The 288358-nt window shown below is 46.2% G+C and overlaps 1 protein-coding gene across 2 annotated transcripts; it reads left to right on the top strand.

Annotated features, from left to right (window-relative positions):
- The first annotated feature begins 1183 nt into the window (after window positions 1-1183).
- POLI (DNA polymerase iota) lies at window positions 1184-233178 on the top strand. 2 transcript variants are annotated; one of them, XM_086960401.1, is made up of 10 exons: window positions 1184-1359; window positions 7415-7540; window positions 31290-31454; window positions 50795-50947; window positions 86507-86743; window positions 100460-100638; window positions 127549-127640; window positions 162260-162393; window positions 163863-164071; window positions 231875-233178. In XM_086960401.1, exons 1-10 carry the CDS (start codon window positions 1251-1253, stop codon window positions 232736-232738), a joined length of 2268 nt encoding a protein of 755 aa, XP_086816527.1. In that variant the 5' UTR covers window positions 1184-1250; the 3' UTR covers window positions 232739-233178. The 2 variants fall into 2 exon arrangements, with proteins under 2 accessions (XP_086816527.1, XP_086816528.1); XM_086960402.1 differs by lacking the exons at window positions 1184-1359; window positions 7415-7540 and adding an exon at window positions 24772-24819.
- Window positions 233179-288358: the final 55180 nt, after the last annotated feature.

The following is a 288358-nucleotide window of genomic DNA, read 5'->3' on the forward strand; positions in this document are numbered from 1 at the left end:
ACGTCAGACAGCTGCAGCTTTCAATGTTTTTGCATGCTCCCATTTCTGAAAGGTTAACATGTGATTCAGTATTCTTTGAGATCATGAAGGCTACCATTAGCTACAAATGCGCAGAAAAGTGCAGCTGTTTTGCAGAAGGGCCCGCAAAATAGGTCTGGTGTGCCCCCAAAGATCCTTAAGTTGGCACTAAAAACAAACAACAGGCCTGGGGGTTTGTGCCTCAAGACTCTGACCACACTCCCTATACCACTGGTGGGAAGCATAGTGATAATGAAAGATTTCCTTCCTGGCTTCCGAATTCAATGCCTACATTTGCCAGGTGAGAAACAAGCATACAACTGAAACTTATAGTCCCCACTATCAGCAGGCTCTAATCATAAAGTTGAGCAGGAGGACAAAGCAGACAGCTAAGCAGCCCACAGGTGGACAGGAGACTCTGCTTCAACAGACTGCTGCTTCAGACCGCTGCTTAATCTCCTTATGCCCCATCACTCTCCCGTCCTGCCTTGGAGGAAGGAATCATGGCCTTGACCAAAACCTTCAGTGGCTCAGTCCAACTCCTGAGGCCCATGGATTCCAACCCGACCCTGCAAAGCAGAATAAACTCTTTCCCATTGTTAGTCAATGTCATTCATCTAATCCACTGGGCCATTCATACAATAAGAAGCTACGGAAGCCGTTACAGTTCTCCAACCCAGGGAGGAAAACATAGTTTGGAAATATGACTGACAGTTGTTAGCAGTTAAACCACCGTGCACTGGGCTAATGGGTCCAGACACAGTACAAGCCTAACCGCGTGGGGCTTCCGGCGATTGCTATTTCAAAATGGTAATATTGTTAAAATTATTTTTTTAGAACATTTATCTGAATTATATCATGCTTTAAAATCTAATAAAATGGTGTCTATATTTTTATGAATGGAACAGGATGTATTATTCATAAATAAAACAATCAACCTGTTCTAATGTTTTACAAAAGAAATCTAAAGACATTTTGCTAATTTTTGAGTCAACATATTTATCCTAGTTTATGACGAAAAACAACTATTTTTCTCTCCTTTCACATCAGAATTACATTTGTTAAAGGGATTTTTTTACACTTCAAGATGGCCGCCTAGTTAGTGAGTAGGTAGACTTCATTATTTCCAGCGCCAGCACCGGTCTTATTTTGGACCGACAGATCATGCTGCTGCTGTGGTGTTGCAGGCTTTGGAGAATTGCTTGCCGCGCTCAGAGCTAGAGAGCGCGGGCATGGACTTTTCCGAGATTACCCCGGAGGAAGAAGAAGTCGAAAACTGGTTGTTAGGAGACCCCGCGGCAAACGGTGCCACGCCCAGTAGAATCCTGTCCCGCACAGAATGTAAATAACAACCTCAGGCCTTATAGTGGCTTGGTTTAAAATTAATCCTAGCAAAACTAGCAGCTGAGGCCGGTCGTTTGTACTGTGCAAGGAAACTCATGTCTCTGGGTCGTGTTTTGCGCTGTGCCGATGAGTACATACGTGCGTCAAGTGACCGACTTTTCCTCCCTTGTGCTTTTTTTAACATAAGATTGGGGGTCAAGATGTGGCAGAGGTAAGGGGGGGGGGGGGAGGTGTCAGGAGGGGCAGAGGTTGAAAAGCAGATTTTGACAGTCACCTTATAGTTTTATTTATTAAATAAACATCTGCTGAGGAATTGGCGTCAAGAACAAATGTGACAGTAAATCTGTTCTAGCTTACTTAATTGGCTGAACAGAGACAGCATTTTAAAATATTTTACAGAGTTTAGACACCTGCTGTTGACTACTTTCTTGGACTGGCAATTTTGAAGGGATTATATCCGTGATAAGGTTACTAGTGATTACTGTCGTTTTGGGAGAGTTCTGTGTTTTGTCAGTAACAATTTGGACTCATGAGGTAGCATAACTGGTTAATGTACTTGCTGCCGAGCACATAGTGTAACATAAAGATTACAGATTTGAATTTTATGTAGCTAGGTAGCTTTTGACCTTGAGATTTTGTTACTTCCAGTTCACAAGATGCAATCTGCGTAGTGATCTATTTTCTGGCATGAAGGAGCTGCATGCAACTTCTAAGTCATGGGTTTAGATCCTTATTGTTTTTTCCTCCGTATTTTGTTATTCTAAGACTGCAAAGTAAAGTTTCTTTCAGATGTAGTAAAGCCTTATTAGTACAGACCACCACAATCACTGCATTATGTTTTATATTCTGTGTTTCGCTCAATCATTCACTCTTAACCTATGATGTCTACAAGTATGACGAATATGTGATTCCTTTCACTTATAACCCCCATTTACTTATGTAACATTTGCCGTAAGTTTATCTACACACTTGGATGGTTTATTGTGCCACTGTGTGTGTGATGTAAAGTGTTCTGACAACCTACACTGGGATGTGTAGCGCTGTAAATACAATTAAATAAAAAAAGTAGTTGCCATTTAAACACTCACACAGATAAATCTTGCATTCTTACAATGCAGATACATCTCTTATGTGGGGCGTTGAACAAAGTCAAAAGCCTTCCTCCAAGTCATAATTTCTCTAAAGTGCTTGTGAAATAATAACAATCTGTCTGCCTTTGTCTACTTCGACTACATTGGCATCTAGGTAGGATGCGCCAGAGGAATGCTTGCAATAAGTCTAATCACAGGAAATCGCTTGAGGGTAGCATCCCAACACTTCATTCCTGTGCTCCGCATGCCTCCTCTGTTTAAACCCAGCTATATGCAAATCACTTTTGGTCCTGCTCCAGTAGGAACAGTCCAGCCTGGACTGCCAAGTTCCGTTCTCTCTGAACCGAAAAGCAAACACCCTAATACCCTTTTCTCCTAGATTAGGGCTTGTCATATGGGTGGTTCTTGTTATCAGTTGAACAGTATGCACAGGACCCGCGTCTGGGCATACCTTTGGCATTTACATCTTTACATTAAACGCACAAAAGGTAATGGAAGGAATGCTTTCAGTTACTTTAACCACTGGCTGTCGCCTGGATAGCATTCCAATTTACCATTGTTTTGCCCATGATGCCAACTCCTGTTAGACCCAGCTTGTACTTGCACTGCCCTGAAGTTTTGCTGCGAACAACAAAACTGCACTACCAGAATTCAAAGTGCTGTAATCTGAAAGAAAAATGTGCACTTGACGGTTTCACTTTCTTCTAATACCTGTCATTTCCAGTATGCTTGGAGGAAAATGCCCTTCCCACCCACAAGGCTTAACAAAGGGTCAGATGAACAAAGCCATTATGTGGTTGCAAAACCTGCTATTCTCAAAATCAGATTGTTTGCAACAGCAGAATGGCTTTTTACTATGTACCCATTGAGCGTGTCGGGATAGGCCTTTCCTTTTTCGAAAATAGATTTCCTGAATGATTTTGAATCACAATTAGAAAGCGGCTTCACCTCCTAATTGCGATTTCGAATGGTACATATCAATGTATTGGAAGTGCATTCATTAAGTGTTAAAACTCCTCAAAGGAAGTGATAACGGATTTACAAAGGGGTAGCTGTCCCCGTTAGAAATCTTCCCCATTGGAAATCATGTCCGGTGACCTCATGGGAAGAAGGTAGTGGGCCCGGAGGGAAGTGAAGAACCTGCAAGCAGATGGGACAGAGTCTATGCCACTCAGGAGTGACTAGAAGGCACGGAAGAGCAATGCTCACCATATGTCGGACAGTTCAAAAGAGTAGAATGTGACTTTGTCACTGCAGCTGTGAGGACCAAGTGACACTGAGGAAGACCAGGAGCCATGTACGAGCTGTCCCACGTTGGATGTCGGTGACTAGGTGGTCGGTGTACGTCGGGAGAACCAACAAGCCTTGGTTGATGCAAATGGCATGAACAACGAAAAAGGAGCAGGAAGAGATGCAGGAGGCTGGAGCTTCTTCTATCCCAAAAACCTCTGGAGTGCAGAGCCAACAAGCATTGGCAACAGCAAGTCGACGCTGTGCACAGGAGTTTGGTTCCAGCGGTTCTGACGAGGAATACTTGCCTCAAAATTGCAGAAAGGGCAGGTCAGGCCTTGAGGGATTTGCAGAACCACCACCTGTGTTGCTGAACCTCTGGAAGTCCGTAGAACGTCGGGAGCAGCGAACCGGTCAGCTTTGTTGAGGTGCCTGCAGATGCAGGGGAGTGACTACATCACTCCAAATGAGATTACTTTGTGTGTCCTTGATGCCGACAGGTCTAGCGAAGATCCTTGAAGAAGCACAGACACTGGCGACAAAGAAGACTTGCAGAACAGCGAGACCAGGAGCAGCAGGAGTCTTCTATGGTGCAGTCTCAGTTCCAAGCGAAGTCCAGTGACGTTCAAGTGTCCAGACGGTCGAAGAGTGGCGTGGTTTCAGGCTTAAGTCTTGTTCCATGACAAATTTAAGCAGCCACCCACAGGTAAGCCCTCAAGTACCCTAGGGAAAGGGTTGTAATGACTCATGGGTCCGTCCCAGAGGAGGGGCTGTTCATAGGGGAGGATACATCCATGTCCTTTGTTCAGTTTCGCACCAGAGCGGGAGGTAAGTTTCCCAAGAAAGGCTCAAACTGGAGTATGCAAGGAGGGCACCAATGTGCCCTTCAAAGTAGTCTGGTCGCGCTGGCAAGGGCTCCCACCCCAGCCCGAACACTAAATCATGTCTGGGAGGTGGTCACATCTCCCTGCAACTGAAAGTCTATTGTTCTTCCTTCCCTGCTTGAGCTTGGCTCAGCAGCAGGAGGACAGAATCGTGTCTGTGGTCGGCAACAGCACTAGCTTGCTGTCAGACCCTAAATGGGTGTTACCGGTAGTACAGGTGGGTACCGCAAGGGAGCCTCCAAGTACATGGGATCATACTTCCAACACTGGAATCTGTGTTGGGGTATGATTCCAACATGTATAATACCAAACATGACTGGGTTCAGTGCAGCCACTATATAGTTAGACATCTCATAATGACTGATGTCCACTGTATGTATTAAAATGGCTGGAGAATCATAGACTTCTGGGTTTACAAGGGTATTCTGCTCATGGACGGGCATCCTTGCACCTATAACCAAGCCCCCTGCCCTCTGGACTAACTAGGTTTAAAGTGTAGTGATCCCAGATATAAGGAAACATATCTGTCATGAGAGGTGCAAGCACCAATTCACACTGGCTGCAATAGCAGGCCTGTAAACACAGTGTAAGTGTTTAAGTGCACTCCCATTGGTGGCATAATACATGCAGCAGCCCATGGGAGACCTCTGGTGTACCTATGCCCTGGGTTCCTTAGTATTATTTACTAGGGACTTACAAGGGAACACCAGTAGCCAATTGTGGACTCACAAAAGTACTTACCATGGTCAATTTAGGGAGAAAACACAGCAACTGGGGTCCTGATTAGCAGGATCCCAGTCAGTTTAGGTCAAAAACACTGACACCAAACAAAAAGCGGGGTAACCATGAAAGCAGATCCTACTTTCCTACAAACTGCATGATGGCAAGGTCTGTTAAGTTTAGTTTGTGATTGCCAGAGGAAACGACTACTCAACCGAGTAGCCGCATTGCCACTTTTCACAGAATAGTTCATGAGAATGTGTCAAAGGTTCCCTATTAGAGATTGCAGTTTAGAAGAATAAGCCACTGAGCACAATAAACCTCCTTCGCAATCTTGTAGTTATTGATTGAAGCTTGAGAATAATACACAAATAGTAGCAAGGCACAAGTGTCTCCTTACCTAAGGGAAGATGATAAAAACGAGCAAAGAATTTCAGAAGGAGTTCCAAAGGAAGAATCCAACAGTAAGTAACAAAACAAACCCAACAAATAGCAAAAGGGGAGCAAATGTGCTGTGAAGTGTTCAACTCTTGCATCTTTACATCTGATTCAAATGGAAACTGACATCACAGGAAAAGACTCAACTCCGTTTTAGATTGGAAACATGAGACCGAGTTCTCTGAACAGACCACCATTGTGGAAAGGGCAGTTTGTAAGGCTTGTCCATGCTTCTTTCATGTAATACGTGACGTTGCCCTGACAGACGAAGAAGCCCAAGTTTGACTTCCTGTGCCCAGCACAGAACTCTACAGTCCCATCACTGCTCTACCCGTTTGATGCTCACTGACCTCAGAATACCCATCCAGGTGAATGCAACTGCAGGAAGACCAGGGTAGTCCTGATGACGAGGACACCCAGCCATGCGCCCAGCGCTCTATTTTACAGCACGCTGCCGCCTTGCGTGGTAGGCATGCTGTCTTCACAATATTCTTATTCTCTTAAGCTCTTGGCAAAGATGTAACACATATGTCGATCTAGTACCATCAATGTCAGGTATTGTTTAGTTGTTACTTTATTCACAGTATATGTTATTTGCAATAGCAAATAGATACTGAATGTAAATTGAAGCAGGCCTATCTCTTTCTTTAGTTAAAATACTTAATAGATTTCAGCTAGCTTTGTGTACAGTAGGAGAATGTAAAAAAGGAAAATAAAGAGTGTTTACAATTTCTATACAGACAGGGCTAATAACAGTTCAAAAATAGAAAGAGATAAAACAATCTACATGGATAATATTAAGGAAGAAATAGCATGGATTAAAAATGTTGTTTTTAGTAAATTGTAAAAGGCTGAGGTCTAAATGGATATTGAATGAAATGCGTTTAAAAATATGGCATCACTGTCAGAGGCATCCTAGATTAGAGTTGGAGCTTCCTTACTAGTGCCATATCTGTTTGACTCTGTTGGCCTGCTCCCTTGATTGTGGCTGCTTAAACCCATTGCTAGCATGCCCATTGCCCTCTAACTCTCCTGGATAGATTCTAAAGAGGATTCAGTATGGCTGAGTTAGTATGTTCCTGCCAGGCATATGTGCTATGTCCCTACTGGGTAGACCACTAACATCATTTACAATGCTGCCTGCATTGAGTACATGCTCATGGACCTTACTCCTGATCCCCACAGACAGCTTGCTCCATTAATAACCACTGCCAAAGTTCAGCCCCCTAGAACCGCCTCCTCTTCAGACAAAATACAAGTGTTTTGTGTGGGAGAGATACATTTATTCACAAGGTACATCCCTTTGAATGCCTTTCCCTCCCTTTCCTCCTTGAGGAAGGCTTCAATAAGTTCCATATGCAATGGAATACCGCTTTTCATTGAAACACATGGACTTGACCCCACATAAACTATCTGTCTCTCAACCTGCTTCATAATACCAGAGTGTTCTGAATCACCCACATGGCTGTACATTGGCTGCAAAAAAAGAAATATTATGGTTTAGAGTTATACAAAGTGTGGGGCTAATGTTAAAAAATATCTATTCATCAATGTATTAATTCACTGTTATTTAACTCTTAGCACAGCAGTACTCCTCCTTAGATAACATTGCATTATGTCTCAGGTTAATTTAGTATAAAGTTGGAGCTCTGTGATCTATAATTATATATGTTATTTTTTTCTCTGCAGTGTTTCCAAAGAAGGCTGTCTCAACTGCAAGTGCTGCGCTGCGAGTTGTTGCCCATATTGACATGGACTGTTTTTATGCACAGGTAGAAATGATTCGAGACCCTGAGCTGAAAGATAAACCATTAGGTAAGAATCCGTATTTAATTGTTTTGAAGTTGGATAAGATTTGTACCAGAAGCAAGTGGGTAAAAATCATGTAGCTTTTAGGAACACATCCATGAGATGACGTGGAAGTCCTACCTGGGCCAGCCTAGTGAATCATTTTGATTTGTGTTGAATCTTCTAGTTCTAAAGGACTAGATTTTTTTTAAACAAATGATAAGTAAGTTTTAGACTGACATACATATGATTCTCTGAATAAACTTTCTTTTTAGAACTTGCGGCACAAACAAAATAAGTCTGAGCTGGTACAAAGGTGAATTGAGTGTGACTGAATACTATTGGAGGAGTTGAATTCCAACTGAGTGATTCTGAGGGTCAACTGTTGGTTCCTTGGTATTGTTTGATGGCCATCTGAATGCGTCGCAGGACAGGTAGATGGTCTCGGAGGGTGGCTGAGGAATAGCTTATGCCTGGCTGAGGTCTAGCTTTAGATTGGTAGGGCTGGTTTAACATCTCTGAGAGCTAAATGTAGCTCTTTGAGGTCGTGGTGATGTAATGTAAGGCTAAGGTAATGTATAGACCAGCTAAAGGCCTAAGCAGAAGATACACAATGGCAAGCTCAGGGCTATCCTAACTGCTGGTTGAATGTGACTGAGTGCAGACTGAAGAACTTTCCGGTCTCAGCTGGGGGTCTCTAAGGGCTTCATGAAGTGATCCAATGGGCTAGTTGGCCTGCACTTGGACTCTGAGGAATATCATAGGAGTTCTAGGACCCATTAGTTGGCCTATGATCCAAAACCCACTTCAGTCCCACTCCTCATCCTCATTCACAGGTAAACCTTTGAAAAGGGTGATAAGGCATGCTCCTATCCTCCATGGTACACACAATAGGGGTAATAAATCCATGGAGCAAACTCCTGCCCCCACACCTGCCAACAAAAGGTGCTGGGGTTTGCATGGTTAACAGGACATTTTGCCCCCAGGCTTAGCGCTGTGGTTCTTGTACAATACTGTTCTGTCTGCGAGAAAGTTTTGTCCTGCTGTACCTACCTATAGACTGACAGCAGTATAGCTTGTTGTGCTGTTGCCTTGACATACCTGTTCACTGTGTCTGAGTGAACCATACAGTAGTGGTGGTGGCTAGGACCATTGAATATCATGTATGTTCCAATTTTAAGTTTTGCCCCTTACAAACTCCCCATAACTTATAACCAACAGTATTCAATGTTAACTGTTGAACAATGTAGGGTTTGTTATTTGCGTGGATGGATGGAGGAGTCGAATATATTTTTTAGTCGGGGTGAGGGGGTGGTGAGTTCAGCATAAACAGTTTTGAAGACCACAAGCATATCTGTTGGTCATGCTTTAGCAAATTAAGATCTTGTTTTGATGCTTGATGCCTCCAACTTCCTGCTAAATCTGTGTGCATTATAACAATCTTTTTAATCCTACTAAATATGCACTCCTGTGAACTTTAATAGTCATACCGCTGACCACAGTTTGCAGTCTCTTATGTGGCGTTGCTGTGGCTTATTGTAGTTTAGTCGTATTTTTGCTAATTTTGCAAACGTATGAAACGATAAAAGTAGTGTACCTTTCAATTCTGGTTTTGATGCCGAAACTTCAATGCAGTTATGTTTGCTCAGTGGTCTGCTTATTCTTTTTTTAAGGGTTGTATACCTTTGACGTAGGGCTGTAGCAGAGTGTTGATGTTCCTGATATGTTGTGTTCAGGCAATTGGCTCTCTTTCCTACCATCATTTACTTCCCTTAATTTTGAAATTGTTAGTTATGCCAGTACACAATGAGTCCTTGTAGAAAGCAATCACACTCTGGATGTATGTTGAAAGGCGTATTCTCAGCAGCACAGCAAGTCCATCGTCACAGGAAAACAGCCAAAGTCCGTCTGGCTTTCAACACAAGCATGCACATGCCAATAAATTGAATCACAATGCAACAGTCAATTTGAAGAGCTCCACTTCAAAATGTTGCAATAAGAAAGTGATTGATTTGTTACCTGGCACATTATGGTTGTTTATGCATAATATATTTACTTGAAATGTGAGGGGTATGCACACACCCTCACGCCGATATACAGTGTACTCTTACCTTGAACATAGATCTGCCCACATAGCACTATTACAGGAGACATACTTGACACATGCCGAAGCCAAACGCCTTAATCGATGTTGGCATGGCCAAGTGTTCACCACTGACTACTCCTCCTATGCTAGGGGAGTCCTAATATGGGTGAAGCTGGGGACCCCGTTTGTGGCTGAAAAGGTGGTGGTGGATTCAGACGGTTGATAAGTAATCATACAATTTCGCCTAAATGGTTGACAGCTCCTACTAAAGAGCAATGTATGCCCCCCAACACATATCGGACCTCGTACCTGCACAAACTACCTGGCATCGTACCTCCACAAACCATCTGTAAGGATCCTGTAGCGGTTTCCGCAGGAGTGCCAGGAGCCGACGAGAACCCCAACCCGTCCCCCCTACACCACCTGTGCCTATCAAACACTAGAACACAAGGGTGATATGGAGGGAAAGGGGGGAACAAAACAAGGCAAGTAGGGGGAGACAAAACATTGGACTCTTCAGACACTTCTCTCTTCAAGTGGAAGATGAAGCTAAAAGGAATAATGGGTTAATACAACAACAGTCAACTCCCAACCCCCCAATGTTAATAGATTACCCACTTTTACCTGATAGCACAAAGATGTGTCAATGAGAGTAACTAGGACATCCTCTGGAAACAGACATGTGATCATGGAACTATTTGATATGCAATACGACCTAGATTGAGGGGTATGAAATATTACCTCTTGAGTATATCACCAGTATGGACTTAAGTAAGGGTATGATTGTACTTCTTACCCAACCAGAACCACAGCCCAGCTAAGGTGTCTTGTAATATAAAAGGTCTGGATCACAGAAGTAGCTGCCTGGAGTGCAATAAATACATACATAAACACCAATAGAAACCTTCATAAGAACACAATGTAAATACAGTGCGCTACAAGCGCTTTACCGGTTCTTCATGTCCCTGTACTGTGATGAATGCCAGAATCCGGGAAGTCCAGAGAACGAACATCAAAAATAAGGAAATAAAGGGAAGGAGGAAACACGCCAGGCGGACCACAAATTCCACAATGCCACGTAAACCACTCACACCACTGCTCCCGCAAATACCGGCCGTTCGACGGGACCTTAGTCCGGCCCAATGACGGGTCCGCCAGAAACAGGGAGAAGTAAGTCGCTGTGACACCGGAGTAAGACAGCCGGCACTGAGCGAGGGTAGGGAATGGAAAGTAGAACCCACTGTAAATAGGACACGTGGGTCTACCGGGATGAGGCAGGAATCTCCTGTAATACCCCTGAGAATTCACCGGAGAAACTATCTCGGTGCGAGGTAATCAGGAAAGAACGAGCCTCGGCAAGGAATCAAGGAAGCGGCATCTGATGCAGGAAGGGCCGCTCTAGAATCCGGGCGAGAGGTAAGGTCAGCTGTACCTCGAACCCCAAGTCAGGAATAAACAAACGAACAAAAGTGAACGACACTTGGAAAGGGATAGCCGTAACTAAGTTCAAAGAAAGTATGCCCACGACAAACATGGGCGTGTCACAGGAAAAGGCCAAGCGGAAGTGACTAATCGGAAGAGTTAGAAACTAGAGCGCAAAGCGCTGAGAGCCTGGGGAAGCGAGCTTATGTTCCGGCTCGGGCCCCTCGCGCATGCGCGTTACGGCGAGGCTATTTTGGATTGGTCTCGTCAGTTTGTCTTTCAGTTCCACGGAGGCTAGGCAGGCGTGACACCATCTGGCCTATTATCTAGTTGGAACGTGATCCCATGGCTCTTAGGAGGAGACTTAAACTCTGTCCTCAGCACTACATTGGATCGTTCCTTCCCTCCCCTACTGTGCACATGCGAGTCATCCAACGCCCAAACACTGACCGACTGGCTACAACACTGTAGTCTTGTGGACATATTGCGAGTCTGCAACCCTGAAACGTGGGTGTACTAATTTTACTCTAAAACCACACCATCTGCATGTCAGGATTGACCGCATAGTTGGATCAGCTACACTCCTTCCTAAATATGATCGTCGGCTAGCTGGAGCAAGTAGTCAGCACAACTCGCTGTTGAAGCGCCTCAGATGTTCAAACTACATGGCACACTAGTCTCGCACTCGCATGATATCAGATCACGCTAGACCAATGGTTCCCAAACTTTTTTGACCCCCGGCTCCCTTGACCTAATTGGCAGTTGGCCATGGCTCCCTACCATTTTTTTTACCGGTGGGCAGGTGGGGGGGATGTAGCACGTCCTTGGAAGTACTTCCTGTTGTATTCCTTAAATTAATTGGGATGCAATGAATGTATTATAATCATATTTGTAACAAAATAAAAAGATCACAGTAGTTTAATAAAAAATCGTTAAGTCGTTTGGGTCGGGGATTAAGCATATTGAACTACAAAGATGAGGATATTAATCAATGTAGCAAATTTAAACGGAGCACAAACATGCCAATACAGCACATATAACAGAGCTCACACATGCCTGCATGCACCAATGCTGCAAATACAGCAGACCAGAGACAAGCTGTAGCTGCAAATGCAGCAAGGCACAAATCATTTCTGCAAATGCTAAGAGTACACACGTGCCCTCAAACCCATCTTAATGAACTCCTTTAACATAGCTCTTGATGCCAGAAGGCTGCCAGATTGTAGCACACAGACTTTAACCCTGCCTAAGAAGTCAGGATACGCCAATCCAGGGCTAATATTCGTCGATATTACTGTCCCTAGCTACAAGTAAGAATAGCTTGCACAAATTATTTGAAACCTTTTGGGAAATTTGCTAGGAGTGTTAATGTTTTATGACTACCAGTACATCAAGAATTATGGTAGCCAACGGACTACTACTTTACTACTGTTTGAAACATTCTATCTGAGTGAGTAAGTCCACAAACAACAAAAACTCAGTTTCTCTTTTTTTTTTATTTACTTGGCTTAGCTATGAATCTGGAAACTTTTTGGGTTAGGACGTGTTATTCGGATCAGATTAACTTCCCCAGTTTCGGTGGAGTAGTCCTTTCAGAGAGACTATTTAACAGGCTCACAAGTCCACATAAAAAAACATCTTGTCTTATATAATATATTATAGGCAACCACATTAAGCATGCAAAATTTGTTGTACGGTATGGAATTCCTCAGGGTGGCCATTCACATCTGCAGACAAATGCCAAGTGACCAATTAAATTGTGATAAGACGCTCTTATGATTTCTTTAACGAGCTCCGTGGAGCCCGCCCTTTTAGAGTACAAATAATGCCGGTGATACAGGTGCAAAACGGAGTTTGGACAGAAGATCGGCATGGCATTTGATTAATAATCAACTGCCATGCCAATCTTCTGTCCAACCTCCGTTTTACACTCGTAGCACCAGCATTATTTGTACTGTAAACAGGCGGGCTCCACGGAGCTCGTTAAAGAAATCATAAAATCGTCTTAGCCCGGTAAAGAAATCCTACATAAAATAAACCAGGCTAAGGCACAGGAATCCCTCCCATGCCAGTCCCAACAACACCAACGGCCCTAGTCTACCAACTTACTTGGAAGAGGGTCCTACAAGGAGTCACAGAACACGGCGGGCAGCAGGAACATGATTCAAATGGCCAGAGCTTCATATGGCGGTGTACGCCAGTGCCGGAGATTAAACTTGTGAATGTTCATAGTAGGACGCGTATACGTACGCACGTATGGTGCGCTCTTGGGCAAAAACCAGGTTAGCGGATTTTGGAGGAGGGACGTATTTTGGGCCACGGCTGCAACAAGCTTCACTTTCCAATATTGTGCTCACGGCGCTCCTAGTGACTTATAACGGCGCACCGGGGTGCCGCGGCGCACAGTTTGGGAACCACGGCGCTAGACAATTACCCACCATTCTCCCTACACAGCGAGAGAAACTCAATCAGCCAATCACGCTCTTTGAGATTCGCGAGGCCATAATGGCCCTGTCAACCGACCAGATGGCCTACCTGCTGAATACTACATGGCCTATGCCCTGGTACTGGCTCCTCACCTGCATGCCTTATATGCAGACGCCATTGTTGCTTTCATTCTCCCTGCGTCCATGCGCAAGGCTTTGCTTATCTCTTTACCTAAGCCTGACAGAGACCCTACTGTTTTGAGTTCCTACCATCCTTTAGCCTTGCTAAACACAAATTATAAAAAAAAAGGCTAGGGTCTTCACTGACCGCCTGGTGCCCTCAGCCCCGTCTCTGGTCCACCCAGACCAGAACGCGATTGTCCCAGCCAGTAACCTCTCACTAAATCTGTGTTGTTTCTTTCCCGGGTCTCCACCTATTCTGCAATACAATAGCCACAGTCTGGAGAAACCCTTTGACTCCCTGGAATGGACGTTCGGTCAGATCCTGTTACATTGGCTTGTATACTCAATGACTTTGCTTGCTGCCCTTTCAGGCCTGAGGGTCAACTGGGCCAAGTCATGTCTATTCCCCTTCACTCCCGCATGCCCTAACCCTACTTTTTATACTCCATCATGTCCCCATGATTTGCAACCAAGCCCGTTCCGATACTTAGTGGTTAGAATCTATAACTAGCCAGCCGATTTATTTGGAGGATAACCATGGGAGAGCGATGAAGACTGCAGGTCCCAGATGACTTTCTGGCGCACGCCTCCCTTATATGTCATGGGTCAGTGGCTCTTCTTAAAATGGTGGCCTTACCGCGTCTCCTCTGTTACTTCACTATCCTGCCCATCTACTAATACTCCCCTTCTTCTGCGCATTTGACAGTATCATGATAGAATTAATTTGGAACCGCTCCCATTGTCGTGTGACACTCTTCAAACGATATTTGCCTGCAGGCCAAGGTGGGCTAGCAGTTCCAAATAGGAGCAATATTATCTCACCCCCAGGTTCAGTGGGTGGCTAAATGGATTGCGGTACTACAGAACACGACACAGCCCCGATCTCACCTGCCTAGACACTCTCGGCATTGCTCCGGCTATTTCATCCTTGCACTTGGGGTAGGCCACCAGAATGCTTACTCCTTGGAGTTGCGTACTGGTGCTATAGCAGAAGCCTGTACATAACGTGAATCTGTATGCACCAGTCCTACCCCTACTGAGCACACCCCAGGGCCACACAACTAGCACATCCATGGAACTTTCCACTTGACAGGAAGCTGGTCTACATACCTTAGGCAACCTACACAGAGACAGTGCTTTGCTGCCTTACGACATGCTCATGGAGAAAGAAGGCCTCCTCCGGGTCAATTTCTACTTCACACTTTACTAATTGTTGCATTAGGCGACAAATGGGGGGATGTGTCCTGGAAACTCCAGACACACCTTACTATCCTGTACTTGCATGTTACAGTAGGCATCTCATAAGATGGTTCGCCGCCTTGCTCCGTCAACACACAGCTGTGTCACCCTTACCCCTGAGTGGTACAAAAAGTGGGTGGTGATGGATGGAGCATCTGAACCAATCAAACACTTGCACCCAGTCAACAGATCTGGGTTTAATCCATCACCGTTCTTTAGCCCACTCTGCCACCCCTGTTCAGACATGGCCATATGCAAATCAGTCTGACCCTGTGACTCATGGGAACAGTCCAGCCCTTACTGCCAAGCCATGCCTTCCCTGGACCGGAAACAAGCTTCCTAGGACCGGTTTCTGGCATTACAGCAGTCTTTAGCCAGGCTTGCTTGAATCCAGTGGCAAAGTGAGCAAGAGACTCACGTCTGGGCATACCCCGCCAACTTATGGCGAACAAAGAGGTACAAAAGGGGGTGGTGATGGACTGAGCATCTGAACCAATCAAACACTCACACCCAGTCAACAGATCTGGGTTTAATCCATCACCGTTCAGGTGAATCAGGAACTGGGGAAACAGTAACCGTATTGTCTTGAATTACCTCATAAAGATTAGCATTAGAGTTTACATCAGAAAGAATATTACCTAACAAGTCATCAAAATCATACCAGTAAGAAACTTTCTCAGAGCATTCTGAGGGTGCAGAACATTTTGCTACCCTTTTGAGGTTCCAAGCTTTTCCATCAGTGAGACGTCTGCATTATGAAATCTTGCCAGGTTTTTTCACTCTAACCCATTGTCCAATGTCAATGCTGACATTTTTTGCACCATGTTTAAGATCATACCACTCTTAACATGAGCAGCATCACTTTTTTCTTTTAATAAGTCCTCAGACCAATTCACTACGTTGGACCTGAACAACCAACCGGGACTGAATTTGGTCCTGGGATTTCTTCCACACATTAGAACAAAAAGTGGATACCCAGTGGCATCAAATGTGGAAACTCTGTAAGCCCAAACCATTTTTAGGACCTGAGTTTCCCAATCATTACATTTAGCAGACAGTTGAATGGTATTTTAATAACACGGTTAAAGCGCACAACCATGCCGTTGCTGTTTGGGTTGTACAGTGATGTAGCTCTGTGTTTAATACCTAGTCTATTTAATTATTCTTTGGCTTTGGTTGACAAAATTGTACACCATTGTCAATAAAACAGACGGAATGCCTTCCATTATAAATGACTGATATAGAAAATGAAGGACAGTATCAGTGTCATCTTTGTTAACTATTTTGACAAAAGGCCATCTGGAATAATCCATAACCACTAAAATGTACTTCTGCTCATTTCCAATGGGACCCAAGATGTCTATTGCAGTGTGCTCCCAAGGTGAACTAGGTCTAGTCATAGTACTTAACGGAGGTTTGAAAGTGATTAAAGACTTGTCAGCAGCTTGACAGGGTTTACATCCTCTTACAAATGCCTCAATTTCAGCATCCATGCTAGGCCACCAAAACAAAGTTTTCACAATTTGTTTGGAGCGGACAATGCCAAAATGGCTTTCATGACAAAGTGCTATTATAGATGAACGTAATGTTTTAGGGGGAATAACTCTTTCACCCCGCCAAATGCTTTCACCCTGAACGCTAAGATAAAACATGACTTCCCAGAAAGGCTTTAAAGGATGGTCACTGCTTACTTTCCTCGGCAAAGATTGTACTAGATGCAATTTCACTTGTGATAATTCATCATCTTTAAGGTATTCTTCCTCCCATTTGTCTTCCAAAATACCAGCGTTCCCTTAATCCTGCACATAAGCAATCTGAAACGAATTCCAAATTTCATCTTCACACATATCTAATTGTTCAGGCATTCTTGAAAGGAAGTCAGCTATGCAATTTTTTTCCAGGAAGATACTGCATTTTGTAACAATAATCCTGTAATCTAATTGCAAGTCTAGCAACTCTAGTTGAAGTATTTCAGGGGTTTGGAATTTAATAAAATATCTACTTGTCCATGGGACAGGTAGCTTCATTAATCTACTTGTCCTGTAACTAAATCCACTTGTCTCTTTGGTGCCATGTAGTGCACCGTCAAATAATGGCAACACTCTCATTATAGAAGAGCTTGGATAATAGCCTCTCTGGTTATGTCAAGCTCTTATTATAGAAGGTTTTGAATACTAGTGATTTCTTTATTTTGCCTCTTTATTGCAGATCTACCCATTCATTCACCCACTGATATCTAGCATTTCACCTTAACATTGGCATCCATTCATTCTTTCATCAGACTTTCACCATTCTGTTTGTCCATCCATCCATCCATCCATCCGTTTTCAAACCTACCCATCCATCCCCAACCATATCCATCCATCTCAGCCATCGATCCATCCTTTCGCTCACCCATCCTTCCCTTCATCCATCAATGTACCCTTTCACTCATCCATCCTTCCACTCATTTGTCAATTGACCCTTTCACTCACCAATCCTTTAGCTTACTAATCAATCCACCCTGCAACCCATCTATCTTTTCACTCTTTCTTTCAACACATCCATCATCCATCCACCATCCCCATCACTCATCCATCCTTCCACTCATTCATCCATCTAGCAAGCCACACTTACACTCACTCATCTATCCACCCTTTCACCCACACATCCATTCATCCATCCTTTCACTCACTCACCGTTACGTGTTAATTATGGGCCTTTGACTGCTGAGCTGCAGACAGATGAGGCCCATCAAGAGCTCCACCCTGTGGCAGCTGCTAAAGAGGGGGGTTCACAATGCCCCTGGCCAAACCTATCCTTCGTGCTCTAAATCTATCATTCAAACTCATCCATCCCTCTTTCCTTCCGCTCATCCATCCATCCATCCATCCTTATGCTCATCCATCCATTTTAATTTCACACCCTCCATCCCCCTTTCACTCATACCCATCCTTTTTTCTTCCATCTTTCACCCTCTCCATCCTCCTTTTCACTCGTATCCATCCAGTGACACTTTTACTCATCCCTCCATCCTTTTGCTCTTCCATCTTTCACCCCCATCCTTCTTTTCCCTCATATCCATTCACCTTTTCACTCATCCCTCCATCCATCCTTTTGCTCTTCCATCTTTCACCCCAACCATCCTCCTTTTTACTCATATCCATCCACCCTTTCATTCATCCCTCAATTCACCATTTCACTCAACTATCCACCCTTCTACACACCAATCTATCCATCCTTCCACCCAGCCATCCATCCACCCACTCCACCATTCATTCATCCACTCCTTATCTCATCAATCAATCCACCCTTTCATTCAACCATTCATTTGTTCACTCATCCATCCTTTCACCCCATTCATTCATTCACCCTTTCACTCATCCATCCATTCCTTCACTCATCCATCCTTACATCCATCCTTTCACTCATTCATCCATGTATATATACTTTCACGTCAATTATGAACCTTTGTCTGGACCTGCAGAAAGAAGAGGCCCATCAAGAACTCGACAGCTGCTGTAGCTGCTACAGCGGCGTGTTCAGATACCCCCGGTGCACGCATGAAGTGAGATGAGAGGCCCAGTGCAAGGACAGACATGAGGGTTATGTTATGTTATGTTAAAAAGTTTTTGTATAGCGCAAATCGCCACTGGTCTCTAAGCGCTCACACAGAAAAGGTACATAACCTGCTGCCTCCTGAATCACTCCGCCCTCAGCCCTAATTAGGGCGTAGATGTTATCTTTTTAAACAGATAAGTCTTCAAGTTCTTCCTAAAAGACAGTAGTTGCGAGTCTTCCTTCAGGCTGGCTGGTAACTCGTTCCAGATTTGTGGGAGAAGTACGGACAGAGCTCTGCCCCCTTTGGATTTGAACTTAAATCTGGGTTTAAACAAATTGGAGGCTTTACTCGAGAGCAAGGCTCTACCTGGCATGTACTTCCTCAAACGCTGTTTAATATATTCCGGGGCTTTACCAAAAATGGCTTTATGGGCCACACAAAGACATTTGAACTGCACTCTGAATTTAACGGGCAGCCAGTGCAGCTTCCGGAGCCAGGGGGTTGCATGCGAATTCCTAGGTAGAGAGTAGATCAGCCTGGCTGCATCGTTCTGTACAACCTACAGTTTCCTCGAGATGACTGTGGCTGACACTATGGATTGCAGTGTGGGGGCCGATAGAATGGGTACTAACTTCCGGAGTTGCCTAAGCACCCAGTACAAGACCCAACCACTGCCGAGAATTGGGGAGCCATAGAAAGGTCTGCATCAATCTTCAACCCCAGGCTTTTGACCACCCTTCCAGGAATAGGTGTAGTCCCTAATTCTGGGGGCCAAAACAAATCGCACCAGAATTTGCTTGATTGGTCACGACCAGCACCTCCGTTTGTTCGGCATTCACTTTCAGGAGGTTGTTGGTTATCCAATTTACAGTGAATCTAAGCAGATTCCTTACCGATTCCTGCGCTTCCCTTGAATCCTTCAGCTGAACCAGTAGCTGGGTATCATCGGCATAGTTAAAGATTTGGCAGTTCCTATGCATTAACTCCTCCACAAGAGGTTGGAGGTAGATGTTGAATAGCAGGGGGGATAGTGCGGACCCCTGGGGTACACCCCAGGCCACAGCACCTGCCTCCGATAGCTGGTCTCCAAACTGTAGTCTCTGGGTCCGACCCGTAAGAAAAGATTCAAGCCATTTGAACGCTTGCCCTGTTATTTCCAGCTTCACGATACGGTCCAGCAAGATGGTGTGGCTGACCGTATCAAGCGCCGCAGACAAGTCCAATAGAATCAGGGCACATGGCTGTATATTGCCTGCCCTGCCTCTCAGCTCATAAACAACTGTGGCCATTACCAGTTCTGTGTTATGTTGAGGCCGAAAGCCCGCCTGCCTTGAGTGGAGTTGACCATGTTCCTCCAGGTAGCCGGCCAGCATATTCAGGACATGCTTTTCCAGGATCTTGCCCAGAAATGGCAATTGAGAGATGGGCCTATAGTTCTTTAAAGCCTTGGTGTCCGCTCCTGCTTTCTTCAGGAGTGGAGTGACCCTAGCTTCCTTCAAATTTGACGGGAGATAGCCCGCTTCTAATGACTCATTTAATAGGCTCAACAGCTGACTTTGAATGCCGGGCAAGGCCATTTGAAAAATTCTCAGGGCATGGATCCGTGCTAGATCCTGACATACGATGACCGCCAAGCTCTCTTCATCTAAACATGGGATACTGTTCAGCATCCCTGTCAGCTCCTGGCAAGCAGGGCGAGATGGCAGAAGAGGATCCGCTGGGGTCTCCCTAATGTCCCTGATAATGTCTTGCACTTTCTGGAGAAAGAACTTCTGAAAGGTTTCGCAGTCCGGTTGGTCGGTTGCAGGAATTTTCCCCTCCAGCTGCGTTAGCTCCCTGTGGATCGCAAATGTCTCCCTTTGTTTGTTCACAGCACCTTTAATTCTATCCTCATAGAAGGCTGCCTTCCTCGCCAGGATATCCGCCTTGTATTTTGACAGAAGTATTTTATATGTTTCCGACTCAGCTGGACTGTAACTGAGTCTCTACCTTCTCTCCGCCTTGCGAAGAACTTGTTTCTTTTCCCTAAGCGGGGCGTCAAACCACGGTGCTCCCTTTCCTTTGGCTCTGGTCTTCTCCAACCGCTCAGGAGCTAACATATCCAGAGCAGTGCGGATCCAGACCATAAGGGCTGTGGTATCAGAGTCTAAGCTTCTCTCGCTCCTCTCAGGCAGTGAGATGGAAAGAAGCGTAGAGATTAAAGAATCTGCCTCCACCTTCTTCCGTGGTCGAACCTTTCTCCGCAACGGATTAGACATTACTGGGGAAAGGTCCCCTAGGACCCAACACTTGATCATGGAGTGGTCTGACCATATACAAGGGCTAACCTCGGTTATTTCTGTCTGAGATATGGAGGACCAAATTAAGTCCAGCGTGTGGCACTTCACATGCGTGGGTCCAACTACTAGTTGCCGTAAGTTAAGCGAGGAGAGGTTGCTATCAAACTCCGCCTCTGTAGGGTCTCTGGGTAGCTTATCCCAGTGATAGTTGAAGTCCCCTACCACTATGAGGGATTTGTATCTGGAGCCCAGATCCGTTAAGAACTCCAAGAAGGCTTCATTGAAGTCTGGAGAGCTCTGTGGTGGGCGGTACACTACCACCAGCATGATGCAAGAGGATTTTAATGAGATTTTTATCCCCAGAAGCTCCGCGCTATCACAAGTTTCAGCTACGACCTGTGTCACCCTGAGGTTTTTTTTTAATAGGAAAGCAACCACCCCCCTACCCTCCTTGGGGCGATTATTCCACAAAGCATCGTATTCAGGTGGCAATGCCGCCAGTATATCGGGAGTAGATGAGCCCCGAGCCAGGTCTCCGTGAGGGCAAGAATGTCAATCTCGCCGTCCACCAGGAGTGAAAATATGTCCAAATGGTGGTTTTGCAAGGAGCGTGTGTTCAACGTTACTATTTTTAGCCCCTGGGTCCTGTGAGGGTGTGGCTGAGGACTGCATGCATTACACATGGGGAAACTAATGAGCTTTATTGTAAGCCCTGGATGATGAAGGATATGAGAGGCCAAGGGGGGCGGCTCAGGGCAGTCCGAGGGGGCACTGAGAGTGGTGTGGGATTAGCAAATTCAGGCACCGGGTGAAACATAAGGTGCACAGTAAAGAAGGGTTGTGCAAGAGCTGCATGAGAAGGGAAAGCATGGCACTTTACTGTAGGCCCCGAAAGTAGAGGGTGAGAAGAGATCTTGGGGCCGATTGAGGCCCAAGGGCGAAGCACAGAATAAAAGGCAGGAGGTCACCAGGTTCAAGTCAGTGCAGGAGCCAAGCGGCTAATAACATTACATTCTAGTGATGTGAGTGTTCTGGAGCTGCAGAAGCTCCATGTTCGTTTTGTGCTAGAAGAAAGTGAAAAGACCTGGGGAGGGTCATGAGTCTGGGGAGAAAGCAAAATTACTCCAGTGCTGTGGATGTTTTATACAGAGCTGCAACTTTGAGCTCAGCTCCATCATGTTGTTCCTATGCTCTTGGGAAATTAAAGTGCAGGCCCCTTTGCAGAGCTACGTATTAACTGGCTGTGACTAACAGGGTTGAACAGCTGTGTATGAGATTACTGCAAGATTGTCTACTTGTCCTTTGGACAAAATAGAAATTAAAACCTCTTGCCCTTGTAAGAAATCTAGATGTTTCGGACGTCGGGAGACAGGAATTCCCCCTCCCCTGGTATTTATTGTTCTTTCAGTGGTCAGAACCTTGAGTAACGGTCTATGATCACAACGCAAAGTAAACTGTTTAACCAATACAAATGCACGGAAATGGTCAACAGCCCAAATGCACGCTAAGGTCTCTTTCTCAATGGTTGAGTACTTCTCCTCAGTGGGTGACAAGGATCTGGATGCGTAAGCCACAATATGTTCGTTACCCTTAAGGTCAATTCGAGCCAAAATAGCTCCTAAACCGTTAATGCTGGCATCAGTTGTTATTATGGTTTGTGCCTCAGGATCAAAACTTTTCAAGGAAGCAATTTTAGTAATACAATCTTTAATGTCCTCAAAATCCTGTTCACACTTAGGTGACCAAACAAATGTTGTTTTGGTCTTTAAAAGTTGCCTAATGTTATAGGTTCTAACCGCAAAATTTGGAATATACTTTGAACAAAATTCTGTAAGACCTATAAATGATCTTACGTCATCTTCACAATTGGGAGCAGGAGCACACTTGATGGCATCAATTGGATTAGGTTTAGGTCTAATTCCAATCAATAACATATCCCAGATAAGTAACATGATCACTGGCAAATGTACATTTGGAATATTCAATAGTTAAACCTTTTGATTCTAAAATGTTTAAGACTGTTTCTAAAGTTGTATCATGTTCCACTTTGTTTTTTCTAAATATAAGGATGTCATCCTGAAAGAATTTGCTATTTTTTTATGTTGGAAAATAACCTATGCATAAGACGTTGGAAAACCGCCGCAGCGGATGCTAGGCAGAAAAGCATCCTTTTGAACTGGAAACAGCCTTGCGCGGTAATAAAAGCAGTACATTTCTTGCTACCTTTCGAAAATGGAATCTGATGATATGCTGCAGACAAATCTATTGTGGTAAACCACTTGGCACCTTCTAATAATGCCAATATTTCATTAATTTTTGGTAGCGGGAACTGATCAACCACAATATTTTCATTTAAATGCCGCAAATCAACACACAACCTCAATTTCGCGTTACTGCTTTTAACTACGACTAAGGGAGAAACGCAAGATGACACTTCAATAGGCTCAATTATGTCTGAAGATACTAATCTGTCCAGTTCTGTAGTGACATCATTCCTTAAAGCAATTGGAGCATTTCTGACTTTGTGAATTTTTGGAACAGTGTTGTCTTTAAGAATTATCTTGTATTCAAAATCTTTTAATTTACCAATTTTCTTTTGAAAAACTAAGGGAAACTTCCTTAAAAGTTTTTCACCAACCTTGGTGCCTTCATCCATTACAAGCACTTTTTCCACAGAATTTGCATCAAGAATAATATATAAATTCCCTTGGTCTTTCCATCCCAATACTGATGGACCCTTCTTTGAAATATACAACTTACCATAAGATTTTCGATTTTTAAATTCGAATTTGAACCAACAAAAACCTATTATGTCTATTGTTTCACCCCCATAACTCTCAGGATCAATATCAGAGGTGAAAAGTTTTGAACCAATTTTACCAATGAAATTCTTTTTCCAAATATCTTCATTATTAACCGCTTCCATGCTCGTAACAGAACCGCTCCGTTACGCGCCTCGGTTGAGCTGTGCTCATGACGGAGCGGTTCCGTCATGGCCTGCTCGGCGCGCCTGCGTGCCGCTGATTTCGCGCCTGCCCAGCGAGTTCTATTGAGCGGGCGGGGCCATGACGGAACCGCTCCATCATGAGCACAGATCAACCGAGGCTCGTGACGCACGCTCGGCCCCCCCTCCCCCGAATTGCTGCCGCAGCGAAGGGGTTAATGGAATAAGGTGACCCTGAATCTGCGTATATTTTCACACACACTCCACCTATGTGAATCCAACATTCTGGTATATTATCAATCAGCAAACATCCATCACTAATTTGAGAAGGAGTTTTTTCTTTAAAGCAACAGAGCAGTCAGAAATCTGTTCATCACTACTGCTCGTATTGTCATCCGAATCAGTGTCTACTAGGATACACTTCACAGCTTTAGTTTTTCTCCTACATGCTTTAGTGTAATGTCCATACATACCACACACACCACATTTACTCTTCCTAGCGGGACAAGATTTATCAAAAGCTAAATGTTCAAGACTTCCACACCTATAACACTTGGGAGGTTCATTGCTCACTTTAGACTTACTCCATCCATCAATTTTCTGCTTGTAAATATAAAGTTTTTTAGAATTGGAACTCACTTTAGCTACCACATCTTAAGCAATATTTTCTGTTCTCAAGGCATTAGCACATCTAAGGATATCATCAAGGCTAGCAACCCCATTCATCCAGAGGCGTTCCTGAATAGCAAGATTATTGGCATGCATAACCACTTGGTCACAAACAAAATCCTCTAGTAACCCACCAAAAGCACAATCCGTTGCCAATTTTTTTAACTGACTTAGTCATTCACGGATTCATTTTTTAGTTGTTTCCTCTGAAAAAAATTTGTATCGTGTAATACCGATACAAACTTTGGGAGCAAAGTATTTATCCAAGTTTAACAAAGCAACCGTGAAAACATTGCTATCCCCACTCCCAACTATGGGTTTGTTCATTTGATTGTAGGATTTAAGACCTTGTGGGCCTAAATAATGTAATAGAATGCATTTTTTCTGTTCAGGTGACATCTTGCCATCAGAGTTCTCGGTCTCAATATAGTTAAAAAAATATTCTTTCCATTCTGTCCACTTTAAAGCAGGTTCAGAACCGCTGGACCAAAAAGCCTGAGGAGGACTCAATAAGAAGGTTTGTTAACTCATGTTGCTACGCAAATAAATGAAAAAATGTAAGGTGGAAGCGATAAAATAGTGACATTGTTCAGTGTAAATTATAGTGAAAGACTCCTTTCTTCACCACCTAAATTGCTGTAAAGTCTAACTTCAATAGTCAAAGTTCAGGGAAGAAAGAAGAAAAACTATAATGTTTAAAAATGGATTTAATGATGAAAAGAATGAGTCACTGTTAGACCTGGCACCATTGGCGTGGGTCTCCCTTCCATTTTTCGCTGTTGTCTCCTATGTTTTTGCTGGTATTAGATGCTCTGGGCGCTGTGCCACTGCCATTCAGTGCCACAGCGCAAATGCTTCCTATGTAAATATGACTGTGAATTGGTACATCCCTGATTGGCTTATTTGAGTTACTTGTTAGTCCCTAGTAGTGTGGCCTGTGTGTGCCCAGGGCTGGTAACCCAAATGCTGCTGGTGGACCTGCAGCGCTGGTTTGCACCACCCACAAAAGCAGCTTGTAAATGGTACCTCAAACCTGCCACTGCAGTGTCTGCGTGCAGTCCAGAACTGCCATCTTGGCTCTGAAGTACCCACACTTCCCACCCCCTGAACCTTCCCATAGCAACATGTCTGTCACCCCTTTGGTAGGTGCATTGTGTGCGTAAGGTAGGACATGGCTTGATATGTGTAGCATGTCCTGGTAGTGAATTACCCTCCATTTTGTTTTTCACTGCTGCAAGGCTACCTGTTCTCCAAAGGCTAGAATGGGCAGATTGGCTATTACATCTTATAGTCCTAATTGTCCCAAGGAACATGATTGAAATTCGAGTTTAGTATCCCTGAGTTCAGAATAATAAAATACATATTTTAGCAGAGTTGGTTTTAATATTCTGTGTTTGAAAATACCACTTTTAGAAAATAGGTATTTTCTTGCCTAAGCCTTCCAGTGTGCTCTGCTGTTATTTGTATTCGCTGTCTGGGTTTAGAGAGGCAAGGCAGGCTGAGTCATACCTGGGTTGAATAGAGAGATCTTCATTGAGCACTGGGGAGGGGTAGCTCCTTGACGTGAATAGAGCTGTTTCTGGCAAGGTGAATGCGGACTCCAACTCCTATTGTGCGTCTGATGGCAGACCCCACTATTTCTGAAAGGAAGGATGCAGCCTGGTAAACAAAGTGCTCCAGGCCTGAGCCGTACTAGTTCTGGCTGGGTTCAGCGAAGAGACTTTTGAGAACAAAGACTTGTGGGGTCTAAATATCTGTGCCCAAACCCCTGATTTTTGTATTGCTCCTGGATGTCAAGAGGAACCTCTGCCGTATTACTGAAGGAATCTGCAGGAGAGGACTGTCCTAGTTCTTGTGTGCTGTTTCTTGGATTGGCCTGCAGTAGTTCCCCTTGGACTTGGAAGAAGAGGGCAAAGGACTTTTGAGAGACTTTAACTTTTGCTACGCAATCACCCAAGGGCTAGAAGAGAGCTAGCCTCCTGCTGGAGTCACAGGCACATCTCCTGTGAGTTCCATGACCTCTAATTCTACTACAGATAAGAGAGTGCTGAAAATCGTCGTTAACGTCCGCTTGCGAGCCGCCGCAGCTGAAGAGCGTAAGAAAAATCCACGCTCTGCTGCCGCTGAGCGCTCGCAAACCAAAGATCATCACATCGCTCGCTTGCTGGCCACAAAGTGCTCGCTAGCCCCAGAGATCATCGCATCGCTAGTTTGCGGGCTTTTCCAAGGCTCGCTAACCCCGTATCATCGCATCGAGATTATCGCAGCGCGGACGCCATGCGTCCGGCATTTTCCTCACATCGCACCCGAAACGTCGCTCCCTCGTGGGGCGCCATTTTCTTTCATCGCAACAAGATCACACACGCAACAGGATCAGCGCATCATCCTCCCTTGCGGCAAGGATTCAACGCATCAATCAATCAATCAATCAATCAATCAATCACGGCATTTGTAAAGCGCGCTACTCACACGGGAGGGTCTCTAGGCGCTGGGGGAGGGGGAAGTTACTTCTCGAACAGCCAGGTCTTGAGCTGCTTCCTGAAGGAGAGATGGTCTTGGGTTCGCCGAAGGTGGGTGGGGAGGGTATTCCAAGTCTTGGCTGCCAGGTAGGAGAAGGATCTTCCTCCGGCGGGGGCTCTGTGGATGCGCGGTGCTGTGGCGAGTGCGTGGCTGGTCGATCGTAGCTGGCGGGTGGGCGTGTAGAAGGTCAAGCGGTCGTTGAGGTACCTGGGGCCTAGGTCGTGGAGAGCCTTGTGTGCGTGGGTGAGGAGTCTGAACGTGATTCACTTGCTGACGGGGAGCCAGTGCAGGTCTCTCAGGTGTCCGGTGATGTGGCTGTGTCGAGGGATGTTCAGGATGAGTCGTGCGGAGGCGTTCTGGATGCGTTGGAGTCTTTTTTGAAGTTTGGCTGTGGTTCCGGCGTAGAGGGTGTTCCCGTAGTCCAGTCGGCTGGTGACGAGTGCCTGGGTGACGGTCTTCCTGGTTTCAGTGGGGATCCATCTGAAGATCTTGCGGAGCATGCGCAGAGTGTTGAAGCACGAGGATGAGACGGCGTTGACTTGTCTAGTCATTGACAGGGAGGAGTCCAGGATGAAGCCCAGGTTGCGTGCGTGGTCCGTTGGTTTGGGAGCGGTGCCCAGGGCCAGGGGCCACCAGGAGTCGTCCCAGGCGGAGGGTGATGATCCCAGGATGAGGACTTCCGTCTTGTCTGAGTTCAGTTTGAGGCGGCTGTTCCTCATCCAGTCGGTGACGTCTTTCATCCCTTCGTGTAGGTTGGCTCTGGCGGTGGTGGGGTCGTTGGTGAGGGAGAGGATGAGCTGGGTGTCGTCGGCGTAGGAGATGATGTTGAGGTTGTGTTGGCGTGCGATGGCTGCGAGGGGGCTCATGTAGACGTTGAAGAGGGTTGGACTGAGTGAAGATCCTTGTGGTACGCCGCAGATGACTTCGGTGGCCTCATCTGAACGGAGGGAGGCGGACTCTCTGGGTTCCTCCGGTGAGACATGAGATGATCCACTCCAGCACTTTCTCTCGGATTTCGATGTTGCTGAGGCGCTTCACTAGGGTGCGGTGGCAGACAGTGTCGAACGCCGCAGAGAGGTCCAGGAGGATGAGGGCCGCTGTTTCCCCGTTGTCGATCAGGGTTCTGATGTCGTCGGTGGCTGCGATGAGGGCGGTCTCGGTGCTGTGGTTGGCCCGAAACCCGGACTGCGAGGGGTCGAGGGATCCGTTCATCTCGAGGAAGGTGGCATGCTGTTTGTTGACGGTCTTCTCGATGACTTTGGCCGGGAAATGAAGGAGCGAGATGGGACGGTAGTTCTTGAGGTTGGTGGGGTCCGCCGTTGGTTTCTTCAGGAGGGCGGTCAGCTCGGCGTGCTTCCAGCTTTCTGGGAAGGTGGCGGTGTGGAAGGAGGAGTTGATGGTGTCTCGGAGATGGGGTGCGATGACGGCTTCGGCTTTGTTGAAGACGTGGTGTGGGCACGGGTCGGTTGGTGATCCGGAGTGGATGGAGTTCATCGTGCGGGTGGTGTCTTCGGTGCTGATCGGGGTCCAGTTGCAGAGAGTGGTGGTGGCGGGTGTTGGTTCGGTGGTAGGGTGCATGGTCTGTGCGTCGAAGCTGTTGTGTATGTCGGCGATCTTGCGGTGGAAGAACGAGGCGAGTGAGTCGCAGAGGTCTTGCGAGGGAGTGATGTCGTTGTTTCCGGCGCTGGGGTTGGAGAACTCTTTGACGATGCTGAAGACTTCCTTGCTGTCGTGGGCGTTGTTGTCCAGTCGTTCTTTGAGTGCCATCTTCTTGGTGGCGCGGATCAGCTGATGGTGTTTGCGGGTGGCGTGCTTGAGGGCGGTCCTGTTGTCTGTGGATTCCTTGAGTGCGTCGGTGAACCAGGGGGTTTTCTTGCTGCCGGGTCTGCTGGGAGGGTTCTTTAGTGGTGCGAGGTCATCGGCGCAGGCGGTCAGCCACTTGGTGAGGTTGCTGGCTGCTTTGTTGTGCTGGTGGGAGTGTTCTGGCTGAGGGAGGCGGTGAGCTGCTCGGCGGTGATCTTGCTCCAGCTTCGGCGGGGGACCTGTTGCGGCTGGTGGTGTGGCGTAGTTTTGCTGAACCTGAATTGGACGCAGCTGTGGTCGGTCCAGTGGAGTCCGGTGGCGTGGCTGAAGGAGATGTGCTTGCTGGATGAGAAGACGGGGTCAAGCGTGTGGCCGGCGTAGTGGGTGGGGGTGTTCACCAGTTGCTTGAGTCCGAGGTTGGCGAGGTTGTCCATCAGGGCGGTGGTGTTTCTGTCGTTGTTGTTCTCCAGGTGGAAGTTGAGGTCCCCTAGGAGGATGTAGTCGGCGGAGGGAAGGGCGTGCGGGCTGATGAAGTCTGCGATGTCTTCGCTGAATTGTGTGCGTAGTCCCGGTGGTCTGTAGATGAGGGTGCCTCTGAGGGTGGTCTTGGGGTCAGTGTGTATCTGGAAGTGCAGGCCGGCCTAGCGTGGGGAAAATCATCGCTACAGTCAGTTTGCGACATTTTGCTTGTTTTGCTACGAAATCCAGGTACTTTGTAAGTAAAAGGGTCGCAGAGACCCCTACTTTGAACTGAACCCTTATTTGAACACTTTGAACTTTTTTTCCAGCTTTTCAAGAGTACCCCCCTTTTTTAGTATTGTGGCTTTTTTACCGTTATTGGTCTTGTGTTAAGTCTATATATAAAGATACTTATTTTTATAACTACTTGTGTGGTGTCCCTTTGTAGTGTCTTTCACTGTGTTACTGTGTATGATCATACATGCTTTACACACTGCCTCTGAGATAAGCCTAGCTGCTCGTGCTACGTTACCACAGGGTTGAGCAGGGGTTATCAAAGGGTGTAGCCCCCTTACTCTGACTTGGGAAGACAGGTCACTACTTGGACTGTGGCCAGCCATTGCCAACTAGAGACCCCCATTTTTAACAGTCACCTTGAGTAAAGATGCAGTGAAGTGATACAATCACTGAAGAAAAATCCTTTAAAGACTCAAAGTGCTGATAAAAATGCGTTTAAACAGCAGAAACGCTCTTCAATAACATTAGGAAGCCCTTCCCAATCCACAATGGCCGCTACGTGTCATGTGACACACCAAGTTCCGTATGGACGTCCTACGCGCACCCAGAGTTCAGTTTGAATACACGGAATGACTCGCAGTTTGAGGAACCGATCGCGAGCGAGCGTCGAGCAGCCAGCTAGTTGCTATGGACTGCCCTTGAACTTGCATCCTTTGAACGGTAAGACCAAGCACAGCGTATGTTTCAATACTCATAGCGTTTAGATATCAAATAAGACAACGCTCACCGGTGCAATGAATTTGTCCACTCCAACAGCATGCCCCCTTCAATTTCCGAGTTACTGAAGAGCTCTTTAGAGGTGTCGCATCAACTCTGCCTGTATCCAGCATACAAAAAAAAAATCTCGCTGAATAATCGCTTCAAGTAGTCGTATCCCGATCGCCGCCAATTGTTAGATTGAAGCTCAGGAGATAATTTAGTGAAATAAATTATGTTTATTCCATAAAGATACAAGCCGCTACCGCAGCACGACTGGTCAGCTGGCTCTTCCTAATCTCTTCTCAGTAACTGCTCTTAGCTTCGCGTTCCATGTTCTATGGAATGCGAATACACAGAGCTCGCATCAAGACATGTTAAACATACACAACATAACAATATTCCTCTTTTTGTATAATGCTAATGTTTGAAGTGTGGGAACACGTTGAGAACTCGGCAGTGTAACTAGTACTGAAATGTTGATTCCCCAGTGCTTAATTTGTACAAAAAAGGAAGTGCCAGGGCCCTTGTCAGGAGGCCGCCCCAGTTTGTACCACCCATTGCCACTTCTGTTGCTGCCAGTGACAGTATTTACAAAGCTTCTAGCCACCACACTGCTACAAGTGTGACCATTCAGACTGTTGGAGGACCCTCATAGCTATCAGAATGGCTTGGGAGGCAGGTATTAGTTTTAATGTATATTTACTTATTAAAAAACTGTTGTTGTGGTCACCTCTATGTTACACAAACAGCGCCACCATGTGGGAGCTGTCATAAGTCCCAGTGCTGTCAATTAGGTGCCAGTGCCGAACACCGGAAACTACCGGCTCAAATTCACATACAATTTGGGAAAAATAAAAAGATTTAAACAAAAATAATTATGGTAGTTTTTGTAAGATATCTTGTTTACTAACAGACAAAACAACTAAATATCTTGTTGCCAAGCTATATTTGTTAATGTGAAGCTTTCATTTTTTTCATGTATTTTTAATTGCAGATTTTAGTATTGTGGATTTGTTATTGCGTCAAATATTTTAACACAAAGTAAAGCTTCTTTAGATGAAATATGATTTCAAGCTTTTAATATTGATCACAGATTAGCTATCAAATTGCCAAACGCATTAATATACTTCTCAAATCAGCTGTTCATTTAGTATTGGTCACCGATTAGCTATCAAAGTGCCTAGGGAATTAATATACTTTTCTTTTCAGGTGTTCAACAGAAGTCTTTGCTTGTCACCTGTAATTATAAAGCCAGAAGTCTTGGTGTGAATAAATGCATGTCTCTGAAGGAGGCTAAAGATGTTTGTCCGCAGTTGGTTCTGATTAACGGGGAAGACCTCACACCCTATAGAGAAATGTCTTACAGAGTCACAGGTACAGCATATTTCTCTTCTTCCTGTTACTTTTAATCGCAACGAGGTACACAAAGATGACCTGTTTCTGTCAGAATGTCATTATCATAGCCGGGAAGGTGTGAAACATGTGTAGAATACATTATCTTAAAAATAGGAATTTTAAGAACAACATTATGTTGCGTGAAGAAGTTTTGTAAAATGCTTGTTTTGTATTTGAAAATGATTTCTAAATGTTGTGGGGTGCTGTAGAAGTTAACAACATTGATTAATACAAACATGTTTTTAATTCAGAATTCATATATTGTTTTTACATATTGTTAGCATTTTGATTTAATCTTTGAGAGCATATAGTTACAGTACACAACATGATTTAAGGAAAAAGGTGGCTAGACAAAGAAAATCCAGGGCGTTAGTAACTGGAAAAATATGAATTTTTGGAACTGAAAGGAGGCTGTGTTTACTTTGTCCTGGACTCTGGATTCAGTGAGAAAGCTATCCAGCGTAGTGCCTTGTTTGTCCTTCAGGGACACTGTTGGGAGCAGATGAGCACAACTAGCAATCCTGAAGTAGTTTACTTTGTTTTCTACTAGGGCTGATAGAGTTTTAAATAAGGATTTAATGGTCCATACTGAGAAGTCTTGCAGTACTTTATAATGTTATGTAATCATTCCAGTTTATGGTTACATGGTTGAGTTGAACACCACACTGCGGTTCCTTGTTGAGGAAGACAGATTAGTTGTTTCAGGCAATGGTGAATGGGCAAAGATGGGATGGGAAAGATGGTTGGTGGCAGAGTTAACAGGAAAGTAGAAGACAAGGAATCGCTAAAAAGATCTAACCTTTAAAATCCATGCATCAATCAATCAATCAATCAGTGACACTTATAAAGCGCGCTACATACCCGTAGGGTCTCAAGGCGCTGGGGGGGGGGGTGCCGCTACTGCTCGAACAGCCAGGTCTTCAGCTTCTTCCTGAAGGAGAGGTGGTCTTGGGTCAGGCGCAGGTCGGACGGGAGGGAGTTCCAGGTCTTGGCGGCCAGGTAGGAGAAGGACCTTCCTCCTGTAGTCGCTCTTCGGATGCGGGGGACGGCGGCGAGGGCGTGGTTGGCTGATCGGAGGTGGCGTTTGGGAGCGTAGAAGTTGACTCGGCTGTTGAGGTAGCTCGGGCCTTGGTCGTGTAGGGCTTTGTGTGCGTGGGTGAGGAGGCGGAAGGTGATTCTCTTGTTGATGGGGAGCCAGTGAAGGTCTCTCAGATGTCCGGAGATGTGGCTGGATCGTGGGATGTCGAGGATGAGTCTGGCTGAGGCGTTTTGGATCCGCTGGAGTCTCTTCTGGAGCTTGGCGGTGGTCCCGGCGTAGAGGGCGTTGCCGTAGTCCAGTTGGCTGGTGACGAGGGCCTGGGTGACGGTCTTCCTGGTCTCTGTGGGGATCCACCAGAAGATCTTCCGTAGCATGCGTAGGATGTTGAAGCACGCTGAGGAGACGCTGTTGACTTGCCTGGTCATGGAGAGGGAGGAGTCCAGGATGAAGCCCAGGTTTCGTGCATGGTCTGTCGGTTTGGGTGCGGTGCCCAGGGCGGGAGGCCACCAGGAGTCGTCCCAGGCGGAGGGTGAGGAGCCCAGGATGAGGACCTCCGTCTTGTCTGAGTTCAGTTTCAGGCGGCTGGTCGTCATCCACTCGGCTACCTCTTTCATCCCTTCGTGCAGGTTGGCTCTGGCGGCGGCAGGGTCGTTGGTCAGGGAGAGGATCAGCTGGGTGTCGTCGGCGTAGGAGATGATGCTGAGGTGGTGTTTGCGTACGATGGCCGCGAGGGGGCTCATGTAGACGTTGAAGAGGGTGGGGCTCAGGGATGATCCTTGGGGGACGCCGCAGATGACTTCGGAGGCCTCTGACTTGTACGGTGGTAGGCGGACTTGCTGTGTTCTTCCGTCGAGGAAGGAGATGATCCATTCCAGCGCCTTGTCCTGGATTCCGATGTTGCTGAGGCGCCGTGTTAGGGTGCGGTGGCAGACCGTGTCGAATGCCGCGGAGAGGTCTAGGAGGATGAGGGCCGCTGTTTCTCCATTGTCCATCAGGGCTCGGATGTCATCGGTGGCGGCGATGAGGGCGGTCTCGGTGCTGTGTTTGGCTCGGAAGCCGGACTGTGAGGGGTCGAGGGATCCGTTCGTCTCGAGGAAGGCGGCCATCTGCTTGTTGACGGTCTTCTCGATGACTTTGGCTGGAAACGGGAGAAGCGAGATGGGGCGGTAATTCTTGAGGTCGGTGGGGTCCGCTGTTGGTTTCTTGATTAGAGCGCTGAGTTCGGCGTGTTTCCAGCTTTCAGGGAAGATGGCGGTGTCGAAGGATGTGTTGATGATGTCTCACAGGTGGGGTGCGATGACCGCGTCGGCCTTGTTGAAGACGTGGTGAGGGCAGGGGTCGGTCGGTGATCCGGAGTGGATGGAGTTCATCGTGCGGATGGTGTCTTCGGTGCTGATCGGGGTCCAGGCGTGGAGGGTGGTGGTGGGGGGGGGTGGCTGGTCGGTCATGGTGTGCGTTGGTTGGTTGTTGAAACTGCTGTGTATGTCCGTGATCTTGTTGTGGAAGTATGAGGCGAGGGAGTTGCAGAGGTCTTGCGATGGGGTGATGTCGTTGTTTCCTGCGCTGGGGTTGGAAAGCTCTTTCACGATGTTGAAGAGTTCCTTGCTGTTGTGTGCGTTGTTGTCCTGCATAGCAGAACTGTTTCAGGACCTCTGCAATATTAGAAGAGGATCAGACCTGCTGTGTGTGACCTGATAGGAGCCCTGAAAGACTGGACCTTCTACCTCTTGTACCCAGGACAAAGAAGTGGATTTTAAAGGTTAGACATTTGTAGCGGTTCCTTGTGCAGAGTCAGTAGCATTGCCCACAGCGAGTTGCTTTATTGCACTTTTTGAAGTTACTGGTTGGAGACCCTCAGCCGCATCATTCTTCTACCTCAGGACATCATGGACAGAGACCCACAGGTCTCTCACTTTGTCGGTCCTAGCCAGCCTATTAGCCTGTTCTTGGTTGCTCGCTGCCTGCATGTCCTCCACATTCATGATTGTAGTCTAAATACACCACTTGAACTCATTGTCCAAACCTCATAAAGCAAAGAAAGGCCTTCATCTCACTTGTTCCCTTTGTCAAATCCTGATTTGCAGATTCAGTTCTTTTTAATTTTGCTCATATGGTACCATGCCTGTGTTCTATCCCTGTAACATTAAGCACCACATTACCTACTTTTTGGACAAAGTTCAATTATTCATTCATTTTTTGATCTCTTTTAGCAAGGATCTCCATTTGGCCACTGGTGACTTCTTCTACACCAGTTCCCCTTCATTCATTGATTTTGGGTGAAAACAATCCTCTGCAAGTCTCTTGTAATCTGAGATTGTGGGGATAATGTGCCCCTATGAATGGGGAAAAGGGAGTTTGAGGTTCCAACAAGCTCACACGTTTGCATGGAGAAGGCCATGCCATGGAAGCAGGGTTGGAACATGGAATAAAAGCCTGACCACTTGGCTCATGTGCCATTAATTAAGACACCTGTGGCATGCTGATTGAAATGCTGGCTTTGACTGTTTCTGTTCCAGTTCAGCGGTACCGTAGTAGTCAGTAACTGAGAGTCCCCTCTCGAGTATGCAGCGTGATCTTTGTGCTGCAATAAAGAACCATTTTAATTTACCATGCACACAAGAATTCTCGGATGCTCTCCAGTGAAGAGGATTGCAGAACTGCCACATAAGGACGAGTGTTCAACCATTCAAAGCAGGTTGTAAACTGTGGTTTCTGGTAAGATTGCATAAATATTGTGTCACTGTTATTGAGATACTGAAATTACAATCAAGCAGTGTTACAGCAAGAAATAATAGATATTTAATTATTTTATGAATTGTAAAATTTAATAAAAGATGCTTAAGAAATATCTCCTCAGTTGCAGCACAGGCGTAATGCTGGGAGTAGGGTGCTGCCTTCTTGTGACGGAGAGTGGTAAAGGGATGCTGTGGAACCACCTAATTTTGTGGTTGCCTCACCACCCGTAGGAAAGTGCACCTCCCTCTTAAGTCACAGCAGAGGCTTAGAAAGATGAGATGGAGCCTGAATGGATGGATGATGCACCCCTGGCAGGAACCTGGAGACTTGTGGCTTGTACCCTGGACTCTCTTCAGGACTGTCTAAAAGACATCCCTAACTCGCTTTCAGGATTATACAGAATGGACTTCCAGGGCACCCTGAAAAAAGAGGGCACAAGACTTGTGAACACTAGGGCTGCTGTCTGTGTCCCAGTTGTGGGCATTACTGACTCTTTATTGGACACACAACCATTCTTTCAAAGGTGTATTTTATTGGTAGAAAACAGAAAGAAAAACATTTGCGACAATCTCGAACAACTCCCCTAACGGGGCAATCATGGCAGGCGGGAGAGATTAAGATTAAAGGTGAAGACCCTCATCCGGAGGGCCGGGGCTCGTAAGATAAACAGTCACAGTTCGCGCACTCCCGGTCCAATGTGTGCCCACGGGTGTTAGTGACACAGACCCGGTAGCCCTCGATATCATGGATGCCTGCAACCGGCTGCAGCCTCTTCGGAGCATCGTTGTACCTCTCCCGCCACAATCGAGGAATGGCGTCCCAGAAAATTCATCTGGCTGGGGTGAGGTACCAGTCCATCATCGTTTTAAGATGGGCCTCTCGGAGTTCAACGGAGTGATTGTGTTTCGCCAAATCCCTCCACAACTGCGACCACTCTACATCAGAAATCTCGCGGCCCAACAAATCTTCCCACGATCCCATGTATCGCGGCCTGGGGGACATTGCCGTGGACAGGAGGCGACGGTAAAGAAAGGAGATAGCTCCCCGCATGCCAGAGGCCCGAGCGATAAAGGCCTCAAAGGGGGTGAGAGCTCTAGTAGCGGCGTCGTGAACAGTAGGGGAAAGCGCCCAGTGGAGAAGCTGGGCATGATGGTATCGTTCCGTCGCCAGGACCTCATAGTCCTGTCTGCAGTTGTCAAATGTTAGCGGGGTTACTGCATGAAACAGGTGGGCGAGGGCAAAACAGCCCCCCTTCCTCCAGACATCAAAGGGCCCCTCAAATTGGGCAGGCGGGAACGCAGGATTGAAATGGATGGGCGTAAACGGGGAGGGGAACGTTGTCCACCTCTCATCCCCGGCGAGTGAATCCCACACCTTTATGGTGGTACCCGTGGGGGTGCTGATATACGCATTTTTAGGCCTGTCCCTCTTTGGCTTCCACGCCAGATCCCATATCGTCCTCCCCGCCACACTCCTATCCATATGGAGCCAGTGTTTTTCTGACATCGGTTGAGACCACTCTACCAGTACTCAAAGCTGCGCCGCCTTATAGTAGAGAAGCATATCAGGAAGGCCGACCCCTCCCTCCTCTCACGGGTGCCGAAGTGCGGCAAAGGAAAAGCGAGCTCTCCCTCTCCGCCAAATAAAGCGGAGCATGAGGGTTTTTATACTGCGAAAGAAGTCGGCATCGACCACGATGGGGAGTGCCTGGAATAAATATAGCATCTTGGGCAGAAGCGTCATTTTAATCGCGTGAATCCGCCCCAGCCACGAGATGTAAAGAGGTAGCCAGCGCCTCAGATCGGAGCGGATACGTGCCAGCAGGGGGGGGGAATTTGGCGGCGTACAGTTTCCCCACCGTGGGAGTGAGGTGGATCACCAGGTACAGAAGGGAAGAAAGTGTCCATGGCAGGGGAGACAGCGGGCGAAGGCGGTCCACCTCCACCAGGGAGAGCGTAAGGTTCAAAATTAAGGACTTGTCGTAGTTGACCTTAAAGCCCGCAACCTCCTCAAAGCGCGCCAGTTCAGTTTGGACCTGGGGTAGGGAGCGTGCAGGATCAGCTAAAGACAGCAAGACGTCATCTGCAAATAACGAGATTTTGTGTTGTTTGCCCGTGAAAGGCAGTCCCCGGATGTCAGGGTGTTCCCGCACCGCCATCGCCAGGGGCTCTATACTCGAGGCAAAGAGCAGGGACGAAAGTGGGCAACCCTGCCTCGTGCCACGGGATTGGGGGAAGAAGGCCGACAGGTGACCGTTGACCGAGACCCTGGAGCGAGGGCAGCTATAGTTCGCTCGTATCATTGGACGAAAAGCCAAAAGCCGTTAGGGTATAGAAAAGGAATCCCCAGTCCACCCGATCAAAGGCTTTTTCCGCATCCAACCCCACCAATAACGCCGGGATACGGAAGCGATTAGCCTTTTCAGTAAGGTGGACCACACGGCGAGTGTAATCGTGGGTCTGGCGCCCCTTAATGAATCTGGATTGGTCGGGGTCGATGAGAGCGGGCATGAGATCCTGTAACCTAGCTGCCAATATGGACGAGTATAATTTGGCATCTATATTCAGCAGGGCAATAGGCCTAATGGAGGCACATTTGGTAGGGTCCTTCCCTGGCTTGGGGATAACCGATATAACGGCCTCTGCCATGGAGTCCGAGGTCGTGCCCGATTCCGCCATGGCATTGAAGAGGAGTACCAGATGGTCACACAAGTCTGCCGCAAAGGTCCGATAAAAGAGTGCCGTATAGCTGTCCGCCCCGGGTGCCTTATTGAGTTTCAGGGCTTTGATCGCCGTCAGAACCTCCTCCTTAGTGAAGGGGGCCTCAAGCAAGTCGTTCCACTCGGGAGAGACGTGAGGAAGTGGAAGTGCAGTAAGGTAGTCACGCTGGGTCGCAGGGTCTAGGGAATCCCCGGAGTATAGCGTAGCATAGAACTCTCCAAAAAGTTCTGCCTTTTCCTCATCACGATGGTGCAGGTCACCCCCGGGGTCCTGGATACCTCCTATATACTCCTTCTCCCGTTTGTCCCTCAACTGGCGCGCTAGGTGCTTCCCAATCTTGTTACCCTGTGAGTAGGAGAGGCGGCGCAGTTTCAGGCGAGTGAACTCCGCCCTATTATTACAGTGGGACCTAAGTTTACCCCGAACCGCCGTCAGCGAGCGGAGCGTCTGTCTGGTGGGATTCTGCTTATGTGTCAGTTGCAACCTGGCCAGTTCGTCCTCTAACACTTCTCTTTCCACCCGCCGCTGCCTATTAATAGCCGCGTTGAAGGCTAAGCAACTACCCCTGATCGACGCCTTAAAGGCATCCCAAGTGACAAAAATCGAGGTGTCCTGGACCGGGTTAAGGTAAAAAAATTCGCGGATCACACTACAGGAGGGGTCGTCTCTGACCAAGTAGGCTGGGAAATACCACTTGCGCGTTCCCGTACCATCCGGAGCCCAATGAAAACAGAGGGCCAGTAGGCTATGATCGGAGACCGAAAGGGGGAAGATCCTAGCATCGCTCAGGGCTCCCCGCAGGGACTGGCTCAGAAACCCATAGTCCAGGCGGGAATAAGACTGATGGACATGTGAATAGTAAGTGTAATCTCGGGCGAGGGGATGAAGGGCCCGCTACCCGTAAACTGCCTACGTGTCTCAGCCGAACAAACTCCTGCGTCAGCCCTCTGGGGCCGAGAGCAGTCCAGCTCACGATCCCACACCAGGTTAAAATCCCCCAGTACCAAAAGTGCCCCCTCAACAAAGTCTTCCACCGTAGGCAGTAGGTCTTGGAGGAACTTATTTTGGGCAGCATTGAGAGCGTATAGAACTTGAAAGGTGCACAATTTGCCACGGAGCGCCCCCTTGACCAAGATCCATCTACCCTCTTTATCGTTCCTAACCCCCAACGGCTGAAATCGCACTGCTGAACGGAACATAAGAGCCACCCCTCTGTGCTTAGTGTGGGCAGAGGATCTATAAATCAGCGGATACTGTTTATGCTTGAGGCGGGACTCGTCCTTCCTCGCCAGGTGCGTTTCTTGGAGGCCCACCACATCCAGATCCTGATCAAGAATATATTTCCACACCTTCTGCCTCTTTTAAGGGGAATTCAGCCCCTTCACGTTCCACGTACCGACAGTGACCGGCATCACAGATAAGTACTTGCACTCAGCTCCGCGTCCCTCCACCCTATACCCGACACACGCCACACCATCCAGCACCTTTGGAACCTCAACAAGTCCAGACCCCCCCCAGCTCCCTCCCTCGTACCCCCCCACACCTTGAGACTGCAAGAGCAGAAACAAACCTCGACACATTCACTCTACCACCACCACCACCCCTCATCCCCCTCCAACCCCCCCCCCCCAAACGCCCACCCCCCTCTCCCCCTTCAGGTCTGGAGAGCCTCAACAGGAGTGCCTCCCCCACCGGTAACTGCAAAAGCCCTGAGGGAGCAACATAAAAAGGAAAAAAAAACAAGAAGCAAAGGGCCACCATAAGGGCGGCTTCTGCAGCCCACAGCGGGCCGCGGGTGAGACACCAGTCAATGTCCCATTCAGTCCTTGGACAGGGGTGTCTTCTCCAAAAGTACATAATTACCCACGGTACCTGAGCGGAGGGGGGGTGGTCCCTCCGTCGCCTATCAGCCTTCCCTGCAGGATCATGCCGCTCCCGAGCTGCTCTGCGACAGTGACTCCGTTGCACTCACCATGGAGGCCACTGCTCCGACTCTCTCTTGCTGGCTGGCCAATGGATCTGGCCTACTGTGCACCGTTGGGCGCCCCACTCTCTGCCAGGAAGACAAACCGCGCCGCTGCTGCTCTGGTGATCGATCCGCCCCTGGGGAGGGGGCAGTGTCATCCAGGCCCAGCAACTCCCTGGCCGCCTGCAGCGATCGAACCTGGACCAGCCTGTTCTGCCAGCGGAAGATAAGCGAAAGGGATGACCCCAGGAGTACGCCACACCCTGTTCCCTCAGGTAGGTTGTCACAGGTTTAAAGGTGCGCCTCTTTTGTAGCGTTGAAGCAGCCAAATCCTGGAAGAGTTGGGGGCGATGCTCTCTGAACTGCAAGTCAGTAATCCCTCTCGCCTTCCGGAGTATGCGTTCCTTGAGCACAAAGTCGTGAATGCAGACCAAAATGTCCGGGGGTGGAGCCCCTGTGCCTCTAGGTCGCCCAACTCTATGCACTCTGTCCATTCTGATCTCATGCAGGTCTTCTTCACCCAGGATCTGCAAAAAAAGTGCCTCCACATAGCCACGCAAGTCCCCCGCCTCTCCTCCCCAGGGCACCGCACGTATGCGGATGTTATTTCGGCGAGAACGGTTCTCCAAGTCCTCAGCGTGGGCCTGTAGATCCAGGTTTTGCTCCGTCAGCCTGATCACATCTTATTTGAGCCGATGTACGTCCTCTGCCGTGCCCAGATCGTGCTCTTCCAGGGTCGCGACCCTCTCGCCAATGCCATCAACATCCCTCCTCACCTCTCGGAGGTCCGAGGCGAGCTGAGAACGAAGCTCTGAGATGTCCTCCTTGATGGCCGAAAATAGTTCTAGCATGAAGGCTTTGGTGGCCGGAGTTTCATCATCCCGCAGCCGGGGAGACGAGCTGGAGCTAGTGCCTGGGGATGTGGTCGCCTGCGATCCCCTCAGGGGCCCCTCTTTGCCGGGTTTGTCCTTACGATTTCTTTGAGCCATCGCGATCCGACCAGTCGCTGGCGTCTGCCGGTGATCCCTTTCCAACAATGGCGATCCCCTGCCAGTCGCACCAGAGGCTCCACCGCAACCCCGAGATCTCGGTGCAGCTCTCAATCGCCCCCCAGTGGGCCCACGGTGCTCCCCTCCGTGTCGTTACCAGGGCCAGGCCACTCTGCCAGGCGACCCCTCTCTGCTCCCGTCCGGCAGCGCAGGTCACTCCAAGCACGGATCCGCGTGTTCCGCGCCTCCCTTAGCAGGAGAGGGGCATCACCTCCACGGGCCGCACTCTCATGTCCCGGCCGACTTGTGTACTAGGCAGCAGTTAGGTAGCCTGCGACCCCCGCTAGTAGGCCGCCACTGGGGGTCGTCACAGATACGGGCCGCCGCCGGTGCTAGGTTTAGAGAGCCCCCAGGAGAGCTTCTCGCTCCTCAGTGCAGGCCTGGGGGCGGGCGCCGCTCCCGACTCTCCTCTGGCCGCGATCTGCCGCACCTCAGGAGACCGGCCTCTGAAGTCGCGTCCCGGCGCTAGGCCGCAGATCCCCGTGCTCGCGTGATCCGGGAGGCCCGTCTTGGCCCTTGGCTCAGCTGGATTTCGCTCCGGGGCCCCACTGGACAGCTCAGTCACTCACCCCCATCGAGATTGGATCTCCGATCGCCGAGGGTGCAGCCGGCACCAGTCCCGGCGAGTGGCTCTGCAGCTGTGCGGCCGGGCGGCCCCTCCTCAGCACCGCAGCACGCAAGTCCGCGGCTTCCACAGGTTTGCCACGCCACAGGCCCCAGCGCCGATGCGAGGTCAATCCACCATTCTCGGAGCCGCGGGTAGCGCTCAGAGCACCACAGTGATTCCGGGAGCGTCGCGCTAGGACTAGAGCCGTCGGCAAGGTCCAGGGAAGGCGCTGGGCAAGGCTAAGCAGATCAGGGCGGCATAGGGACAGAAAGCACGTCTTACTCCGCCGTCATCTTGGACACGCCCCCCCCCCCCACACAACCATTCTTGAAATGGCCGAATGCCTTGGTGACTGGGGAGTGCAGACAAGGAGAGTAATCGGCTGTGGAGGACCATAAAGGATACTGTCAAAAAGACACCAGTCAGGAGACCATCTGGGCTGGTAAGGAGTGCAAGATATGCCTTCTCCTACAGCTGCTGCTAAGGAGAGAGCAGCATTTCTAGAGACTTTGGAAGACAATAGGAATTCCTCCTATAATGATCTATGCACCAATGTGCCTTCGGAGACTTCCCCTGTGGTCTGTTTGCCATCAGTAGCACACTGGTGGAAACACAGCAAAAATATCTTGCTGCCTGTATGCAGCACTGTGTGTTGTGCCATGGGTGCTTCGGTGTCTGAGACACCCACAGCCATGAGAAAATCCCTAGCAAGTTCAGTGGTTGCCTCGCTGGGACCATGAGCGTGTGCCGTCTAAACTTTTTTCTACTTAGCGGTGAGGGACACTTTGACATCATCCCGGCCCCACAAGATACTTAAGGGATTATCACCCAAGCCATGCAGTGGTGTGGGAAGCCTGCCCCAGCAATGCCAGAAGCACTGCTACTAGCCACCTTAATCCCTGTGGTGGGAATCCAAGCAGTGCATTGGAAAGCAAGCAGATTGGAGCCCACAGTGTACCCCACCTGCTTGAATACAGGCTATGCTGTCGTAGGGAGAAACTATAAAACCACATGGCACTGGGAATGCTGTATACCCCCATAGGAATAAATGTGAGGATACCACACGCGGTGGCAGGGACACCTCCTTTGAAATAATGTTTATTTGCTGTGTGCTTGCATTGAAGAATAAAAGAGGAAATCTCCTTGGCCACCGCACATATAGCTGCGCACCCCATAAGCTCCTGACATGGCAAAGATTTGCATATTATTCTACCAGCTCCCTAGGATGGAACAGCGAATGAGCAAGAGAAATGTGTTGTTGGAGGGGACCCATCTCATAAGCAGCTGCATGCCTCCACAAGGCCCTAAAGTCGGGATAAATGTAACTGTAAAGTCTTCCTAGAAGGAGAACAGTGTACCCAGGAGGAGCAGGGCAGTCACTTGAACCATTCCCAGGGTTTAGCTTTAAGAGTGGTTTCTAGGTTTCCTGGTGTAAACGAATATTCATGTCAAAGGGTCCAGACCGTATATTTTATCAGTGTACAGCAATATAAAGTCAAACGGTTTCGGTTATTTATGATGAAAAGCCAATATCTTCTTTGTCATAATAAAAGCCAACAGTCTTCTGATTTAGGGGTAGGGTTTATCTGGTGATCTAATTCTCACAATGATTTACTCCCTAGTTGTTCTACACGGAAGGAAGGGTTCCAAAGTGCCAATTCCACCTGGAATCTCTAAATATTTCTAATTGTGTGTGTAGGATTTAGTTCTGTGTATGCATTAAGCAATTTTTCATTTTTAAAAGAATCAACACACTGACTGGACACAAGTTACTGAGTGTCATTTGTTGCATTACTGAATCAAAATTGAACTGCTCTGGATCCTACCCTGAGAGCCAAAGGCGTTTTTGGCCCTCAGTTGAAGGTTCCGCATAACTGCTGTTGTCATGTTACCTCCTAACCCGGATTTCTCATACACCCTTCTCTCAAATAGACCTTCTCAGTTTGATGTTTCGAGAGGATGTAGTGCAATTACACTTGTCAGTCCGAATGGTAGCCTAATGGAGTTGGTACAATTTGTTTCATTGAGGGTAAGAAGGAAGATGTACTTAGCAGTGTTGAACTTAAGTAGGAGAAAAGTAAATGTGTGCATGATAGACTGAACAGTATTGGGAAAGTTGCTGTAGATGTCGGAGACGAGCCTATGGTAAATTTGTCAGGAGCTGTTAACAAAAGGTTGTTGAAGGTTGAACCAGTGGAGGCTATGAATGAGTTTAAATGTAATGGATCTGGGCAATCATGAAACATGAAAGGATTGGCTAAAATACGCAGAGCAATAAAAACTACCTAGCAGAAAACTGATTCAGAATTTGTCTTAAATATTAATTAAACAGAACAATGTTTCAATGCCGATCATCCCAGCGGGATGGCTTTGTTTGAAGGAGAGCTTGTCTCACATGAACGGCCGAGTATAGAACGATTTCTTCATTGATCTTTTTTCTCGTTTTATTGTGGTTTTGTGTTTTGGTCTAGTGAAAAGGGGTGGTGTGTGATGTCTTCTGTCTTCCCTATAAAATGCTTCTTTGGTATTATTCTCGGAACTATATTGCTGTTACAGTTTGTGTGTTCTGGAATGTGGAGTGACAGTTGGGAGATGAGGCACTGCTTTAAGGTCTTGACTGTAGACAGGTAGTACTATTGTCATCAATGCTAAACAAACACAAAGAATGGAAAGGGGCGACCACTCGGTCCCCCCGAACGTATGGTTGGGTGCCCCGATCCTCCCGGGAAACCATTTTGGGCGAGGGGCGTGTCTCGGCTGGTATGCCCGAAGCGGCGTAGCCGGGGCGTGCCTTTTCCCGCCCAGGAGGGGTTGTCCTAGACACTTACACCGATGACCACGCCCAGTAGGCGTACCGGAGGAGGGTACACGCCCTCCCGCAGAAGAATAAATGAGCGGGAATCCGAAGAAGCGTCCTCTTGTTCCTGTGCTCTGAAGGCTGCACCCACTCGTTGCTCGTGAGCCCTCAACGGAACAAGCAGCAATTTTGAGAACTTATAATCCTTGTGTTTCTCTTTCAGTTACTCGAAGGCGGATAATCGAAACCATGGCTGGCAAGAAAGCAGGAAAGGGTTCCGAGACGGATAAGGTGCTACGCCTGTTGGTGAACCGGATGGCTGACATGGAGCGGAAACTCGGTCAAGTCCCATCGATCGGTCGAGGTTTGGAGGAGGTCAAACAACAACTGGCTGCGCAAAGCAATCCTGGTAACCCTAAGAAGGTAATAGGCCCGGCCTTGCCGGGAATCGTCCCCGAGGGTAGAGGGAAGCGGGTCAGGAGGAGGGCGGTTTCAGGGGAGGTTCGGATCCCAGAGGTTCCGGTCCCCGAGGTACCCCAGGCCACCCCTGTCACACCGGCAGACAACCCGGTACCAATTCCAGACGCGGGTCAACCGATCCCGGTAGTGATTACCCCCGCTAATGATGAAGATATGCCTCCTGAATTGGCCATCCAGTTGGCCGCATGGCTCAATAAAAAGGCAGGGGGGGCCAAGGCGCCCGGAGACACGGCCGAAGAGGCCAAGCTACTAATCCAGCAATTGCGGCAGTCGCGAGATGCCGCAAATGCGAATCTTCCTCTTGTTTCCCCACAGGTGACACCGGTGGGATCTGCAGTTGGTCTCGAGAAAACGGCGGGAACAACGACCGAACCGGGTAAGCTCGCTTTGCCAGTGGCGGGGGAGGGCTCGTTACCCTCAAGGCGGGAGAGGGTGGCACAGCACATCCCTATGGCCACCAAAGAGTTAATATGGGGAGACAAGTATGTCAATATGTTTTCGTTATTAACTGACCATCGCGAGATGGAATATGCTAAAACCCAGAAAGATTTGTGGCACCCAAGCGTGTGGCGCGCCAAGATGGCGGAATTCAGGGTGGATGAAACGATAACGAATTGGGCGAAGGCCTTTGCAATCTTTACTACAGTTATGGGGGAACGTAAACCCAAGGTGTTAACTGAACTGTCTTGCTATCAAACTCGTATTATGGATTTTTATGCAATGTATGAGGGAGAGGAATGGAAAGGTTATGACATGAAATTCCGAAAAGCGAAAGAATATGATGCCTCTCTGACATGGGACTGCCTCGACTCGGTCTCATGGCATAAGCAGCTCCTGCCGGGGGCGGCAGGTACATCCTCGCCGGGCGGGAGTGGGTCGGGGGCCTTCCTCCAAAAGCCCGTGGTGCCCTTTCGAGCAGGCGCCGGTATCGATCACCAGCCGAAAACCGGCGGGAATGGCGGCAAGCGGGGGGTCTGTTGGGGCTTCAATCGAGGCAACTGTAACAGACCGCAAGGAACATGTAGGTTCAAGCATGTGTGTGCGGGCTGTGGGAATTCCTCACACCCGGAGAGTTCATGTAGATCAAAAAATAACGGGGCGGGAGGAAAGGGAGGGTCCAAGCAGGAGTAAGGTAGAACGTTGTGACCAATTGCCTACACCCGTTGATCTCATGGCTATGACTCCTTGGTTAAACAAATACCCTGATCATGTCTCCGCTGGGGTGTTGAGGAAGGGATTCTTGCACGGCTTCCACATCCCGGCGGGGGATTTTCGAGGGAACTCCTTTTGTAAAAACCAGTTATCGGCGCAACATAATCCAAGTGTGGTAGAGCGAAAAATTGCAAAGGAAGTCAGCTTAGGGCGAGTGGCAGGGCCTTTTCATCGCCCACCAGTGGCGGATTTCATCTGTTCCCCGTTAGGGGTTGTCCCGAAGAAAGACCCAGGGGAGTTTAGACTTATTCATAACCTGTCTGCTCCAAGGGGTTCCTCGGTGAACGAGGCCATTGACCCAGTAGTCTGTTCGGTGCGGTACGCATCGTTCGATGAGGCCGTGGCCATGCTGAATCGCCTGGGCCCCGGGGCGCTGATGGCGAAATCAGATATCGAGTCGGCGTTCCGGTTGCTCCCGGTACACCCGTAGGATCAGCGTTTGCTGGGTTTTGCATTCCAAGGGAGTTATTACATGGATAAATGCATGCCTATGGGTTGCTCCATTTCTTGTGCCTATTTCGAAATGTTCAGTTGTTTTTTAGAGTGGGCATTCACCGAGGCCACAGGGCATAGGCATGTTATGCATTATCTCGATGACTTCCTGTTTTTGGGAGCAGCCGGCGATACGAAATGTGCGCAGGCTCTGCACGACTTCTGCATCCTCATGAGGGAGTTTGGAGTCCCATTGGCACCAGGTAAGACGGTTGGACCATCTACTTCACTGGAGTTTCTAGGAATTGAGCTCGATTCTGTGGAGGGATGTTTCCGGTTGCCGTTGGGAAAGGTGGCCAAATTTAGGGCTTCCTTGAAACTATGCCTTGGTAAGGAGAAAGTGACCCTGCACCAGTTGCAGCAAGCAGTGGGTCAGCTTAACTTTGCCTTGAGAGTGATACCAATGGCCCGCCCCTTCTCACGCTCTATTGCACAAGCTATGGTTGGTCTCAAAGAAGGACACCACCGTACGAGACTGTCTGCAGAGGTTCGCCAGGATATGCGCATTGGAACAAGCCGCCAGCGTCTTCAGATGAGCTAGGTCTGTGGACTGACTCGGCGGGGAGCGTGGGATTTGGCGCCATTTTTGGTAATCGACGGTCGGCGCAAACATGGCCGGCGTGGTGGCACTCCAGCGGTCTCACAAGTAACATTGGGTTCCTGGAGCTATTCCCCATTTTTGTTGCTCTGATGGCATGGCCAGACGATTTCAGAGACCGTTCAGTGGTGTTTTGGTCTGATAATATGACTGTTGTCGAATGCATTAACCAACAGGCAGCACGCTGCAAATGGATCTTGAGATTGTTGAAAAAAGTTGTGCTGCTTTGCATGAGACTGAATGTACAGTTCAGGGCGAAACATGTGCCGGGTGTACTGAATCATGCGGCTGATGCACTCTCTCGTTCACATATGCAGGCGTTCAGGGGTTATCTACCTACAGCGGACCTAGTGGCGGCACCATTCCCCGAAGCACTTAGGCTAATCGGTGCCCCGGATTACAAGACCTCGTGGCAGCAAGCTTAGCCCCCAGGACAAGGAAGGCATACGAAGGAGCGTTTTGTTCCTATTGCACATTTTTAGGTCCGACAGGGAATCAGAGCTGGGGTCAGGAGGAATCCTTCCTGGGGTTCCTGGTAGCACTGCACAGGGAAGGCCGATCAGCGGCAACGGCCAATAGGCATAAGGCGGCCATTTCATTCATGGCGCAGGTGCATGGCATAAAAGACCCAACGGGTTCCTTTTTGGTGAAAAAAGCCCTTCGCGGCTGGCAGCGCCTCGAGGGTCGCAAGCAAGATGAAAGGCGCCCGATTGGCTTAGATAGGTTGTCCCTACTCATAGCGAAACTAGACGAGACATGCTCCTCCCAATTCGAAGCAGTTCTGTTCCGGGCAGCTTTCGCATTAGCATTCCATGGGGCTATGCGGGTGAGCGAACTGGTCGCAAGGAATAAGAAAGACGTTGAGGGAGGCTTGTGCAGGGATCACGTCCAAATTAGGGGTGATTCGATGGTGGTCACGATAGCCAGGTCCAAGACTGACCAAGGGGCTATGGGAAATAGTGTTGTTTTGCAGCGCGCGCGAGGGTACCCCACGTGCCCGATAATGTGTATCGAGGAATACTTGGCACTAAGGGCGGCTACATGGGGGGGGAGTTTGCTGAGGCACAAGGATGGCACCCCACTGACGAGGTTTCAGTTCCAGAGGGTGCTAGCACTGACAATCGCTGCGGCGGGCATGGACCTGTGCGATTTTGGGACCCACTCCTTTAGGATAGGGGCTGCTACTGAGGCTACAGCCAGGGGTCAGAGTGCGGATGAAGTGAAACAGTTGGGGCGATGGTCCTCGAATTGCTTCAAAAGGTATGCGCGATTGCACATGTTGTAAAAATCAATTGACATGCACTCACGCTTCTTGTCTCTTGTTTTATTTACAGTTTCGCGAGCCTGTCACGCGGGGCGGAATTTGCAGTCGACCCAGTACCAGGAGACTAGCGGTCATGGACCACCGTCTAGAGAGAGAGTGGTATGGGTCGTGGGCCACTCATACGTGAGGCGCGCCAGGGATGTATTCAAAGCAGGTGACGCGACTCACGCAGCTGGGGAATACGGGTACAGAGTGGCCTTCCATGGGAAGGGCGGGCTCTGTGTTGACCAATTCGAGTCATTTGTTGAGGGTCTCTTAGGGCGGCAAAGGTCACCGCCATCTGTAGTCATAGTATACCTGGGGGGCAATGACTTGGTGACATTGGGTAGACGAGTGTTGTTTGAACAAGTTTTGTCTGCTGTTAGCTGGTTGGCGAAAAGAATCCCGGGGTGCACGATTGCCTGGTCCCACATGATTCCCAGGAAGGTATGGCAGGGGGGCCTTTCGGTGTCAGCACTGAACCATTCGGTGAAGAGGGTAAACAATAAAATTGGTAGATTGTTTCGCTCTGCGCAGTTGCATAGCATTCCTCATGGGTGTATTCGGGGTGATCACATGTATCTGAATGATGGGGTTCACCTGTCCCGGGAGGGGAATGATTTACTCATAGGAGACTTCATAGCATGGCTAAGGGGTTTGAGGAAGCATGACCTTTAGGAGGAGTTGGGGGGGCCGGATAGTCGGTCAACTATCCGGCCTGTGGCGGTAAGGTCATGATCGGTGAGCAGTAATTTCAAGGTCCCTAGAGGGGGGCGCCACCCAGAATGGATGGGAGCGCCCAGGGGGAGGCGGCCATTGGCCCCTCCCACGGGGAGGCGGCACCCACTAAGGATGGGTCGCCTAAGGGGAGATGGCCATAGGCCCATCCCAGGGGAGGAGGCGGCTATATGCCCCTCCTACTAATTTCCCGGGGGCCGGATATCCGCGACGGCGGATAGAGAGTGTGGGGATGGGGTGGGGAGTCCACGCTGTCCTTCCTACAGATACCTCACACGGGAACTCGGACGACCTTTAAGATGGCGTCGAGTGGAAAGGGGGCCTCCACCACGACAAGGGAAATTACAGTTGGCAATGAGGGTAGAGTCCTCTGCGCATGCGTCACTCACACCGTGAGGGCGAGAGTTTTGGTAGTAGGGATCTGACACCGGTTAAGACCTTGCTGTTGGCCCTTAATGCTAGGATGTACAATTTTAATTTAGAATGTATGCATTTGCAGGATGTTAGACTCGGCTAGGAAACCTTTGTATTAGTGATCTGTTAAGGTTAGCCAAAGAACATGTCTTCATCGAAATGTAATAAATGTAAAATTGTACATGATTATGAAACTTTTATTTAATGTTTTAAATTTTGTTTCATATTTAATAAATACGGCCGGGAGGGTGACTCCCTCCCGCCTTCCAAAAGTTCAAGCCTGCGTCCGACTTCCCATCCTTGGGGATTGTGTTGGGAGGGGGTAACGGGCATCCCGGCTATATGGGCTTTGGTTCAGCGCTTTGCTCATGATTGGATGGCTTTGTTGTCTATCTTGATTGTCTAATCCTGATTCATTATCATCTTTCCTTCCTATTCTTGTGATTTTCCCACCCAGTAGCTTTTCGGTCACACAGGGTTAGGACTGGCTTAGTTATATCCTTCCACTGCATGCTCAAGTGGACTCAGTTTTATTTTGGTTCAAGCACTGCATGGGAGCCAATGGTTCCCTCTGTCTTTTGCTCTCCCTCATGCACTCTGTTCACTTCCTCCACACCCTGATACTCCCTTCCTCGTCCTGTTGCTCATTCTTTTACCCATGTATTTTAATTTTCTGCTTTTTTTTGTTTCATATTTAATGAAGTTCAGCAGCTGCAATGTTAGATGTGTACATTAAAAATGGCCTCCTGCGTCATGATGTATGCCCATGCATAACAAATCATGACTAATGCATGTGCCCCAGGGGTCATCTTGGAATGGCAACTCATTCCAAATTTGCCAGCCACTTGTGTGCATGCCATCCAGGGAGGAAAAAAACAATTGTAAAGCCAATGGATCTGCATTTTAATTCTGCATCTATTGGCTGTGCCAGTGCTTGGTTTTTCTTTTTTGTCTAGAATCCTGTTACGCTGGTCGCCATTCCTGTGCACTTGAATACAGGAGTTATGTCTGGAACCCTTATCTCCGTGTCTGCCTCTAAACTAGTGTTATCTTAGGCAACATTGATGATGCATTTGTTAAACAATTCTACCCTTGTCATGCTGGTCTGGTAGAGTGTGATGTACAACATTATATGCTAGCTTTATATATATTTGCTTGTGTTTTGCAGAACTTTTAGAGGAATTTTTTCCACTGGTTGAAAGACTCGGGTTCGACGAAAACTTTATCGACATTACCGAAATGGTGGATAAGAGACAAGAAAAACAGCTCATTGATGACTATTCCAAAATTGTTGTGTCGGGTCACATATATAACAATCAGAGTGAGTCCTTCATTCTAATATACCCTCAGACATGGCATGAAATCTTAACAATAGTGTGTTTAAAAGTGTTTTAACAGTTACTACAAATATTTTAAATGAAAATTAGTAGTGTTTCACAAAAAGCATGTAATGTGCATTAAGTTTTTTTAGAAAAGTTTTTAAGGGGCCTGCTCACCGAAGCATTTATGATTACGACAGGTAGCACTATAGTTCTACGCATTTACCTACTCTTGCTTGCTGCTGTGAATCGCCCCCATCCAAACCCGGTTACTAAACATAGAACTTTGGCACAGTCCTTTCTATTTGTACTAATTGTGTATTACTATTCCCTGCGTATTCCCATTTTAAATGTTTTGTGGTCGGTTCACAAAAGCAAGTATGAATACTTAAATGTACTACATGAGTACTTCTTTACTTCAAAATCGCTTTGTGCAAAAGCCCCCTCCTAAATAGCCATTATTTGCTTCGTTTTTATGGGACAAATATTATGGGGTCGATTACGATTTGGGAAAAAACGCTCTGAATAGCCAGTCGAAGCCGTTCCCGTACGAATCGTACCCTGCAATGTCCCCCGTACGTACGACGAAGTACAATTCGTACCAGGAGCTGGACTCCGTACGAATCATACAGAGACCGTACAAATCAAATCCCCATACGAATCTCCCTCGGAACCCGCTGTACGCGACATCTTTACGGTTCGTGGCTGCTTTTTCTGACCCGGCAAGTACAATTCGTGCCGGGTACGCACCGTACGACCCTTTTTCTACGGGAGCTGAAAACAGCCGTAAAAGCAGAGTTCGCTCCGAAACAGGTTCTGAACGGCCCCCTCCAGTACGGTGCGTACACCCCATGATAGCAGTGGTACGGTGCGTACCCCTGCGATCACGGAGTGTACGCACCGTACCCCGCGATCTTGAGGTGTACGCACCGTACCCCATGTTCGCTGGGTGTACGGTGCGTACACCCTGCGATCGCACCGTACCCCTGCTATCATGGGGTGTACGCACCGTACGGTGTGTAAGAGATTGTGTGCTTTTCCATACAAATCGCCCTTACCTGACGTGGACCGTACGAATCGCGTCCTCCTACCCCGGTCCGGATCGTACTCGTCTGGTCATACGGCATGTGTACGAGTCGTACGGTTCACTGTTTCAGCCTTGCAATACGTACAGATGGCGACGATTCGGATGGATTGACGGAATACGGATCATACTACGCGACTCGGACGGACGGGTATGGCGATGGCTCCGGATGAAAATCGTACAGACTTTTTTTTCCAGGATCGAAATCGGCCCCTAAGTTTATTTTTAAATAATAACTGTTGGACTTTGCCCTTTTGGCAGGTTCACCCCGAAACTTTTTGCGTTCTCCTAGCCTTTTTCTGTAACCTAGTGTTGATGATTTTAGGCCTCTGCGCACTTTAGCACTGTGGTCCAGTGTAAAGTGCGTTATCTCTCTGTGTATGTGTGGTGAGACTGGCCTGCCCTCCCATAGGAATGCATGGGCGAGATGTGTGTCCCTGGTAGTTCCTGATATGAGAGGAGTGCAGGTGCGAGTTTATTATGTGCAAACTCGGGAGAATAAATGCTACGCAATGGTGTGCGCAGATTTATTGCGACTGGTGGAGACGTGCCACTTTTAGGAGTTGGCATTTCGGTGTGCAGTGTGTCTGCTTGCCTGATGTGAATTGCATCAGGATGGGTCTGCCCGGTGGTGAATAGGGAGATCTGCATGTAGATGGGAGAGAGGAGTTGCACCTGAGACCTGAATAGGGATGTGCCTTCCCTCCACAATACTGGCGCCACCTCCTGTGGTGTGTCTGATGTCCCTGGCCTGTCCTGTGAATAGAAGAGAGGGGCTGAGCAAAACAAAGTGCTCAGGAGCTCCCCTGAGCTAGTTGTATCTGGTTCCACCAGACCCTGCACCTTTTAGACAAAAGAAATGGTGTACATAAGAAGGGTCTGTGACCCCATGTAAATGTTCAGTTCTTGGAGGGTGCTGATCCTGCTGTGGCTGTGCTGCTGGTGCCCAGGGGGTGCTGCCATGAGGGCTTGACTCCCTGGGCCCTGCTTTGCCCCTTGATGCCTCCATGACATTTTCTTTGGACCTTGTGCTTTTGCTTTGGCCCTTGGAAGGACTCTCCTCTTAGTGCCTGGGAAGCGCTTTTATATTACTATCCCCTGGAAGAGGAGCTGGGGCTGTGCAGCCTCGCACTGCTGAGAGAGAGGCCCGGAGGAGTCCCGCTCCAGAGCCCGGAGGAATCCCGCCAAAGAGCCCAGGTGAGTGGGGCTCGAGTTACTTGGTGCCTGGTAGAGGCACAGAGTCAAGCGGCGCCGTCTCGCAGTGGACCGCCACACCCAAGAGGAGCATGATGGTTCTAGAGCCCCATGTGGCTCCCACCTTGGGCATTGTGGTGTCCAGAGCCCGCGAGGCTCCACCATGGGGGCATGTTTTGTTTCAGGAGCCAGTGCGCTCCCTGGGGGCATATTTGTTTTTAGAGCCTGCGGGCTCCAACTATGGGCATAATTATTTCGTGGAGGGCCCAGAGGGCCCATGCTTCTCCCCGTGGTGTGCCATAGTGGTGCCCATGTTTTTGGCAGTTATTAAGAGAGTCCCTTAGAGGGACAGAAGCAGCACAGTGGTGCCAGGCCTCATGTGGAGATGCCCAGCAAGTAGTGGGCAGTTGCAACGTTTAGGCCATTGATTTCTTTGGGGGACATGGATTGTAAGCTAGGAATGAGACACACTCCCTCGCCCTCATCCCTTCACAGCTGCGCAGCACTAAGTGGCAGATGCACTGCTTAGGTTTGCGCAGTAGAGCAATTGGATTCCGCCGCTAGGCAGCGCGCCCTGACTTTGGGGACACAGGGCATTTGAGCCCCTTTTCTGCGATGGCCAGTTGGCCAGGGAGACTAGGAGGTAAATAGGGTGCCAGGCCTTAATGTGATGTGGTGCTAGGAAATGTAATGTGTGTAGTATGTTTTACGCACCCTCTTTTATACCTCTAAACTTGTGGTTTATGATTATGAGGTTGTTTTGCATATCATGTGTTTATGCTAGTGAGATTATGTTTCACTGTGTGATTTATGCCCCTAATGTGAGTTGCGATTAGGGTCTGATGTGTTTAGACTTGTAAGAGGATTGCATAATGTGTTTATGCTGGTGAGGTTGACGCAGAATGTAATTTGTGCCTGATGGGATACTGTGCATAATGTAATTTATGTTACAGGCTGATTCTAAGTACAGTGATTACCAGTGGTTACTGGTTGTACATTTATGATCTGTTTTACTTTTACTAAGTTCGCTTTGTGCCAGTAGGCACAGTGTATATTGTATGATTACTATTCTAAAGTGTTAAGAGAATACGAAGGCTATTTTTTATATAACTTTGTGTGGAGTTCCTTTTGTAGTGTGCCTGGGATGATGTTGTTGTGTGCGTGCGCAAATGCTTTACACATGGCCTCCGGGATAAGCCTGACTGCTTGTGCCAGGCTACCAAGGGGGTGAGCAGGGGTTATCTTTGGCGTGTAACTCCCCAGCCCTGATTAGAGTGGTGGTCTTTGCCTGGCTTTGGCGCGAGCCTTAGCCAACCAGAGATCCAATTGCTAACAATAACAATTTGGAAAACTTGGTTAATGAAAACAACTTTACCGTTGGGTAGCGCGTTAATATTTCCCTTATCTCATGAGAGGACAACTGCTTATTCCATTTGCAACCAGAAGGCACTTGGAGTTGAAATACTGAATACAACCCCTACAGGCATTACACACAAGTGCTTGCTATTGCTTTTCTGTTGATGTTTGATGCTAATGTAGCCTAATAGCCCACTCCAGAGGCCTAGAATGATTGTTAAAAGGCCTGAACGTGAGATATAGGCCTTATCTGCAGGCGAGGGCTTATAAAAAGGGAGAGGGCTTTTGACACATACGCTATAGCCATACGTAGAAAGACTATAAGGCTATTGGAATATTCCACCCACTGAAGATGGGATGTTCTAAATTAAAAAGGGAACAATCCGGCCCCACAACACTCCTACTTTCAATTATTTTTTTTAAAACTTATCTTCTCCTTTTAACCTTATTCTTGCGCAAACAGCAAATATAATTTAAAAAAACAACCTATCATACCAAAGTACTCATTTTAAAAACACATAAACGCTAAATCTATGGATACTTTCTAACCACTCTAAGCTTTCAATTTCTTTTTAAAAATATTAACCTTTAAGCTCCAGAACCTTATTTCAGATGTTTTGATCACTGAACACATCCATCAATCACACATAATGTGTTCCTAGATTTCATTCTTACACATACTCAACTAGAAAAAAAAGTAGGATGTACTTACCTAAGTATGAGCAGCAACAAAAGATGGAAGATGGCTGCAGGTTCTTTGGATATATGCATGTTCTAAAGGATTCTAGAATGTTTTAATATTCTATTCTACTGCAGGTGTGTGTTGCTGCTGTGTGTGGGAGCAATAAATGAGTTATGCATAATATTGGCCTCAGTGCCTTGACATAAACTCCCTGTTTCTCTGACTATCTTCAGCTGAAAAGGCCATTTGATGTAAATGAACATGTTGTCTATATATAATGGTGTATCGTAAATATTTAGGAATTTAGTCAATTGTACTTGAGCAACTCTGTTGAGAGAAAACTCAGGCCTCATTATAGACTAGACAGGACAACGTCTAGCTCCCTTTCTCTCTCTTGACTAAGAAGACACACCTTAGATTTAGAAATGGTTCCAAATATTTTTTACTCACTGCATTTTAACCTTCCTACTCTTCCTCTTTGATATGCAACAGTGACATTTGAGAATCAATTATCGGCTTTGTACTTGAAATTAGAACATGCAACTATGTAGATGGCCTTGTATCTATGCCAATGAGAATAACCCTAGGCAAAGTCAGTGGTTTGGCTTTTTGTTAATTAAACTGCTTGGTAATTGATTGCCATGATTGTGTTTGCTTGAGTTTGTTTTTGCATTGGATTATAATAATGGCACTATGGTCGGAGAATGTGGGAGGTGCTTGTGACCACAGGATATAACAACAGAATGAGTTACAGCTTTGGCAACAGTAGTTTATTGCAACAGGACTATCATTATATGATTTAATCTTCATAAATAAAAGGAAAAGGAGTGAGAGGGTTACAGCAAGTATGTTGATAGGGACGGGCACCCCAATCCTGGTTATCCCCTTTGCCTGTATGTCTGTGCTGGTTTTTGGAATAATAAGAGTGAATGATGCAACAGAATGTTGGTGTGTGGTCTGGAGTGGAGGTCAGGGACAGTTGCAGGAAGGATGGAGCCCTGACAGAACATACTGTGGGCTGGTAATGTAACCTATGGACCTTGCATGTACTAGAGAACATACCTCCCACTTGAATGGCTCCAGACTCTTGTACGAAGACCCAGTCTTGAAACAGTAACACCTTCTCGTGGATTAAGTTCCTGTCTGTGAGCAGTTGATGCTTGAGCTGTACATGACTTGTAAGCAATCAAAGCTTGTACTACAGCTGCGGTCCTCTCCTGCGGGAGGAGGGGAGAGGGGCCTTGAACTGTGGGCTGCCTTCTGTGAGAGAAGGAACCATGCTTTGTTGTCATGCTGCATATGCTTATACTGCAGCTGCCCCATTTCAACCTGTTTTGTGAGAGAGCAGTTTTCACTATAACGCCTGAAGCTTTGCACCTTTTCTACAGTGCTATACTATTAACTAAATATACTATGCCTGTAAGGATAATATAATAACAATGCTTCTGTTCAAGCTGTATATGTTGTTTAAGGGAGGGAAACTTACACTGCAGCTTCTGAGCTGCACCTTTTCTGAAGTTTGCACTACTACCATTGTAGTGTAAATGTTTCAATTGGAACGGCAAGTTGCGCTGCTTGTGTCTGATTTTACCAGTTCTATAAGGTATGGGCGTGCAGTGATAATGCATGTATCATGCCTCTTGTGAGGGAGTGAGAGAAGCTTGCATTTTTTGTTTTCTATCTTGTTTCTGGCCTAAGTGACTGAAACCTTGGCTATTTTTTATGTTTTTTGTTATGGGTGCTTGCACAGCTTCCGCTATGCAGTATCCATTGATGTGTTACTGAAGCGTGATGAAAGCATTTTCAATGATAACAAAAACCATGGAACAATTTCCATTGCCAATGGCTCTTTAACTAGTATCACTATACAGAAGGACTTCTGAGATCATAATGGCAGTGTCGAAAGTAAAACTACAAGCCAAAGGGTGCAACATGCTGCTGGCTCAATCACCAGAACCAGCTAAATGTGTTACACATGACACTGAAAAAGAAGTGTGGATTCTGCACACCTATGTTTCTCCACGCACCCTATTTTCTGTTGTGAAAAAATTAACAGGAGAAGATGTGGTACCAGCCCCCCCTGCCTTAGATGAGACCCAATGCAATTCTATTGCAAATTTTTTTATATCCAAAGTAGAGCGTATCTACGATTCTTTAAACCCCTCTACATCCTATGATACACCTTTGATTGAGCCAGTTTTGACTCCTGGTCATTCACCATTTGTAATGGCTAAACTTACAAATTGGTCACTCTTCGATGATGCCTCCTTTTCTTCTTGCCTGAATAGCATCAAATCTGGCTCCCCACGGGATCCGATACCGGCCAAAATTTTAACATTGCTTGAACCTGGCCCTCGTTGTGTGTTAATGCACCTCCTTAACGCCTCACTATCAGAGTCACATGTCCCACAGGAGTGGAAGCATGCAATGATCATTCCCTTACTAAAAAAAGGCTGGAGCCGATGTTGCCAACTTGTCGAATTTCAGACCTATTTCATTGCTGCCCATTCTATCAAAAATTTTGGAAAGGCATATCGACACACAATTAACCAATCTTGTGGAGAGCTCAGGATTTCTGCATCCATCCCAGTCAGGCTTTAGAGCACACCATTCGACCGAAACCACATTCTTAGGAGTCACCGAGAGTCTGCGACACAGTGTCGACCGCGGAGAAACATCCGTCCTCATTCTTCTCGACCTGAGCGCGGCGTTCGACACTGTGTCTCACTCCATTCTTCTTGCGACTCTTCGGTCCCTGGGTGTAGAGGGTGCTGCTCTAGCCTGGATAGCCTCCTTTTTAAGAGACCGCACTTTTCAGGTTTTCTCTGCATCTGCCTCCTCTATAATTTGTCCATCGGATCATGGCGTTCCCCAAGGGTCGTTACTCTGCCCCTTATTATTTAATTTCTATATAAGACCTTTGGCTACTATTGTGGAGAAAGCCGGCCTAAGTTTGTACTCTTACGCCGATGATACACAAATAATTTTTTCTCTTTCCAATGAAAAAAGTAATGACACCTCTGCTTTGATGGAAGGTTTGATTTGTGTCTCTAAGTAGATGGAGACTACTTTCCTGAAACTTAACGGCGATAAGACCGAGGTTGTGATACTAGGCAGGGACAAGGACCTCTGGGGCCCCCACCATTGGCCCAAGGACATGGGACCAACCCCGCAGCCTACACCTGTAGTACGCAATCTCGGGTTGTGAAAGTGGCCTCTATTTGTTTCGACACCCTGAGATGGCTTCAAAAAATCCTGTGGATGTTGCCCCCTTCAACTCAAAGAACGGTTGTCCAGGCGTTGGTTGTTTCCCGCCTGGACTACGGCAACGTTCTATATCTTGGAGCCGATCTGACAACCATAAAAAACTTCAGGTTGTTCAGAACGCTGCCGCTAGGCTGCTTTGCCACGGCCCCAGGAGAACATCTGCCTCTCTAGCACTCCGCGACCTTCACTGGCTCAAAATTCCAAATAGAATTAAATTTAAAGCCCTCTGTCATGTCTTTAAAATTAAGCAAGGCTCAGCTCCCAAATACCTTCAGGGCCTTATCCAGGCTTATAAGCCTAACCGAACTCTGAGATCATCAGGGAATGGTGATTTCTGCGTTCCCAGATTTAGGCTAGCCAAAATGGGAGGCCGCTCCTTTGCCCACTTGGGCCCCAAATTTTGGATTACTCTTCCTGTGACCCTAAAGACAGAAACAAATCTTTTTCGCTTCCGCAAGGGACTTAAAACTTGGCTCTTTCAACAGTAATTTGTAGCCTCTCCTTAGTAAAATCAGCATACAAGTTGTTCTTCTTCAGTCTATCCCTGAGCGCCGGGAAACCCACTGCGGGTAGCTGTGCGCATTATAAATTTAAATAAATAAATAAAATTACCTCAATGTTATTGTGATTATTTTGTTTTACGTATGTCGTGTGACTGTTAGCCAAACATGTACATTAACGTCAAAAAGTGGCCAGGTCCCAAGCAGGCGGCCTGGGCTTATATGAGCACAGTAGGGGGGGGGTTGATACAAATATGATTAAATCCTGCAACAGTTTTTGTAACAATATTCAATGGAAACACAATTCAACAATCACTTCATACAATTTTAATCATTGCATGATATCATATGTTGATATGACAACGGATATATTTAAAAAGCAAACATTTCCATATACATTGCAAACTCAGGTAACAATAATGCAATTAAAAAAATCAAAAACAAAAGCCCAATGCATTTCGGGACTATTGTTGGAAAGGGAAGAACCTCCCCTTTCCAATGGTAGCCCCAGGAGGGTGATCACTAAGCAGGGATCCACCCACTAGGCACCAGGGAAGGGCCTTTGCTCCTCCCATATTATTTTGGCCAGATTCAGTCTCAAACTTTCCCCCCAGAGGGGCTCAAAGCCCACTAGATAACATTTTTGTTTTAGTTTACTTTAAAATAGGGGTGGGGCTGCCCAATATGGGCATGTCCATACCCCACCCCGCTGCAAAACGACAGTCTTCCTGGCCCCCCTGGGGGGGCAGATGGGGGTAGTAGTGACCAATCTGCGAACCCCCCCCACCCCCCCCCCCCCCTCCGGTGGGCAGAAAGCCCACTAGATATCAGGTATTTGTTATGCTGTTGATTATAAATAGGGCTCCCGGTTTTATGGTATTTATTTTTTTGCCATTTCCATCTGTATTTATCCACATTTATTTTTACGACCAGCAGAAGGCAACACTGCAACTAGTATTTTTCCACATTTATAAAAATTGACAATGCACACATGCATTCTGTTGTTATTGGTCAATACAATACATTCATCGGAAAACTTTGCCATTCTCAGAATGTCCCAAGTCCGCTTAAAAGTGCTATCACAAGCCATGTGTCTCAGAGCCTTGCAGTTTCTGTCATAGGCAAGGAGTGCTATATCCTCTCCTCCACTGAACACCATTCTGCCCCACTGAGAGATACTCACACTCCCTTAAGCTATAACCCAATCGTGTCCTGCTATAAACTCCTAAAAGCAACTCAATTCAAACTATTTACCAGACAAGAGTAATTTGCTGCCTGAAAAAAGTAACAACATTCAGGCAAAATTAAACACTCGTAGGGAATACAACTTAAAGCTTTTACACTCATTATTCAGAAAGCTAAGGACATGAAAAGAAAAGTAGCGCTTTACTGGCAAGCTCTGTAAGGTGGCGCTAATGTGTTTGGGTGTGAATAAAACCAATCTGGCCACTTTGCAACTACTCTGTTTTATTTTATTTAGTTATGTATTTATTATTCGTTTTTTAAACCCTTTTTCTCTCTCCTCCTGAGGCCACGTTTTGGAATAGAAAAATGTCAGGAAAAGACATTTGTAAGACAAGTGTCCTTTTTTTGGATCCATTTCACAGGGGAATGAATCACAGAAAGGAAAAGAAAGAACAAGCATGGTTTTCCGCAAGTGAGGAGGAGCGCAACAAAGAGAGGGAGTAAGAGGAAGAAAGAGATGGGCAGCAGAATTGGACACTGTCCTTGTAATGTCCGGGCAAGAAGGAAGAGACCGCAATAGTTATGGCTATGCAGTCTGGCAACAAACTCTGCAAATACTCTTCCCTGTGTGTGTCTGACTGAGCCCTGCCTTTTACCGCAGCCCGGGTTGAAAACACAAGAATTCGCTTTCTTCTCTCCGGTGCCCACTCCCCTCTGTCCACCCCAGGCATGTCTGAGAGTGAGATCGCAGCCTGAGACAAGGGAAGGGAGGGGGCTGAATGGGGTGTGTGTGAGAGTCATTCACCTCTCAGAGGTGGGGCGCTGAGAATAATGCAGGCTTCCTGGCGCTGGCAGCTGTGGATCACACTGTGCCTCCTGCCACGACTCCCCATTGTGCAGGCACTTACTGAGCGCTAAAACAATTAACAGGAGTAGCAGGCATTGTGAGGGGCTGCACACAACACAGTCCGACGAGCTGAAGAGATGAACGGGACAAACGGCAGCACGAGTGATTTATTTAGAAGTGGCCCCATGTGATTACGCTCGAATCTGTGTGCCTCGGGCTCAGCTCTATGCGCTACCTTCCAATTCCTGCTTTTGCCAGCCTAAGCCCCCGGTACTTGCCTTTCTTTTGAAACGGCTGGCCAGGCTCACTCGAGGGGCGTAGCAAAACTAAAGCTGGTGTTTCTCTTTACCGAAGGCAGCCACAGCCATAGAAGTAGCAAGAGGGCGTGAGGAGGCAACTTGCTGGAGCACAGCAGCGCGCAAAATGTGCTAGTATTTCCAGTTTTTACATATAAATACAGATAAAGGAAAACATGTTTTCCGTCTGTATTTATATGTAAAAATCCGTGTAAACGGAAAACCGGGAGCCCTAATTATAATCAGGGGTGGGGGCCGCCCAATATAGGCATGCTTATGCCCCAAAACCGCAAAAGTACAGTCATTCTGCTCCCCTGGGGGGCAGATAGCCCACTAGAAACCAGGGATTTTGTTTTAAATGCAAATTAGGGGTGAGGGCTGCCCAATATGGGCATGCTAATGCCCCAATCCCCCTTAAAATGAGTCTTTCAGCCCCCCTGGGTTTTTTCCCCCTGAGAAACTTGTGTGGGTAGGCTTAGTACGCGCGACAAGAAATGGCCCAAAACACAACGTGGCACACCACATTTTCACAGTGAAAACTGACCCTTTTTTTGCAAAGTGCCTAGTTGTAGATTTTGAGCCCTAGCTCTGCCAGCACCTAGCAAAATCTAGGAAACCTATATATTTTTGAACAGTAGACACCCAGGGGAATCCAGGACGGGTGACTTGTCTGGCTCTCACCAGGTTCTGTTACCCAGAATCGAAATTTGCCTAGCTTAGTAAAGGTAAGTTTCAATTCTATTAAGGACACGGAGGCGAGATTATGCTTTTCCTTCTTCGCTGTGTATTACAATACAAACTCACAGCACCCCAGAAAAGCTCAACAAATGCTTACGTATCCCAAAACAAGGGGAAAAGCATTAGACCAAGAAATAAAACGTGATTTCTGGATAAACAAACTACAAATCCCATCAGTCAATGAGAGTAAACACAGCATTAGTCCTTTCACAATGCCCTAGATAGGGTGTCCACCTTGAGCCATCTTCCTCTTTCTTCGTGCGAGTCATGCCAACATCCTACTGGTCCTGTTTTGAACCTTCATTCCCTAGCGGAAGAGGCACAACAGCGCAAGCATCGTAAGATACATCTATACGCTTAAAACAAATTCACACTGAATCTTAGCACAATCCTAGTCCTCAGGTAAAACCAAAACCTGACTACTTACTGCAATGCGGTCGGCATCTCCCCCAAAGGAGACCTGGGAGGGATAATCCTCGCCTCGGTGTCCTTAATAGAATTGAAACGTACCGTTACTAAGCTAGGCAAATTTTGATTTTGTCCGGACCAGAGTCTTCAGATTATGCTAGTTCAAAGCTTACTTACCACTAAATGTGCAATGTCCACCACTGGTTTGAAATAAAACCTCTTAAAGGTGGAATCTGAGGACCAATCCGCCGCACGCATCAAGTCCTTCAAACGAGCACCTAGAGAAAAAGCTTTCAAAGCCATGGCTCCTCTAGCCAAGTGAGCTCCGAAAAGCTTAGGGTCAATGCCTGCTTCCTGCAGGACCCAACGCACCCACCTGACAATGGTGGGGGAGGATACTGCTTTGTGTGGCTTTTGTAAGGCAATGAGCAATTGTCTTTAGCCCGGAGGACGAAGCTCTGTTGTCATGTCTTCGTATGCATATATAGGCATTGAACCACGCACAACTTGGAAGCATCTACAAATGCTGGATATGAAATTGTCCTTGACGCTGACTTTGTGCGACGTTCCAATGTAAAGATAACTCTTTACGGAGAAAAAACTCTAGCCAAAATGTCTAAGGCTTGCACATCCGAAGCCCTACAGCGAGACACCAAACACAAAAGCATGGCCAATTTAGCCGAAAGTTCTTTCAAAGAAATATATTTGTTGGGTTGCCATGAAAGAAAAAGATTCAGGACGACGTTGACATCCCAAAGAACTGAATAGCGCGGTTCTGGGGGTAATGAAAGCCGAATGGCTCTTAGGAGTCTACACACAAAAGGATGTTCCCCGACCGGGACTCCTTCAATCGGCTGGTGCGCCGCCGAAATCGCAGAATGCATTGCGTTAATGGTACGATACGCCGGGCCATTTGACGCTAACTCCGCTACAAAATTCAGAATGGGAAAGGCGCCTGCGACCAGGGGATCCAGGTAACGTCGAAGATATCCAACGCACCCACCTGGTCCAAGCCGATCGATATCTCTTTGCAGTACTGACCGCCCAAACCTTTGACAAAAGGTCCTCAGCTGATCTCGAAAGGCCTGGGAGCGACCAACTTCTCCTGAAAGCCGCCATGTCATGAGGCGGAGAGAGCCCTGCGTTATGAGGTGATGCGTCTCCCTGTCCGGATTGAGAAGAAGACAAGGAAACTAGGGGAGTAGGATTGGAGAATCCCAAGAAAGTTCCAGAAAACTGGAAACCAAACTTGGGACCTACAGAATGGCGTCACCACTACCATCTCAGCTCTGGCGGCGAAATTGGGCCGCCATCCACATCACCATCGAAAAGGGGGGAAACGCATACGCCTTCTCCTGACTCCAGTCCTGGAGAAAAGCATCCGTGGCTTCCACGAGAGGATCCGGCCTCCAGCTGAAAAACCGCAGGAGCTGATAATCAAAGCGGGATGCAAACAGGTCCACCGAGAACGGGCCCCACAGCTCGTTCAGCCATCGGAATACCTGAACATCTAGTTTCCACAGGCTGGAGTCCCGTAGATATCTGGAGTGCCAATCTGCCACCTGATTGGCTCGACCCGGTAAGTATTCTGCTGTCACGGATACATGATGAGTGAGACAACAGTCCCAAAATTCTGTTGCCACGTTCGTTAGGGCTCAAGACCGAGGACCGCCCAGATGGTTGACTTATCGAACTGCTGAGCCGTTGTCCATTCTTAAGAGAACACAAGACCTCGCTGACTCTCTGGTCCAGCAGCGAACTGCGGATGACCCCGCCAGAAGCTCTAAGCAGTTTATGTGTAACTCCTGTTCCTCTGACGACCAGGCGCCGCTTGTGGAGAATTCCCCACAGCGGGACCTGCTGGCGAGGGATTCTATTACAAGGTCTAGAGTCGACCCGAAGATTGCCCAGCCGTTCCAGGCCTCCATATGGGTAAGCCGCCAGGACCTCTCTCCTTTCACCTCCTCTGAGAGTGGAACCAACTGTTCGTAAGTCATGCCTCTCCTGAGGTGGTGCACCTTGAGACGCTGAAGGGCTCGATAATGAAGGGGCCCCGGGAAGATTACCTGGATGGAGGAGTAGAGAAGCCCTACCACTCTGGCAATTTGGCACAGGGAGGTGTGTGATTTGGAAATTGTCTGTCGCAGCACATGCAGAATCTTGGCCATCTTCCGGGAGGGAAGACTTAAGGATGATTGTAGAGAGTACACGACAAAACCGAAGAATACCACACTCTGGGACGGGGAGAAGACAGATTTGTCCTTGTTGATGACAAAACAAAGACCTTGTGACAAGGACAAGGAGGCTGTCTGTTGAAGTTGAAGGCACAATTTCTCGGAGCATTGGGCCATCAAGAGGATGTCGTCCAAATAGACATTCATCCGAATACCCTGGCTCCGCAGAACTTCCACCGCCAGATGCAGCAGCTTAGTGAAGCACCAAGGGGCCGAGGAAAGTCCGAATGGAAGGGCAGTGAACTCTAATACCTGATCCTTCCAGATAAACTGAAAAAAGCGACGGTGATGGAGATGAATGGGTACCACCAGGTACGCGTCCTTGAGGTCCAAGCGGAACATCCAATCGTTTGGAAGAAGAACATCCTGAAGAAGATGGATTCCTTCCATCTTGAAATGATGGTAGAACAACCACCCGTTGAATTCTTTGAGGTTGATTACCAGACGCTTGCCTCCATCCTTTTTTTCCACAAGAAAGAGATTGCTGAGAAACCCCGGGGGATGTCGATTTGACCGACAAATGGCCCCTTTGCCGAGTACCGCTGAGACCTCTTCGTCGATCAATTGCGCATCGGCCAATGAAAAAACTATAGGGCGCAGAGGCCTTGTCTGGTGGGGCTGATCGTAAAACTCTATAGGAAACCTGCGCACTGTCTGTAGGGCCCATGCATCTGCAGTATTTGCTGCCCAAGCCTTTGGGAAGGCTGCTAACCAACTGCCAATTTGAACCTGGTCTGCAGAGATAGCACTTACCGTTGGAACTGTTGTTGCCGGTGTTATTCCTGAAGCCACCTCGCCCATCTGAAGTGCTGGCCTCTGGTAGGATAGAAGTTAGTGTAGTTGGTTAAGGTGTTGGCAAAATTTTGACCGCCACAGCCGGTCGCGTGGCCCCTGCCGCGACTGGCCCCTCGAGGAAAACGCTGTTGAAACACCCTTTTTATGCTGGATAGGGCCTTGTCCAGGCATGTGTAGGTCGAAATGAAGTTCCCTAACTCTTTAATGAAGGGGTCTCCAAAGAGGCCCCCTTGGGCCACCGCTCCTGCCTCCGAGGAGGCCAATTGTGGGTCCAATTTAATCAAGAGCGAATGTCGACGCTCGGTCGAGAGGGCGCAATTGGCGTTCCCTAAAAAGATGACCACCCTTTGCGCCCAATTCGATAGCACGTAGGGGGGGTATGGCGGAACCTGACACCTTTGCTTCCTCCCCCATGTCCAGGATCTTTGTGACAGGCCCTATCGCATCTACCAATTTGTCCTGACAGGAACGCCAGGAACCGTCAATGCCTTTGCGGGATCTTTCACGAATTTTGAAATGAAATTGGCCATTTTTGCATCTAACTCTGGTGTCAACGTGACCTTTCCTTCCAACGTGGAATGCGGACACTCCCCTCGCAGACAGCTTCTCGCCTCCTTTTCCAAGGGCTTGCGGAGGCGCCCGCCATAAACGTCACCACCTTGTCCCCCGGCGTCAAAGCAGCCGACCGCGGGTGGATTATTTCATCCGGGTCCAACATGCCCGAGCTATCCTGCGATAACTCCACTGCGGAGCCAGACGGGCGGTAAGAATACACTGACTCTTCGTCTTCGTCCATATCTGCTGGTGACATCCCCCCAGGGTTTGAAGGAGCCGTCCCCATAGACACCGAGGGTTTGGGGGCTGGTAGTAGCGCAGGGGTGGGGTTGTTCGCCTTTGCTAAAAAAGCGTTGTGCAGATGCTCAAAGGCGTCCCTATCCACACCCTGCGTCCCCACGGAACCCCCCTCCCTGTAAGGCTTCTTAGGGGCATGTGGGTTCCCCCCTAAGGGAGGGGGGTCATTTACCGGCGCTCCTAAATGCACTTGTGCCAATTTTGCACACTCCTCCATAATACGGGTGGACAAGCGCACTTCCTTGGGGCCCACTATCTCTGTAACACAGTGGTAGATTGAACTGTCCACTGCGTTAAAGAACTCATCATCATTGATGTACTGATGAGTTTCTTCTTCTTCCTCATAGTAGCCCTCCGCCATGTCTAGGTACTCTTAGTGACAGGTTTGTAATAAAAGTTAGGCTGAGGGCAGTGCTGAGAACATTAGTGCTAAATGTGGGCAGGCCTTAGGCCAGCAAAAGCTTTAGGGCCGGTTGTAAACCAGGAATTGAGGCAGCACAAGCCTCAGAGCACGCCGACCCTCTCTAAAAGACCGGATCCTAGCTGCCTCCCTGCGTGCTGCCACACACTATAGTGAAAAAAATACCTTTGCAGGCTCCTAAACCAACACGCGGTCCAAAATCCGCTCTTAGTGCTTCAACTCGCTTGCAGGCGTCTACGCAGTAGAACCGCCTCACTGACCCTCGCGGGTGTTCAATTACAGGAGCAAAATACGGACCCAAGTCTGGGCGTTCAGGTGAGGCGGCGGGGTGAGGCTCTGGCGCGTCCCTCTCCTCAGTGCAGCTCCCGTCTCTGAGGAGAAACACGCTGAAGAGCAACGAGACGCAACGGCTCGCCCTAGCGGGCGAAAACGCACCACAACACAAAATGGGAGATCACGTGAGGGACTCTGTATAGAAAAACAGGCAAATCACTACAATTAGCACCACAGAGCCCCCTCCCAAAATCAATTAAAAGGCATTTAGCTAGCCAATTTACAAGCAATCAATATCACAAATTACTATCAAATTACAAGCACAATCTCAGAGAAATGAAGAAACACTTAACTGGCTGCGAAGCAGCGAAGAAAGAGGAAGATGGCACCCTATGTAGACGCTATGGACATTGTGAAAGGACTAATGCTGTGTTTACTCTCATGGACTGAAGGGATTTGTAATTTGTTTATCCAGAAATTACATGTTTTATTTCTTGGTCTAATGCTTTTTCCCTTTGTTTGGGGATATGTAAGCCATTGTTGAGCTTTTCTGGGCTGCTGTGAGTTTGTATTGTAATAAACAGCAAAGAAGGAAAAGCATAATCTGAAGCCTCCGGTCCTGACACAGAATCCCTTGAAAACCTCAAAGTTTGTAAAAAAAACAACAACAAAAACTACATTTTCCTAACATCTCTGTGATAGAAAGTTCTGGAATCTGCGTGGATCCACAAATTGGCTTAAATGTATTTTTTTTTAAATGTAGTGCTTGGAATTCTCGGTCCTATATCCTTAATCCCTATGTTTTGGGCTCTTCCCAGTCACAGGCTTTTGGCCCACTCACACAAGTGAGGTATCATTTTACTCGGGACAACAAGGGAACGCTGGGTGGTAGGACATTTGTGCCGGCATGGTGATCCTACGCAAAAATGTAAGTGAAAAGTGATTTCTTCAGCTAAATTTGATGTTTGCAAGGGATTATGGGTAGGGAAACGTTGGGGGATCCACGCAAGCCATACCCCATTGGACTCCCCCCCGGGTGTCTAGTTTTCAGAATGTGTGGGTTTGATAGGTTTCCAAAAATGGCTGCCTATCCCGTGGCCAAAAACACAGGGGGCCCCCCTTGCAAAACCAGGTTGTTTTGTGATAGGTAATTTTGATGTCGCCTCAATAGGATTTGGGCCCTTGCCTGTCGCGGGTACTTGACCCACCCATGCGAGTGAGGTATCATTTTTATCAGGAGACCTGGGAGAACGCTGGGTGATAGGAAATTTGTGGATCCACGCAGATTCCAGAACTAAGGATTTGGGCCCTTGCCTGTCACGGGTACTTGACCCACCCATGTGAGTGAGGTATCATTTTTGTCAGGAGACATGGGAGAACGCTGGGTGATAGGAAATTTGTGGATCCACGCAGATTCCAGAACTTTCCCTCAGAGAAACATGAGGAAAATGTGTTTTTGGGGATCCACGAAAGCCATACCTCATTGGACTCCCCCGGGTGTCTAGTTTTCCAAAATGTATAGGTTTGCCAGGTTTCCCTTGGTGCCGGCAGAACTAGGGTTCAAAATCTACAGCTAGGCACTTTGCAAAAAAGGGGTCAGTTTTCGCTGTGGAAATGTGGTGTGTCCAAGTTGCATTTTGGGCCGTTTCCTGTCGCTGGCACTAGCCCTACCCACACAAGTGAGGTATCTTATTTCTTGGAAGACTTTGGGGAATGCGGGGCAGGTAGAATTTTGGTGTATCCATGCAGATTTCAGAACTTTCCACCACAGAAATATGAGGAAAATGTTTTGGGGTTTTTTGGACACATTTTTATGTTTGCAAAGGATTCTGGGTAACAGAACCTGGTGAGAGCCAGACAAGTCACCCCATTCTGGATTCCCCTGCGGGTCTAGGTTTCCAAAATGTATAGGTTTGCTAGGTTTCCCTAGGTGCCGGCAGAGCTAGGGTTCAAAATCTACAGCTAGGCACTTAGCATAAAAAGGGTCAGTTTTCACTGTGCAAATTTGGTGTGACCATGTTGCGTTTTGGGCCATTTCCTGTCGCTGGCACTAGGCCTACCCCCACAAGTGAGGTACCATTTTTCTCGGAAGACATTGGGGAATGCTGGGTGGGTGGACTTTGGTGGATCCACGTAGACTCCAGAACTTTCAACCACAGAAATGTGAGGGCAATTTGGTTTTTGGACAGATTCTGACGTTTGCAAGAGATACTGGGTAACAGAACCTGATGAGAGCCAGACAAGTCACCTGATGAGAGCCAGACAAGTCAGGTTCAGGGTGTCTAGTTTTCATCAGGTTCTGGGTGTCTAGTTTTCTAAAATGTACAGGTTTCCTAGTTTTCCCTAGGTGCCGGTAGAGCTAGGATTCAAAATCTACAGCTAGGCACTTTGCAAAAAAAGGGTCCGTTTTCACTGTGGAAATGTGGTGTGTCCATGTTGCGCTTTGGGCTGTTTCCTGTTGCGGGCACTAGACCTACTCACACAATTGAGGTACCATTTTTCTCGGATACTTTGGGGATTGCGGGGTGGGTGGACATTTGTGGATGCATGCAGATTCCAGAACTTTCCACCAAAGAAATGTGAGGAAAATGTGTTTTTTTTTTACAAAGTTTGAGGTTTGCAAGGGATTCTGGGTAACAGAACATGGTGAGAGCCAGACAAGTCATCCCATCCTGTATTACCCCGGGTGTCTAGTTTTTAAAAATGTATAGGTTTGGTAGGTTTCCCTAGGTGCTGGCAGAACTAGGGTTCAAAATCAATATCTAAGCACTTTGCGAAAAAAGGGTCAGTTTCACTGTAAAATGTGGTGTGTCCACGTTGGGTTTTGGGCCATTTCCTGTTGTGGCTACTACGCTTACCCACACAAGTGAGGTATCATTTTTATCAGGAGACTTAAGGGAACACAAAATTGTGGAGCAACTGTTATTACCTATTGACTTTCAATGCATTTCTGCCTTCGAAATGTAAGGCTGTGTAAATAAAGACATCACTTTGAAAAATGACCTATAACTCACATTCTGGTATGGATACCCACAATTTTGAGGATGTGCAAATAGCTACTGTTTCTAAACTCTATATTTTGTTCTCATTTCAGAAATACATAGGTGACTTTCATACCAATTTTTCCCTGCTTATATTTTTCCAAATTAATTACTATATACCGGGTACCCAATAAAAAAACATTGCAAGATGCTGCTCAGTTATTGGCTATGGATTCCTCAGGTTCTTGGTGAACCTACAAGTCCTATATATCCCTACAACCAGAAGCGTCCAGCTGTTGTAACGGTATATTGCTTTCAAACATCTGTCATACTTAGAAGAAGTCACATGTGAAAACGTTGGCACAAATGGCTGTTTTTTTAAAACTCATTTTCAATTATGTCTATTTTTAACTGTTAGTTTCTATACAAAAACCTTAAAGGATCTACACAAATGACCCCTTGCTGAATTTAAAATGTTGTCTACTTTTTAGAAATGTATAACGTTCCAGGATCCATCATTGCTTTCATACCCATTTTTACCATTAACTGGAAGGATGTTGAAAGCGTAGGAAAAGGCTATGTCCCAGAAAAAAGCCAAAACTGTGTAAAAATGTTTGGTTTTCTGACAAAAGTCTGCTTGTCCCTGAAAGCTGCGAAGATGGTGATTTCAGCACAACAACCCCTTTGTTGTTACCATTTGCAGGGAAAAAACAGACGCTTCCCATCTGAGGCCCTTTTTTCCAATTTTTCAAAAAAACAAACAAAATTTAGCTGTATTTTGGCTAATATCTGGGTCCCCCTCCAGAGGAATCCACAAACCGTGGGTACCTTTTGAATCCCTGTAATGTTGGAAGAAAAGGGCGCAAATTTAGCATGGATACCTTACGAGGTCAAAAGGTTACCGGGGCCTAAGCGCAAAGTACCCCAAATAGCCAAAAAAAAGACTTAGCACGGGGGAGAGGGGGTAGGGGAAGGCCGAGCAGCGAAGGGGTTAATAACGTTCGGGCGACGTAAACAAAACTAGGACAATAGTGCTTTTCAACTAGGGAACCACCCCCCAACCCCATTTTCATTAGGCAGGTACGTGGCGTTTACTCTCAATCTGTAAGTGCACGGTGTTAGGACTGTACCAGGTCTTACTTGATTATGACTTTGCTGGTAAAGCCTTTCAAATGCCCTCTATTATTCACATGTCTCTTCTAATTAGCGCTATGTTGTGTTACTGGGGACTAACGTGTCAGCTACATCACCACCTTGTCCCTGCAGGTCCTTCAGAATCATGTCCCAATATGTTGCAATTGGGATTTTGTGTAGGCCTAGTGTGTCTTCCCGATGTATCGCTACTCTTTCCGCTTTAGCCCACACCTGTAGTGTCCTTGGCGGTTCAGGGGATTTCCATGTTTGGTGATCAGTCGCTTTGCCACCATCAGCCCCTAAGCGATAAGGCGAGAGGTCACTCTTTGGCTTTTGCTCCTACGAGATATATGTAGGATATACACCTCCCACGACACGGGTACCATGCGCCCCGTGCGGCGAGCCAGGGCATCGGTCACCATCTCCCTGGATTCTCTGAGCGTGGACAGCTCCACAGCATGTGAGGCAATTCCACACCTGTGGTACGGCATCGTGGACAGTAGCAGGGATATTGGGCACCCCTGTCGGATTCCCCGCTTCACCTTAATCAAGACTGAGATATGGAGCCCCATCTGCACTCTTTCGGCTCATTTATAACAGCTTGATCATACTGATAAAGGCATCTCCGAGGACATTAAAATTCAGTTCCCTCATGGCACATAAATATTAAGTGTCAATAGCACCCAGCTCCATTGTACTTGTTTTATATGGTGCATCACCCCTGCAGGGTCTAAAGGTGTGACCTGGATGTTCCATTAGCAGAACTATAGACCGGACATTTACATAGCACATACAGGGTAACCAGATGTCCTGGGTTGCAAGGACACTCCTGTTTTTTTTTCGAGATCCTTTAAGCGTTGTTATAGTGTCTGTGAGGGAGATGGCTTGTGTATAAAAACATATTTTGTTGTGGTTTCATCTCATGTATTTAAATGATGTTTGCATAATTTTGAATGGTATGCAAAATCTGGAATGTTCCTCTATGTAGTCATGTAAATACTTCTTAATCCATTTGGGTTCCCTTTATGTATATTTATCCTGCAAATTTGGAATGGGGCAACATTGCACACCTCTAAATTAGTTGGTCTCCTAGGTCTGTGGGACATGTCATTCTAGCCTTTCAACGCCAGTGGGTGATGTCCATCTGCATCCATGGTCATATCAACGTGTAGTCCTAATTTAAGTCTCGCCTGCCCAGGATTTGGTTTGAAAATCTGGTCACCCTAATTGCTTACCACAAAGTGAAGTGTCTCTTGGTGCTTGAATATTAGTTATAGCTGTGCCAATTTACACTTTGTCTGTTTGTAAACCAAGAGATATACTAGGGAAATTCCTGAGACCCGTGGCTCATTTAGCTCATTTTGTGCTGTTGCAAAAGACCAGAAGGTCGTCATCGCTGAACTGTCAGCAGCTGATTAAACAATGTGCCACTTCGTCAATCAGGATTTATAAAGCGTGGATAATCAACCAATAGGGTATCCTCCTTGAGAGGAGGCTGGCAGTGGCAAACAGAACACTGGCCAAACACAAGCCACAGTATACTGTAGGAACCGGTTAGCGCTACCGGGGCACAAAACATTGGTTAAAAATGTCCAATCGTTTAATGTAAAGTGCTTTCAAGGCAGCTCAGCTCTATGTTGGCACAATACACAAAAGTCATTTGTAGTATGTGGTTAGGTGTGCGGGCATTAACTGCTCCATGAGAAGATCACTGTTTGGCCTTTAGCCACAATTTTTGAAGTGCATGATTGTATGTTATTACCTTATAATTGGGCCTTAACTGCAGAGTTCAACAGGAACTGAAAAGTTTGTATTGAGCCAGCCTGCAACAATGAGATTGTGAGCTGAGCAGCAGCTTTCCTTCCCCCTCAGTTCACCAGTTTCAGTCTAGTTTATTGGGCCTGGGCCCGAGTCATTTGAGCAAGTCTTCCTCCTTCCCTCCCACCTTGTGCTGCCACTTCAGTTTAAGGTCACATGATCTATTGAGCTAGAGTTTTCTATTGGCGGTTAGTCGTGGATTCTTATTGGCCTTCCAGGGCTAGGATTCCTACTAGCTGCCTGATCTAGGGTTCCTATATGCCCTAGTGTTTATGGATAGGTCTTCCTTTGGTTCCCAGGGCTACGGTTCTTATTCTCTCTAGGGTTTAGGGCTTGATTTCCGTTGGTCCTCAAGGCTAATGTTCTTATTGACTCTAGGATGTAGGGCTTGGGATCCTAATGGTTGCTATAGTTTTTGTTTCTATTGGCTAGGGTTTAGAGTGTGGGTGTGGGCTCCCATTGGCTCTTAAGGTGAGGGTTCCCACTGGCCCAAATTACTTGATTACTAGGGTTATTTAAACCGAGGACTTAAAGCTCCCAGGTAAAGGGTAGCGGGTTAAGGGTGCATGTTGTGACTTGATAAAGTCTTAGGGCCAGAAACCCTGCATCTCCACCATAACTACTTCAGGCAAGCAACTGCTCATTTGTTAGGGAATATAAATTCTACTAAAACATATGTTGAGGGGTGTCCTTTGCATGGTGATGTGCGTACACCCCTGCCCCCCTGTAATGGTGTCTGGTTCCCTGGCGCTGATTTTTGTTGTTCTGGGCGAACACGGATCATGAGTGTGCGCCTTGACATAGGCCTATCTATCTCATGGGTTGCGGTATTTTTGGTTGGGTTGGGGTAGCTAAGGCATTAGTGGCTAAAGCCTACTACATTGTGAGGAGTTAAGCAGCATGAGCGTGGTGGTGGAAGCATGCCGTGTAGTGATCAATAGGATTGAACATGCCTTTTTGCTTGTGTCACTGAGGTGAGGCCCACAGGCTCACTCTTTTCAAGTTCCTCAGCTGTAGGTTTAACTCACCTTTAGCCTACATCAGTTTAGTGTGAAGCGTATGTGTGCCTGCGAATGGTACAATATATGGAAAGATTCTAGGTTCTATTTTGGGAGACCCAGTAAAACCACCAGAGGAACACGAGGAGGTTGAAGAATCCCACCAGACAGATTTGTGGATTGCTGCATTCCTGAGAGCTTGTTGGGACACACTGGAGTTAGGTAGAGCCGCACTCTTCACTACATTTCCGAGGGTGCTCTCTGATTCAGAGAGAGGTCAATGGGCAGGAGCCTGGGCCCTTCTCGGGAAGGGGATGGGGCTGATAAGAGAATCATGAAGAGTATGGCTGAGGCCAGGAAAACTCTTTTGATACACATTTCACTGTGACTGACATCCAGGTGTGAACCTCTTAACACTCCTGTGGCTTGCGTTATGGGGCGTTTTGGAGTCTCTCCTGCTGTGAGAGACTGCTTTCTGGAGGAAGGGCACACCACAGCACAGGACAGGGCACTTCAAAAGGAAGCAGACCAGCAACATATACTTGAAAGACTTATACTCTAAATCACGTTTGGTTTCTGGAAATAGATGATAAAAAGGGGGAGGAGCTTTAAGCCCTGAAAATTGTCTACTGTCAAGCAGCTAGTTTGGCTTCATGAGGAGGAGAAGCTCTGTATGACTTATGCCTGTGACCAGTACTGGGGGCCAAGACAGGGTGAGGGGACATCACTCAGGAAATCCAAGACCACCTACCCATGGATCACCCGCACCTGCCTGCTTCCCAAAACCAGTGTGGCTTGTGAGGAAGAGGAGAGTGTTTTTGGGAGCACGGTCCAGTGGGGGATCCTGGCGATTGTATCCCTTTAGCAACGTGCCAGGAGACGCTGCAGCCCTGATCGGGCCATTGCCCAGCACAGTTTTGAAGTCAGTGACTCATGTTTCCTAGGTGCGGCTGATGTGACAATTGCTGCCGTGCCAATACGGTTGCAGTCTGTGCGCGAGGTGAAGTTGGCGACCTTGTAAGACAGGGCCACACTGAACATTGCTGATGCTCTGATCTAATCATAGCCCACGTTTAGAATGAGGTCGGTGACCCCGTACGCCAATAGGGTCCACAAGTACAAGGTAAGCACATCTTGTCTAGTCTGGGTGAGACCGATGTCGTGAGGAAGAGGCCTCCTTGTTGAGCTGTGGGGGCCAGAGCCTCAACTGAGGACAAGAAACGTCGCATCCTGCCCCACCACACCTGTGTGGAGAATCTCAGAAAACCTACCTGCATCGGAGGGACATCAAGGACCCTCCCTGGCTGCTGTCTCTGTAGGATGCATATGAGGAACTTGACGACACCCCACCGCTGCCCTGCCAGGGCCTCCTATGTGTGTGAAGAACTCATGGGAGACAGCTGCTGCCGCTTCAACGCCCATTGAGGGGATGCGCTCGGAGACTTTGATTGTGCAGGCCCTGCTGTTGTTGGTAAGACGAATTTACAGGCTGGACACCCCGGATGGTCTTGAAGTGGCACTCTTGAGACTCGAGCTGCTAGTGAGGCTTAACCTGAATGTCTCCTGTAGGGAATGGGAATAACCACTACCGCTAGCGACAGGGGAGTGGGACTCGGGAACCCACCTGTTAAAACACTACAGGCCTGACCTCCGGTAACTGTGTGTATTATTTGTGAATTCCGTTTTTTACTTTGTGTTTGTATACAAGTACTCGTTTTTTCATAAAAGCAAGAATTTGACTGGACTGTCCTTTATTGCTGCTGAATGGACTTTGAATTTTAAACCTGTGTTCATCTCTCTGTGTCTTCCTTCCCCATGAGAAGCCTTGGACTGCTTGACCATCGCTACCACTATGATTCTATGTCAGGACCGGAGGCTTCAGATTATGCTTTTCTCTCTCCGCTGTTTATTAACAGAAAAACACATAGCAGCCAGAAAAGCAAGACTTTGTAAAGGATATGATATACTACCCAACACTGGGATAAACATATCACAAAAACATCAAACACATGGGATAAACTACAACTCCCATCAGTCCATAAACATAGTCCTTCCATAGTGTCCACTGCGCTAAGGTAGGGCGTCCCTCTTGTGATCCCTTCCTCTTTCTTCGCTGCTTCGCAGCCAGTTAAGTGCCTTCCCTGTTCTCTCCCTCGTTTTTTGGTGTGGTGAGAGCGTTTGGGGTTTTGGTACTGTGTGGGTTAATGCGATTGTGTGGGCTCTTGTTGTGGGGGTTTTAAAAAAACGTTGTCTTTCCCTTACAGAGCCCGTATTTTATTGCTTTTGTCGCGGGGACGTTTCGCCCCTGACGCGACTGTCCCCGGAATTGCGGCTCGTTTCGATTGCCGCTAGAGGGCGCTGCCGCGTCTCGTTCTCCTCAGCGCGTCTTTCCCTTCATCGGGAGCCGCGCTGAGGAGAGCGATCGCGCCAGAGCCTTCGACTGCTGCCCCACCGTGACGCCCGGCCAGGGTTGTATTGCCCCAGTATCTTGACGCCCGTTTGTGGGTCTGTACTTGCGGTTTTACCGCGCTGACGCCTACGGGCGGTATTTTCGTTCAGCACTTGCCGATTTTGCTCGGCGTGATTTGCATTTTGTTCTGTGAGCGCGCTGGGGGGCGGCTTGAGACCCGGTCTTGCTTAAGAGGGTCAGCGCGTTACGAGGAGTGCTGCCTCTTGCGGTCTGGTGTGCCAGATATTCAAAGCCTTTGCTAATCTTTGGTTAGCCCACATTACTGGTGCCTGGGCCAGTCTAACCCTCCTTTCCCTGCCCTAAAGGACTTGGTCATGGCAGAAGGATATTATGTGGAGGAGGAAACCCACCAATACTTGGGGGATGACGAGTTTTATGAAGCTGTAGATCAGTCAATCTATAGGTGTGTGCAGGAGATCGTGGGGCCTATGGAGGATAGACTCTCGGCCCGCATTGTGGAGGAGTGCACTAAATTGGCCTCTACGGCTCTGGGTGCCCAGGGTTCTGTCCCTGCCACTTCTGTGATTCACCCCCCTGCCCCCAAGAAGGTCTGCAGGGATAGTGGCTCCGGAGGGTCGCAAGGGGTGGATAAGGATGCCTTTGAACGCCTCCGGGATGCGTTCCTGGCTAAGGCAACAGAGCCTGACACCCCTGCGTCGCTCCCAGCCCAAGGCCCTTCGGGGTCGATCGCGACAGCCCCTTCCCCCCAGGGAGGGCTCTCCCCGGCGGACACGGATGACGACGAGGATTCAGTGCGCTCGTGGCGCCCGTCCGGATCAGCGACGGAGTTGCCTCATGATGCCTCATGTATGCTTGACCCGGACGATATTATCCATCCGAGGTCGGCAGCCTGGGCACCGGGCGACAAAGTCGCGAAGTTCGTGGCGGGACGTCTGCGCAGGCCACTGGAGAAGGAGGCACGTAGTTGCCTCAGGGGAGAGTGTCCGCGGCCTACACTGGAGGGAAAAGTGGCCCTGACCCCTGAGTTAGACGGGAAAATGGCTACTTTTATGGCAAAGTTTGTTAAAGACCCGCGAAAAGGCATTGACCGTTCCTGGCGGTCATGCCAAGACAAGCTTTTAGATACAATAGGCCCCTTAACAAAGATCCTAGACATGGCGGAAGAGGCCAAAGTTTCCGGTTCCACCATTTCACCAGAAGTTCTCTCTAATTGGGCTCAGCGGGCAGTGATCTTTTTGGGCAACGCTAATTGCGCCCTCTCAACAGAGCGTAGACGCTCGCTGCTCATTAAGTTAGATCCTAAACTGGGAGACCTGGCCTCGTCAGAGGCGGGAGCAGTAGCGCAGGGCGGCCTATTTGGAGATCCATTCATAAAAGAATTGGGGAAATTTGTCTCCACCTTTTCATCCTTAGACAAAGCGCAGTCCACAATAAAAAGGGTGTTTAACCAACGTTTTTCCCGGGGGGCCGGTCGTGGAAGGGGCCTCACGTCCGGCCGTGGTGGACAGAACCAACCGAATAAGGGTCAAGGCTCCGGCAGAGGGCAATACAATTCCTCAGCTAATTACACGAACTTTTACCCCTCCAGGGGTCAACGCTTCAGAGGAGGCCGCGGCGGCTTCAGGAATGATGCGAACAGCAACAACTCTCACGGTGAGTGTAATCCCGGCGGACCAGGTCCAGATTGGGGGGAGGCTGGCCTGCTTCCGGGAAGCCTGGTCGGCACTTACGAAGGACGCGTGGGTTCTTCAGACAGTGCGTGGTTTCCACATAGACTTTTACGATCACCCGATTCAATTAAGGGATCCACGGCCCATTCTTTTTTCCCAAGGGGATGCCCGGTTGATCGACGAGGAGGTCTTGGCGCTGTGCCAGAAAGGCGCCATCTGTCGTTCAACACGGCATCCTGCAGGTTTCCGCAGCAACATCTTCCTGGTGGGAAAGCCGGATGGCGGCAAGAGACCGGTGATAAATCTCCGAGAATTCAACGGTTGGTTGGTTTACAACCATTTCAAGATGGAGGGGATCCATCTTCTCAGGGACGTCCTACGGGCAAACGACTGGATGGTCCGCTTGGACCTGAAGGACGCTTACTTGGTAGTGCCCATCCACCCGCCTCACCGTCGGTTCCTGCAGTTCCTCTGGCGGGACCAGATTTACGAGTTCACAGCCCTTCCTTTCGGGCTCTCCTCGGCCCCGTGGTGTTTCACCAAATTGTTGCACCCAGCAGTGGAGGTCCTTCGGAGTCAGGGCATCCAAATGATAGTCTATCTAGACGACATCCTTTTGATGGCGCAATGTCCCAACAAGCTGATTAGCCAGCTCAACCAAACGGTAACGTTATTGCAGGGGCTGGGTTTCATCATCAACAAGGACAAGTCTGTCTTGACGCCTTCCCAGAGAATGGAGTTCCTGGGGTTCCTAGTGGACTCAGTGCAGGCCTCCCTCAGTCTGCCGTCACGGAAGATGGCCAAGATCAGGCACGAACTCCGGCAGACGATCGCCAGGGAGCGCACATCCCTACGTCAGATCGCCAGGGTGGTGGGCCTCCTCTCGTCCTCCATCCAGGCGATCTTTCCGGGTCCGCTTCATTATCGGGCCCTTCAGCGCCTCAAGGCGTACCACCTTCGGAAAGGTCTATCTTACGAACAGTTGGTCCCATTGTCCGAAGAGGTAAAAGAGGAGATGTCCTGGTGGCTCTCCCACATGGAGGCCTGGAACAGCCGGGCGATATTCGGATCGGTTCCGGATCTAGTGATAGAGTCAGACGCCAGCAGATCTGGTTGGGGCGCCCGTTGCGGCGATTTCTCCACAGGCGGAGGCTGGTCGTCAGAGGAGCAGCAACTCCATATCAATTGTCTGGAGCTCCTCGCAGGTTCTTTCGCGGTCCGTTGCTGGACCAAGTGTTCAGCGTCATCGTGCGTCCTTCTACGGATGGACAACATCTCAGCGGTACGCTATGTCAATCACCTGGGCGGCCCTCGGTCCAAAGCCTTGACGAACCTGGCAAAGGATTTTTGGGACTACTGCCTAGCCCACCAGGTCTCAGTGACAGCGGAGTACCTTCCGGGTCGAGCCAACCAGGTGGCGGACTGGCACTCGAGGTACCTGCGGGACTCGAGTCTCTGGAGGTTGGACACGCAGGTGTTCCATTGGCTACAGACCGTTTGGGGCCCGTTCTCGGTGGACCTGTTTGCGTCCCGTCTCGACTTCCAGTTACCGAGGTTTTTCAGCTGGAGGCCGGATCCTCTAGCGGAGGCAACGGATGCGTTCCTGCAAGACTGGAGTCAGGAGCGCCCGTATGCGTTTCCACCTTTTTCAATGTTAATGAGGTCGGCGGCCCATCTTCACCGCCAGCAGGCGGAGGTGGTGATGGTGACGCCGTGGTGGAGGTCGCAAGTTTGGTTTCCGGTTCTTCTGGAACTTTCTTGGGATTTTCCAATCCTACTCCCCCTGCTCCCTCATCTTCTCCTCAATCCAGACGGGGACCCGCATCCCCTGATAATGCAGGGTTCTCTCCGCCTCATGGCATGGAGGCTTTCCGGAGACGCTGGTCGCTCCCTGGCCTTTCGGGAGCAGCTGACTCCTTTTTGTCTAAAGCATGGGCCAGCAGTACCACGAAGAGATATAGATCAGCGTGGTCCAGGTGGGTGCGTTGGTGTCTTCGACGGGATCTGGATCCCCTGGTCGCAGGAATCGTTCACGTACTGAATTTCCTGGCGGAACTAGCGACTAGTGGTTTGGCCTATCGAACAATTAATGCCGTTCGCTCTGCGATTTCGGCGGCACATGAACAGATAGACGGTGCCCCGGTTGGGGAACACTCCCTGGTGTGCAGGCTCCTTCGGGGGGTACGCCTTGATTTACCCCCGGAGCCAAGGTATTCTGTCCTTTGGGACGTTAATTTGGTCCTGAACCTTTTCCTTTCCTGGCAACAGAATAGGTATCTTTCTCTGAAAGAACTGTCGGCGAAATTGGCCATGCTATTGTGCCTGGTGTCGTGTCGGAGGGTATCTGATGTACGTGCTTTGGATATCTCAGCGAGAGTGTTCTCTCCGGATGGGGTTACCTTCACGGTGGGTCGTCGAACGAAGTCCGCAACGAGATCTATATCTTACCCGGCCTTCGTGGACGTTCCCAAACTATGTGTGGTCCAATGCCTGAAAGCATACGAAGATATGACTTTAGAACTTCGTCCTCCGGGCGAACAGCAGCTCCTGATCGCACTGCGAAAACCGCATAAGGCGGTGTCCTCTCCCACCATAGCCCGTTGGGTACGGTGGATATTGCAAGAGGCTGGCATTGATACCAAGCAGTTTGGAGCTCATTCGGCCAGAGGTGCTATGGCCTCGAAAGCTTTCTCCTTGGGAGCGCGTTTGGAGGACTTAATGCGTGCTGCAGATTGGTCCTCGGATTCCACTTTCAAACGGTTCTATTTCAAGCCAGTGGTGGATATTGCGAGTTTGGTGGTCGGTCAGCTTTAAACAAGCATAATCTGAAGCCTCCGGTCCTGACATAGAATCGAAATTTGCCTAGCACAGTAACGGTAAGTTTCAATTCTATTAAGGACACGGAGGCGAGGATTATCCCACCCACTCTCTGGCGGAGATCCCTCCCCGTATTGGTGTAAGTAAAAACTCTTGAAAGTACTTGCTTCTAACGTATTGGTGTAAGTAATAACACTTGAAAGTGCTTGCTTCTGACGTGTCGGCATTGTTATTGTTTCTTGCCTTGTTCAAATTACTTATGAACGTTTGCGGCGCTGACGCAGTTGTCCTTTTCCTTCCAGGTAGCGAATCTAAACAGGATCGTGGTTGATTTGGCGTGACTCGCGCGAAGAAAGAGGAAGGGATCACAAGAGGGACGCCCTACCTTAGCGCAGTGGACACTATGGAAGGACTATGTTTATGGACTGATGGGAGTTGTAGTTTATCCCATGTGTTTGATGTTTTTGTGATATGTTTATCCCAGTGTTGGGTAGTATATCATATCCTTTACAAAGTCTTGCTTTTCTGGCTGCTATGTGTTTTTCTGTTAATAAACAGCGGAGAGAGAAAAGCATAATCCTCGCCTCCGTGTCCTTAATAGAATTGAAACTTACCGTTACTGTGCTAGGCAAATTTCGATTCAAGTGCTAAACGGGTAAATGGCCCAGTTGCTCAAGACCCATAGTATGTCTGGCCCCAGGACATAAGGAATAAAAGGCTCCAGTCCCCACAGTTGTGCCCAGTAACCCTTGTTTTCCCCATGGTTCTCAGCACTATAAACTATACAACCTTTTTTAACACCAAAATGTGCCACTACACCTACACCACACAACCTATTAATAACAACACACTAGCTGTAAAATTACAAACCAAAGAGCTGGCAAACACAAGGTCACCTGTTGGAAGGAAACTAAACACAAAGACACTAAATTCAAACCTAGTATCACTGGGTTCCCCTATTATACCTCCCCCAGAACCCTCCACACCGCATTCAAACCACCAGCCAATACATTAGTTACAACACCCCTACCCTACATGAAAAGCCTCACACGTCTTAAAATTCGGAATTTTCTAACCAAACATCCTCCCATCCACCTTTACCCCAAGCTGCAACCAGACTACTGTCCCAACGCACCCACACCAAAATCCCCATGGCCCTGTTCCTTCTCTCACACTACATCACACAATCACTTCTAAGCACCTTAGCAGGAAGAGGAAAGAGATACAACTATAGATTGCTTCAGCAATTTAGACCTACTTTCAGAAACTACACCTGATCCCAGCTTTTTTTACAAAAACATGACTTACAAGGACTTTGCTCCGATATGCCACAAAACCATCACAATAGATATTTGTATTATTAGCAAAATTCGTATTGGCCATAAACATCACTAACAATAATACAAATTGAAAACCACACCATAGGGAGGTGTTAGTCCTTGATGATAAGGTGTCCCCCAACTCCAACAATTACTTATTCAGCCCTCAAAATTTATAGGCCACCACCCAGCAATACGGCAAAGCTGTTATACTGTAATGGCTCAGGCCCCAGACACCTGAGCAGGCTGTTGCAACACATACTGACCAGCTAATGCAATGTATACTGACTATACGTTTGAGAAATCCAACAGATAACAGGCTATTCCAACATATTAAATCCTATTGTCCACTTTTAAATATGAATCACCCTACCTTGTGGACTACAAGGCCTTCAATGGGGTGACTTATTAATATTTTAAAAGGAAGTTTCTTCCCCTGTCAAAATAGTTATTTTGCCAGGTCTGTCTTTAGGTTTAAACTGTAGCAGTCAGGCTACAACTAAAGGCCTAAAGCCATGTTTTCCTTGTCACACTAGCGTATGGCTGCAGTCACAGGCAAAATTGAACTTTCTATACCATAGATGCATTTTCTGCACCAAATACTTTGGCCTGATTAGAACGATTAACCAATTTAACCAGGTTTTAACAAATAAAGCACATGCACAGGGGCCTGATTTGCAGAGATCCAGCGCATGGAGTCAAACAGCCAGCAACATCAGTCCAAAAACAAAATGGGGGAGACACTTTCTCACAATGTGGATCTCTTTAGCTCTGCATACTGTTGTTTAACTATATGCTAATAAGAACTGATTTGATTTGATTTGATTTGATTTATGGATTTGTAAAGCGCGTGTATGCCCGTGGGCGTCTTGGCGCTGGGTAGATGCAGGGAGACTAGGGCACAGTAAGATCATGGCTAACCAGATGTGAATAGCCAGGTTTTTACCAGCTTCCTGAATGAAAGCAGGAAGGGGCTGTTTATAAATGTGAGTGGGAGCAGGTTCCAGTCTTTAGCTGCATGTAACAGGAAGCTCCTTCCCCCCCACCTAACCTGTTTGTATCTGGGTACCTGAATCAGTTTTGCATGACTGGATCGTAGCTTCCTGGATGGCTCATACAGTTTGAGATGCGTTCTTAGGAACTGAGAGCCAAATCCATGAAGGGCTTTGTATGCTAGACATACAGATTTAAATTTTGATTCTTTTTACCATAGGGATCCAGTGGAGGACACCTGGGCGATGTGCAATAGGCTCAAACCTGGGAATGTCCAGTACCAGCCTTGCTGCTGCATTTTGCAGGCATTGTAGTTTAGCTAAGTGCTGGCCTTGCATCCCAGCGTACCGAGCATTCCTTTAGTCTATTCTTGACAGGGCCAACGCCGTTACCACCGTTTTACGGGAATCAAAGGGAATGAATGGCAGGAGCTTCCTTATCATTTTCAGGATATACCAAATGGTGGATTTTAATATTAGTCTGAGCGTCAAACGTTAGTCTATTGTCAAGTATCATACCCAGATTTTTCACCTTGTTAACTGGGAATGGGCAGTTGCCTAGACTAACTGGCCACCATTCCGGAGACCAGATTTCACTGTTTGTTCCTAGTAGCAAGACCTTGCTTTTATCTCCATTCAGTTTTAAGTAGTTTCTCTGCATCCAATGGCTGACTTGCATCATACAATTTTTAAATGTATCTGCCGTCTGTGTGGTGTTGTTTGCGATTGAAACCACTATTTGGGTGTCATCAGCATACGAGACCGGTAGTAATCCACAAGTCCTAATAATTTCTGCTAAAGGAGCTACATACAAATTTAAAAGAGTGGGACTGAATGAGGATCCTTGGGGAACACCACAGGGGGAGTTGAAAGGTTTTGATTTTGCTTCTCCCAACTCGACTGTGAAAATCCTATTGTACAGGTAAGAAGCCAGCAACGTTCTTGCAGTTGGATGAACGCTGGCCTCTGCAAGTCGACCCAGGAGTGTATCATGGCTGACCGCGTCAAAGGCCGCCGAAAGATCCAAAACGATCAAGACGGCCCTCCCTCCAGCATCCAGTACACTCCTGAGTTCTTCTACTGTCATAAGCAGGGCTGTTTCTGTTCCGTGTCCCTCTCGGAAGCCGAATTGCGAGTGGCCTAAGACATTAGTCTCTGCGAGTAATTGGGCCAGCTGTTTGTTCAACAATTTCTCCAGAACCTTTGCACCGAAAGGTATTCTTGCAATAGGTCTGTAGTTCCCTGGTTCGTGTGGCTCTAAATTAGGTTTCTTTAATAGTTGCAGTACTGAGGTAGTTTTCCACGTATCTGGGAAAAGACCTGAGTTCACTATTTAAGACATAAGCCTAACCAATTGTTCGCTTAGCAGCTCAGGGAATAGATGCAGTTCCTTCGGTGGACACGGGTCCACTAGAGCTCCGAACTTAGTGTTTATGACCACCTGAAATATCTGTTCCAGTGAAGGTGGTGAAAATTGAAACAGGGGTTTCTGTTTCGTTGGGAACTGAAGATTTGCTACATATAGCCCAGTGTAATCCTAATCCCTGTCATCACCCATTATGCCGTAGAAGTGTCCTATGTTTGCACAAGTTGGACACAACAAAATCTTTAACATTATGTCGCCATGCCCCTTTCAGTAGCAGGAGTCATAATGTCAACTGTCTTGCCTTGAATTCTCTTAAACTTGTAGTAGAACCATCACTTGCATACATGCCCCAACTGACAATCTCTGTACAGTGCTAAATACATATTTTATTTTGCAATTATCATATGTATAGGCAGGATTACAAATGTAAATTATAGGGTATATATAGGACATCAACATGACTGAAATGCTCTGTGTTGCAACTTTCTTTAGCAGTGTAGGTATGCCATAGGTTATGGTGCGAGTGGTGAACATTAAAGCACTTTCGAAGTAGTGCACATACAAAACTAACAGAATACTTAAGATGGGTGCTGCATTGGGGACCACAATTTACTAAGTTAACAGCTTGGCACCCTAAACTTAAATTGAATATCACAATTGCATCAAGTTGAAAACTAACCTTGAGGAGACATTTAAAAAAAAAATCATTATTGTGTTTTATATAGTGCCAACTTTACCTTAGAAGGGTATCAGAGCGCTTTACAAATAGTTCAATAAGTAGAAAATAGATAACCAAGAAACATAAACGCTGACATTGTCCATTGCAAATCAAGAGTGGGGTAGTGAGTTATAAACCAGGACTCAGATGGCATGGGCAAGTCCTGGTTGGAGAGTTGTGTCATACCAGTATCCAGAGAATGAATCAGTGGGTTCCGAGTAGAGATTTGTTTATTAAAAGCAGTTTGACTTCTTTTTTGAATGAAGTGATTGAAGGGATCAGTCTGATTTCTGGGGGCAGGGAGTTCCAGATTCTAGGGGTCAATCCGGAGAAGGCTCGGTTGTAGGTTTTCTTTTTCAGAAATTTTTGAGGTTTCAACAGTAAGGTGCTGGTGCTTCTGGATGATCTGCCACCGCCGGACAGTTCCAGTTTGTCAGTTCCAGTTTGGCAGCTAGGTACTTCGGTGTGTTGAAGTGTAGGGCTTTGTGGGTCATGCAAGCAATTTTCATCTGAATTCTTGCCTCATAAGTGAGCCAGTTTAGTGCCTTTAGAGCTGGAGTGATGTGTTTGTACCTTTTCGATCCAGTGATGAGTCTTGCAGCAGAGTTAAGAGATGCCTTTAGTGGAGCCAACTTGGATCTCGATAGCTCACATAGGGTAGCACTTCCATAGTCTAATCTGGGCATCACTAGAGCTTGCACCGCTGATTTAAGGTTGTCGAAGAGGAGGAAGGGTTTTATTTTTCTTAGAATGCTCATGTGAAAGATTGTTCATCTGGTGGCTGAGCTGATATGTTCTTGCATGTTGAGATTCTTGTCAAGTGTAATTCCTACTGATCTTGTGGAATCTATAATGTGTGGAAGGCAGTTGAAGGCTGTTAATTGTTTCATCCAATCTTTGATGTCGAGGGATCTTTTTGGTGGGTAATTAAGAGGAATTCGGTTTTGTGCGAGTTGAGTTTAAGGTAGTTTCTAGTTAGTCAGTTTTTTTTGCAGAGTGTGTTGAGTAGTCGTTATTGTGTTAGTTGTGATATTTGGAGAGTCCGAATAACTGCATATTTACTATTTTTGTGTGAAAAAATACATTTTGATTGCACCTCCCTTTGTTGGCCTTTAAATTGGTAAAAATGCTTTGAGCCAACTGCAGGTATCTGTCGTCAGTTAATAATTAATTTATCTCTTACAGCTTTAAATCTGAGTGACCCAATGCATATCCGACTAGCTATTGGATCGCAGATCGTAGCTGAAATGAGGGCTGCGCTCTTTGACCGACTGGGTCTTACTGGTTGTGCAGGCGTGGCTTCAAACAAACTGCTCTCCAAACTGGTGGGTGGTACATTTAAACCAAACCAACAAACAATTCTTCTTCCTGAAAGCCACCAGCATTTAATTGCAAGCCTGGACCACATCAAGAAAGTGCCTGGTAAGTGACCCATTCAACTGTGGGGGATTTCTTGTAGGAAAATCATGAATCAAGCTCTCAGAAGCATCTATGGTACAAATCCCTGTAATAGAAAATAAATTCTAAATGAATTATCAAGTAAAATAATGTCTAATCATATTTATAGAATGCCTTAAAATACATTAATAGAAAGTACATATAATTGCTTCGACACATGATGTTCTCTGTGATGTTATATTCTCTGAAAGGTCTCTTAGTACCATATATTCTAGGAGACAGCATAGACAAATTGATTGGTTAGTATTTGAAATATTTAAATCTAATCTCAAGTGGTAAATAAAATTCTTCCTTTATAAACAATCGTTCCAAGCATTGGCATTTCAGAAGTAGCATACCAATGTACCAGATGTATATGCTGTTAAATGCCTATAGTTCTTAATCCCTAATATGCTATTTGGTGGATGCACACTTTAGTGATGTTCAGTTTCTGGACATAAACACACACAAAAGGTGACAGAAGGAAGTCTAATCACTGGCAGTCACTTGGGGGTAAACATTCCAACCAATTGTTCTTTTGCCCACCATGCTACCTTAGTTTGGACCCAGCCGTATGAAAATCAGGCTTGACCCTGCTCTAATAGAAACAGTTCAGCCCAAACCGCCTGGCCAGGTACTCCCTGAACAGGAACACAAGCAACCCAAGACTGGTTTCACCTGTTTGAGGCTCGTCAGTCGGGTATATCGTCATTAAAGTGGCAGAAGTTTGGGCTGGACAGTTCCTGTTGGAGTAGGATCAAGACTAATTTGAACTAGACTAGGTCCAAACTTTGGTGGCTTGACGGGCAAAATATTGGTGGAAGGTACTGCTATCCCGCATGAATGCCAGTTCTTAGCTTATTGCAAGAATTACTCCCATCACCTTTTGTCTGTTTGATGTACCGCCCTAAGTGGGAATGGAATGCCCATCTGTGGGTCCCAAGGTCATTGTGCACTGAAACAAGGTTACACATGACTGACGAGACCCAATCGGGGCAAAACAATCTTATGTTGCTAGTGTTCCGGTTCAGGAAGGACCAAGCTTGGCAATTCAGGCTGTACTGTTTGTAATGGAGAAGAGTTGAGATGGATTTGCATATGGCTGAATACAAACTGTGGTGGCATGATCGGCAAAAGAACGATAGGTTGAAATACTACCCCGAGCCATTGCTACCCTGAGCACTAGCAGCGGTTAGTTTTATTCAGTGCTGAATTTGTTAAAAAAATGTATAAGCGGCCGGGTCCCCCGCCAGGAGGTCACAGCAGCTTGCACCACCCATTGCATCTGCCAGTGCCGCCAAAGACAGTGTGGAAAAAGGTAGGGCTAGGACCTTTCTCAAGATTTGCCCGGCGTTAACCGCCCTTGTACCATTCAAGTTTACCAAGCAATGAGGCAGGCGCCGGAGACCAGAAGGCAGGAAACAGAAGTTTTATTCCGACGGAGCAGAACACATCAGATCAGACAACAAGGTATCATCTCGAGGTGCTCTAACAAGTGAGCTGAGACTCTTGCTTTTATACTTTACAAAACATTTGATGGTACAATCAGGACAGTATGACGCAAGAGAAAGACATCCCTATAATCCTCGTGGTGATCCTACTCCACATACGTTCACAATGGGGACCCTTGACCTGCTGATAAGAGGGGAGGGCAATCACGCAGCTGAGTGTTTCGTAGGATGTGTACGCCTGATCATAGCCCAGGGGGTGGGGTGGCTAGGACCAATAGTGGATCCTTTGAAGAGGGGTGACTTCATACAATGAGGGCAGTAAATGGTATCTCCTGGCTTAGGTGATGGCCTCGGACATGTGTGGTCAGCCGGACTCGGGGGAAGGGGTCATCAAAGGAGTGGTATTCATGCCCGCGTGGACAATCGGGCGCGGAGGGAAGGCTTGTCAACAGAGGGGCATTCATGGGAGGAGAGGAGGTGTTGGTCAGGCGTTGGCGTGACTCCCAAGGACAGGGTCATGCAGAAGGGTCATGCTCATAAGGAGGAGGAGGAGGGGGAGCCAGGGTGCGCGGAGGATGCTTGCTGGGTCAGAGGGACGTGCTGGCGATCGATCGTGGACAGGGAGACCATGATACCTAAAATGGCTGCCGTGCTCGTAGTAAATAGGTGACCTAGAATAGCCGCCGTGCATGTAGTACATAGGTGACAAGCTGGCGCAGATGATGTTCAGATCGCAAATTGAAATTCCACAGTCCTCCCTTTTAACATATCTCGCCAACTTGTCAGTTTGGATTTATCCCCATAAGGCCACGTATTTCTACTTCATAGAGGGGACTCATGTGCTCATTTCGGAAGTCCAAAGTCTTTGGGCACATACAGTTAGAAACAAGGCCGCACAAAGGTGGCAGACATTGGATACCTAAACAACACCCACATAAGATCACAACAGGTATCAGCACGAAGGAAAACAACCTCCAACCCCAATTCTTCAAAGTGTCCCAAAACCAGTTCCCAAGCGACCATCCTTCTTGTTCTTGGTGAACCTCTGAGGAAAGTCTGTGGAGGTGTTCAATGGCTTTGTAGACTGAAGGCGAGTTGTCAGGCACGTATGTGCAGCAGCTGGATCCGATGATGCGGCATGCTCCTCCTCGGTCGGCTAGGACCACGTCTAGGACAAGTCTATTTTGAAGGGTCACAAGGCGGACCGCCTGAAGTTCCGCAGTGTTGTTGGCGAGGATACCGGCAGTGATGTTGATCGTTGTTTCTACTGCCTGGGTCAGGTGCCGGATAGCACAGCTGTTTGCCATTGGGCCCCACAGAGGAACAAGTCCCTTTGCTGCATCTAGGAACTGTGCTCCGGTGGAGTCGGCTTGTCCAACGTCATCTGCACGCCTCTGTCGGTGATGGTTGGCAGGGGCTACATATGTGGGTGGAAGAACGAAGGCAATGTAACATGCGCCCTTCCAACCTCTCGGGAGCCAGGTGTAAGCTTTGGTGCCACACACAAAGTACATGTTCGGAGAAGCAACAAAGGAAGGTGTTCTGGTGATTCGGCAGGCGCTGTGACCCACCAGTTGCGTTCCCTGGCCTTCTAGGCATACAAGGCCGGTGACATTGATAACAGACAGGGCCACAGTCAGAGTGGCGGTAGTTTGTTTTTGCAGATGAGAGAAGGTGGTTCTGGCTGGATTGTGGAGCACCTGTACTTCGACTCGTTCTTTGGCTGGAATGTCTTTGAGGAAGGTGGCGCCGGCGAGCGCAGGACACAGGGCAGTAGGAGTCTTTCCTGTTTTGTTCAGCCAGAACCCAGAGTAGAAGTGTGACACTGTCCGGCTGGAGGTGGCGTTGTCCTTGTGGCTCTCTTGCATGAGGATCAGCCAGGCGAGGCAAGAGCCGTGAACTGAGAAGGGTGAAGGGATGAAGGGAATAGAGTGTCCAGTGGCATGCGGGAGCAACCCGCAGATCCAACAGTTCGTAGCATTCGCAGCAAGGTTGTGTTGGTGCAACAGTTGCACGAAGGAATTGTTCCAGAATTCCCTGCGCCTTTCTCGGAGCTGAGGCGACAGAGAGATTAGGTGATGCTCTTTCAGGGGGGTCGGCTGTGCAGTAGGTAGCAATGCCTCATGAGCCGGTGTGCTTTCCTCCAGAATCCAGAAGGAGGTCATGAGGAGGAGGCAGAAGAGGAAGACAATGAAGAGTGCGATTGTCTTTGATTTGTGCAAGCTGTCAGTCTTTGGATTTCTATACTGGGTATTTCCTGTTGCTTCCATCATCTTCTTATCTGGCGCTTCCATCATCTTCTTATCTGGCGCTTCCATCACCTTCAAGGGAGCTCGGTAGCGGGCAGAACCACAGACTTCGTTTAGCTTCTCTCCCGGCAACCCTTGATTGTGTTTAGGTCACCGTTCTGAGATTTAACTTAGTCCGTGGCCTACTTAGCCGAAACTCCCTCCTTTCGACGCAGGAAATACCCTTCTCTGGATGGCACAGTGGGATCGGAGAATTTTGCAAGTTCGAGTGCCTCAGTATCGGGATAACAGTCCAATATCGGTCGGTCTTTGCTCAGGAGCTCTTCTTGGGTGCTGACGTTTTCTGTCGTGGCCAGGTTTGCAGAGACTTTTCGGCAATGATGCGCGTGCAGCCAGTGCTTCTTCCCCTCCACTCGGAGTGCCGTTCGGGTGGTGATCAGCACTTGCCAGGGGCCCGTCCACCGAGGTTCCAGACTCTTGGTTCGCTGGAAATTTCGTATCAATACGAAATCTCCCGGTTGGATGTCGTGGTCGGGGCCCCTGGAAGCATCGGGGATGGCCTGCTGCACCTGTTGATGAATGACAGACAACGTTTTAGTTAACTTGCACAAATAATCAGACAGTAGGACGTCCGGGACGTCATGAATGGAGGTCGGTTTGGGAGCAGTCCAGAGGTTCATCGGTCGCCCAAACACGACCTCGTAGGGGGTCAAATGGTGCTTGGTGGGGGTGGAGCGCATCGATAACAAAGCCAGTGGGAGGGCATCCGGCCAGTTAAGTCCAGTGGTGGCCACTATTTTTGCCAGTTTCAGCTTCAGTGTGGCATTATGGCGTTCCACTAGACCGGCGGATTGGGGGTGGAAGACCGCATGAAACCGTTGCTTCACCCCCAACCCCTTTAGGATTAATTGGATAACCTCAGCTATGAAGTGGGGGCCATTGTCGCTCCATAAAATTCGGCAAAGGCCATAGCGAGGGAAGAATTCCTTCAGTAGTACTTTGGCAGTAGTCATGGCAGTGTTGTCACGGGTTGGATAGGCCTCTACCCATTTACTGAAGGCGTATACAATGACTAGTACGTACTTCAGGTTTTGGCATCTCTCTAGTTGGATGTAATCCATCTGAAGGACCTCAAAGGGATGATTGGGGGTCCCGAACCCTCCCCGGGGTACTACAGTTCCTTTCCCGGGGTTGTGTTGCAGACAGATAAGGCACTGCTGAACTAGGCGTCTGGCTGAGTCGGGGATTTTGTCGTTATGCCAGACTTTGGAAACGAGTTTGATCATGGGTGCAGATCCTATGTGTGCGGGGGAGTGAGCCATTGTCAGTATGGGAATCAGATATGAGTCGGGCAGCAACCATTTGTTTGCATCTTTTGTTCGCCAGCAACCCTCTTCGTCCTTCAAACCCACCCTTGCCCACTTAGTCAATTCGTGAGGGGTGCTGGCCGACTGTATGTCTCTGATCATTTCCCTTGTGTCACTCCATTTTTCTGCTTGTGACCTGGTCACATATATGCGTGTCACCGTCCTATTCTCAGCTGTGGTTCGTGCAGTGATGTCGGCTAATGCATTCCCTTGTCCGACTAAGTCTGTCACTCTTTTGTGTGCCTGACATTTGATCACCGCTAATCGTTTGGGGAGGAGAACTGCCTCAATCAGAGCGGAGACTAAATCTCCGTGGAGGATTGGGGTACCGTGGGACGTCAGGAATCCCCTCTCCCTCCACAGGAGCCCAAAATGGTGGACCACTCCGAAGGCATACTGGCTGTCCGTATATACGTTCGTGGTGGTCCCTGCGGCTATGATGCATGCTCGGGTGAGGGCTATCAGCTCTGCTGCCTGGGCAGATCGTTGTGTGATGCAGGCTGTCTCAACTACTGTTCGGGCTGTCGTGACTGCATAGGCAGCTGAAGTGGTGCCATCTGGGAGTTTGATGCATGAGCCGTCTACCCATAGCTCTCCATCGGGGTCAGTGAAAGCAGTGTCTCGGAGGTCAACCCTACTCCTAGTCTGTTCGTCTGTGAGGTTCACACAGTCGTGTATGGGAGGAACGTCGGGGTCGTTTTCAGGCAGGGGTAACAATGTGGCAGGATTCAAAGTCGTGCATCTCTTTAGTGTGATGTGGGGTGCAAGCAGAGTCAACTCGTACCCTGTCAGTCGTGCGCTAGTCAGGTGTTGGGTCTTTGTCTGGTTCAAAAGGGTGTCTACTGCATGGGGCACTAATACAGTGAGGGAGTTGGAAAGTCGGATTCCCTCGCTCTGACGGATGGAGACAGCAGCGGCAGCTACTGCTCGAAGGCAGGCAGGTAAAGCTCTGGCTACAGGATCAAGAGTGGCGGAGAAGTAGGCACAAGGGCGCTGCTTAGGGCCAATCGATTGAGTCAGGACAGACAATGCGCATCCCTCCCTTTCGTGGGTGAAGAGGGAGAAGGGTTTGGAGTAATCCGGCGTTCCGAGGACGGGTGCTGAGCAGAGTGCATCCCGCAATTCCTTAAAGGAGGCTTGACACTCAGTGGTCCAAGGAAGCGGGGAGGGGACATCTTTGGTCAGCAGGGCAAGTAATGGTTTCACAATGAGGCTATAATTAGGCAACCACTGTCTGCAAAAAGAGGTTAGGCCAACCAAAGAGCGGACCTGTTTTTGTGTTTTTGGGATGGGGGTGTCTAGGATGGTTTGGATTCGGTCAGGGGTAAGTTTCCTCCCTTCTTTGGACAGAAGATGGCCTAGGTAAGTCACTTGTGGCTGGCAGAACTGTAACTTCTTTTTGGAGACTTTATGGCCATTTTCTGCAAGGAAGTGTAGGAGTTGGACGGTGGCTGTCGTTGCAAGCGGGGTGGTGTCGGCCGCCAAAAGGATATCATCGACATATTGGATCAACACCACTCCCTCTGGTAGCTGGAAGGCATCCAGCTGTCTTTTGAGGGCCTGGCTGTAAATGCTGGGACTTTCAGTGTACCCCTGGGGAGCTCTACAAAATCGGTACGAGCGGGATTTTAAAGTGAAGCCGAAGAGATAACGGCTGTCTGGATGGATGGGGATAGAGAAAAACGCGTTCTTAAGGTCGATAACAGTGAAGGTGGTGGCGGTGGACGGGATGAGGGTCAAAATGGTGGTGATATCAGAGACTACGGGATATTGGGGTACAACCACTTTGTTAATCTCTCGTAAGTCGATGATGAAGCGGTACGCTTTCTCATCTCCTTCACCTTGCTTCTTAACAATAGGTAGGATTGGGCTGTTGCAGACGTTGCTAACCACCTCTTCAACCACTCCTGCATCTACCAGAGACTGAATGATCGCTACCAGTGCCTTCTCACCCTCTGGGGATATCCGATATTGCGGGAGTTTCGGGAGCATAGGGTCCTGTCGTACAGTTATGTGGATAGGATCAATCATCATTCGCCCCACATCAGAGTCGTTTTTGGCCCACAAGTACGGGGGCAGGGCGTCAAGGAAGGACATGTCAGCGTCAGTTATGGGGCACATGTGTCGTGGGGGACGGGATCTGGGCATGTCTGGGTTGTCGTACAGGATGACTCGTATTCCATCTGGGGAACACCTAATGGTAGCTCGAAAATGCTTCAGTAAGTCAATGCCCATAATGGCGTCAGGGGAGTTGGAGGAGAGTAGGAATGTCGCGTCAGTAGTGTTGTTTTCTAGGTCAAAGGTAATAGGTACGGACAGGGGGTTAGTGGAGGGCGTCCCATCGAAACCTATTGACGTTATGTGTGAGCCAGACAAGGGTGCCCTTGGAATCAGTCGTTTTGATAACACACTACGTGTCGCCCCAGTGTCTACCAAGAATGGAGACTCTGTACCCAAGACCTTAGCGGTGACATAAGGACCTTGCTGGTCAACACAGAGCTCGACTGGATCCCTCCCTTGCCCCTGGCAGTCCTATGCAAAGTCGGGGGCATGTTCACCTTCGGACAGCTGGTATTGATTCTGTCGGGGACGGTCAAACGTGTTCAGTCTCCCTGATCTGTCATTGCTGGTGTCGTTGGAGCTCCCTCGTCCTTGTACTCTATTTCTCGGACCACCTGCCACATCCCTGGAATCCCTGTTTCTATTCATTTCTAGCAAAACCGGACACTGGAATTTCCAATGGCCGAGCCCTTTGCAGAAGGCGCATTGGTCATTGCTAACGTCTCTCCGTCCAGTGTGGGATGTTGGGGTGTGATCTTTAGGAGGTAGATCTCTGGGGGTGTTTGATGGATAGTTCCCCCTTTGATGTTCCCGTCCTAGCGTTATACCCTGTATCTGGGCTATCATTACCCTTTCCTTTAAATCCTTCTTCTTTTTCTCGGACGCCCTATCATTCTCATTCTTTTGGTGCTCGTAATACTGAGCCATCTGAAGGATAGCTGCAGGTTTGGAGGCCCCCCAACTACTCTCACTCGTCTGTAGTTTTTGGGAGACTTCTTGTGTTAGTCCCTTTACATAATTTTGCACAAACAGGTGCTGTCCGGTTGCGGTGGTCATGTCCTGGCCACTGTAGTCGGAGAACACTGTCTCAAATCGGGAGAAGTATTCTGACACATCTTCCTGGGGTTTCTGTCGACAGGCCGTGACTATCGACCAGTCTACTTTTCTTTCCGGGACCAGTGTTTTTAATTTCTGGACTATTTTATCTGGGAGTTCCAGTATGTCTTTCACTGGTTTACTCCCCGGCTCTCGCTGTCTATCTAGTTTACCGAGTTGGTCCCAGGTATGTCCAAACAGATCCGTGTGGTCAGCCTTCCGGATTTGCTTCCACACGTCAGCCGGCAGACATAGCCCAAAGAACAAGTCAATATCTGCTAAAGTCATTATTGTCGAACCCAAGGCTGTGCCTAATTCGGTATAAAATGCTGTCGGGTTCTTTCTTAAGTCGGGCAGGGTTTGCTTAAAGGTTAGGATATCTTGTCGGTCCCATGGTTGGTAAACCCAATTGTACACAACCCTTCCCTTTGCATTTTCGTTATTAATATCATCGCTCGTTCCCTGGCCCCGTGGCGGGATCCAGTAAGGAGCCGCTTCTCTGATAGGCATCATAGTATTGGCTACTTCTGCCGAGGTTGTTTCGGGGACCGTAACCTTGGCTTCGGGTTTCTGTTCCGCGAGGTGGTGGAAGACCTCAAGCATTTGCATGAAGAGCTCCGTCGCCTCACGTTCAGTCCCATCTCCAACATCAATTTTCCTATACAGTGTTGTTAGTTTAGCGGGTCCCTTACTCTGATACCTATCTTCATACGCGTTCAGGGTATAGTAGCTAAATCGCAAGATGAAATGCCGTCTGTGGCTGTCGGCATGTGAGTTATATACGCTCATTGTGTAATCTTCGCTCTCCCTTCGTTCTACTAATGTCTTTGCTATTTTGTCGATCCCATCCCGCTCGTCTTTGCTCAACCTATTTAGTCTGGCTGGTGATTGTTTGCTAGGCTCGGGGTCGTCTGATGAGGTTGTTAATGTGGCTGGTGCAAAGGCCGTGAGGGCTGGTGCACTAGCACTGAGATCGCTTTCGCTCACACTCGGAGCGTGAAAGCTTTGTCGGCAGGGGGCATATGGAGGGGGCATGTAGATGATTGGGGGACCAAGTAGTAACTCATCGTTCGCCCGTTGTTTGGAGGGCAATTCAGGGTAGAGCGCAGAGGGGGTCCTAACAGGACATTGGCCTGTCGACCCTGATTCTTGGTTTTGCATAGTATCTTTTCTTTCTTTTATTTCTTCTTCTAGTTGCTTCGCGGCTAGGTGGGCTGCCTTTCGTAATTCTTTCCCTATTTTTGCTTCTTCTCTTTTCTTTCGTTGTTCCGTTTCTTTGCGCCACATGCCGATACTGTCGAGCATAGTGGGCGTGGTTTTATTCTTCTGGAGCGCTATTTCTAATGTTTTTATTTTATTTTCGTCAAAGGAACCTATCAGTGGCCACTGACTTTCAGGGTTCTTTTTCGTATATTTATGCCATAGTTTAGTGTAAGCTATAGCGACTAGTCCATACTTAGTGAACATGTCCTTATTAGGGGTGCCCTCCAGTGGAGCTGGATGGTTCATCTCTAATAAGCGGTCCGGGCTAAACAGGCTACCAACCAGTGGGGAGAAGACAGGCATGACGGATTACAACGGGGACAAAAGTCTGCACTACCTATCTTATCACGGCGGACAAAGACTAGACAGAATATTTCTATTCTACGTTGTTTGGAGGCCGTGAATACCTCAAAAAAGAACCAATACCGAATAATCGGCCAATCAAACAATCCAGTGGGGAGAATAAGTGGGCACGAAAAATTATCGTTACCCACTCTTTCTCTACCTGCAAAGAGAGACCTTGTTCTTCCCTGTTTGCAGACAAAGAATCTCCAGACAATAATCCACGAACGACAGTTCGGGAAACAGTGGGGGAGGAAGATAGGCACGACGGATTACAATGGGGACAAAAGTCTGCGTTACCTATCCTTCACTGCTTGCAAAGAGAGAGCCTGTTTGTTTTTCCCCGTTTGCAGACAGTGAATCTCCAGAGGGTTTCAACAAAGCGTAATACTAGTATTATCCAAACAAAAACAATTTTCCTCAATTCGTCGTGTTTACACGACCTTACCCGGACCGCATGGACGGTTTCCTGTCCTCTGGATCCAGCGCCCGATCGTCCTCTCTCCTTCGTGTTGTTCGCGGCACTCCTGATGGTTCCCAGTCAGGACCGTAGATCACTCGAGAGAGGTCTGTTCAGAACTAGTGAAGGTCGGATGATCGGCTGTCAGACGAGGGTCTATCGGACACGAGCTCTTCCCGATCGTTGCAGTCGTTCACTCTGTCATCGGGACCTCTCCCACTGGATCCACGTGTTGCTGATGGGCCCCACGCTTTGGGACGCCAATTGTGGAAAAAGGTAGGGCTAGGACCTTTCTCAAGATTTGCCCGGCGCTAACCGCCCTTGTACCATTCAAGTTTACCAAGCAATGAGGCAGGCGCCGGAGACCAGAAGGCAGGAAACAGAAGTTTTATTCCGACGGAGCAGAACACATCAGATCAGACAACAAGGTATCATCTCGAGGTGCTCTAACAAGTGAGCTGAGACTCTTGCTTTTATACTTTACAAAACATTTGATGGTACAATCAGGACAGTATGACGCAAGAGAAAGACATCCCTATAATCCTCGTGGTGATCCTACTCCACATACGTTCACAATGGGGACCCTTGACCTGCTGATAAGAGGGGAGGGCAATCACGCAGCTGAGTGTTTCGTAGGATGTGTACGCCTGATCATAGCCCAGGGGGTGGGGTGGCTAGGACCAATAGTGGATCCTTTGAAGAGGGGTGACTTCATACAATGAGGGCAGTAAATGGTATCTCCTGGCTTAGGTGATGGCCTCGGACATGTGTGGTCAGCCGGACTCGGGGGAAGGGGTCATCAAAGGAGTGGTATTCATGCCCGCGTGGACAATCGGGCGCGGAGGGAAGGCTTGTCAACAGAGGGGCATTCATGGGAGGAGAGGAGGTGTTGGTCAGGCGTTGGCGTAACTCCCAAGGACAGGGTCATGCAGAAGGGTCATGCTCATAAGGAGGAGGAGGAGGGGGAGCCAGGGTGCGCGGAGGATGCTTGCTGGGTCAGAGGGACGTGCTGGCGATCGATCGTGGACAGGGAGACCATGATACCTAAAATGGCTGCCGTGCTCGTAGTAAATAGGTGACCTAGAATAGCCGCCGTGCATGTAGTACATAGGTGACAAGCTGGCGCAGATGATGTTCAGATCGCAAATTGAAATTCCACAACAGAACCAACATAACTACTAACCATGGACAAATGTGACCATTCAGACTATTCCAGACCCTGAAAGCAATACAATTGGCGTAGGCAGCAGGTACATTTCAAAGTAAATGAAATTAATAAAGAATTTTTGTTTTGTTCCTCTCTAATTTAGACAAACAGTAGTTTGTTAAAAGTGCTGGTGTTTACAAACAAGTTCCAGTGCTGACCACCAGAAACCACCGGCTCAAATTAAGCACTGGTCTTATTGCAAGCATTCCTCCCTTTGCCTTTTGTGTCTTTGATGCACAGTTTCTCATCAGAGTGTATGTATTGCTCACCTTAGCCCTAGGGTGGTAGTAGTTGCCATCCTACCCTATCCCATAATTTAATTCCAAGCTTTGTTGATGTTCTGAGATAAGTACTATTTAGCATGCCTGGCCCATAGTCCCTTCAGTGGGTAGTTGTTCTTTGCTTGTAAACCTTTTCATGTGTTTAATTAAGATGCCACTTTGATTTATTTACTTTTTCGTACTCCATTCTTCTCTCGCTGATCGCTTGCCTAGGTAATTATCCCCCACTGAATGGCGTTTATCCTTTTTTGTGTACCTCATGTTGATTCTTTTGCTCTTGTTTAGTGGTTCTGCAATCTGCCTTTTGATCTCCGTTTCCCTTTTCATAGGCCTTTGCTTGAACCATGTCAGTGTTTGTGCGTGGGTCATCGGCATCCTGTTTGTCCGATATTCCTTTTTTAAACCTGTATGTGGCTGATTGAAACTCATCTGTGTATTTTATTCTTTCATTGTTCACATTTTGTGGTAAACTGTGCTTTAAATAACTCTTGCTTTTCTACTCCTATTCTATTCCACTTTTTGGGTGTAATCTGGTCTTCAAATTCCTCCACTGTATATAATCCTCTTTTATGTCTGAACCACACCCTTTTTTCGTATCTTGCCATCTCCCTTGGGTATATGATCTCCTTTTGTAAAAATGATTTGCCATTGACAATCCACTTTTTGTGACTGTCCTCCACCATTCAATGTTATTTGTGTGGCTGATATTTTCCTCTTCGCCACTTCTGCACCCGTCCCTCCATGCAGGAAATATAGTTCTCGAACACTGGCTCAGGCTCCATCTGAACTATCTGCATAGCCTGTGTTGGAATACCTGCAGTGGACAATGGGTGTCCTGCTTTTTGGTCTGTCATGGAGTACACCACCCCCTCACCAAAAAGTTTTTTGTCAAGATCAGTTAACTTTCAAATACTGATTGTCTTAAAGGGGGTATATTTTTAGCTTGAAATCCTTTTATAGATGTTGTGCTTCCCCATGCGCACCTAGACATGAACACTAATACCTCATTCACCAGAGTCTTCACGTCTTGGGAATTTTAAAATGTTGTGATGATGAAAAATATGTGAAAGAATCAAGTAAGAGAATAAACCTCGCAAATATAGTTAGCTTGTTCCTTACACCGCAGTTTGAACAACACGAACAGGTACGAGGCCAGGCTATACTCAAGAAAGCACTCTCCAGTTGAGGGGATTCTATTCTGCCTTGAAAATATGAAAATGAATGTGATAGGTAATTTTGTAGGAAGATAAAGTGACAGGCAATTCTAATGTTTTGGGGAAACTCATACGGATGTAATAAAAAGAGAAATAGCTTGACCAGGTTTTAAAGCAAGCTTTATATCTGGGCCAGTTTTTGGTCAAAACATAACTAAGGAAGTTGTTTCCTTTCATTATATGTAAAGTCCCTGTTAAGGAAGATTAAGGGATGTTCAACTTGAGTAATCTAAAGGAAGCATAATATAATAAAAGATTATTTTCTAACATTAGGTTGTTAAAGAAATTTAGGAAATGTTTTGTTTGTTTTTTGTTATATCGTTATGGTGTACATGGTTGCAGTGCTGTAAGTATTTTTATCTAATGTTCACTACTTTGTTGAGAATCTTGGTTTTTGGCTATTTTCTATTAGCTGATTACTGAACAATAATTTAACACTTCGATTTCCAGTCTTTCAGCATCCAAATTAAGGACCATTGGTGGCTTTGCATAAGGGTTAACAAAACAGTAAAGGAGTCCACTACAATATCCACAAATTATAGTGCAGCAGTTTAACATGTGATGTAAAATGATAGAGATAGGGCTTTTGTGAAGACATGTATTTGGTTTAGATTGCATAAAATATACTTAATGCCTTGCCCTTTGTATGCTTGCTCAGTGTAATGTGGGTAAAATTGTTATGCAATCTTTTGAGTGCTTTCATATTCTCAGGTATTGGATATAAAACAAGTGAGCGGCTTGAGTTGCTGGGCGTTCGTAGTCTACATGATCTGCAGACCTTTCCCCTTGCAGTGCTTGAAAGGGAGCTGGGTTCTTCCATTGCTCAGAGAATCCAGATGCTCAGTTGTGGAGTTGACAATTCTCCAGTGACACCCACAGGACCACCCCAGGTAGAGACCCTTCCATTTATTGTATTAAGTTGTTTAAAAAAGAAAAAAGAAACTGAACACTCTTGATTCTTTATGGTTATGCTTATCGACTGAAAGTATGATTCACTGAATTGTAAGAGTAAAATATCAGTGCTATTAAATTGTTAGATTTAAAGGAAACTAGTTTTTTTCTTTCATAGGGAAGTTCGCTCCAAAACTGCATAATAGCAACTACCAATATTGGAGCTGATTTTTACAGAGGGCTCTAGTTAACATCAAGGAGACAACGAGAGCAAAGCTCAAGTTGTCTATGTCACTTATAACCCATCTACCGTTTTATGTGAGGTATGATTCTCCACCAATAAGCACTGTTGGTAGCAGGAGAGGAGTCAGTAAGGGATCATACACTAAATACCTCACTTCATTCGCTGTTCACCACCCTCAGACTGTCACTGCCTTAGCACCGTCCTTCTACCTCAACCATCCCCTCGTCCCCCAGTACTACCTCCAGAAAAAAAGAAAAAATCTGGCATCCTTTTCGAGCGTAAGACCTGGCTTAAGGTCAAGTAGACTGTCATTGTTCAATCTACTGCTTCCTTCTATCTGGTGAGACATGGAGGTGATGATGATTCAGCACCTAATTATAGAGTTTCCTTTTTCACTGGTTTGAAATAAGTGAAGAACTGAGTTTCCAATCCTGTGTGGTGTATAGTGGTATCTAATGGAAGACAAATTCAACAAGGTGGTTGGTTACAAGGCAAAACAAAATTTCTACAACCGGATAAGAAGCTCGTAAGAAGCTGAAGAAAGAAATTTAGAAAATAATAACACTAGATAAAAGGGTACTCAATGATATTAGCTTCTTCATTTAGTAATGCTTAAATATGATATCTGATATATTTTCATTGATGGTGAGTGTTGAATTCAAATTTATTAAAATTATTAGAACTGGCATATTTCATTAAACAGATATCCAATACAAAAAGAGATTATAAAGAAATAAAATATTATTAAAATGTTTACAATCAGTAGGAGACATTCACTGATTTTGGATAAAACAAAGGGACCAAAGTTCAGAAGAGTTTGAAATCATACCTTACAAGAAAATAATTTAGATCTCGCGCTTAAGAATTATAAAACTATAAACTGGAGCAGGGGATCTGGGCACCACAAATGAAGGGAAGGCTCTACAATAACTTGGAGAAGTGAATACTATGGAATGCAGCAGGGACAAGGAGGGGAACAGGAAAGCCAGAAACGGAGCACCGAGAGGAACTGAGTGTGAAAAGGTGAAGAAGGAAATCTGAAGGCATCACTATGAGTATTGGAGACAGTAAGAAAAATGCTGGGCAGAACCCCACCTCCTCGACAAGATCTGGAATAGGGATGTCAACAAAACAAAGTATACCCACCCCAGTGCGTTCTCCCATCTTTACTAGTGAGCCAGATGTAGGCTGATTTCCAGATTTAAAATTCATGTAAAACCTTCTTACGTCAGGGTTAAGGTTTGACTTTAAATAGAACAGGATTTCCACTATTTTCACAAAGGTGCAGCTAGGTTGTAATCATTTAATGTTTACACATATGAAGAAATAACTAAACCTATTTGTTTAGACACTATGTCATCCGTAGTTTCATACTGATTGTGCTGGAAACCATCTTGGAAAACAAATTATTTTTTCAAAATCATTTGAAATTTCACTTCTGAATTTCTTTTTCATAAGATATGATGAAGTCTTAGAAAAGTTGTAAAAATCATGTATTACGTGTGGAGGAAGCTCGATAATGTACGCCAGTTATTCCCATTTCAGGTCTCAACTAAGGGTCGAGCCCACATACCAAAATGTTTTAAAAGTATACACGTTCATTAAACAGATAATGTCTCTTTACTCTAAGGCCCTGAAGAACTGAAGCAAACACATATCAACAGAGCTAGGTTTTGCTAGTTCAGTTTTAAGATGACTTGATCATAATAGATTATTGCTCTTTGTTACTCCTAGATAAGTCCAACATTTAAGTACCTCAAAACGTTTGTTGTTAAACGCCTAAGTAGGATTTTTAACCCACGAGATAGGGTGCCTAGTGTTTAAAAGTGGTGCATATATGAGGGTTGCGGTTAGCAGCCAACCAAGATGGCCGCACGCTAAGTGAGCTCCGGTTAGCACCTGCTGAAACCCCGAATATCAGTAAGAAACATCCGTCTACACCATGCGACCAGTTACAATCTGGAGGTCCCGACATCGTGTAGAAAGTTTGGATGACGTGTGAAAGACCAGTGACTGCTCCCTTCCGCAGAACAGGTGAAGGGGGCCGCCCTGAAAAAGCATGGCCTAGTGAGTGAGCAGGGAGCTGCTCAGTGAGAGGCAGGAGAATGTATATCTCCGAGCCTTCGCGAATGCGGAGCCGGCTCATGAACCAGCGGAAGCGGTAAGCTGCGGGTCGACCTGCCCGAGGCCGGAGAGGAGGATACGCTGCGGTGCGGCTGCTCCGACCTAGGTTAGTAGCGAGGCAAGTGTGGCGGAAGCAAGACCGAAAGCAGAGACCGGGAGGAGGCACCGAGGTACTTGTGGCAGTGCTTAATTTGTAAAATATGGAGTCCAGGTGCTCACATTTTTGTAGGAGGCCACACCCACTTCCCCCTGGCTCCACCCACTTACTCTATTGGTTCCACCCACATCCTCAACTGGCACGGCTGAAAGGAATATGTGATGTGACAACGCAATCAAAATTATTTCGGTATGTTACATCGCAGTTTTTACAACGCACGTCGTTACAATGTCGTTTCAACGACTTGCGCTGGGGGCGCTGGACTTAGGAATAGTAAGATTTATTATTCCAACACCAGTCTACGTACAGTAGGGAAGGTGTTGGAATAGTAAATCTTACTATTCCTTAGGTTATAGCGCCATCCAGCGCAAGTCGATGTAACGACTTGCGTTGTAACAGCTGCATTGGAACTGCATCGCAGTGTTCTCACTGCAATGTAAAGGATGTTTCCCAGCTGAAAGCCACATGTAATACCTGATCTGAATTTCTACCTTGGTAATATAATGGTTGACTTGATAGGTGTTGGTTTTCAAGCTCCTTAGAAAGTATCTTAATAAAATCAAGGCAAAGCCGCAAAAGAGACTGGATGTCTTAACTTTTGGAACCCAAGATAATGAATGTTTTCTGACCATTAAAGGCCTGACTCCAAACTAATTCTGATATGACTATCTACTTCCGTTGTATTTTGTGTCTCCCCAGGCTTTACCCTAAACTGCCCCTGACCAGTCTATTACTAAGAGGTACAAGCCCACTATGAAGGCATCTAGCACATGAAGAATTTATTGGACTCTGCCCGAGACACAATATACACCTCCCTGGCATATGCACAACCTGTAACTGATTTAGGTACATCATTCAGTCTAGTAATATACCCAATGTTGTAATTGTATTTATATAGCGCTTCCACCCATGACGAGGCATCAAAGCACTTTTCGGTGAGTATCATGCTACTTCGGAACCCAAAAAGGATTAGTGGTGGGTTAATACGGGGAAATATATATTAATTTGAGCAATGGACATGTGAGTCCGTTAGTTTCATTGAATGCTATAATGGAGGGATAGAAGAGGGAAGCGTCTAGAAAGTGTTTTGTAGGAGATTGTAGTAAAATGAGGTTTGGATGGGTCGAGGGAGGGAGAGAGGAGGGAAGAATCTAGAAAGGGTTATTAGGGCAATCCTAGTAGTGAAAGGAGGTTTGGGATGAGTAAAAGGAGAGATGGAGGAGGGACACGTCTTTAGAAAGGGATTTACTCTCACAAGTGCATTGTAAATGGGCATAAACCGAACATTTCTTACCCAATTGGCTCCCCTTAGCTTTAGCCCTTAAAATAATGTTCCCAAAATACAACAGTGCCTTTTGCTCCCTAACATGAAGGTAATACACAATGAGGTCGCTGTTAAACCCCAACCAGCAAAGAAAGCAATTGACAACAGACTATAAAGAGGTCTATGTTTGAAAGGGTGCATAGAAGAAGAGAAAATGGCCCGAAATAATTTGAATGTTGATACCATCCGGTTTCATTTTCATGTATAGCAAAAAGGTTAATAAACAGTACAAAATGCACTATACACAATATTACAAATGCACAGCCTCATTCCTGAATTGTTGTTGTCATGTGTGACAAAGTTGTCACAGCTCCACGTGTGCTCTGAAGACCGATGAATGAAAGGAGTGATTTGAGGCTTAGCTTATTTACTGAGTATTTACTGTATATCGACTGTCATTTTAGCTGAAGGTGTTTAGTAAATTTTTGCTGCCATAACGGCAAATGAAAGTTTGCCAGGGTTAACTTTACCAAAAGGTGTACTAACCAGGCAACTACCCTTATCAAGTTTTCCGCAAAGGCCCCGTGATAATGCGACAATATATCTTTTTTAAACAAGTGGTGCTGGTGAAGCAAGATTTTTTCACCTAAAAAAAACAAGCGCACTTGATCCTTGTAATCACCTTGGCTACATTCCTTTCAGCCCTAGCAACAGTCCCTTAAATTCTGATGTTGAGAAAACTGAATAATTAACCACCTATGAGAGCCATGATCCTCACTAAAGGGAGTTGAATAAAGTCTACTGGTTTCTTCATAGGCCCGAGCTACAAGAAGGCCATTGCAAAGCACTATGAACAAATATTAATGGGGCCGATTCACAAAAATAGTTGTCGTCTAAATTTTTCTGACAAGAACATCAAGGGATACAGAAAACCTGAGAGTATAGTTTACATTTTTGTAAGTGAAGGAGAGTGGCATAAATATGTGGCTTTTGTGTGTGGGGGAATTTGAGGTACTGTAAATTGCATTGACCACACACAAACTGTTTGTTTCTATTCCCGATCAGTTTGCATGCAGTTTTCACCCATGAAAACTAATGTTAAGTTACACTGTTGTTTTTGTGAATGAATTGTCATGTAAATGAGACATTTGGCTGTTTTTTAGGTTTCGCACCTGCGATTGCAGGGGCGAAAGCCCCTGCTGTCGCAAAGCGAGACTATTGTAATCATTTCAGTGTTTTCCGCTTTCAAGGACTAGGCAGAGGAGACAACAGACTGTCACGCGCACACAGCCAGCCAGAATCGGATCAGGTCGCGCGCGTGAACACGCGCTCCGATTCCGGCCGGCTCTTCAGTCACCATGGATCACGCACGCACGCACACACACAGAGAGACACACACGAGCGCACACATACACACACCACACCACACCACACCTCCCCAGCCCCCCCGCCTCCTCCACACACACACACGAGCGCACACACACAAAAAATCCCCGCCTCCGCCGCCGGCCACACACACACAAACGGAGAGACCCCCCCGCCCAACTAACCCCACTCACCGCATCGCCGGACTCTGCATCCTCCACGGGACTCTCCCTCGGACATGGGAGCCCCGCGACACCACTCCTCTGGCCAGGCATTCCGTGTGCGCGTGCGCAGGCTTTTGAAGACGGAAGTACCGCCGCAGACCAGGTTTCAGTTTCGCTCATCTTCAAGCTTCTCTATAGCTGCTGTGGGAGAATGCGGGCTCCGCCGGCGCGGGAAGGGTTAGGCGTGCTATCAGCGGTGCTGCCTGTGAGGCGTGTCTCCCTCACACACAAACACACGTCTCCAGTCTGCACCGAGGCTGGCCGAGCACTGCCCGGCGGCGGCGGGGAGGGAAAGTTCACCAGGGGCAGGAGGGAGAGGAGATACGAGGAGCGGAGCTGACACTGACAGGAGGAACCCCGAGTCCAGCAGCAGGAACAGGAGCAGCAGGAGCCCCCCCTCCAACCCCCCCACCTCCAAGGATAGCAGGAGCCCCCACCTCCGAGGATCCGGGACTGGAGAGCATCTGCTGCCCCTGTCAGCAGCAGCCACCCCCTCCCCTCCTGCCCAGCAGCAGGAGTGTGGGGCTGGCCAGCTGCGGGGTCTGACCAACCATGCTTTGCCTTGCTGTGCCGGGAGCAGACCCCTCTGCTGCCTCCCGTGGCCTCTGGTAGAGCCCCCTTCTCAGTGCTGGAGCGGGCAGAGTGGCAGGATGCCTGGAAGCGACACCGACATTGCCGTGGACCGGACCTACTCGGACCCCGAGAGGTACCAGCGCGCCAAAAGCAGGGTAAGCAGCGGAGCCGGGATTCGTGGCACTGAGGCGGGAGAAGTCCAGGCTGGAGTCGGGCGGGGGCTTCAGGGGTAGCCCTGTGTCCTTTGTGTGTGGCGAGGAGGCAGCTGGGACCCGCCAGCCCAGGGGGTCGGGGTAAATGATCAGGTTTTACCTTGGGGGCGTTTGCAGTGTTCAGTCAGGGTGTAACGCGCTCTGTGGAGTTGTGGTGTCCCCCCTGTATGAAGGCATCTCCCTGTGAGGCGCAATGCCCCTTCATACACAGAGCCTGCTGTAATTTGGTGGTATCTGGTTTGTGGGCGGTAGGGGATGTCTGTCAAGACCCTTTCTAAAGTCTTGACTTGTTAAACCGAGGCTGGACTTTGTGATGTGCTGTGTCCGGCTAGTGCTCAGGTGTGCATGATGCATCTGTCTTCTTGAGCGGTAACGCACGCTCGCTGCGTGAGATCCGGTGTCCCTCGGTCCCTCGGTGTCGAACACATTTGTTACTTTCTGAGCGACAGCTTTAGAGTAGGCGCTACCCCCACACAGTCTCGCCTTCTGGTATCTTGGTTGATGTTACTCTGGGGAGGGCAGCCCCGGTCGAGGCTCTGAGCCCCGACAGGTTACTCTGGCGAGGGCTGGGTAGTGGGAGGGGCCAGTTTCCTCCACCCACCTGAACTCCGTTCTATATCGCCTGCTCTTGGTGTTTCTATGAAATCCATAGAATGGATTGGTCCATATATTGCTTAAAACAAGCCTTGGCCCGTTGTGCATGCTTCCAACTTGGCAGAAAAGTGAAATGAGGCACAGGGAGATACATTGATATGCTCAAGATTACGTGTAGTAAAGTGCGTAGCCGGTATTAGAAATCACAAATACTGAGCCCAGATATTAATGCAAACAAGTCAGGTCAGGTCAGGTGGCATTATACTGAGCTTGACTGGACTACTGGGGAGATCAGAGTCTAGAGTAGAATGGACTATATCTAGGTGGGACGGTTATTGTGGCACGCAAGAGAGTATGATGGCGCACCTGCAATTCCATATTCACTGAAGCCATAAGACATTTGGGTCAGTGAAATGTATTCCTCCAAGGAGGAGTGTGCAGCATCTCGGAGCAACCACCCCCTCACCCTCACACCCCCTCACTCCCTCTCACACTCACGCACCCTCACTCACCCTTACACCCTCGCCCTTACACCCTCATATGCCCACACCCTCCCTCACCCTCACACACCCCCTCACCCACCCCCCACACCCTCACACACCTTCGCCCCCCACCCCCCTCACACCCCCTCACCCTCCCTCACACCCCCTCGCCCCCCACACCCTCACACCCCCTCACCCTCCCTCACACCCCCTCTCACCCTCACACACCCTCTCTCACCCTCTCTCACCCTCACACACCCTCTCTCACCCTCACACACCCTCTCTCACCCTCACACACCCTCTCTCACCCTCACACACCCTCACTCACTCACCCTCACTCACTCACCCTCACTCACTCACCCTCACCAGCATAGCATCACAAAATATAGCATAGCATAACAAAAAAAAACTCAGGATAGCAAAAAATAGCATATCCTAATTATTCCCAACTCTCCTTATTATTAAGCAACATCTGACAGTTTGCAAATCATCTTCATACACTAATTCAGAGTGTTCGAAAAAATTTATGCAACGCATTGTCATACACAATGCCAATAACTCAAACTTTAATGCTGCGAGACCTTTTGCATTGTAAATGCTTGTTACAATCATCTATTTGGAACCAGATTTTCACTTGTGGGAATTCTGCATTGTATTATACTGAAGAGTTACCATGGTGCTATCTTTTATTATATCATTGATGATATTTTTTATCATCATCACTAGTCACATTATAGCTACTAATAGGCAGACAGTTTTGAGTAGAATAGCCAGGTGAGGTACACATCCATGGTTTATACAGAGCATAAGCCCATTATTTACTAACAACTAGTCCCAAGAGAAGTTATCGGGATCAAGCAGTAATTTTAAGCCCTTACTCTACAAAGTGTAAAGCAGGCGTGCCTTCTAAAGACCTTTATTACTGACCTAGATAATGTAATGTTAGCCATGTACATAGCTTGTTCTGTGTTACTGATCTTGGACTACAAAAGACCTGGCCTTGAATATTTACCATTCTTTCTCAAATATGAAAAAAACAATATTCATTTTAGTGAGACCCTCTGTATGACGTTTGGGGGGGAAAAACAAACAAAAATGACAAATTGATGCCTTAACCTGAAGGTAACTTATGAATAAAGATATTTGGATAAACTGTATTCGGAGGGAAAGGGAAACGTATCGAAGTCATGTCTAAATAGACTGCAATGTTTTTAAACACTCTATGGTGAGTTCTAAGTCTGTGCATTTGGGAAAGTATTCGTTGCCAAAATGGACCATTATCTGATTTTTTTCAACTAGGCCTCAGCTAAACCCTGTGAGCAAGGCAGGATGGTGGACCGGAATGCTTTCAGGGATTGGAAGAAGGCGACAACCTTGGACTGGTGGCCTTCCTTGCCACTACCGGCCCCTGTCTGACTGATGATTTTAACCAAAATGTAGAGGCTGTTAACCCCTGTCCTCTGGGATCAGCGGATGTACTAGCTCTTTTACAGGAATAGAAATAGAGAAAAGGCAAATCTTTTGCTTTGTGGTTCTCTCCACACCTCGTCCACTAATCTTACTTTATTTCCTTCTCGTCCATTGCCGTCCATACTTAAATGGTTTCTTTAAAAATAAAAAATAAAAAGATTTCTTTGTAGGAGCAGGAACCAAATTGTTGTCCACCTCTCCATCTTACAAAAGCTCTTTCTTGCTTGCAGTTATTTTTATTTACTGATCCATTCCGTATTGGAGAGATAACAAAATGGCACCTGTGCATTTTGTAGGCATGTATATGCCTGCTCATTCATGCGCACACAAGTCATCACACATGTTCGCTCTGTGAGATGCTTTATTTATTTACTTTGCCCTGTGCTGTACCACACTGGCAACAATTTTTTTTACAGATTCTGCATGGTATTCGCAGTCAGCAGCATTGTCAAATCCAATAGGTCCAAAAGGCAAGACCTATCAGCTTTGCCAATGCTTGTTTTTATTAGTGACAGCTTAAAGAGATAGAATTCAGTCGCCCGCCCGCCAGCCAGGAGTGCATGTGTAGATGAATGGGTGAGAGTGAGAGGCTGAACAGCACAGACGACGTGGGACAAGTAAAGCTGTCTTACTTTGCATTTTGTTTGAAAAATTATGTTCACCACCACTGCCTCCTGAAAAGAATTTATAGCCCCGGCCCTGACAATGAAGTGCAGGTGCTGAGCCCCTGAAAGCACCGGCACAAATTAAGCACTGACATGTGGGCTGGCTTCGAATGAGACAGAACATTGAGGAGTTACCTCCGGTGCACGCCCAGATAGGGAAGATTGTACAGCCACTGTGAGGTAGCAACTGAATGGAACTGAGGGGTAGTGCCTGCAGTGAGCACGGCCATCTATCAACTCAGCACTAAGGCAAGGTCGCGGTCGCTAGGGAAGATAGTGAGGCGATGATTGTGGAGGCACAGACTGGAGACACGACCTGGGAGCAGGACACGGGAACCGCGAACATTGTTGAAAAAGTAGTGCGTGAGAAGCACATTGACTGGTCTTAGAGACCCTGCATCAGAGTCCGATGGAGGACAAATAGCCAGCCAGTAGTCTAAGACTGCTGCCAATTGAGAAAATAAGGAGACGCAAGGTGAGTAGTAAAATGTTTGCTGTTGGGGCCTATAATGTTGTTAAATAATGTAATAAAAAGAAGAAAACGTTTAAAGAAGCAAGGTGGGTTTATTAAACCTCATCCCAAAACAGCCAAGAGCAACTGACAAAATACAGAATTCTTATGAGGAATACATTCTGAAATCTAAGAACACAGGTGAAGACTCATGAGTCTTAAAGGGGAAAGGGAGAGAACATCACACATCTCCCTTCCTTTCATTTAAAAAAAGTAAAAGAAAGAAAGAAAAGCATATTAACAAGTAAATGCAAATTAAAACAAAGTAGGCAGAAGATAAACACAAAGAAGACTATGAGATACAATTGCAAGAATGAACATGCTCAAACATAGTCTTTTAAATAACAAGGAGCTCTACGAATTCTCTGACTCCTTTTGAAAGAAGACGAGGACCTGTCAAAGGAAGAGTTAGGAACAAGATGAAAATTATTGCACAAATCATCATTATGAATAGAGTCACCTGAAAGAGACAAATTAGGATTAACAACAACCACACGACTCTTATTCCAAATTCTTCCATCTTCTGTCTTAACAGCATTCTTGAAAATCTTAACAACAGCTCTAATGTCAGTATATTTAGACCACGGTTTACGTCCTACCGGAGTGTTTATTTTTACAAAATCACCCACTTTGACATCCTGAAAACACACACTTTTCTTTTTGTCAAAGTATGCCTTTCGAGCATCTTGTTTAAGTAATTCCCTAGTTCTCCAATCACCAATGTTATTATTAACAAGACCTTTATTCAAGCACATCCATCCAGGACATAACAACGTATTAGGAACCCTCCCTTTGAACAACTCAAATGGGGATTTCCCAGTAGAAGAATGAGGAGCAAAACGATAAGTATTAATCCTGTCCTGAAGAGCAGTTTTCCAATTTAAACCGGAAGAACGAGCAAGCTGTATTGACTCTTTCAATGTCTTATTAACCCTCTCTACAGCACCATTGGTTTCAGGATGGTATAGAGAACACCTTTTATGAACCACCCCGCATTTCTTCAGAAAATCAACAAACACAGAGGAACAGAATTGGGGACCAATGTCAGATAACAAGCTATTGGGAAAACTATACCTTATTAAACAAAGGCTCCAAAAACTTAATGATGGAATCAGAGGTAATTTCCCTTACCGCACAAACTTCAATCCATCTAGAGTAGAGATCAATTAATACAATAAGGTTATGTTATTCTTTACAAGTTTATCTAGCTCTTCCTGAACTTTCACTTGCTCCATGAGAGGAATCCTCCTAACTTTTGCTACAACAGGGAGAGCATTTTCTTTCAATTTTATGTGATGTTTGTAACCACTCAAACATCCCAAATCCTCTTTAGAAACATTGGGGAATTGTTTTGCCATACTCAATGACAAGTTATCATCACTCATGTTACATTCCGAATTAAACACCTCTTGAATCTGAACCTGAGGAGAGGCATTAGGATCAAGTTTAACACCTAATTGACGTTGATGTAACCATCCTAATAACGCATCACCTTTTTTTGACACATAAACTTTTCCCACAATAATATGAGAACCAAGTTCTATCTCAGCCATGAAATATCCTAACATAGTAATTGGTTTCTCACTATAACCTAATGGTAAGATATCACATTTTAACATTTTCACATTTTTTGAAAATAACTCATTAAACAGTTTTTCATCAATTATTGTTATCTTAGAGCAAGAATCAAATTTAAAATTTACCATTGAATTTTCTACTTTAACCATGTAAGATGGATGATCTGATTTGTCATCATTCACCTCAAAACAAATAGATCTTACTTGAGGTTGAGACCATCTTCTCCTTGAGCTATCTCCGTTGTGTGTTTTTGTCCTGCAAAATTTAGCATAATGGCCCTTTTTATTACATAAATTACAGGTTACCTTTAAAGCAGGACAAATAGGAGAATTAGCCAAATGACTAACTTTGCCACATCTAAAACAAGAAAATTTGTTAATTGATGTAGAGAAAGATGGGTTTGATGACCTTATTTGCTTTTCTTCCGAGCTCACACTTTCTAGTTTTTTTAATTGACAAACAGTCTCATTCACTTTTATTTCATCCTTTGACTCTGAAGTAAATGGTTTCTCTTTCTCTTTTTTAAGTTCCCCAACAAATCTTGTCATATGTTCAACTTGTTTTGCTATTACTAGAACTTCTTCGAGAGGAGGCTCATCCTTCAACCAAAGTTCTTTTCTAATATCATCATGTGCACATCTTAAAACAAATTGATCTCGAATCCTTTCATCAAGGGTTTGTCCAAAGTTACAAGATGATGCGAGTTTCCTTAAAGAAGATACATAATCTTCTACTGTCTCATCTTTCTTTTGTTCTCTCAATCCAAAATGGTATCTTTCCATAATAGTACTGAGTCTAGGTAAGTAGTGCCTATCAAGTTGTAGAATGGCTATCTCATATTCATTTAAGTTTCTTTGCTCGGCAGGCAATAAATCTGGTAAATGTTCAAGAACATCTTGACCTTCACCTCCAAGACAATGTAGGAGAAGTGAATGTTTTCTTTCCGCACTCAAATTTGTTCCACAAACTCTTGCGTAATTTGCAAAAAAAAATTTCCACTTTTTCCATTTTACATTTGATTCCCCTGGACTCGTAAGAAAAAATGCAGGCTGAGTTACATTTTGCATTTTTTTTTTTAAAGAAAAAGGTAAGTAAATAAAAAAATAAGTCTTTTCTTTTTCTTATTATGTTTATATTATCTCCTTTTTTTTTTTTTAAAGAAAAATGCTTGAATTCAGTATTAACTTCCTATCTATAAAGTGTAAATATTTTTTCCTTCTCTTTTTTTTAAATGAAATGCTTCTTAATGCTGGTTTTTTAATAAAAGAAACACTCCTGGTTCATTAATTGTGCATTGTCCTTTGTTGAATGACATTCAAAATCCAATTGTGTGGTAAGAACAAATGCAAACAGAGCAGCGTTCCAATGAACACAGAGAAAACTTCTGAAGAACAATTGAAGAATGAAGACGTTCTATTTGAACGGAGCGCAGCCTTTCTTGAAGAGTAGAAGGATGACGTCAGTGAGAACGTTCTACTGAAACGCAGCGTAGGCTTCTTTGAAACGCAGTGTTATACAGGAAGACGTGAGGATTCCAGCGCGTAGTACGTTCGTCGTTTAGCTTGAAGCGCAGCGTAAGTGATGTTTTTTCTGCTAGAAGCGCAGCGCGAGCATGAAAAGAACGTTTACTTTACGCGCAGTCCAAAGTCCCTTGTTTAATTTAAAAATATTTTATATTAATTAGCCCCAGTATCTTTTAACTTTAAATATGCCTCCCGCTCTCCTCACCACCAAATTAGTCCAAATTTCAGCCGCTGTGAAGTCAACGCTTTGCTTCAAATATAGATGAACAGCCGCTGGAGGAGAGACAAGGTCAGATTTTCTTTGCCAAGTTGTTTAGTTGAGGTCGTTTCCGATCGTCGCCAATATAATGTTGTTAAATAATGTAATAAAAAGAAGAAAACGTTTAAAGAAGCAAGGTGGGTTTATTAAACCTCATCCCAAAACAGCCAAGAGCAACTGACAAAATACAGAATTCTTATGAGGAATACATTCTGAAATCTAAGAACACAGGTGAAGACTCCTGAGTCTTAAAGGGGAAAGGGAGAGAACATCACAGGGCCCGGATAGACAGGCGATACGTCCGGGGCTCAAGTCAGTAGAGGCTCGACCACTGATGAAAAGCCATGCGCAACAACCATATTGCTCTGCATCAGAGACCCTGCATTAAACTCTCACAATAGATAAACAGAAAGCCGTCAGTCTAAGATGAGGTAACCAGCCTTTGAAACAGCTGTACAGCTGTATAAGACAAAGGCGAGCGGCAGTGACCTGACCAGTTGTTAGAGGTGTATAAGGAAGCCGGCTGGTGTTGTGCAAAAGAAGTGGCCACAGCTCACCTAACAGTAAGGTGCAAAGGTGACGCACCAAACAAAATTAGATGCATTTACGAGCCTTCAGGTAGACAATCTTTCGGAAGGGGTTACGACCAGCGCCAGAAGCTGGTGACTGAGGAAGGAGGCCTGACACTACAGGATATAATGACGGCACTCCAGGGAGTGCGCTCAGCACTTAAAACTAAAATCGATACGGTCACTTCGAAGGTAGCGCTGATGCACAGCAACCTTATAAACCTGGGGACCGGGTAAAAGCCACTGAAGACTCCATAACCACGCTCCAGTCATCCACTAAAGAGTTTGAGGTGCTTGTTGGAAAGCTCCAAACTACAACTGTAACAGGGATTCTGCGCAAAAACACAGAACTGTGCACAGAGACTTAGGACCTCAGTGAATTAGGGTGTGCCAAAACTCACCTTAGTACCCAAAATCCCCTACCAGGCTAGCAATCAGTGTCACATTAGCTCCTATAGCAAAGAAACCAATGATCAGACAACCTAGAACATGCGACCTAAAACCATCTCAGGAATAGTGGGAAGTGAGAACACTCTTTTGTCATACGCTCATACCAGTCCACAACAGGAGTAAAATAGAGACAAGTTAAAGTTAAAATGTTTATTTTAACGACCTGATCTCAAGCGCAGTATTTTAATCAACATCAGCATACATATGGATAATAATACGGACAGCATGGTTACAATTCCATAAAATACAAAATGAGAAATCATGTTACAATGATAGTGCAATCAGGTGATAAAAATGGCTATTTAAAACACCCTCCCTATCTAGGAATTATGTATTATAAAACTATAGAAGGTCTCTGGAGTAATCTTAGGGGGTCCCCATTTACCTGACCGCTCAGTAAGTGTAAATTACATCAGTTTCGGTTAGTCTCTCTGCATGCCTGGAATCTTCCAAGTGTGTGCAATTCTGGCAAGTGTGCTATGATAAAGGCACCAGAATCTTACTCGGCGTGCAGCTGCCAAATTGTTGTGTCTAGAATGTGTTACACGGACAAGCCAATAAACAGGCTCACGTTATGATAACCTTGGCGGCTTAGCACTCACTGTACAGACTGGGGATACAATGTATGTGTAGAGATGTCGAAAAACAACCCGTTTCCCATGTATAGACCTTCATCCTAGCTAAGTCAACAAAAACAGCTAAGCAGTGTTGTGTGCAAAAGCAGTAAAGGGAAAAAATGGTGTTTAACTCCATGGCTGCTAAGGGTTTTCCTCTCTGGTGCTGACTTTTTTGAAAGTCCATTATTCATGACGAGCTCAGCTCGTCATGAGTGCAGCTCAACCGTGCCTCATGACGAGCTGAGCTCGTCATGAGCATGGAAGGTGTTAAACTTCGAATAAGCCATGCTAACTTAACATGCACGCAAAAGAGGCCCACAAACCATACAACACAACGACTGCCCTGAAGGCGAGACTAGAAGACTATGAAGGGCGCGCCCGCAGAAATCATGTTAAAATTTTGGGAGTTACCAGAAAGGGCTCAGGCCTGTCAATGGACTTACAACCCCAGGATGTCTCGAACTATTTCTCGGTGGAACAGGCCCACTGAGGATGTAATATTACAGACTGCCCCCTCCATTAAAATATGACAATGCTACGAAAACCTTCTTTACGGATTTCACGGTTAAAGTCCAGAAGATGTGGTGCTCCTTCCTGGAAGTTTAAAAGCGTCTTTGTGAGAAAGAACTGAAATACACAATGCTGCTTCCTAGGCTTTGAGTTGCGGCGGAGGGGAAAACCTGGTTCTTTGATTTCCCCTGGAAAAAATAGAAATAATCCGGACCAACAAAAAAGTGAGAAGGTATGTTGACTACCTGGGAGACAATAGAACGGGGAGTTGGCGACGGGCAACAATGGACAGGCCTTCGTAGAATCTTCAACTTCTTCCGATGAGAGCGGATACAACCTGGGAGTGAGTCATTTAACAAAAGCTGCTCAATACATTAGACAGATAGTAGATAAATGGTAGTCACAAAGACTCCCGCGGTCACTCGAGAGGCTACTAGCAGAGGAGAATAATCTGGACTGGAGCAACGTGTAGCCTCAGAAGTGACTCGATGGAAAGCGGCAGGGGATTGTCTAAGATCCTGCTGAACTCAACTAAACTGTTACAAAGTGGTAAACCTAGTGCATGCTTAGTGGAAGGAGCTCCGGTGGGTGGAAGGCCGACCGGGTCACGCTCCTCAACATCAAGAAATGAGGGATGGGGTACACAGGCACTCTGCAGGATTGGGGGGGGCTGCGAAGTTTCAAGTCTACATTGCAAGGAAGCAGGGAGGGGCAATGCAAGGGGTAGTTTCCTTAGCGGAGTTTTTAGGTTTCGTAGGTACATTATATGATTAGTAATGAAAGTATAGAGCGATGCATGTCTCAAACACTTAAAAGTCGCAAAACTGGACATTTCCCAGACTACTTCAGGGGAGTCTGTAGAAATTCCCTCTGCCTGATTGCCCCTGAATGGGTTGCGGGCAGACTTGTGGCTCCCACGGAATTGTTATATCCTTGGTCGTATTTTCAAACATAGATGCACTGTAAAATGAGTAGAGGTAGACCCCCCGATTGATTGCTTCATAATCCTCTTTTGGAATGACAATGGTCTAGGAGATAAATCAAAAAAAGGGGTGGTATTATAACACCTTAAGCGACAGGAGCCTGACATCGCCCTGTTACAGGACACCCACCCACATAAGCGACTTCCGACTGTGCACTTAATAAATGAGGCTATAACCTAGTTGCTCATGCAGGCGGGAAACTGCAATCTCTCTCTGCGTTGCCATTACATCGCATGCGTTACAAGGTGTTTAAGGTTTAGGGTAGTGTAGTGTAGTGTTTTAGGGTTTTTGGGTTGTTTTGTAGTGTAGTGCAGTGTTTTAGGGAACTATCGGGGGTCGTGCAGGGTAGTGTAGTGTTATTGTAGGGATTGGACTGGGGGTCGGGGGAGGGTTGTGCAGGGGTACCATATTAGTGTTTAGAGTAGGGTAGGGTAGAGTCATTTACCTGGTAAACTTTAGCCATGAGTATAGCTTTACCATCCATGCCTTTGAGTTGTAATGGCATGTGTGGTAAAGGCATAGTTATGGTTAAAGTTTGCGCTGTAATGGCATGCTGTTGTCATTGACATCGCGTAGTAATACCCGCGTTGTAATGGCAGGCGTGGTATTAGTATGCGATGTAATGACATACAACCATGCAGGCTATACTAGAGATTTAAGAGGTGTGGGTATCTTATTGCGCAAGTCCTTTCAATTCACAATACTGAAAGTAGTGCACGACCTACTCGGACGTTTTATAACATTGTCGGGGCACTGGGAAATATTGTGTCTCTCTACAGCCCCTCCCAAGATTACATTCCCCCACACTCGCTGACCTAGGTTCACACCTAGTCAGTCTGCCACAGGGATAGCTGCTCATTGGAGGCGAATGTAATACGGCCCTGAATGGAGAATCGCTGGCCAGCCAGGCAGAGAGATATCCCAGGGAAATCTGTGGTGGTTTTTCTCACGGCGATCGGCCTAGTAGATGTGTAGCACATACGCAATCCATCAGCCCAACAGTATACCTTCCATTCTGGTGTTCACAGGAGCCTATCCCACATAGACTATACAAAGCTGCCAGTGTTTCAGATTGCTATGTGTGACATTTTCCTAATTTCTCTGTAAATATGAGTTACATTTCAACGACTTTGAGTGACACTTTCTGGCGAGCAAAATCAAGCAATAAAGGCGAGGAAAACCTAGAAATATAAACAATTACACACATCTCAGCAATGAGAAACTCCAAGAAGAGTCACATCGCAGGCCACCGGCTGTATTATTTCAAAAAGAAATAAGCTCATCAAAAAATTATTAGATGACTGAGGGATCCGCCCAATCCAGCACGCCACCCACTATTTGCTGAGCCTGGCTGGCGGCAGTCACCATCACACCAGCCGCAGCTCAGAAGGTGATCAAGCCTGTCACCGCGCACGCCGCTAAAGCAAATGTTTATTAGCATGATAGGTAACATGCTTCGTCATATTAGGCAGCGGTAATAACACCGCGCTTTACAGCAAGAGTGTAATAAACCTTCACACACAATTCACTGGTGTGGTCCATCGGAATATACTAAGGCGCCAGTGACCATGGCAGACATGTGTAAGACAACATACACAAACATGAAGTTCATGTTGGTGCCGCCCCAACTGGGGATTATACATGAATGTGCACATATACAATAATATCATTAACATATGCAAAGTGATCACCGCTGATGGTGTCTGCTCTAATGGCCTCTTGCACTCTGGTAACAAACCTCATTTATACATCCGGGATTAGCAATTAGGCCTAGGAGATTACCTTACTGAGGCAAGCCCAAGCCGACAGCAATTGGCGGGCCGTGGCCGCAACAACTCATGTACTTCCTCTGCAATGCCCTGCCGCAGTCTGGCTCAGCTATATGTGCTGCCTCTGGGCTGCTGAGGAACCGCTCGGGTCAGGTCCGGTCGCGGGACCACTTTACCATGAGCACATCAACTCTGCCGTGCCATGATTGTTAGAAGAGCACTGCAAGTTCAAGTCAGCCGCCTTCGCCAGTGGGCTCAAAGCTAGTCACCATTACTGGGGCAGCCAAAATTAATATATCGCAACCTCCGCCCGCTGAGCGCTCGCGCTGCAGGTGGCACGGCAAACCCGCCTATAAAAGTGTGTATCTCAAACTGACACTATCTCACTGGTTTCTGACTGTTGACGTCATTCCACACTATCGAGTTTCATTAATGTGTAACATTGTAGCAGGGCAGCAGCTAGAGCTATCCCCCTTAGCCTGCCGGGAAAAGTGTGCATTGCTTGTTGCCACAGCTTTCACATGCAGTGTGGTGCATTATAGCAGCCTCGACTTGGCAGCTGCACTGGTGCTGTAATGCACGACGTTGCATTTGAGGCAGTGATGCGGACCACCACACTGAAATGCGTTAGTCTAACGCCTGTTCAGTGGTACTTAGCAGGGCTGACTATATATATTCGGTTTGGTGGACCAGCTATCAATGTTTGGGGAGATGACCCACCTCCCAAGAGGCATTTCAGACCACTCTCAGCTTAGTGCCTCCTACGCAGATGTGCCCTCAATCAGGGGAAATCAAATGTCACTTAACCCATGGTATCTCAAAATACAATCTATTAAGCAGAACCTATTGAAAACGACAATTAATTATTTTGAAGAGAATAATGGGTCAGTAGAATCAAATCGAACTTTATGGGAGGCCTACAAGGCAGTAATCAGAGGTCAGGGAGTCTCCTTAATATCTGGTCATAAAAAAGTGAGTATGAAACAGCTTATAGTTGTGAAAAGGGAGATTTGGACATTAGAATCTGAATTACTGCTGTCGGACACCCCAGAGGGGCAACACAGGTTACAAATTAAGCAGAATTAATATAGGGATATAGCCGAGCAGAAAAGCCTGAGCACAACATTGACATTGCACGACTATATGAGGTGGGTGACAAAGCAGGCAAGTTGCTGGCATGGCTAGATAGAAGAGAACATACTTCTAGTTGGATGTTCAAAATCATTTCAGAAAAGGCAGAACCAATTAGAGACCAACAGGGAATAGTGGACGCCTTTGCAGCATACTATAGTCAATTGTATGCTCCGTCAACGCAGACTACCCAGATGGCAGCTCAGGACCTGCTATCAACTCTCAATGTGCCCTCCCTCGAAGAGACTGATACAGATAGTTTAGAATTGGAGCTTACAGAAAGGGAAGTGTTGCAGGCCATCAGGGTATTAAAAGCTGGGAAAGCAATGGGCCCCAACAGCCTGCCGATTGATTTATACAAAAATAACAGCATCCACAACGCCCCTGTATTTATTGCAGATGTTTCAGGAGAGTGTCAAAGTGGAGACGCTGCTTGACAATCAAAGATTGGCCCATATTGTGGTAATACACAAAGTCGGTAAACCACCAGAAGATTGCGCACCATACAGACCAATGTCGCTGCTTAATGCAGAAGTGACTATCTTAGCAAAAGTCCTGTCAGCCTGCCTGGCTCCGCTGATGCAAAGGTTGATCAACCCCGATCACTCTTGATTCATGCCAGGTAGACATACCGCACTCAACCTAAGGTGCCTTCATGGCGTGTTGGGAACAGCCGAGAGTATTAGGGAAGAGGCAGTTGTAATGTCACTGGATGCTAAAAAGGCATTCGATGTGACAGAATGGCCCTTTTCATTCTCGGTCCTAGCGATTTTAGACTTCAGAAACAAATTTTTGCCATGGGTCTGATCTTCTGCTCAGATCCCCTAGCGCAGGTGACGGTAAATTGGGGACGATCAACAATTTTTAAACTACACAGGGGATTGAGGCAGGGGTGCCTCTGTTCCTGTTGATATTTGCCCTGGTATTGGAACCTCCGGTGGTGTGGATACAGGGTGACATGCTTATCAGAGGACTTAAATGGGCAATGGATTGGGAGGATAGACTCTCCCTCTACGCGGACGATATTCTCCTTGATCTGGCCAGCCCTTATTCTTCCCTGCACAGAGTGCTTTATATATTCACCTTGTACCAAAAATACTCAGGGTATACTATAAACTGGGAGAAATCGTTGATATACGTCCTCTGGGACGCAAGTCAGAGGCTTCCCAGAACCTGTACAGCTCGTGTGGTGACAGAGGGATTTAATTACCTGGGACTTCATGTAACTAAAGACCCTGCAGTGTTCTTTGACCGCAATTTGGACCCCCCTCACGCCGCCTACAGTAAGATGTGTGACATTGGAGTACTCTGCCCCTGTCGCAATTAGGCAAGGCTTCCCTATATATAATGGTGCTTCCCCGATTTGTATGCATCTTGCAAAACATACAATATTTGGTCCCTTCTGACTACTTTTGTGCTGTAGAAGCAGAGATACGGATAATCCTCTGGGATTGCAGAACACTGCGGATAGCATTGGACAAATTGGTCAGGAGTTGGTACAATGGGGGAATTGCACTTTCAGCGTTACAATACTACTATTAGGCAGGTCAACTTATATTGATTAACCCATGGGTCCACGTAGTCCAAGACGAGCCAGCCTATAGAATGGATAGAAATAGCATGAGACCAGGATGCTACCTTAGGGCCATCTATGGCGGGAAACAGGTGGCACCAGTGAATACCTTAACAACAGTCAAACTATGGCACATAGCATCAGCTGCAATGGGTCAGAAAGATAAGATCACTCTGGCTACGCCACTATGGGACTCGAGTTGCTTGGGACCGCTGGTTGACCAACCAGGCTTCAATAAGTGGGACCCTATTGGTTTCTCCAGAGGCGGCGATGTGTGGGTGGGGTGGGGGGGGGGTGGTAGGGGGGGGAATTAGACCCTTTGCTGACCTTCAGAAAGATTATGAACTGGCCTCCGCAGATACCTTCTGATAACTCCAGATACGCCACGCATTGTAACGTGCCATCCCAAAGGAAACAGATCTGCCAACCTCTTCCCCCTTGGAGGATAGGCTCCTAGATGATTATTTGTACGAAAAGGCAATTTCATTACCTTATCGGAAAAAACTGAATAACTCCCCAGATCACCGGAGAGAATGCGTACCAGATGGGAGGAGGATTTAGGGAATTTACTGGAACGGCTCCTCGACTGGGCTAACGCAAACTCAATCATTCCGATCAATCTGACGGGCTGGCAAAAAAAACTGGGACTCTGACAAACATGGTACTGCCCCTTCTGCTTTATGCCTCATAAACAACCAGTCTATCTATGCTACATAGACTACAAACCGGCCTTCAACTGTGTCACCTGAAACGTGCTTTGGAGCAAACTAAAGGACTGGGATGCACCTCCAGTGCTTTCAAGAGCAATTGAAAACCTATATATGTGCACCTGGGTCAGAGTAAAGCTGGGTAGCAAGGCTAACCTGTCCAGGGCCATTCCAACATTTTGTGGGCTCAAGCTAGGTTGCGTTCTAGCCCAACAGTTTTTTACCCTATTCCTGGTCGACCTTTCCTCATCCCTGGCTTTGGTTAACGCTCACGCCCAAAGCTTGGCACTATTCTCATCTCAAACCTGCTTTATTCTGATGGCTTGGTGTTGATTACTCAGATAGTTAATGATGCAGCCCCTTCTGAACACCACCCATGATAACTCAATAAGAAACGGCCTGACACTCAACACCAAGAAAACAAAAATCATGAACTGTTCTAGAAGACCAAGGAGCAAAATTAGCTGGTTCCTTGATTTCACCAGGGTCGCAGAAGTCAATGATTACAAACACCTCAGACTCTAAATCGACAACAAAGGAAACTTCAAGCCGTATAGGGAGGAAATAAAAAGAAAAGGGCTTGCTCTGGCAGCAGTTTTCAAGGCGCTTTTTGGAACCTGAATAGGCCATAGTGTAGCTCTATTTTAGAAATGGCATGATATTCCCAACTCTGGCATACGAACGCGTAGCCCTTCAAGGTAGGGCCTCAACTACTCTAGACAGCACAGTAAACAGAATCTACAGGGCTGTTTTCTATCCCCTAGCTATATCTTGGCTGCCCAAATCAGGCTGCAATTTGGTCTAACCAAACAATCAATAGATAGATGTGCAGCATTTACCATCGTGTGCTACAAGCTCCAGTCTCCATAAAAGAGCACCATAAACTGGAACGTCTGGCTGGAGATCAACAAACCCCACTCAGTTGCCGGAAAATATCTCAAACACTCTATTGACCTGCTTGGACTATCTCAACTGTGGTCTGCAATGGCTACACTCGAGTCGTTTCAAAGAACAACTAGTAAAATATCAAACTAATTTCATCTTTGGAGGATAGGTCATCTCTTGAGGCCTGCACCCACGCATGTATGGTACTAAATAGCTATACAGTTCTAAAAGTACAGCTACACCTGGGTGAAGCCTCCAGTAGAAGGACCAAGGGATACTTCATAAAACATCGCCTTGACATCCTCCCCACTAACACGCATGCTGCACCTTGGCTAAGGGCAGAAGGAGAAGCTCACTTTAAGCTGTGCGGCAAACCAAACGAAGCTGCAATCGACACTTCCTGCCTTTGCAGGTCCACCTTAAATCTACACTGCCACTGGCTTAGGCCCTTTTGGAATCACGTTGGCATGTGTTAGACTTGGCCCTTTTTGCAGGGTCATCCCAGAACTTTTTGCCTTCCTCCTGGTATTTTTTCTGACCTTTTGTTGGTAGTTTTAGCACTCTGGACTCTTTATCACTGCTGTTCAGCGTTAAAGTGCATGTGCTCTCTATGGTAAACTTGGTAAGATTGGTGTACACCTGTGTGGCATATTTAATTTACCTATCAGTCCCTTGTAAAGTGGTATCTCATATACCTAGCACAGGTAAATGAAATGCTACTGGTGGGCTTGCAGCGCTGCTTGCGCCACCCACCAAAGTAGCCTTTCAAACGTGTCTCAGGCCTATGCCTTTGCAGGTCCTGCGCGTGTAGTTTACTGCCGCTGTGACGTGGAACATAAAGTGGTTGCCACGTGTGTGCCTCCCCTTTTACTACATATCAGTTACCCTTAAGATAGGTCCTGGTTTGCCCTCTGGGCAGTGTGCACTGTAGGTAAAAGGTAGGACATGTGCCTTAACTGTGGCCAAGACCCTTTTTGGTTTCTCACTACTGTGAGGCTGCCCTCCCATGGGAATGCATTGGGTATTCCCTCATATGTGTTTCAGTGGTAATTCCTGACATGAGAGGAGTAGCGTGAATATGTTTGGAAATGTGGTAATAAATTCTGCGTGATGGTGTTCACAGATTTATTATCACTATTTTAGAAGTAGCACACAGAAGTGCCCCCTTCTAAAAGTGGTATGTGTCTTTGTGTTTGTCTGTTGTGTATTGCATGTCTGGCTCTGGATGGCTGGGGCTGCTGCGGAGGTGCATTGGCTCCAGAGGGGCTGGGTGAGTCCGTGCTAGGCTAAATAGGCCGATCAGCATTTCGAGTAGTGGGAGGAGTAGCACCTGACCCTGATGAGGACTGTGCCTGCCTTCCACTGTGCTACTCCGCTCCCCTGTGGTGTGTCTGGGGCCAGAGTCTACACTGACAAAGGGGGACTGTTGTGCACTTGTTAAGTGCCCCCCCCCCCCGAACTCGTTTGGACTCTGTCCCGAGCCCTGTGCTAGCGCAGAACAAAGACACAGTATAAATATTGGGGCTGTGACCCCATGCTTTTGGTCGTTACTTAGAATTGAGGATGACTACTGGGCGCCAGGAGGAACCGCCACAAAAGACTTCCCCTTATGTTGGAGGACCCTGTGAGCTGGCCTGTGAGCCATCTCTGCCCTGAAATCCAGCACATGATGAGCGCGTGATTCATTTCCCTGCTTCATTTTCCTGCCTCTGGACTGGAGAGAGGTAGCGCAAGGCGAGAGCTGTTCTGGTGCCTCCCCTCACTGATTGCCGTGTAGTGGGACGCTTTGGCTGGACCTACGAACCAAGGGTGAGGAAGGGGATGCCAATTGTCCCACATTGCTGTGCCCTCACCTGAAGAGCGTAGCTGGCGCTGCACCCGCTGCTGGTTGAGCCTGAGAAGAGTGCTCTTGTGGTGAGAACGGCGAGAGCACCCGCACTGCGAAACGGAAGACAGGCGTAGGATGCCTGCATGTGGGCGGGGCACCCGTAAGGAAGGAGAGAGCCCCACATGCTGACTCAGCCTGGTGGTAGGAGGAACCTACCCCTGTGAGACGGAAGTCATGCAGCAGTTGCCTGGTTGTGGGTGGAGCTGCCTTCTGTAGTTGAGGCCGGAGATTCCACTCCGGGTCCTGCTGCTGTTTTGCGGGAAGCAGCAGCTTAAGGATCGTCGTTGGAGGTGTGGTGCCTCCACCGGAACCTCCTGGGCCCCGTTAAAATGCTCAAGTAACAGTAGATAAGTGCCTTGGGGGGCGGAGGGTCCCTTGACCCTGGCCGCTCTGTGGTTTTCCGACCCAAGGGGCCATTGGTGAGTTTCACTTGGGTGCTTTGGCATCACCAACTCGGGAACACTGACTGAGGGACAGCGACACTGAGTGGTAATATGCCTATAGATGGGCTGAGGTTCCCAAGAGGTTCAGTTATGTTTAGGCCTAAGGTGGGTCTGATGTAATTATGATGTATGCATAATATGCTGTTGGTGATGTCATGATGCTCATGCCTAAGGTGTTTATGCTAAGTGCAATGTTACCAGTAGTTAGTGTTGGTCTTCCCTAATTGTGAGTTCTGATGGTTGACAGCGGCCCGATTGGCCCTGTAGTGTATATAATACCTGTAAAGTCATACCTAGTGCCAGGTGGCACGTTGTACATATGTAATTACGTTATGCAAAGTCTATTTTTTATAAAACCTTGTGTGAAGTTTCTTTTGTGGTGTGCCTGGTGTGTCGCTGCTGTGTGAGTGTGTTACACAAACGCTTTACACATTGCCTCTGGGATAAGCCTGACTTCTCTGCCAAGCTACCAAGGGAGTGAGCATGGGTTATCCTCAGCGAGTAACTCCCTTGCCCTGTCTAGCGCATGCCCTAACCAACCAGAAATCTCATTTCTAACAGCGTGCACCTCAGCAGACCAGCCATAATAGCATGTTTAAACTCTGGTGACCCTTGAGTAATTTCCAGAACTGTAAAATATCTCCGGGGAGTCCACCAGGCCTTAAAGAAAGCACCCCATCAGCCTGTACCGCTCACTCAGCCATTATCTCGGTATTCTACCTTTACTACGCAGTCATTACTTCGTATTACCATTACTATGCATATTTTAGTTCGCAAATGGTATTACTTAGCATACATTTACTACGCATGTTCCCTTACTTAGCAGGCGCTTACTACACATAATGCAGTTACTGTGCAAACTAAGTTGCGCTTAGAGGTCAGGGTGGGTTAGGGTTTTAGGGTGTAGGGGGTAATTTTAGGATTCAGGGTGCGTTTAGGTTTTGGGATACAGGGCTATTTTTAGGGGTTAGGGTGGGTTAGGGTTTTAGGGTGCATTTGGTATTTTGAGGGTTCAGGGTGCGTTTAAGGTTTTGGGGTGCTGAGGTATTTTTGGGGTTCAGGGTGCGTTTAGGTTGTGGGGTACAGGGGTATTTTTAGGGGTCCGGGTATGTTAGGGTTTTGGGGTGCTGGGGTATTTTTGGGGTTCAGGGTGCATTTATGTTTTGGGGTACAGGGGTATTTTTAGGGGTCAGGGTGAGTTAGGGTTTTGCGGTATGAGGGGTATATTTAGGGTTCAGGGTGTGTTTAATGTTTTGGGATTCAAGGTGTGTTTAGGCTTTGGGGTGCTGGGATATTTTTAGGGGCCAGGGTGAGATAGGGTTTGGGGGTGCAGGGGGTAATTTTAGGCTTCAGGGTGCGTGCCAGGGGATAGGTTACTATTACGATAATTTTTTTACCAATAACGCGTTGTAATGGTATGCGTAATAATTAACTGCGAAGTACAAGCATTTTTAATGTATTTGTATATATTTGCGAAGGAAAAGCATGCGCACTCAAATCATGCGTAGTGATGGTATTTGCGAAGTAAAAACTTCGAAGTAAGGGCCATATGTATCAAGACATTTCCCCATAGACATAGAATGGGCAATACCCTTTGATACATCTGGCCCTAAATACCTGCAGAGTAACGGTATGCTAAGTAACATCATGCATTCGTTATCTCTGGTCTCCAACGGGGATAAGGGCGATGTATACCCCCTCATCAATCACAGCACCGAACCAGCATTCCCAGCTCACTTTTCGTGTTTTAGATATCACTTGCACAGTCTTTCCTTTTGCACAAAGCACTTTCTGCACCCGGGCTACATGAACCATCTTTGACTCGGGTCAATTAATTGCCAAATCTTCCACAGATGGTTAAGCTGCATTTCGCTCATTTGCACAAAGAAGGACTTCAACTTTTAGCTGGGACATTCATTGTATTGATTTAGTTTCTTGTAATGAGCATGAATCACCCCACATTGAACATCGAGCATTCAGATCCTTCCTTCCCTTGTACATCAAGGACGTTTTTATTATTTTAATGTATTTTATTCATTCACTGCACTTAATATACAGTGTAATGATTTTAATTAATTGACCAATTAAGTTTTCTTTGAGTGTTACCTTAAATGTCTCATCTCTGGCTTTTTATTGTAGTCCATCAGCGATGAAGATTCCTTTAGAAAGTGCTCCACAGAAGTTGAAGTTAAAATGAAAGTAGAGGAGCTGCTGCGCAATCTTCTGAGCAGGTGACTACACACTTTTACTTCCTTTTCAATTATCATTTGTGATCGTTCTAAATGCGAGCATGGTCGGTCTTTTATGTATATTTTTTTATGAGTTGGATTAAATGTAGATTGAGCTGTTTTCAGTGTACCTACCATAATATGTGCCCCAAATTAAAAGGTTATCTCTGATCAAAGATAACATTAACTCTTATGTAGTCTGAAAGCTGACAGCCAGATTCATCAAAGACCCGTTTTGCGAGTCTTTAATAGCGATTCATAAGGAATCGCTATTACAGACTCGCAAAACGGGATTCATGTAGGAATCGCAAAAGAAAATGCGATTCCTACACATTCCTTATTTGCTTATTTCCTTATTTGCGATTAGCAAATTGATAATCGCAAATAAGGAATAACTCCCCATTCATTCCTATGGGCCAAATCGCAAATAAGATAGCGATTTTAAGGGTGCCAGGGGTGTCCAAAGGACACCCTGTAGCACCCCTTAAATGCAAATTTAAACAGGTGTTGCGCACACACATGTCCAAAGGACATGTGTGTGTGTAACAAGCAAAAGAAAAAAAATTACTAAAGTGCTTTTTACTCTTTTTTCACAATTTACCACGAAGTCAGACTTCGTGGTAAATTGCGACCAAATATTGCGAATTCGCAATTTCTAATTGGTTGATGAATTGCATTTAAGCAATCTCTATTAGAGATTCCTTAAATCCAATTCCTCGCAAATATGCAATTTCGCTAATAGCGATTTTTGCATTTGGGATGATGAATCCCGAATGCAAAAATTGCACTCGCAAAGGGCCAGATTCTCAGAATCTGGCCCTTTGCGAGCGCAATTTCGCTTGATGAATCGGGCTGTTAATCCTTTAATGCTGGATCAAAACACACAAGATAATTGATACTCCTTTAACACTAGGAAAACGAGCACTGGCACAGCCAATTAGTTTGATGCCCGCTCTTGAGAGCTGACCATAGCAATACAAAATCCCTGCTTTATAGCAAAACAATATGGATTATATATATATAATAAGCATTGGCAATGCAAGTAGCTCTGGTTTATAAATAAAAGTGCATCTAAAGTCATCAAAAGGAACTTAATAAGCCATCATGCATCTCTCTCACTCGTTCTTACACTCAACCATTTGCAGAACATGATTAAACACAAACATACTCAACAACATATGCTAGATAAAATAAAAGTTGAAAAAAGAAAGCATGCTACCAGCCAAACACAGCTGACTCATGCTTTCAATGGCGAATTAAATTAAATATAAGGCGGATTGCCATCCTAAATTCTCCTTGTGCATAGAGTTGCAAAATCCCAGCTTGGCTGCCACATTACAAACCTAATGTGTTGGTCATCTTGGAATTGTAAAACATTGATATGTAGTGGACAATACCACCTAATTTAGAGGCAGTGGCTGGGTTGGATGAAAATACAAATTATATGAAACAAGCACCAAGAATACGTCCGATTGGCAGTGTCCTTGAAGCTCTGGTGTGCTAAAAAAAAATTAAAAAGAGGAGAAGGAAAGAAAGTATTGGCCAGGCCTCTCCATCCACCTCGGTAGTGTGTAAAGGTCTTCCTGCCTTTTGCTAGGATGATGGACAGCTCACCAAAAGGCCCCCCCCATTGCGTTTCCGCCAGCTTGGGTGACACGTTCTTCATGTCCTGGAATAAGAGGACATCTCCACCAAACCAAGAAGAAAGTACTCCACTTCTGTTGATATTTTGTGCAAAACTGTGGACTTTTGTTGGATAGAGGGGCAGGTGCCATTCTGTTCTGGCCCAGTCACTCATACAGCTACTGACACACCCACACAGACTCTGATACACCCACTCTCAGACCCCTTCAGATACTCACACACCTGCTCACATACCACTAACAGACATACTCAGACACTCTCATAAGCACTCAGAACCGCTCAGACACTTATGCACCTGCTCACAAACTCACTCAGACATGTACACCCACTCACAGACCCACCCAAACATGTATGCACTTACTTACAGAACCACACCCATCTGGTACAGGAAGACGGCATTGGGTGACTTGTTGGAGCTATGCATGTCTTCTCGAAAAATCAAAGGATGAACACTACAGGCTGGTGCTGCTTGATGTCGTCAGCTGCTGCCTGTTTGGGGTTTCGATAAAGATCAAGAACAAAGTGGCATATAACCCCATGCTGCCATTAGGGTGTATGCCTAATGTCCGAAAGGTCACAAAAGTTGCGGATGAGGCTGCATGGGCAGATGCCAGAATTGTAACAGTGGGTGACTTCTGTGATGGCAGTGCAGTCACACATTCCAAACATTGCAACTGGCAAGCCTAATTCCCACAAATCAGTTCTCGACCTTAAGTACACAGACCAAGATAAAGCAAATCTGATCACTCAGAACCGAGCTACCGCCAATGAACAGTATTTGGACATAGTGATTAATTTGGAAAGAAGATAAAAAACAGTGTCCACACTTAATTTAGTGTTACCAGAAATGACCGTTCCATCAGTCCAGGTGCTGCAAGACGGCTGACCTACAAAATCTGAAATCTGGGTTAAGGAACCGAGCAGGGAAAAATGATTTTCGCTCAGTCAGAGTTGGAAAATCTGACATGAAAGGAAAAATGTCCTTTCTTGAGTCCCCTCACTCACCAGGGTTTCCCCACGGTGACATGCTTGATCATAGGGGCCATCTCAACCCGTTGCGGGTTGAGGCGTGCTACGATTTGCGAAACTATGTAGGAGCACTGTATTGTGATGAACTATCTGTGGTGCAGTGGTGTTTTTTGGAGTTGAATGGTGGGCAAAAGAACTTTATTCTGGCTCCTAGTAGATATGTTAAAAACGGGGTGGGTCTCCAGTGTGCCTAGCTTTAATGAATCAGGGGTCCCTAGTGAACGTCAACATATTTCGAGCTTCCCGAATGCTCTTCTTCAGGACAAATACAGGGTCCAGCCCTGTGTGTAACACTCCTAAACTGACGTAAAGTGAGGTAAAGTGGATTGTACTGCAACTAATAAGCATGCCTGGTTAATACATACGATTTAATAATCATGTAGTATTCATTACAAAGCAACACTGTGCTTTGTAATGGTCTTTGAGGGTCTGAGAGGTATGTTCTCGAACGTTGTGGAAAACTCCTCTGGGCTCTCCAAAATCGCAAATTTGGGAGAACCCATCCGCCTCTGTCAAGGGGAAGAGATAGATATTCAAATGACCTTCTAGGTTGGGAATAAGCCCATATGAATTGGGAGAAAAACAATCAAATTTGTGTGGAGCTTGATTAGTAAACTCTAGAGGAATGGCTCTAAAGTAATATAACATTTTAGAGAAGAACAGCATTTTGATGATGTTGCATCGGCCTACCATGGTCAGATGAAAATTGTTGAGCCGATCAAATGCCTTTTTGATGTCTGCAGCAAGGGGGTCCAAGTTTTCTCTAACTATTAGATCTGTATATGCCAAGATATTTACCCCTAGGTATTTTGCCTTTTTCTCTACTCTGCGATCAGCCCAATTGATCTGCCTATTCATGATAATCTGAGTTTTTCCCTTGTTTAACGCATACCCCGAGATATTTACAAAACCTAGTGCCTCGTATTCTATGGCTTTTATAGTTTCTCAGGGTCCGGCGTGATGAAAGGTAGATTGTCTGCATTAGCTATGATTTTAGTATGCAGTCCATATCAGCATATAGCCGGAATTTCTAAGTTGTTGATGAGCTTTCTGATAAAATCTATATAAATAGCAAAGAGCAGCGAGGAGCAGGGGCAGCCGTGGCGAGTTCCCCGCGTGATCTCAAACTGCTCAGTTAATTGCCCATTTAGTAATACCCTAGCAGTACGGTTGAGATATAATCCTTTGATGGCTTGAATGGCCTTGGGTCCAAAATTCATCCTCTTCATGACACACCACACCACACCGCAAACAACCAGGAGACCCGATCAAATGCTTTTTTTGCGTCAAGAAGTATTAGCGCCATTGGGTCTCCTGAAATCTGTGCAGCCTCGAACAGGGTGATGTTCTCTGAATGTGATCGGTAGTGTCCCTTTCAGGAATGAACCCATGTTGCCATATGGAGACCAGATGCTCAATTTTAGTGGATAGTCGGGAAGCAAAGATTTTGGCATACATTTTAGGATCTCCGTTAATTAGTGTAATTGGGCGATATGAGCCCACTTCTAGAGGGGATTTGTCTTTATTGAGGAAGATAATTATCTTGATAGACGCTCAAGAGGCGGCCCCATTAAAAATCTGGCCCACCAAAGCCGCAAAAATCCCACTAATCTGGGTGGAGAAAACTTCATAGAACTCCACTGGAATGCTGTCGGTACCAGCCGCCTTACCATCTGGTAAGTTTGCCAGAGCACTGGCTATTTCATGCCAGGAGGGGGGGTCTTCTTATTGCCTGCGATCCTCAATATCTAGATGTGACATTATTACAGAGACCAGATATTTATCTATCTCCTCCTGTCTGATTTCTAGGGAGTTGTAACCTTCTTCTGTGTATATACAACAAAAGCACAGGTGCACCACTACTCAATACATAGGGAAATCACATATTCAATCCATTCCCAAACAGTCAAGTTATTCCAAAATTTCATTTATTCAGTATCAACATTTTTTTGTAAAAACAAGGTCATGAACATCAGTTGTTGACAGTGGCACAGCCGACGCGTTACGTCCTTCAAAAGGACTTCTTCAGGGCGATTGTGCCCCGTATCAAAAGGGGTAACCCGGTTAGCAGATATGTGGTTCCAGTATCAAGTACTCAACACACAGAGATTCAATTTCAAGTTCCCAACTGGTAACGATCCATCGTGTCATTTAATCTATTTCCTAAGCTGCATGTTCACAGTAACAGAAAAAGGTCAGTTTAGAAGCGTTTCTTTCCCGAATATCTATGAAGTTTATATATTTAATGGCACTCAGCAATATAAAAGTATTCCCTGTATATCACAGCATATTTACATATCAAAAGAAATTGAAGGTCATATCAGACCTAGAGCCTCTTATAAATGAGGTAACTGGGCTCAAGCGCTGTCAATTAATGGCTTGTACCCGATAACAAAGTATCCAAATGCCGAACAGGATCCATCAGAGTGCCAGGCGTAGTGACCGGAGGACAGAAGCAGGCAACAAACTTACTTCTTCTGTATGTAGGTGAGAATAAAAGTCCCGAAAGGCAGCCCTAATCTCACTAGAATCATTAGTGATATCCCCTGTTGAGGCCCGAATTGAGTGTATTGCATTTGTAATGAGATGCTGCCTACTTCTTACAGCTAGCTGGTGGCCGACTTGCTCACTGCATTCGTGCATCTTTTCCCTGGCCGTGACCCATTTTCCAGCTGCTTTCTCTGCCAGAATTGAGTCCATTTCTGCTCTAATGATGGCTGTTTCTAACTGTGCATGTTCGATGTCTGCCCCCGTCTGAACCGCACCGATAAGTTTTTCTGGAGATCCAAGATCTGTGCCTTCTCCTATTCTTCCTTAAGGAAAACCCGCAGTGTCTCCCCTCGGATACCTGCCTTCAGGGCATCCCAGACAACAATGATTGGGGCTGAGCCAGTATTGACTTTCAGAAAGTCCGGAATCCAGCCTTTCATGTGGTTTTGATACTTCTCATCGAGCAATAATGCTCTCCCAAAGCTCCAGGTCGAGACTGGCTTGCGGAACACTGTTCCCCTTTAGCTTAGGATCATTGGATTGTCCTGTGACAGAATTTGTGGTAAAATATCAATCTTGCTATCTTGGAGCAAAGAAGATTATATCAGAAAATAATCCAATCTGGCAAAGGAATGATGTGGAGCTGAGTTCGGTTTGAGGTTGGACCAGACGTCCACCAGCCCATGTGTATGTATTAAGTTCTTTAAGGCTTGAAAGACCTTGGGTTTCCGGCCTGTGTACCTCCAATAACTATTTGTTCCCCAATTACTAGCTAAGTTGATATTAATATCTCCACAAATAATAACTTGGAGAGGCCAATGGGCTAGCTCTTCAGAAACATAGTTCATTACCCCAGGATCATCAATGGTACTCCTGTAAATTGAACAGAGAGTAAAGGAAGATTTCATGGTTAACAGGCATTCTGTTAGAGCCCCCCTCTCGTAGAGGTCGGCTTTGATACGAGAGGGTCGTAGTAGGCGATTGCGTTGAGCCAGAATGCCCACCCCTTTTATCCGCGCCCCCTGCGAGGTCCCCCCAACTAGGCTGTATCCTAATGAGTTCAAGAGGTGTACTTGTGAACCCTCAATATGAGTATTCTGAAGGCAGATTACGTCTGCTCCCATGAGTCGTAGGCCTTGGGAAGCTTTTTGTCTTTTTCGTGCATCATTCAAGCCACAGATATTTAGTGAAACAATTCTAAAATATGTTGCATTGGTCATATTATTACATTATAACATTTAAAATGTGCATAGAAATGACATGAATATACATACGATACATGCTTCTCAAAGACAACAGGTCTACCCAATCGAAAACCCTGCTAGCCCTGTCTACTTCTGCAAGAAGTGATTTCAAATTTTGAGTCCAAATTGAAAACCAAATTCCAACCCACAAAAAGACCCAACCCATTCTAAACCTTCTTGCCCTTCCATCGACCGTCACCTCTCCCTCCCCCGCCTTCTCCCCAACCCCCCAGAAAATGAGAAATCCGGTATTACCTGAATGATGGTCGCCTGCAATAACATCTCGCCACCAAATTTCACCTGGTTTAAGCTAAGTTGCGCCAATGGTATGAAGTGATAAGAAGCAGTTGCTAATCCTTTGAAGCGTAATAGATTTGGATCCACGAGGCTCCATGTAGCCAGCCCGTGGTGGCCTTGCCGTCCTGAGCATGTTTTCCCGCTCTCCGCTCAACATAGCAAAAGCAGAAAGAATTAGGCAGTGCCAATTAAAGCTTTATAATGCTGGTGATTGCCTAGTAGTGCCTAACTCTGTCCTTTCTTGGTCTTTATTTCATTAAGTTAATCTTGGGCTTTGATTTCAGAAAAGAACATTTTCGGTGTTCCATTCAGGATGACCTTCAGTTTGGCAGGGTTCAATAAAAAGAATTGAGCACCCAGCTGTTAAAAGGGAGTAATTAATTGACGGAGGAGCCACCGCAGTGTAGTGTGGCAAAAATCTGGTTTTGCGAAAAATGTCACCCCCTAAAAGCTCTTCTGGGAATTCGGTCAAGCTTGGTTATATACCAGTTGCCGGAGCAAAAAAATTCCGAAAAATACATGGAATTCCCTGGGCTTATCCTCACTGCTTGCTTGTTGTTTTCTCAGCGTGAGGGGGAAGCGGTGGGCCAGTTGAATCGCATGATCCCAGTTCCAGTCAAAATGGTCTGGGAAGGCCCCCTTCAAGAGTTTCACTATGAAGCACCGTGGTTTTCCCCCTCGGCCCCCTCAAGAATCCCAAGTAGGCGGAGATTGTTCCAGCACTACCTGTTCTCCTGCTTTTCTATTTTCCACATGACGTCCGATATGCACGTGCTTTGGAAAAGAACATAGATTGTTCAACGACGCGACTTCCGATTCCATGCTTTCCGTGTGGCCTTCAATTATGGTGACTCTTTACCCGATATCCGAGCAGGTTTTGTTCAATCTTCTAAGTCCTCCCTGCAATTTTTCATCAGCACTCTTGGCTTGTCTGCTATCTAGTTGCACTTCCTGCTGGAAGTGTTTGATCGACAGCAGAATTGATGACAAAGAAGGTTCTCCAGAGAAGTTTGAAATGGCATGCGGGTTGTCTGGGTCTAGGGGTTTGTCAGATTCCTCGCCATAAGGGATAGCAATTTGGGAATCAGAATAGTCCCACTTCAGTTGACTATGCTTTTTAAGGCACTCGTTTGCTATGTGTGCCAGTGTCTTTACCCGAATCACTGTGGTTTAATTCAGAATGATTTCCCTTGCTTGAGGTAGAAGGATTGTCTTCGGCCTCTGAGTCTGTACCATCTGACACAGAAAAGAAATGGTCGCCAGCCGGATCAGGAGACAGGGCGGCCTGAGACAATAAGGCAGGGTCGTTGCCTTGAAGAGTAATGAATCTGCCACTGGTTTGCTGCTCGGGCCCTGGGCCGGTAGAGTCATACCAGGTATTTGTACCCGATGTTTGAGATTCTTCAATCCTAATAGCCAGAGAAGTTGCTGCAGGATAGCTATGCTCTGGTGTTCCTTTTGCGATTTCAATTAAGCTTGTTGAGTGTAAGCCCCCAGGCTGTGCTGGCTCTGAGTTCATTAGCACAGTTGACGTTTGAGTGTTAGGCAGTCCTTTCATATTCTGTGCAGAGTCAGTGTTATCCTCCCCTATCGCCCCAAATTTTTATAATTAAATCCCCCGTTAAAGCCGTGGAGCTCACCCCGGGGAACAGTTTAGCGATTGAAGGCTGGGTACCACAGCTCTCTTTAAGGGTACCCCCCACTCTCTTTAAGGGTACCCCCAACTGATTTCCCTATCGCTCTCTTGGCATTCCCATTATCCCTTTTACCTTTAGGTGCAGTGTCCAAATCAGGGGCCAGCCCCCTTCGTACTGGAAGAGCCAGTGTTGTAAGTAGCTGTCTTTGTTTTTGTACCGGTGCGGGACGCATCATCCGTGGCAGAAAGCACTGGGCTCTCCTTAGAGTCCGCAGAGCCTCAGCGGGAGCCACAAAGCAGGTGAAAAGTATTGTGGTTCCGAGAAGTGAGAGATCCCAAATTGTTCCCGCAGCCGTTTCCAACTGCAGCGTTTAGATGAAGGGGCTTGTTCTCCTCCAACAATGTATCCAGCGGCAGCCTTTCCACGGCAAGATCAAGGGCATGTGAGCCGGTTTGTCAGGGCCAGGTAGCATAGCCGATAACAGAGTTTGCTTGTGGCCTGGGCGGCGGGTGATGGAGTCTTACGCAAATGTCATCTTGCTCTCCTTGTACCCTAGTTAAAGAATTATTGATGCTTTTTTTTACAGGTGTGGCAGCAACGGTAGTTGAAAGAATGTTTTTGTAGATTTTCTTGTGGACAAGGGTCAGAAGAGCAGCCGCCCGGCCTGCTTGCTTTGACTAGGCCCATAGATTTACTTTATGATATTTGTTTGAACGAATGCAGAGGCTGGCTTTGCCTACTCTTGGAGGGGAGTTTTTGAAATGGGTTGCTGCTGGTTGTTTTCCTTTGTTTTAAATAGGAGTCTAACGTGTCTGTTTTGGTTGTGTAATGATTTGCCAGTTAGTCAGGGAATTCTTGAGTAATGATATGAGTTACTTCTGTGCATTTAGGATTATGAAATTCTGTGAGAATTTTATCAAATTCTTTATTTGCGGATTTAGCATTTTGACTTCCTATCTGAATAGTACTTTTTATAGCTTTTTTGATCACTTGTATATTCTGTTAAGTTTGTGTAGGTGAAGTTTTGTCTTGATTGCTGTTTTGAGCCAGGTGTGTTGCAGCTTTCTAATTTGTTGTTTTATCTTTTTTTTGTTATGTATTTCTCCAAGGTGCTTGTTTTCTTTTCTCCTGTGTTTTTGTTCTTAGTAGTATAAGGCTATCAAAAGCTTTCTGTACTCACTCAGAGTTTTTGAACAGAATGTATTGTGCCTAGATCTGAGTTGGATGTTAATTTTGTTTACTAAGTATTCAAAATTGAGTTTATTCTACAGTCGATAGCTGGATACATGTAAGGTGTTCTTAGGTGTGTTGATTTGTGGTGCTTTATGTTGGAAAGCTACCAGATGGCGGTCTGACCATGTGACTGAAGTAATCCTTCAAAAGGTAACTAGTTCAGGATTTGCAAAATGCTATCTAGGAACGGTGCAGTGTGTGTGTGTGGGTTTGTGTTTGATCTGATGTAGGTTCAGTGTAACTAGGCCAGTGATGATAGTTTTTGGATGGGAGCTATTGGGGTCATCGAACCAAATGTTTAAATAACCAAGAATGCATAGGGTGGAGTGTAATGTTATAAGGTTGAAACTTGGTCTAGAAACCTATCTGAGACTATAGCATTGCTAGGTGGTGGTCTGTAAAGAAGGAAGAATAAGCCTTCAATACGGTCAAACATGACATCCTTCTTAACCTACTGGAATGCACAATGGGGCTGTCGGGGGTCATTCTAAACTGATTTGCCTCGTTTCTTCACAACAGAACTCAAAGAATCAAGGTTGGTCAAACCCTGTACAATACCGCTCCCGTCACCTTAGGAGTCCCACAGGGGTCCACCCTATCGCCTACTCTCTTCAACCTCTTCATGGGACCTCTAACCGAAATTCTAAAAGTCTCAAACATGAAATACCACATGTATGCTGATGACACCCATCTGTACTTAAAAATCTCCTCCCCTGAAGATGTCCGACTACTCAACACAACACTACAAAAAACCCCAAACTCAAACTGGTTGATCAGAAACCTCCTCAAACGCACCTCTCTCAAAACAGAATTGCTCATAATCGCCCCACGAAGAGGAACCTACAACATCAAATATTGGATGAAACATCTAACAGCCTTCAATTGCCTTCCTCAAGTTATAGATGCCACAAGATAACTAGGAATAACACTCGACAAGAATCTCAACATACAAGAACACATCAGCACAACAACCAAAGGAGACAACCTTCGAATCCACATACTGAGAAAAATAAAGCCCTTACTCCCCTTCGATGGCCTCAAAACAACTGTGCTACCTTATGTGGTCTGCCAAGATACAAGCTGGCTCCACTAAGGGGTTCTCTTACCTCTGCTGCCAGGGTCATCATTGGGTCCAAGAGAAACAACCACATCACGCTCAATCTGAAGGCACTAAACTAGCTGCCATATGAGGCAAGGACCAGCTGAAAATTGTTTGCTTGACACATATAGCTCTACACGTCAACACCCCAAAGTGTCTACCTGACTAACTGGAACTGTCTGGCGACTGTAGATCCTATAGGAGCGTCAGCACTTAATTGTTAAAACCACAGAAATGTCCTTAAAAATAAAAAAACATTCACCCGAACCTTCTCCGGAATGGCCCCCAGAATTTGGAACTCGCTTTCCCCTGAAATCAGACTGACTTAGTCAATCACCTCAATCAAAAAAGAAGTCAAGCTGTTTTTAATGAACAAAAACCTACACTAGAACTCTCTGACTCAGCATATGGAAAATTAACTGACAGAATGTCTCAACGTAGGCTTTCACTCGCTGTCGACGCCTAGATGTTCACCTTACTGACCTCCTCCCGATGTGCAACGGGTATTGACAGCATTTGTGCTGCTTGTCATGCTCTCTTCTTGCCTAACCTATTGTAAAGTGCTCTGATATCCTACTAGTGTCAAGTCTGCACTATATATAACTGTATCAATAAAAATAGGTTACAAGAGGAAGTTGGAGTAGGGTTGGATCTGGTAATGAGGGCCTTACAACTTTGTTAGGAAAGTCCGCTTTGGTGAGATTTATTATTTCCTTAAATATAAGGGCTAGTCCACTTCTTTTGCCTATAACATATTATGTAAAAACAAAAGTTGATGGACAGAATGCAGAACAATTTCATACATTCACCCCAGTACAGAGATCTGGGCCTTAATCCATCGTTTTTTGCACTCCACACCACCCCAGTTCAGACATGGCCATATGCAAATCAGCCTTGACCCTGTGCCTCATGGGAACAGTCCAGCCCGAACTGCCAAGCCATGCCTTTCCTGGACCGGAATCAAGCATTCTAGGACATGTTTCTGGCTATCAGCCGTCATCAGACAGGATAGCTTGACTCCAGTGGTGTGGAGAGCATCGGACTCACGTCTGAGCATACCCATCCCACTCGGGGTGACAAATGCAAAAACAGTTGATGGACAGAATGCAGAACAATGTCATACATTCACCCCAGGTCCAGGAAAGACATGGCTTGGCAGTTCGGGCTGGACTGTTCCCATGAGGCACAGGGTCAGACTGATTTGCATATCGCCATGTCTGAACTGGGGTGGCGGAGTGAGCTAAAGAATGGTGATGGATTAAACCCAGATCATTTGACTGGGGGTGAGTGTTTGATTTGCTCAAACGCTCCGTCCATCATCCCCTTTTGTATCGCTCTGTTGGCCCTAAGTTGGCAGGGTATGCTCAGACGTGAGTCCCTTGCTCACTTTGCCAATGGATTCAAGATAGCCTGGCTGATGAGGGTTATGAACCCAAAACCAGTCCCAGGATGCTTGTTTCCACTCCAGGGCAGACATGGCTTGGCAGTTCGGGCTGGACTGTTCCCATGAGGCTCAGGGTCAGACTGATTTGCATATGGCCATGTCTGAACTGGGGTGGCGGAGTGAGCTAAAGAATGGTGATGGATTAAACCCAGATCATTTGACTGGGGCGAGTGTTTGATTTGCTCAAACGCTCCGTCCAGCATCCCCTTTTGTATCGCTTTATAAGATATTATGTGGCAGTGTGATAGCCTGGAGGAATTACTTCATGAAACACTGCAGTCATGTCCGCTCCCAACCATGATTCAGTTATGAGGAGTAAGTCAGTTTTTGTGTCATTGAGTAGATGATAGATGTGGCGCTTCTTTTGAGAGAGTGATTGAGCATTTATTAGTTGGCAGTTTAGAGATTTTGTTTTGGTGGTGGTGTGACTTTATTTTCTTGAAAAGTGAGCAGTATTTTTAGGTCGAGCATTCAAGACTTCTTGTATATACTTTAGTATATACTTATATGTGTATGTACTTTGTGGGTTCTGGATATCTGCCCTAGGACTTGTCCGCTTCTGCTTAGAGACTTTATTTCTGGCCAACTGCCTCTACCCACTTGATAGAAAAACGACCAGCAAAGGTGAGTAAAATACCAAAATCACTTTGCATTCTATAGATTCTAGTCCATGGAAATTGTCTTCCACGAACACCCGTAGACAATAGTATTTTTTGAAGTCTTGTATGTTCAGTGATATGACCACCGAAGGCCCTGCTTTTATATTACAAACAGAGCTTTAGACTATACCATTTCCTGCTGAAAGGCAATATTTCTCTCCATGTGTTCCCATACCTGGCGTGTCACACAGTTTGCTTCTTACTTTCCCTCCATGTGAAAGGAGATGTAGATGTTTCAGCACCCAGGCTAATGTACTGCATAGCTAAATACATATAAGGTCCCAAAGGCAAGACCAATTTCATTGCAAATGCTTGTTTTAATTTGTAGCAGGTGTGTCACTGCTGGTATTAACTATATGAGGATAGCAATGATGTTACTTTTTTATATGGTATTCTTTCGTCCTGCAGGCTTAGGAAGTATTTTGTTGGGTCTGCATGTGTAAGTTTTGGAGATGGTGGTTGAGAGTGAGTTGGTGAACTGTATTGTTTTGTAGTGTAACCTTGTTGTGTAATAGACATGGAACGTTGTGAAGAGAGGCATGTTGTTTATTTTGTTTGCGTCTGTTTGTGGTGAATGGTGTGTGAAGTAGGAGTGGTTGAACATGTGGGACATGTTTTAAGGCTCTAAATTGTGCTGTGAGTGAGAGGCAGTTGAATAAGAGGTGTTGTGTTGGAGTATTTGTGGTAGGTGTTGGTGAAGATAGAATATTTGGGAGTAAAAATGGTTTGGGATGTGTATTATTTGTGTAGTCATGAGGATGGGAGCGGGTCTATGTTTCTAATTTGTGACAATCTATTATGAAAATGTGTGTGTCTGAGATTTTGATGTGACGGTGTGTGTGCCTTCTTTTGATGTTGTGGAGTAGTGAAAGGAGATATTGATGTAGTGGTTTTCCAAGAAGGATTTGTATTTAAAGTACTGTTAACCAGTGTAAGTTGAATGGTAAAGGGGGGGGGGTGGTGAGTGTTGGACAAGAGTGTATGTTGTGTGTGAAAGGGGATAGACAAGATTATGAGCATTTGTGTAAGATTTGATAGCCGGAAAAGGGAATATGTGTGGTGGAGGGGAGTGTAAGGATTGTTTGGTTGTGTTTTCTTGGTAAAAAGAGGGTGGTGGTGTATGATGTGATGGAGGGTTGAGTATATGTTTGGTGGGGACAGAAAGGGGTCTGTTAGGAGCAAGTAGCGGGTAGAGCTGTTTTTTTTGTATGAACAGGAAGTGTGTGTCTGGATTAAAGTTATGTATAATGTGTCTTTTTGTTGTGTTGGTGATGTGTGTATTCGTTAGTGGTATAGGACAGTGTGGTGTTTTGTGTGAGAGTGAAGGTGCCATTGTGTGGTAGTTGGGTAGAAGGGTGTATAGGTGTGGTTTGTGGGGTTTTGTAGTGGTTGTTGAGAGATTGACATGTGGAATCTTCTTTCCCCAGGGTTTGCTTGTGTGAGTCACAACACAAAAATCCTTTATCCACTATGGTAATCCGCCAGTTTCCATGTAATAAAATACCTCCCTACAGACTTTAACATTCACCTTTAAAAGCCTTTTGCCTTTAACATGTGTTTTTCACAATAGTCAGTTTAGGCCTACTACATTTGTTGTATCTTTTCATAATAAATGGATCAATCCTATGGGATCTAACCTGACTTTTCCCTATGAACCAGTAAGTGCCTGTAGCCTTTATCATTGGCTTACCACCATATCCACCACAAGCCTACTGAAGTACAGTTAACTAGCAACCATCAGACATCCCAGGTATAAAAGCACGGATATGAATGCAAAATTATAAATTGTCCAGTTCTCCAAAAGGTTTAACAAGGATTACTACAGTGGAAAATGTTCTACCCCAACCCCTGGATTTGTCAGATGGGTTGACCAACTCCAAAACTATTACTTACTGTAGAAATACCTGTTTACAACCTATAATACAGTGTGATACTAATCCACCAATAAAGGTCTACGGGGTTTAACAAATGGTATTCAGAATAAATAAGCCGGCATTAATGACTTTGTGACTGTGTCATAAGTTTCATAATATACTGATCAGACCTATGGCATTGGACATACCTTTTTGCCAGTCAACCAGTCAGGCCTATTGTCTTCATCACTGGCTTGTATCGAAGGTAAGCTTTCCCACATGGCAGCCATCAGACATAGTCATCAAATCCCAATAGTACTTTAAATTCCGTTGGCAAGGCAAGCTACTGTCTCTACCAACAGACCTTACAATAGCTATTACAGTACAGATCTTCTATCCCTGTGGTTTGTCAGAGAGGGAAACCAACACCCTAGTGTAAAGTGGTAACCTGTGAGATTCCATGCTCAAAGATACCCCTCAGAATAAACATATAGTATCCCAACTGATATTATTGAAAGACAATTAGAATGGATATGCAACAAACATTATCAGAAAAGAAAATAAGGAGACTGATTGAATATTTCAAATGTGCTCATGGCATCATATTTATCTAGAAGTAGTTGGGCAAAATACAGTTGTATCAGCACTGTAGGTAAACAAATAACAATACAACCCAAATTGTACTTGGTGCTCAAGGTGTGCAAGTGATGAACAGGGTGGCGACGCAAGTGACAATTGTGATCAGCATAAACGACGCATAGTGAATGGTGCTTGGATATATACAGTGAGGAAATGAAACACAAAGTGGCTCCAGCTGAATCGTGAAGCTTGAGTTCTAAATTAGGTTGATTTTAGTCAGGATGAACCACATTGTGGGCTGCGCCTCTTATTGCGCTGAGTGGTCGACGACGTTACATTCCTCATTATTTGAGATCATCTTCAGGACTGGGTTGAAGGGGAAACGGTGCTCTGGGAACTTATAAAGTCAGCGGTCATCCGAGGGGAGAGAACAAAACTCAATCCCGGGGGTGCGAGTCAATCCGGCCTGTACGCTGGGTAGTTCAGGACCAGGGGCTGGGGTTCCGTGGGTCTCGATGAGACATCCGATCCGTTAAATGATCAGGGAATGGAGAGTCAATCTCTGGCTGAAGCAAGCAGCGAGGACGGGTCCGACCGAATCAGGCGAACCCCTCTTCACACTTTATCACAAAGTAGTAACAATCCACCCATAAATGCGTATTGACATTTACATATTATTTTGACTATAAATACGAGAGGCCTGCTATCTTTAGCTTGATTTTTCATAAGAAACAGAAAAGTCCTGCTAGAAATGGGGGTCTCTGGTTGGCAATGACTGGAGCCAATGTCCAAATAGGGACCCTTCTTCCAAAGTCAGGTCAAGAGGGCTGGCCACTTTGATAACCCCTGCTCAACCCTGTGGTAACGTAGCACGAGCAGTTAGGAATATCTCAGAGGCAGTGTGAGAAGCATTTATGACCATGCACAATAAGGCAGTAATGACCCACAAAAGGACACAACTCAAGTATGTATAGAAAAATAGTATCTGTATCTTGGTTTAACTCAAGACTCTCAAATGCGTTTTAACCAGCTACAATGCACATAAATCAGTAGGGACTTCAGAATGCACTTACGTATCCACCAGAATGTGGTGTTGACAGAGTTCAAGGCCTGGGCCTACGCGACCCGTTGCGCACAGGTACCTGCCGTTGGAAGAGGACACAGCAAGCAGCTTCTCGAAGAAGCGGAGACGGTGACAGGCAGACTCCCAGCGACCACAAGTCTTGGCTGAAGTGGTCTGCAGCGTGCACCCACAATGATTCGGGCACTCGGGACAGGTGGACTCTCAGCGGCAGCAATACGGGACTGCAGCGTCCCGGGCTGGTGGTGGCGGTGACTCGCGTCGTGCAGCTCTGTGATGGGCGCACAGCGGCAGTAGCTTTCTCGTAGCTGCGACGGCCCATGAGATGATGTCGACAATCTTTGACGAGTGTGAACAGGCTGTGGCACACAGCGGCGGAAGCAGCTCTCCCTTAGCTGCGACAGCCTACTGAACAAATCACGATGATGCAAAGTTGGCAAGGGTGCGGGCAGTCAGCGGCAGTAGCTCTCTTAGCTGCGGCGACCCACGGGGCAAATCACGATAAATGCAAAGTTGGCCAAGGTGCGGGCTCTCAGCATCAGCAGCTCTCTCTTAGCTGGGGCGGCCCACAGGACAAATCACAATGATGCAAAGTTGGCCAAGATGCGGGCACTCCACGACAGCAGTTCTCTCTTAGCTGCGGCGGCCCACGGGACAAATCACAATGATGCAAAGTTGGCCAAGGTGCGGGCACTCAGCGGCAGCAGCTCTCTCTTAGCTGTGTCAGCCCACAGGACAAAGGATGTTCTCGACCAGGCTGGCACAACGGTGGGCAATCAGCGGCTACAGCGGCCCGTACACATTCAGCAAAGGTTCTGGAGGTTCAAATTAAGACTGGCTCTCAGCGGCGGCAGCTCTCTTAGCTGCAACGGCCCACACAGATCCAGCGGAGGGTCTGAAAGTTCAAATTAAGGCAAGCTCCCTGCGGCAGCAGCTTTCTCTTAGCTGTGGCAGCCCACACAGATCCAGAGAAGGGTTACCAGTCTGCATTCCTCACAGTAGAACTAGAGGCTCCGGATTACTTGACGGAGGCCTCACCTGCAAGTAGAATTGCTCGCACAGGAACTCAGACGGCTGACGGGGTGAAGTCTAATGTCCCTGAGACTTCAGCAGAAGGCACTCTCGATTTAGGCCCCTGAGTATTTTCTTCAGCAAGCTTGGTTAAAGTTGCAAAGTCCTTTCCTGTGTTCACTCGGACAGAGTTTCGTCTTGACATCTAGAAGGAACACCCTTGAAAAAGGTTTCAGTGTAGTGTTTTATTCCTAAAAAAAGTCTTTATTCTCTAAAGCCACAAATCGCTGAATCCAGCCAGAACCAGTTTGGTGGGGTTGGGGAGCAATTGGTTTACGAGGCGACATCCTGCCCTTTCAGAATGAGGGGGCCTGCTATCAGACGCCCCGTGGGAGGTGGAGCCATCATTCAGCTTGCCAGGCACGGCCCTGCTCAGATCAGAGTCACCCCTCCCCATGCTCTGCATGCTGATCTCTCTCTCTCAAGCCAGTGCTGACTCAGCTGGCCCCGCTGCTCCAAAACCAGACGGCCAATACACATACTACCAAAATCTACAGGAAAGCTTAGGCAAGAAAATACCTTGTTTCTAGAAGAGGCATTTTCGAACACTGGATATACAAATGGTCCTTACTAAAAAGTGTATCTCACTGTCCTGAGCTTTTAAACATATCAAATTTGAATTACCTATCCGGTTTCTGGGTTTAGATAGGATTATGGAAGGTAATCCTCAGCCTTTCCTATCCGGTTTCTGGGGTCAGATAGGATTATGGAAGGTAATCCTCAGCCTGCCCATTCCAGCCTATGAGAACGGATACCTTCACAATAGTAAACAGTGAAATGGAAGGTAACTTGCTATTAGAACATGCTACACAGACCTAGGCATTATGGTTATCCCGATTCATACAGTCATCTTTACACAAGGAGCATTCGTGCTGTGGCACTAATTAGCAGTGGCCCAGAGCATCTAAATCCAGCCAACATAAAAGATAGGAAGCGAAAAGAGGAAGGGAGATCTACACTAATGATGCCAGGTCTAACAATTCCTATGATCTTGATCATTGGTTTTCCATCACAGTCAACACAGGCTTGCTGTATTGAACATACGCATTCCCACATGGCAAAACGTGCTATACAGGCACCCTTTTTCATTGGAAACATACAACAACTGCTACTCAATTAAATGCTATACTCCAGAGAACCAACATGTGGTTGGAGCCTAAGACCCGCTCTCAGTAGTACTTCTGAAAGATCTTTATGTATTGATCACATAAAGCCTAGCTATAGTTGAACTAAAAAAGGATTGACTCTGACTTACAATCTATAAGTGAGATAAAACATTAAATGTGTCTTAAGCAGTGCTTTGTACGGAGTACTGGCACTTTATTTTGAGAGGGAGAGTACCAGCACTTCTCAAGAGAGACGTAATACTTTTAATTGGAGAGTATCAGCACTTCTCACAAATAAGAAGGCTCTGGTACAGAGTACCTGCACTTCTATTTTTCCATTTTAAGCACTGGCCTTAAGAGTGCACTTTGCAAATACAAAATAGTCGGTCATGCAGTCCAAGGAAAAGAAACACCAAAAGCAGGCAAAAGGGAGCAGATGAGACTCAAATACTTCTGTAACTGATCCAGAATGTGGTAGAGAAAGGCCCAAGCCAGTAGGTTAAGGTTCCTTAGATTAAGAACCCTGTGGCCAAAAGATGCTGATGCAATTTACCATTATTTTGGGTATTTATCTCATTGATGGTGGCTACTACTTTCTCTTATTTGGATTGGTTGATTTTCTTTCTGCCCAGCAATGTCCTTGGGTATGTTTCTAGGCTCCCTTCACCCCAGCCTCAGTCTCCTTTGCTCCCCTTTGTGTTTCAACCCACCACTACAAACCCCAAGTTTTTTTCAATTGAGCCTTGGACACCACAAGTTTCTGTTTTTCTCTAGTGTCTATTCTTTCATGCAAGGAGGTTCTGCACATGTTGCACGCCACAAAGATCAACATCCCAGCCGCTCTTCCTTGTGAACTTCAGCCTTCATGTCTTTTTTGTTCTTGACAGGGGCCGCCAGCTGTGCTCTCCCTTAGGTCTCCCCTGCACTTGCACCATCACTGCCTGTGCCGGGAAGGCTGCTCTCTCTCCACAACCACCTGTGTGCAACAAGGGGCGGCAAGCGCTAGATTTAAAAGCCTTGCATGCCTGCAGGTTCATGGCCGGCTTCTCACTACCGAATGAAAGGAGTCAATTGTCTCCACCACAACCCACTTGTAGTGTAGTTCATATTTTCCCAATAGGCCCTGCGCATTGGAATAACATAAACAGTAGTATCGACGTAGAAGTGCGGATCTTCCAGGCCTCCACTGACTATGCTAAACCTAATTGGGTTTGTTACCAACTAGCTCAGAGGTCACTGGAAACTTTCTTGACTAAAAATAGGAAGTGATCAGCTTCCCTGGCACAGACAAGAAGGGATTCAGTTTTCCAACAACCGTGCAACATGACAACTTTGCTCCTCAGATCAAGAGTCAATCTCTAGGGTCGTGTGAAACAATAGACAGTTATTTTACTCAGTCAGGTTGGTGCAGTTTACTTTCACAATATGTAGAGAACAGAGAGACGGGTGTTTGTCAATAAAGGGTTAACATTTATTGAACAGTCTTTCTTCTCGTACAAGAGAAATGAATTGCCACAATTGCAAGACTTGTTATGATAAAAAGTACGTACAGTAAGATAAGTATTGCGAAATAATACTGTAAAAGCATTGATATGGTTTCTTAGCCATACAATGGTTTAAAATGAATAAAACATATATACATTCATATATACATTAGGCTAAAATACTCAACTGGTGCTTCTAACTACGCCTACCCCAGTGTACCTGACCCAAGCCTAATACTTGGGAGGGGAGTAAGTAAGTAGCTTTAAGTTAAGTTGGTTTTGCCAAGGTTTGCTTCAAGAATTCTCTCTCAAGGGTTTAGTCAACACCATACCTCTGGAATAGAATGATGGAGGTCTGGTTTCTCCCTCAGGGCTCGATATCTCAGTCACCCGCAAGGGTAGACCAGAAACGCTGGAGCTGGATTTCTCGGCAGGAGAAAGGCAGCGTCTCTTCTCAGCGCGTCGAGGAGGAGAAGGAGGGGGGACCGCGTCCGCGGGCAGCTTGCATCTGCTGGGCTCTTGCAGGGGGACGGCTGTTCAGCTCCTAAGTTCACCACACCATCGTTCGCTAGTTAGCAGCGATAGCAGTAGCGATAGCAGCTATGATATCTTCAGCATAACAGCAGCTTCAGGCGACGGGCAACAGGGGACTTGCTTGGCCACGTTGGTAGTATTTATACCTGAAAGGTGCCTTGTTTGACGTAAGTTTGCTGGACATAAGACGTCAATAAGATGTCACTAGGAAGTGATCGTCTATCAGTGCTCATTAGAGTTCTATTACTAATCAAAACACAGCAAGCGGGATTTCCAGGTTTGCTGAGTTTTTATCTTGTTGAAGAACTCAGAGTGTTAATCTAGGAATCTCAGATAGTGACTTCTGCTCTGTCATTGCACTAATTGGTTGCAAAGGAAGTGGCAGAGAAAGCTATTCTGGAATGTGGCTCTGTTCGTGTGAGGCCAGAGATGAGTTACTGAATATTGCACTTGAACGGTTATGCCAATATAGGGAATAAATGGATTTATAGCCGAATAGGGGCATAAGGTCACAGTATCGATCAGGGTCCTAGATAAGCACGCAACACCCACTCCACGAATTCATGTCCATTAAATTACTAAAACTAGAGCAATAAGATGCATGTGTAACATTGCCCACCCCAAAATACATAAATGCATTTGAAATAGGCGTATATTGTAATACGTAAAATTTTAGGTACTGTACGTTTTTGAAGCATAGAAATCATTCAAAAATTATAGCATATGAAATCAATGAACGATTATGCAAAAAGAATTACACATGAAATATCTCTGAAACAGAAGAAGGGCGAGATAATTTCATCACATATAAATGCATTGTAATAAATGTGCTAGAGGCTGGTGTAAAGTTGCTATGTCTCTAGTTGTGTTTAGAAATAGAAGTTTGAAGCTTCTGTTCTCTAAGAATAGTTTTTACTTTAAGCAAAGAATTTTTCGTGCCAAAAAAGGGTGAATATTAAAAAGTGTTCAATTCAAAAGAATTAATGCTTGAACGGGGAAATTAGAGTTCCAACGCTTTTAGCAGTTTTTGTTGTTCAAAACTGAAGGCCGAATTCAGAGTTCATGGGAACGCTGTGTGTCGGAATGCTTCTCCAAAGTTATTATTTCTGTTCGGGTGAGAACATCATATCAGACAGGCTCTCAAAGAATTGGTCTACAAAATCAGGTGACAGTTCGACCAAATTCGATAGTGCTGTAACTTGGCAAGTGTGAGAATGATTGCTGTCATCAAAGTCGGGATCAGCAATGCTCACAGAAGGTCGTACCTGGGTGATGCTGCTTTTGTCACTCGCTCCACTGTTACTACCTAGTCGTAGCACAGGTGTCTCAACGAATGCCGTCATCAGGATTGGTAGCCGCTGGGGACAACACAATGCGTGAGCCGTTATCGGACTGAGCAAAGTATCGACGTCCATTGGTACTGCTGATGGAAGTGAAAGACAGATGTCCAACACGCACTCATCTCCGCATAGCATACATCGAAGTACCGGTAAGATACAGTTCTGCCATATAGGTCTGAATGAAAGGAACCAGGTCATGTTTAGATCTCTCAGCCTGGCCAATCCAAGGTCTCTAGTTATTCTGTCCCGGTAGCGAATTGCTAGGATTGTGTCTTCCATTCCCATAGGAGTCATGTCTGAGCTTTGGCTTGCCATAACGAAGCAGGAGGGTCAAAAATAAAATCCCTGCTATAAGTCCCAAAAATAGGGGTATGCCGCCAAAAACAGAGTGGACAAAATTTGGAACGATTCCCAGAATTGCTTGAAATGGTGTTAGCAGTCCCGTAAAAATCGTCTTAAATATGCCTGGGATGCCTGTGGCACTAGACATGTTAAGGAGTTGGCTAAGCATTTCTACGAAATGCACGGGGCAATTTGTTGATAAAAGGTCATGAACCTCCATAGCTGTCCTTGCAACTAGAAGATCATACGTCTCTTTTGATGACGTTATGGGCACTGTTGTCTGTAAAAGCACAGACTTCATTTTGCCTAAAGTATCAATTCGTATAGAATAGAGATTCAGACAAGGCCAGATGGGAGTCTCTGTGTCTACTGGCCCGCTCGGGAACAATGCTTGCATACAGCATTTGACCATGGATGTTACGCTTACTAGATAACTTTTCCCTGGCACAAGGCCACAACATCTGTGATCCGTTCTAAGAATGTAACTCCCATTCGCAAGTTGCATAAAGAAGGGCTCTAAATGAGTTGCAGGTGTGACAAGCTGGTGGCATGAAAGGTTGTTAGAATTTCCATCACAAGCTCCGTGTAAATTAATACCCTGACACAAAAGTATACCGCTTAGTGAATGTTTACAATTTTCACCACTAAGAAATACATTTTTGTCGCTGTCATTATAGCATGAATGTGTGTATGGTAATTTCCATTCTGATTTTACATATCCTTTACCCAATCGTTCATACTGGCCAGTAGGTATGTATTCAAGGCACTTTTTAAATCGGAAAGTTGTTATCGGAATAGTGATAATTCCGTGTATTATCCATTCAATGACAGGACTCTCTGACATTGTCAATGGTAATCTCTCGAGTTTGTCGATGCTCAGGATTGTATAGTCTGCTCCTTTCTGTGCCAAACTGATTTGTTTATCAGTAAGGTTAAAAATGGAAAATAATGACGTTGTGTTGATTAAACGCCAAGGCACATAGCCTGAACGAAGATTTTGCAGCATCCAGCCTAATTGTACAATAGAACGTAATTGAGATTGGCCATGCTGTAACATTAGCAAGTCTCTGTCTATTATGTCAAAGGCAGAAGATACAATATTGTCCAACGAATATATTCTGGAGGACAGAGTCATTAACCCATTGTCCACTACAGAAAGTGATTTTTCCAAATTAATACGATCAATTTCTCGTATTTTTTCTGCTGTTTCAATTTGTGTGACTTTCCAAGCCTCGTTGTACGCAGCATAGATGCTGGCCGCTATGAAACGTTTTTGACGCTGTTTGCGTGGTCCAAGAATGAAATCGCGCAAATCAGCACCATCTTTTAGTAAAGATAAGTGTTGCTTAATTTCAGCCAGTGTGGATGTTCCTAGCCATTCAAGGCAGAGTTTCCCTACACTGTATGTTGTTACTATCCCTGGAAGTTGTCTCTGGGAGTATCTAGGGTCTTGTCTGGTCATTTTTAACCCCTGTGTTTTGTTCAGGAATCTATCTTGACAGTTGTTTGTGTCAGTAGGCCAGATTAACCACTTTTTCCAATCAGGATGTGTTCTGTTAAAATGTAAAATTTTAGTAACGTCTATCTCAATATCTGTTGTTGCATTATCAGGTATTGGCTTCGGAATAGACGGTTTGTTAAGTTCTTTAATCTTAGCTAGGCCAAGACAGGATGTTTGGTGAATTGTGTCATTTAAAAACATCATTTGTTCTGGTATCATGCAGGTTCTGAATAGTGTTTCAAGGCCTTGAACCTGCCAATCTTTTGTACCCCAAATGGTTTTCGTTTCAATGTTATTTTTTCAATAATCAAAACCAAATGTCATCATTTTGTCATAAAATGCTTCTAACAGTTTGTAATAAAACGTTTCTGCATCACTGGTGTTAAACCCTGAGAAGTATTTGAATTTCTCAAAAAATGCTTTAGAACTGCTTTTAGGTGGTGTAGAACAATATTCCCATTGATTATACTTAAAAACATTTCTAGGCTGTGCAGATTTATGCAAATAATGATCGCCATAATGTGTGTAGCAGAATAATTGCTCATAACTAGAAGAACCTTGTAAATAATCATGGTCTGTGAATCTAGCTGACATTACTAAATCAGACATCATGTCATTAATACTGTTAAAGTCCCAATCATCAGAGAATGTACTAGGTTTTACAAAGTCACTTAAGGAAACCTTCAGTTGATGAGGATACTTCAGGATTTCGACCGGACCATACATCTCATAGTCAGTTTTCTCCCATACTACCCCACCAGGTATTGGAATTGCTGTGACATTTACTGTTGACAGTTCTCTTTTCTTCACGTGGGATGATCTGTGTGGTTTGAGGACTAGGTTGATGTTCTGACTTGCTGTGTCCGTTCAATTGTAATAAACTTTCCTAAAATTAAAACTAAAATTAGGCATAGTAGGAATATGAATACCCCTGTAATAATCCAATGCTCAATCAACGGTGAATCCAGATATAATTCCTTGATTTGTTGAAGGAGTTCTGCTGTATTTTCTTTTGAAGTCTTTTTTTGTTTCTGGCATCACTTCGGGGTCGTTTTGATCTTCAGAGAAGTTGTCGAAGTTGATGAAATAACCAGAGGCAGTTCTGTCAATTGTTGGGATTGTTCTTTCAATCTGTCTTTCGGTAGCACTTTCCGATGCCACATTATTGTAGACTGGTGTTTCTTGACGAACTGTTTCAATCTGTGTCTCAAGAGGCACGAGTTCCATGGCATTATTGCATAGTCCTTCTCTGTGCACTGCAGGCTGATCGAATGTGATTAGTCTTTCAGTTTGAACCTCTTGGATTGTTGCAAGTTTGGGTATTCTGTTGTTTCTCGGGAGTCCACTGGGCCTACTGTTGATTATAGGCCACATGCTTGTGGTTTTACCAGGTCGATCGATACGACTCTGTTCTCCTTTTTACCAGCAAGCGGCGGTAGTACAACTGATCTTGTTCCGGTGACTGCCAAGACAGGTACTGCTTTTCTGTAAGAAGGCCCAAATTCCTTCTTCACCGCGACTTTTTCTCTGACTAGATCCCCAATCTTTGGAATCCAGACAGGCCTTGCTGGGGCTGTTGCTTGTGGTGCCTCGTCAGTGGTATCTGGCTGTTGCTTTAACTTTATGTTGCTTAAGGATTTTCTTGTTTCATTCAGTTCCTGTAAAACAGCCAAACGATCTTTGATGTCAAAGTCTGTTTTCTTTTCTTGTACCACTGATACCTGACTATCTAAGTCCTGAATTCTCATTCTAATTCCGAACAATAGTTCGTATGGGCTGAAACTTTTTAGAGATGTTCTTGGCAAATTGTTAAGACTGGACTGGACACTTATTAAATGTTTGACCCACCCAGCGCCTGAACCTAATACCTTCGCTGTTATAGATCGCTTTATGTCCCGGTTTTTTCTTTCAACCACACTATTCCCTTCGGGGTGCGACGGACAAGAATACTGCAACCCAATTCCCATGCTGGCCATGGCCTCCTTATAAGCTCGAGAGCTAAAAGCAGGACCCTGGTCAGAACGGAACGTGGTAATTGCGTATGTGCCGATAAAGACTCGCAGATCTCTCTTATAACCGTTCTAGCGTCAGCCGAGCGCTGGAGGCCACATTTTTTAAGTGTGTTTAGTCTTAACTGATTAATAGGACGCTGAATGGCTTGCGGACATCATTACCCTTTCTATAAATGGTAACTGTGCAACATGCAGGACCGGTTCATTACTGCGATCCCTGTCACAGTCCGGACAGCTCTTTACATATATCTGATGTTGCACGCTCATCCCCGGCCACCAGTATACTGATTGCAATTCAGTCAGAGATTCCCTCATCTGAATGTGCCTTGGACCTTCACCCATGTGTGCGTCTGCTATTAATAATATTCTCCTGTTCATGTTTGGAATTACCCTATCCCCCACTCCAGGGATTCGAGCAAAAGGAACGGAGTTTGCATCGATTACGTATGCATAATTGAGTGGATAGTTCACGGGCAGTGCTGCACAGTCGCCTTTTACGGTTGTTTTTACTGCCAGCATGGTTTCCCCGTCTATGTATTTTTCTGTACGCTTTTTTGTGGCTACGGAAGCCGGTTTAGTTGCTTCCGCTGTACTGTATTAGCCAATGAATTCCCTGCAACGTGAACGCCATCACGTTGAAGACTCTGTGCGTGTATCACGTGAGTCTTTTGTAGTTCTTTCTGTAAAAGAGCTACCTGTTTCCAGAGCAATTTATGCTTTATTGTGGCACCTGTGTCATCTTTGTAATCGTTTTCAATCCACCTCTGCAGTTTATTATTGTAAGAGTTGACGCAAAAATGAGAATCTCACACGATAAGTGTCGGGAATTCACGTTCTGCATTTTCGAGCGCCATCTTTAAACATCTGATTTCAGCTCTCCAAGCCGAACAGTTTCTCAATGATTCAGTTTTTGTTACTTTCGGTCTGAATTTACCACACAGCCAACGACCTTTAACAATCGCACAGGCTGCATCGTAGGATTTGCTCTCTACGTTGAAATGCTGTACAAATCTATCTGTATAGATTATACAGGCGTATTGTGGGAGAGGCAGAAGTTCGTTTGGCAGAGGATATTCTTCTTCATATTCTAAATCATTCAGTTCCTCGAATTGCGGGGCGAAATAGTATTTCACATCATCCGCTACTAGAGAATGTACACACTGTATCCATTTCGGATCCAGTGACACTGTAGGCAGGTTTACTGGGCTGAATAGCGCCTCGAAGGCGGATCCCGCTGTGAGGATATTAATCCTTTTGCTGTGTGCTAATTCTCTTTCATTTGCTAATGCAATTTGCACTGCTTTCACAGTTCTTTCTGTGTGACTGAATGTTTTTTCTGCTTGTGTGTACAAGTGAGATTTAATTGAAATTGGTACCTTTTCTCCCTCATTAGAGGTCAGGTACGTGAATCCGCATCTTCCTGGGATGACTCGGATTACAAGACCGCGCGTGTTGTCACGTGTATCTAATTTAGTTTTAGCTAACATGTCTGTTTGCAGTGATCTCAAAATTTCTGTGTGTTTTTGAGTCCAATTGATTTGTTTAAAATCAGGTTTAATTAGTTCGTAGAGAGGTTTAACCCTCTCTGCGTAATTTAGAATGTAAGTTCTTCCGAAATTCAGAAAACCTAGTATGGATTGTAAATTCTTCAGCGTTTTTGGAGCTTGGAGTACAGCGCACTTCTCTAAGAAGTTGTCCGCTAGGCTTTTCCCTTCACTTGATAATTCGTACCCTAAGAATAGTACTGTCAGATGGGCAATTCGAGACTTTTTAAAGTTGAATTTGTAACCCTCTGCTGCGAACCCAAGTATAATGGTGTTCACTCTTTTCAAGTGAGTATCCAAGTCGTCGTCTGTGAGATAAATATCATCTACGTAAGATAATGCCTCATCATCATATATTTGTAGTAACTCTGTTACCCTAGCTGAGAATAGTCCTGGGCTGTTCTTGAACCCCTGTGGGAGTCGACAGAATTTTTCTGCGACCCAAATGCTGAGAATGCGGTCAAGTATCTGCTTTCTGGTGCAATGTTTTGACAAAAGAAACCATTAGATATGTCTAATGTCGTTTTATATTTTTTCCTAACTATGTTATTCATTAGGGCTGCACTATGCGAGTTTTGTACTGCAAATGTTTTGCAACATGCATTAAGATGTCTGTAGTCCAAAACTAGACGATATGAATTGTCTGGCTTGGAGACAGGAAACAAAGGATTGTTCATTTGAGAGGTGCATGTTTCAATCACCCCCTGGTATTCAAGTTGATCTAAGATCTCCCTGACTTGTTTTTTAGCTTCTTGCTTAATGGGATACTGTCGTTGGGCAGTTGGTTCACTTTTTAACTGGATTTTGTGGGGAGGAGAGTCCTCATCCCATCCTACATGATTTTTATATAATGCCGGTGCCTGGGCTACTGCCCATTTCCTTGCATAAGTATATTTTTTGTGAATCGGAATGTGATTCGAGAAGGCAGGCATAATCATTTCTTCGCCACGAGGGCACTCCCTGACAAACTCTGGGGGCCAATCTTTTTCAGCTAACAGAATATCATAGCCTTTTGAGAGTTTATCCCAAAATAGACCCTTTATTTTCCTAGTCTTATCACCCTCTATACGCAATGTTATTTCGTATATTTTATGGGGCTCGCTAAGTCTGGTGTCGGCAGTTTCAACCTGAATGAATTCATTCGTGTCCACTGTCTCCAGATGACTCATCAGGATCTTGCGGGCTATACTGATTTCTGCTGCACTGTCTAACATTGTCAATGCCCACTCCCCGTTTTTCAACTGTGTCCTCCGTATTCTCGGCATGGTTGATTACTCTAATACTGGCTACCTTCTTTTTGGGAAATTGAGATTTTTTACTCTGAGCAGGTTCCTTGTCTTTGGACTTGGTGTGCTCTCCTGGGTCTGACCGTCCTCTTCTTTCCGATTTCTGCGAAAAAGATCGAGAGGGATGTGTATCAATACTTTGATATCTATCAGGTTTCTTCAAATTATCCCTATTTCTAAGGTTATATCTTTTCTCAGAGGGCTCCCTCTGGGGAGACTGGTGTTCTCGAGTCGGAGTTCTTTCCCTCCGTCGAGGAGACCTTCCTCTGGACTGGAAAACTTTTTCCTTGGGAGTGGATTGTTTATTTCCATCCCAGCTCTTTTTAGGAGTATTTAAATTATTTAAAAAAAATAATTTTTCAGGATTTTCGAGCAGTTGGGGCTTTACTGGTTTCCCACCCAAGCTGTCTCTACCTAATTCTTCATAGCATTTTTCTATGATTCTGGCAAGCTCAACTGGCTGATCTGTTATATCTGTTTCCTTCAACTTCTGGCGGATCGCCACAGATGCTGCTTCTCCTTTTATATTGGCTAATAATATAGCCGAGACCTGCTTAAAGTCTTTCAGTAATTTCATACCAAGATTTAAAGCGGGCTCTGGACCGTATTCATTTTGAATCTTGTAGTGAAGAAGGTCCACTCAGGAAGGTATTATTCCAAGATGATTTATTTCATGAAGATAACAGGTTGTAAGGTACAAGACATCATGTGGATATGTGGTAGATCAGAGCCCCACCAGGAGCTGCCTGTCAGCTGCTCAGCCCATGACCAACTCCCACTGCCTCACTCAGTCCCAACATTCCGAGGCATCATCCGACTACAACATTCTAATGAGTCAGAGCACAGGCACTGGCAGAGCAGGGCTGGTAAAACACCTTACAGTATAATATGCAGGATACTACAAATCTGTTTTAGCACTTCTGGTATTACCGCCATAGACGGAACACCGTGTGTTTTTGTGTAAATGGAAGCAAAGACTGTACCCCAAGTGTCACAGTCCTCCACGTGTGGTGCGATTCCCATAGGAAGGCAGATGGTCAAGATTCTGTGTTTCTCAATAGGGGTAGTATCAGGAAATACTGCCTCTATTTGAGTGATTTTCTGTGCTAACCAGAAAGGAATTTGTTCCCGTTTTACGGGTGTTTTACCAAGACATGACTGTATGTTCTGTGGTGTAATTTTATTAGTGTTCCCCTGATGAGGGGTCAGCTGTGGTACATTAACAGCTGGTTGGACTGTTGCAGTCCGCATTACATATTGGACTAATTGCCTATGTATTTTTATTAATGTTTTTAGCTGTACTAACAGCTCTTCCTTTGACATTTTTCCAATGTCCGGATGTGGTGTGTAGCTGGCTAGAACCGGCCACGTTGCTCCTGGTCTACCTAGTGGACCGAGCCTGGTAATATGATCATTATGTTTTAGGGCGCCATTAAACCAGAGCAGGTGCTCTTGGAATTTTAGTGGGATTTCAGTCTCCTCGAAAGGAGCGTACTCTTCCGGAGGTTTCTCTATTTTGTAATAGTGAAACTCTTTTGTTCTAGCGTTTGCCGCTGGAAAGTTTATCCATGAATAGAATACCTCTGTCTGCCGATATTCGTGTGCCTCTATCACGAAGATTACTGTACCACCTTGTGGTGCCAGTCCGTTTTCTATAAGTTTTAAAGTTATAGACTTTCTTAAGTGGACCAGGATGTCGATAGCATCCGGGTCAGTCTGTAGGAGACTTGAGTCTTCCTCTATTAATAGGATTGCCAGCCTAGCTGCTTCCCTTTCTTCTTCACTGTCTGACATTTTATAAATGCAGGCTTTGCAGAGTAGGTCTCCAAGGAGACAAAGATTAGGTGCACAATATTTTGGAACACTGTATCCTTCAACGTTGAATAAACCAGAGCTTTACATAGGAATCTCTTCCTACTGAGTTCGGGCGGATTTTAACCTTTCCCCCACTCCAGACGTCTATTGGAGTATTTACGGGAGAAAGGGGTCTGTGTGAAATATGCACGACTGAGTTACTCTAACGTCTTGCGTTAGTTTATCGCCTTACCAAACGTTGGGCGCCATGTAGTGTAGTTCCTATTTTCCCAATAGGCCCTGCGCATTGGAATAACATAAACAGTGGTATCGACGTAGAAGTGCGGATCTTCCAGGCCTCCACTGACTATGCTAAACCTAATTGGGTTTGTTACCAACTAGCTCAGAGGTCACTGGAAACTTTCTTGACTGAAAATAGGAAGTGATCAGCTTCCCTGGCACAGACAAGAAGGGATTCAGTTTTCCAACAACCGTGCAACATGACAACTTTGCTCCTCAGATCAAGAGTCAATCTCTAGGGTCGTGTGAAACAATAGACAGTTATTTTACTCAGTCAGGTTGGTGCAGTTTACTTTCACAATATGTAGAGAACAGAGAGACTGGCGTTTGTCAATAAAGGGTTAACATTTATTGAACAGTCTTTCTTCTCGTACAAGAGAAATGAATTGCCACAATTGCAAGACTTGTTATGATAAAAAGTACGTACAGTAAGATAAGTATTGCGAAATAATACTATAAAAGCATTGATATGGTTTCTTAGCCATACAATGGTGTAAAAGGAATAAAACATATATACATTCATATATACATTAGGCTAAAATACTCAACTGGTGCTTCTAACTACGCCTACCCCAGTGTACCTGACCTAAGCCTAATACTTGGGAGGGGAGTAAGTAAGTAGCTTTAAGTTAAGTTGGTTTTGCCAAGGTTTGCTTCAAGAATTCTCTCTCAAGGGTTTAGTCAACACCATACCTCTGGAATAGAATGATGGAGGTCTGGTATCTCCCTCAGGGCTCGATATCCCAGTCACCCGCAAGGGTAGACCAGAAACGCTGGAGCTGGATTTCTCGGCAGGAGAAAGGCAGCGTCTCTTCTCAGCGCGTCGAGGAGGAGAAGGAGGGGGGACAGCGTCCGCGGGCAGCTTGCATCTGCTGGGCTCTTGCAGGGGGACGGCTGTTCAGCTCCTAAGTTCACCACACCATCGTTCGCTAGTTAGCAGCGATAGCAGTAGCGATAGCAGCTATGATATCTTCAGCATAACAGCAGCTTCAGGCGACGGGCAACAGGGGACTTGCTTAAGGCCACGTTGGTAGTATTTATACCTGAAAGGGCCTTGTTTGACGTAAGTTTGCTGGACATAAGACGTCAATAAGATGCCACTAGGAAGTGATCGTCTATCAGTGCTCATTAGAGTTCTATTACTAATCTAAACACAGCAAGCGGGGATTTCCAGGTTTGCTGAGTTTTTATCTTGTTGAAGAACCCAGAGTGTTAATCTAGGAATCTCAGATAGTGACTTCTGCTCTGTCATTGCACTAATTGGTTGCAAAGGAAGTGGCAGAGAAAGCTATTCTGGAATGTGGCTCTGTTCGTGTGAGGCCAGAGATGAGTTACTGAATATTGCACTTGAACGGTTATGCCAATATAGGGAATAAATGGATTTATAGCCGAATAGGGGCATAAGGTCACAGTATCGATCAGGGTCCTAGATAAGCACGCAACACACTCTTCTTCACTAATTTTAGCTATGAAGTCTGGTGAATTACCTCTGTATGTGTCTTCGTCTCACGTGTTCTTGCTATAGCTCGTATTCAGGTGGAATGTGGGTGAGGGGGAAGGGAATGGAAGTGATTGGTCTCCATCTGTCTCAGCTCCTTGCCTCTGGGGCCCGGGATCCCAACTCTGGGCCCGAAGACCAACGCTGAAGCCGGGGAGCGCCTTCCCCGTCCAGACATCCATGGGGGAGGAGCCCAGGATCCCAACTCCGGGCCCTGCGAGAGAGGGGGAGTGCCGCCCCACTCCCCCATGGCTGGAGGAAGGCGAGGGAGTGCCGTCGCACTCCCCCGAGGTCCGGTCGAACCAGCAGGAGTCTCCTTGTCTGCCAGCCGGAGTGGACAAACCAGAAGAGAGATCCTGAGGCATCCCCTGGAGGTGAAGAGGTGTAATGGAACCATTACCTGAGGTTATTCTTTTTAGCTGGACTGTAGGTCACAGGTGTAAAATGTGAATTCATAAACAAAATGGGTTTAAATTGCCAGACACTCCTGCATCTGCCTAATCCTGTGATTTTAACTGTGAAACCTTTTAGGGGCTTTAATTGCAATGCATTACAACTGTCAGCTAAGATAAGTACCTCATTTAAAGTGATGCCCAAACATGTATTCTTTCTACTGCGTTAGGGGAACAACCACCCAGGCTGTTGGCCACTAAGATGTAGAGGTGTATATTTTTTGATCAGTATAAAATTCTCAGTCAGGGTTATGTGTCCCCATGGCAGGATTACCTATTTTTATTGTTTGTTGAGATGATGGGTTTGGCCGCCACTGGGATGGTGCCAGTTGGCAAGGCCCTCGCTCCAGGTTGTGTCAACCCACTGCATTAGGGGGCAAGATGATGTGCATACATGGGAGTGGTGGTACTAGACCCCCCCCCCCCTCAGGTTATGCAATCTCACAAAGTAATTCCAACAGCTTATGTATATTTGTGCATTGGTGCGTAGTATTGAGTAGTGTGTGTGTCTAATAAATGTACTCTTACTTTTATAAAGCAAAGTACATACTGGACAATCAATTATTGAGTGTTATTTCTGCGTACTTGTAATGGTGATTACTAGCCTACACCACCTACCTTGAGTAAGCCTTAGACTTCTCTGCAACACTACCCTCTGAAAGTCAAGCGCTACAATAGGGTATTTGGTTCCCAGTGAAGGATAAATGTGACATGGTATTTGTGCAGGCCTCACAGATACTGTCTCGTTTTCCGGCACTTCCTAGTTAAATATTTACTATATGATATTTAACCGTATTTACTACCGTTTTCATGGAATTGCAGCACTTTCTCACTGGGTGCCATTTCTTACTACCTTTCTTACAGAACTGGGAAGGCCATCATTTGATCACTTATGTCTGATATTTTTTGGTGTATAGTGTGAGAATGTAGATTCATTTTACCGGCATTCCTTAATGATTGCTTCTGTGTTATGAGAATGCAAATCCACATACTTGCCTTAAAGTATGTTGCCATATTTTATTAATCAATAACGATTTCCCTTTTATGTCCCTACTTGAACCCTACTCTTAAGCCTTTACTCCAGTTCACACCTCCACACATTTTAAATTGATTCTAATTTTTTTATTCCATATTGCACACTGCATATTGTAGCTGAACAATTCTACAAAGGGTGGCCTCTTCTGAAGTTTATACATCGAAGTGAGGATTTCAGAAAGTAGTAGAGTCGGGTATTGCTGGCAATACTTGTATCTTTTTTTTCAACGTTCTCGCATTCTTCCCACCTAGTCATTAGTGCCTATGTATAGGTTTCGATTGTATCACATGCTCTCGCTTCCATTCACTTGCATCGAGGAAAGGTGCATAAAGGAAGCACTAAAATGTATGGATTTTGCCATGACCAGCACCAGCTGATCAATGATTTGATTAGGCAATTGCCGTGCTTATTGTTAATGTGTGATGACTATTTTGTAGATGTCGATGTTGTCTAACTCGTGTACCATAGCCCAAGTTGGTAACTGTGACACAAGTTGTTGTATGCACAACAGAGTGTTTATGTAAGATGTATTTAAATTGTTCTATGTTGTATGTTAATGTGGTGCGTGGTGTGGATTTAGCTACTTTTTGCCAGTTTTATGTTTTTTGGGCTGAAAAACGATGCTACCCTGCGTCCAAACCCTTAGTGCAAGCTTATCGATGTCAAGCCTTCGTCTAAACTTTTTTTTTCGTGGGTTACCCCTATGATTAGCAAACCAGTGCACATTATGCAGAAATCAGTTTCAAGACTCATACCCTGTATCCGACATCAAACATATGCTTAGTCTCTTTTTTGCAAAATATATATAAATCCTTGCCATGGCTACTAATGCACTCTGTCATGCAGGAAAGCAAAGTCAACACAACCGAAGATAAATTAGTACTTAGTAGCATATTTATGGACGTGATTTCCCCACGCAAATGGTTAAGAAACATCATTTTCATTCTAAGTTTTATGTGGAAAGACAGTTGCAAGATCATAGTCTACTGTATATTTACTATTAGTTTTTTACTTGTGTTTCTTTCTTAACTAGAGTCCACAACGATGGGCGGAAGCCTCACACAATCCGACTTACCATCCGTCAGTATTCACAGACCAACAAGTGGTCTAATCGGGAAAGCAGACAGTGCCCTGTTCCTTCACACCTTATTCAGAAGCTTGGTGCAGGTAATGAAAGCAAACTAAGAGTTGCAGCAAAGTCTGGTGCGAAGGCAGCAGCAGTGGTTGAGCTTGTGTGTCTTGAAGAAGCGCAGTGTGGTTTTTAATAGGCTGGTATTTGCACATCAATAGAGCTGCTGGATCTTAGCCATAAAAAGAAGCCCCAGAGAAGGTGAAGGGCCCTTTGACCCTTCCTGCCGAAAACAGTTAGCTGAGCATCCCCATCCTCTGCAAAATCCTCAGTAGTCATCCTGCCTGGGCAGGAATTCACTGCAAAAACCTCTTATTGCAGACTTTCTGTCCCTAAATTGTGCCCTGCACTCATGGTGCCCTAGCTCCTAAACTCTCAGTGCAACTTGTACCAATTTTCCAGATCCCCTGGAGGAAAATAGTGAAGAGAAAGTTGTATGAACTATAGGGAGAACCAGCAGAGCATCTGCAGAGTGGCAAAAGCCAAATGTAGACACTAGCTCTACTGCGTACACGCTGAGCTGAGCGGCTCACTGCTGGTTGTCACTGTGCATGTCTTCCCCATGTCACCTAAATGACCACTTCTTCCAACTGAGGTGATCCCCCTCAGATGTAGCCCACACACAGCTATGGGACTAGACTGTGCCAGTGCAACGTAGTCCTACCATCAAGAATACCAGCTCACATGCACACACCCATGGACTCACACAGTAACATTGTATAAAAAGCTCTACATTACTTATGTGTTGTTGTGCATGCTTATCTTACATATATATTTATATTATAAATTACGGATTTAGGACCTGATTTAGATGTTGGTGAACGGGTTACTCCTTCACAACGGTGACGGATATCCCGTCCGCCGAAATATTAATCCCATAGGATGTAATGGGATTTATATGAATCCCAAAGGATATAACCGGATTTAGATTATAGCGTACGGGATAACCCCTCACCACTGTGACTGAGTAACCCGTTCACCAAGATTTAAATCAGGCCCTTACCGTTTAAGTACACCAAAACTAAATGGAAATAAGTAACAGTAAAAAGATATCAAATAATTTTAAAACAAGTATGAAAAAGTTCATATAAATAATAGACTAAAGTAAATGGTTCGAAACCTAGCTGTATAATAGACATTGGTGGAAATGGAACAGTGTATCTTAAATTTGCAATGAAGATATACTTACTTAGTGTGCCCATTGGGACACTGGCATGTTGATGATGTTACAAGTGTGGATACAGGATTGAAGGAGCAACAAATTAGAGGAGGAAGGGCCTTGTATGACAGCGCTGTCCGATCTCATCCCCGGGCTTACAAATTAGTATAGCGGACCATTTGGGGGTCATTGTTGCAAAAAGGTGATTTTACACTGCCTTGGTTGTTGCATGCGCATGTTGCATGTAACTGGGCCAGTTATGTCTTTTGTTATGTTGTTAGATGAAACTGGTTGTCAGAGTACAGTATAGAAATAAACTGATTAATTTGTATTTGAACTTTCCACCAGGGAGCGACGATGTTGTGATTCCATTGGTCGAGCTGCTTATGAATCTTTTTAAAAAGATGATAAATGTCAAGATGCCGTTCCATCTTACGCTATTGAATGTGTGCTTCTCTAAGCTAAAAAGTGTTTTCAACTCTACCAAGGGATCCATTGGGTTTTATTTGACTCAGAAGACATCATCTTCTTCCCCTCAGTCACAGAAGACCGTTAAGGTAGGGTTTGAGTATAAGTGTATTTATGTTTTCTGTTTAAGTTTACATTAGTCCTCATTAGACTGTATGAGTCGTGGGTGCTTGACTGGACCGTGAAGTACTGTTCTGTTATGCCCAGGGTATCGTTTGTGGGTTTTTAATTTTAGATCAAGTAACAGAACATCTCTTCTAGCCCCTCCAAGCTGTCTTACCCACCCTAAAGCAAGTCATGATGGATTCCCAGTGTGCTAGGCCCTCCTATGAAAGAGTACTGCCACCAACAATATGTTTCCCAAGGTGTGAGCCACCATGCTCAATATGAGTTGATTGCTATGTGTAGTGGCACCCAATTTCTTGATTCTGTGATGCCCAAAGTTCTCCACATTGCTCCTGCTGCACCTTAAATGTGGTGCACAATTATGAGATGCACACCGAGGTATTTTAAAGGACTAGGCTAAAATGCAAGTGGAAACCTTACTCCTCAGAACCCCTTCCATCCATCCTTCCATCCACCACAATCACTTTTCATGTCTGCTCTTATCAACTCAGTCCCAGAAGGTCCTGAACTCTATCTAATTATAAAAGGATTTTTTTTTTTAATGAATGCATTGTTTATTTGGAAATTATATATTTACAGGGATTTTTGTACTGATCATTTTTAAAGGTTGACTAGTAAATTAACTGTTTCTAGGCAAACTTAGAACATGTTTTCTGTTTCTACAATGACACATTAATGAAGAAAGATGATGAAATCTAATCTTCTGACTGGTTACACTATTCCGCACACTGCAATTCTTCAGATGTGTCAAGCGAAACTTCATCCATGTCTTGTTCCAAATACCCATCAGCAGGGTCTAGTTAAGAATTGGTTGTGGACCTTTCATCATTGGCAAACAGAACAAGATTCCTCTGTAATCCAAGACTGGACAAAACTCTCCTCATCCTTGGCAACAAATCCATCTGGCATCTGATATTCCTGTTCGCGCTCATCATCATGATGGCCACAAACACCACAAGTCTTGCCCTTCATCCACAAAGCTGGTGTAACCTTGCATGTGACTCTGTCATAGTAAAGCTTCTCAATGCCAAAGTCAGGTGCGATCAAAACGAGCCCATCAGCCTCCTTTTCCATCCTCAATTGAGGCTCAGAATGAGATTCATATGGCACACTATTCACCTCAATACCATTTATGATCAGCTTCAGGGAGTCAGCAGATGGATACATGTCAATATCGTAGCTGCCCAGTTTGACATTGATGGCTTTCTGGTCAGGAGAGTCTTCCACTTTCTTCATCATCACCAGGAAATTCAGCTTAGGGCTACAGTCTTGGGCCAGGACATGGTAGCAGCTTCTGGCCATCGAGTAGTTAAATGCAACGTCATTGAATGTGGTGATTCTATCTTTGGAAACCGTGCAGTCACCTCTCAGTTTGTCTAGGAGGTGTTCTGGGGCTTCAGCGAAAGTATTCCAGCTGGGCGACTGAATGTCCGAGGTCTGGATGGGGCGACCAGCAGGGATCGCAACAGGGAGCTGAATGGATCTGTAATAAAGTGTGAGCCTTGGAATCTGCATAACTGCATCAAAGGTTCTTGGGGAGCTCAGAGAAAGGATGATTTTTGCTTGCTTAGAGGGATTTTTCTGTAACTTTTCAGAGAATCCAGCTAGCTAGCCAGCTTTAAGAGCAGCTCCTGGAACAAACTGTGCAGCCCATTTTCCAGCCGATTTCAGTTTTGATGGGATTCTTGGCCACTCAGCCTTCCACCTCAAGCCCGGTTGACTGCCAAAGTGACCAGTTTCAACCTTTGCCGCAATTTTGTAGTCTTGGCAATTCTGACCCCATTTCACATAGGCCTGTGCCTCATGAGAGTTGACAACAACCGCATTTGCACAAGCGCGCCACCTACTGGCGACAGCGATTTCCACTGCATAGGCCTGGATCTGGAGCTTGGAGCTGCGGTAGTCGGCGTACACGATCACCTGGTATCCTTGTTTCTTGTTGTCATTTCTCACCGCTTGAGCAGTAACTGCCAGCACTGGAGGTTTGTTGTCTCCCATAAATGCAGGCTTCTGAGATCTTCTGGCACTGGAGCCACTGCTGCTACTGCTCCTTGAAGAGCTGGATTGGGAGGAGGATCTTTGTCTTGAATCCCTCTTCTTGGGATTGTAATTTCTGTTTGCTGGGTGGAAATGAAGGTCATAAATATCAGGGTTCGTCTTTTTCCTGTGGGACTCGTTACTACTGCTGCTGCTGCTGCTTGCGCTGCTAATGCCCCATTGTTTCCTGCGATTCTGTTGATGCTGCTGTTGGCTTCCCTGGTGAGCAGCATGATGGCGTCTGTTGCTGCTTTTCCTACTGCTGCTACTGCTGCTGCTGCTACTGCTGCTGCTGCTGCTGCTGCTGCTACTGCTGCAAATTATAAAAGGATTAAAAGTAGCATTTTTCTTATATAACATTTGATCATTTTTGATGTATAGAGTTTGCATACTTTGGCTTGTTGCATTAGTTGTCTTTTCCTGATCTAGTAGGAGATACCAAGGTGACACAGTAGTAGTCACGAGTCGATATGATTGAAAATGTTTAATTTTTGTACGTTTACTTTTTTAATTAGCTTTTGTTCTCTCTAGATATTCTAATCTTTTCTAGGTTAAAAACTGCTCAGGAGTGAGATACATTTCTCCACACCTGAGATATTTTATTGTAGTACCGAGTAATTATAATGTGCAGGCTTGCATTAGGCTAATAAATACTGTACTACGATTTGATTAACTCCAGTTCATTGTAGCAAACTATGGATAATGCCACTGTTAGAAATGGCCCTTTCTAGTGTGCTTTCCCTCGACCTTTTCCTTTTGTCCTTCCCGGTTTTCTGCAGCTCTGTGTGCTAGTCTTGGGACTTTGAGCATTTTAACACTGCCATTCCGTGCCAAAGTGCTGTGCTTGTCATATACATACTGATAATTTGTGTATATATGATTGGCTGATTTGAGTTCGGTCTAAGACCCTTGTCCAGGGGTAAGACATATACATAGGGCATGTAACTCATATGTTCCTCTGTGGGCCTCCATCACTGGTTCTGATACCCACAGAGGTAGCGCTTCAAATGTGTCACCAGCTTTCCATGGCAAGGCCAGTGTGTGCAGGTATCTGTTACCTATTTGCCAAGGTTCTGCATATCTCTCGCTACATCGGAGTACTCCCTGGGGGCAGGATGTGGTCTCTACATGCACTGGTAGTGAATGGCAGCAGATGGTGCGTTCGGTACCCTACGGCCTGCTTCTCACATTGGATTGACATGAGGGATCTGTGGAAAGGCTATTGAGCTGTATTTCCTATGTGCAGAACAGTGCCAGTATAGTGTTTGATATCAATGAGTTAGCAATGGCAAATCCTCTCCGATGGTGTGAGTGGATTCAACATTACTAATGTGGAAATATCACTTTGGGAAAGTGGGTATTTCTGTATGTGTGCCTCTGTGTGCCTGTCTCCAGTCCGGGTGCTTCGGTGACAGCTACGTCTGTGCATTCCTGATAAGACAGCCATAAACTAGGGGCTCAAGGGAAACTGCAGACCTCTGGCTATGAGGGGCCTTCCTGGTATAGATATGAGGAGGTGGAATTGGCATCTACATTCCAAGGGTAAGGGTCTTTGCCCCACTAAAGATATTGATCAAGCCTCCCGGGGTAGGATGGCCGACAGGACAACATTTAGAGGGGGCCTGTGTATTTGAAAGGTGGCCTTTTGAACAGATCTCATCTGCAAAGGCTATTGTGGGTATAACTGCTGGGACTCTGCCCTCAGGAGTTAGATGCGCTTGGGGGATTGGAATCATACTACTCTGGTTCGACCCTGGGACATCAACTAGTGGAACTATTGGGGCAGGATTGACTGCAACTGTCATGGCACGGGTCCCTAAGCACTCTCGAAGAGCCGGTTGGCTTGCCTCCTGTCCACTGGATCCCAAGGGCAGAAAGGATCTCCCTGTTTTCACAAGATCATGTGCAGTAATCACACTGTGCCGATGTATATGCCTATAACGATCAGTGGCCTACCTGGGGGTGCCATAACATGAGGAGTTCAAGGAGTTTAGTTTGCTGAGTCTGAGGGACCCGAGCTTACTACCGGAAACCTGTGCTAGCTCGCACTCCGTAGCCTGCGGTGTCCAAGGGTTGATGGGGGGGAGGGGGGGGGGGGGGTGTTTGCTTAGTCCGGGGTACCCGAGATGGCAGCCTAGGCTGACTCCGACTTCTAAATCAGGAAAATGACAGACAGTGCCTGACATTGCAGCTTCAGTCCGAGGTCGCTGGCTCCCTTTTCCTGGACCCATGCCACAAGGTATTCTGTTGTTGAGAATAGTGACTGGAACCGAGGGGTCTCTTTGCGCCTTGTGTGTACCCACGGCTGACTCCCTGAAGCAACTGCAGCTCGCACCATAGCCAGAGGGGAAACAATTTTCCAAATTAGAAGCTCACTAGCTTCCATAGTCACAGTGTTGCCTATGGGGGTGTGGGGGGTAGTGATCCTGCACTCGAAGGTGCCACCGGGTGCCTGAGGACCGAATCTGGATGGACGAGAAGACCTAACTGGTTCCTTCTGCTTTAGGTGGCCAATCTAATCAGTGTCGCCTGCGGGTGTATCGTTAGCTGGTGTAATTGTAGTGTCTGAGGGACTAGGGAATGAGGCATAGTCAAAACCTGTGATTTCTTGACCATTACAATTGTGCAGGGTATGCGATATTGGGAATGTCGTGTTTTATGCTAATGTGTTAGCTGGAAAATGGGAGGGATTGCTTGTATGGTGAACACCTCGTGAAGTACACACATGGGTTTATGTTACTTATGAGGCTGAGGGGATAATGGGGCAAGTGAGTACCTATGACTAGTGCATATATGTTCATGCCGTTATGCTGCTAATAGAAGAGTTTGATAATTGCATATAACTCTAAAGTATATATCCAATGCCGTTTTGATTTCAATGTGTGTGTAATACAAAGCCCAGCGTTTTATACATACGGTGTGGAGACTTTTTTTACCATACACAGTGTGTTTCGAGGGTGGGGATTGTGCCAATACTTTACACTTTGACCCTGAAGATAAGCCTGACTGCTCTGTGCTAAGCATGGGTTATCGGACAAGTGTATTGTACTTTTTCTATCTAGGACGGTGGATTCTGCCTGGCTTCGATGTGTCCTAACCAGCCAGAAACCACCGGGTATAACAGCCACCTTGTCAGTATGGAGTTTACTACTAGCCATGAAGTTTAACAATTGGCTATGCCCTTTCTGCTTGATGTCACATCCGGAAAGTCCTCTTTCAGTTGGAGATTGTCATTTCCTGAGAGTCAACCCCAACCAAAGTTTGACGTTTTTCAAGGAGGCACCATTTGGGTAAAGGCTTAGCGGCGCCCGTTTAGCGCTCACATTTTTTAACGTGTGGCTCTGTGATTAAGTTGGGAATTTGGGGGGGCTCCACTCATCTTTTTAATTTGAACGCTCGCTCTAAATGTTTTATCTACATATTGTGAACTCAGGGCTATTCGGGGGAAATTGTTTGGGAAAGTGACATTTCTATTGTCTGCTACTGTTTGGGAGTGTGTTATACTCCTTCTTGCTGACTTTCTTACTTTGCGAGGCGGCCAACTTGGTCGTCCCTCGCGCCTTCTGACTGCAGCGCTCTAGTCGCTGCACGTCGCACGCCACACCAGCCTCCCTCCATTTAATGGCCTCTTCTTGGTCGCGCAGCGGGCACGCCAATGGCGCGCCTAAGGCAAGCCCGTCTGCGCCATGTCAGCGCCCAGGGCCAGAAATGCTGTCCGTGTGGGACCAGTTAGCAGAAGAAAGGTCATTTTTGACCTGGTTGTAGATCATTCTTTGGATGTTCTTTTTATAACAGAAACTTGGCTTGATGCTTCCTCTGACCTTATTGTTACACTGGCCACTCCGCCGGCTATAAAGTTCATCGGGCTGATCACCTTGTCGGTAAAGTAGGTGGACTTGCCATTTTTTATAGAGTGTCTTGGGCTCTTCAAAGTGAGCCATCCTGCCTTAGGGGTGACTGTGAAGCTCTAGATTTTAGTATGGAGCTTTCCACCCATTTTACCTTGGGTGGGTCCTTGATTTACCGACCCCGGGGTACGCCGCAGGGCTTCTTAAACACATGTGCCGATGCGATGACTGAACGAGCACTGCGTTTCCCCCACTATGTGATTCTTGGGGATGTTAATCTTCATTTGGAGTTGAGGGGGGCGGAGCTTGCCGGCGTCCATGGTAGACGCGTGAGCGCTGAGCTCCTCGCCGTAGCCCCATCAAAATCCGGCAAAACTATCCTAAAAGTGCCTAACCGGTCCTGTCTACTGCTGTGCACTCCCCAGCAGCTCTCGGAGGTGCGCGACGGAATCTCTTCGGTCTGCCCGGCAGTCTAGCAGAACGCCCCGGGGGGAAGACTCCGGCGGTGGCGGACCAGGCCTGCCTCCGCGGCCTGGCCTGAAAGGCTGCCCCAGAGACGTCGCTGTGCGTGCGGCCAGAGAGGCCCTGAGCGGACCAGTGGTGCGGACCCGGAGTCGGGAGTGGGACGCTCAGTACCCGTGACCTCCACACACCCATCCGAGGAGAACAGTGCCTTGTACAACCTGCATTGAGGCTACACGGGACTTTGGTGGACAATATTGGTGGCGGTGGCGCTGGGGGCCCGGGAACGCTCCTGGCGGCTGGCCCTGCCTAAGCTTCCTCACCCGATCCGCCATCAACGCCTGGACCGGCTGCGGGAGGCCCTGGACCGCCGGCGTGGACCTCTGTTTGTACGAGTCCTTGGACGCAGCGGCACGCTCACAGACTGCGGGGGCCCGGCGCTGCGCGCCTGTGGACCGAGGCGGCGTCAGTGAGTACCCTTGGGGACCCGGTGGCTGCGCGGCGTGGGAATACGGCATCGCCTCTCCTGCCAATGCTGTTGCTGCGCTCTGCACACAACGAGGAGTGAAAAGGGTGGGTGCACTATTGGACACTGAGTTGGGGTGAACTTTGGAAGTGCCCTGCGGACACACCCCCGACCTACCATTTGCCGCCATTTTGGGGACTGGACTGCCACAGTGGTGGCCATTTGCTGCAGCGCTTGCGGCTTGTACTGGCAGTACAGCACAGAATCCGGGGCACGATTACACACAGATGGAGGGTCCAGGACCGCACTGACGGCTGCGGAGAATATGACTATCTGCCCTGATGCTATTACCCTGTTGCTTGGGTGGTGAGGTGCTGTGAGGGCCCTGGGAACACCTTGCCCCGGATACGGACTGAGTCCTCGACAAGGGGCGTTGTGCGTTGCAGGGTCACGCCGCGCGTGGCGCATAGCGCGATCGTCTGAAGGGCCTCACGGTAGGCTACTACTTGGCACTAACGAGGTGTGCGAATCACTGGAGCGGCTACACTCAATCCTGGTGGCACGCGCGTGAGGATCGTTCACCGGCGCTTGGGGCTTGGAGTCCGCGTCGGGACGAGGGAGGATACTGGGCCACTCCGACGCGAAACAGAAGCGGTGTAGTACGCTTTGATGTCTACCAGAATAGCCATGGGCAAAAATGATAGAACACAATCCAAACTCACCTTTGAGCAGCGGCAGAACAAGGGGTCCGAAGTGCCGGCTCCGGAGGCGTCCCCGAAGGGAGCCACCTCGGAAGGATCCATAAGCGCAGACATGCGCAAAATGCTGGTATCGATGGAAAAGGGGATACAAGACAGTATAGCGTCGATTGGGAATAAAATTGATGCCCTGTCATATCGCATGGACCGCATGTCGGAACGGGTGGACAAGCACGCTGAACGTCTTGACATGGCGGAAAGACGGCATACAGAAGCGGAGGAAGCGCAGTCGGAGTGGGACAAAGATCGTAAGCAATTCGGAAGACTTTTGCAGGTGATCCAAGACAAGTCTGAGGATTTGGAGGCGAGGTTGCGGAGATCCAACATCCGCATTACAGGTGTGGCGGAGACTACACAAACTGGCAAGATGGAGCTTTTTGTGGAGAAACTCTTAAAAGTGCTACTTGGAGACAAGGTTTTTTCCCCTATGTTTATAGTGGAGAGAGCCCATCGCACCCTAGGACCCAGACCAAAGCCTGGTGCGAATCCGCGACCCATAATAGCGAAGCTCCTGAATTACCGGGATAGAGACACGGCACTTCGCTTAGCCAGAGACAAGGGCAAACTACAATATGAAGGGATGGATGTCTCACTCTATCCGAACTTCACTGCAAAAGTTCAGGAGGAAAGGAGACAATTTGCTCCGTACAAAAAACAACTGCGCGAACTAGGGTTGGACTATGCGATGATGTACCCGGCGAAGCTCCGGATTAACAAACAAGGGCATTCGCATTTCTTCACTAACCCCAGGGAGCTGCAAAAATCACTGAAGGAATGGTCCAGAGAACGCAGGAATAGTCCGAGGAGTGACCAGGATGACCTTAATACCACTTCGCTCTTGGAGGAGCAGGACTGAGTACTTAGTATTTGTTTGATCGGACATAGTGTTGCTGTGGTTGGTCCATCCCCCCTGGAAAGATCGTGCTCCAAGTTGAGATGAGCGCTACGAGAAAGTTGCGCAATGTTTGCTCCGCATAGGTGAAGCCCTGGAAATACTTTGAGGATGACCTGATGGGTGAGATCTTACTGATTTATTTTTGCGGTATAGGGGACCGGGGGGCTCCTCCGCCAGGGTGGCAGCATTGCGCCACAGTTTTTGATATTTGGGTTGATGGAGCGGGTCGATGGTGGGGCTCAGAGGGGAGCTGGACTACAGGATGGGCAGGGGAGTAACACTATGCATTCATTGGACTAGGACTTACGTGGGCACTGAATGTTTGTCACGGGCGTGGCGCTGGAGCGCTTCAGCAATGCAGTTTCGGTATGGTAGATAACTGCTCTTGGCTGGCAACGTCTTCCCCTGCGCTTTTGGCCTACAGGCTCCGGGGAGAGCCATTTCAGGGACTGTTTAAGTTTGTTCACAGGGGTGATGGGGGGTGGAAATGGGATCTGCCTGACCAGGTTGGGGGTGGTCGGCTGTGGGTGGGGGGAGGGCGATTCCTATCTGATCAGGTTGGGGTTGGTCGACTGGGAAGTTTGGGAAATTTGGTTTCAGTGGAGTGTTGTGCCAGGTATGATGTGTGATGTTGCTGCAACTGTGGTCCTGCCTAAAGATACTAGAGGTTCAAGATATCTTGCGAGAGACTACCCACACGTATTGAGTCTAGATGGAGGAAAATGAAGTCCTGAGTATGGACGGTGGTCCCGATCTTGTAAGGGTGCTGACCTGGAATGTAAGGGGGCTGAATGACTACAGAAAGCTCAGGAAGGTAATGAGCTATCTTCACAGACACCGTATTGATGTAGCTCTGATGCAGGAAACACACCTACCCCTTATGAGTAAAATGTTGTCTGCTAGGGGTCTGGGTGGCAACTGGGTGGCAACTGTGTGGCGGCTGGTTTCACTACCCACTCGAGGGGGGTGGTGACATGGGTAAACCCCCGATCACAACTAAAGTTGACCCCCCTGTCTGTTGACCCGGAGGGTCGGTACCTCATTGCACGTTGTACAGGTAAAGGTCATGACTTGCTGGTGGTGAATGTTTATGGTCTATGATAATCCTGCTTTTTACACAGCCCTAGCAGATATGTGCAGGATATATGTTGGTTCCAGAATGGTGTGGGGGGGAGATTGCAACTTTGTAATGCACCCAGAGCTGGACCGGTCAGCGGGGTAGACCCGCAGCCCTGCGGCAGCTGCCGTTCTTATGCACTCGGAACTAATCAAGTTAGACCTGGTGGACATATGGAGACACAGACACCCAGGGAAGGGGGGGTTCACGCATTACTCAGCCTACCATGATATACACACGAGGATTAATTATTGGTTTACATCTGCCCCTCTCCTGAAGTCTGTGACGGGTTGCACAATCCTCCCCCGCACGTTGTCGGACCACTCGCCACTCCTTCTGTCCCTCACTGCACCCACAAGGAAGATCCCCCCGTTCACTTGGAGGTTCCCCCCATATTCCTTGCTGGATGAGGTCTTCAGAGGGGAGATAGCGGAGGACATAGAAACATTCTTTGACACCAACTTGGGGTCAGTGGACAGCTTTCAGACGGTGTGGGACACCTTTAAGGTTTACATCCGTGGAATGACGATGGCGAAACACTCTGGGGGGCTCAAATCCATTAGGCACAGACTCAAAAGTCTTGAAACACAATTGGCAGATTTAGAGAAGCAACATAGGCGCACATCAGACAGCGACACAGAAGAGCAGATTAAGAAACTAATTATAGAATTTAATGAGGAAGCGGACAGAGAGGTTAAACATATGGGGAAGTATGCCACGGCGCGAACATATGGGGAGAGGGATCGCCCAGGTTCCTTGTTAGCCAGACTGATGCGCAATAGTAGGCCCGACTTGTTGTGGAGGAATTAGTCACATCCACAGGAGAGATAGTTACGGAGGAGGCTGACATCATTGCGGAATTTAAAGATTACTACTCTAAACTTTATAGGTCTAGAGCTGGGCATATGGAGGAGGAAATTGATGACTACCTTATTTATATTAGGATGCCCTTTCTGGAAAATTTCCAAAGAGAATTTTTAATGATGCCCATACAGCGGGACGAGATCCTGGAGGCGTTGGAGGGAATGAGATCATCCAGTGCTCCGGGTGCTGATGGGCTCACCGTAGCCTTTTATAAGGCCTTTAAAGATACCCTCATACCACATTTGATGTCCCTATTTGATGATATATGTCAACAAGGTAGCATGTCGAAGTCTATGAGAGAAGCCCTTCTTATCACAATCCCCAAACCAGGGAAGTCCCCCAGGGAATGCGGATCATACAGGCCACTCTCTCTGCTGAATGTGGACTCCAAGTTATACGCAAAAGTACTAGCTGCGAGGTTGGCTATAATCGTTCCGGAGATGGTCGCTCCGGAGCAGGCGGGATTTGTTCCTGCAAGGAACTTGACATATAACCTCCGCACTGTCCTAGGTACTATCCAGCATGTGAAACAAGACAACAAGGCAGTTGCGATATTTCTAGACATGGAGAAGGCCTTCGACTCTGTGGAATGGCCCTTCATGCAAAGGGTACTGCGGAAGTATGGGGTGGGAGAACCTTTTCTACAAATGCTAGGGGCCCTTTACTACAAACGCTCGGCTCACCTGAAACTGGGAGATACGGTCACTGACCCAATTGAAATAAGCAGAGGCACTAGACAGGGTTGTCACCTCTCTCCGCTGTTGTATGCGCTAGTGGCAGAACCCCTGGCATGTGCGATCAGAGAATACCACGAGCACGAGGGGATCAATGTCCCTTCGTATAAGATCGGTATATCCACGTATGCGGATGATACCTTGCTCTATGTCAGAGAGCCGGAAGCTAATCTTGCTTCGGTGCTGCGGGAGGTGGTGAGATTTGGGGCGCTGTCTGGTTTACGTGTGAACTGGGACAAATCGGTAGCTCTTCCGCTCACTCCGGTGACTGTCCCGTTTGCAATGGAATACCCGCTGCAGTGGACCTTGGATCCCTTACGGTATCTGGGGATACGTCTGCATACTGACCTCGAGTTATTGGTTCGGGAGAACTACGGGAGGGCATACAGCAAACTGGAGGACGATGTGGAGATCTGGTGTAGACTACCACTGTCCTTGATGGGGAGGATAGCGATAATGAAAATGGTGGTACTGCCTCGGTTCCTGTTTCTCTTTACTAACATACCTGTGGTCCTGTCCAAATCCTTCTTTCGGCGGCTCACACAAATCCTTATTAGGCTGGCGTGGGGAGGTAAACAACCCAGAGTCCAATGGAAGACATTACTGCTTCCCTAAGAACAAGGGGGTCTGGGAGCAACGGATCTAGAACAGTATTATCGGATCGCGCAGGCGTCGCACCTGCACACGTGGATCCATGGCACTCCAGATATACCGCATGTAAAACTAGAACGGCTGTTTGCGGAGCCAGTACCACTCCCAGCCAAGATATGTCACCCGGTGGACCGCAGGACGGGGATACTAGATTCTATTAAAGCCACGAATCACGCATGGCACGAGTTGTTGAGAGTGCAGGACGCTGATAGGCTGTACTCTCCACTTATGCGGGTGGAGTGGGCTGTGTGGATACCTCCTCTCGCGAACAAGGGGGTGATAAAGGCACTACAGGAACTAGGGATCGCCTTGTTGGGGGATCTGTTCCTTGAAGGTACTATGAAGACTCTCCATCAGGTTCTGCAATCGCAGACAGGGAGATCGCTGCTCCACAGCTTCCAATTCCATAGGGTGCGCAGTGCCCTACAGGAACTTCTTGGCCCGGAGCTGACTGAGCCTCTGGAGGTGCCGGAACTCACCTATGTTATTAAAAACCCTGCATCTGGTGCCCACGCTTAAAAAAATAGGAGACCGACATAAGTCACGTCAGCAGTCTTCGGCTAGGGAGGCCTGGCAGATTGATCTCCAGACGCAGATCACTGACGAGATGTGGAGTTATTGTTGCACCAACACCAGAAAAATATCTCCGAACAATAGACATAGGTTGATTCACTTTAAGTACTTGCAGCGTGTCTATTACACGCCGGAGAGGCTGCATAGATATGGCCTGAGGGGCTTCGCGGAGTGTGAATGCTGCCATCTACCAAGCGCAGACTTCATGCATATGGCTTGGTCTTGCCCCAGTATTCACAGATTTTGGAAGGAGGTGTTCACAGAATTGGGGCTGATAGTAGGAGTAGACATCCCGCCCGACCCGGCCTTGGCACTGCTGGGTTATTCCAAAACTCTCCCGGTAGCGCTGCGTAGACTGGCAGATATTGCTCTGCTGACTGCCAAATGCACGGTAGCCATGTGCTGGATGAGGGGGCCGCTGCCGACGAAGAAAAGGTGGGAGGCTGATCTGCTATACTGCTGTACACAGTCGGAGACATATTGTGAATTGCTACCTCCCAAAAATTTCTGGGGGCTGTATAGGGCCTATCTAGAGGCTAGAGACAGCGCAGACACAGGATCTGACCTGGAGGTTGCAGGGGAAGCAGACGATCAGGATGAGGTCGCGGGGCACCTAGGATGCGACAGCACACTCACTTGAGGATGCTACTGGCACATGGTGTGGGTCCTGTCCTCATGAGACCTGGTACTGCATAGGGGGAGCTATGCCTGGATATGACAGGAGATACGGTAGCGGGAGGGAGGCGGTGGCATTCGGGGGCCTGTGTCCAACTCTGTACATCTACTGGTGGGTGGAACGCAGGGACTGATACAATAGGCTCACGGGCAACACATCAACTGTAGCACACGCTGAGAAGACTGGCACACTTTGGGTTGGGGGTGTTTATTGGGAAGGGGTGGGTAGTTTGAGGGGTGGGCATTTCGTACAGTTTTTGAAGGGGCACTATTTTCTGGCCTACAGCCCCGAGAGCTCCAGCGTACTATGACACTAACAGCAGCATGGTCGGGGGTGGTTTGCACCTCCTGGACGCACAGTTTAGCAGCAATGGGTGATGGTTGGGGTCCTGACTCCTGTATTGCTGTCCTATCTGTTTATTTTTTCACTCTCTTTGCCGCCAGGCCCCAGGGATGCTGGCTGGAAGGCTGTGTAAGATTTCTATAGACTGACGTGCTGTGATGATGTAGACTGCTGCCGGCCTCAGGGTTGTAGCTATACGAGCTGTGTGACAAGTGAATATGCAATAAAGTATAAAGTTAATAAAAAAATAAAATAAAAAAAATCTTCATTTGGAGTTCCTAGAGGCTTTGGGCTCAGCTGTTGTCCTGGATGCGGTCCAACTAAAGCAACGGGTCGTATTTCCAACTCATGAAGTGGGTCCTACGCTTGACCCCATTGCCCAAATTTTGCCATTCAGGTGGTCAAACCCCTGCCGATTTTTGGTCAGATCATTTCCCGGTCTTCTTTTCCTGGGTTGTGGCTCGGCCAGTTCAGGCTGTGGGCTGCCATTAAACCCCGGCCTACAGCACAATTGATCCCTCACAGTTTATCAGCGCCGCTGATTTGGCCGCTTCTAGACCACCCTCTCAAGATAATCTAGAGGGATATGTCAACAGGTTTAATTCTTGGACATCTGAGACAGTGTCAGCTTTGGCTACTCCTTGCCGTTCCAATCTGGCTAGGGACTCACCCTCTAAACCCTGGTTCTCGCAGGAGCTGAGGGACCTTAAAAATGAGTGCAAAGTCCTGGAGCGTTTTTGGCGCTCTGGGGGATATAGCCCGGTATCCAAACTGGCTCTCAGGGCTAAACAAGAGTTATTACTCTTCTATTGTCACCGCCAAAAAGCTTTATTATGCCTCTCAGATTGATTTGGCCAAGAATAATTTGAAGGAGATATTTGCCATTGTTCAAAATGTTATGGCCCCTGGTGCATCAATTTGTGCAAAGCCGGTCTCTACCACCTGGTGTAATACGCTCGCCAAGTTCTTCGTGGACAAAATTAGTAGCATCCAAGCTTCTTTCTCCGCCCAGGCGGGAGGGCTCTTAGTCCCCATTTTGAGGCACCCGACACTGGGACCGGCTAATAGGCTGTCAACTTTTGCACCAGTTGACCCATTGGTCACCTTAAAAATAATCAAAGGTCTGAAGTCCAGATCCCCTAAGGACCCTTGCACAGCCAGACTCCTTGCCGCAGCCGCTGACATTATTAATCCGAAAGTTCACCGAATTATTAATATGCCCCTCAGTAAGGCTACGGTCCATACGTCATGGAAGACGGCCCTGATTCTCCCTCTCCTCAAGAAGCCGGCGCTGGACCCTGCAATACCTGCTGGTATCAGGATATAATCAATCCTAGACAGGCTGGGGTGCGCGGCAGACACGTGTGTGTAATGAAGCCCTGTAGAGTTACGCAATCTCCAGCTATCTACCAGCCCTGTCATCTCCAGAAAGTCAGGAAGCCACTTTGTCCCGGTCTCAACACTCGGGCTGGGTGTCTATTCAACCCTCCGTCAGCCACTGCATTGAAGTCTTCCCCCCATCACCAGGAGGCCAAGAGGCAAAGTTAGAAAAATAGCGCCTAGGTCACGGAAGGTATCAGATTGTAGGCAAGGCGGGACATATATGGACACGAGGGTGATTGTTTTCCCTTCCCACTGCCCCAACACTCCAGCGTAGGGCCTCTCTGGTCAGACCATGTAGCTTGTATGCTTAGGGGAAAGGATCTCCTCAACAGGACCCCAACCCCCCTGGACCCCGTGGTGAACCCAGAAGGTGCTACTAGCCTATAACCCCCCCTGTGAAGGGCCATGCAACGGTTGCCAATAAGATGGGTCTCCTGCAACAGCACTACGTCCGGGAAATGTCTCTTAATCAACTGGGTAACCATCCCTCTCTTAATTCTGTCTCCCAGGCCGTTCACATTCCAGCTCAGCACCTTTATACCCGATCCCTGACTAACGCTTGACATCTAACCAGTATAAGCAATATACAGTCATAGCATTGTCCCCTGATGCAAAAAGAAAAAAAAAAAACATGCCAAAAATCTCAAAATCAAACACTTCTCGCAAACCAACCTTCCCCCCCCCCCCTCCCTGCACCCCTGCTAATGGCTAGCGCCCATCCCCAACTCGCAGTGTGCCTGTCGCCCCTTACCCGGCTTACTAACTAACTAAAGGTAGTTACAAGGAGGGAAACCGATGCCCCACCCACCATCAAACAACCCTGAACTCAGGGGCGTTCCACATCACGTTTACAGTTTATGGGTGCAATTAAGAGATTTGCTGCAGAGCCGCCCCGTCACCCAACTCTCCCGAACAACATAAAAGATCCTACGGCTTTCGTCAGTCCTGCTCCTATGATTCTTCTCCGCCTCCCAGGTCTCGATCTTCCGGCCCATTCATGAGCCTGCTGTCCACCCAGTCGGATGCCACCTCCGGATTATCAAAAAACCAGGCTTTTCCTTCGAGTTCCACCCGCAACCGAGCTGGAAACATCATGGCGAACTTCAGTCCCTTATCCCTGAGCTTCTTTTTCACCAGGAGAAAACCTCGTCTTTGTTTCTGCACCATCTGAGTAAAATCCGGGAAGAAAGAAAGCCTTGCATTTTCGTATCGGAGTGGGGCACCCGATCTGGCCGCTTGCAGAATCGCATCCCTGTCTCGAAAGTTCAGGACTCTCGCAATAATCGGGCGAGGGGGCGCCCTAGGCCTCCCCCCCTGCACCCTATGGGCACGTTCAATCGTAAAGAACTTGCTTAGGCCCTTGGGCTTGAGATGGTTTAGGACCATGTCCTCTACGGATAGGTCTGGCGCCTGGCCCTCCGATTTCTCGGGCACCCCAAGGATGCTTATGTTGTTACGCCGGGCTCTACCCTCGTATTCATCGAGCTACCGGTCCGTCGCCTCTCGAAGTCTTCAATTTGCGAACTTCCTGCTGCAGCAACGCCATATCATCCATCAAACTAGTCGTCTTGATATCTAGCGATTTAACTGTTTCACTGGCTTTTGTAAGGTCCGCCCTTATCAGGTTTACCTTGATCGTGACAGTGCCTAGTTTATTGTCCAAGGATTCAATTTTTTTGCCCAAGGAGGATTGGACCCCGTTAATGGCTGCCAGGACATCTGTGCGTGTTGGTTCCGGGGGTGAACCATGAGATTTCCCCCGCCCCCCGTCGAGTGAGCTCTTTTGGGGTCAGTCAGGGAGCCCTTAGGCATCGTGTAGCGGTCTAGTTTATTAGATTGGATGTGTTTCGTACCCTTGGAGATTCTGGGAAAGGCCTTGTCCGTACCCGGCTTCGTCGCCATCTGTGCGCCTGCCACGTCCGACTTCCCAGTACTGGTCACCACTGATTCCTCTGGGTTCAAGCCTCAGGTCCTCTTCTTGTGCACCGCCTATTGCGAATCAATGACTGTTTTTTCGCCAATACAAAGGGCAGGCCTACTTTCCCTCGAGCCCCGTAGTCAGTGGGCCCGAGCGGCAGCGGCTACCCTAGCACCCTCAGCATCTCAGCAGAACACACAGTCCGGCTAAAGTCCTCTTTGCCCTACGCTGGCCCACCACTCCAATCACAGGAGCACTTCTGTGCTGCTTCTCTCCGGTCTCGCCGCAGGGGGCAAAAGATGAAGGCGCCCGTGCCCCTCAATCCACAGTCTTCTCGGCCGTGTCACAGCACTGAGGATCTCCTAACGCTTCTTGCGTTCAGGTCTGGGGCGCCAAATGCGCAGGTCACCTCCAGCCTCGCTGTGACTAGAACCTCCTCTGCCTCTCGCAGTTCACGCTGCGGGGGAAAAAAGGATGCAGGCGCGCTAACCCCCTCGAGGCACAGTCTCCTCGGGTAGCGCACCACACTGAGGACCGTCCAGTGGTCCATGTAATCAAGTCCAGGGCGTACCCTACAGAAGCTCACCCCTAGTCTGCTGTGTACGCACTATGTGCGCTCGCCCGCAGTCGCCACCATCCGCAATTCTCACTGCTCCCACTTGCCTCTCGTGCAGGTTCCAATTGCCAGTACTGACTGTCTCACCCAGATCCTCAGTCCTCCATGGCAGGGCTCACTGCATGACATCCAGACACCTCCACCAGTGTCAGCTACTCTCAGCTCACAACCACCAGATAATCACAAGGCCCCGGGGCACACCCAATCTGTCGCTCTATCCAGCAGGCCGTGTGCCTCTTTCTGCAGCCAGGCTGCACAGCCCAGTCTTGAGGTGCAGTCTTGAGTCTAGGGGTTGTCTCCGGCTTCCCACGGCCCCTCAGTCACCTCCGGCGCCCTCCTCCACCGGAGGGTGCAGTCACCCACACCGGCTCTTACCGCACCGTTATTGTCCCGGATCAGCACTCCCACATCGTCAGGGACCCGGAACGGCACTCCCTCTTCAGTCGCCTCCTCTTGACTGTGGTGCTCTGTTCCTAGGAGGAGTCAGGTCCCCGGAGAGCCCACAGAGCCTTGCAGTTCACTGGCCGCACTTGAGCAATTTCGGGGCTGGACAGGTGACTTCCGGTTACCGGCCCCGCCCTCGATCGCTCTGCAGCCGGGTATCCCTCAAACTTTAACCCCCGGCTCCGGAGGCCTACAGGCCGCAAAATGTCGGGTGACAATACTTCGGGCTCCACGGCGGAATCTGTCCAGAAATACCGCAGGGAGCATCGCTTTGTCTTCTCCGTCAGGCGGCGCTTTCATGGAAACAGGATTAGTAATAGGATGGATCTACAGGAGGAAGGGGTTACGGAGCCGAGCTCTTACACGTCCAATTTGGACCCTTGTGTGGCTCCTCCACGAATTTGATTATATTTTTAACCTGCATGGTCAGTAGGCTATGATTGAATTAAATATAATGAAAAGATTGTACATTTGCCTAAATAAGAATTCAAGTACAAGGTGTAATTCCATTACCATGTAAAAAGCAACATGAAGAGTTTGATACAAAAGAGAGCATAAGGAGTGTCTGCCCTTTGTTTTGCCAGCGTGTCATAGGTGTAGTTGGGCGTGCCTTAAGCACAGCTTCAGTGCACTACCAATCAATTGAAAACGACCAGAGCCTGTGTCCTGACCTTGTGGGTGGGGCACTAATCAAGGTAGCAGAATGATAAGCGGAAGTCAAAAGTGAATGAAAAATATTTTTTCTTTTCAGGTTTTGAATTGTAAACACTATTGCCACCCCGTCAACCTTAACTTACTTTTCTGTGTACTTGAATTGCATTGATGTTTATTGTTTTATGGCTCCTATAATAATTTAGAATTGCATTCTCTTAATTAATATTTTTTTTATAAATCTTTTTTATTGAAATCAAGGCATGACATATGAAAAAACCAAGTCACACGTGCATTGGCAATATTGTTATGCTGCAAGTGGTACTTGAGACATAATCATCACGAAACAATAATTACAGTCTCCAATTAAACCTATTCAGATCCCCTTTACAATATCTTCTCTCGGTCTAGGAGGTTCACATATTTCTCCCCTATAGACGTTCCATTGCCCCTAAACTTGCGTTCATTTATTCGGGCACCCCCTGGCTTCGTATATATGGACTTTTCCATGACCATACACCAGTCCATAGCTTTACCCCATTCCTCTATGTTCGGTGGGCTCTGAGCCATCCACAATCTTGGGATGTTTCGTTTTGCCACCATCATCCCCAAGGTGACCCATATTTGCTCCTTGGAACTCAGGATGGTAGTGCCCTACACATTTAGGATGGCCAATTTAATATTGCAATCTATCCGCTGACCCCAAAACATCTTCCATAAGGCTCACTACCGCCTCCCAATATATCTGAATAGTCGTGCACTCCCAAAGAGTGTGGACAAAGGTACCCACATTACCTTATGCAGTCACCATCTGAGCTATATCCCATACAAACCAATAATAGCCCAGACAGATAGGATCTATGGAGAAGCTTCAGCTGCACCAGGCGGAGCCTGGAGGAGATGGCCAGCTCACGAGGGGAGGCTACCGCTGCCAGCCATTCTTCATCGTCCAATCCCGCTACATCGTGGTCCCATTTAACCCTCGGGTGAATCAGGGAATCTGCCATGTTGTTAACCAGCTTTTTGTAAATAAGTGATATGGCTTTCTCCAGTAGGTCGCCATCTAAAACTCTATCAAGTGGGGAGGACTCGGGGAGTGCTCCACATTTATGGAGAACCGCAAGTAAGGCTTGTCTAATTTGGAGGTACCTGAAATGTTCAGGTTCAGATTGCGCTAATTCGTAGTCCTGCTGCAGCTGAGGAAAAGGGATCACCTCACCTGATTTCCACAAATCACCTACCCAGGATATGCCTATGAGGTACCAGCGATCGAAGCCCCTTGAGCAAATCACCCTGCCCAATTGTTCGCTATGCCAGAGTGATGTCGCCTGTGTGATTTTCCCCTCCCATCCCAAACTTTTGGTAGCCGCTTTCCAAACCTGCACCGCATGCCCAGTTGGGCCAGTCAAGGCTGACTTCAACGACCACACATAAAGAGCCCCTTCCAAACTGCCTCCCGGGAGGAGCCACCTATCAGTCTGGAAGGCAGGGTCACCCTGCGGCCTGTACATATATTGATTAATTGCTGCGAGATGTGATAATACGTCCTTATGTCTGGAAGTCCAATGCCTCCATCAAACCACCTTAACATGAGCTTATGTGTTGCGATATGAGGTGGCTTACCCTCGTATGGTCCCGTATGATACAATCGGTTTCATTGAAGTACGAGAACTCAACAGGGTACGAAGTGTTGTGCAGAGCATATAAGAATCTGGGAAGGGACATCATTTTGAATAGGTCTGCATGCCCCAAGAGGGACAATGGAAGCTATTTCCAATGTAGGAAGTAAGATTTACAAGCAATTCCAAGCAAGTGTGTCTCTTGTAAGAGGACTACGTCGGGTGAGTGTCTTTTAAAAAAATTGGAGCACTATGCCCTGCTTGATCTGGTCTCCCAGCCCGTTGACGTTCCACAACAACAGCTTGAGTCCTTGTCTAGTTGCCGCCCCCATCGTGTCCTATTGCATGTTCACTCAGTTGCAGGGGGAGCCTCCCATGAACGCCCCAAGTGGGGGACACCTCAGTAGACCACTTCCCCTTTATAAACAGAAATACCAAAAGCATGTAACCAGTGATTGCCATTCGTCGTAGCCTGTCATAGTAGTCATACCTATTAAACATAGAACAATACAAACTAAAACATCCCCCTCCATCCCTCGCAAGAAATCCCTGTGTCAAGAAAAGCAATCTGGATGACATTCTGTATATGGTTCATTTCGGATCGACCTTGTGCTCAAGGTCCCAACCCCCCAAAAACCTCATACTGGACCCCCCTCCCTGCCTCCCTGCATTGCGGTAACAAAACCTCCCGCCACCCCAAACTTGCAGAGTATCTATTGCCCACCCCTTAAACTTGAAGGTGCGTGTGACCAGCTGGACACCCGGTCCAGATACAAATAGTAAACAAATAATTTGAATAAAGTAACCATGCAACTACATTATTTTATCAAGCTAGCAGTGTGGCCACAGTCTCTTAGGCACAGTTCAGCAGTGGGTGCGGCCACTATGAGGGCCTGGTCATCGCCCCGGTTGAGGGGCTAGTAGCCAGGGCCCAGCCCACAAGAAGGTTTTCATACAGACCAGTTATTCGGTGTGTCCCCCCCCCCCCCCTTCCCCCTGTTACTGTTACGTATTTACCAGGCTGGGCGCTCCTGCTGGAATCGCCACGGCCCCTCTCGCCTCCCACCTTTAGGGCGCGGTTGTTTTTTCGTCTTACCGTGCGCCATCTGTCCAACCAGTCCCAGGCCTCCTCCGGGGTGTTGAAGAACCAGGTCCTTCCCTCCGATTCCACCCTCAGCATGGCCGGGAAAGGCATGGCATGCCTTAAGATCCTTCTCACGAAGTGCCTTTTTGACCTCCAGGAAACTGCGTTGCTCTCGCTGCACCTTGAGGGTGAAGTCCGGGAAAAAGGGTATTTTGCTGTTCTGAAATTCAAGTGGGGGCGCCGCTCGAGCTGCCTGCAGGATGATGTCCCTATCCCTGTAGTTGACAACCCTAGCCCCTATAGGCCTCGGGGGGCTCCAGGCCTCGGTCTGCCCCCGCCCGGCACTCGAAACGCCCATTCCACTGAAAAGATGTTGGAAAGCTTTCCTGGTTGTGGTGACCAGTTCCTCAACGAACAAGCCCGCCGCAGGCTCCTCTGCTCTTTCCGGAACCCCCAATATGCGGACGTTATTGCGCCGGGAGCGCCCTTCATAGTCGTCCAGCTGCACCTCTAGTTTGGTAGTGTGGACGTGGACGTCGTCCAACCCTGCTTTGCAGTTATGAGGTATCGTCAACCAACGAGGTTGTTTTTATTTTAACTTCTTTCAAGCGAGTATTCATTGACCGCATATATGCGCGAATAAGGGACACCTCCTTAGATACGGAGTCAATCCGTGACTCCAGCGACGTGTGGACGGTAGTTATAGACGTGAGAATGTCCTGTAGCATCAATTATTTTGCCCCATCCCCGGACTGCTGCTTCTCAGATAAGTCTTCACCCTCTTTTTGACCTGCTCCAGGGCCTTTGTCCCAGGCGAATTTGTCCAGTTTGGCCTGTACCGTGGTCCTGGACCCTCGACCCCGAGCCATCGCCCGTTCGCGTCAGGCAGCAAGTGATGGGAAAAAAAGGGTAGGTCGGCACCACTCAGGTGGCTCTCGATGTAACCCCGGATGACGAAGTCCTTCTCACAGGACTGTGCGAGGTGGTGTCGAATTGAGTGCAGCTAAGGTCTTAGTAGAATCCGATAGCCAGAGTGTTTCAACCCCACGGGGACAAGATGTTGGACGTCCAGCTGGACCGCAGGCAGGCAGTTACACCCTTGATAAGCCGCCCAATGCGACGAGTCCATGGTAGGGGTGTGGGTGATTATGTTATAACTTTCGGTTCCCCTTTACCTAGGCCCTCAGGAACAGCGCTGAGCCCCGACCAAAACTTGGGCCCCCCCAAAGGCAATCTCCGAGCAGGCCATCAGGGATAGAATCCACAAAGCTGTCCTTCCCACAACATCAAGGGAGGGGGGGGGGGCCTCCTCTCTCCTCCCTGGTACTTCACAGCAGTGTCTGATGGCCCAGTCGCCCCGTGCACCTGTGCTCGCAGATGCAAGGGATACAACCAAATTCACGGTCTGTGAACGGGCCCAAGATGTCAAGGAGTCCCAGTGGGTCACTCCCCGCCCCAGCAGAGTTTCTTGGCGGGCAGGTAGCTGACGAAGTCTTGAGCGGGGCACACAGTGCTCCCTCACCCGGCAGGGCTCAGCCGTGAGTCCCGGGGGCGATCTCCCCACTACACCTGCGAAACTGCGAAGTTCAAGGCGTTTCCACCCCGATAAGCACAGGGGGACTCGCCCGTCGACATTTATGGTGCTGACCGCAACAACGGGCTCCACCAGGTCCAACACCGGAGGGGGACCACAAAGCGTGAGCCGCAGCGGGGCCCGCCCAGCCACCAATCGTTATTGAAGCGTACCTCTCCAGGCAGCTCCTGTACGCCGCCCACTGGTCTCTGGAGCCCCCCGTCGGCTCACACGTTGTCTCACGCACTGCGGGCTCATGCTTATACTGCCTCCTCTGTAAGAGCCAACGACGCAGGATAGATCTGTAGTCCGCAGTCGAAGCTTCCTCGGTCTTTCACACACTCCACACCCAGCTTATGCCATGAAGTGCACCATCTCGCCGATCACCGGTGTTGCCAGCTGGATTTGGCAGTAACACGGCTAGTTCGGCCCATGCTGAGTTACGGTTACTTTGGCATCTGGTTTACGCCGATTCAGAAGCGGATTACTGGGTGGATTTTGTTGGACCAGTTGCGCTCAGTTGGAGCCTCCTCAAGAAGCTGCCATGTTGTACGGCTTCTGGCCACACCCCCCCTCCCCTTAATTATTTTTTTTGATCCGAAAGATGTTAGCAAAAAATACTGGGTCTGATTCACAAAGGAATATACACCCTTGAGTAAGTTTACTACTTTTGGCTATTCTCAAAATCAGTGTAATTTACTGCTTAAAGTTTTTTTTTTTTAAAGTAGAAGTAAGTCCAGCACCACACATGGCCAAACACTGGTACTGCAACACATCCCATACTGGAGGTAGGGAATGAAAATAACAATAGGAAGAAATATAATGTTAAAAATTATTCATAAAAATAGTACTTAATTTTTTATTTAGTTACATAGTATATTAATAACCCTCTTGGGTGATTTGCTGCGCTTTATCAATAAATGATTGATTGATTGATTAATTGCATTTTAAAATTAATATAACAATACAATTTTTTAAAAGATAATTAAAATACTTCGCTCTGATGTACAACCAGAGCTGGTGTATTCACGAAAGCCAACTACCCAGAGGTGAGGGGAAATCATCTAGAGCATTTTCTTGCTGGAAGGAGCTGATCCTCTAACCGGAAGCGCCATAAAGCTGTAGCAGCTTGCCCCCAATGTGTGGGCCTGCCAGCCAATTGAAGCCTGAGAAGAGCGATCTGTGGGTTCAGAGAAGGCTGGAGCACAGTTTCTCCATCTGAATAATTCCAGACAGGAAATAAATCAAGAATTGCGCTGAGAGGATGGAGCTGCACTGCCCAAGAATTGTTCCTGAGCAGATTGAGCTATTACACCAGAGAAGTGTACCTGAGTGGACTGAACCGTTGGACCAAAGAAGTGTGCATGAGCGACTAAGCCACTGCACCAGAGAAGTGTGCCTGAGTGGAGAGAGATGCTACACTAGAGAAGTGTGCTCAAGTGGACTGAGTTGCTAAACTAGTGATGTGTGCCTGAGCAGACTCTGCTGCTGTGACAACAGAAGTTTGCCTTAGCAGACTGTGCCTCTTCATTCCGATGTCTGTGCCCGGGGTGAGGTTATGTCGCTTCTATGTGAACCATTACTTTTGACCTTCATGGCCTTCTCTGACTCACTGAAGCGCAGCCATCAACCTGAGGAATGCAACATCGGCAGAGCCCCAAATGCCTGCGAGGACACAAGGTGGTGTCCTCCACTGTGTGCCACAATCCTGCTGAACATGCTGGTAAGGGTTCAGAACAACAGTGGTCTCTGCCCCTGCTCCTTGAATGCAAAATGTTCCCTACTGCATATACTTGTGTTTTTTATCTCTGTTACTGTATTCAGTTTTTAAGACCTCTGTTTTTTTTAAAAATATGACTGTCCTTGGGAGGAAGGCTGTGGAGCTGTTATCCAAAATGCAATATTTTGATGTGGCAGTGGGAATTGCTTGGTTTTTGCGGTCTGTTAAACCGTTTTATTGGTGAAATTTAGTGGGAAGGGGGGTTGGGCAGCCAAGACAAGGCCCTTTTATCGATTTTTACCTGTTTGTGTTTTTAGAATGTTTTATGGACTATTGTCTAAATAAACGTGTTTCTCACTACTACTGCTGCACACCGGAAGAATGTCAGCTGGCTTTTCTCCTCCCTGAATAAGGAGTGAGAAGGACACAATTCGCAGGTCCCTTCTGGCTGCTTGATAAGGACTAAAGGTTGTGGTGAGAACTAAGAAACTAGGACTGTGCTAAAATAATTTAGTGCAGACAGTGGAACAAGAAGTAATCTTCACATGAGCTGTAGGAAGGGGGAGGCTCTAGTTGGCGCAGTGCAACACTAGCGACAAGCAGGGACTCTCTCTTCCTCGTCAGGGCTGAGGGTTACCTTCAAGACAACCTCTGCTTACCCTCTAGGTAGTGTGGCTTAAGCAGTCTTAGGCTAATCTCTGGGGCACATAGGGTTAAACATTTGCAATATTACACCGTCACAACCAACCCACTACACAACGAGACCAAACTGTATTCGTTGAAAATATATCTCTTTATATAAACTTCAAGCAGGCAAGTGAATACAGTTATCAGACTTAAAAATAGCGGTTCCAAGTTACTTAGTTCAAGTTGCCACAGTTCTTTCTAGCAATAAGTGTTCTTTAGGGCCTTTCGGCCGGTTCAACAAAGTTCTTGTGGGGCGGACGGCTTCCAGGGGGGGCTGTCCCACGTCGCGTTGCCTTCCCGGGGTCGCTGGTCGTTGCGGCTCTCAGCCGGGCAGGTCACGGGTCATCCGGGGCAGCGGTGCTCTGTGGCGGCAGGGTCCTTTCCTCGTCGTTCGCTCCGACCCTGGAGGCGGCGACTGTGTGGTGGCGGCAAGTGGCAGTACGGTCCCCAAGTGCAGGACGTACCCAGCCAAATGCCGGTGCAGCTGTGCGCTCACAGCTGAGCTGTCGGGCAAGATACCGACCCAGTGGATTCTCACAGGGCAACTGTCCGTCTTTGCAAGTGGATTGGCTGCTCGTGGCGCAGTCAACTCGAGAGCTCGGACCGGACGGGTCCTCCTTCGCTTTGCTCTCGGGCTCCCGGTGCAGTTGCGGTCACGGTGTTCGGGCCAGCGGCGGCTGGACCTCACTTTGCTTTCGCGGTTGCTTTGGGCCCCGGTCACGGTGATCAGGTGGATGTTGTTGCCTTGGAGGAGATTCCTCCGTCGGTACTGCGGCGATAAGCAGCACACACAGTTGCTTTCTGCAGGGTGTAGCGCCCACTGGTCCTGGGGCGCTGGTCAGGGGGCAAGTTCAGAGCAAGCCCTTGGAGATCGTTCAGCAGAGTTTGGCACAAAGTTCTGTCAAGCAAAAGTCTTCTCGTAGTCTTTCCTTTTTCCTCTCCTTCGGCAGCAAGGCACCAGACACAGGCAAGAGACCGTACCCTTCCTTGTCCTTCACGGTCCTTCTCGTCGGGCAGAGTTCCTTCTGTAGCCCAAACTGGATCTAACTTTCAAGGAGCAGGGCTCCTTCTTTTATACGCTATTTCTTTTGTTCTCGCAGGCCAGGGGGGCCTTTGCATAGCCACTTTCAGTCCTTGAGTACTCCGGTGGGTGTACCCCGGCTTCTGCTGTCAGTGTGAGGGGCTGGCGCATCAGACGCCCCACAGGAGGTGGAGCCACCATTGTGTGGACAGGGGCAGCCAGAAGCACCTTGTTGATGGGGCTTCGCCCGTCCTGGGCCAGGTGTCGGCTGAGTCATCAGTCGCTCCCCAGGAGGGTGGAGCCAGCATTGTGGTGGTAGAGCACAGCAAGATCCAGAGTCAAGAGCCACTCCTACCTCCCACTAAGGTGTAATCTGCGCATTCACCACCTGTCATCCCCCCAGCCCTGTCACTCACACATCCCAGACAGTCAGATACACATACCAGCAGAGGCGGGCTGAAATGGTTAGGCAAGCAAATGCTAACTTTCTAAAAGTAGCATTTGCAAACCCAGGATACTAAAATAAACTTGACTACAAGAAATATTTTATCATCCTGAGTTCAGGCATACTAAACACGACTCGCTACCATGCTCCTTGAGCCTGTTGGGATTATAGGGTGTAATAATTCCAGCAGCTCAGTCTGGCCTAACGGGAGCAGGTAGCCTTCAATAGTGAAATACGATTTTGGTTGTAAGTCACTACTAGGACATGCCACACACATCAGGGCTTGTCCTACCTTGCACCTACAACGCACCCTGCCCGCAGGCCTACCATAGGGGTGACTAATATGTAGTCAAGGGAAGGGTCGGGCTGGCAAGTGGGTGCACTTGCCCAGCTAGCGTGACAGTACGAGACCGCACGCGGGTTCTGCGGTCGCAGTTCCCAGACACATCTTTACGGCTGCTTAGGTGGGTGGCGCAACCAGCGCTGCAGGCCCACTAGCAGTAATGGCATCTACAAGCCCCGGCACTCCTAGTGCACTTTACTAGGGACTAACAGTAAATCCAATGAACCAATCATGGATACCAATCACATGTACAATTTACAGTAGGGAGCACTTGCACTGCGGCACGGGTCAGCCGTGGCGCAGTGCCCTGAGTATCGGAAAACCAGCAAAACATCGGAGGCACATCAGCAAAAAGTGGAAGGGAAACTCACGCCAAGGTGCCAGGTCTAACATGAGCCTTGATATATGCCTGAGAACTCAAAGATGAATGGGGGACCTGCTTAGTACCATAAGGAGAGACACAAGGAGAAAGGGGGGCTAGACCTGATATCCAGTAGGCTACATGCCTGTAGAGTAATTGTGCCTGTAGCCTGTTGTGTGTAATACTAATGGGCCCATTAGGATGTCGGGCGGGTTGCCCCCGCCAGGCTGGGGTAGCCACTGCCGGCCTGGTGGGGGCAATCCACAGGACATCCACTCCTGAATTGCCCCCCGCCATATTAGAATGGCAGACGGACCGCGGCGGACGGAAAGACCGCCCGCTGCTTTTCCGCCCCAGTCGCCTAGCAGCCGGGGCGGAAAAGGATTAATATGGTGGCGGTGTCTTTCAGACACCGCCAGCCATATTACAATGGGCTTCTGGGGATGCCTTTCTGCGGCGGCGATGCCTCCATGGAAAGGCATGCGGTCTTCACTCTGGGGGCCCCCTGCGGGCCCCCAGAGTGAAGGAAAGGTGGGGGGTGCACACGGGGGGTACCTGTGGTACCCCCCTTCATTTGCATAAACAAAGCGGCAGGCACCGCGCTGTGTATGCCGCTTTGTTTATGCAAAAGCTTTAATGCATTTATAGCATTGTGGCGGGCGGTGAAGAGAACACTGCCCGCCACAATGCTATAAATGCAGGATGTGCCCGCCACTGTGGCGGGCACATCCTAATACCCCCCACGGGACCCCCGCCCTAATGGCGGGCGGTCCCGAATCCCGACAGGATGGCGGGCGGATAAAGTCCGCCCGTCATCCTCACAAGCCCCTAAGTGTTAGATTTGTACAAAAGTACTTTTCCTTATCAAAGTAAAGCACTGGAAGGGAGATTCAGTTATTGGTGGTGATTGCTGGTTTTCAGTTGGAGCATCTCAACACTTCCTCCCCTAGAAGCCTGTTATTGCTCTGAGAGCTAATTGCTGAGAGAGTTATACTTGGTCCACTCTTGCAGAGCCATAGTAGGATTGACCCCAAGACATCAGAGGCATATTTGCCCAACCCCATGGCTGATGCCCAGTAGCCACTGCTTGCCCTTGAACAGGAGGAGTATTTTTAAAGCACAGATTTTCACTGTAGTATCTTGGAGGTAAAAATATCCAATTGGTGTCCGATAAATGCTGAGGAAAGATTAGTTATCGAAAAAGAAATGTGGTACTTTTTTTCTAATAGTAAAAATATGGGGAGAAATAGATTTAAGTTAATGTCCCAAAACTAGGACACTAAGGTGGAAAAGCATTTAGTGACAAAAGAAGATTTTGTGAAGTGGGAAGATACTAACAGAATGGAAGAACCTAAGTGTATTGTACGTAAGAGGGCGCATTTAATCAGTTTAGAATTCAGAACATCTGGGAATGATCCATAGGCCGGGCAATGACTTCAAAGCTGCCGCTTCAGTGTCACACCTGAATGAGGCTTCTCCAAGAATGTCCAAATAGCCTTGATGGACATGCCATTTGATGGCTCTCGCCTCGTTCCCTGGAACAGTTTGACGAAAGCAGGACCACAGCACATTTCCTGAGTCAAATCAGTCTTTCTGCACCCACAGACCGTTTCACTACCATTTTGCCTTCTCCGTGGCTCTGGTCAGGGTTTGCAGTTTTGCCAATGCTATTATACTCAACTAGTTCTGTTTCATGACTGAGGCAGTGGTTCACAAAGACAATATCCAGGACAGCAGGGATAGCGTGCAGCACATTGCCTTGCCCCACCTCCAGCAGCAAGACCGCTATAGTAGGTTGTTGCTTGCACACACAACCATGTCAGAGGTAGGCCATCACTTCATACAAGTGGGTCCTCCAGATTGTAAAACGGGGCTATGTCCTCCCATTTCTTTCTACCCTTCCTTATCTTTTACTAACATGAAGGGTGGCTGACAGAGGCCCACCTGTCTGTCTTGTAACAGAAAGTGCAGGCCCTTTTCACCAAACGGACCATAAGAGAGAATTCAGGCCTCGGAAGTAGGAACTGGGTGTTATTCCTGCTGCTTCCTTGTGCCGAAGAAGGACGGAGGCCTTCATCCTAATTTAGATATTCACTCTTGCAACACCTTGCTACGGAAAGACAAATTTATGATGCTCACACTAACCTGGAGACTGGATGGCAGCGTTGGACCTGCTTATTTCCATATCCCAGTCCTGCATGCCCACAGCCGTTACCAGCAGTGGGCCAGGGGCATTTTCAGTTTGCAGTGTTCCCTTTTGGCCTCACATGTGACCCTCAGGCATTCACAGTAGTAATGGCGGTGGTCGCAGCAGATTTTCGGAGGTCGGGGTACTAATCTTCCCCCTACCTCTGACTGGTTGCTGAAGGCAGGCTCGCCCAAAGCAGTCCTCAACCACCTCCAGATGACAGCAAACCACCTAATATTGTTGGGGTTTACTATCAACATGCTGAAGTCCCACATGACTCCTTCGCAGATGCTTCCATTTATCTGAGATATTCCTTATATTGATTTATTTATGTGTCTTATAAAGCGCACTGTCACCTTGCAGGCATCCTGGCGCTGGTGGCTCAAAGAGGGCGGGAGTGTCAGACAGAACGGGACAGAACGGGCAGGTTACACATACTAAGGAAACAGCCAGGTTTTAACCTTTTTTCTGAACAGGAGAAGCTCCTTGATTTGTCTGATGTCGCACGGGAGCGAATTCCAAAGCTTGGCCGCGGCCACCTCAAAAGATCTACCCCCTGATCTAGTCTTCCTAAACCTAGGCACTCTCACCAACCTAGCCGCTGAGGAACGAAGCAGCCTGGTTGGGGAATACCACGCAAATTTGGCTTGCAGGGGTAGAGGGCCTATTCCGTGTAAGGCCTTGAAAACGAGGCAGAGGTCCTTGAATTGTACCATCTGTCTCAAAGGGAGCCAGTGCAGCTTCGCCAAGGCCGCCTGCACATGTGCTCTCCTAGGAAGCCCCAAAACCAACCTACAAGGGATTTAGTTTATTCACTGAGTAGAATGAGTTCGGTGGCATAAGTCACTCAAGTTAGTTCAGAGGAATCTAACTAATGTGTATTCATAGAATAACAATTTTATTTAATGAAAAAAACAATCAATGTTGAAAAGAAAAAGGAAACAAGAACACACGTGCAAGAAATCAAGTCTGGAAAGTATTTATATAGAGTTAATCAAAAAATTATTTCATGGGTAATCAGAAACAAAAGCAAAATGATTGGGCACAGTGAAGTTATGAACAGATGTACGCATAGATCAGCAAATCAGTACATAACAATTCATCAACTCCTTTCTTTGGAGGAGGGTAACCAAGTCATTCGATGAACAAAGGTATACTCTTGAAGCGGTGTTATTAGCTTTAGGAGATAATGATTTGGTCGACGTTTCGGTCTTGAATGCTGTTGTCTATGAGACCATCATCAGGACTAATATTTATGCACAATGGTTGCCCTCTAAACAAAAACAATGTGGTGAAATTACTTAAATGCCATGACACAGATTAAAAATGTCTATATCGGCAAACAATAACCCTTCCAATTAAACTAAGCACCGGGTGATTCACATCGAACTGATGTGAATTGAAATATAAAACATTCATAATCGTTCATTTGAATTCATGCATTAAGTAAAAATTGATATTTTTGCAACATAACAGAATTAAAGCATACATTTGAAACCAATGTATTTACAGCGCACAACTGCACATAAAACATTGTTGGTATTAGTCACTTGAAGTGTTCGATTGGCACCTTCATAAATTACACAATGCACCAACACACCAATGTTCACTACACCCTTGGTTTGTGGCAAAACTCGGAAATGCTTACTTTGCAGTATGGCAAGAAGTAATAAAGCCAGACGTTCAGTAAGACGACTGGGATACCGCAAGTGTATCTGTTGTCAAAAAGAGAGACAAACAAGGGATACATGAACCTATCTTAATACTCAGTAGTTAGTTGTTGTCAGTGTCATAGTAAGTCTCAAGTCACTTGGCATACCTGCAATAGATATTCAATATCAAGGCGTCTGGGGGATACTCGTTTGATTTAATGAATGGAACACAAAGTATCGCCGATATTTGTGGTTTCTAAAAAAATGGGAAATTCAAGGGAAATTTAGACCAGGCCAGGTAATGACCCTTATACTCAATGTAAGTTCAATTGGGTAACATATTTTCAAATAATAAAAGACCCAAGCGTTAGCACATTAAAACGGCAAGGAATTGAAACACAGTCTAGGATAACGTGACCGGCAGCAAAATTCTAAAATATTAATTCAGGTCCTTGCGGGAGCAGTTTCGGGAGGGATTAAAACTAAAAAGCTGGATTCAAGCATCTCCGGCTTATAAGTACGACTAGGACAAAGTTCTGAGTCTCTAGAATCTGTATTGCTACCCTCCCGAAACTGCTCCTGCAAGGACCTGAATTAATATTTTTGAATTTTGCTGCCGGTCACGTTATCCTAGACTGTGTTTCAATTCCTTGTCGTTTTAATGTGCTAACGCTTGGGTCTTTTATTATTTGAAAATATGTTACCCAATTGAACTTACATTGAGTATAAAGGTCATTACCTGGCCTGGTCTTAATTTCCCTTGAATTTCCCATTTTTTTTAGAAACCACAAATATCGGCGATACTTTGTGTTCCATTCAATCACTCAATCAATCACAGCATTTATATAGCGCGCTACTCACCCGTAGGGTCTCAAAGTGCTTGGGGAGGGGGGTTCGGTACTGCTCGAAGAGCCAGGTCTTGAGCTGCTTCCTGAAGGCGAGGTGGTCTTGGGTCAGGCGGAGGTGGGTCGGGAGGGAGTTCCACGTCTTGGCGGCGAGGTAGGAGAAGGATCTTCCTCCTGTGGTGGCTCTTCGGATGCGGGGGACGGCGGCGAGGGCGTGGTTGGTTGATCGAAGCTGGCGTGTGGGAGTGTAGAAGTTGAGGCGGCTGTTGAGGTATCTTGGGCCTTAATTGTGTAGGGCTTTGTGTGCGTGGGTGAGGAGTCGGAACGTGATTCTCTTGTTGACCGGGAGCCAGTGCAGGTCTCTCAGGTGTCCGGAGATGTGGATGTGTCGGGGGATGTCCAGGATGAGTCTTGCTGAGGCGTTCTGGATTCGCTGGAGTCTCTTCTGGAGTCTGGCAGTGGTTCCGGCGTAGAGGGAGTTGCCGTAGTCCAGTCGGCTGGTGACGAGGGCCTGGGTGACCGTCTTCCTGGTCTCGGTGTGGATCCACCGGAAGATCTTACGTAGCATGCGCAGGATGTTGAAGCATGACGAGGAGACGGAGTTGACTTGTCTGGTCATCGAGAGGGAGGAGTCCAGGATGAAGCCCAGGTTGCGTGCGTGGTCTGTTGGTTTGGGTGCACTGCCCAGGGCGGGGGGCCACCAGGAGTCGTCCCAGGCGGAGGGCGAAGATCCCCGGATGTTGACTTCCGTCTTGTCCGAGTTCAGTTTCAGGCGGCTGTTCTTCATCCACTCGGCTACGTCTTTCATCCCCTCCTGTAGGCTGGCTCTGGCGGTGGCGGGGTCGTTGGTGAGGGAGAGGATCAGCTGAGTGTCATCGGCGTAAGAGATGATGTTGAGGTTGTGTTGGCGTGCGATGGCCGCAAGGGGGCTCATGTAGACATTGAAGAGGGTGGGGCTGAGCGAGGAGCCTTGAGGAACGCCGCAGATGACTTCGGTGGCTTCTGATCTGAAGGGGGGGAGGCGGACTCTCTGAGTCCTTCCGGCGAGGAAGGAGATGATAACATAACATAACATGTGTATTTGTAAAGCGCACGTTCACCCAGAGGTTTCTTGGCGCTGAATAACAATCTAGTGCCTTCTCTTGGATTCCGACGTTGCCGAGGCGCTGCTCTAGGGTGCGGTGGCAGACGGTGTCGAAAGCCGCGGAAAGGTCCAGGAGGATGAGGGCCGCTGTTTCCCGTTGTCGAGCAGGGTTCGGATGTCATCAGTGGCAGCGATGAGGGCGGTCTCGGTGCTGTGGTTGGCCCGGAAGCCGGACTGCGAGTAGTCGAGGGATCCATTCGTCTCGAGGAAGGGGGCCAGCTGCTTGTTGACGGCCTTCTCGATGACTTTGGCCGGAAACGGGAGGAGCGAGATGGGGCGGTAGTTTTTGAGTTCGGTGGGGTCCGCTGATGGTTTCTTCAGAGTTCAGCATGCTTCCAGCTCTCCGGGAAGGTCGCTGTGTCGAAGGAGGTGTTGATGATGTCCCGCAGGTGGGGTACGATGACTGGGTCGGCCTTGTTGAAGACGTGGTGAGGGCAGGGGTCGGTTGGAGATCCGGAGTGGATGGAGTTCATCGTGCGTAGGGTTTCCTCGGTGTTGATCGGGGTCCAGGCGCGAAGGGTGGTGGTGGGGGCTGCAGGTGCTGTCGTGGGGTGCGTCAGCTCTGTGCTGAAACTGTTGTGTATGTCCGCGATCTTGTTGTGGAAGTAGGAGGCGAGGGAGTTGCAGAGGTCTTGTGATGGGGTGATGTCGATGTTTCCGGCGCTGGGGTTGGAGAGCTCTTTGACGATGTTGAAGAGTTCCTTGCTGTTGTGGGCGTTGTTTTCCAGTCGTTCCTCGAATGCGGTTTTCTTGGTGGTGTGGATCAGTTGGTGGTGTTTTCGAGTGGCGAGCTTGAGTGTGGCCATGTTGTCTGGTGTTGGGTCTCTGCGCCAGGCTCTCTCGAAGGCTCGGCAGTTCCTCTTGGAGCTCTTGAGTTCGTCGGTGAACCATGGTGCTTTCTTACTGCCGGGTCTGCTGGGCGGGGTCCTCAGTGGGGCGAGGTCGTCTGCGCAGTTGCTGATCCACTTCGTGAGGTTGTTGGCGGCCTGGCTGGGGTTCGCTGAGCTTGCGGGTGGGTCCTGGCTCAGGGAAGCGGCGAGCTGGTCGGCTGTGATCTTGTTCCATCTTCTGCGTGCAACCTGTTGCTGGTGGTGGTGTATCGTGTTCTTTTTGTAGCTGAAGTGGACGCAGCTGTGGTCCGTCCAGTGGAGTCCGGTGGCGTGGCTGAAGAAGATGTCCTTGCTGGAGGAAAAGACGGGGTCGAATGTGTGTCCGTCGTAGTGGGTGGGGGTGGTCACCAGCTGCTTGAGACCGAGGGTGGCGAGGTTGTCCAGCAGGGTGGTGGTGTTGCGGTCGTTGTTCTCCAGGTGGAAGTTGAGGTCCCCGAGGAGGATGTAGTCAGCGGAGGGGAGAGCGTGCGGGCTGATGAAGTTGGCGATGTCTTCGCTGAATTGTGTGCGTGGTCCCGGGGGTCTGTAGATGAGGGTGCCTCTGAGGGTGGTCTTGGGGTCGGTGTGGATCTGGAAGTGCAGGTGTTCGGCGGTTGTGAGGGTGTCATCGGAGTTGCTCGTGATGCGGATGGTGTTCCTGTGGATGATGGCGATGCCTCCTCCGGTCTGGTTGTTGCGGTCCCTCCGGATGATCTTGTAGCCGTCTGGGATGGCGATGGCGATGTCAGGCGCTGAGGAGGCGTTCATCCATGTTTCCGTGAGGATGGCCACATCTGGTGATGTTGTGTCGAGGAGGTTCCAAAGTTCGACGGCGTGTCTGTGGACGGAGCGGGTGTTGAGCAGGATGCACTTGAGGTGGTTGCTGCTGGTTCTCGGCTTGGTGGGTGCGGGTGCGGTGCAGGTCCGGATGCAGGAGAACTTGCAGGAGTGGCAGCTGAAGGGTCCGTGGGTGCGCCTCGGAGTAGCTCGGTAGCATCCAGGGATCCCACCGGTGTTGAGTGCGATGAGTTCGGTGGCGTCGTAGGACAGTCGGGTCGTCTTCCGTCGGTGAGGGCCAGGGGTCCTGGCACTGGGCGCGGTCCAGGCGCGGACGGGCGCAGACGGGCGCAGACGGGCTTACCTTTGGCGCGCCTTCGGCGCACTATCGGCGCGCCCGCTGCGCGTCAACACTGCGCGTACGCACGGTCGACATTTATGGCGAAGTGTGAGGGAGGGAGGAGCAGCTGGGAGCGGGGAGGGCACAGAAAGAAAAGGGGGCGTGGCCGCACGCAGGCGGCGGGAAGCGGGGAGCGGGGCGGGGGCACAGGGACAGAGAGGGAAATGGCACAGAGCAACAAAATGGGAAACAGGCAATTTAAACAACAATATGGGGGACAGTACAGTAGGATGTAAAATACAAAAGAAAACACACAGAGTCAATCACAATCACGTTACTACGGCGGGGGGTGGGGTCGTGGGGGCGGGCTCAGCGAGGCTGAGGTCAGCAGCGGGGGAGGACCGCACACGCTACAGCTGGTGGCCGTGCGGCACGGGGGTGTCCTGAGGGCAGGTCACACTCACCTACGCCGCACAGTCGCCATTTATGGCCAAGTGTGAGGGAGGGAGGAGCAGCTGGGAGGCGGGAGCGGGGAGGGCACAGAAGGAAAAGGGGCCTGGCTGCACGCAGGCGGCGGGGAGCGGGGCGGGGGGCACAGGGACAGAGAGGGAAACGGCACAGAGCAACAAAATGGGAAACAGGCAATTTAAACAACAATATGGGGGACAGTACAGTAGGATGTAAAATACAAAAGAAAACACACAGAGTCAATCACAATCACGTTACTACGGCGGGGGGGCGGGGTCGTCGGGGCAGGCTCAGCGAGGCTGAGGTCAGCAGCGGGGGAGGACCGCACACCCTACAGCTGGTGGCCGTGCGGCGCGGGGGTGTCCTGAGGGCATTAAATCAACCGAGTATCCCCCAGACGCTTTGATATTGAATATCTATTGCAGGTATGTCAAGTGATTTCCGAGTTTTGCCACGAACCAAGGGTGTAGTGAACATTGGTGTATTGGTGCATTGTGTAATTTATGAAGGTGCCAATCGAACACTTCAAGTGACTAATACCAACAATGTTTTACGTGCAGTTGTGTGCTGTAAATACATTGGTTTCAAATGTATGCTTTAATTCTGTTATGTTGCAAAAATATCAATTTTTACTTAATGCATGAATTCAAATGAACGATTATGAATGTTTTATATTTCAATTCACATCAGTTCGATGTGAATCACACAGTGCTTAGTTTAATTGGAAGGGTTATTGTTTGCCGATATAGAAATGTTTAATCTGTGTCATGGCATTTAAGTAATTTCACCACATTGTTTTTGTTTAGGGGCAACCATTGTGCATAAATATTAGTCCTGATGATGGTCTCATAGACCACAGCATTCGAGACCGAAACGTCGACCAAATCATCATCTCCTAAAGCTAATAACATCGCTTCAAGAGTATACCTTTGTTCATCGAATGACTTGGTTAGCCTCCTCCAAAGAAAGGAGTTGATGAATTGTTATGTACTGATTTGCTGACCTATGCGTACATCTGTTCATAACTTCACCGTGCCCAATCATTTTGCTTTTGTTTCTGATTCCCCATGAAATAATTTTTTGATTAACTCTATATAAATACTTTCCGGACTTGATTTCTTGCACGTGTGTTCTTGTTTCCTTTTTCTTTTCAACATTGATTGTTTTTTTCATTAAATAAAATTGTTAATCTATGAATACACATTAGTTAGATTCCTCTGAACTAACTTGAGTGACTTATGCCACCGAACTCATTCTACTCGGTGAATAAACTAAATCCCTTGTAGCTTCCTTGTTCTGAATTGCTCATTGCCCATACCTACAAGGGTGTATTGGGTTACCCATTATCTGTTTACCAAAACCAACCTAGCAGCCGCTGATTGCAATCTTTGGAGCCTATCCAAAAGGAAGCCAGGGGACTCCAGTAGCAAGACATTACAGTAGTCCAACCTACTGAGGATCGTACACATCGCCACCCGAGCGCGCGCCTGAGATGGTAGTAATGGCATGACCTTCCGCAAAGACCGCAAGATAGCAAAACAGCAGGAGGTCGTCTTTTTGACGTGTGTCTCCATGCTGAGCTTCTGATCCAGCATGACCCCTAGGTTACGAACTGATTCCACTGGCCGCACTTTAGTCTCCGTCTTAGGAGGCCAAAAGTTCCCTGGAAATGGTCGGGAGATCTTATTCCCAGTGCTAAAAAGCACCTCCGTCTTCCCAGCATTAAACTGGAGGGAATTGTTCTTTAGCCAGCAAGACGTATCACGCAGGCAGTTGTGGAATTCCTCCACAGGTGTAGATTCCTCTCCCTCAAAGGAGAGGATCATCTGCGTGTCGCCAGCGTAGTTTATTATTTTAATTTTGTAGGCTTTAATAAGTGAAATGAGAGGTCTTAAATATAGGTTAAAAAGAATGGGACTAATTGCTGATCCCTGCGGCACCCCGTGTGAGACATTGGAAAAAGCAGATTGGAAGGGAGGCAGGGACACCGCCTGCTGTCTGTCCTGCAGGAATGACCGAAACCACCTCAGAGCGCTACCTCCCACCCCAGCAACACTTAAGCGGCCCAACAGGATCTCATGGTTAACCATATCAAAGGCGGCAGACATATCAAGCAGGATCAAAACCGCTGCTTGTCCCCTGTCTGCACGCCTTTGAAGCTCGTCCACGGCAGTGACCAACGCTGTTTCGGTCCCATGAGCCGTCCGGAAGCCAAATTGATCTTCCTCTAATAAGTGATGCTGTTCCAGGTGTTTGGAGAGAGTTAAACTGACCCAACGCTCCACAATTTTGGTAGGGAAAGGTAGCAGGGAAATGAGTCTATAGTTCTTGGAACAAACCGGATCCAGAGAAGGCTTCTTCAGCAGGGGAGATATCACTGCCTGCTTACACTGGGCTGGAACCGTACCTGTGGCTAAAGATTGATTGCAGATCAGGCGGAGAGTGGGAAATAATTCCTCCTCAAACTCCTTCCAGATCTTATGTGGCACCAGGTCCAAAGGAGAACCAGAAGAGATTCCCCTTGCCAGCCCGTTGAATGCTTCCTCCGTAAGTAGCGGGAACTCTAATGGAGGTTCACCCAACAACCAAACCTGCTCGTTGGTCATGTCTGCCTGCGCCCCAAGACCCGTGGCCAGCGGACAGTCAGTCATAGAGGAGCCCTCCAAGTCCTCAATAATTAGCTCGATTTTCTCCTTAAAGAATTTTGCAAGATTCTCACAAAGTTCCAGAGACGGAACAATGGCGTTCTTAGAACACTCAGGGCTAGTAAGACTGTTTAATATATTAAAAATGCTCCTAGAGCTATTGGTAGCATTACAGATCACGGAAGAATAGTATTCAGCCTTAGATTTCCTAATCTGATTCTTGTATTCTAAGATTTCAAGCTTCCACTGCATCCTATAAGCTTCTTCATATTCGCGCCTCCAGCATCTCTCCGCTTGTTTACAGCCAAGCTTCAGGTTCCTCAGCGTGTCGTTAAACCAAGGGGCAGAGATTTTCCCCTTGCAACTACGAACTTTATGGGGGCATGAGAATCCAGCGCCTCTGTAATCTTTGTGCAGAGTGAGGCATAGTTCTCCTCAATTTGCTTGTCCAAAGCAAAACACTCTCCCACTTCAAACACCACACCGGAGGATTTCAGTCGAGCGAGAGCCTTCCAGTCTCTACACTGAACTTCCTTAGTCACCTGAGGAGTCCTAGTCTGAGCACCCTTGCTTTTGACATAAAATTTGACAAGGAAATGGTCTGTCCAATCCTTAGGCAGAGTTTCCCCCATAACCACCAGGTTAGGGACACTAAACACCAAATCCAGGAGGTGCTCCACTTTGTGGGTGGCTGCAGTAACTAGTTGATAAAGTCCGAAACTTTCGCATGAGTGAAGCAAATTTGCTAACCCTACATCCAGGGAACCGTTTTGCCAAAGGTTAAAATCCCCTATAATTATCAAATTATGATGGAAAGCTGCCATATTAGTTAGGGTCGCTAATAGCGATTGTTGCTGCTGAATGCTAAAGGCCCCTGGAGGCCTATAGCACAAGAATCCAGAAAAAATAGTCCCGGAACAACTCTGAATAGATAAACCCAGCAGTTCCGTTCCCTCAGCTGGGTCCATGTCAATAATACCAATCTTCCACGTGGCTTTATAAATAACCCCTACCCCACCACCCCTCCCGTTAGACCTGGGGAGATGTAGGAATTTAAAACCAGACGGGCACGCCCAGCCGGGGTCAACTAAACAATCTGGGCGAGTCCATGTTTCTGTCATGAACAGGATGTCCAACTCATGAGTTTCAATTAGCAGCTGGATCTCAGCACTATGCCTAGGCAGGGATCTCACATTCAAAAGCCCACACAACAAGAGATCATTGATAAGAAAATCAGCACATGGATGGGCCGAAGGCAATAGCCTAAAAGTCCCCCTCTCTGCGTGAAGCTTACCAGTATGTAGCAGAGTCTCCCTGGGATATACCGGCCGGAAGATTGACGATAGTCCTCGATGTAACCCAAACGAGCGGCATAACTGGCACTGGGCACTTCCGTGGCGCACACGGGCTTGCCTTTGGCACGCCGCCGGCCCGCCCGCTGCACTCGCCCGCTGCTCGTTCGCTCCAGCCCTCTTTTTATGGAGCCCAGAGCGTGCATCCCCGAGCACTAGAGCGTGTCCCAAACTACCCCCAAGATGGGGGGTCCGCTCACACGGACGGACCCGACCAGGGGAAGGCACCCAGGCACACAAGAGCCTCAGGAGACAACTCCGGTCCCCACAAGGTAGGTGCAGTGCAAGATGTCAAATTAGAGCAGCAGTAGTAATATTAGCAGCAAATTACAATTTTAAAAAATGGACCAGCTTTAAAATAGCGAGATTCAAATTTCTGTAATTAGCTTCTGAAGAGCACCGACCGTGCTGACAGAGCCCTGCCAACACGTCAGCCACCCTATGAGCCGAGATTATAAGAGTACAGCTTTGTGCCTTCCCGAGAGCGGAGAGTCCAGGGCATTCAGGCAATGATCCTGCTGTGGAAACCTCTGTCCAAGTTCTCAGTGTGGATTACTGCAAGGCTATTGGCATTGTTGGTCTCTTGTCTAGTCAAAAATACCAGATGACACATGCAGGCTTTGCGAAGGGACCTCAAGCCCCAGCGGGGAAAGCAGCATGGGAGTCTGTCAGATTGTGTCCAGATGTGGGAAACTGCTAAATTTAGCAATATTTGTTTCCGCCAACACCTTTTGTGATGCCACATTGAGATTTGAACATATTTCTTAGTTTTTTGACATGCATCCATTTTGAGCTGCTGCTCAGTTGTCCTTTGAGGTTTTTGACTTTAAAAGTGGTTGTTATCCAGTATTTGGGTGTCTTTCATAGATTCACATGCCTGAATCATTCCCCGTCGTCGAGACGGGAGCCTCCGGTAAATAAAAAAGTAATGTCCTATAGACATACATAGAGAAAATAGGCCTAAGGGCCTCCCCTTAGTAGCCTTTCTTTGTCCTTATGTAAAAAAGACCAAACTCTCACAGTCAGCCAATCAGCTCCGACCTCCCTCTAGAACCTTCCTGGGAGGAGCCTCAGTCCCTCAGATTTTCTACCGCACGTTGTGCTAGGGAGTCTCCAGCCTGAGCTCTCCTCAGGATTCCTCAAAATCATCTAACTTTCTTTGAAAGTGTTCCTTCAATCTCAACTCTTCAAGGATTACTTCACTACACTGTTCTGCAGTAAGTGTTTTCTTTCTACTACTTTCTTCCATGTCTGAATCACAGAAGAAAGCCCTTTTCAGGGCCTGCTCTTCATGTGGGAAGAAAAGGATCCATGTGGATGATAAGCATGCTCTGTGCTTATACTGCCTTTACCCGGACCACGTCTCGGACAAATGCAGAATATGTAGGGCTTTCCCTAAAAAGACTGTGAGGGACAGAGAAGGGCGCCTTCTCATCTGGCTCGACAGGCTTAAGGACAGGGACACTCTGGAATCATCTGAAGGCAGTGTTTCCAAGTCCTCAGAAGTCTCTAAAAAGAGGCCTAGGGTAACTTCCCCTGGCCCCTCAGACACTCCTCCTAAGAAGGCACACAAGAAGTCTTCAGAGGCAAGATCCACGACATCTTCAGTGTCTGTTCAGGAAGATCAAACCTTTAAAAAGCCTGCTCCGTCATCTACCAGACATGCCCAGAGGACTACCTCAGTCACTACCACTGTGTCGACGACATCAGCGTCGTCGCCTTCAGCGTCGACGACGACGACTACATCCTCGTCATCAGGTAGACCTGTCTCCTCTATTATTCTACTGACATAGTCGTCGACGACGAAGACCCTGTTGACGACGAGGGCTACACCGACGATGACGTCGTCGTCGACGAGCCCATCATCGTCGAAAACACCGTCGACGATGAAGACGTCGACGAGGGAGTCGACGACGAAGACACCGTCGACGAAGACACCGTCGACGAAGACACCATCGACGACGGGCTCGTCGTCGACGAGCGCACCGACGACGACAACATCGACGTGGAAGTCGTCGTCGACGACCAAGGTACCGTCGACCACCCCACCGTTGACGGGGACACCGTCGACGGAAGACTCGTCTTCGAAGATGGAACTGTCTGAGCCATGGAAAAAGTCCAGGCTTGTGGAGGTGTCGGCCCTCGCGCTACCGCCGTTGACGACACCCTCGACGACGACAGGGTCAAATGCTACGTCTGGCAAGACTACCAAGCTGTAAATTACCCCGGAAACGTCTCCGAGCAAAGTGGAAAAGCAGCCACCTCAGGAAATCTTCCAAAGTGAAGAATCTGAAGAGGATGACCACCTGGGTCCTTAATGTCAAATGCCAAAGCACCGATGAGGAACAGGAGGAGTTCACTTATCAGGAACACTCCGTCCACACTAGTGTCCGCACGGAGGTCACCCCCATGATATGCCTACTGGCGACTCTCGTCAATGATCTCCGGTACCTTGTACAAGATTACAAGCAACGCTTCCCGGATGCGGACAGTGGGAATCAGACACCTATGGTACATACACCGGCGTCCGCCCAATAACAGTCTCAACCTCTCCCTCAAACCCACCGTGACAAGGTCCAACCTCAGGTGGTGGACTCCTCAGACGAAGATGAGGATGAGGAGGAGTTAGAGGAAGGAGAGGTCCAGGAGGTCCACTCGGACCACGACGAGGAGGATGAGTATGTGGCGTCATCCCCTGCTTCACCACAACCACGCCAAGCGGACTCACCGCCTGTGGACATTGGCGGCTTCCATAAACTTGTGGAAAGGGTGGCGAAGAGATTCCATATGGTCGTGGAATCAACTGAAACGGAATGCTTCTTGTACGATTTCAAAGAGCAGCCGCAAAAGTCGACCAAATCTATTCCAATTATAGAGTTCTTATGGGAGCAAAGCAAAAAATTAATGATGACACCCGCTTCTGTGCCCGCGGTTGTTCCACGCCTGGACAAGAAATACAAAGCCCCACTTACAGCAGCGGCTTGCCTCAACGGACATCCCAAACCTGATTCGGTAGTTACGCAGGCGGCCCAGAAGAACTCCCGCAACCCTTCCTCCCCGCTGTCTGCCCCTCCAGACAAAGAAGGCAGGAAGCTTGACACGATTGGGAAAAGATTCACGACAACATCGGCCATGACCATCAAGGTGGCCAACTCCATCGCCTTGTTGGGACGTTACAATCGCCAACTTTGGGAAGACATAGCCCCTTATGTGAAGGAACTGCCTGACGCAGTCCAGGGTGAAGTCAAGGCTCTCTTTGTAGAAGGTCAAACTTCAGCTGCGGAAATAATTGACTGTGCTATTGACGCAGCCATGACTGGCTTCCGTCAGCTTGCTGGAGCTGCTGATCTGCGCCGTCAAGGGTGGCTGAAAGCGACGTCGTTCCGCCAGGAGGTACAAGCGAAGGTGCTAGACATGCCCTTCGACGGCCAGCATCTTTTTGGGGACAAAATCGACGAGGCACTGCAAACCATAAAGAAGGACACCGATACTGCCAGGGCACTGGGCACTTTGCAGTCGCGAAACCAGTCCTTTCGAGGCAACCGATCCAGAGGTCAGTCCTCTTATCGAGGTTCCTATCAAAACAGGTCCTCGTATTCCTACAATAACAAGAACCAATACCAACACAAGCAACAACAGCAAGGTCGTCAGTCTTCATACGGAAGATCTAACTTCAGAGGCAAGAATCCCAAGAGGGGCACTGGCGGCCGCCAGTGACCGATTACTCCAGCCAGTCCTACCACCCTCTCCATCCTTTCAAATTGGAGGAAAGTTGACCCATTTCCTCACCAATTGGCAACACATCACCACGGACCGGTGGGTTCTCCAAATGATTCGATTCGGCCATTCTCTCGAATTCACCACCATCCCTCCCAATACACCTCCCCAAAGGCGAGCGCACAAACACCTACGCCTGCTTCTCCAGGAACTTTCTGTCATGCTACAGAAAGGAGCCATCGAACGATTTCCAGCATCCTTAAAGGGGAGGGGGTTTTATTCCCACTTCTTTCTTGTACGACAGAAGGAGAACAAGTGGAGGCCCATTCTAGACCTCAGGACGCTCAACGCTTTCCTGCGGAGCCAATCGTTCAGGATGGTGACGATCCAAGAGATCCTGGGCACTCTGGAAAAAGGAGATTTCATGACATCTTTAGATCTCCAGGATGCCTACTACCACATCCCCATCCTCAAGCGCCACAGAAAATTCCTGAGGTTCGAGGTTGCAGGCCGACATTATCAGTTCAAAGTCCTGCCGTTTGGCCTCAAATCCGCGCCGCGGATTTTCACAAAGTGCCTTGCACCGGTGGCGGCCTTTCTACGTCAGCTGGGTCACCAAGTCTTCCCCTACCTAGACGACTGGCTGGTGAAAGCACCCTCACCAGAAGGCACGGCCGAATCCTCCAGCGCCTGCACCAATCTTTTTCAGAAGCTGGGATTAACCCTCAATCTCAAAAAGTCCTGCATTGTCCCTACGACAAAAATTACCTTCCTCGGGCTACCTTGGACATGGAGTGCACAAGAGCCTTCCCCTCGAAGGAAAGGACGGACAAGATATTGTCCCTAGCCACGGCTATGGCAACAAAGACACACCTCAAAGTCCGGACTTACACATCCCTCCTGGGAATGATGTCCTCCTGTATACTTCTCATCCCTCACTGCAGACTCAGGATGCGCCCGTTGCAGGAAGCTCTCACAAGCCAATGGACTCAAAGTACTGGCTCATTCGAGGACATTGTACGGATAACACTAAAAATTACCAGAAGTCTGGAACGGTAGAGGCGACGCAAAAATCTAACCATAGGATTACCGTTTCTCCTTCCGGCGACACCTCTGGTGATCACCACGGACGCCTCCCTGGAAGGATGGGGCGCTGTTCTCCGGGACCTTCGGATCAGCGGCAAGTGGGACGCACAGGAAAAGCTGCTCCATATAAACCTCTTGGAGCTGAGAGCTGTCTATCTTGCTCTACAGGCCTTCCTACCGCGCATCCAGAACTCCCCAGTGCTCGTCAAAACAGACAACACCACGACGATGCACTATCTCAACAAACAGGGGGGAACGCGTTCGCTCTCTCTATCACACGAATCGCAGAAAATCTGGAATTGGCTGGTGATACACGGAATCCAGCTCAAAGCGGACTATGTACCCGGAAAAGACAATACCATCGCGGACGCCCTGAGCAGACAACGATCCCTCTCCCACGAGTGGGAACTGAGCGACAACGCTCTGGCTCACATCTTCTCTCATGGGGGAGTCCCAAGAATCGACCTGTTTGCCACCAAGGAGAACGCCAAATGCCCAAACTACGCAAGCTGGCGTCCCCAACAAGGGTCACTGGGAAATGCTTTTTCCATCGGTTGGTTCAGCGTGTTTGCGTACGCTTTTCCTCCGTTTCCGATGAGCCCGAGGCTCCTCAAGAAGATGAAGGCGGAGCCCTGTACCCTGATACTGATTGCCCCGTTCTGGCCGAGGCAACACTGGTTCTCGGATCTGCTTCGACTTTCCATCAGGTCTCCGATTCGTCTGAGGCAGCACCCGAACCTCATAACGATGTCCAACGGGCAGGTACAGCACCCGAACCTCCAATCGCTCAAGTTATCGGCCTGGCTCCTGAGCACAGAGAGTTCTGTGACCTAAACATCCCACAGGACTGCAGGGATGTCCTAGCAAAAGCGAGAGCAGACAGTACAAACAAAACCTACTCTCTGAAGTGGAAAAGGTTCTGCGTTTGGTGTTCAGGCCAGGGCCTGCGACCGCTCGCTGTCACCCCTGAACAGATATTACCATACCTTCTACATTTGGCACAGTCAGGACTGGCACATGCATCCATTAAGGTTCACCTGGCAGCTATCTCTAGGTTCACCAGAACTTTCACAGGACCTTCTCTGTGGTCAAGTAGACTTGTCAAGCAATTCCTGAAGGGGCTCTACAGATCCTTTCCGAGGCCTCGGAAAGTCCCTCCGACATGGCAACTGAATCTGGTGCTCGACCAACTCATGAGACATCCGTTTGAACCCATTCATCGGGCATCTATCAAATACATCTCCTGGAAAACGGCACTCTTGCTCGCCTTAACATCAGCCAGGAGAGTGAGCGAGCTACAAGCTTTGTCCATTCAGGAACCATATCTGCAGTTCCGACAGGACAGGGTGGTGCTGAGACCGAACCCTAAATTCATACCAAAGTGCCTTCGGACTTTCATCTCAATGAACCAATTGTCCTTAGGTCCTTCTTTGCGAACCCTTCCATAGCAGCAGAAAGAGCTCTGCATTCTTTGGATCTCCAAAGATGCCTCAAGTTCTACCTGGATAAAACTAAGGCTATCAGGAAATCTTCACAACTGTTCGTGGCATACAGCAGTCCAAGAATGGGCCTGCCTCTCACGAAGCAAAGCATCTCGAAATGGATCTCCTCGGCGATTGCATTCTGCCACGACAAGGCCGGGCGGCCTTTGACTGATCATATTACTGCTCATTCCACCAGGGCGATGTCCACGTCAGCAGCACTGTTCGCTGGGGTGCCAATCTTGGACATATGCCGAGCGGCGACCTGGAAGTCACCGCACACTTTCTCCAGACACTACTGCCTGGATATCGAACTTCAGAAGGATGCGGCAGTGGGCCAGGCGGTGCTTCGCCATCTCTTTCAGTGAGGTGAGCCTTCCTACATCCCGCCATCCAGGTATGCACATTCTTTGCTCTTGTGGTATTTTACTTATGCTATCATTCCATGTTATGTGATAATATATGCATTGTCTAACATGACTGCAGAGCGACATTACATCACAAATGTGCATATCTAATTGCTAGCTATTCTGATTCAGGCATGTGAATCTATGAAAGACACCCAAATACTGGATAAGAAATGCGTTACTTACCTGTAACAGCAGTTATCCAGTATTGGTGTCTTTCATAGATTCACATGCAACCCTCCCGCCTCCCCTGGAAGGACTCACATCCCTCTCGGACAATATTACGCCAACCTAGCTGGGTGCGTACGAAAATCTGAGGGACTGAGGCTCCTCCCAGGAAGGTTCTAGAGGGAGGTCGGAGCTGATTGGCGGACTGTGAGAGTTTGGTCCTTTTTACATAAGGACAAAGAAAGGCTACTAAGGGGAGGCCCTTAGGCCTATTTTCTCTATGTATGTCTATAGGACATTACTTTTTTATTTACCGGAGGCTCCCGTCTCGACGACGGGGAATGATTCAGGCATGTGAATCTATGAAAGACACCAATACTGGATAACTGCTGTTACAGGTAAGTAACGCATTTCTTCTCATTGGCATAACATGTGACACAAAAGCGGGTTTAATCAGTCCTGCAGTGCCACCATTTTTTTTTATTCTAGCCCTGGGTCACCCTAATAAAGTGTTGCAGCAAACCATGTAGTTCGTTTTAATCACTTTTTCTTCACTTGCTCTGCTGGCATCACAGCCCCAAACTCCAAAATTGGGTATTTAGTATATACCTCTCTTAGTACATAAAACATCCCTGAGCTCCTCCCTCTCAGTGAGGGGGTTGTAGCCCGTATAGTGACTAGACATCATTATACAAGGAGGTTCCCCAGTGATGAAGCATGCCTTTGGTGGGTGAGGGAAACTGTTTTATAAAAGGAAAAGGTGGGTGTTTTTTCCCAGATAGGCTAATAATGTACTTTATGCTCAAGGGTTCATATTTGTGAGTTCACCCTCCTTGTACAACATTCTTCCCATATAAGTGGTGTTCAGGACCTGTGCTACCTTCCAGTCGAAAGTGATCCCTCCATTTCATGTCAAACAGTCTACCACCCTTCTGGCATTCTTTGCCCCACCTCGTCCCTTGCGTTTGGACTCCAAGTGAGCACAAAGCTGTTATAATGATTGCACCAAAGACCATCTAGTAGACGATCAGCTCTTTATGAGTTTCCCGGGGGTAAAGAAGAGCAAGGTAGTGCAAAATCGGATCATCTCCTGATGGATTGTTCTCTGCACAAATATCTGCTACGCACAAGTGAAGAAGCAGCCTCCAGATGGCTTACAGGTTCATCTTACTACAGCTAAGGCTGTTACCACTGTACTAGCACATGGAGTAGCTGTCTTGGACTATTATCAATCAGCTATGTGGGAGTCCGTATATACGTTCATTATTAGAAATGTGGTCCCTAGTTTGTAGAGGGATGCACCCTGTCCAAGTAGGGACCATTATTCAAACTCTTTGGGACCCAAGTAATCCTCTTCAAATCCTTCTTGCAAGACTTCCGAAATTTCATCTTGAATTTCTTTTGTTGGATTGAACTTGTTTGCGGTACCAGTTAGTATTATACATGACTTCTCCCGTCATCAAGGTATTGATGAGACTAACACCGTGAATACAATGTTCACAGACTCCAAATCGATATTGAATACGATTTATGGCCTTCTACAAGGAAAGAAAAAGAAGAAATAATTCTTTGACATTTCCCAAAAAAAAAATTGAGGTAAAACGCCATAATTGTAAATTTGTATATACTATCGAACATGACTGGAGGCAGACATTAGCAAATTTATTGTAAATATTATTTATTACACAGAAAACATTTAGTGTGGGTCCTGAAGAGAACCCATAAATTGTAGGGGTTCGAAACACGTCAATGACAAAGGCTAGGGCAGAAGCAGACCGTTTTTAAATACGGCTGATGGAGAATATAATCAAAATATCCATCTCATTACTGAGCATATTTGCAATAACCCTTTAGCCTGCTCCAAGAGGGTCACAATAATTCCGTCATCTGTGACAATCACTTCTGGTATTCTAAAATCCCCTATGACTGGTATTGTCATTGCACTGAATTATGTTGGTTCAAATCAAGTCAATTTTGCTGTGATTGTAATTTTTTTCTGTAAAATATTTTTGTGTTTAAACGGTTTTTCTTCTGCAAAAATACATATTTTTCTTCAAATATCTGTATGTTGATTTATCTATACTTTCGGTCAATATATCGGTTTATCCATAAAAAGAAAGATCTTCACTGAACATTAGTTGTTCTGTTGGACACATCTCAAACTATAATACATTAATATGTCATTATTTGTATAGTTGAATGTAAAATACATACACAGACCAAGGTTATGAATTCATTTGACTTGGTCCTTTGAAATAAGTACTTTTAAACTATCACAACCATATACTTTTGTACTTGATTCAAATTGAAGGGGCCCAATCTGGTCGATAGTGCTAGGGTCCAACCCCCAATATGGACACATTCTAAAAGTGGCATTTCTAAAACTGTAATGTTATATTCATCTTCACCAGTAGAGATGATTTATCATTATCATTCCAGAGATATGAAACATGATGCAGCTAGTCCTCTCTAATTAGGAATTATACCTAAAATGTATTTTAAGGAATTTCCAATGTTAGCCTATGAGAGTAGTGGACCTCACAGCAGAGAAAAACAAATTAAGCTATGTATTTCTCTAAGGACATGTAAAACATAAAAGTACATATCCTACCTTTTAGTTGCACAGCACCCAGCCCTTGGGGCTACCTAGATCAAAAAATAAATAGGGGGTTTGCCCTAGTCACCCTGCATCACAAGGGCGATAACCAAATGCAAACCACAAAAGAAAAGTTAAGATGCGGGAAACGATACATGCAATGTAATTTCTTGCAATGATTACATTAATTAATCATTGACTAAAATACAAATTACATACACATTTATTTAATTGTTTCAAAGCTGTAATCATCCTCTCCTCCATCGAAGTATTATTGCATGGTGTCGCTTGAGAAACACAAAATGAAACAAAACAGTTAATAAAACTATCCATCAAATCAACAAAAATCAAGTTGACATCAATTCTTAACTTTTATATAACACATTATTTTAGCATTTTCTAACTTTACTATTCCCAATCTTCTAGTAGGTATAACGTGTTGGCTGTACTATAAATTTTGTGCACAATCACACCTAGAGATAGTCTCTAGACACATTTCAGGAATATGGTTATCCTCTTTTGTACTTTTAGTAATGTGTGCGTTTGTACTGAATACACCAATATTAAAGTTGTGGAGACTTCTCAGAAATATTGCCTTGGGGCTACCTAGGGCATACCTTAGTGTTGGCTTATGTGTAATAAAAGCGGAGTTTAAGGCTTAGCAAGGGAACTTTAATGCCAAGTCGAACTGGCAATAAACTGCCTGCCCAGGCCCTTCAGTGGCAGGCCTGAGACATGGTGAGAGGACTACTTAGGTGGGTGGTACAAGCAGTGCTGCATGCCCACTAGTAGCATTTAATGTCCGGGCCCCAGGCACGTGTAGTGTACTTTACCAGGAACTTATAAGTAAATTCGATATGCCTATTGGGTATGAGCTAATGTTACCATGTTTTAGGGAGAAAGCACATGCACTTTAGCACTGGTAAGCAGTGGTAAATTGTGCAGAGTCCAAAAGCCAGCAACAACAACTACAGAAAATGGAGGGCGGGAGGCAGGCAGGCAAATGTTAGGATAGGACCACCCTAAGGCTATCAGTTCTAACTTGCATGAACCACTACTACCTTGACAGTCCGGTCCGTTGAGGGTGGCATTTTGCCTCCTCAATGCTGCAGGACTTTCTTTTGGTTTGAGCCAGTTTACACACTCACCCCATGGGAGGTAATGCTATGATATGTATTCACCAAGTGAGGAATCTGTGGTTAGAAGTACCCACCTGAAGAGCAAGTTACTTACCTTTGGTAATGATCTTTCAGATACTCGGTCTGACTACGGATTCCTCACCAAACCTCCCACCTGCCTGTTCTGTGAACTGTACTCTTCCCCCGCCCCATAATTTAAAGATCTGCACCCTAGTCATGCCAATTTGTTGATGGTTCAGCGTCTGAGTGCACTAGAGCTTAACAAAGTAACAGGCATCAGTGCACATTTGTGCCGCTTGTATATTCAGCTCTGCTCTTCACTTACATAGAGGAACATCTGTGCAGAGCTGTATGATGCCACCTGCCCCCAAGCAGGAGTACTGCTCTAAAGTTATCAGACCCTGTCTGACATCTGAGGAGTATTCACAAGGTGAGGAATCTGTGTTTAGAGTATCCTCCAGAAAGATTGTTACTGAAAGTAAGTAACATGTTCTTTTATTATATATTTTGTTGTAGTGGTAAACACGCTTTAGTCTTTATCACTGTAATAGACAATTCATATCATCGAAATGTTTACTTTCCCAGTTCCTAGAAAATAATTTAATCAATAGACTGCTTGGTCTTCCTTAGAAGATGAGATTATACTATACTGAAATAGCCATTTAACCAGATTGTCTCCCCTACTCTGAACTAATTGAGAACCTTTTCCAATTTGTCAATCTATGGAGGCAAGAGGAGTAAACCTTTGTAAGTAAACGTGACTCTCCTCAGTAACCACTCTGTGGTAAACCCTGCTGCATTATTTTTTGGTTTCTTGGTTTGCCTTAGATCTACCTCCTTGCTCATTCTTTCTTACCAGTCTTTTCATCGCAGAATAGTTTGCAACTGTAAAGAAGTGTAAACCACCTACAAATCTGGTATATGTGTGGGTGAACTTACCCATCCTCTCATTGTCCAGAGTTAAACTGCCAACATACTTTTTTCTGGATGCATATTTCTTTTTGGTCGCATAATCCTCACCTGTGTAGGGATTGCTCCAAAGTACATGCTATGGCTGTTCCACACATCTATCCAGTAATCAAGATTCTTTTACTCCAACTTACTGATGGGTACAGAAGCAAGAGTTGCAATGATATTTGTCCTGTAGAAAAAGAACACTAAGAACTTTAAAAATAATACACTTAGAGTCCTCTCAATAAGGCAGATAGACAAGTTCTAATTTGGACTGTGACTTTAGATATTTAGTGGCAAAACTTTTCAGGACTATTTTTCCGCTTTGGCCTAGCTAAACCACTTCCTGTGTGGGCTGGTCCTATCTTAGACCAAGCATTCAATCATTGAGAACCATTTCTCCAGCATTGAATCTTTCATATAATCACATGCTTGAATCTTCCCCGTTGTCATGGTGGGAGTCTCACGGTATTAGACAATATAGCAGTATTAAAGAAAAACTCCATGAAAACCAATACAAATGCATCACACTTCGGCAACCCATCACCATCATTATATGGTCCAAAAGTCAGCCAATGAGACGCCAGCCCTCGGATCACAATCCCCAGCAGAGCCACCATACATCAGATTTCCAACCGCTCGTCGTGTGAGAAGGAGTCTGCCTGAGCTCTGCTCAGTTTTTCTCTCTGTGGTGAACTTTTGACCTTGCTTTCATCTCAGTATTTCTCTGGAATAGAGTTATTGTTATTTTCTTCATTTGGCAAGATGACTGAAAGCTCTAAGAGGCTTTTCTGTGGATCTTGTGGGAAGGCCAATCTCTTCTCTGTGGACCCCCACAAAGATTGCTTATATTGCTTGCACCCTAAACTTGTCTCTAAGGAGTGTAAGCATTGCAGGACTTTCTCTGCCAGAACTCTTGAAGATAGAGAGGCATGTTTGATTCCATAGCTTCAGAAAAAGAAATCAGAATCAGAATCTGGTTCTGAGGATGAAGAGGCTCATTCCACTCCAAAAAGAAAATTAGAACCTACTGTATCAAAAACGGACTCTAAAAAACTGAAAGTCAGTAAATCTAAGGACAAGGGACTAGAACTGCAACCTCCTGAAGGTGTTCCTAAAAAGTCATCTTCTTCAGTGCCTCACACTCCTCACAAGAAGTCTACAGAAAAAAAGGCTCAGTCGACAGACCATTTGACGACAAATCCGTCGATGAGAGTGACAGTGTCAACGACGGTTACAGCAACGACGACGTCGATGGCAAAAGCATCGATGGCAAAAGCATCGTCGACAGCAACATTAACAACGACAACGACCTCAACGACTGCATTCAATTCACCCAATTCTCAAAGGTCGTTGATGACTGGATCTATAAGAAGGTTTTCACTGTCGAAGGGCTCGTCGACGTAAGGAAAAAGAACCTTAGTTGTGCCTGATGCAGAAAGGTTTTCTACAGATTTGACATCCTGGAGCAAAGACTAACCGCTTCATCCCATTGGTTGCTAATGCCGAAATTAAAGGCGGAAGGTTCTTTTGGAGCCTGATACAGTCCCTCTCAACTTAAGATAAAAAGTCAAGACACAGATGAAGAAGAATATCACGATAAATATGAATTTTACAGGAGGAATTCTCTTTTAAAGACCACCCTCTTTCAGGTTCACGGAGGTATGAATCTTTTCAAGATACTTATGAGTATGAGGAGGAAGAGGATGATCCTCCAATAGCCAGAGAAGAGTCGATGTCCGTGCCACTTTAATTGCTCACGGATTTGAAGCACATGATTAAGGACTATTATAGGCGCTTTCCAGAAGCAAATGCCACTTTATCGGACAATCCAAGCAAGACACAAACTGCACCATCCGCTGAGGAGGCAGCATCACCGCAGGCCTCACAGAAAATACACCCTCCTACAGTAATAGCCATCAGAGATGACTATATTAAGAGCGATGTAGAAGAACAAACAGAAGTAGGATAGTTGATGCAGGATGAGCCAGTGGGCGATGAATGGCATTGATATGTTGCTACGTCAACGCCTTCGCCTTCCCCATCAAATTCTCCTCTGGAGGATTTCACAAGCTAGTGGAGCGAGCCTCAAAACGGTTTGATCTTCCTCTCCCAGTGAAATCGGCAGACTTTTTCTTATATGATTTCAAAGATTCAGCTAGAAAGTCGGACCATTCCTATGGTGAGCGATATAAGGGAGGAAGGCCTAAAAATAATGAAAAATCCAGCTTCTATTACTGCATTAGTCCCGAGAATAGAAATAAAATATTAAGCTCCAGAATAGTCTCCGGCATGTCTGATAGGTCATCGCAGACCGGAATCAATGGTCAAGCAAGTGGCGCAGAGGCGATCTAGAAACCCGGTTGTTCCGCTCCACCAGACAGAGAAGGTAGAAAACTAGATGGTGCAGGTAAACGTTTTGCCGTTATAGCAGCCGCGTCTATCAAAGCCTCTAATGCTTTGGCCATAGTTAGCAGGTATGACAGACAAATGTGGTCTGATTTAGCTCCTTTGTTATCTCATCTTCCTGAGGATAAGAAGGAAGAAGCAACGCAAATACTTCAGGATGGAGCTAGGGTAGCATCTGAAATGATCACCATAGCCATTGACATATCTGCAGTGGCTTTTAGACAGATTGTAAGGGCTGTCACCCTTTGCAGACAGGGCTGGCTTAAGGCCACCTCGTTTTGCCAGGAAAAATTTAAGCCAAAATTTTCGATATGCCATTCGATGGAGAAAATCTTTTTGGTAAGCATGTGGACGATGCACTTCAAGGGATTTAAAAAGATACAGACAAGGCTGTGCTTTAGGAACTCTTCAACAGCAAAGGTTTCAGTCCTTTCGGGGCAGAGGAACAAGAGGCCATTATCAACAAAGGCAGCCATTTCAATCTTATATGTACCAGCCCTATCAACAACCAGGGTATTGACAATTTACCAATCAACAGCAGTTTCTATCGTCCATTGCGCCTTACCAGCGACAGGCGAACAGAAGGAAGACAACAGCTAGAGGAAAATCTCAGGCCAACGGTAGGGGGTAGTAACACTCTCAGGGCGCCAACGACCTCGTCAACCATCAAACCTCATCAGGACCACTACCTCTCTCTGTTTTACCAACAATGGTCGTCAATAACATAAGACAGATGGGTGCTGGACATTATACATCAGGGTCACACCCTAGAATTCATTCAAAGACCACCGTCCCGACCTCCCATTCCCAGGAAACATCAACATTTATCCGAACTAAAGAGATTTTGAATCTCCTTATAAAAGAAGCAATTGAGGAGATCCCTCAACAACATCGAGGGAAAGGATTCTACACACATTTTTTCCTAATAAGGAAAAAACAAAGTACCAACTGGAGGCAGGTGATGGATCTAAGAGGTTTAAACAAGTACATCAGAAAGCAGCTCTTCTGAATGTTATTGCTGCTAGAAATTCTGCTGATGCTGAACAGAGGAGACTATATGACCTCTTTAGATCTATTAGATGCATACTTGCATGTTCCAATACACGTCAAACACCAACGGTATCTCAGATTCGAGGTGGCGGTGCCACTACCAATTCAAAGTATTGCCCTTTGGTCTCCGTTCCGCACCAAGAGTGTTCACAGAGTACATGGCGCCAGTGGCAGCATATGTGAGACAACAAGGACACCAGGTCTATCCGTATCTGGACGAGAGGCTGATAAAAAGTCCGACGTATCAGGACACTCAGACGTCTCTAAAAACTTGCAGGAATCTTTTCGTGTCCCTGGGTCTAAAGATATATGTGGAAAAAACCTCTCTGATTCCGTCCCAGATTCTACAGTGTTTAGGGGCAGTGTTAAACACAGAAGAAGCAAAGGCGTATCCGTCGGAAGAGCGCATCCAGAAAATCTTAAAGCTGAGTTCTCAGATGCAAAAAAGAGTCAGTTTCAGTGAGGATGTTAAAGTCCATGCTGGGAATGCTTTCATCCTCCATTCCGTTAGTCCCAAATTGCCGTCTTCACATGAGGCCACTTCAGGAACTTCTCGACCTATAATGGGTCCAAGCTCAAGGGTCTTTCGAGGATCACTCCTCTAACAAAGAAAGCACTGTCATGGTAGGGGATAAGAAACAATTTCTCGGCAGGTCTACTTTTCGAACCTCAGTCTCCCAGTTACATAATGGCAACGGATGCATTCTTGCAAGGATGGGGAGCACGTCTGCAAGACCTAGAAATACAAGGTCATTGGAACGGTCAAGAAGTGAAGATGCACATCAATTTGTTAGAACTAAAAGCAGTGTTTTTAGGTTTTCAGGCGTTTCTTCCCAGAATTCGCGATTCCCCAGTCCTTGTCAGAACGGACAACACAACAACTTTGTTTTATCTTCTAAAACAAGGTGGAACAAGGTCAAAAACCCTATCGGCACAGGCGCAGGAAATCTGTCAGTGGCTTCTGAAGCACAATATCACTTTACAAGTTCAGCATGTCCCAGGAATCCACTCCACGTGGGCAGATTCTCTAAGCAGATTGTCAAGCCTATGCTGTAAGAAAGTGGCTCTGTATATACTGGACCAAAGTAAGGTACAGTGTGCACAGAGTCCACAGTCCCCAGAGGTTTGGCAGAGGCTAAAGTTAGATCTAACCTTACTCTCTAAAGTGGTAGCTTGGTCGCGCAGTAAGGCAGTATCAGAGGACAGTGTAAAGCCTTTGTTGTACACACTCAGTCAGCAAATGGTCTCACACACTCAAGAACTAAACTCTAGGCCAATGGTTTATATAAAAATATATAGTTTTATTTTTAGAACCAACAATAGGTATCAAAATATACTTTCTCAGAATGAGTTACTTTAGTTAAATACTTTTTCAATAGGCAATAGACTTTTGAGTACTATAGATACAGTTGTTGCAACAGGCAACACAATTTCAAACACAATGTGACATTGCGCTCAATGGGAATTTCTAGTTAAATGCAATTAATTACTTTATGGATTACTTTTCTAACCACAGGACTGGATCCTAGATTCAGTCCTGGGACAGCTCCTGTAAACAGTTGAGTAAAAGCGTTTTGGTTACAGTTGTGATATTTAAGGAATATTATTGTATTTTAAAAGTCGACAGAAACTTTTTCACATATGTTATCCTATTGGAGGAAATTCACTTAGCAGGTAAGTAGTGTTATCGTTACTTTTTCTTACTCAGTGTTGGATCCTGGATCCAGCACTAGTGCATCTCCTGTAAACACGTGAAAGAATGCGTTTGTCACACAGGCGATTTTTAGTTAATATGTGTACGTTTAAAAAAATCGACACTTTGAAATTTTTTCAGCAAAAAACAGGCAATGTTATGCTATGGAAGGAAATTCAAGTTACCTGTAAGTACAGTTATGATTACTTTTCAGGGTCAGTGCTGGGCACCAAGATCCAAAGCGATACAAAAGGGGATGATGGACGGAGCGTTTGAGCAAATCAAACACTCACCCCCAGTCAACTGATCTGGGTTTAATCCATCACAATTCTTTAGCTCACTCAGCCACCCCAGTTCAGACATGGCCATATGCAAATCAGTCTGACCCTGTGCCTCATGGGAACAGTCCAGCCCGAACTGCCAAGCCATGTCTTCCCTGGACCGGAAACAAGCATCCTGGGACCGGTTTCGGATTTATAATCCTTATCAGCCAAGCTATCTTGAATCCAGTGGCCAAGTGAGCAAGGGACTCACGTCTGAGCATACCCTGCCAACTTAGGGCGAACAAAGCGATACAAAAGGGGATGATGGACGGAGCGTTTGAGCAAATCAAACACTCACCCCCAGTCAACTGATCTGGGTTTAATCCATCACCATTCTTTAGCTCACTCAGCCGTACCAAGATCCAGCACTGGGATCTCTCCCGATAACAGATGAGTGTTTTCGTGATTCAGCTGATTTTAGATGAATATTTTAAAGTTTCAAAACTCCACACTTCGAAGAATTTCGAAGTGAAACCAGTCAATGTTACCCTTTGGAAGAAAAGTGAGTTATCAACTTTTGGGTAAGTTTTTGACTGGCAGAGTTAAGGTTCTGGGTATAGACTCAGGGGTCTCCCATGGTCAGGTAGGTACAGTTGTTACACCCTCAGCGGCACGGGTGCAGCCGGGTGGAGAGAGATTCAGTCCCAAGGTTAGCCAATGGGAGGCCACACGACTGTGGGAGCTGGGCTCCTGGTCACTTGCTCAGGGCAAGTGGGGAAGTAGATTAGGTCAGAGGTTGCACTCCCAGGGGCACTCGGGTGGCTGGGTGCAGGGTGCTTTTGAGCCGTCAGGCGCACAGTGTCAAACAGTGGGAAAGCTGGAAGTTGAACAAAGGCTTCAGGCTCGGGGACGGAGATTCTTCAGGTGCGACCTCCACTTCGAGAGGTAAGTTGGGATCTTGGAGGATAGGTAGGCACCCAGGAGTTGGGCACATGGGGCCGTGGGGTGCCGGGTGCAGGGTGTCTTTTAACGTTGGGAAATCTTACCCTCAGCTGGTCGGGTTTGGAGGGGTCCCTGGTTGTGAGGCTGCAGGCGTCGTCTTGGTCATCGAGGGGGGTCCTTGGGCACTGGATTCGTGGTCGCAATCGCCAAGGGATGTCCTGGTGGTCTTTGTCGACTCGGGCACAGGCCGGGCTCGGCGAGTGGTCAGTGTGCTGGATTCACGGTTCCTGGCTGGCACCAGGGGTGTTGCTGTTTGAGCAGAACTACTGCTCATGGGAGTCCCAGTCTTTTAGATGAGCAAGGCAGGCAGATCCTCTGGGGTTTTCAAAGTTGCTGTCCGCAGGAGACGCTGGGGTTTAGCAGGAGCAGGTTTAAGGATCGACAGGCCAGTAGGGCTGGGGTCAAGTCAGTTGGTGTCGTCCTCTTGTTGACAGCTGCACTGCAGGTCTTCCTTCTTCTTTTTCTTCTTTCTTGTTTTCAAATCGGGATCTGAGGAAGGAAGTTTCAGGGTGCCCCTAGATACAAAATATAGGGTGTTACAGGTAGGGTAAGGGCAGGGACCAATGGGTCCCTGTCCTGGGGTGAGTACACCCCCTATCCTGCTCTTTTCTTGTGGGAGGGGGGCAGGAGCCTATTGTAGAGTTGTCTTAAATGGAATGTAGACATGTTGCTAGGCAGATTAGAATGTGATGATTAGAAAGACTGATGAACTGTGCTGTGAAGCTGGTGGAAGATGGAGCTGGAGGTCCCTGTGACTAATCTTTAATAAACAACTTATTTCTTCAAATTGCCTGGATTTGATCTTTACACTGGTGACATGGGAAACCCATGGACTTTCTGCGCAAGGGGCAGATATTGGTACCTCCACCCTTGGACTAATTCATATTTGATAAATTACCATCTTCCACTTTGTGAGTAAACAGATTTAATTTGTTTGATTTATTTAAATATGACCTGCATCATTAGGATTATTAATCTCCTTTAAAAACTGCATGGAAAGTGATTCAATTTTACTATTTTATTGAATATAAGGATAACTGGCTGCATGGAAAGTGATTCAATTTGATTTCTTTATTGAATACATGAGGAACTGGCAACCAATTATAGTTGCATGATTTTAGAAGCACTCACTCTTGCTTAATATTGAAAAAAAAAGAATGAAAACTACTCAGCCGTACAACTGTGCTAAACAACTTAATTAATCGTTGCATCTTACAACTGGATTGTCAACAACTCCGTTTTTGGCATGGTGGCCCTTCGGTATACTTTCATGCAGTGCTGTGCTTGGAAATCTATTGCCTAAGCATCTTGTCGTTTTTGGCACCATTGTTGTTTTGACTTAAACGTGTGAAAAACGGTTATCTTGTGCCCACTGACTCCTCAATCAAAAGTAAACATCTACTCACCGGACCTGGGAGAACGCGGCCGTCTTCATGTTCCACTTCAGAATTGTTTCTACTTGGAACGTCTGGCATACGTCATCGCGTCTCTTTGGTGTCTAATTCCTATAGAAATTTGCCGTAAACAGCGTAACATGGCAGCTATTTTGTCATTTTGGGATAACTCGCATTCTACAACGTTGAGCGCACTGCGAACTTTGTGCATGTGAAAATCGGGAAAACGGCTGTTAGACTGAATCGAAGAAAGCAAGTTTAGAGATCTGCGGTTCAAAGGACACCATGAGTTGGACTTTCCACAAGGTTTTCTTTTTCTTATTTTGATTTATGTTAGCTTGTTGTTTAGCTACTAACATTTACTTTGCAGGTCACCATTTCAATGGAGGATCAAGGATTATATGCACCGCCTACTTTTTTTCCAACCCCGGGAGAACCAAGCATTCCCTGGAAAGAATGGAAAAAACTATTTTTAACATACATTCTTGCCACAGGTGCGGATAAATATGGGCCAGTGCGCAAGCAAGCTATATTGTTCCACAACCTAGGTGTAGAGGGACGACGGTTGTACGAGAATCTTCCTGAAGTGTCGCTTGGAAATGGTGATGGTCAAGCCACAAATGTATATGACATGACTATGCATATGTTAGATCAGAGATATATAACTAAAATTAAATGTGGTTCTTGAAAGGCATACGTTTTTCTGTAGGGTTCAGAAAATAGATGAAGATATTGTGTCATATATTGCTGCTCTAAGAGGCCTATCCTTGACTTGTCAATTTGAAAAGTTGGCAGACTCACTTATACGCGATCAAATAGTCAGATGTGCGAATAATAAAAGAGTACGTGAAAAGTTACTCATAAAAGATTCCACTTTAGAAGAAGCCATACAAATAGAAAAAGGCTTAGAAAGCACGGACATTTGGATAAAGGAGATGGATAAATGTTCTAATTCAATGACCTACAAGGATTCTGGATCTAAAACTACACTATCCAAAGATTCAGAAATACATGCTGACGTTTATGAAACTAAGGTAGTTAAACCACTGAGTAGACTGCAAACAAAACCTTCCAATAAGGCTAAAAGACTCACTAAGACAAAAGTAGTGAGTTGTCCCAAAATAACAAGTTTGTACCAAATTTTGGAACACGACCCATCAAATGCCATCGTTGTGGTGCACCAGGTCATATTGCTTCCAGTATTAAATGTATGGGGAGGAATGCAATTTGTAGAACATGTGGGAAAAGAGGTCATCTTGCTAAAGCTTGTAGAATAAAAATGAGTTCTGTACATTAAATTGATAATTCCTGTGAAGACATTCATGAGTTTATTACATGTGTTGATGATGTAGTTGCTTCTCAAGCAGGCGCTCGTAACGTCGTGTCAAATGGTAACATGGATAATTGGACCATTGTCCAAGAAAGTATGATAAATTAGAAAAGCCCCATTATGTCATCAACCTAGATTCCAATGGAGTGAAAATGTTAATTGACTCTGGAAGTCTGTATACTTTGAGTCCCTCTGGTGGTTATGGAAACATTTCTAAATGTTGTGCTCCTCAGCAATTGCTGAGTGATTAACTTCCATTATAGTTTTATCTACACTCTTCTATCAAAAAATGTAATGTAACTTTCTGTCAGCTCAAAAGGAAAAAAAATGTTCTTATGTTAGTTTTCTATATTAGCATTATTATTTTTATTGTATTTGATTAAGAAATGTATAAAGGGGAAGATGTGTAGAGGTGTCTTAAATGAATGTTGACATATTTCTAGGCAGCTTAGAATGTGATGATTAGAAAGACTGATGAACTGTGCTGTGAAGCTGGTGGAAGATGGAGCTGGAGGTCCCTGTGACTAATCTTCATTAAACAACTTATTTCTTCAAATTGCCTGGATTTGATCTTTACAACTATCTCTGATTGAGTAGGGCTCCCCATCTTCAAGATGGCCGGAGCCCGGAGTTATGCTTCTCCTCATCTCTCCCACCTGAGGGGTGGGGTTGGTAGAGGATGGCACACCCCCTTTCCTCACTTGGCGTTTCCCGCCTGTCTTCCCGCCAGAGTGGGGGTCAGAACCGGTGGAGGCCAGTTTCTGAGTACAGCAATTGGCCTGGGGAAGCTCACAAAAGGCGGCATGCCTTCGAAGCTTCCCCTGCTCATCCTGGGGGAGGAGGCTTGGCACCTCGTCCCAGGATGTGCATTGTTTCAGGCCCCCGAGGGCGGCAGGCTCTCGACTCGGGGGTCCAGAAACATGTCTGGTGGTGGCAGCCTCGGGAGCCACGCAGTCAGGACACTGGTAGTTGGTTAGGTTTCAGGGGGCATCTCTAAGGTGCCCTCTGTAGTGCATTTTACATTAAATCCCACACTGGCATCAGTGTGGGTTTAATGTGCTGAGAAGTTTGATACCAAACTTCTCAGTCTTTAGTGTAGCCATTATGGTGCTGTGGAGTTCGTAATGACAACCTCCCAGCACCATATACTCTTAATGGCATCACACCACTTACAGTGCCCAGGAATGGCCCTGCGTACTGTTGGGGCAAAGGGCTCATGCACCTGTGCCTACAACACTGGCATAGAGTACCCATCTAGAGGGGTGACTGATGTATGCCAGGGCAGTGTGTTTGTGGGCATGGCACACAAAGATGTGTGCCATGTCGACTCTCTGCTTAGTTCTGCTCCGAGACACTCAGCCTGCAAAGGCATTGTGGGTGTGTCAGGGTACTGGGCCCCTAAGGGTGGCACAATAAGTGCTGCAGCCCTTGGGGTCTTCTCTGGTCACAGTGCCCTGGGTACCATTTACCATGGGCTGACGTGTGGCCAGAGATGCCAATTGGGTTTAGGCTTCAATACAGTTTTAGGGAAGTAACAGAGGCCCTGGGTACCTGATTGTCAAGGAACCCAGGGCACACTCAGTCAAAGTACATCAGCAATTGAGCAAAAAGTGGGGGCATACCATACAAGAAAGACCATACAAGAAAGATGGCACTTTCTCACATTTGCTACTAATGGGAAATGGATTGACATCAACTTCTAGAGATATTCCACCTATGGGGCACTCCAGGCTTGGATCTGTTTGCCACTCGAAACAACAAGAAAAGCAAACAGTTCACAAGCAGATTCCCTCAAAGAGGATCATGGGGGAATGCCCTTCAAATTCGATGGATGGGAATGTTTGCTTATGCATTAACTCCATTCCCTCTGATTCAGAAGGTGTTGAGGAAAATGACATTGGAACCGTCCCCCTGATACTAATAGCGCCGGATTGGCCAAGACAATTCTGGTTCACGGAGCTTCTACAAATGTTAATTGGTCCTCTGGAGCAGTTTCCGCCGGTGCACAATCTGATATCGATTAACAGAGGACAAGTGGTACATCCACAAATAAGCTCACTGAATTTACCAGTTTGGAACCTCATGACCGCACATTCCAATCCTTGAATATCCCTCAGGAATGTCAGGATATTCAGACTCACTCAAGAGCAATTTCCACCAATAAGACATATGCGGCAAAGTGGAAAAGGTTTTGCCAGTGGTGTTTGGATCGCTCTCTACACCCTTTGCTTTCAACTACAGAACAAATTCTTCCATATTTACTGCATTTAGCCAAAGCAGGATTATCACATTCATCTTTAAAGGTGCATCTTGCGGCAATCTCAAGATATCGCAGAAGCCGGGGCAACCTTCTCTTTGGAAACAGCTGTTCAGGGGTTTTTAGAGAATTCGGATACCAGGGGCGCTCTGCCTCAAATTCTACGTTACAGTGTGTAATTTAAGTTAGTCGATGGGTAGTGCGTGAAGAGCAGACGGAAAACACCCTTAACCGTCTAAAAAAGTCAATGACTTAACAACAGTACAACAGCTGTGCTCTCGCAACTACAATAGGGTTTCAACACAATAATACAATGACAAATGTAATTAAATAGACAGAAGCAGATTCTTCAGTGTTTTTCTTGTCACAGCAAGATGACGATTTAATGTATCCAGACTTGAAGAACAATCACAGTTAGCTGACACGTGTTTCGTCGTGTACAGGTGAGACAACACGACTCTTCAGGGCTTTAGACTCGACTCAGATAGAGTGAGTTGAGAACAGTCTGGTATTCGTAGTAGCATTCACTGAGTGTTTGTGTCCTCAAATATAATGGTTAATTGGAATGGTACATCCAGTTGTATTAGGTGCAAGAGACAATCTTGCTGCTATGCTCCGCCCAATAGGTAAGGTCAAAATTTCCAGAAATAGCGCTTACTACGGGTATGTATTAGGCTGTACCGGGAGGGGATCCAAATGCTGAGACGCTTATGAAAACGGGTGCGTTTTTCTCAATAGCGGTGTGCATTAGTGCGGTATCCCTCCTCTGTAGTTTCCCGGTCGCCGTCTTTCGTAAACCTTCTCTTTGGTCTCATAGAGTGATGAAAGAGTTCATGAAGGGTCTTTTCAAGGTTTTCATGGAGTTTTTCTTTTAAACTGCTATATTATCTAAAACCGTGAGACACCCACCATGACGACGGGGAAGATTCAAGCATGTGAATCTATGAAAGATATCAATGCTGGAGAACCACAGTGTACAGGTAAGTAACTTGTTTTTTCTTGAGCATTTCAATTTCAGAATTGAATGACTTTGGTTATAATGTATATTCATTTTAAGATATTTTTATATAATTACACATTTATGGTGTTTAACTTTTGTTTGCAGTTTTGATGTCTCTGATACTTTTGTCTTGACAGATATTTTTCACCTTTTTCCACTGAAGCAGTATCTACATGTTTTGAAGCACCACGAGATAGTACATTTGTATTACTGTTCCCTCAGTGGTATTTAATTCTTAGGTTAAGCATAGGTTGCTTACCACTTTATCAGATCTTACAGTTACCTTTAGAACCTTCCCACAGCTTACCATTTTTTGCTATTATTTGCTTGCTTCTCATCTACTGGCTTGCCCGGTCTATGTTGTGTCCGTCCCTTCCCTAGAACATAGCATTTTATATCTGTTATCTTCCACTGCTCACATTTAGGGAACTACGTTTTTCTTTTCACTTAAGCACTCAACAAGAGTATATGTGCTTTCCAGCTGTCCCCATCATGTGTTTCTATCCCCCCTCAGCTCCCGGTTGCTCTTGGACTTGTGTGCTTTTGTCATCTTATGCTCTAAGTTGCTTTCTCCTCCCTGGGTGCTACTCTCCACCCTCTTTGTTGCGTCCGCCCCCATACCCTTGTGTTGCTTCCCCCACCTGCGCCCTCCATGTTGCTTCGCTCCACATGCTGTCCGTGTTGCTTTCCCCCACCCGCTTTTAAGGAAAAAATACACTTTTGTGCCTTTTCTTTTTTTTTTTTTTTTACGGATCCATTTCAGAACAGTAAATAAAAAGAAATGGACGCGTTCCATTTTACAGCCGCACTTACAAAATAACGTAGCTATGTCATAGTACCTTTTTTCCTTTCTCTCTAGCAATGCAGAACAGCTTTAGGGATGCTGTACAGCCATTGGCAAAGCCAATTGGTCCCTAATGCACAACCTATTGTCTTTGCCAAAACATGTTAATATCTACTATGTTACCATTGTATACTTGATTTAGGGCATGTCTTGTAAAAATCCACAACCAAAAATTATCAATGCCTTCTATGTCAGTTGTGCACTGCGTAGTCTGCCTTGCACATCGGACCCTTTGCAAGTCAGTTGTACGTTGTAGTGGATATAAATAAACTTAGGTTCAATTTGGTGCAGAGGACTGTATGCACAATTTCATGCAGCGGTTAAATGTAGGTTATTGACATGGCTTTCAGCACTGGTCACAAAACAAATTAATAGATGTCTGTTGGAAATGGCCCTTTTTGCAGGGTTATCCCTAAACTTTATGCTTTTTCCTTCTATTTTTTCCTGACCTGTGTGTGTTGGTTTTAGGCACTTTACCACTGCTAATCAGTGCTAAAGTGCATGTGCTCTCTTTGTAAACTGCGTTATGGATTGGTATTTCCATGATTGGCTTATTTGATTTTTGTGTCAGTCCCTAGTAAAGTGCACTGCGAGTGCTAGGGCCTTTAAATCAAATGCTGTTGGTGGACTGCAGCACTGGATTGTGCCACCCACGCAAACAGCCCGTAAAGTGTAATTCTGGCCTGCCATCGCAGAGCCTGTGCGCAGCCTGGGACTTCCATGTCGACTTGGCAAGTGCACACACTTGCAAGTCCCTAAACCTTCCATTTTCTACATGTTAGTCACCCCTAAGGTAGGCCCAAGGTACCCCCATGGGCAGGGTGCATTGTACGTAAAAGGTAGGACATGCGCTGGTGTGTCTGGCATGTCCTGATAGTGAATTACAGCCTACTTAATTTTTCACTATTGCAAGGCTACCTGTTCTCCATAAGCCAGAATGGGCAGTTTGATCATTACATCCTATGATCCTAACTGACTCAGGGAACATGGTAGAAATTCGAGTTTAATATGCCGGAACTCATAATGATAAAATACATCTTTTAGTGAAGTTGGTTTTAACATTCTGTGTTTGAAAATACCACTTTTAGAAAGTAGGTATTTTCTTACCTAACCATCCAGCCTGCCTCTGCTAGCTTGTGTATTGTCTGTCTGGTTTGTGAGTGACAGGGGTGGGGGAGACAGGATGAGTCAGTAGGGCTGAATACGCACATCTACACATAGATGGGTGGGAGGAGTCGCACCTGGGTCTGAATAGGACTGTGCCTGCCTTATACAATGCTGGCTCCACCTCCTGTGGTGCGTCTGATGACCCTGGCCTTCCCTGGTGCACACTGGCAGAATGCACCCAGAACTGGTGTGAACTAGGTACAGGACCCTCTGCCTCAGAGGACAAAGGATTTGCTGCTTTAAATACTGGGGCCCAGACCACAGAGATTTAGATTATTTCTGAACTAAGGAACCTGCCAGGAAGAAGGACTGGGAAGCTGGAGGAGGAGTACTGCCCCTATGCTGCATGTTGAGGGGTTGGCCTGCAGTGGTTGCTTCTTTCTTGAGTAGGGAAAGGACTGGACTGTGCTTTCATCATCGTCCTGTTAGAATTTTCTCCAAGGGCTTGAAGTAGAGCTTATCTCCTGTTGGAAGTCTCAGGGATATAAAAGACTTCAGAGATCTCGCTGGAATCAAGAAACCTGCCAAAAAGAAGAGCTGGAAGAGCTGCCAGGAGGAGTACTGCCCCTTTGCTGTGTTGTTGCTTTGTTGGTTTGGCCTGCAGCTGCTGCTTCTGCCTGGTGCAGGGGAAGGCTGGACTGAACTTTCCCTACTTGTGCTGAGCATTTCCAAGGGCCTGGACCCGAGCTGGCCTCCTGTTAAGAAGTCTCGGAGACTGCAAAGACTTCACCAACCTTTGGGTACCGCTCTTGGAACCGCTGTTTCAGTTGCCACAGAGAAGAGGGAACCACGACCGACTCAGTCTGCCGACTCCGCCGCTGGCCTTGTGTCCTGAAGGCACCGCAGGCTGAACCGACTCGCCCTGCACCGTACGCCTTTGTCTCACCGACGCCGTCTGCACGATCGTCACCGAGCCGTTGCCTGCACCGCATCGAGAGGCACCGCAACCAGCACCGTCTCGCTTCACTTCGCTGGCCTGGTCTCACCAACTCGGTCAACGCTGGCTCGATGCCCATGACCGCCTCGTCACATACAGCTATCCGGCTCGGCCAGCACCGATTCCCGCCAGAAGGCTCTGTCGCTGCATCGCAACTTGCCAACACCGCATTGAGCACCGGCTCGACCTGCACTGCCCACTTTGGTCTCACCGACGCCGTCTGGACGATCGTCACTGAGCCATTGCTCGAGGGACACCGCACCCTGCACCACTTCCACTTTGCACCATAACCACGACGGACGCCACGACCGGCTCTGTCACCTGCATCGCAACTGGTCAGCACTGCATCAAGCACCGTCTCGCCTTGCACCGCCTGCCATGATCTCACCGATGCCGTCTGGACGATCGCAACCGAGCCGCTGCTCGCCCACATCGAGGGACACTGCACCGTGCACGCTGCCACTTTGTATTGAAACCTCAATGGATGCCAAGACCGACTCGCACCTCTGTGTGGGCCCCACCAAGAAAGGTACTGTAAACGAGTCTGTCCCGCTGTTGCTGGCCCGTACTGACGCGGTCAGCTAGAACTGTGAGACTCTGTTGTTTTCAGCATCGCAGTAGACTGCGACCGAGTTACCGACTCATACAAACTGTGTTTTCAACGTAATTGTGCCATTTAAGAGACATCTGGTAAAGCAACTATTTTTAAAGTACTGTATTGTGGATTTTTATTGTAATTGGTCTTGTTTAAGTATATAAAAATATTGGATATTTTTCTAAACTGGTGTGGTGTCCTTTTGTAGTGCTTACACTGTATTACTGTTGGTTATGTGCAAATGCTTTACACCCTGCCTCTAAGTTCAGCCTGACTGCTCGTGCCAAGCTACCCAGGGGGTGAGCAGAGGTTATTTTAGGAGTGTAACTCCCTTATCCTGACTAGAGTAGTAGTTCGTGCCTGGCTTCGGTGCAAACCTTAACCAACCAGAAATCCCATTTCTTACAATGTCAAACCACAGTCACATTGCAAAACTCTAGTTTATTTTGGGCTTGGTTTTCTAAATGCGTTGCTATTGAAAAGTTGCCATTGTCTAAAATAAATCCCTGACCATCGTACTAGAAGCTTTGTTTGAGTTGTATTAACTGCTACGAATCATTTTGATATTGTCTTAAGTTTAATACAAGTTGTTGACAATAAATATTTTACGTTCTCAACCATAAATTTATCTTTCATATTTCCAGTTACCATGTATGCAGTTTTTTTTGTATTTGTTACCTAATACATTTTAATTTGCATCTTGATTTCCTAGAAAATGCATCCTGCTGAGGTGGAAGATGTGAAGCACAACATTAGCAGACCTTCCATGGAAAGCCAAATATACCCTTCAAGTACCAATAAAGTGGAAGGTATAGAGGCACTTCCACAGCAGTCGCTTCCTGAGGGAGTTGACCATGATGTTTTCAGTCAGTTGCCAGAAGACATCAAGAAGGAAATCCTTTCCAGCACTCGTGGGAGAGTGGCTTCTACAAGTAATGTGTTGAGTCGTCCTTCATCAAGCTCTAAAGGAATTATCTCATTTTTTGCACCCAAAAAGGTTGTCAGCCCAACAACTATCAAGACAGACAATTGCAGCATCAATTCCCTGCAAGTTGCTGAACACAATCAAAGTACATTGCCCAATGCATCAGTGTTGTCCACATCAGAGAAACAGATTGCTACTTTTGTTGCCGATGCACTTAATTCAGTTAGAAGGCATGAAAATGCGGTTCAAGGTCAGAGCTCAAAGCAAGGGGCCACAGAACCACCTGCCTTCTCGCCTCCCAGTGACCATTCAGTGGACCTTTCCCCAGACTCTGAAATAAAAAACATTTTTCAACAGCCCCAGTCTTCAAGCGACCCTGTATCGTTTATGGACATATATTGTCACGATGAACAGCATGTGAATCCTGGTGAGACTGATGCATCTCTTCCTTCTGGTGTGAACCCTATGGTCTTTTCAGAACTCCCTCATTCTGTACAACAAGAACTCATAGCGGAATGGAGTCAAAAGAACACTGTTTCCAAAATGCATCATAATAAACGAAACCAACCCATAAAGACACCCAAAAGGAAAAAAACCTCAGACAGATCACCACAGCCTAACAACTTAATGAAGTATTTTAAACCAAACTAATTATTTTGAAGACCAGGAAAAAACACATGCATTCAAAGATCTGCAATATTGGTTAGTCAGAGCTTTCTAGTAAGAAGCCGTTGTATTTATAAATAACATCGTTTATTCCCCAAATCATATAGTTGCTGAACAGAAGTATGCATGTTGATCAAAATATAACATATGTTAATCACATAATTGAGGCTCTCCGTTCAAGGTACGAGGGCACTTCTGTTCATAGAGTTTGATGGGAAATACTTGGCCAAGAGCCATTTACAATTTTCACATGAAGCAAAGGTCTTCAGCTATCCTTTTGTCAGTAGCTTTCTTGTGCATTTAAGGCTATGTCTGGGCGCTGTGCTCACATGAATAAAACATATTTATTTAAATGTATTAGTACTATAAATACAGCCAGTAGAGCAAAAATTATTTTCATGTAATAAATATATTTTGTTTATTCAGAAGGTAGAAAGTGTGTCTTTTAGTTGCTATGCTAATTTGCCTCTATATGGATTAGTTAACTCCATCATTAATTGGGTGCATTATGCTGATCATTTAGTAAATTGGATCATTTAGTAAATTGGACATAAATACCAGTTTAGAACAGCAAAAACACTGTTGGTTTTCCTAACCAAAGCAAAAGAATGCAGTCATTCCTGCCTTTAGTAAATCGTCTGCACACTGGCAAAATTACCACATAGGGGTATTTAATACTACTCATTAATTGACTGTGTGCTACTACACCTTGAGTTCTGGGCATGTCACTTAAGTTTCTTTTAGTGCTACGGTACACAGCTAGGTACTGTGATGAGGACACCATGTCCTCAAGTTTACAGGTATGTCTACTGCATTCTGTGTTGACCTTCAAATCTCACAAAAAACCAGGTAGCATGGCCATGAATGATCTTTACTCTATCTCAGAGCAGCGGAAAGAGTATTCCTAATATGTTGTTGGGATGGCTTCTTCTGCCCTTAAGTCTAGTTCAGGCCAACATAGGCATTGAAACCAGAAATAACAGTCAACTTTTGCTTCAGGTATCAGGCATTCATCATGGTCCACAAATACTACTTTTAGACCAGTCCCGCTTAGGGTGGTCTCCCCCCAAAACATTTTGCCTTCCTCCTCAATTTTTGATGCCTTTAGGGCTTTATGCACTTTAACACTGCTAACCAGTGCTAAAATGCATGTGCCTACTCCTTAAAACAGGGTAACATTGACTTATCCCCGGTTGGCATATGTAGTTTGCTTATAAGTCATTAGTAAAGAGGTGCTACATGTACCCAGGGTCTGTAAATGAAATGCCACTAGTGGGGCTGCAGCACTTATTGTGCATCTACTTAAGTAGCCCTTTAAACCTGTCTCAGGCCTGCTATTGCAACATTTGTGAAGTTTAAAACTTCCGTTTTGCCAGGCCCAAATCTTCCTTTAATACGAATGTAACCCCCTAGGTTAGGCCTTGAACCACCCATAGGCAGGGTGCAATCTATTAAAAAAGTTGGACATATACTTTTCAGTTGTACATGTCGTGGTAGTAAACAAAACTCTTACATTTGTTTTTCACTACTGCAAGGCCTATTTCCCCCTTAGGATAAACTTGGAGTTACCTTATTACATTTAATAAGCTATAACTTCCAGATGGGAACAGATTACCAGTTCATGTTTAGTGTCTTTGGAATTATAATGAAAAATCCTCTTATTTTAAAATACAATTTTGAAAATGCCACTTTCCTGCATTAGCCATTTGGGGCCAGATGTACAAAGCATTTTTCTTATCGCAAATGGTCCATTTACGACTGGAAAAATGTTTTTTTTAGATGTACAAAATGCAGAATAGGATTCAGTAACTTGTTAATTGCAGTTTGCGATTCGGTATTTGGCAGTGGTATGTTTTGGACATCCCTTCCATATACTGAATCGGTATGGTATGTATTACTGTTTTGCAACTAAATTTTGGTCGCAAAACTGTAATACTTTACCACCATTTTAAAAGTAGTGGTAACTCATTCACAATTCCCCCTTGGGACGTCGGCAGATGCGATGGGTGTTGTTCTTTAATGAATTAGATTTTACCATCACTTATCGACCTGCTGCTCAGCAGGTGAAGTCTGATGCATTGTCTCGCATTCATATGTCGCTGTTGTGTATGGAGGTTCCTTCTAGTGAGGGGTGTATTATACCAGCTGAGAGAATTATTGGTTGTGTCTCCTTTGAGGATTTTGAGGCAGACGTGAAGGTGCTGTTGTCTGCCGTCGACACAAGCCCCTGGTTGTTGGACGCCTCCTTGCAGTTGAGGGATGTTTTGTTATATCGTGGTGCACAGTTATTTGTTCTTCCTGCCTTGAGGAGCAAAGTTATGGATTGGGGTCATTCTTCCTCTTTAATCACACCCCCCAGGATATAGCGGCATGGATTAGTACATTTAGCGGCACAAATATGGAAATTTAGCGGCACAAATAAGGAAATTTAGCTGCATTTTTGCGACACTCGATTTTACTCATAATTATCCATTTTCATCTTTTTTAATAGCGAATCACTGCTAATACATTGACCATCTTCCACAGTGTGCGGCCACTGATCAGGGCAGTGTCTAGACACTTTAGTGAAAGCAAGTAAACAAATCTGCTAATAATTTGGTATATTTAAGGCGTGATTTACTCTTCTGGGACCACCTGCCTTCCCACCCGGTCTCTAAATTGTAAATTTGCAGGCTAAAGTTGAGTACATTCGAGATCCGGTTCTCATCTGTATAGGTTATCAATACAGAGATCTTTCAGATTGGCCAGTGTGGTAGCCCCAGCCGCCTGACTTTGTCCCGGGATTTTGGATATTATCCTGACAGGCGTACTTTTACTTATAACCCTTCCAGTATTTAGCAATATTCTGCGCTGTTTATATCTCTGCCTCTCGAGAACCATTCCAGACTACAGTGGGGGCCTACTTCATGTGTTTGATTTATTTATTGATAGACATCACTCTTTTGAGTGACAGTTACTCAGGCTTACATTAAACTTTTTGCGATGATCCCACCTTTCAAAACTCACATCCCACTACAGTACTTTTTTTGCACTTTTATTTATTAATGGATCACTACATATTAAAAATATTGTTTTGATTTAATTGGATTGTCTGATACTTGTTGTTATTCTCACCTCCGTAGGGACCGCTTCTGTTCTGTAATAGTGTTTACTCCAGGTCCTTTGGATACCTAGGGTTTATATTGTTTTTCTGTAATACAGTATAGACCCTGATCAGTAACTTCACTGGTTTCTATTTTCTAGTAGCACTCGTGTGCACGCCCTCATGTCAGCCACCAGAACAGCCCTTGCTTCCCTTTTATCGTGTTCTGTGCACAGCACTTCTCCAACCTATGTAATCTGGAAAACCAAGGAAAAGCCCCGCTTAAAATACATTAGATAAATAAATACAACTTTATTTCTAACAAATAAGCCTTTGCTTCATTTTCACGGGCACTTATGTAAAAATGCAGCAATTTTTTACAAAAGTGCCGATTATCCAGTATTAGGGGTGTCTTTCATAGATTCACATGCCTGAATCATTCCCCGTCACCTTAGTAGCCTATCCTTGTCCTTATGTAAAAAGGACCAAACTCTTAGAGCCAGCCAATCAGCTATCACCTCCCTCTAGAACCTTCCTGAGAGGAGCCTCAGTCTCTCAGATTTTCTACCGCACGTTGTGCTAAGGGAGTCTCCTCTGAGCTCTGCTCAGATTCTGTGTTTTTTCACTTCATTAAATGACTTTGTTGTCAAGGATTCTTTTCTACTATGGATTATCTTCAAATACATTCTTTAAAGAAGGTCTGGTAAGGAAGAGGTTGCTCTGCTCTGATCCTCACACCGACTGCAGTTACTGTCTATACCGCAGGCCAAGGACTGAAAGTCTGTCGCACTTTCTCAAGTAAGTTTTTGAGACACTAAGACCAGAAAGGAGGTTTTTTATTTTCTCCAGTGACCGAGATGAGGCGTTGTCCTCAACGTCTAGGAGACCTCAAAAGAGAAGAGAATCTCCTCAGACTCATTCCTCAGGGGAACGTCCTGAGAAGGCCCTCAAAAAGACCACTCATGGGTCTTCTGGGCACAGTCCTTCAAAATCTCCTCACTCTGTGGAAAAGGAGAGTAAAGGACTGGCTTTTGGAGAAAAATCATGTAAAAAAGACGACTTCTGTGCCGTCAAAATCACCTCCTCTGGTCATAGGACCCTTCAGAAGGGCGTCTTCTATACCGTCTGAGGTAAAGACTAAGAAGCCAACCTTGTCTACGATGGCCTCTTCTACGATGGTCGTGTCTACGATGGCTCATCTACAATGGCTCGTCTACGATGGCTCGTCTACGACGGCTCATCTACGACGGCTCGTCTACAATGGCTCGTCTACGATGGCTCGTCTACGACGGCTCGTCTACGACGGCTCGTAGACGACGGCCTCGTCTATGGCGTCGACGATGGCCTCATCTATGATGGCCTCGTCTTCGATGGCCTCGTCTACGATGGCCTCGTCTACGATGGCCTCGTCTACGATGGCTCGTCTACGACAGCTCGTCGACGATGGCTCGTCGACGATGAGAGCGTCGACGACGGCCTCGTCTATGACTGCTCGTCTATGAGGGCCTCATCTATGATGGCCTCATCTATGATGGCCTCATCTACGATGGCTTGTCTACTATGGCCTCATCTACGATAGCTTGTCTACGATGGCCTCATCTACGATGGCTTATCTACGATGGCTCGTCTACGATGGCTCGTCTATGACTGCTCGTCTACGACGGCCTGTCTACGGCGTTGACAATGGCCTCGTCTACGATGGCCTTGTCTACGATGGCCTCGTCTACGATGGATTCATCTACGAGGGCTTGTCTTCAATGGCTCGTCTACGACGGCATCGCCATCGTCGACCTCGTCTATGACTGCTCGGCTACGACGGCCTGTCTACGGCGTCGACGAGGCCCTAGTCTACAATGGCCTTGTCTATGATGACCTCGTCTATGATGGCCTCGTCTATGATGGCCTTGTCTATGATGGCCTCGTCTATGATGGCCTGGTCTATGATGGCCTGGTCTATGATGGCCTGGTCTATGATGGCCTGGTCTATGATGGCCTGGTCTATGATGGCCTGGTCTATGATGGCCTGGTCTATGATGGCCTGGTCTATGATGGCCTGGTCTATGGTGGCCTAGTCTATGGTGGCCTAGTTTATGGTGGCCTAGTCTATGGTGGTTTAGTCTATGGTGGCCTAGTCTATGATGGCCTAGTCTATGATGGCCTAGTCTATGATGGCCTAGTCTATGATGGCCTAGTCTATGATGGCCTAGTCTATGATGGCCTAGTCTATGATGGCCTAGTCTATGATGGCCTCGTCTATGATGGCCTCGTCTATGATGGCCTCGTCTACGACGGCCTCATCTAAGATGGCTCGTCTACGATGGATAGTCTATGGCGTCGTCTACGACGGCATAGTCTATGACTGCGATCTCGTCGACTGGCTCGTCGACGAGGGAAATTCCGACAATTCTGGAATCTCTTATAAGGTGGTAGAGAAGGCTGCTCAACGTTTTAAGATCTCAATGGCCTCTCAAGAACAGGACTGCTTCTTGTATGACTTCATAGAACCTCTCAAGAAAGCATTAAGGTCATTAACGATTATCGATTACCTATAGTCAGAAGGGGTATAGGGCGCCAGATACAGCACCGGCGTGTTTAACAGGATATCCTAAGCCGGACTCCGTAGTGACATAGGCGACCCAGAAGATCTCCAGGAATCCTTCGGCCCCTTTGTCGCTTCCTCCTGATAAGGGGGGGAAAAGAGTGGACAACATTGGGAACAGGTTTTCCTCAATGTCGGCAATGATGGTAAAGGCCGCGAACGCCCTAGCGCTCTTGGGACGCTATCATAGACAATTGTGGGCACACATAGCCCCATACCTGTCGGAATTGCCAGATTCATCCAAAGAGGATTCTGCTAGATGGTGAAGAATCGGCTTCAGAAACTATAGACTGCGCGATGGATATCGCAATGACAAGGTTCCGCCAGTTGGCTGGAGCAACCCCTCCCCGCAGGCTTCCGCACAAACATCTACGCCTGCTGCTCCAGGAAATATCTGCGATGTTGAAGAAAGGAGCGATCGAGCGAGTTCATTCGTCTCAAAGAGGGAAAGGATTCTATTCCCACTTCTTTCTTATACGCGAGAAGGAGAAAGAGTGGAGGCCCATACTGGACCTCAGGGCACTAAACTCTTTCCTGAAGAGTCAGTCGTTCAGGATGGTGACGATCCAAGAAATACTAGGCATACTGGAAACAGGAGATTGTATGACATCTTTGGATCTCCAGGATGCCTACTACCACATCCCGATTCTCAAGGGGCACAGAAAATTCCTGAGATTCGAGGTGGCAGGGCAGCACTACCAATTCAAAGTCCTACCGTTGGGCCTCAAATCGGCACAGCAGATTTTCACCAAGTGCCTTTCACCTATGGCAGCTTTCCTGCGCCAAATGGGTCACCAAGTCTTCCCCTACCTCGACGACTGGCTGGTAAAGGCACCTTCAGCTGCAGGTGCAACCAAATCCTCCAACGCCTGCACCAATCTCTTTCAGCAGCTAGGATTGACTCTCAATCACGAGAAATCCTGCATGACCCCAACAAGAAACATCACCTTCCTCGGGGCGACCTTGAACACGGAATGCGCAAGGGCATTTCCTTCAAAGGACAGGAAAAACAGGATAATATCTCTGGCCACGGCTGTGGCATCAAGGAAGTCCCTAAGAGTTCGAACCTACAAATCAATCCTAGGAATGATGTCTTCTTGTACACTCCTCATCCCTCACTGCAGACTCAGGATGCGCCCATTGCAAGAAGCCCTCACGAACCAATGGACACAGAGTACAGGTTCTTTCGAGGACATTGTGAAGATAACACCGCAAATATCCAAGAGCCTGGAATGGTGGAGAAATCACAGGAATTTGTCTATAGGACTGCCATTCCTACTTCCAGCAGCACCTCTGGTGATCACCACGGATGCACCCCTGGAAGGCTGGGGAGCTGTCCTCTAGGATCTCCAAATAAGCGGCAAATGGACAATTCAGGAGAAGCAACTCCATATCAATCTTCGGGACCTAAGGGCTGTGTATCTAGCACTACATGCCTTTTTACCACGCATCCAGAACTCCCAGGTGCTCGTCAGAACGGACAACACCACGACGATGCACTATCTCAACAAACAGGGAGGAACGCGTTCGCTCACTCTATCACGCGAGTCGCAAAAGATCTGGAACTGGCTTGTACTCCATGGGATCACGCTCAGGGCGGACTATGTCCCGGGCAAGGACAACACCATTGCCGACGCCCTAAGCAGACAGAAATCCCTCTCCCACTAATGGGAGCTCGACAAGAGTACGCTGGATCACATATTCTCAGAATGGGGAGCCCCAGGAATCGACCTGTTTGCCACCAAGGAGAACGCCAAATGCCCAAACTACGCAAGCTGGCGTCCCCAACCAAGGTCACTCGGAAATGCTTTTTCCATCGGTTGGTTCAGCGTATTTGCTTACGCTTTTCCACCATTTCTGATGATTCCCAGGGTTCTCAGGAAGATGAAGGCGGAGCCTTGTACCCTGATCCTAATTGCCCCGTTCTGGCCGAGGCAGCACTGGTTCTCGGATCTTCATCGCCTCTCCATCAGGACACCGATTCGTCTGAAGCGGCACCCGAACCTGCTGACAATGTCCAACGGGCAGGTGCAACACCCGAACCTGCAATCGCTCAGGTTACCGGCCTGGCTCCTGAGCACAGAGAGTTCTGTCATCTAAACATCCCGCAGGAATGCAGGGACGTGCTGGCAAAAGCAAGAGCGGACAGTACCAACAAAACGTACTCTCTAAAATGGAAACTATTCTGCATATGGTGTTTAGAGAAAGACCTGAGACCACTCCATATCACACCGAACAGATATTGCCATATCTACTGCACTTGGCACAGTCAGGATTGGCGCACGCATCCATAAAGGTGCATTTGGCGGCCATTTCACGATTCACCAGGTCCTACAAGGGACCGTCCCTTTGGTCCAATAGACTCATCAAGCAGTTCCTAAAGGGACTATACAGATCCTTCCCAAGACCTAGAAGGGTCCCACCGGCATGGCACCTCAATTTAGTCCTCAACCAACTCATGAAGCACCCTTTTGAGCCCGTTCATCGAGCATCCATCAAGTACATCTCATGGAAGACGGCTCTGCTGCTCGCTCTAACATCTGCCAGGAGAGTCAGCAAGCTACAGGCTCTATCTATTCAGGAACCCTTCAGGCAGTTCAAACAGGACAGGGTGGTGCTGAGGACAAATCCCAAGTTCATACCGAAAGTGCCTTCAGACGTTCACCTTAATGAACTGATGATTCTACGTTCCTTCTTTGCACACCCTACCACCGCAGCAGAAAGGACGCTACACTCCTTGGACCTCAAAAGGTGTCTAAAGGTTTACATAGACAAAACAAAGAGCTTCAGGAAGTCATCACAGCTATTTGTGGCCTACAGTAGGCCAAGGATGGGTATGCCTCTAACGAAACAGAGCATCTCAAGGTGGACCTCCTCAGCGATAGCATTCTGCCATGACAGGGCCGGACGGCCTTTGAGTGCTAATGTTAAAGCGCATTCCACCAGAGCAATGTCCACATCAGCAGCGCTGTTCGCTGGAGTGCCGATTTTGGACATATGTAGAGCGGCGACGTGGAAGTCACCGCACACCTTCTCCAGACACTACTGCCTGGATGCTGAACTTATGAAGGATGCAGCAGTGGGCCAGGCGGTGCTTCGCCATCTATTCCAGTGAGGTGAGCCTTCCAACATCCCGCCATCCTGGTATGCACATCTCTTGCTATATTGATGTATGCTAATATGTGTGTTATCTGAAATGACTAAATAGCATGATTACATCAGAAATGTGCATAATGTATTGCTAACTACTCTGATTCAGGCATGTGAATCTATGAAAGACACCCCTAATACTGGATAAGAAACGCGTTACTTACCTGTAACAGCAGTTATCCAGTATTGGTGTCTTTCATAGATTCACATGCAACCCTCCCGCCTCCCCTGGAAGGACTCACGTTTCTCTCTAACTGTATTACGCCTACCTAGCTTGGTGCGTACGAAAATCTGAGAGACTGAGGCTCCTGTCAGGAAGGTTCTAGAGGAAGGTGATAGCTGATTGGCTGGCTCTAAGAGTTTGGTCCTTTTTACATAAGGACAAGGATAGGCTACTAAGGTGAGGCCCTTAGGCCTATTTTTTCTCTATGTATGTCTATAGGACATTACTTTTCTATGTACCGGAGGCTCCCGTCTCGGCGACGGGGAATGATTCAGGCATGTTAATCTATGAAAGACACCAATACTGGATAACTGCTGTTACAGGTAAGTAACGCGTTTCTTTTGCGGGCACTTTTGTAAAAATCGCGGCAAATCGTGAAATCCTGGAGGGTCTGTTTAATGGGTCATCCTGGGATTACTAAAACACTGGAGTTCTGTCTCCATTGGGTCTGGTGGACTAAGATGTGTCATTATATCCAGGTGTTTGTGTCCTCTTGTCCAGTGTGTGCCATCAATAAAGCATCTCATACCCTTTCTGTGGGCCTTTTGCAACCCTTGCCTGTTTCCCCTGCCCTCTGGCATATGATAAGCATGGATTTTGTTATGGATTTGCCTTTGGATCAGAGGTGTACGGCTATATTAGTTGTTGTGGATTTGTTTACCAAAACAGCTCATTTTATTCCCTTAACCAAGGTGCCTACCGCTCAGGAATTGGCTGGGGTATTCATTACGCATGTGCTTAGGTTGCATGGTATTCCGACTGCCATTGTTATTGACAGGGGGGCGCAGTTTGTGTCACACTGTTGGAGGGGGTTGTGTTCCTCATTGAAGATGGAGCTCCGGCTGTCAGAGTGATGGACACACAGAGCATACTAATCAGACGATGGAGCAATACCTCCGCTGCCTTCTTACTTCCCTTACGAGCGGTCGGGTGACCGCTTTACCCATTGCCGAATTTGCTTATAACAACAGCTTGGCTTTCACTCTGCTTTGGGTGTTACTTCTTTTTTCTGTTTCATGTGGTTTCATCCTAGGGCCATTTCTATCCATCCCTCAGGTAGGGTTCCGGCTGTGGACATATTGAGTCGTGACCTGTCTGAGGTTTGGGATACGGCCCATGATCATTTAGTGGCTGCAAAGGCGTAGATGAAGTCTAGGGCTGATAGGCACCATCTCCCAGACCCTTCTTACGACACTGGGGACCTTGTGTGGTTGTCAACCAAGAATTTACGTTTGGGTGGGCCCTGGAAGTTGCAGCCCCGCTTTGTGGGTCCTTTTCGAGTCCATAGGGTAGTTAATCCTGTTGCTATGGAACTTGTGTTGCCTGATGATTACCACATTCACCCTGTGTTTCATACCTCCCTTTTGAAACCTTACACTGCTACCTCTTTGCCTTTGCTCCTGCCCCTGCCTCCTCCCTTTTTGACTGATGGATGTGAGGAGTTTGAGGTGCATGCCATTCTCGACTCTAGGAGGCAGAGGGGTTGTTTGTTTTATTTGGTGGATTGGGAGGGTTACCCCCCTGAGGATCGCACTTGGGAGCCCGCTAGTCATGTCCAAGCCCCCCGGTTGGTTAGCTTGTTCCATATTCGTCATCCCCTTAAGCCCCGTCCGGTGGGAGGTCTTTAGAGGGGAGGTTCTATTGCGGTCTGATAGCCCTTACTGTATCCTTGTTTGTGTGGTGCTCCTGCTTGTGCGGTGCTGGTGTGCCGTTTTCTCCTTGTTGGTCTGTTTTGTGGGAGTGGGCAGGTTTTCCTTTTCCCTTCTCCCCTGCACAGGGGTGGTGTTGACCTACCTTTTCCTGCGCAGCTGCGTTGGGCATAGGAGGCGGGTGGGGTGTATTTAAAGCCCCCTCCCTTCTTCCTCATCGCTTGGGTTTGTTTCCAGTTCCTTGCCCAGGAAGGAGTTGGCCTTGGCGTTTTTGCGTCCGGCTGAAGTGTATGTATGTAAATGTAAATGTATAGGCATTTATATAGCGCACTACTTACCCGTAGGGTCCCAAGGCGCTTCGACCGCTGCGAAACCCTTCCTGGCTTCCCTGAGAGATGGTCCCTTAATGGGTATCTCCAGGGTGAGACCAGGCATCCCCGGCGGTCTGGTGGGGCCGTTAGTGAAGATGAGGCAAGCTAATGCCCAGAGTTGCCGAGTGTGATCGCTGATCAGAGTGGGCACCGAGGCGAGAGAATTATTGAGTCCGCTGACCCTGGTCCAGAAACCTGCTGCGCCGGGAATCGAACCCTGGTCCCGGGCCGTCCTCTGCTCTCGGGTCTGCCGCCTCTAACCAGTGAGCCACGCTACTTCACGTGAAGTATGAAGTGCTTTTTACCTGGAGGAGTCCTTGCCTGTGTTGGATCCTTGGAGAATTCGGTTTGTTTCCGGCTGGAACAAACTGACAACTTCTTGGATTCTGGACTTTGGAACGCTAGCGCTCCGGTCAGGTTGGCGAGGAGTTGTTTATCCTCATTTCATCGTTCTGGATTGCCTTTCTTTTTTTTCCCCTTTTTCCAGTGCACTGGTTGTTTTTCCTTTATGTGCTCTCCCATCCTGGTTGGTAAATAGCGGAGAGGCTTAACAGCGGGTTTTTTCACTTTCGTGTTTTTCCTGCTATATTGGCCATTTCAGAACTTTCTTCTGGGCACAATTGTGGCCGTCTTGGGGTACGCTGAATTATTTCTTCCATGCATGACTGAATGAATGCTTAAATTCCAATGCTTATGGAGGCGATTACTCAACAAGCAAGGGGTGAACCAGGGAATTGTGATATTATGATTTAGTTAACTTTGGGGTGTTTTGTTTATTAATGTCTGTATCTTTTTTCTATTGCATGTCCCTGTAGATGCTTGTGGAGTGCCTGCACTCCCAGTGAGACCCAGAGAGAAGCCTAGCATTCTCATCTGTCCTTCCCTGTTTTCTTTTCCTTCCTACCTTCCCCCCGGTCTGTTGGCCCCTCGTGCTGGTTCAGTTTAGCACGGAGGGTCAAGGCGCTGTGCAGGGGTGGATGGGAATATTTTTTTTCCACAGTACCTGTACTTCAGGTGAGTGGGGGTGGAACACTTCTGACCCCTAGTGCCTGCAATCTGTCGCTGGGTCACATGGGTGGGTGTAGCTGACAGTTGAGCTTTACGTATCCCTCCTAGACAGCCACACAGAATAGAAAGCTTAGGTGTGCCTGGATGGGCCATCACTGGCAGGATGGAAGGGTAAAGATGGGCACACCCGACTTAAACTTGAATAGGCTGTGTCCTGTAGCCACACAAAGGACTGCATATCCCCTATAGCTAGTCTGGAGCCAGGAAACCTCTGCACCTGTTATAAATATTGGACCTTCTACACCAACTATTCAGTACACTTCTGAACCTGTGAAAGACTCTGCTAGGAAGGAGGACTGCTGTGCTGCTGAAAGCACCACTACTTTACTGGACTGCTACCCTGAAGGACTGCTACCTGTTGTTCTGACATGCTACCTGCTGCCCTCTTGCCTGGGTGAGATGATCTGGACCTATAACCTGAACTCAGGACAACCAGAATGATTCCAAAAGCTAGTGTTGTGTAGTTCTACTAATCCGTAGTACCTACGCATTTGTTTGGACAGCATAAACTAGGGGTGCCACCGTAAGTCACTCCTAACATATCGGGGAGTGAATGGCTTCTGGCAGCCACTGAACACTGCAACTCTGACCTCTCAGTGATCGTGGAAACAGTACCTTTTCTAAGTCACTTGTGCATACTTGCTCTCAGAGAAGTATACAGTGGGACGTTTTCAGTAAGTTTATTGAACCAACGTTATTCTTGTTTAAAATACGTGTGCTGAAATGACTAATAGACAGAAGCAGATGAACTTGTTTAGAAACACCAAAGGAATAAATAGTAGATCTAGTTCTACCACAGTGCTAAAACAGTGTATATATGCTGGCATACAAAACAAGGAAGTAATCCAGCATACTCCCATGAGGCAAACCCTACTCGACGTGTACCTAGAGTGTGTGTATGTGTAAAACCACGAATCCCCCCAAGGGACCATCCAACGCCATTACCTGATGGGAGAGAATGAAAGACCCCGTCCTGGTCACGAGCTAGACACCACTCGCAAGATGTCAGACCACTGCATGGTGAAGTCTCAGCATATGAGGGACCCTCAGTGTCAGCTGAAGTGCCTCCTATTCTAATCTATTGGGCTGTTCATCCCTTACAATAGAAAGCAGCCTTGCAATGTGCTATAGATTAATGATATTATGGATAAGCCCTGTCGCCCCGTGGGTGAAGATACATATGGTATTTTATACATAGTGCGAAAAGAGACCTTGTACATGAGTTTCAGGGCATTGTGATAATGTGCAAAGGTAGATGTGTAATCAAGTTAAGTTTCAGGGAAACAAATCCTACACGCAAACATGTTCGAAAGGTCACAGCAGAAATGTTATTTTAGGACAATGTAAGAAATAAGCTGCTTCGCTACATGAGCCTACCTTGGGAATATAACACCCACTCCTCAAACGATGGGTTGCTATCTAAAAAGCCAGCAGATCATTTAAAAACATTAAAAAACTACTCTTAAAAGCATAAAAAAACGGGCTTCCCTTTAAAATATTTATTTATAATCTTTAAGTCATTATATCATTTTTGATCCCAAGCACTCAGAAAGCCATGGTGCCTAAAAGAAAAAAGCAGAAGCGGTTTTGGTTCTTTTTGTTTAAAAAAAAAAAAATAGGCCAAATTGTTCCCACATGGAAAAAGCCAATTGTTTCTGTGTTCCTAGTGGTAGACTCAACAACTGCAGACGACGTTCCCAGAGGCCCACCTTATAGCATGTTTATGGGGTAAAGGTGATTCCACCCAGTTCCCACAGCAGCCGCTGAGAGAGGTGTTGTATCCCATAAACTTCCGCAGAGCCTCTGTTCTCATCACTAGGAGCCGAAGCATCCCAGGGTGGCTCTAAGAATGCATTCATCATCAAATGGAATACGCTGCGGAAAGCAATACGCATGGGCCATTAATGGGTACTTTAGTACTTCAATGTCTGGTGGCACAACCAATTCCGATCTGAGACATATATCTAGGACGCATTCGTGGCTGCAAAGGATAAGAACCAATGCCCTCAGGACTGTTCCCAAGACACTAAAACTCAGGACTAAAACTGGTAATGCAACCCTTTTTTAAAAAACTTCTTACACTACAAAAAGGTTTTAAATCAAATATCTGGAAAAAAAAGTAGAGTTAGAGAACTCCAACATGGCTTCCAAAATGCACATTGAAGAGCCCCGGTCTAGTGTTTCTAGGGTTTCCCCACTGAAGTTCAGAGTGGAATGATCGTGATGCAAGAATCCCGCTCTGCACTTCACTGAGGCAATTTACCTGGTAGGAATTCTTCTTTTAAGTTCCACCGTATTAGTTTAGTGAGGGTAGAAACATCGTGTGTGGGCGTCATTTAGTTTCCTCTGTGTACTGAGATTATGTATGTTGTGCTGCAGGAGACTAGTGTGCTTTTAGGAAGTCTCCTTGTTTGGTTGTGGGTGGTTCCTAGTTTCCCATCTATTTTCTGGATTTCCTTGAAGTAACTAGGCAGTGTCTGAATCGAGATTAGTATCACACGCAGCAGCTGCCAAACTCTAATAGCTCTCCTTCCTCAGAGAAATGTCGAGTTAAAAAGTAAATAAAAACTGGTTGGTAATCTTGAGTTAAGTTTCTGTTTCTAAAAGGCTCTGACCTATGTTTAAAAATTATTTTTACAGTAATTTAGTTCCAAGTTCACTGAAGTGTTTAGTTTAAGAAATTCACGAAGTAGCTTAAATGGAAATTAGTCTCTCCACATTGCGCCTGTCAAAAAAGAAGAAAGCAGGTTTGCTGAACGGATATTGTCTCCGTTTCGCAGCTGTAAATGAGAAAAGGTGTTCCAGTGCATGCCGAGCTCTTTGTGAAATCAAAAAGAGCATTGTTTCCAGTAGTCTTCAAAACTCCTTACTGCTGCATCGTTTCGACAGCTCCTTACTACAAGCTAAGTGTATCTTTAGCAGAAAAATACAGTACAGATTGTTTGAGTCATTTCAAAGAACAAAATAGCAATAGAAAATTACTTACCTTTTTCTAGATAAAAAGTTCTCCTGGAGTTTGTTCAAATTCATGAAATTAAATAGAAAAAGAAGGTGTATCTACTAAGCTTACACAAATCTAAGAAATACATATACTATCACAGAAGAAGGGCACTTTCTGTCAGATTTCCTCCACAGGATCCAGCTGTTGACTCAATGGTTCCACCTCCAAATGTCACCAACACCCTGACAGTACATACAAGGTGTTCAAGCCATTAGGTGAGGGAAAAAATAAGTTAAAAAAAAGAACAGGAAGGGGAAAGGAAGGGGTCAGCAGGGAAGGGAAATCTGAAACGACTAAAGGACACCTTCATAAACACCACTGATAAATGTAATGCTACACTCATATATTCTCGCTAATAGGAGCCATGTATACCTGCTTAAATGAAGAGAACCAGACCCTTCAATGGAGTAACAATCTTCACTCTCAACTACTGCCTTAGTAACTCCTAGGGGAAACATAAACGAGAAGCATATAGATATATCGTCACGGGCATTTATGTGGAACATCTAAGCAAGAACACATGAGTGAGTCTATCATTGTTTAGGACCTACCACTGGGCAGTATGGAGGCAAGAGAAATAAGGGATTCTGTAGAAACGAAAAGGAATGAACTCAGGATAGAACAAAGCCAATAGTCTGACTTGTAAGATCAGGACACGGTAGTGTGTAGGAGGCAAAAACCACAACACTTTGCCCCTCTATGTCCAGATATATTTACTTCTTATCAGATGCAGAATTAGTCTCCAAAATATGGGACGCTACAGCAACGCGTAGTTGCGTCCACTACTGCGTTCTGCACTCTTCACCCAATACGCAACAGTTATGCAAAATACGGCAGCACGTATTTCCTTTCACCACAGCGCTCCGCTTTTGCTATTTGTAATCCAATAGAGATTATATGCCCCAAAATACGGCAACGCGTAGTTCCTTTCACCACAGCGCTCCGCTTTTGCCAAACATAAACATAGCCTTGAATCCGCTGAATTACCAACGAGAGAAAGCACAGTTAGCCAGAAAAACTCCTACGAGCTAAACGCAAAAGAAACAGTCAAGCCGCCTCTTGAATTAGAAGCGGTAATCAATGTTTACAACACCACAGACACCCGCTGCCTCTTGCGAACGGGCTCCGTGAAGGTACAGTTCCTGCAAATACCAGAGGAATTCTGGAACTGCAGAACAAGGAAAAAACACGAGGCGGTGTGTCCAGGGATATCCTACCTCGAGTACAGGAATAGACAATAGCCCCGAACTTGCTTGGAAACCAGGAATCGACGTGCAGAGCAGCCGCTCTCACGTCCGGAGGAATGAACAGCAACCAGAATAACACGCACCAGGAAGTGTGTTCCATACACTAAAGTAACTTCCTGGCAGCACCGCAAAGGATCATGGGCAATGTAGTCTGAACAGTGTTTTAGCCAACGCAGGCGCAGTTGAGGCAGAACCTGACAGTATGTCCCCCTTCCTAGCGCCTACTAGGCCCAGGCCGCAAAGGAAAACGATGGTAAGAGCGAACTGCAGCAGGAGCATGCACATTCCCCACAGGCTCCCATGAATCGTCCTCAGCGGAGTAGCCCTTCCAAGAGACCAGGTACCACAAAACGCCCCTTTTTACCTTCGAGTCCTTTATACTCCGGTTCTCGTACTCAGACCCAGCATCACAGACCACAGGCGGGGGTGCACACCTTCTAGCAGAGTGAGCAGGCTTCAAAAGGTTGCAATGAAACACAGGATGTATTCTGAGCGTACCAGGCAACTTCAGTTTGTAAGCCACCGGGTTGATCTGCTTCACTATGGTGTAGGGCCCTATGTACCTGGGATGAAATACACTGCGTAACTTGAACCTGATGTTGCGAGTCGATAACCACACTCTGTCTCCCACTTGATAGACTGGACCCTTAATCCGGTGTCTATCCTCCCACTTCTTGTATTCCTTCTTCGCCTGTGTCAGATGAACCCTGATCTTCCTGTGTATGTCGTGAAGCTTTGTCATCTGACCCAAAACTGTGGGTTGTCTAGACACCTCCTCAGGGATACGAACCGGAAGGATTCGTGCATCAAAACCATAGGTAGCAAGGAAAGGAGAAACCCCCACAGAACTATGCCACGCGTTGTTATAAGCGACTTCGGCCATCCATAACATAGACACCCATGAATCCTGGGCGTCTGTAGCGTAACAACGGAGATACTTTTTTAGCGTCTGGTTCAAACGCTCTGTCTGCCCATCAGTCTGCGGATGGAAGCTAGTGGAGAGTGAGGATTGGATCCGCAAAGCCTGGCACCATATCTTCCAAAATCTGGCAACAAATTGTGGGCTCCTGTCCGAAACAATAACCTCAGGTACTCCATGTAGTCGGATAACATTGGTCAATATTAATTGAGCCGTCTGGCTTGCTGTAGGGAGATTCACACAGGGGATAAAAGGACCCAATTTAGTGAGACTGTCTATGACCACAAGGATGGCTGACTTACCCTGATCAGGTGGTAGTCCGGTAACAAAATCCAGACTGATATTCTGCCACGGTCTTCTTGGTGAATAGGCCTTTCTTTTTTCCAGTTACATTTTTGGCTCGTGCACAGGCCTCGCACTGCTCTATCCATTTGGCTACATCTGTATTTTCATTTTCCGACCAGAAATTACGTTTCATGAGTTGTAAGGTCTTTTGTACGCCTTGGTGACCTGCCAACGGGGAGTCATGGCACCAAGCGAATGCCGTCTTTTGCAACGCTGTAGTTGGGAGATACAGCCGGTTGTCCTGAAAAGGCAATCCTTGTTTCAACGAGCGATTGTTACCCTTTGTAGCCCAAAGAACCCAAGCATTCTGACCCTTTGTCTTGCGAACGTTCTCCAGAAAAGATTCTGCCTGAATCACGCAAACCACCATTCCTGGGTCGACGATGGCCACCATGGCATCGTTCTTCTCCTTTTTCTCAACCTGATCTCGTCGGGAGAGGGAGTCTGCTTTCAGGTTATCCACCCCTGGCCGGTAAGTGATGGTGAAATCATACTCTGAGAAGAATAGCATCCATCTCATTTGTCTCTGCGTAAGATGACGGGCTGTCTTCATGAACTGAAGATTTATATGGTCTGTGAAGACTGTGACTGGGAATCTAGCCCCCCATAGATACTGACACCATTCTTGGAACGCCCTTTTTACTGCTAACAGCTCCTTCTCAGCTATGGTATAATTCTTCTCTGGCTGACTCAACTTTTTAGAGAGGTAAGCTACAGGGTGGAGTTGTCCTGTGTCTTTATCCCTCTGGGACAGGATGGCCCCGATGGCCTCATCCGATGCATCTGCTTCTACAATATATGGATGTTCTGGTTTTGGGTGGGTAAGTATAGGAGCGGTGGTAAAAGCTTTCTTCAGATACTCAAAGGCTTCAGCTGCTTCTGTCGACCACTGGAATTTAACCCCTTTCCCGAGCAACCTTGTCAGGGGCACAGCCACCTGTGAGAACCGCAGAATAAATCTGCGGTAACAATTGGCAAAGCCTAAGAAGCTCTGTACTTCATTCACACAGGTGGGGGTAGACCATTCCTGAACCGCCTTTATCTTTCTTTCAGACATTTGCAATCCCTCCTGATTTAGCATAACACCCAAGAACTCAACAGTGGACACGCTGAATTCACATTTGCTGATTTTGCAAAACAATTTGTGTTCTCTTAACTTCTGCAGTACCGCCACCACATGTTGTTGATGCAAGGAGGAGTCCTCAGAATATATCAGAATATCGTCTATGTACACCACTGCACTGATGTCCACATACTCCTTCAGAACGTCTTTCAAGAAATACTGAAATGTCGCCGGAGCATTACACAGTCCGAACGGCATTACAGTATACTCGAACAAACCGTATCTGGTCTTAAAGGCGTCTTCCATTCGTCCCCCTCTCGTACGCGAACCAAATGGTACGCGCCTCTCATATCCAGCCTGGTGAAAACCTTGGCATACCTTACTTGATCAAATAAAATAGCGATAAGGGGTAGAGGGTATCTGTTTCTAATCGTGTTTCTATTTAGCATGCGATAATCCACACAGGCTCTCAGATCCCCATTAGCTTTTTTGATGAAAAACAGTGGGGAAGCGGCAGGAGATCTGGATGGCCTGATGAATCCTATGTCCACGTAATGGTCTAAATACTCTTTCAGGTGGGTTGTCTCTGGAACTGACAATGCATATACTCTGCATGACGGAATGGTGGCCCCCTCTACTAAGTCTATTCGGCAGTGATATAGCCTGTGCGGGGGGAGCTGCTCAGCCTTACTCTAGCTGAAGACATCCCTTTAACTGTGATACTCAACAGGTAAACACACGGTTTTCTCAGCTGCTGTGGACACCAACAAAGGAATCAGCATAGGTGATGACAGAGCATTCTTATGCCCCTCCATATGTGTCGTACATTCCGTGGACAAAAACTGTACTTCTTTTTCCTTCCAGTTTATCGTAGGATTGTGATGACTAAGCCAAGGCATCCCTAGGATCACCTCATACTGGGGGGCTTCAATAATATTCAAAGACAATTCTTCCCTGTGTCTGCCTTCTTTTACCTCCACAGACAACGTTACGATTTTGGTTTGCTCAGTAATAAGACCTGAAGTTAAAGGTTTCCCATCGACTGCTAGGACCTCTTCCGGAATGTCACGGGGAACTCTGTCCAAGGATAGAGAAGACACCAACCCACTGTCAATAAAGTTGCCTGTGGCCCCGGAACCTATCATGACCATCACTGGATGAACCTGAAGTTGACACTCTAACCTCATGGGCAACAAGATATGTGACTGATTCCAATAATGCGAGGATAGTGAGAGAAGGGACTTACCAGGGTTGAACTTCACTCTGATTGATCTTAGACGTCCCACTCACCTCGCCCTGTGCCCCCACCACTGTGGTGTTATATATAGAGTGGTCCCAGATGGATACTAGACACACATAATAAACAGTATCATAAATCAATTATACAAACAAATTAGTCTGAGAGATGTTCTTTAATATACATCCTCAAATGCAAATCGATTGTCTGTATAATCAATACATATAAATAGATGATCTCAGTATCAAAAGGAGAAGGTGACAGGTGAAGGAGGGGACCGTGATTAGGATAGTGTGAAGAATAGAAGACAAATTGTAAGGACAATCACAAGTGGTCTTATGTACATTCAAGGTTCAGTACCACATTGACACATATACATCGTCAAAAAATAAATCAATCATTAGATAATCCTATCCGAAATGGATAACACAGTCACTGAATGTTCTGTTGTTTCGGAGGTAGGATGAAGGAGGTATGTCGACGTTTCGACCCCATAAATTGTAGGCTAAATCCTGCCCTACTGTGGGGTCTTCTTCAGGACAAGTGAGGGAGGTGGGAGGGTGAAGGAAGGCACCTGAGAACAATAATTAAAGTTCTGTTTTAGGAAAAAGGAACGGTATAATGCTACTATTAAGTGCTAAAGCAGTCACAGGATAATTACCTAAAAACCACAGCGAAAGGCGTGTGGTATCATCTGGAGTGCAGGGTGGGCCAGAAAGGCTCCAAGGAAAAGGAGAGAGCGTATGAACCTAAAACAGAAATTAGGTGACATTTAGAAAAGTGGGCTAATAGTCAGAGCGTCCCACATCAGAATGGAGTCATATCACACCATCGTGCTCAAATTAGTTTAGCATCTAAATATACCCAGCCGGGTTAAAAGTAATAATTGAGCCGGTCATACACAAGAGGAGTGACCAACACATGGCTCATCCAGATAAGACCGTCACAATTCGGTACATCATTGAGATTACAGAGGTGATAAAATCGCCACATATTAGACCAAAGGTTAGATTGCATCTGCCCTTGTACAGCTATTGAGAATATGCAGGCAACCTCACAGGGGAAAAGAAACATATAATTACCCAAAATTTGTTCACTCTACACGGGCTTCTTGGACGTTGTTTTAAAAAGAGGGTGGGTCTCGGTTAACGACTTCTGCAGTGTTCGTTTGGCCACCTGTTAAAATGTAAGGGAGGGAGACCGTCTTGCTATCATAAAGACGGGATGAAAACATTACGCGTTTAAGCTAATGTGAAGCCGAGCGTTGAAAAACTCCACTCGTCATGTAAGGGTAGCAACCAGCTTACCGCATTGAAGTCAGCGCCTATTGCAGTAAATGCATTCACGAAGGGACCGGAGCATTAGTCTTCGGACCATAGGTTGGAAGCTCTGGCAGTCTCGGGTTTTAAAAACTCAAACGAGGCTGAAGCGACGTGTCATACGTGCGCGTGTGTGCAGCAGCTGGATTGCTGCATTCCGTTAGGCCAATCACACGTTTCTGGTAGTTTAAAGAAGAGAGACTACCGGTTTGTAGTTCTATGGGGCCGGTTCAAATTAAGTACAACGATGTGTATGAGGCAATTGCTTTTTAAACACACAATGGATGTTACTGTGCGGGTGCCAATAAACTAGTACATCAAAGGAAACAATAAATGAATCTGTAATCCTTAAAGTGATGGTATAGATTACAAAGTAGGAAACATTACATCATTATGATTGTTCAGCATAGTTGTAGAAAATGATTCAGTACATAGTTGAATTCACCCACAAACCATCAGTATATGCCACTAGGCCAAATGGAAATTAGATCTAATATTCAATAGCATAAATCAGCCAGCATTGAATTGGTGGGCAGACATATCAATGAATCTATAAAAATTAATAGAGGCACACAACATGTTTAAATAGAGCAGAATTAATGACAACATAGAACAGAATTAATGTAAACATGCTAGCTGTGCATAACTAGTATCCAGTTCATTCAACCCATTTTTTACGGTGTCCAAACGATTGATCCATTTACTTTCTCTTAAATCCAATAAGGAAGTGATGTCACCACCCCTGGGCCCAAGGGACACTTTTTCTAAAACCACCCATCGTATCTCGTCAACAGTGTGGCCTGACCTTCTGTAGTGGTCCACTAATGGTGCCCCAACAACCTCACATCTGATCCTACTCTGATGTTGAAGGATGCGTGCCTTGACTTTTTGTTGTGTCTGACCTATATAGGCTAAGTCGCATGGACATAGGATACAGTAAATCACGTTATTTGTATTACAATTCGTGAAAGTCTTGAGGTCTAAGATGAAATTTCTGTAGGTGAATTGTTTTGTTTGTATCCCCATGGGACAGGCTTTGCAGTGTCCGCATCTGTGATTCCCAGTAATAGTAGGTAAGTTCCACATTGTTTGTAAAGAGGGGGGTTCAGGGGTATCAAGTAAAGAACAAACTACATGATCCCTGATATTCCTGGCTTTTTTAAAAGAGTGCATGGGTAATTGAGTTTGTCCAATTTCATCAGATACTAGTGGCCAATATTTGTTAACAGTTTTCTTTAAATTGTTACTTTGTGTGCAGAATGTGGTTACACAAATCATCCTCTCTGTTCCGTCCTCATGTCTGGGCTGTGGTTGAAGAAGTTCTTCCCTAGGGCTATACCAGGCCCGTTTCTGTGCTCTCTTCACTAGTCTCCGTGGGTATCCTCTTTCTTGCAGGTCTTCTGATTCCGTGAAGTAGTCTTCTTTCCTGGTGCAGTTGCGCCGTATACGGAAGAATTGACCAACTGGTAAATTGTCTCTTAAACTCCTCGGATGATGGCTATTGTAGAGTAATAGGGAGTTCCGTTCAGTCGGTTTGCGGTATAAGGTTGTTGCCAAATTATCCCCGTTACAAAAGATTGTGATGTCGAGGAAGTCTATTTTCTCCTTATTCCATTGTATGGTGAATTGGATATCTCTGCTTTGCTCATTTAGCCATTGGTGGAATTGGTTCAAGGTCAGTTCGGAGCCGGTCCAGAGCATCACGACATCGTCGATATAGCGATACCACATCGTGACATTGTCTTTAAAAGGGTTGTTCTGATTGAGCACATATTTCTGTTCATAGTCGGCCATGTAAATAATGGCCAAGTCCGGCGCAAAAGCTGCCCCCATTGCGACGCCCTTGGTTTGGATGTAGAAATCTCCTTGGAACATGAAGTAGTTCTTCCTCGTGGCAATCGTCAAAAGCGAGATAATGAACTCCGTTGGTACTGGCATAGGTGCTGTTCGTTCATCCAATGCTACCCGCATGACTTCCAATGCCTCAACCTGTGGTATGCTTGTATAAAGTGATACTATATCACATGTCACCAAGAGTTGCTCCTCCATATTAAATTCCAAACCATCAACCAGACTGATGGTATGCAATTGCCTCATACACATCGTTGTACTTAATTTGAACCGGCCCCATAGAACTACAAACCGGTAGTCTCTCTTCTTTAAACTACCAGAAACGTGTGATTGGCCTAACGGAATGCAGCAATCCAGCTGCTGCACACACGCGCACGTATGACACGTCGCTTCAGCCTCGTTCGAGTTTTTAAAACCTGAGACTGCCAGAGCTTCCAACCTATGGTCCGAAGACTAATGCTCCGGTCCCTTCGTGAATGCATTTACTGCAATCGGCGCTGACTTCAATTCGGTAAGCTGGTTGCTACCCTTACATGACGAGTGGAGTTTTTCAACGCTCGGCTTCACATTAGCTTAAACGCGCAATGTTTTCATCCCGTCTTTATGATAGCATGACGGTCTCCCTCCCTTACATTTTAACAGGCGGCCAAACGAACACTGCAGAAGTCGTTAACCGAGACCCACCCTCTTTTTAAAACAACGTTCAAGAAGCCCGTGTAGAGTGAACGAATTTTGGGTAATTATATGTTTCTTTTCCCCTGTGAGGTTGCCTGCATATTCTCAATAGCTGTACAAGGGCAGATGTAATCTAACCTTTGGTCTAATATGTGGCGATTTTATCACCTCTGTAATCTCAATGATGTACCGAATTGTGACGGTCTTATCTGGATGAGCCATGTGTTGGTCACTCCTCTTGTGTATGACCGGCTCAATTATTACTTTTAACCCGGCTGGGTATATTTAGATGCTAAACTAATTTGAGCACGATGGTGTGATATGACTCCATTCTGATGTGGGACACTCTGACTATTAGCCCACTTTTCTAAATGTCACCTAATTTCTGTTTTAGGTTCATACGCTCTCTCCTTTTCCTTGGAGCCTTTCTGGCCCACCCTGCACTCCAGATGATACCACACGCCTTTCGCTGTGGTTTTTAGGTAATTATCCTGTGACTGCTTTAGCACTTAATAGTAGCATTATACCGTTCCTTTTTCCTAAAACAGAACTTTAATTATTGTTCTCAGGTGCCTTCCTTCACCCTCCCACCTCCCTCACTTGTCCTGAAGAAGACCCCACAGTAGGGCAGGATTTAGCCTACAATTTATGGGGTCGAAACGTCGACATACCTCCTTCATCCTACCTCCGAAACAACAGAATATTCAGTGACTGTGTTATCCATTTCGGATAGGATTATCTAATGATTGATTTATTTTTTGACGATGTATATGTGTCAATGTGGTACTGAACCTTGAATGTACATAAGACCACTTGTGATTGTCCTTACAATTTGTCTTCTATTCTTCACACTATCCTAATCACGGTCCCCTCCTTCACCTGTCACCTTCTCCTTTTGATACTGAGATCATCTATTTATATGTATTGATTATACAGACAATCGATTTGCATTTGAGGATGTATATTAAAGAACATCTCTCAGACTAATTTGTTTATATAATTGATTTATGATACTGTTTATTATGTGTGTCTAGTATGCTGTTCCAACTGGGACCACTCTATATATAACATTTAAATACCCAGGTCCCAATACTAGTGGGTTAACCCTTATTTTGTACCCCACCACTGTGGTGGCTACTCTTTTGTTTTTATTCCATCCCCTCGAAGTTTTAGGTTTGGAGGGGGTATTCTCTGACGTAGTGACCCTTCTTGCCGCAGTACATGCACAACCCGGCCACCCTACGGCTTTTTTTTTATTCTCTGGTGAGGGGAGCCCTAACCGCATCTATCTCCATGGTCTCTGATATATTCTCAGTGTAAGGCAAGGCCCTGCGGGGAGTCCAATCAGTTCTAGAAGGACCCCTATGCCATCTTCTCCTATCTCCCCCTCGGTCAGCCATTCTTCCATCCAATCTCAGTGTCAGATTAACCATATCAATACAATTGGATGGTTGGGGATCAATCTGGGCAATCACGTCTTTTAGACCATCTCTTAATCCCTGGTAAAAAAGAGACATCCTTTTCTCTTCAGGCCAGGAGGTCTCGGTCACTAATCTATTAAACTTGGTTAGGTATGTAATTAAATCGCTTCTGCCCTGCCTCAATTCTAACAGTTCCCTATCTGCGCTGAGGGTAGTGGCCCGTCTATCAAACACCCTTTCGAATTCTGTGTGGAAAGCCGACCAGTCTGAAAGCACAGGATCGTCATTTCTTACCAAGGGTACCGCCCAGTTGGCGGCATCACCTGTCAGATAAGAAATGGCAAATGCCACACGAGAGTGGTTATTAGGAAATATGAAAAGTGAAGCAAGATTTGAGTCAGGAATACTTGTGATAGCGCGCGCAGGTCACCCGAGTCACCAATTAATAAAGATAAACTCCTGGGCCCATATCGACTAATTTAATTCAACTGAACCAAACTAAGACTTAACCCGATTCACTTCCTGTTGAATGACTCTAAGGTGTGGGCTAAGCCCGAGGATTTAGCGGTCTGCAAATGTGATAGTTTTTCTCTGCAGGACACCATCCATTTTATGTTCTTTTGCAGTACATATGCCGTGCCCAGGAAAAAGTACATTGTTCCGTTGCTTAAAGACAAGGGGTTCGTCCAAGCCAAGCATGCTCTATTTTATTTTAAAAAGTTAGATTCACCAGTAACAATGTTCAGTGTCGCAAACTTTTTGGTAGCTGCTTTTCGCCTCAAAAAACGTTCTGGAAATTGATAATATAACAGTATTGGCGACACCTTATGGAACTATTGAAAAATTGCTGCACTTTTTAAAATTTGTAAATATTTTAATTGTTCTATCTTAACTGTGACATCAATTTTTTGTAACTGCACCGCTTAATTATGCATTTTGTGTCTATGTGCTTTTTATGATTCGTTATGAATCGAAATAAAGTTGTTTTGAACTTGACTAATTTAATTCAACTGAATCAGGTAACCTACACACCGCTATTCAATAATTGAGTTTTCTTCCTGAATATTTCAGGTACCAACTTACCAATCCCTACAACCGATACCTCTGATCACGACAGATCAGGAGCTAGCAGGGGTAGGAGATAAGACAACCTAAAATGCATAAACCAAAAAGAACCTCTAGTACATTGTAATGACAGTTTTATGCAAATATAATGACCACAGACACCTGAAGGGTTTTCGAAGCTTTATGTAAGTAAAGTTTAAAATGAGTATGCCAAAAGAATGAGATTAATGCAAATCAATACATCAATAATCAGAATCAGAACTATAATATGACTGTGAATGATAGCAAGCACCATTGAGTGCTAAGGAACACTACAGGGTAAGGGCAACAGGGAACATGCTATTCAGTTTCGGGGTTATACTAAGGTACGTGAACTAATAACCTTTAATCAGTGAATTTACTAAAGTCCTACAAGGGGCTTTGACTGATCTATAATCTAACTGCTACTTTCAAACCTAGATACTAAACATCAGTGAATTTAGATCACTCTCATTAAGCAATACAGTTTTAATAATGTCCTACAGGTAAGGGAAAAAATGGAACATAACTAACGTAACGTGAGATGAAAACAAGGTAAATAGTACGGGCAAGAGTGCTTTATTAAAGAAAAAGAGATTAGGATAGATGGACAGACACCCACAGGTATATTTACCTAGGACGGAATGAGGACTAACCCTGGCCACGGGTCAGTTTGGGAAAGATCGGGGACAAGGACCCTCAAGGATTCAGGATGCCAGTAGGCGAGCAGGTACAGCTCACGGACAGTCAGGACAGGATACCCCTCAGGATTTGGGTCAGGACTGGTCTCACCAAAGGGCACGACCAACACCTGCAGCTTCGGATGCAACGCCTGCGCTACTCCCTCTCTGCATGGAATCCGCCAGTAACCCCGATTGGGTTTTCGAATCTCCCAGCAAAGTGCTTCGCCAGCACTTAGGACTATTTCCACCCCTTGGAGTTTGTGGAAAGTACGAACAGAGTGCTCCGCAGCGCTCTGTATCAATCGCCTATAGAGTTCGTAGGGTCAGTGACAGGTCAGCTACTCGGACAAGTCGGACAATTTCTCTAGCTAAAACTAGGCTAGTTATACCCTATTCGGGACCTAGACCACCCACAAATGTTGCAAGTGACAGGGTCCCCAACTTATGATTGGTCAGAAGAGGTGGTTATGTCATTGTCACCACCTAAAATTCTGAGTTCTCATGATTAATATTTATTTTTCAGTACCCACCCCTTACATTCCTGTTCCCAGGCATACGTGTAGAAGAGGACAATAGCGCACACAGTAACGTATCAAAAGGTTTCGTTTTCAGGTACAGCTCGGCTCCCCTGGTCAGGTCACAGTTCACTTTCTCATGGGCATCCCAGCCTCAGCAGCCAGCTGGCGGGGTATTGCTTCTGCGCAGTTTGACTTCTCCCTCATCACATGACGGGGTCGTGATGGGTTTCAAAGATGGTGCTGCTCCCCACTCCCAGGCCCCAAGTACGCGGTACATGAAAAGTAAGCAAAAACAAATTAGAAACACAGAAAAAATTAATACACTGTACACCATGATAATCTACACTGCACCCCTTACTTCATAATAACTATAGCATTATTGTTAAATGCAGAAATGACAGATATGCAGAAGCAGCATGAGCCAGCAGAGAGCATGTTTAAAGACAAGCGGCCATTGTTAGCTACAATGCGCATGAGCGAAATATCCCTCCAGAACTGCGAGTGCGTCACATCACATGGGCATGACCGATGCATGCGCAGACTGGATTTCTGCGAAGCAGCCATTCTGTAGTATGCAAGCCTCATTAGGATTAATAGACACATAGGCAAGCCTCCTAGGGACACCCGCGTGTACTGAAAAGGTGCGATATTAATGACAAACGGGATTGGTTAATACTATTACAGTTAACGAGGCTCATGAATGTGAGCAAGGCGCTTTACGTGCGAATCCTTGCTCCATCAATCCCCTCTTTGATGATATTTACTATCATCACTATTAATGGAAACAGATGCCAACTTTCATTCTTACATATCACTCATTTCGATCTCTACGAACTTGTTGTTGAGCCTTTTTTCAGCATCTTTATTAGGGTGAAAGCTTTTAGCTTTCTTATAAATTTGGTTTCTCAATTCTTCCAATTCCAGCTCATCAACATTTCGTTTCACTCCCCTTTTGACATTTGCAGCAGATGATTATGATCAGCACAACCAAACTTATTCCAGCTATTGGCATCAGTATTTTCCCTACAATGCTTCTACCTATGTTAGAAAACCAACCACCGACAGAGGAGAGACCATCAGTTAGTCTCTTCCAGGCACTATCAACCTCCAATGGTTTGAGTTCTTTTTCCAAATTAGTTATGTTTCGTACATATTTCTTAATTTCTACACTTTTATCAGGAATGTAAGTGCAACAATGTTGTGCCTTCAGCATCCTGCAGACTCCGCCCTCTTTTGCCAATAAGGTATCAAGAGCAAGGCGATTCTGTAAAACCATGGACCTGATCGCAACCATTTCAGTATTGACCAGCAGGAATCCAGCAGCAGTGTCAGTCGATAACCGATCCACTACTGTAGACAATTTGCAAATACGATGAGTATTCAGAACCACTCCCATTCCAGGTATCAGTGCACTAAATATATCGCCTATAATTTCTCCTACACTTTCTTGTCTACTACGCGCTAAACCATTAGTATTTTCATTGCTTCCAGCAACGTTGTTCACATGGTATATTTTCGGGAAGACAATGCCAAAATAGCAGCTTCCATACCAGTGATCCGGCAATTTGAAATAAGCCTTTTTCCACATATATAATAAATTCCGGGAAACACAGGTTCTGACCCATTTTTGAAACCCCAACCTCCAATTACCTTGTAATTATGTTCGCATTCGCTGGAATAGATGAATATATTGTTATAATAACTAGTCTTTTCTCTATGAAGACAGAGTTTCCCTTTCCGCTCAAAGTCCAGCAGCAGTGCAGGACTAGCTTTACCCTGTGAGGTGCTTTCCATGTTTTCAGCCCATCTAGGGGTTTTCTCCTTCTCATCCTCTGCCTTTTTCTGAAATTTTTCCCTTCTCCTTTCTGCCATTTTTAAGAACATTTTCTCCTGTTCATGTAACGAACAGGTCAAATTATCTTTGCGGGCTTCATTCAAATCTATGTCACCTATAGTCAGAAAGTATTCTCCCATATAACGAGTCACTTCGCTTCTAACATGTACAATGTTCAGGTTTCCCCGAATGGGAAGTTCAGAAAAGATTACATCAGTGTTTGAATAGTAGTACTGTAAAGTGCTTCTATAGAATAAGCTTGCTAGTATACTACAGGAAATTCCATAGGTCAGGGGTAGATGGTGATATGTCACACCTTCAGCTAAAGAAGTAGGTAGCTTCATGCAGACATAACAATCTTCTATTTCCATAGCTTCTACATAGTGCACTAAAAGATTTGCAAAGACATTTAAGTGTGTTCGGTTTTTAATTCTGTGATAATGTAGTCCTCCCTCATCTGATGCTTCTAAGTCAGGTCGAGTTTGTCTCAGGCTAACTGCATTGTCGCGTCTTTCTACACTTCGTGGTGTTTCTTCTGTTTGTACAGCTTCCGTCTCTGGCATCACTGTTTTAGTAGGGTACAGGTTAGAGTCTTTACTTGTCATGAAAGGGATAAAGACGGTTAATCCTATCCATATTACTATCACTATGGCTACACTACATAAGCATATTCTACAGCACGTTTTACAGCAATTCCCTCTAGGTTTTCCATTCACATTTGAATCAGACATTTTAGCTTACAGGTGGCTTTCCAACCCCTCTTTGTTTCACAACACAAGAGGCTTACGCAGTTTCACTTTCAAGGGGGGGTCTTCTTCCTCAGAACTCAGATCCTCGACCGAATCTTGATCGCTTCGGTCACTCACCTCAGGATCATCAATCTCTTCCAACACCAAATAGGTCCATTCAGGACTCCGATAGTTTTAATTTAGTCTTTTTACTCTGGTACTGCGTCTGTTTGGCGGAGTTCCTGCACTCTGTCTTTCACTGGCAGCCCTTTTTCGATCTTCTAATTTCTCTTCTACTGTCTTTAACCTTAGTCTCAGTCTTTTTATGTATCTGGGTTCACTCTTCTTCTTGAGTCTTTTAGCTTTTACTGTGGCTTGGCTCTCGTCATGAGCCCTTTTATTTTCACTCAGTTGTGGCACTGTTTCTTCGACAACGTTTTGTACCTTTCCTGTCTGACTAGTTCCAGGTCTTTCTTAAGCTTCTTCTGCCTGGTTTCTAAGCTGGCCTTGTTCAGATATACTTTGGTTTTCACTTTGACTCTCAACAGTTTTAGTTTCTTTCTTCTGAACACGTTCTTCTATTTCTATCTGTTCCTATTCATGCACTTCGATCTCTTTATTTGCTTCTGCATGAACTTCAGCTTTAATTACTATCTGTCCCTTTTCAGTCTCGGGAGTCTTTGGAGGAGTGTCGATGACTTGATCTGTCCCTACTTGGCCTATTTCCTGATCAGGTCTGACGTGATTCTTGATAACCTGACCTTCTACTTCTAGTCCTGTCTCATCCTCACTGTCCCACTCTCTATCTAGGTAGGTGTATTTTCTGGTTCTTATTGGATCAAGAACCTGATCGCCGGCTGGGAACCATTCGACGTCTTGACTGGTGCTCGGTAGTTCGATATCAGCGAGATCCGGACCCTCTTCTGGAGTCTCCTCAGCTGCACCACCTTCAACCTCAGTCGCGTCTTCTCCGGTTACCCGCTTCGTATGGCTGGCATGGATCCACTTTGGCACGCCGGCACACTTCACAGCAGTTGTGGTGACAAGGATCACTTGCCTTGGCTTTCCCCACTTAGGTGCAAGGCAACTCTTCCGGGTGTGTTTCTTTAACACCACCTAATCACCTGGTTTCAGCTTATGTGCTGGAGTTGTAGGCCATTCGACAGCAGTCTCCCCAATCTGGTGAGAGATAGAATGCACTTGGTCACCCAGCTGCCTGCAGTATTCTAGCACCAAATCATCAGAAATACTTAGCAGTTTGTGTCCAGGTACCCATGCCTGTCGCATCACTCTTCCCATTAGTACTTCATGGGTACTCAGGCCTGTTTTTCGGTTCGGAATACTTCTCAAACTCATCAGCACAAGGGGCAAAGCTTCTATCCAGTTCAATTTGGTAGAGTTACACATTTTCGCCAGTCTGGACTTTATAGTGCCATTCACTTGTTCAACTATTCCAGAAGCCTCTGGACGATATGCACAGTGTAGCTTAGGCTCAATCTTGAATGCTGTATAGAGCTCTTTTAGGATTTCGTTGGCAAAGTGCCCACCTCTGTCTGTTTCAATTGTTTCTGGAAAACCATACCTAGGTATTAGCTCCCTGAGTAACAATTTGGCTACAGTAAGGGCATCATTTTTCTTGGCTGGGTATGCCTCCACCCACCTTGAAAATAGGCAAACTATTACCAAGACATATTTGTATCCTTTACACATGGGCAACTGAATAAAGTCAGCCTGTACTCTGACAAAGGGACCTTCTGCTTTTCCAATTGTACTTTGCTCTACTACAGTCCTCTTCCCTGCGTTAAACTGTTGACACACCAAGCACCTCTGGCAAAGCATATCCGCTATGTTCCTGAACTTTGAGTTATAGAATACATCATGAAACATACGACACATGGCATCTCTCCCAATATGTGTGTCTCCGTGGATCATTCGGGCCATTGGGGCAACCATGCTGTCTGGCAACACAGGCACACCATCCTTGTTAACCATAACACCATCCCTGTCCCTGGGTTGACATTCATCCAATTCCCATTTCTCCTTTTCTTCCCTGTCTGCTGCCTGCTGCAACTCTTTCAATTCTCTCCAAGTAGATACATTCTCAAACACCATAAGTTGGCAGCTGCTTCCACCTCCCCATAATTTAATTTGGAGGGACATTTTGTATCGGGCGCAATACTGGGCAATTTGGTCAGCATAGCGGTTTCCGGCTGTCACATCGTCATTACCAGATTTGTGAGTAGCACACTTGACCACAGCCAATTCTTTGGGTAATTGGATAGCTTCCAGTAGGTTCTGTACCACCTTTCCATTCCTGATAGGGGTACCTGAGGAGGTCATGAATTCTCTTTGCAACCATAGCTGGCCGACGTCATGAACAACCCTGTAACCGTATTGACTGTCAGTATATACGGTTACTCTTTTATTTTTCCCCTGCTTGCAAGCTCTGGCCAATGCAATCAACTCGGCCACCTGGGCAGATTTTATTTCACTTAAATAGGATGCCTCTAGAGTCGTTTCCAGTGTGACTACAGCATAGGCAGCACTCAAGCCTCCATCCTAATGTCTTAAACATGAGCCATCCACGAACATCACGAGGTCTTCTACGGGCAAGGCTGTTTCTTATATATCAGGACGAGGTTTGGTGCTAAATTCGGTTAGGTCTATACAGTTATGCTCCACTTCCCCCTCTTCTCCTGCATTTTGGGTAATGGGCAACAAGGTTGCAGGGTTCAGAATGTTACAACGGGTAATTATCACATTTTCTGCACCTATAAGAATTCTCTCATATTTAGTCATCTGACTGGGTGTGAGATACTGGGTCTTTGTTCGGGTCAGTAGGATCACGACTGAGTGTGGAACATATACAGTTACTGGATGTCCCATAACAATGTTTTCACTCTGTTCTAGGCTAGTGCAAGTAGCAGCTACTGCTTTCAGACATCCGGGCAATCCAGCAGCCACTGGATCTAGTGTGGCCGAAAAATAGGCCACCGGACGTCTGGTCAGACCATGTTCTTGAGTTAGGACTGAGAGTGCACAATTGTCTCTTGTATCACAGAATAATTCAAAGTTCTTGGAATAGTCTGGCATTCCTAATGCAGGAGCTGAGCACAGACAGTTTCGCAATTTTATCCAGGCTGTCATACTTTCGTCATCCCAACTAACTGGATCTTCTACTCCCTTCTTGGTCATTTTTATCAAGGGTTTGGCTAGAACTGCAAATCCCACAATCCATTGCCTGCAGTACCCTAAAACTCCTAGGAACATTCTCACTTCTTTCTGGGTTCTGGGTAGTTCCATGTCCCGAATTATTCTGATCCTCTCTGTAGTGACTTTCCGGATACCTTTCTCTATCTGGTGCCCCAGATATTTCACTGAGTTTTTGCAGAACTGCAATTTGTCAGGTGAAACTTTGTGTCCTCCTTTGCCTAGATGATTCAATAAAGCAATGGTATCAATGACACAGTCGGTTTGACTTTTAGACGCCACCAGAAGGTCCTCTATGTACTGTACCAAAACAGATTCCTTTGGCAAGACTAAAGATTCAAGGCATCTTTTTAAGATCTGGTTGAAAATCGATGGACTTTCGGTGTACCCCTGGGGGACACGATTCCAGACGTAGACATGACTGTCGAATTCAAAACTAAAAAGAAATTTGCTTTCTGGATGCAATGGGATGGAAAAGAATGCATGACACAAGTCAATAACAGTGAACCATTCCGCATTCCAGGGAATCTTGTACAGTATCACTGCAGGGTTTGGCACAATAGGGCAGCAAGGTACAACAATTTGGTTTACCTTTCACAGGTCCTGCACTACCCTGTATCTTCCACTAGGCTTTTTAATTCCAATTATGGGAGAATTACAAGGACTGCTCATTACTTCTTGTATTATATTTGCCTCAAGCTACCTGTTTACTTCAATTGCAACTCCAGCTTTCACTTCTGCACTCATTTTATACTGCCTGGTTTTCGGGTAAACAGCATTTGTTTTTATAGCTATTTTAACTGGGTCTACATTTGCCATTAATCCTACATCCTTTCCAGTGAAATCCCACACTTCAGGCGTCACTTTCAATTGAAGCTCCTCAGGTAAGTCTTTTATGGTCAGGGGCTTAACTTCTGTGTCAGGCCTTAGTAACATCAATTTGTACAGGCCATCTTCATCTGGGGTCTGAATCTCGACACCCTTTGGTGTGCAAAAGATGGTACAGTTCATTTTGCACAACAAATCACGTCCTAGCAGATTCACTGGACTAGAGTCACAGACCACAAATCTGTGCATTTCTTTGAAATTTCCTATGGAAATCTCCATTGGTTCAGTTACTGGGGTACTGATTATCTGATTGGAAACACCCACTACTTGGATAGCTTCTCCCGAGAGGGGTAGGTTTGGAACGTCCACTGTTCTCACAGTAGAACTGGTAGCACCAGTGTCCAACAGAAAGGTGACGTCATTTCCTTCAACCTTTCCTTCAATGTATGGCCCTGTCTGGTCTACCGGTAAGGAGGCGCCAAGCACGCACTCCTCGTCCTCCCCCCTCAGGCCCCGTCAGTATTGTTCATCACAGAGGAATGTATCATTTAACAGGAATTGTGAAGTTGCCGCATTTCTCTCATTCCCTCCTTCCCATACCTCGACCCCCTCATTCTGCCGAGTCTGATTCTTATCATTTGGTCTAGGAGCTCGAGGCAATGGAGGCTGCTTTACCTGTTGCTGATTCTTTCGTGGCCCCTCTTTCTGCACCTGTGGATTTAAACCATTTACGGGGGCATTACCAGCCTGCAAATGTGGACACTCGTCTCTCCAGTGCCCTATCTGACTGCACCCGTGACAGGAGAACTTTTTCATGGCCTCTTCTCGACTCATTTTTACTCGGGGCTTTCCTCCTCCCCCCGAAGATGAGTTTTGAGTATTATTATTCATTTTACCTAACTGTTTTTCTTGCTGTTCAGCAAATTTCACTTGTGCCCACATGACCTTCTCCTTCAGGGCTTTCTTTTTATTTTCCATCTCGTCTTCGCAGTACTTGGCATACTTGAGGACATCATCTATGGGTTTTCCCTGCCAACATATCTTATTATCTCTGATCCACTGGGATATTTCAGGCCTTAACCCTAACACGAACCGATAAATGAAATGGGTCATATCCTTCATTTCAATATTATCGATCCCACTGTAGGTTTTGAACACCTGTAGTAGTCTTTCATAGTAAGAGTGAACTGTTTCATCACGATCTTGACTAGTTCTATCTATTCGGGTCCAATCAGTTTCTTTGGCTGGCACCTTTTCCTTTAGGTATTGTATGACTTGATCATACTTCCTCATTACATCTGACGAGGGAGCTCCGGTTCTGGAATCTCTCTCGTATTCTTCACTGGGCCAATCAATTGCAATTTTGCATTCAGTCCACAAGTCTACAGGTACCACAATGTCAAAGAACCCATCTAGGTCCTTCAGAAGACATTTTTGGACTTTCATGAATCGCTCAACCTGCCTATACCTCTCCACTGGTTTTTTCCCTCAACTTTGGAAAATCATTGGTAAAGGACACGATATCTTGTCGGGACCATAAGACATGTACATATTTCCCACCTGGCACCTCTCTCATGGGACACACTTTTTCTGCCTTGTCAACTGTTTGTAAGACATATTCAGCAGTACTAGGTCTGGGCCTATTGTCTTCCTTTTTCTTTGCCCATCTGGTCTTCCATTTTTCTAAATCTCCCCATTTCTGTAACAGATTCAGCAATTCTTTTATCTGTGTCTTTTTCCCTGACGTGTTCATGTTTTCTAGATCCTTGTCAGAAAATTCTGCTCGGTAGGGTTTCTGCAATACTTTGGACTTACTGATATCTATTCCCATGGTAGCTGCAGTGTCCACTAACCTCTCATGGGCCACCTTGGTATTTCTGGTAAAACTTTTGCATAGGAATAACAACTCCTCTTCCTCAAAGGTATTTAATCGGTCTAGTCCCACATTCCCCAGAGTCAGTTCTTCTAGTTCTATTCTTAATTTATAAATATCTAATGGTTTGGGATGTGGGGTTCCTTTTTCCAATTCTCGGGTCCATCGGTCTATCTCCTCCGGAGTTACTACCGTGGCACTTCGTGTTCCTGAAGATGTCTCAATCAGGACTTCTTTAACCCTACTCTGATTTCCTGGTCGGGGAATACTGGTTCCTGGTCCGCTTATGGGCAGATCCATCAGGGAGATCACAGATTCGCATTCACTTGTTTGATCATCAACTATGAGTGGCTCTTTTCTGGGCGGGGCTGTAATTGGGGTTATGACTGGAGTTTTGGGACTACCCAGTCTGTCCCCATAAAGAGGAACAACCGGACCAATAGTTACTGGAATTGTCAGGGCATCAGGACTTGGATTTATCTGGGCAATAGTCTGAATGAGTTCATTTCGTTGCTTGATCAATGCTTCCCTTTCTTGTTCACGTAAAATTCTATTCACTGGGGGATCATGCATTACTTGGGGTACTAGGGGAGGACACATACTCGGGGCAGTTGGGATTGTCAGACTTGGTCTGGTTTCACCGGATGGTTTGTAATTCGGGACCGTAGGGTCGGGTCTACAAAATCCTTCTCCTCCCACTCTCTTATTGTCCATTCCTGTAGTATCCGCTTCACTAGCACTTCTCCTTCTTGGGATTTTAAATGGATTTTTTGAACTTAAAGATCGGGATTCCTCATCATATGGCGGGGGACTATTCATAAACAAATCATCCAAGTATTCATCTTCCGACTCACCCATCGCCATTTGGTGTCGGGTTTTCTCTGCGCACTTTTTCCCTCCCACCATTTCGCTTTCCCCAAACATAGGAAATAATCCTTCTACCATCATATTCTGTCTCCACTGTTTCATCTTTTTCTCTTTGGTCTCTTTCTGCAATTTTGGATACCATTTGCTCACTCCCTTGTCCATTCGGGGTCTGTCTCTCTCTAGAGTTTCAATCTCCCACTCCTCTAATGCTTCATATTGCGTCAATCTGGGTCTCGGGTGTAATTCATTCATTCGGGTCCTTAAGTTAAACAGGATTCTCCCATTAAAAGTACCATCGAGGGGAAATGCTAGGACTCCGTCATCTTCAGTGTACTTAACCCAGTTCTCTAACCAGACACAGGTGTGATACCCTTTGTCGAACATCATAAATGATGCAGGAGTATTAGGAGGAGGAATGATTACGCCCTCCCTAGTTCTAATGGGCTTGTCTTTCTTGAAATAATTCTTAATTTTGTCGGCAAGGGACATTCTTCTCTTAACTCCGTACATACTATAAGGTCTACCTCTTAGCATCTGCTCCTTATGAAACCCTAGATTTTGTGGATTAGGTATGAATTCGGGATACCACATATACCTCTCCAAACTCTCTTCAAGCTCTTGTTGATTAATTTTGTTTACTTTTGTGCTTCCAATGCTAGCGCGTCTTTCAGTTCATGGCAACCAATCCACACAGGGGTTGCAAAAAGACTCTCGACCAATGGGTGCGCGGCCCCTTCGTGAGACGCGGTCTCACTCTTTGGCGCTCACCCCTCCCTTACAATTCCTAGCTTCGCTACACACCCGCTGGTTCTACCAATCCCAGCGCGGCGCGGAGTGACGTCAGCGCAGTCCTGCGACCGACTCCCTCCCGCACAAGGTAACGGAAACTTTGAATTTTTCTTAAAGTGCGAGTGTTTATTTTAATTAACAACGTAAAACATTTGCCACTGTGTCGGAGTGTCCTAAAAAGAAAGAAAGTTTTCCTTTCACTACAAGTAAACCACTTCTGTCTACTTTTCATTCACTTCGGATAGATCCTTCTACCTACCCTTTCACACAAGCATTAGAGAACCTGCTACTTCTTTGACTCATCCACTTCTTTCCGGGATATATACTGAGTCCAAAGTTTCACCAGCGCCCTCCTTTGCTAACATTCAGGCTCCGATGACTCTATTACTCCTTTAGTGTGACCCTTTCTAGGTGATATCAGACTAAAGTTTCTACTAGCAGCCTTGTTGCTTTCATTTATTCAATTTTCAAAGAAAGAATCCTAATTAGTGCTTCCAGTTCTACCTAACCATGCACTAATTTTCTTCTGACAAGTGACCTCTTAGCGAGGTGGATTCTGCTCACCACCCGCTATACTATTCCCCGGGGATTTCCAGACTACACAGAACACTTACAGACAATTTGTTAATATAGCAGCATTTCGAACATGTGTATTTTCAAAACATTTATAAAATTTTAAAGCAAAAAATAGCAGCGATAAAATCTTAGCAGCACATTTTTATTTTCACGGTTTATTCACAAACTGTCTTATCTACCTATCTTAACTAGTCCTAACCATTTCCTCTGCTACCAGAAAATTACTGATAGCGCGCGCAGGTCACCCGAGTCACCAATTAATAAAGATAAACTCCTGGGCCCATATCGACTAATTTAATTCAACTGAATCAGGTAACCTACACACCGCTATTCAATAATTGAGTTTTCTTCCTGAATATTTCAGGTACCACCTTACCAATCCCTACAACCGATACCTCTGATCAGGACAGATCAGGAGCTAGCAGGGGTAGGAGATAAGACAACCTAAAATGCCTAAACCAAAAAGAACCTCTAGTACATTGTAATGACAGTTTTATGCAAATATAATTACCACAGACACCTGAAGGGTTTTCGAAGCTTTATGTAAGTAAAGTTTAAAATGAGTATCCCAAAAGAATGAGATTAATGCAAATCAATAATCAGAATCAGAACTATAATATGACTGTGAATGATAGCAAGCACCATTGAGTGCTAAGGAACACTACAGGGTAAGGGCAACAGGGAACATGCTATTCAGTTTCGGGGTTATACTAAGGTAAGTGAACTAATAACCTTTAATCAGTGAATTTACTAAAGTCTTACAAGGGGCTTTCACTGATCTATAATCTAACTGCTACTTTCAAACCTAGATACTAAACATCAGTGAATTTAGATCACTCTCATTAAGCAATACAGTTTTAATAATGTCCTACAGGTAAGGGAAAAAATGGAACATAACTAATAATCATTGGCATGTAACGTGAGATGAAAACAAGGTAAATAGTACGGGCAAGAGTGCTTTATTAAAGAAAAAGAGATTAGGATAGATGGACAGACATCCACAGATATATTTACCTAGGACGGAATGAGGACTAACCCTGGCCACGGGTCAGTTTGGGAAAGATCGGGGACAAGGACCCTCAAGGATTCAGGATGCCAGTAGGCGAGCAGGTACAGCTCACGGACAGTCAGGACAGGATACCCCTCAGGATTTGGGTCAGGACTGGGCTCACCAAAGGGCACGACCAACACCTGCAGCTTCGGATGCAACGCCTGCGCTACTCCCTCTCTGCATGGAATCCGCCAGTAACCCCGATTGGGTTTTCGAATCTCCCAGCAAAGTGCTTCGCCAGCACTTAGGACTATTTCCACCCCTTGGAGTTTGTGGAAAGTACGGACAGAGTGCTCCGCAGCGCTCTGTATCAATCGCCTATAGAGTTCGTAGGGTCAGTGACAGATCAGCTACTCGGACAAGTCGGACAATTTCTCTAGCTAAAACTAGGCTAGTTATACCCTATTCGGGACCTAGACCACCCACAAATGTTGCAAGTGACAGGGTCCCCAACTTACGATTGGTCAGAAGAGGTGGTTATGTCATTGTCACCACCTAAAATTCTGAGTTCTCATGATTAATATTTATTGTTCAGTACCCACCCCTTACATTCCTGTTCCCAGGCATACGTGTAGAAGAGGACAATAGCGCACACAGTAATGTATCAAAATGTTTCGTTTTCAGGAACAGCTTGGCTCCCCTGGTCAGGTCACAGTTCACTTTCTCATGAGCATCCCAGCCTCAGCAGCCAGCTGGCGGGGTATTGCTTCTGCGCAGTTTGACTTCTCCCTCATCACATGACGGGGTCGTGATGGGTTTCAAAGATGGTGCTGCTCCCCACTCCCAGGCCCCAAGTACGCGGTACATGAAAAGTAAGCAAAAACAAATTAGAAACACAGAAAAAATTAATAAACTGTACACCATGATAATCTACACTGCACCCCTTACTTCATAATAACTATAGCATTATTGTTAAATGCAGAAATGACAGATATGCAAAAGCAGCATGAGGCAGCAGAGAGCATGTTTAAAGACAAGCGGCCATTGTTAGCTACAATGCGCATGAGCGAAATATCCCTCCAGAACTGCGAGTGCGTCACATCACATGGGTATGACTGACGCATGCGCAGACTGGATTTCTGCGAAGCAGCCATTCTGTAGTATGCAAGCCTCATTAGGATTAATAGACACATAGGCAGGCCTCCTAGGGACACCCGCGTGTAGTGAAAAGGTGCGATATTAATGACAAACGGGATTGGTTAATACTATTACAGTTAACAAGGCTCATGAATGTGAGCAAGGCGCTTTACGTGCGAATCCTTGCTCCATCACTTGCGTCTTTGCGGGGTCTCCTGCATACCACTCCGGACTAGCCAGAGGGATAGGAGGAGGGACAGTGACCTGTATCTGTGGTGAGGGGATTCCTAGATAATCTGTCTACCTTGTCCCTTAAGGCCGCGGCTTCGGTTTTAGAGGAGGCTAACTCCTGTTGTACCAAAACCAATGCCTGCAGTACATCCTCCATGGTAGCCATAATCGAACAACTGGATCGGGTAGAGTAAATTTCGTGGGCGTGTTATTCTGTCATATTTCCTCCACAGGATCCAGCTGTTGATTCAATGGTTCCACCTCCAAATGTCACCAACACCCTGACAGTACATACAAGGTGTTCGAGCCATTAGGTGAGGGAAAAAATAAGTTAAAAAAAAGAACGGGAAGGGGAAAGGAAGGGGTCAGCAGGGAAGGGAAATCTGAAACGACAAAAGGACACCTTCATAAACACCACTGATAAATGTAATGCTACACTCATATATTCTCGCTAATAGGAGCCATGTATACCTGCTTAAAGAAAGAGAACCAGACCCTTCAATGGAGTAACAATCTTCACTCTCAACTACTGCCTTAGTAACTCCTAGGGGAAACATAAATGAGAAGCATATAGATATATCGTCACAGGCATTTATGTGGAACATCTAAGCAAGAACACATGAGTGAGTCTATCATTGTTTAGGACCTACCACTGGGCAGCATGGAGGCAAGAGAAATAAGGGATTCTGTAGAAACGAAAAGGAATGAACTCAGGATAGAACAAAGCCAATAGTCTGACTTGTAAGATCAGGACACGGTAGTGTGTAGGAGGCAAAAACCACAACACTCCGCTCCTCTTAGTCCAGATATATTTACTTCTTATCAGATGCAGAATTAGTCTCCAAAATATGGGACGCTACAGCAACGCGTAGTTGCGTCCACTACTGCGTTCTGCACTCTTCACCCAATACGCAACAGTTATGCAAAATACGGCAGCACGTATTTCATTTCACCACAGCGCTCCGCTTTTGCTATTTGTAATCCACTGGAGATTATATTCCCCAAAACACGGCAGCGCGTAGTTCCTTTCACCACAGCGCTCCGCTTTTGCCAAACATAAACATATCCTTGAATCCGCTGAATTACCAACGAGAGAAAGCATAGATAGCCAGAAAAACTCCTACAAGTAAAACGCAAAAGAAACAGTCAAGCCGCCTCTTGAATTAGAAGCGGTAATCAATGTTTACAACACCACAGACACCCGCTGCCTTTTGCGAACGGGCTCCGTGAAGGTACAGTTCCTGCAAATACCGGAGGAATCCCGGAACTGCAGAACAAGGAAAAAACACGAGGTGGTGTGTCCAGGGATATCCTACCTCGAGTACAGGAATAGACGATAGCCCCGAACTTGCTTGGAAACCAGGAATCTACGTGCAGAGCAGCCGCTCTCACGTCCGGAGGAAGGAACAGGAACCAGAATAACACGCACCAGGAAGCGTGTTCCATACACTAAAGTAACTTCCTGGCAGCACCGCAAAGGATCATGGGCAATGTAGTCTGAACAGTGTTTTAGCGCAACGCAGGCGCAGTTGAGGCAGAACCTGACACTTTCCTGATCCACTGTGGGTTTGTAAGCATACAGATATGCTAAAGCTAGAGTTAAGTTATTAATAGCTAGAAGAAAAAGCTGAATATATATGATTAATTTCCCTTTAAGTCTACTAACCGCAACAATCAAATAGAGCATACAGACAGCATAGCCAATCAGAAGAGTGGGAGCAACAACCAGAAGAAGAAGACTAGGTTGGACCAGGCAGTCTCTTCCTATCCCAATCCCCCCTCCATGGGTGCCCTCCTGCCAACTTGCGTTATCGTTTGGTGGCGCGGATTGAGAGGGGCATTGGGAAATATCATCATTCTGCTCCCGTGAAGGTTTTCTGGCTCCTGACATGCCCGTTCAGTTCTTGAAGCCAAGGTGTGCGAAAGCAGTGTACCATGCTTTCACAGCAATGCAGCACTAACAGTGTTAATTGCATTCCGAGTTGAACTAGGACTTTCATTGCCAAGCAGATAAAATTAAATCAGAATTCCCGCTACAATAGCAAGACAAGCCAGAGCCCTCCAAAAACGCTTCTCAACACGGAGTGAATGAAAGATGGTATAACTCTGAAAATCGTCTGAAAGGTATGAACCAGTTCAGAGCCGATACATTAAAAAAAGTGCACTATTCCTTTCGTATTAGACATGTTAAAGATACGATGGACCAGCTACCCAAAATGCAGCTGTTAGTTAGTGTGGAGTAGTGGCCCTATCTCAGAAGAGAACCTTGCTACCTGGAGATCAAACGCCTCTGGCTGAAGTTAAGGCCACAGCCTTTTGAAAAAAGCATGGCTTTCAGTTTACTCAGAGAATCAAACTATATGTTGGAAACATCTATCTAAGGCTATATTGCTGCCTCCCTAACTCTGTGGGCAGGTGGAAACAGTACTTGTGTACAACCAGTCACTATGGATGTAACCGGCACTAGATAATCGATGCCATTCCGGAGCACCCTTGATCATTCATCTTCAAGTAGCTCCCATTCGAGAGCAGCCTGAACACAGGATGAATCATGGCAGCGGGAGAACCTTTCATATAACAAGACAAGTTCGCTACAGAAACGTTGCATGCCCCATGGAGAGAAATGTTCTTGCAAACTAAGGATCCGCGTAAAGCATCTTCACAGTCTGAGCCACTAGGAAAAACCTCTGTTTCTCAGTTCCTGCCTCTAAACCTGAACAGTAATTCCTAATACTCGTGCACATACCCTTCCCCTAGCGCTTCATATCTGCCTACCTATTGGTATTGGAGACATTGGAATTGGAAAGTCGTGACCGGTTGGGTGATGTAACTATGGATTATCCAGTCAGTTGATGATGCCGAAGCCACAGTGAAAGGTAATTCGTCTAAGTTTTTATTGTGCAATCTGGTATATTTCACATCTCTGCATGCCATTGCTACCTGTCTTTCCGTTAGATCGTATGCCCAAAACCAACTTGTACTGATGATGTAACACCATAGCATGGCAGAACATTAACGTAGTGTTGCTTCACCTGGGAAAGTTTTGAGGTTGTTAGCCAATCTAGGCATAACTTCCCAGCACCATTTGACGTATCCACCCCTGAATGTTCTGTTTGTGCTTATCACTGATCAGGCCTTAAACCCTTCAGTGTTACCCAGGAATCCAGATTGACAACTATATGTGTCCATCGTCCAAACCAACAATCCCTTAATAATAATAATCCACCTATGTAGCGCCTGTTTACACCAACTGGTGTGTCCCTGCGCTGGAGAAACCACTCTCCAGAGAGGCTGGAAAGAGCCAGGAATGCTAAACAGACTAGAGAATATACAGTTGTAACAACTGAAAAAACAAAGTTTTTAGTTATTTTCGGAAAATGTTTTCCGAGGGCTCAGCCCAAAGAGAGAGAGAGAGGTAATGTGCTCCAGTTTTTAGCTGCTAAGTAGTCGAATGAGCGTGGCACGCCAGTATCAAGTGGTGCCAGACCTTCCAGTGCGCCTCATGTAATATCGAGGTGATCTTATAGTACGTTGGTGTTACAATACACCTTAAAGATATATTGCGACCCATGATTGGGATACCGTTACTTTCATTGAGATGATTTGACCAGGACGCGTGCGAACCCATGGTGAGAAACCCCATTTGATACTCATCCAGCTGTACATTTTGCGATCCACCCAATCGGGCAACTTGGACTGTGATTGTTTTTTTGGAGCCTCAAGTTTACTGTATCTTCTACATGAATTGACAACACATGTGCCGCATTGGTCTACTTCATTAGCCTTGAAAAAGTCCTCGTACTAATTCATAGTACGGACGAAACACGTGTCGGCTGTCGTTTTATCCATTGGAAAATCACTTTTAAGAATCAATAAAGAAAAAGATTACACAAAAAATGAACTTTATTCATCCATTTGTCCTGTACCATCTGAGAAGTTGCTGACTTTACTTGGATTTGCTGTTGCCTAGACTTTATACTGTATTAGTCTTGTACATATTCACATTGTAGGATTGTGCTCTCCTGACCATTTTTGCCTATAAGTATATTTGTCAATCCTTTGGCTTGATGAGTTGTGTTCCTTCCTGGTAGTGGGGGATATTGGTCCATGTAGCACTCCGTCTTTGACATTTAGAAAGATCCTATTGACTGTCCAGTACTGTTTCTTATCTCACTACTATTAGCGTATGTGCGGTTTTTTCCAATTCTTTGGAAACACCACTACCGATCTTTGTATATGCTCTTCTAGGATGGTTCAGGACCAGACGTGCCTCCCCATTCTGGATGCGTTGCGGCTTGTAGAAACATTATTTTGCTGCTTCAAGGTAAAGAATGTTTCTGTAGCCTATCTGCAAAGTTACAAGAGCATGAATCAGGGTTTACTGGCCAATACAGAGAGAATGTCCAGGGTTTTTCTCAACATTTTGAGAATTCTGAAACATTTCCCTGTGACCATCCTAATGTGAGTCTCAAAAGAGAGTTTGGGGTCCAGCCAGACATCAAAGTTTTTTGCTTCCTCCTTTGGGATAAGCGTGGGGCCCAGAATCTGGGGCCACCAAGCTGAGGACCAAATGGAGGGGGGCTTCCCTACGATTAGAACTTCTGTTTTGCTGCCTTTCAATTTAAGATAGTAACTCGACATCCATGAGGCGAGGTCACTCAGGCAGGAGGAAAACTGGGTGGCTGCTCCCTCTGAGTTTTGAGAAATAGTGACAGTTGCGTGTCATCCGCGTATGACACAATAGTGACATTGTGTTTTTCCACAATCTGCCAAGAGTTCTATATAAAGATTAAGAAGAGTTGGGCTTAGAATTGAGCCCTGCGGAACCCATTGTGAGAGCGGAATGCTTTTAGAGATATGTGGACGCTGCACAACTTGAAAACTGCGATCTTGAATGAAGGATGTCATCCATTTTAGGGCTACTCCCTCTAACCAGCACAGCGCAAGTCGCTGTAGGGGTAGTTTGTGGGATACCATGTCAAATGCTGCTCTTGGAGGCAGTTCTCTGGCTTACAAGGCAGTGGTGGCCTGGAATTTACCTCCTTTGGACATTTGCGGTATCCAGGACTCAAAGCTCATCAGGAAACGGTTGAAAACTCAGCTTTTTATCTAATGATCCACTGATCTCCGTCCCGTTTGCTGTCCTGCCGGGACACTCTTTGCGTAGCTGTGCGGGTTATAAATGCCAATAACATAACATGACTTACCTATACATTTATCGCTCTCAGAAGTAGCTTTACTTCAAATCTGCAAAATCCCAAACCTATGTCTATAAATGATGCCTTAAAAACTTTGGAATGATGATTGATTCTAGTTCTTGCTGTAGGTTGTTGTTTTGTGCCTTAGCATCCTGCCCACTTACTCATCCTGTTTTACATACAGCCCCTTGAGGAGTTGATCAGAGTGAGTGACTTTCAGGTGTATTGTATGCAGATGATATACAGCTTCTTTTGAAGTGTGATAATCCACTTTCTGTTATCACCCTAATCCTCAGGGATGACCTGTTTGCTGCTCAGGGCTGGTTGGCTTCCAACTTCTTTTTTTTTTTTTGTGTTCCTGAAATGTGTAACGTAACTGATTCTATGTAAAGTGCCTTGTAAAGGGGCAGCTGACATTCCAGGAGCCTAGTCCCGACAGCTCGACGACTTCGGAGGGTTGGAAGAGGTCCCCCGCTACACGGCGGAGGAGGGCACTGGACATCGAATGCTGTCTTATGTAAAGCGCACTGATAACCTAATCGGTTCAAGATCCTGAAATGTGCAACGTAACTGATTCTATGTAAACTGCTGTGATAACATGTAACGGAACTGGTGCTATGTAAAGCGCTCTGATAACCTAATCGGTTCAAGTTCGCGCTATAGAAAACTCTAAAAATAAATAAATAAATAAATAAGTAAGTAAGACCAGAGCTGCAGTCTGACCCAGTCCGCCTGCCTACATAGTGTCTCAGTAGCAAGAAGCAGCGCTGACTCAGTAGAGTGCTCGGCTCTAAAACCTGATTGCATGGGATGGAATCGGTTGTTCCGATAGATGTGGACAAACAATTGAGAGATCACCATTTTCTCTGTTATTTTAGTGAAATAAGGCAGGAGTGAAATGGGGTGTAGGTTATTCAGTAGACCCAGGTCAGCTGATGTTTTTTTCTTTAAGGATAAGACATTCGCCTGTTTCCATTGACACTGGAGCACACCATGGTGAAAGGAAAGCTCCAGAAGCTGCTGAAACATAAGGCAGTTCTGCGTTGAGTCCTTCCCTGATGACCTACGAGGAGGCTGAGTCTACTGGGGAGCCAGATTTAATACTTAATGATACACTTTTTAACTAATTCAGCACAGGAGGGGAAAACTCTGAGAGGGCGCTACCCTCGAACGTAAGATTTCTGTCAGGGTGGAGGAGAGACCCATTACGAGCCTCATAAATAAAAATCATATATTTTAGCTACTTTCGTAGCAAAGAATTCGGCAAACTGGTTACATGACGAGAGAGAGCTTGGGAACGGAAGCCACTGTTCTCTCTAATGAGGATAGATCTTTAAGGATGGAGAACAATTCTTTAGAGGAAGTGTCCACTTGCTCTATTCTGTCGCTATAATACACAAAATTGGTTTTCCTAATGAGAGCATGATAGCTTTTTAGTTCCGCTTTATAGGCGGCTTTATTGCTTTTGGAGAAATTGTAACTCCATTGGCGCTCTAAGTTCTTGCAAGATTTTTGGGTTACCTTCAAATCTTCATTGAACCAAGGTGCTGATTTGGTTCGTCTCTGAGGGGTATTAGTGGTCCATGGAGCCACTATATCCAGTGCTCCAAAGATCCACTTGTCCACTGCAATGTAGGCAGCGTTAATATCCTCTCCCAAATAGGGATGACTCTGCTGAATACCTTGGGTGAAGCTCCCTGTATTGAATCAGGTCCATTTCCTGCATGCAGTGTTCAAGTGGCATGGGGAGGGGGTTTAGCCAATGGAGTGGAAAACACCTCCAGATGATGCTCAGACCAGGGTACCGCCAACAGGGCTTCAACCTCAATCTCCAAGCAGTTAGAAAAGATGGGATCTAATATATGACCTAACTGATGGGTAGGTCATGTGGCTTTGAGATTAGCTTGAGAGCAGCAAATTCCTGACAGAGGGATTGCGCTTCCGTGTCCGTTTGGGAGTCAAGATGTATATTAAGATCTCCCAGAATAATCAGATTACTATGTCGCAACACTGATTGGACCACCATCTCCACCAGACTCGAGATAAAATGAGTTGCCTGGCCAGGGGGCCGAGAAATCAGGAAGCCATTAAGCGCAAAGTCATCCACTGCTGCTATGGTAAAAAAGGCAGCTTCACAGTTGTCTATGCTAAGCACTTTCAAGGTGCATTTTAAAGAGAGTCCACGCCTAAAGGGGCGATCCTGTCTAAGGATACCATAGACAGAGGGAAGGGCTTGTAATATCTCGGGGCAGAGGCCTCATTCAGCCATGTTTCCCTAAGGAACATGGCGTCAGGTTGATTGTCAGTAGGACAATCATAGATTTCAAGCTTATGCTTACTGATTGACCTGCAATTATTAAGTAAAAACTTAAATTTATATTCTATCATCATGGGACCTACTGATAGAGCGCGCAGGTCACCCAGCTAGGAAATTTTACTAATACTCACCTGGGCCCTTAATTTCATAAACCGCACACCTTAACATTACTTAGGTAACGCACGCTCTACTATCAGTATAATTTGTGATTCTATAATTCTAATTCCTATATCTGTTAACCTAGCAATGTAGATACTAGGAATCAAAACACATTGGATCAGGGAGTTGAGTTTTAAGCTAGGTACTCAAGAACATTTATAAAATGAAATAACCACAGACTATGGGTAGGTTCAAAATTTTATCTAATCATCTTCATCATCATATGTCATGAGCATAAAGTTAAAGCAAATTAGACTATAATCAAAATCATAAACAGCGTATAGCTATGCAAGAGGTAGAGTATGCAAATCATTCAGGAACTTAAAATAAAGGGAAGGTAGAAACAAGGAACATGCTATATTTAGATAACAATCTTTCGCAACTTTGATTAAAGGAGGGTAAAGAAAGGGAACATACTAAACCCAAAGACTTTCGCAGTTCAGATGGCAGTTTAAAGAAGAACTTATTGCAATTCGAGAGTTAAATTAGCTCAATACTATAGGGAAGGTAAGATTTGGAACATACTATTAATTCTGCTTATCGCCGAAAAGGGAGGGTGAGAAAAGGAACATATACTAAATAGGAAAACGATTTAGCATTGACTATAGGTGGGGAAAAATAGGAACACACTAATAGACAGTAATGCATGAAAATCTCATTTATCAAAGGACGGGAAAGAAAAGGAGCATATGCAATTAAACTTTGCAATATTCGAGAATTTAGAACTGCAAATTTAGAAATGCAATAACCCACACAGACTTAATATTTACCTAGGATAGAATGAAGACCAACCATGGCCACGGGTCAGTTGGAAAGACGGGAAGAACCCCAAGGACTTAGGTGCCAGTAGGCAAGCAGGTGCAGCTCATGGACAATCAGAACAGGATAACCCCAGAATATGGATCTGGACCGGGTTCATCAAAGGTTACGACCAACACCTGCAGCTTCGGTTGCAACGCCTGCGCTACTCCCTCTCTGCAAGGAATCTGCCAAAACCCCGATTGGGTTCTCGAACCTCTCAGCAAAGTGCTTCGCAGCTCTCTGCTTTTAGTCACCTATTGAGTGCGTTGGGTCAGTGACAGGTCAGCTATTCAGACAAGTCGGACAATTTCTCTAGCTAAACCTACGCTAGTTATACTGTTTTTCGGGTCAGTGTACCACCCCCCAATGTTGCAAGTGCAAGGATCCCCAATTTTGATTGGACAAAGGAGGAGGACAGGTCATCACACCACCTATTTTCTAGACTTTCTCAGGCTCTTTATTCAATTTCCGTACCCGCCCCTTAAATTCCAAGTTCTCATGACATATGCTTTTCGGTTAACAATGGTGAATATAGCATCGTATACATTTGTTTTAATTGTAATACAGTTCAGCTTCTTCTAGCTGGGTTGAAGTTCAGGTTCCCAGGGGCATCTTCCCAATCCGTCAGCTCCTTGGCGGGGATTCAAAGGTCACTGCTCTGGAGACTCGCGGATCTCGCGCAGACGCAGTTTCATTCAAGATGGAGTATAGCGTGATATAATAGGCCAAGTTTCGAAGTGTACATGAAATGGAAAAGAAACAGTTTTAGAACATAGAATAAATGATTTCACTGTATACCATGAACTTCTATACTACCCCTATTTCTTTATAATAACTAAAGCATTAAGTTTTAAGCAGAACGAACAGCTTAGCGAAAGCGGCAATGGCAAGCTTCAAGCATGTGAGAACACAGAGCAGCCATTTTAGTTCTATTGCGCATGTGCAACTAGTTTCCCACCAAGACATTGATTACGTCACATCACATGGGTATGACCAACGCATGCGCAGTCTAAATTCCCGCGTAGCAGCGGCCATTTTAGGTTTGCAAGCGTGTTAATGTTAATAGACACATAAGCAAGCATCTCTCGGACACCCAAATGTCGGACAAGGGGTAGATTAATAAGACAAAACAGGTTGATTAGTTAATTAATATTATTTCGAGGTTCATGAATTCAAGCAAGTCGCTTTACGTGCGAATCCTTGCTCAATCAATCCCCTCTTTGATGATATTTACTATCATCACTATTAATGGAACTAGATGCCAACTTTTCATATTTCACCCATTTCAATCTCTTCAAACTTTCTATTTAGCTTTTTCTCAGTGCCTTTATTAGGATGAGAATTTTTCATCTTTTTATATATTTTATTATTCATTTCTTCTAATTCGAGCTCTTTGACATTTCTTTTTATTCCTCGCCTATTGACAGTATATTTTTTTTTGTGCCTTCGACATTTGCAGCAAATTATTATAATGAACACTAATAAACCTATTCCCGCTATTGGCATCAGTTTTTTACTCACAAGACTTTTACCTAGATTAGAAAACCAACTACCTACAGAGGAGAGACCATCAGTTAGTCTCATCCAGGCACTATCAACCTCCAGTGGTTTAAGCTCTTTCCAAATTAGTTATGTTTTTCACATACTTCTTAATTTCAACACTTTTGTCTGGAATATACTTGCAACAATGTTGCGCATTCAACATTCTACAGGCTCCGCCCTCATTTGCCAATAAGGTGTCAAGAGCAAGTCGATTTTGTAAAACCATAGATCTGATCGCAACCAATTCGGTATTGACCATCAGGAAACCTCCAGCAGTGTCAGTTGATAACCGATCTACTACTGTTGATAATTTGCAGATTCTGTGTGTATTCAGAGCCACTCCCACTGTAGGTATCAATGCACTAAATAGATCACCTATTATTTCTCCAACACTTTCTCTTTTACTTCGTATTAATCCATTAGTTCCTTCATTGCTTCCAGTGACTTCATTTACATGGTATATCTTTGGGAAGACAATACCAAAATAACAGCTTCCATAACAATGGTCTGGTAATTTGAAATAAGCCTTGTTTCCACATACGTAATAAATTCTGGGAAACACAGGTTCTGACCCATTTTTGAAACCCCAACCTCCAATTACCTTGTAATTGTGTTCGCATTCACTAGAATTAATGAATATGTTATTATAATAACTAGGCTTTTCTCTGTGAAGACAAAGTTTCCCCTTCTTTTCGAAATCCAGCAACATAGCAGCATTAGCTCCACCATTTGAGGTGCTACCTATATTTTCAGCCCATTTAGGGGTGTTCTGCTTTTTGTCATTCGCCTTTCTTTGGAAACGTTCTCTTCTTTTCTCTGCCATATTTAGAAACATTTTCTCTTGTTCGTGTAAGGAACATGTCAAGTTATCTCTGTGTGCTTCAACTATATCTATTGTACCTATAGTTAGAAAGTATTCACCCATATAACGTGTTACATCACTCTTAGTATGTACAGGATTTAGGTTACTACGTATAGGAAGTTCACAAAATATCACATCTGAATTAGAGTAATAATACTGTAAAGGTCCTCTCTTATAGAATAAACTAGCTAAAATACTACAGGAAATTCCATATGTTAGTGGCAAGTGATGGTATGTCACACCCTCAGCTACTGAAGTAGGTAGCTTCATACAGACGTAACAGTCTTCTATCTCCATGGCTTTTACGTAATGTACTAAAAGGTTTGCAAATACATTTAAATGAGTTCTATTCTTGATTCTATTATATTGCAGTCCTTCCTCATCTGATGCATCTAAGTCCATTCTAGTTTGTCTAAGGCTAAGTGCTTTCTCTTGTATGTCTTCTGTTTGTGGTGTATCTTTCGTTTGCAGCTCTTCTATGTCCTTTGTCACTGATTTAGTAGAGTACAAATTAGTATCTTTACTCATCATGTAAGGAATAGTTATTGTTAGTCCTATCCATAGTATAAGTACGAATGCTACACTACATAAACCTACTTTGCAGCATGTTTTACAACAATTTCGTCTCGGTCTTCCATTCACAGAGGAATCAGACATTTTGGCTTAAAAGAAGCTTCAACCCCTCTTTGTAACTTTGCACAGGTTGCTTACTCTGGGCAACTTTCAGGTTGGTTTCACTTCTTCGTCAGTCTGATCAGTAATCAATTCTTCACCATTTTCGTCACTTATTTCAAGGTTTTCAAAGTCCTCCAACACCAGGTAAGTCCATGCAGGACTCTGATACTTGTTATTCAGTCTCTTTATTCGGGCACATCTTCTGTTAGGTTTTATCACAGACTTGATTTTCTTGCTCAGTTGCTTCAGTTCTTGCTCAAGTTCTTCGTCGATAGTCTTTAGTCTTAGTCTCAGTCTTTTGACAAATCTAGGTACTTTATCTCCTTTTCTGAATCTTTTAACTGGCACTGCGCTTTGGCCTTCTTCAAATGCTCTTTTATTCTCGCTCAGTTGTGGCACGTCTACTTCATTGTCTTCTTTTTCCCTTCCTGTCTGACTAGTTCCAGGTCTTATTTCAGCTTCTTCTGCCTGGTTGCTAAACTGGCCTTGTTAAGGTGTATGCTGGATTTGGCTTTGTTTTGTTTCAATTTCTTCTTCCTGAACACATTTATCTAGTCCTATCTGATCCTGTTCAAGCACTTCAAACTTTTGATTTTCTTCCGCTTGTACTTCCGCTCTAATTTCTGTCTGTCCCTTTTCAGGCTCTGGAGTTCTTGGAGGAGTGTCAATAATTTGTTCTTTCCCTATCTGGTCTTCCTCATCATCAGATTTTATTTGGATTTCAATGATCTGATTATCTTCTTCTATTCCTGTCTCGTCCTCTCTATCCCACTCTCTATCTAAGTAGGTTTGTCTTCTTGTTCTTATTGGATCTAGAGTCAGGTTGATTATTGGGACCCAATCATCTTGACTTGAGCTCGGTTGTTCTTCTTCAGCTACTCCAGGACCAATCTCTTGAGACTCCTCAGCTGCACAACCTTCAACCTCAGTTTCTTCAGGTTCGGTCACTTTCTTCGTATGGCTGGCATGGATCCACTGTGGCACACCTTCACACTTCACAGCTGTGGTGGTAATCAGAATTACTTGTCTTGGTTTTCCCCACTTCGGTGCAAGGCAACTCTTCCGAGTACGTTTCTTTATCATGATCCAATCACCTGGGTTCAAGTCATGTGCTGGAGTTGTTAGTCTGGTGACAGCGTCTTCCCCAATCTGGTGAGAGACAGAATGCACTTGGTCAGCCACTTGCTTGCAGTATTCTAGTACCAAATCATCAGATATACTTATCTGTTTGTATCCTGGCACCAATGCTTGGTGCATTGCTCTTCCCATCAGTGGACTCAAGCCTGTGTTCCGGCCTGGAATACTTCTGAGTCCCATCAAAGCAAGTGGCAAAGCATCTGGCCATTCCATTTGAGTAGATTCACACATTTTTCCCAATCTTGATTTGATAGTGCCATTCAGTTGTTCTACCACTCCAGAAGCCTCTGGGCGATATGCACAGTGCAGTTTTTGCATAATTTTGAATGCTTCACAAATTTGTCTTATTATTTCGCTATGGAAATGCCCACCTCTGTCTGATTCAATTGTGACTGGAAATCCGTACCGTGGTATCAGTTCCCTAAGTAACAGTTTGGCTACAGTGATGCTATCATTTCTGCGAGCAGGGTAAGCTTCCACCCACTTTGAAAATAGGCAGACAATGACAAGGACGTACTTCATTCCTCGACAAGGGGGTAACTGAATAAAGTCAAGTTGTAATCGTATGAAAGGGCCTTCTGCCTTTCCAATCTTTCCTGGCAAAACTATAGTTTTCTTTCCGGGATTGAATTGTTGACAAACCAGGCACCTTTGGCAGAGTGCCTCTGCTATGTTTCTGAACTTCGAATTGAACCATGTCTGCCTAAAGATGCGTATCATAGCATCACTTCCCAAATGTGTGTCTCCATGTATCAATCTAGCCATAGGAGCAAGCAGACAGTCTGGCAACACAGGCATACCATGAAGGTAAACAATGACACCATCTTCATTCCTTCTCTGACAACCACATTTTCTCCAACTTTCCCTTTCCTTTGGTTCTGCTGCATTCTGTAGATCTCTCACTTCTTCCCATGTTTTTATTCCTTCAAGCATCAGACGTTGGCAGCTGTTTCCGTTTACTCCCATCTTTTTATTAATAGCCAATTTGTATTTTCCACGTTGTTGGGCCAATTGGTCAGCATATCGATTACCTGCTGTCACTTTGTCATTGCCAGATTTGTGAGCAGCACACTTGACCAGGGCCAATTCTTTTGGTAACTGGATTGCTTCCAGTAAATCTTGCACATAATTTCCATTTCTGATACGAGTACCTGAAGAAGTCAGAAACTCCCTTTGCAACCATAATTGGCCAAAGTCATGCACAACACCATAACCATACTGGCTATCAGTGTATATGTTTATTTTCATGTTCCTTCCAAATTTACAGGCTTTTGCCAATGCAACCAATTCAGCTATTTGTGCAGACTTGACTCCATGCAAATAGGATGCTTCCACTTGACCTCCCAAAGTACATACTGAATAAGCAGCGCTCAAGCCTCCGTCTTCATGTCTCATGCATGAGCCATCTACAAATCGCTTGTAATCTTCGTCAGTTAAAGGCTCTTCCTTTATGTCTGGTCGTGGTTTTGTGCTATACTCAGTCAGATCTAGGCAGTCATCCTCAACTTCTCCCTTCACTTGTGAGTGAATTTGGTAGTAGGGTAGCTGGATTCAAAATATTACATCGGACAATGGTTACATTTCCTGCACCTACAAGGATTCTCTCGTACTTAGTCAGCCGACTAGGTGTGAGATACTGAGTTTTGGTTCTGGTCAATAAAATTACAACTGCATGTGGAACATACACAGTTACAAGATGTCCCATAATAATGGACTCACTCTGTTCAAGACTCATGCAAGTTGCAGCTACTGCTTTCAGGCATCCAGGGAATCCAGCAGCCACTGGATCCAAAGTAGAGGAAAAATATGCTACAGGACGTCTAGTTAAACCATGAATTTGGGTCAGGACTGAAAGTGCACAATTGTCTCGTGTGTCACAAAACAGTGCAAATTCCTTCGAATAATAAGGCATTCCTAATGCAGGAGCTGTACACAGACATTCTCGTAATTTCACAAATGCTGACATGCTTTCGTCATCCCACTTCACTGGGTCCTTAGCTCCTTTCTTTGTCATTTTTTTAATGGTCTTGCTAGGACTGCAAATCCCACAATCCACTGCCTACAGTATCCTACAACTCCAAGAAACATTCTGATTTCTTTCTGGGTATTGGGTAGTTCCATGTTTCGAATTATTCTAATCCTTTCTGTGGTAACCTTCTTGACACCTCTCTCTATCTGGTGCCCCAGATATTTCACTGAAGAGGTACAGAACTGTAGTTTGTCTGGCGACACTTTGTCCTCCTTCACCTAAATGGTTCAGTAAGGCAATGGTGTCAACGACACAGTCTCTCCTACTTTTAGTCGCCACCAAGAGGTCGTCTATATATTGCACTAGGACTGATTCTC

Source organism: Lissotriton vulgaris, chromosome 3_1 (genome assembly GCF_964263255.1).
Source record: "Lissotriton vulgaris chromosome 3_1, aLisVul1.2, whole genome shotgun sequence".
NCBI lineage: Eukaryota > Metazoa > Chordata > Amphibia > Caudata > Salamandridae > Lissotriton > Lissotriton vulgaris.

Bases quoted from the DNA above. Each gene is read 5' to 3' on its own strand.
- POLI (XM_086960401.1), top strand. From the start codon at position 1,251: ATGGACTTTTCCGAGATTACCCCGGAGGAAGAAGAAGTCGAAAACTGG. The intron at 7,541-31,289 runs GTAAGAATCCGT...TTTTCTTTTCAG, and splicing joins GCTGAAAGATAAACCATTAG to GTGTTCAACAGAAGTCTTTG. The intron at 162,394-163,862 runs GTAATGAAAGCA...ACTTTCCACCAG, and splicing joins TATTCAGAAGCTTGGTGCAG to GGAGCGACGATGTTGTGATT.